The 239,423-nt window shown below is 42.2% G+C and overlaps 3 protein-coding genes, 2 long non-coding RNA genes and 2 pseudogenes across 7 annotated transcripts; 5 read left to right on the top strand and 2 right to left on the bottom strand.

Moving 5' to 3' along the window:
• The first annotated feature begins 5,279 nt into the window (after window positions 1–5,279).
• Window positions 5,280–51,486, top strand: HGD (homogentisate 1,2-dioxygenase). Its single transcript, XM_082394952.1, has 14 exons — window positions 5,280–5,759; window positions 11,389–11,460; window positions 12,296–12,384; window positions 16,103–16,208; window positions 30,541–30,600; window positions 32,307–32,398; window positions 33,594–33,628; window positions 34,455–34,534; window positions 35,503–35,602; window positions 37,686–37,810; window positions 39,985–40,089; window positions 42,403–42,529; window positions 46,968–47,149; window positions 50,017–51,486. Exons 1-14 carry the CDS (start codon window positions 5,745–5,747, stop codon window positions 50,164–50,166), a joined length of 1,338 nt encoding a protein of 445 aa, XP_082251078.1. The 5' UTR covers window positions 5,280–5,744; the 3' UTR covers window positions 50,167–51,486.
• A 12,130-nt stretch (window positions 51,487–63,616) lies between these two features.
• NDUFB4 (NADH:ubiquinone oxidoreductase subunit B4) lies at window positions 63,617–69,749 on the bottom strand. The gene is made up of 3 exons (XM_082395008.1): window positions 69,526–69,749; window positions 64,989–65,135; window positions 63,617–63,757 (listed from the first exon to the last, which is right to left on the bottom strand). Exons 1-3 carry the CDS (start codon window positions 69,703–69,705, stop codon window positions 63,695–63,697), a joined length of 390 nt encoding a protein of 129 aa, XP_082251134.1. The 5' UTR covers window positions 69,706–69,749; the 3' UTR covers window positions 63,617–63,694.
• On the top strand, window positions 69,730–113,176 carry LOC309630145. Its single transcript, XR_014245447.1, has 3 exons — window positions 69,730–69,883; window positions 95,003–96,076; window positions 109,647–113,176. It is a non-coding gene; the product is annotated as an uncharacterized lncRNA (long non-coding RNA).
• Window positions 113,177–116,051: 2,875 nt separating this feature from the next.
• Window positions 116,052–127,953, top strand: LOC309630114 (archaemetzincin-2 pseudogene; annotated as a pseudogene). The gene has a single exon. The product of its transcript is annotated as an archaemetzincin-2 pseudogene (transcript).
• Window positions 127,954–129,459: 1,506 nt separating this feature from the next.
• LOC309630135 (cyclin-dependent kinase 2-associated protein 1 pseudogene) lies at window positions 129,460–150,104 on the top strand (annotated as a pseudogene). The gene has a single exon. The product of its transcript is annotated as a cyclin-dependent kinase 2-associated protein 1 pseudogene (transcript).
• Window positions 150,105–180,524: 30,420 nt separating this feature from the next.
• FSTL1 (follistatin like 1) lies at window positions 180,525–231,726 on the top strand. The gene is made up of 11 exons (XM_082394983.1): window positions 180,525–180,672; window positions 180,834–180,890; window positions 213,657–213,761; window positions 216,294–216,423; window positions 217,258–217,290; window positions 218,558–218,688; window positions 222,056–222,174; window positions 223,497–223,609; window positions 223,931–224,041; window positions 224,965–225,041; window positions 229,039–231,726. Exons 1-11 carry the CDS (start codon window positions 180,670–180,672, stop codon window positions 229,081–229,083), a joined length of 924 nt encoding a protein of 307 aa, XP_082251109.1. The 5' UTR covers window positions 180,525–180,669; the 3' UTR covers window positions 229,084–231,726.
• Window positions 194,885–213,647, bottom strand: LOC309630147. Its single transcript, XR_014245449.1, has 2 exons — window positions 207,344–213,647; window positions 194,885–207,053 (listed from the first exon to the last, which is right to left on the bottom strand). It is a non-coding gene; the product is annotated as an uncharacterized lncRNA (long non-coding RNA).
• Window positions 231,727–239,423: the final 7,697 nt, after the last annotated feature.

Raw genomic sequence — 239,423 nt, 5'->3', positions numbered from 1 at the left:
GGAAGGGTTCCAGGAAATCTAGCACTGGGAGACCCCTGAGCCTCACCTATTCCCCTGTATGTTTGCCTAACGCAAAATTGGAGTTGGAGCCTGCCAGCGCTGCTCCATAGAGTAGGAAAAGGATCCAACTTCGAGTAACAATTAATAAGCACCTACATTTAAGGACTCAAAGCAATGGCTTTCAAACTCAAAAGTGCATGAAAGTCCTCTGAAGTGCTTGTTTAAAATGAGGATTCCAGGATTTCTTCTGCCCCCCTCGCCCAGTTCTACGTATATGGGATAGAGCCAGGATTTTGTATTTTTAACAGGCAAACCAGGTGATTTTGATGCAGGTAGCTCAGGATCCACCCTTTGAAAAAAATAAACCCATATCAAAAACGTAGGGAACACATGGATTGTAGACTCTACCCCATGGCACCGTTGTAGCAGAGTTCATCAAAGTTCATCTTTGGCTTCCTCTTCATGATCGCCCCTTAATGAACTAAGTAAGCCACTCCTCCCTCTCAAGGCTACACACGCCACAGCAATCGTAACGTGATTGTCACATCCTCTATCGGCAAAACAGGAAATATTTGTCTTCGATGTACTGCTACCCATTTTTAATACTAGCACTTTCTACCCTCTGGGTATATCTATTTCTAATGAAATGCCTTGCCATCTTATACATAGCCCCTCTCTTATACCACATTTGTTTTCTCAGCTGGCCAACCACTAAGCTTTACCAAGGTCATCAATAAGTAAAGGTGAAGAATGAAACCCCTAAACTTCAACAAAGATGTAAAATCTTGCTCAGTACCATCAAATACATCAGGTAATCTATCAGTTTCATCTTTTTCTTGGAGACATCGGTCCTGAAGTCCTCCGTCCTCTAACTGCACTCTGGAGTGATTGCTCTCTAGGCCTGCCACTTGTCCTTCACACTACTCTGTAATAATCCCCAGTTTCCTGGATGTAATATTTTCCATTTTCTTGGTGTGGATCAGTGGTCTTCCAACTGGGATGTGTGGAAGAATCTCTTCCAAGAGGTACATGGGCACGGATAGTTTTAAGGGAATCATTTTCCAGATCACTGATTCTCATATGAATGTATCTTTGTTAAGACTGATCTGCTTGTGAAGCAGCTCGTGCTGGCTCTTATTTACCACCTCTACTTTCCCAATTGCCCTTTTCCCACTACAGAAAAGGAGCATCTCACTACTAGTGCAATAGAAATATGGCATATTGCCCCAGGGTGTAAATGTCTTCAGGATGCCAACAAAGGGACAATTCTAAATATTAGTTTTAGTTAAGGATTTTGTCTGTTCCACTCCTCACAATTAAAAAAAAAAAAAAAAATTTGCAGAGCTCTTAAGGAAGAGCTCCTGAGAACAAAGCAAAGAGCTTTGGTAGGAAACATCCAAGGCTGTGGCACATTCTTTCATGGCAAGTCTTCTTGCCTAGTCTATCAAAATATCAAAATAACATTTTTATCAAAAATAATTATATAGGCAAAGGTATATAAAATTAACATTTTTATTTTCCCAACCCTTTCTGGTAAATGAGTTAGACAAAGCACCTCCAAGTGAAAGAGTAACAGTTAAAGTCACTGATTCCAGTAGCTGGGTAACAAAGCCTTTTCCAATCAGGTTTCCAATTATTTGCTTGCAACAAAATTAAAGAAGAACCAATCTGAGTTATTGACTGATAGGTCATTAAAATAATGTTTAATGATAGGTCAGTATGTGATTTTTGGTATTTAATTCAGAAGGGATTTGAGTGCTACCATAAGAAAATCCCTTCCGTTCATAACTGCTTATTGATGTGAACAAATTTTCTCAACATTCATGTCTATAAAAGCAAAAAATAGGATTAAATGATGCTGAATCCTGTGTCATTCTAGAAGTAAGAATTATTCATGGATATTTGAATTAATGTGGGAGGGAGCCATCTACCTCATTAAAAGAAGCATTTCCAGAAAGACTTTGACTTTTATATTTAATAATTATTTATCAAAATGTATAGTATTTATAGGACACTGTCCTAGAGAAGAATCCTCCAGTGTCCTGTCTGGAGGGTAAAACACTCGCTGATAGCATTCTGGAAATGCAGTTGGAGAAGGAAGCTGGAGATTTCATCATCACTACACTTGGTTTTGGTCCTACTCCCCACTCCCTGATGCTTGTGAGTCCAGAGCTTCTGCAGAGAGTAAACCTATCTTGTGCTAGAATCCAGAGGTGGCAGGTATCTGGTGTCTCCAATTTCTGGTCCTTTTCAAGTTCTTCTCTTCACCTGTTCCCTATATCATTCACTGAACCCCTCTCCCTCTGCCTGGTTTTTAGCATCTTTGTTCTTATTGCTCACCATTTTGATACTGTGACTCTGCTCTGGTCCAGTATATGTTTGCCTTGTCCCTGCACACAACCTGCTTCTTCCACTGGGTGTCTTTTTGAATGCTAATCACCCTGCCTAGAAGTCCCCCTCTTTCCCCTGCTTTAAATGTCTGCCAAAACTGCCCTTTCTGGAAGCCTTCCCTCACTAGACTCCTCCACTCTATTTCCATCAGTGCCCTAAAAACAGGTCTTTGAATGCACTGCACTTCTCTGTCTTTGTATACAATCCTCCCTCTCCTCAATGCCCTATCCAACTCTTACTCTGTGTGACTTGGCTCAGCTATCATCTCCTCAGGGAGCTAGTCAGAGCTCTGTGGTCCCTACTCCCTCCCATAGCACACTGACTCTTTCTCGTCACAGCACACATGGCACTCCATTGTAATGGCCCGTTTATTGGTCAATCTTCTCCAGCATGCGCCCTCCTACAGGACCAGACTCTTAGTCATCTCTGTATCCCCCTACACCTCACAGGGCCTGGCACATAGCAGGTCCCCAATAATTGTAAGATAAATAAATAAGTGTGTGATTAGATTAAAATGGAAAGCCATCAGACATAGAGCTATGTGTTCTGTGTTTTATTTAATCTCATTTCTCCTGTGTGTGTATGGCACAGTACCTGGCACATAGTGGTTACAAAGCAAATACTCGTTTTCTTGAATTATTGTTACAAAAACAGAAAAAGACAGGAAATAAAGTGAACCCACTTGGGAGAAATCCCTAAATAGGGAATTGATAGGTTTATTCAATTTTAAATATTTTCAGGCCCCTCAAAATAATTTTCATCCAGTCAAGGATCTGTTACCACTTTCTTACTCTTTCAGAAATCTCTCACACCTTAGGAAGGAACTGAAACACCTCTTAAATCTGCCTTCAAAGCTGATTTGGAAAGAACATATAAAGTTTATGGAAAAACAAAGCAGTAAAGCTTTTCCTTTGTCGTTTATTGGTTCCCATCCATTTTTTCCCCCTAATCACCAAAGCCTAACTTCTAGGATCAATAGAGATTCAAGACCCAATGTACTCATAAACTCAGATATGCAAGAAATATTTTTCTTGAATTCACTTTTGATTTTGAGTCTGCATACTGCAGGAATAATAAAAACTTAGCCTCAGTAAAGCTAAGGTTTACACCCCCCTTTCTCCCAGGTTTGCATATAAATTCCAGGGAAGCTTATATAATACCACAATGTCAGTTGTCTATGCTGACATATGCTGAGATGTGCTATAAGCTCCCTGGTCTGCAGGCATCAATCCACACAGTTTGCTACCAACCTGTCACTTGTTTATATCAACATGGCTCCTTTGGCCTGGTCCTTTCTGTGCTAACATCTCAGACACAGGCAAATCATTCTGCTGCTACTGCAGTACACTGGAGCCTGGGGACCTCTGGAGGTTGCTTAGACCCCTTTACCTAAAGCAGAATGTGTCAAACTGGCAGCCCATAGTCATTCACACCTACATGCATTTTTTTGACATAATTGTATCAGTTATCTATCACTGCTTAACAAAACACCCCAAAACTTAATGGCATAAAATATGTCATTCTATTTGCTCACAATTTTGTGGGTCAGCAGTTTGAGCTAGGTTTAGCTGGTGGTTCTCCTGCTGGTCTCACCTGGGATCACGTACATGTCTGCAGTCATCTGGCAGCCGCATTGCCTCATTCACACATCTGGCAGCTAGTGCTGGGCTGTTGAGTGCCTGGACCTCTTGGTCTCATTCTCAAGGAAGCTAGCCTGACTTCTCTGCATGGTGGTCTCAAGTAGCAAGAAATGGGCAAATCCTAAGGCACAAACATTTTTCAAACCTCTGCTTGTGTTGTGTTTGCTATTAGCCAAAGTAAGATTCAAGGAGGTAAGTAAAAGACTCCGTCTCATGTTGGGAGGAGCAGCAAAGTCACATTACAAAGGGGCATGCATACAAGGATGAAAGGAATTTGTGGGCATTTTTTGCAATCTATTACAATGGCTTTATTCATTCATTCATCCATTCACTTGTTTAAGTTGCCAATGTTTAAAAATTGGAGCTTCGTGTATAAAAGTCGTATCTTAAAAAATCACCTAGCCTACTTTACCCATTTACATTTCCTTCCTGTTCTGCTGCACTTGAGTTTATGATAATAAAGCCTAGTTTAAAAGATCGTGGGCTTCCCTGGTGGCGCAGTGGTTGAGAATCTGCCTGCCAATGCAGGGGACACGGGTTCGAGCCCTGGTCTGGGAAGATCCCACATGCCGCAGAGCAACTGGGCCCGTGAGCCACAATTACTGAGCCTGCGCGTCTGGAGCCTGTGCTCCGCAACAAGAGAGGCCGTGACAGTGAGAGGCCCGCGCACCGCGATGAAGAGTGGCCCCCGCTCGCCGCAACTAGAGAAAGCCCTCGCACAGAAACGAAGACCCAACACAGCCAAAAATAAAAATTAATTAATTAATTAAAAAAAAAAAAAAAGATTTAAAAGATTGTTTTTGTGAAATTAAATGAGGTAATGTCTTTGGGAAAATCTGGCATGAACAAGCTCTCGATATATGGTTTCTTCCTTCCTGAATGCCATTAGCCATGAAGTTGATACCTGACCATGGCTAAGGAGAGTAGCCAAGATGAAGGACAAGGGAGTCATGGAAAAGGTGGCTGGAAAGTAATCCCTTGGTCTCTTTCTAGAGAGGTACAGGCATTAGGAAATGAGATTCTTGAAGAATTTATAACACTAAATACATTTAAGGAATTAAGAGGAGCGATAGTAAATATCTCAGTTTGCTTTAAGCGAAGTGCTTCAGGCTCTGAACTGTTCACCCAGCTCATCCCTGGGAGCAAGTGTGGAGAGCTGTCTAGACCCTGTCCCTGCTTCAGATAGCTGCGTGAAAACGCCTGTGTCACAGCACGGATCATTTTCTCACTGCTCTCCAGAGACTGAACACTCTGCCCTGTTCCTTCCCAGCCTCAGTCGGGACTGAGTGGAGAAGCCTCTACCTCACACAGCAGGCCCTAACTGCCACAGTTCCTTCCGCAGAGAGCTTTAAATTCTCTGCCTTTAGTCATAAGCCTCTTTCTTTTAACTGGAACAAATCATTGGTCAACATTTACCTCGGGTGAAGAGGAGACAGGCCTCTGCAAACTCTTCAGAAACAGCCCGGGTTTCAAAACCAAAGACAGTTGTGTAAGCAGTTTGGAAACAAACATGCTGGACTTTCTCCCTAGTGTAGCAGTTAGGAAACGCTAACTAGTTTGGCTAGTTTGAGCGACCAGCTGACCAGCGAGCACAGTGAAGCAGTAGAATAACAACATCCAGAGGTGGTTTGAAGGAGAAACAGAAGCATTTTGACTTCATACCCTCTCTGAGCCTGGGTTTCCTGAAATCGTCACACCTGCAGCAGAAGGAAAATGGCAGAGTTGAAGGTAAGAAACTGTCTGGCCACTTCGCTGTGGCTTCTTCAGCCACAACTCATGGAAGCGTCTGAGAATTCCAGAGCTTCAGAGTCAGAAAGAACTTAGAGAGACCCTCGTCCAAGCTGTTGCGTTCAGAGGCTTCGCTGTGGTGTCCGTAAGCATGGCTGGGGCTGGGGGATGATAAAGAAAAGAGATGATGGTCTCTAATTGTCCATCTCTTGCCTTGCTCATTTCATATATTGTCTTGGGAATCTGTAGACGTCATAAGGGCTCTCCTCCACCATGGACAGACATGTTTCTCACTGTGTCTGTTTGCCAGCCCCTACTCTCCCACACCTTCCTGATGCTGCAGCTTCCTGGACAGCCTCCAGCCGACCAATTAGGCCTGTTTAATCTATTCAGTTATTTTGAGGCTCACAATTAGTGCTTGGCCAGTAGAAACCCTAGCACTTCCTCTAGGAAATAATTCCTTTTTATTATTTAATCTTCAATTGAAAAAGATGTGTGGGTTATGTGCTACTAATGAATTAACTCATAATCTTCAAAGTAAATCTGGAGGTAGCCACTTTACCATTAAGGAAAATAAAGTTCAGAGAGATTAAGTCACTTGCCCAAGGTCACTGCTGATAGGTGATGGAGACTGGATTAGAAGTTGGGTTTGTCTGAATCCATGGCCAGGCTCCAAAAGGAGCCTTAGTGGCATCTGCTAGACTGAGTGCCTTAAAGCCAGTGTCTAAAACCATGCCTAGTGTCCACCCCAGGCTGGCATCAGTGCCCAACACATGCATGTGGGCCTGAGTAGAACTGCCCAGAATGTTGACTCAAGCCAAGCGTGCCAGATTCCAGGCTTCTCTCCAGAGTTTGAGCACTTCCTGAATGCCCTTCAACTGATGCTGAGTTTGAAAATCAAACATCTTCCTAATTAACAGGGGTCCTAAAACCACTCAACACCAAAGTAAAAGAGTTTGCTTCTTTATGCCTGATCAAGAGTTAGAAACACTGAGAAAGAATTCTCATTCTTTCATTCGGCAAATATTATATGCGAATACATGATGCCACGAATTAACATAGGAAAGGCACTGAATCTAGACTAGGCAGGGCCAAGAGAAACTTCTCCAAGGAGACTGTTCCTAAGCTGAGTCTTAGGAGAGATGTAGAAATTGACTTAACTGTAAAGGGGCTAGAGGAAACAACAGGTGCAAAGGCGCAGCACACACAGAAAGCCCTGCACGTTCTGGGATCCAAGAGTTAAATTTGGGTTGCTGCAGGGACAGCCAAGATGAGATACCCAGGATGTGGTCAGATGTATGGATCTGGATCTCAGGGGAGGGGGTAGAGCTAGGAGAATAGATATGGGAGGTCATCATATCAATGGTGGTAGTTGAAGGCTTAGAAGAGGGGGAGTGCATAAAAACTTCATTTCCTGATGAAAGGCTATGGGGAAGTTCAGCAGGGGTGGAAACATCCTTACCATTTATAAATAAATTATATCTAAAATCCTATCCTGCTGAAATTTTTAAGCAACTTATTATGCACAGCACCAGCACACCAACGTAAATTGCATGCTGATCTTTGTTCTCAATTTCAAAGGCATTTTTCCCAGGCTGCTGTCTAATCTCTGCAAGGAAAGGTTAGCTCTACAGATCACAAATCCAAACACAGAAAGCCAGATTGCATCACTCTAATCAATACACATTATAAGTTAAAAAAAATATTTCTCTGCTTTTATTTCTTCCTTTTAATGGATATGTCAACACAAAGTCTCAAATGAAATCACATTTACATAAAAGCAGCACAACTGGGGGAAGAAAATTCAAAAGATAAAATAGTAAAATTAAATTTTAAATGAACCACCCAATGTTCTTAAGTCTTCTGCAAGTCCACTTCTACAAGCCTTGATTTCTTCATTTCTAAAAAACAGAGCTGTTTAACATGCAGACTTTGGGCCCCAGCACCAAATACTTTGATTCATTAGGTATGGGTCTGTATTTAACAAGCTTTGGGGGTGATTCTAATGATTAGCCAGAGATGGGACCCCATGGTCTACATAATTATTGTATTCGTTTCCTGTTTCTGTTGTAACAAATTACCACAAATTTAGTGGCTTAAAATGACCAAATTAATTTTCTTACAGTTCTGGAGGTCAGAAGTCTGAAATCAGTTTCACTGGGCTTAAAGTCAAGGTGTTGCCTGGTTCCTTTTGAAGACTCAAGGGGAGAATCCATTCCCCTGCATTTCCAGCTTCTATAAGTTGCCTGCATTTCTTGACTTATGGTCCCTTTCACCATCTTCAAAGTGCATCACTCATCTCTGCTTCCATCATCACATCACCTTTTCCTCTTCTATAATCAAATCTTCCTCTACCTCCCCCTCTTACGAATACTTATGATTATATTTAGGGTGCACCCAAATAATCCAGGACATCTCCCCATCTCAAGATCCTTAACTTAATCACATCTGCAAAGTCTCTTTTGCTATATAAGGGAACACTCACAAGTTCCAGGGATTAAGACATAGATATCTTTGGGGCATCATTATTCAGCCTACCGCAGTTTAGCCTACTTGCAATAATCCTCAAGTTCCCCTAACAATCTATATCCTATGTTCCCAACAAGGTTAACTAGAAATACTGGACTCTTTGCACAGGAGAAAAAGGTAGCTATAGTTCCATCTCTACCCTGACTTCTCTCTCTTTCCCTCATGCCCAGGAAAAGGAAGTGAGGTATAGTATCTGCTCGTCCCATCAGGGTGTTACCCAGAATCAGAGTCATGAGAAAGCACCTCATAAAACTACTCTGACAAATAAATCATATCCTGGGGACCAGGTGAAAATTAGAAAGCTGTACACTAGGGAGCTGCCAAAGAACTGATGGTACTGAAGTTACATGGAGCTCAATAATTTGTTCTTTCATTTAGAAAGGATGTGTATAATTCTCTTGGAAGGAAACAAAATTGTTTCTATGTGGGATCAAATTATTCAGAAATCTGGATTGAAGAAAGCATACAAACACACTTGCTTAATGTCAGACGTTTTTATTTTCAATTTTTCGGTATAAGGTATATTTGTATAGTCACTGAACCAGCTGGAGTTGAAAGCTTGGATTTTCACAGCTGATATAAGCAGAGTTCAGATTCTGTCCTTGATCTCAAAGCCTTGGGAAAGCAGCTGCAGAATACTGCTTCCTTGATTCTGATACCTTCAGCAGTAAGGCACATGATATTTTAAAACTCTAACAAACTCATCTGTAATTTTTCTCTCAGGGGATTAGGAAAACCAACTGGTTTGAGAATGACTCAGCAGTTTTCACCCCCCTCTTCAGCCAATGCACCTCAGCTAAGATTGAGAAACCAATTCAGAACTCACACCTCTCTCTGAGCTGGGTGGCTCCCTTCCAAAGCACCAACTGTTCTTTCTACTTTCTTTTCTACTTTTTAAAGCAGTCTGAAGCATATGCTTTAAAATTACATATAGTAAGTCTCTTTTCCTTTGTTCCCAACGTACAAATAACCCTGGACTCTGTTCTGAGGCCAGCAGTTGCAAAGAATGGAGAAGGTTAATGAGTAAACCCACCCACTCCTGCCAGAAAGCTCAGCGCTCAGACCTTCTTGCCTCCCTTTGCAGAGAGAAACAATGCTGCAGTTGAACAAAGTGAAGCCACTGTGATACTCAGTGGCTTCAGGCAAGATTGGTCTGCAATTCCATTCCACAGAACCGAAGATAATTTCGGGTCATTACCATTTCTCAGCAGCTCAGATTCAATCTTCTTGATGGTGAGCAGGAGGTTCATTAGAGAGAAGAAAATTGTATTCAGTGGAGAGTCAGAATGCTGGATGGTCTCTGCCCTTTCCCCAAAGAAATCATTCCAAACTGCATGCCGCTGTTAACCAATCTCTGTGTAATATAACTCACTGTTTTTAGTGCTGATAGATTTTCAAATATAAAAAAATATTGTGTCTGGAGGCAAAAAAGAATAATTTCACTTCCATTGCTTTCTAGGTCATAACATTTCACATTTGATATTCCTTCCAAATATGGGCAGCTGTTGCCCTGATCATTGCTCACACATCCAGGTGTGTTACATCAATCTCATCCTGCTCCGAGCTGCTGAGAATTCTGGAGGGTTTATCCTCCACCCACTTACTTCCTTCTTATATCTCTTAAAGACATGTACTCAGATGGTGGCATTTCACTCACTGAGTGACACTGCACTTTCATTATCGTGGGCTAAAATTAAGTATTGATACATTTATGAGGAACAACTATAGGAAGAAAGTGGCCTTTTTTTTGATGTTTAAGTTAGAGAAAAGGGGGTTCTAACCCTACTTAGAGCAGGATACATACACTCGTGTTAGAATAGGCTGTAAGGCGGACTTCCCTGGTGGCGCAGTGGTTAAGAATCCACCTGCCAAAAAAAAAAAAAAAAAAAAAAATCCACCTGCCAATGCATGGGACAGGGGTTCGATCCCTGGTCCGGGAAGATCCCACATGCCACGGAGCAACTAAGCCTGTGCGCCACAGCTACTGAGCCTGAGCTCTAGAGCCCATACTCCACAACAAGAGAGGCCACTGCAATGAGAAGCCCGCGCACTGCAACTAACGGTAGCCCCAACTCTCCACAACTAGAGAAAGCCTGCGTGCAGCAATGAAGACCCAACCCAGCCAAAAATAAATAAATAAATAGAGTAGAATAGAATAGGCTCTAAGGGAAAAACTAAATCAAACAATAGATATCTACTGAGTACCTTCTATAAACCAGGCACAAGGCATATAGAGGTAAACCCGATGCCATGGTTCCAGCCTTCATGGAGCTTATAAACTAGCAGAGAAGCCAGACAGTGAACAAGAACTCACAGGTGTGTTTAAGTGTTGTCAAAATAAGTTTTAGTGGCTCCGCACACTTTACTTTATTGAGAAACTCCCTTTTCTTCCTCTGGATGAAAAGTAAATTGATGACAATCAGAATGAACTCCATTGTGCCACTGAGGACAGATTCTGATCTGGCTATTCTCCTGAAAGCCACCCATATCTTCAAAACTTGTTTTCCTATATCCACATAGATGCAAATATATTTACAAGTGCTCCATAGATGAGCCAGATGATGTAGGTTTTTGCCTGTAGCAAGGCTGGTTGGAGGGCTTTTTCTCAAGGGTTTTGCTGTCAGATTGGATCCACACACTCTTTACAGCTACTTGTTTCAGCGTATGGAGGGGAAGTGGGGCTCCAACCTCAGGGAGGTTGCAAGCTAGGCCAGCCAGATCTTACTAACCTGGAGTTGAGGTGATGCCTGAGCCATCTCCCCTCTCAGGAACTCCCTGAGGGGCCCAGAATTAAAGAAGCTGTTCTTGGAGTGGGATAATTAAGAACAAGCCCATAAATCAACTAAGTACAGCTAAGGATGGAAAGTCCATGTAATATCCAGCACTCTTCTCCCAATTAATTGGTGGTCTTCAAAATTCACACAGAGAAATTATCTTTCCTAAATGGTTCACATGCCAAGACATAGCAAAGATGTTATGTATAGAATGTGATACACAAACATATGTGCATAAAGAAATTTTTACCTTCATAGACAGTCAAAATAGCAAAATACTCTTTAAATCCCATTAATGGTGACCTTTGTGTCTTTGTCACATGCAGTACATTTCTGGATTCGGTAATGAGTGTGCTTCAGAGGATCCTCGCTGCCCAGGTGCCCTGCCAGAAGGACAGGTATGAGTGAATAGAATATTAGCTTGGAGAACTCTGAATTATAAGAATGAATGACCAGCTTTCAGGCCAAGTGCTTCTACCCACCATCTTGAAAATTAGCCTGTGAACTGTCTAGGAGTTTCACAAATCATTAAGACAATTGGGATGCAGAACAATGACAATACAAAGGTTAAAGTTGGATAATAGTTACCTATGGCAAAGCACTTAGTCCCAAAAAAGTAACACTAAATTTAGGGCTTTCAAGAAGGTCCCCTAGGTCCAGGGTTAAGGGACTTCCTTAAAGTTCCCTTGAACAGCATAAGATATGGCAATGATGAGAAAATAATCAGTCCTTGTTAAAAAAAAAAAAAAAATGTGTTCACAAAGATGTTCACACTAGTGTTGGTTACAACAGCAAAAATACGGCAAACAAAAATTTTGTCAAAAATTATTAAGAATATTTCATGGCATGAAAAAATGCTCATGATATAGTGTTTCCTCTTTTTTTAAAGTGCTAATTATTAACAGGACTACACATATCATAGGGTTCCCATTTTGGAGGATAAGAATGGAAGGAAATATACTCATATGTCAACATTGGGTTATTTCTGGATGGTGAGATAATGGCTTATAGTTTATAAATTTTCTACAATAAGCATGTACTACTTTTCTAATCAAGGAGGAAAGTCACCTAAAACATTATTACAAGAAGGATGTATGGGTTGGAGATGGTCATGTGCAGTGAGTGGCCCAGAGCATCCCCATCCAAGACAGAATTCCCCCACTGAGTTGTTTGATGAGAAGGTGGAATGCTTTTCTGATGGAGTGATGTCATTTATTGCCTCCTTTGTTTTAGAATAATCCTCAAGTTTGCCCTTACAATCTGTATGCTGAGCAGCTCTCAGGATCAGCTTTCACTTGTCCACGGAGCAGCAATAAAAGAAGGTAAAAGGATTAGGTTAATTCTGACCTGCGGTCTATGGGAGCTCTGACTAGTATTTAGTGCTGCCTCCTATACCCGGGCCACAGCCTCCCAGGGTTGCCCAAGAGCCTGCTTCTAACAGGCTGTGCTCTGGGTCATAGTCAGGGGAGGATGAACCTCACCTCCAGCTAGAATCAAGTGACTGATGGAAGAAGGGGAGAGAGCAGCTGCACAGAGCCTAGAAAACAGACATGTCTAGTTCCATTTATAATTTGTTACTTGTACTCAGAAGAAAGTGTTCCTCATAGTCTGGCCTTCCCCTGGGATTGTGCAGTTGAGTTCCAAATTTTGATTTACTTGGGAGTTTTTTTTATAATGATTAACTCAAAATTATAGAAGATTCAGTGCAATATCTTCCTCAGCTGACTAGAAGTATTATGTTCTTTGGATGAAAATGTTGGATAATCCAAGCTTGGGTTAGATGAAAGGTCATGTATTATGGCCCCTGGTGGTTTGAATTAATAAGATTTTTTCTCCTCGGAATTTGTCTTTGCTGGAAACCAGCACATTCATTAGCACAACGTGTCATGATCCATGTTTGCTCTAATCCTACAAGCCAGGTCAATGAACTCAGTCTCTTGGTTAACTCCTTTGGGGCAGGTTGGTTTCAGTAGCTGTTGTGGTTTAGGGAAGCAGTTGAGTGTTGTGAGTTAAACAAGCAGTGTCTAATTATGGGAATTTCAGAATAGGACACCTGTGTAGAGGGCTGCTGCTTGTATTGGAGTTTGGGGGAGGAGAGCAGGCAGTCTTGTACTGCTTAGTGGAAGGTGATTGGGTTTGTCTCCAGCGAGTCCTCCTGAGAAGTAAATGAGATAGAACAAAAGCACCATGGACCACACAAATGATAGGTTGTCCCCCTTAGGGGTTAATCGTGCCCACTCTGGAGGCAGGCCTCCTGAGTTTAAATCCTGGCTCCTTCTCTTTCCAGCTGTGTGACCTTGGGCAGGTCATGTACCCTCCAAGAGCCTTCTGGTTTCTCATTTGTAAAAGAGATAATAATAGTACTTATCTCATAGCTGTGATGAGGATTAAGGGAAAGAACGTATGTAAGGTGCTTAGCACATTGCCGGGTACATGGTGAGTGCTCAATTAACATTAATTATTATCATCATCATTATTGCCACAGTAGCAGAGTGTCTCCCTCCAATACAGTGTATCCCTAGGAGGCTGTCGGAAAACTGAGTGGCAGGTGCTATGCTACCATGTCAATATCAATATTGCTTCCCTCTCGATAGATCTGTACATGGAGGGGAAAGAGATAGTTTCCCATACTTGTCAAATCAAGATTAATTCTATCACTATTTAATCATCTCTCTCTCTCTGCAAGCCCAGATAGCCAAGGTAAGGTAAGCACACAGACAATTCCTGTCTATTCTAATTTATGACAGCCTGGCCTCCATGACTATGTTCTTGACTTTATGACCCATTCACTAACTGGACACCTGGACTCCGGATTCTGCTGCCTGCCCCCATTATTCAGCAATATCTTCAGCCAGCAGGAGCAGAGCCCTGTTCCAGGAGGCTGAAAAGGAGCTGTTGGCATTTCATTAAGACGCTGGCACCATTCCCTGAATCAGAATTAAATCTCTGTCCAGCAGTGTAGTGCTGCCTGGGGAGTTTTATAAACTCAGCTAAAAAACAAGGGACACTAGGCATGGTTCACCCATCTGTTTAGAACTCTTCAAAGGTATCCACAAGAATTTTGTGAAAATGCTCAAAATCCCCAGTGGGAAGATGGAACCAGCCCCATCCATAGATGAGAAAGCCTGAAATTCCTACATTTAGTCACTACTCATTCAAGCCACAGAATTCAGGAACTCCCCCACCCCCACCCACAAACTATCAGAGAGTATATCTATCAGGGGTTGATTTTTATCTGATTAGTTAGCTGATCCCTTAGGTCCTGAGACGGTGAGAGCCAGGACAGAGATTGTAGGAAATCTGGATCATCAAAAAAACCCAGATGATTAGGGGTAGGCAGATAGACAATTCAACACACATCTAGTAAGTGAGCACCTATTGTGTGCCAGGCATTCTAGGTACATAAACTCTGAATCCTCACAACAATCCTAGGAGATAAGGATGAGGAACATAGGATCAAGAAAGTTTTGGGAATTCCCTGGAGGTCCAGTGGTTAGAACTCTGAGCTTTCACTGCTGAGGGCCTGGGTTTGGTCCCTGGTCAGGGAACTAAGATCTCACAAGCCACACAGGGTGGGCAAAAAAAAAAAAAAAACAAGAAAGTTTTGTAACTTGCCCAGGATCACACAGTCGGTTCTAAAATACACACACACATGTTCTCAATTCCGTATAGAACCTAGAGAGGCCTAGTTAATTCATGGCCCAAAGTCCAATGTCTGAGATTACTTCACCTAGAGCTAGAGGAATCAAAAGAAAACTGAACAAATCTAGCTAGCCCTTTAATCTCCCAAATGGCTCAGTGTAGGGCCAGGTCAATTCCACCCCCTGAAGTAGAGTGTCCTGGGGCTTAAAGGGCCAGAGCTTGTTCAAGCAGGTCTGGTCTTCCATTGCCCCAAGTGGTGTTCCTCTTCCTGCTGTACCCTGTCAGGGTAACAGCCTCTGAAAGGACTTGGGTCCCTCTTAGTGAGGTTCAGTGTCCCTCTCAACTTCTGGATGGTTCTCCTCCTGGTGTCCTTCAGGGTTCCTTCATCAGAGTCTTCTCTTCCTGAAACAAAGCCAGAAATGTACTATAAGAAAGTAAAGATGGATGCTCTTATAATTTTAGATATGTTAATTTCCTAAACATCTTACAAATTAACATCAAAAAGACAACCCAATAGAAAAATGGTAAAGGACTTGGGCAAGTAATTTATAGAAAAATTCCAAGGGACCAATAAACATACAGATTCTCAACCTTACTCATAATAATGGTAATACAAAATAAAAATGAGATAGTATTTTTCACCTACAAGGCCAAAATTATTAATAATACCCCCTACTTGTAAAGATGTGGGTGATCAGGCACTCTCACACATTAGTGTTGTGAGAATAAAGTGGTACAACAATTTGGCAATTTTTCTTATTATGCATTGGAAATATCTTAGAGATTGTACAAGAAAATTGCTAAGTTCTGATGCCTCTGAGGATTGGCTCTGAAGAAATTGGAGGAGAAAGCCATCTAAGTCTACCTTTTCAGACTTTTTAAATTACTTGAATTATTTTTATCACTGGCATGAATTACTTCTATAATTTTAAAGAAGAAAATTGATTTATATTTCAAAAATGACAAAGAAACCACCCATATTGTCTCAATCTGTGAAGGATTCGTTGTCCTCACTTTCCAGAGCCAGAGCAAGGATTAGTATCCAATATGTACATAAGCTAATGTTTTTCTATGGATTTGCCTGCACAGATATCCCTCAAGGTACTTTCCCTTCCTTTATAGTTGTCATTGGGAAAGGCAATTCTTTTTTTGTCAGTATGGAAATAACCAAGGGCTACAGGCTCAATTTGAAGAGTGATGGATCGTGTGGAAAGGTGGGAAGAGGCCAGGGCTATGGGCAGCAGTGGCTATTAAGAAATGATGCTGTGTCATTGCTTCTCACATTAAAGCCCACAGATCATTGTTGACTTGAGCGTCTTCCTAATGGTATTTCCTGAGCCAGTCTGTGCATCACTCATAACATCACCCTAAGGCTTATGTGTCCTTGTTTCCCCCCAGCTGGCTATATAGGATTCTACCTTCGGTTTCTCACAAGCCTTTTGAATCCATTGACCAAGGCCATGTCACTCACAACTGGGATGAAGTTGATCCTGATCCTAACCAGGTAACCTGGTCCTGTGAATTGGAGAATAGCATGTATCCAAAGCCTTAAGTACAAACATTTAAGTCTAACCTGGGTCTTTGAGAAATTAGACAGATTTTTTAAATAAATGCTAAAGTGTATCTGTTCTTTTGCTCAAACTTGGGTAGGAATTTTGGAATTGATTGACTGTGCCTGTGCACGTGTGTGTGTGTGTGTGCGTGTGTGTGTGTATAAGCTTTCGTTTTTCTAGCCTAATGGCTTTAGGAGTGCCCCAGTGAGTTGAATGAATGGAAATCATATAGGCTGGTGAAAATACATCTATACACCCGTAGGTTGGTTGGTTTGTTTTTTTTTTGTTTTTTTTTTATTTTGGTTGGTTTGTTTTAATCTAAACTCACCATAGCATACTGAAAACACATTCAACACTTATGCCTCTGAAAAGAGGCCTCTGATATAGAGAAGAGAGGCTTGTTGTCTGACCTGGATTCTATAAGTCTAGTGTCACCTAGGAACTTCCATTCCTTGCCTAAGAGTTTCCTTCTTTTGGTCTAGTGACAAATGGGCTTTCCCTCTGCAAATCAGTATTATTTATGTACTCTACTTTCAGTAACAAGACAGACCCATTGCTATAATGGACTGAGCTCCTTTTTTTTTCTTTACCTTTTGAGCACCCCAGTGTATTCCCTTTGCCCCTGAGTTTAGGTACATGTCACTGATCACAAGAGCATAATGCAGGAAGGAAAACAGACCTGGGTTTGCACCCCTGGCCCTCTACTTGTCACTGTATCTTTGAGCTACAGTGTTTCACTTGTAAACTGGGATAATCATGACATCTGCCATGCAGTGCAGTTTTGTGAAGTTTACTTGACAGAACAGGTGGTGAACATGCTTCGCCCAGTGCCTGGAACACAGTAGGCAAGAACCATGACTCTGATACAGCCATTTTGATATATTCACTTAAAGGCAGTGATAGTACATGTAAATCTCAGAATTTATATTCAGGTAATTCTTTTTTCATTTTATATTTTTTTAAATTCTGAGGTCTCCATCTGCCAAACTGGCAGAAAACAACTTCGTCTCAGTCTTCCCTGAGAATCTCTGGTTTTAAACAATGCCAAAGTAGGACTGGGGGTTGGGCCATGCTGGTTGGTTCTCTTTCACTTGATGGTGTTGAGATGCCCATTGTTCTGCTGCTATCGTGTCAGGCCTGGGCATGGAATCATCTGCAAGATACTTCTAGTCTTGTTGTCCCAGACATGCCACACAACCATTTCTTCCTTCTGGGAGTTGCTAGGACATGGGCTCAAGGGTCCCCTCTGTATTCAAAGTTCACACAAATTGATCAGTCTCTCTCCCTCCCCTTCCGTCCACTCTCCTCCCCTTCCACAACTCCTTCCCACAGCCCAAGGAAATCTTATTTCCTCTTGGTTTACCAAGATGTGTGGTCTGTATACCTGCTAATCCCTTTCCCTTAAACGCTTAGACTTTTTGTAGAACAAGACAGAATAATTTAGAGTCGCTTTTGGTTTCCTGCCCTGCTCCGTCTTTTCCCTAATTATGGAAATCTCAGAGAACCAAGTAACTGCTTGAGTGCTACTCACCCCTCTCCAACAGGGACAGGAAGAGAAGCCTTAAGAGTGGAAAAATATGTGAGTTAGCAACATACAGTATCATCCACCTCACAGTCATTTTGAAGCCAAGACATTCTGTTTAAATAACTGACCCTTAAACTTGTGTGAAGTTTAGTGCATGAAGCAGACATCCTCCCCGGTCTACCACTGGCCTATATATGGCCTTTGAGCCTATGGGAAAAGGCAGCCCAATCCCCAACCCTGCAGGCACAGTCCCCTGCTGAGACACTGCCCCTTTCCGCTTCAGCAGATCAGGGCCCTGTGCTGGACACAGTTTGCACAGCCAACCTGTGGACCCCATCTTTACCTGTCTGAGTCTCACCTGGGATCCTAATCCAATCCCATACATCCTTCTCTCCCACACTCTGGGGTTAGGAACCCATCTGGCAGACACACTCATTTAATCATTTACCTCACTCATTTAACCATTTACTTCCCCACTCATCTCACCAAAGGCCATACATCATTCTATCCAAAGTCACTGTTCATTCTTTGAGAATCTGCTTGACTCCTCAATGGGTTACATCTCAGATTCTCCAGTTTCTCTCTTAGAGTTACAATGGTCATACTTGTTTGTTTTAGATTAATAAATAGACCTGACTGCTTAATAATAGGACTCCATCTTTCATTAGAAATAATAAAGGATGGTTGCCTATACCTCTATAGGATTCTTGGTCAGGCTAAAAATTAAGCATTTATTATATACTAGCTTTGGAAGGTTGAGAAGCTATTTGAACCACAGTAAGTTTTCTAATTCTTTTCTTCAGGAGGCAAAGAGAATCCCCAATTAAGTTTCTGACAGTTCTCTCAAGTAGAGCCAAATCTCATATTATACAAAGGAACAGCGTGGCTGTAAAGTCAGCAAGTAAGACAAAAATTAAGTACAAACAAAATTATCTCTGAAAAATCCCTTAAATCACCCATAAAGTATAGGATACATGGCTTTGTGTGTGCTACTTTGTATGGTAATTCGTATGCACACTAAATTTGAGAACCATTGAACTAAATTTGAGAACAATTGAGCATTGACTAAAAGAGAGATTATAGGCAAAATCTGTAGGCAGATGTTTGGGAATTCAAATTGTGGAGCCCTTAAGGTAACTATCGACCAGTGGTGTATAGGGTGGAGAGGGGAGTTCCAATGCCTCTGCCTGCTCATATCACCCACACAGTTATCTAAGTCTCTTTATACATCATCATAGATTTGTGCGTGGTTGTGTGGGCAACAGTGGAGCCACACCTATATCATTTTGTTTGGGATGGGGAGGTGAGGTTTTAAACCTAACCTTTAAGGAAAATGTGAGTGTGATGTGTAATATGTAATATGCTCAGTAATATCCTTTTATTATATAATATTATTATTACTATGACTACTATCAATACATTTTTTTAAACATGAATACAACACTTCACAATGATTATTTGGGGGTACAAGTGGCTTATCCATGGAAGCTAACCTCATTCTGATAGAATTTTTCTGGTTTTGTCTTATTATAAAAGTAATGTATACTGATAAAAACTTAAATGATATAGAAATTAACAAAGTAGAAAATGGAAATCTCACCCCATATGTGAGAGTCAAGTACATCAGTTGTGCATGTTAATTCATTATTTCATAAGTAGTTAACATATATTTAGAGAGAGAAGTTTGAGGAATCTGCGTTTAAAAGCCTGAGTCAATGTAAAGGCATCAAAATAGCTGCATCAGAAGTTTCTGCTTGCTTTCTAGCAGAACCTCAATACACATTTGTTTCCTTCTCCCCTTCCCCATTTCCTTGCTTTGCATTTTTCCTTGAACTTGTTACCTTCCTCCGGTTTTGAATCTTTCAGGTGCTTTCTACATAGTGGCCACCAAATTTATTTCTTCTGCAGTATTTCCCCTACTCATTTTCAATGTTGTGCTCACACATGTTGGGACAGATGTGCCCCAGAACTCTATCATGCCTCTTTGGACACCAGCTCCATCAAGGTAGAGGTTTATCCTCCTCCCGCTCTGTAACCTACACCTGCCATCCTGCTTCCCTTGTCCTGATACACACCCTCGCTATTCTTGCAAAATCTATCCTTTTGTCTTTTCATTTACACCTTCTTGACAATTTAATATCTCTTTCTAATTTTATGCTTCATTAATTAACCACAGCAATCTGCATTCATCACTTCCCCCCCCCATCTCCTTGTAACGTCTTCCAAATATGTACTCCATACTCAAAGAAAAAGTCTGAGAAAATTATATTTAGGTACACATCTGACAGTTCTTCTCAGCTGAAACCTGTAGAGTAGGTATGTTTTCACCTGTCACAGACCAAATCCAATGCTTCATCAGCTTCACCAACTCCCACATTAGTCATCTCTGGTAATGTCAGAACATGAGAATTACTTAATATTTCCTCCAAGGGAGCATTATGGGATATGCTACCATCACTGTCATCTTTGATACCCTCTCAGGAATATTGGAAACTATGCCCCCAAACCTTCATTTTCTTTTAGGGTATATTTAATTAATCATCTAAGAATTAATGCAAACTGTTTTTGAGTGTATTTAGATTCAGCTGTGGACATAACAAGTTCTATCCATTAATATCTCACATAAGAAATATACCTAATTTTGTTCATCATGCACCTTCCTCTAACTTCTGGAATCCCAGAATTTAACAAACAAATCTACATCTAATTTAACTGTGAGTTTACAGATTTCAGTTAGCATTCCTGAATCAGCATTCCTCTTTTAAATGTCGGAGTCCTTTAAAGTTTATCTTTGTTATCACTACAGCCCTAATGTCTTAATTGTTGGAAAGTCAGACTCTTGACCCAGTTAAGCCTCAGCTGAGGAAATTACCTTTTAGTTCTCAATCAATATCATTTGGACCAAGTGAGAAACACCTCAAAGCTAATTAAAGATTATATCATAAAATTCCTTCTGCCTCCAGGACATACAAATTATCAAAAATGTTTCAAAACAATACATCCTTAGTGGGTGTTTGATGCCTTATTTGTCAAACTCTTTAGATCTCACTATCCTAAAAGCCCCCTCCCTCCAAAAATGTCTTGGATTTCCCACCTCTTTAAGCTTTTGCCCAAGTCTCTCCTATTCACAGCAACTTCTTGAGAAAGTAATCTAAGCCCAGTTTATGACCCCTATTCACTCCTAACCCTTTGCAATTCAACCTGCCCAGATCACTCTGCTGAAAGTATGTATACCTTCTTTAAACAACAATAATGCACCCCTTACCATTAATACATGTTTTTATTCAAAACTTACATAAAAGTGTCAATGCCTAATAATCCCACCAATGCAGAGTTAACCACTTCTAGTGTTTTGGTTTCTTTCTTTCCAGTCTTTTTCTCTGCATATATATGTAAATAAATAAGGTCTGGGGTCTCATGTAGCCAGAGACCAAAAGTAATTGAAAATAATCCCAATCTTCATTTGCTTCTGAAAACCTTAAGGAGCATCCAGGCTATGACCCACAGCAACACTTTTCAAAATCCCCTTCCCCCAATTTTTCCTAGACTCCAACCCTCTCACACCTCTTGTCTTCCCCAAGCTCCTCAGGCCTGGACCACTTGTTCATGGCTTGCCTCTGCCTGCCCCTACCTTCTGCCTCTAGAAAATGACAGAGTGTAGGTCCTCATCCCATTTTCCCAGGACACACACACACACACACACACACACACACACACACACACACACAACATTGATCTACATGGTGAGACTGGAGTTCAAAGGACTGAGGGAGTGGGAATGAGCAAATCAGAATTTTCCATAGGGAGCAGGGAAGGGAAGGGGAAGAGGCTGTGCTTACTCTTATATTAATGTTGTTTATGTCTGTCTTTCTCTATCTGACTTACTTCACTAAGTAGAGATTATCATACTACTTATATGTGGAATCTAAAATATGATAAAAATGAATTTATTTATAAAACAGAAACAAACTCACAGACAGAAAACAAATTTATGGTTACCAAAGGGGAAAGGGGGAGGAGGGATAAGTTGGGACTTTGGGATTAGCAGATACAAACTACTATATATAAAATACATAATCAATAAGGTCTTACTGTATAGCACAGGGGACTATACTTAATATCCTGTAATAAACCATAATGGAAAAGAATATGAAAAAGAATATATATACATATACGTATATAACTGAATCACTTTGCTGTACACCAGAAACTAACACAACATTGTAAATCAACTATACTTTAATTTTTAAAAAAGTAGTTACATATATATTTGCTGTAAGTACAGTCATTCTCTAATACAGTTTTACATTCTGTTTTTTTTTATTTATTTAAACATCATATTTTGTGCCTTTTTCCATGTCTTTTTAAACTTTTTGAGTGTAGATGATTTTTCATAATTCCTCTATTGTCAGATATTTAGATTGTTTCCAGTTTTACTATTATAAATCATCCATGGCTAAATACAATCCTTTTCTCCTCAACGTCCCAAAGCCTGGAACAGTTGACTTCCCTCTTTTCTTTTATTTTTTTATTTTATTTTATTTTTTAAACATCTTTATTGGAGTATAATTGCTTTACAATGGTGTGTTAGTTTCTGCTGTGTAACAAAGTGAATCAGCTATTCATATACATACATCCCCATATCTCCTCCCTCTTGCATCTCCCTCCCATCCTCCCTATCCCACCCCTCTAGGTGGACACAAAGCACCGAGCTGATCTCCCTGTGCTATGCGGCTGCTTCCCACTAGCTATCTATTTTACATTTGGTAGTGTATATATGTCCATGCTATCTATTTTACATTTGGTAGTATATATATGTCCATGCCACTGTCTCACTTCATCCCAGCTTACCCTTCCCCCTCCCCCTGTCCTCAAGTCCATTCTCTGTCTCTGTGTCTTTATTCCTGTCCTGCCCCTAGGTTCATCAGAACCATTTTTTTTTTTTTTTTTTTTTTTTTTTAGATTATCCTCTTTTCTTCCTGGATCTCTGTCGTTTCCTGTGTTCTGTGACATTGTGTAAACCTGCAAAACAGGCCATCTCCAAGGTCCTGAACTAGACTCTCTTGCCCCTGCCCTGTCTCCATCATCCTCCTGGGAGAGAGGGAAGTACTTACTCTCTCCTGCTCCTCACTTCCTCTTCCTTCTTGTCTTTCTTACCTTCTTTTTTTCTTCTCTTTCTTTTCACCCCCATCAGCCCTTCCCTTCTGTATTAGTTTGCTAGGGCTGCCTTTACAAAGTACCACAGACTGGGTGGCTTAAACAATAAAGATTTATTTTCTCACAGTTGTGGAGGCAAGATGTCTGAGATCAAGGTGTCAGCAGCTGGGTTTCTTCTGAGGCCTCTCGACTGGCTTGTAGTTGGCTATCTTCCCCTGTGTCTTCACATCGTCTTCCCTCTCTACGTCTCTGTGTTCAAATTTCCTCATCTTACAAGGACACATCATGTTGATCAGAGCCCACCCAATGACCTCATTTTAATTTAATCGCTTCTGTAAAGACCCTATCTCCAAATACAGTTATATTCTAAGGTACTAGGGGTTTGGACTCCAACATACGAATTTTGGGGAGAAGACAGTTCAGCCCAATTCTCCCTTTGCCTCCTCCCCTTTCCTTCCAATTATCAGTTAGTGAGTCCCACTTTCATTGGACTCTGTTTTAGAGATGAAGTGTTAATTGCTGCTTATAAGAAATACCCAGCTTTGGTGAACTAAGAGGAGGAATTCCTTGAGCAGCAGGGGGGTTTTCTAGCCCACTTCACTTCCCACCTATCCCCACATGTATACATCTCTGCAGGTAGAATTATAGATATCTAACTTCACCCAACATAATTTCAGCCCAAAGCTTGGTATAACCTGGTAGGCCATGTTGCAGGAAGTCAGTCCCACCACTTGGGTTTGGAAGCTATTCTGGGGCTGCCTTCACTGTAGAACCTCATTTATACTCTAGCATCCACTTCTCCCTCTCGCCATCTTCCACATCTCCCATGTTTTACTTTTTAAAATCTAACAAACATCATTCGTTCCCATGACATTAACTATTACCTCTCTGCAATATGTTTTACAAATCTCCCCACCAACTTCAAACCCCACAGGGGACATTGCCATGTGTGTGTCCCAACTCAACAGGATCCATACTGAAGACATCATAGTCCCATCCAAACTTTCCTCTCTCTATGGCTTCTCTAGGTCTGTTAATGACACACCATTCTTTCACACTCAACCTGCTATTACCCCTCCCCTCCACCACTCAGCCAATCCTTAGAGTCATCTTTGAAAACTTCTTTCTCTCTTTACATTGAATTAGGTGCCATGTCTATAGAATGGTGAGTCCCATCTACATAAAAGTTACCGGGGTGACTTGTTGAAAATGTAGATTCCCCGGACTCCCCACCCAGAGATTCTAATTCAGTAGGTCTGGGATGATGCACAGGAGTCTCTGTAGATGATTTCCATTCAGATTGGCTCTGGACCACACTTTAAGAAACACTGCTGTAGCATTTGCTCCCAAGATGTCTCTGGTATCTGTATTCTCCTTCCTTTTCTTCACACCCCTGGTTTGGATCTCTTTTCCTCTTACCAGGACTGTTAAAATGGCCTCCTAACTGATCTATGTGTCTTCCCACCCTATCCCTCACATTGTTGCCAGACTCAACTTACTAAATTATCATTCAAAAATATTTAAATCCTGTCATTACCTCTCCCTCCCACTGCCCAGCCAATCAAGTGCAGGCTCCCATGACAGGTGACTTTTATTGTACCTTTCAAGCCCTTCCCTCTCTTCCATGTCCTCTACCCATCAGCCACACTGGAACCTTCACCATTCCAGGACAATACTCTAAATTTTCTTGCCTGGGTGCTTTATTCTCTTTCATCTACCTAGAATTTTCTCTTCTTCCCTCACAAGTATCCACCCATCCAAATGCCACCCATAATTTAAGACTCATCTTAAATACCACCTTCTTCATTGAACTCTTTCAATATTTCTCAGAGTATTTGAGAGTAGGATCTATGTCTCCATCATTTTCATATAACCTGCAGTGTCCAGCACATGCCTTCTTCCAAACGGTAGAATCACAAGTATTTGTTGAAGTAACTCCCTGATAGCTCAGATTCCATCATCCTATAAATAGACTAGATTACATTTCTCTAAATGCATTCACTGGCGCTTGCCAACACCGCAGTGTACATTGCCCTTTTCAGCCCTTTTGGACAGTTTGCTGGCTCTTTTTAAGTACATCTCCATCAACCTGCATTTCACTGCTTGGAAAGATGTTGAAGCTGTATGCAAACCAGCTTATTTTATTGTGTGTGTCTCTTATTGCTCTTGTGTAAGAATGTTAAATATGCCCTGTACCAGGAATTATTCCTGAGGGAACATTCCTGCTTATATTTCTCTTCCAAAGTCATTTCCAGTTATCCATTTCCTTGTTTTTCAATCATGAATTGCCCATACTTGCAGGGTCTTCTTGTTCCCTGAGGGCAGAGACTGTCATGTTCACCTCTGGTACCTAGCACAAAACCTGGCACATGGAGTGGTACAATAAATCATTTGAATGAGTTAATATATAGGGATTGGACAAGAATGCTGACTTTGAAGGACCTTAGCAGGATTTGGGTCCCAGGAGTCAGACTGGGCCAAGGCAACTCAGCACCAGAGGAGCAGTAGATAAGGGCCCAGATTAGAAGACCAAGTACAAGACCATTAAAAGGAGGCAAAGCCTGGGTTCAGGAGCCATGGAGATCATGAATGGTTTAGAAAGCAGATCAAGACAGGCTGAGATTAAAGAGCTCAGGGTTTAGGTTGCTAAGGGAGGCTGAGAAATTGTTGGTATCAGTTCTTAGTAAAGAAAACTTAACTGCTCTAAACCATTTGTCTTGTCACTCTAAAATAGAGATAATAATTATGGGAGCCTTAGAGGGTTGTTGTGAGAATTAAATGTCATCCAACAAATATTTATGGAGTGACTACTATGTTTCATGCTCTGGGTGCTGAATAATGGATATAAAACCCTTAGCTTTACCCTCAAGGGCAAGGTCAAATAGGAATCGAGGTTTCTATCCATGAAAAAATGTCATCTAAATACTATGCTGGCTCATCTTTTTTTGTCTTCTCATGAAAGACTTTTAAAAGTCTAAACAAACTACAGTGATTTGAATCTTCCTTACCTGTGCTCTTACCTATTACCTCTAAGACTGCCAAAGAGTCGCTCAAAGCCTGATTTCTCTCCACATAAATTATGTTGCCTTTTTCCTCAAATTCTAGATTTGCTGAAGAATTTAATGAGCGAATGTTTTATTTTAACCCCCTGTCCCATCTTCCCTAGTCTGGGCTGAAACTCACTGTAGTGCATTACCCTGGACCTCTCCTAGCCATAGCTGCTGCTAACGACTGTTTGCATATTATGATCACAAAAGCATCTACAAGTTACTTCCAAAATCTTGGATAGATGTTATCAACTTCTAATGATATGTCTACCTCTAGCCCACCAATGTTGTTGAGAGTATCCAACTCATCCAATATAGTTGAGTCCAAGGCAGCTTTGGAGGGAATCTCACATAGTGTTGAAGGTGATACTCAGATCATCCAGTACACCTCGCAATCTTCTGACTTTGGAAATACTGAGTCCAATTCTTTGGTTTCATTTACATCCTTGAGTATGAATTTCAAATCCTGATCATTAAATATTGCCACTGATTCTCCTACTCCTCTGGTAACCTTAAATAATTTTTAATTCTAACTTTAGTCTCTGTTGAAGATGCTTTCCAAATTATTTTTGACCATCTCACTTCTAGTAAGAGTTTATTTTCCAATAGAATTTGCAGACCACAGCTCCAAAATATGTGAAGCAATGATAGAACTGAAAGGAGAAACAGAGTTAATCCACAATTATAGTTGGAAACATCAACACCTCTCTCTCAACAGTTGATAGAACAAGTGGACAGAAAATCAGAAAGGATATGGAAGAACTGAGGGGTTTTCACATGTATAAAGAACTGACTTATATTTTAGAAACAATCTCAGGACTTTTAGAAACATTTGTCAATTTACTAGCTATTGCCTGAATGTCATTTTGACTTCCAAAAGTCTCACAAATTTGCTTTAGTCTTGTTCTTTGAGATATTAGCAATGTTCTCAGTATCTTACATTTGTTCATTCATTCAATCATTCAATACAAATATATTAATATCCACTATAGTCAAGATGTTGTATTGGGTACTTCAATTGATTTCATTGTTTTTGAAATGTTAATAATTGAATTCTGTGTGGGGGTTTCTTTAGCAATAATATATAATATAAACAAAATTAACTGTTAAAAAGTTATAGAATTAAATCAGTTAATAAGCATCCAGTGACTTGCCAGAAGTCACAGAGTAAATAGGAACAGAGGCAGCAGCAGAACCCAGGTCTCCTGGCTCAGCCCAGTGCACAGTCCCCTTGGGCTGGCCTTGGATCAGAGGGTTACTGCTCCATAGCATGCAGTTAGTCTGAACATCTGGCTTTAGCAGGAGATGTTTCCACTCTCCACTCCATAGCCTCTTCCTGTTCATCCTCTCCTCAAATTTCCCTCCCTGCATTCAACATGATATTGCACCAAAACTCTTGACCCAAATCTCTTACCTGAAGACTCAAAGCTGGCTTCTTCTTGTGGGTACTGGGTTTATCAGAACTACCTTGGGGTCTTTATTATTGTTCATGATATGCTGAGTATAGGTCCTGCACAATCCTCTGCCCTCAGACTCAGCAGATAAATTACTCCTTTCCCTACACCATCTCCATCATCTGAAGGGCATCACCTTTTGCATTAGAGAAGGTTCTTCAAGACCACCGCCTCATCCAGGATGTGGGCTCTATTGAAGGCATGTTACCTACATCATCATGTAGGTGCCCTTCCACCTTCCACTCCAGGCTCTCTCTCTTCATGACTGATGTGCTACAGAAGACTTTGAAAAACTGACCAGCAAAAACCTAACCAAACCAACCCATTGTCCTCTCTGGTTCAGTCTTTCCTACACAAAATGTACCAACCTCTTCTCTAGGGACCAGGACTTTATTTCTACCCACAACAGGTATTTTTAGTTTCAGGAAGATCTACAAAGGTGCTGTCTTGCTGTCAAACCCAAGTTCATGTACCTGATGCACAGTGAGGCTAAACAAAATGAGATGTCAGAGTTTGGAGCAGAGAAAGATTTATTGCAAGGGCCAAACAAGGAGAAAAGGTGGCTCATGCTCAAAAGGGCCAAACTCCATGATGATTTCTGGGGAAGAGTTTTTAAAGGCAAAATTTGGGGTGAGGACTGCAGGGGGTGTGACTTTCTTCTGATTGGTTGGTGGTGAGGTAACACAGTGGTGTCTCTGGAATCTCAACCTTCTGGTTCCAACCAGTCTGGGGTCTAAGTGCTTGTTGTCAGCATATAGTCACCATCTTCCACTGGGTAGGGGTCTTAATTTCTGCAGAACAACTCAAAGATATGCATCAGATACAGACATGTATATCCCTTGAGGAGGAACCAGGAGTCCTGTGACTCTCTCTTCTTGAGCCTACTCTTTGGAGCTCAGAGAAGGCCTAGCAAACTAAAGCCTTTTTTTTTTTTTTTTTCTACAAACAAGAAACAGGGGACACCTGGGAGGACCCTGCAGGGTCCTGCTCAGTTTCAGTCTCGGTGCAACAAACCAGGTAGTGCTTTCCTATTACTGGGATTCTCTCTTGCTTACTTGCTCCCTTTTGTTTATTTCTCTTTTTTTCTTTCTTCTCTCTCTTTTCTTGCTCTTCTTTTTCCCTTAGGTTTGCAAACCTTAGACTTGTATTATTTAAACATCCTTGCTATTTGGTAACTGGCCCTAGATACAACAATTTCGTTGATTGACTGATTGGTTGGTTGACTAAGTGGACTTTTCTGAACATGAACATGAACAGCAATACAAAAATCACAGGCTCTCTGGGTTGGGTGTGCTGATTCTTAGACCATAGCTGCACATTAAAGTTTTTTTATAAGACAGAGCTTTTATAAAATACTGATGCCTGGGCCCTACCTTCTCAATCAGAATTAAGATTCTGATTTAATTAGTTTTCGGGTCTCAGAGACTCTCTGGGTGATTCTCATGGCTTGTCAGGGTTTAGAATCTCTGGATAGATCTAAAAGGTTGCCCAGGTAACCACTGATCGGATACTTAAATCCCTTCCATTGGGAAATCTAGAATGATGACTCCTCTTAGAACCAAGATTCTATGTAGCATTATCTTCCAGACAATCTTCCTGGGTGTACAAACTCTGTGCTGCTAGTAAACAGGGAAGCAGCAGGTAATGGTTCATGGTAAACCAAAACCCCCTTCAAAAAGCCAGCAGCGCTTAGCTGTGGCCCTGGCTGATGTCGGGGGAATATCCTCCTAGGTCAATGGTGCTCGACCAGGGAATATTTGTCCCCCAGGTGACATCTGACAATGTCTGGAGATGTTTTTGGCTGTTATAACTTGGGGGAGTGCTACCAGCATCCAGTGAGTAGAGGTCAGGGATGCTGCTAAACATCCTGCAATGCACAGGACAGCCCCTGCAACAAAGAATTGTCTGACACAAAACGTCAGTAGTGCCAGAGTTGAGAAACCCTTTCCTAGATCCTTGATCTCAGGTTCCCCCCACTGCCCCAGGAAATATCATCCTCAGTGGAATTAGTCCTAAACCTTTTCCTTCTTTCTGAAGCATGATTTCAACAATGTTTTTCAAATCAACATCTTACATTCTTTTCAAGTAGTCCCAGAATGTGATAATCCTGCTTTGCTTTTAAGAAATAAAGGCTGCTGCCTGACTGTGTACATCAGAGAGGCAGGATCACGCCAGCGCTGCCTTTTCCACGTGCTGCTTCCTTTCCCACCCAGCTGCCTCTCTGGACTACAGAATGAGCTGAGCCCCATGACCCACTGGAGGGCCTGCCTGGCCTGCCTTGACCAGGCACTGCAGCCAGTGGAGCCAGCCCTTGGGGTGCAGGTCACTCCATGAGATGTCCTGAGGCTGCTGGGTTTATCAGCTGCCAGACTGCCTGGGTCAGGCCCGCGGCCAAGTTGATGAATAAGTGCTGGGCTGACACTTCTAGTAGGGCTCAGACCTGCTGATTTTATTTCCTACTTGCTTAGATCATTTCATTATTAAATTAAAGATTGTTGTGATTTAAACTGAACCGGCAGGAAGCCTGGGGACAAACACGGGGTTTGGTGAAGAAACTGAACCTGGTACTGCATTTACCAAATCCGATCTCAGCTGGGTGCTTTTTCTTTCTCTTAAAGAAATAATTCAAAACTCCAAGGGCTGGAAGTAAGAAGTAGAGCCTTCCCCTGCAGTGTCAGGAGCCCACACAGAGAGGCTGACACACCAGGAGAGGGAGCTGATTATAAATAGCATAAAAAGCAGCATCAGTCAAAACTCACTGATGTGCCAGAGCAAAATGTTAAAAGAAATAGCTTCTGAAATAGGAAGCAATGATTTTTTTATTTTTGTAATTTAAAATGCTAAGGAATGAAGACAATATATATATACATATAGGTTAAACATTCACACACAACACAAACATACACCCTGCATACACACACAGAACCCAACTGAGCCCCTTTAAGGAAATGATGGATAATTATTAAATTGAAAATAACAAAATCACAAGTAGTCAGAGCCTCACAGAGTGAGCAGCTGTCCTTCTTCATGCTATTTATTGAGAAAGTCTATGGTTTCCCCTTGTGAAATAATTTTTCTGTGTGTGTATTTTTTTTTCCAGCTGAGATGGAAACCATTTGAGATTCCAAAAGCCTCTCAGAAGAAAGTGGACTTCGTGAGTGTAAGTCAATACTATCCACACCTGCCCACCACTCTCTTCTCTTCTGCGGTGAGTGATCCAGCCATTTGCAGGCTGGGTGCCCAGCAGAAACAGCCCTGGAGGCAGGCAGCAGACCTAGCACCACCTGCCTCTGCTTTTGGGGCTGGCAGAGGGATGTCTTACGTACAGGCACTATATGGCCACTGACACCAAAGGGCGCTTGTGAGCTATTTACAACATCTCCAAACAGCCAATGGAAATTGGGCATTTACCTACTTCACGTTTCTTTGTTCCTGGCTAGAACACGGGTTCTGAGCCTTTTTGTTCCATGGACTCCTTTGAAAGTCTGGAAGCCAGTGTTTTTATTTTATTTATTTATTATTTTTTTTAAGCCTGTGTTTTTAAATGCATAAAATAAATTACATAAAATTACGAAGAAGCCAATTATATTGAAATACAGTGATAAAAATATTAAAATAGCAAATTTGGTTTGGTTTATAGTAATATATATGCTACCTTCTTAATGCACTAAATCACAAGATCTATGAAAAGATCTAATAACTATGGTTATTAAAAGTATGAGCATAAATGATATTTTGGGATATCTGTAACAACTATAATGTGATATGAAAGCATCTATGGTTTCTATCAGTACAAGGTTACAGGCACTTCTACAACTGCTGTGGTTTGTTGCTTACATTCACGTCAATTGAAGGAAATGATAAATTTAAGTCAGAGATTAGTGAAATACATATATAATTTTTTTCCCCATCCAATTTCATGAACTCCCCAAAATGGATCCCTGGGCTAGAATAGCATCGACTCAGGGTGGCAACTCTAGTTAGCACAATGCTGATTAGAAGTTCTGCTTGGTAGTTATAGGTGCTGGGAGTATTGGAACACCTGTGCTCAGAACAAAGCATATATAGGGGAGAGGCTGGGAACTACAAGGAGGTGGGGCTCAAAGAAGCCAGTGGAGGGTTCTGTACACCAACCTCAGCTCATAGCTTACTTAAGGAGAGTCCAGGTGCCCAGCCTTAGGCCAAATTGTTTGTTCCATGTTGAATTCTTTATCGTATTAAGTGCTCCAAGCCCTGTGTGGGCTCATCTAAATAGGCCCCAAACTTGCAAATTGAGTTAAAATATAAAAAGAAATCCCTCACCCTGGATGAATTATAGCTATCTGGAGGAACAGAGCTCCCTCCTTTTGGGAAGGCCCATGTGTTAAAGTCTTTGGGACTGTGGGTTATTAGCAGAGAGGATTACAGTTGGTCAGAATACTTTCCTCTACCCTGTTCTAGAAAGGTTAGGGCTGACCCTATTCATAAGCAGAGGGCTACCCACATGGTAACGTATATTTGAGGGGCATTAATTGGTCCTTAATGCTGCAACTTTCCTCCCCAAGCCTCCTAGATGCCTGATTTTACCTCCAAAGGAAACTCTCCTTCAGGTTGATCTTAAGCACCAAACTGATAAAATGCCAAGTAATGAATTGATGCTCTGTAAGGTCAACTCTGATGGAGCCATTAAGACCATCCAGATCTAGGGCCATGCCTGGCAATGAGGGTGAGCCACCATCTAAAAAACATAAGTCAGTAAATTCCGGGTTCCCCAGAGGCAGCCTGGTCCCAAAGGGAAGATCCTAGTAGAATTTGCCTCATGACTCTCAGGGACCAGCGGGAGGGCTGGCCTCATTCACCTTTCCCTCTCGTGCGGGTCTCTCCCAGGGCCTGCATACCTTGTGTGGAGCTGGAGACATCAGGTCTAACAATGGGCTTGCTGTCCACATTTTCCTCTGCAACACCTCCATGGGCAACAGGTAAGTGGCTCAGAGCTATGGCACGAGAGCCCCCTTCCCCAAGAGCTACTGGCAAGAGGGTGAAGGCTGGTTTGTTGTTTTTGTTACTTTTTTTTTTTTTTACCCCAGAGCAATCTTGGTATACATTTTAAAATAATGACAATAAATGAGCATTTCTATCTTGACTGACTCCTGTGGCATAAATAAGAATGTCACATAACAATGCAAATAGAAGAGGGACAATGGGGCACTGAAAGCAGGAGTAGTCTAAGTATTCTGACTCAAACCTTGACTTTAATCAGGTTTGAGTCAGAATATCCTTAACTTCTAAGGTTCCCCAGGGCTGTTCTTGAGTCCAAAATCATACTATATGAGCAGCCATTAGGGCTACCTGTTGGTGGCAGACTTTTGCTTCAGCTAATAACTTTGCGTAAGTTTAAAGATCCTAAATAAAAGAACTTACATATTAGATTTTTTTTCAATCAGAAACACTTACATAAAAGTCATTTTTGCCTTTTCTTTGGGAAGCAGAATATCATAGCAGTTTTGCACACTACCTTTGGAACCAGACTGTTGTGTCCAAAGCTCAATCCATTCTTCCTGGCTAAGCAACCTAGGACAAGTCATTTAACTTCTCTGAGCCATGAATCAGGGCCAAGATCACGGCCCTGTGACAAGGCACTGGAGATGTCCCTTGGAGTCCAGCATCATATCAGGTTCCTCCTCTCTGTCTACCTGAGCTACATTAGCCTTCATTCAGTTCTTTCTACCTGCCATGTGCCTTCCTGCCTCAGAGCAGGCGCCTGTGCTGTTCCTTCTGCCTGGAATGTTCTCCCCACCCCACCCCCATCCCATCCCCAAGCCCTCGCCTAGATGATTTCTTCAGATCTCAGGTCAAACATTCCCCCTTCAGGGAAGCCTTGGCTGCCTCCTCAGACTAGATCAGGTTCATTATTCTTTCAGTCCCCTGAACGTCACATTCACAGTGCCATTACAGTTTATGATGATATGGTTCTGTAATTGTTGGATTGCTGTCTGACTTCCTACTAGACTCTAAGGCTCCATGAGGGCAGAGATGGGGTCATTTTGCTCATCATTTTACACCCAGCACTAAGCCTGGCACATACCAGGTACTGAGCAATAATTTGTGCAGTGAATTAATTTGCCTGGACAGTGTTAAAACTGAAAATCATAGGAATTATTCTATATGTTTCAGATGCTTTTACAGTTCAGACGGAGACTTCTTGATTGGTAAGTTTTGAAGATTTCAGACCCTTTCATTGGTAATTGATCCCTAGTCATAAGCTACTTTTTAATTGTATGCATATGACTTTCCTTTCAATCTGTCTTACTTAGTGCAGTCTACAGACTGAGGTGTAAAGGCAATTGGAGGTCTGGAAAAGATTCTTTGTGTACCCCCAAGCCCCTACTCTATTTCCTGGTCTCCCTGCCTTTGCTCGTTTCTTCTGGGCCTTTCTGATCTGGGAGATCTGGGCAGCTGAAAAGAAATGAAGAGTGATACCAACATTTGATTAACTTGTTAAGATAACTCTATTTGCCTTCAAACTCACCCAAGAAAAGACCATCTGTCATTGATATCTGCAATATAAATACAAATTTTCATGAGACCATCAAGATGGAAAGTCTAGTAGGGATTTCTCTGGTCTTCCCATTCTTTTTCGATGGTTTTAGTACTGATATTCTGGAGTGAACATTTTGATGTAGACAGTAGACATGCAAATGCCAGCATCCTGCTGGAACTATCAGAAATGGGTCTTTTTCCATCCTATTTCTGCTGCTCTTTCTGGTCAAGCCACAGAATTGTGCAAATACAAGCTCCTTACCTGGCAACCAAAGAAAAGAAGAAAAAAGCAGAGTCAATTTTTCCATTCATGTTTTTCTAGACAGTAAAATAGCTAACCTAAGTTGTCAATTCTGTCATATTCCCCCATAAAACTCAATAAAGTACTTTTCATTTGGAATGAAAAAGCAAATGCAGCCCTTAAGCCTTTTACTCTTCATGAAGTCATTCTCGCATGAAAAGAGCTACTCACTGCCACCCTGTCTTTTTTGTTAGTTCCCCAGAAAGGGAAACTTCTCATTTACACCGAGTTTGGCAAGATGCTTGTTCAGCCCAACGAGATATGCGTCATTCAGGTTGGTGATGTGTCCCCCCTCTCCTCCCCGCTTCTCCCTAATTTGGGAGCAATCTGATGTTGCAACTGCTGCTATTTCCAACTCTAAAATTCTCTGTCATGTCTGGGCAATGGGGAGGGAGTTTAAGTTATACAGAAGGCTCCCTGTGCAGAAGGGTAACTAGACCTGTGTGCCTACTTTGTTTTATTTTTTTTTCAAACTTATTTTATTTATTTAGTTAGTTACTTAGTTAGTTAGTTATTTTGGCTGTGTTGGGTCTTCGTTGCTGCACGCAGGCTTTCTCTAGTTGTGGCGAGCAGGAGCTACTCTTCGTTGTGATGCAAGGGCTTCTCACTGCGGTGGCTTCTCTTGTTGCAGAGGACAGGCTCTAGGCACACGGGCTTCAGTAGCTGTGGCACGCGGGCTCAGTAGTTGTGGCATGCAGGCTCAGTAGTTGTGGCTCATGGGCTCTAGAGCGCAGGCTCAGTAGTTGTGGCGCACGGGCTTAGTTGCTCTGCAGCATGTGGGATCTTCCCAGACCGGGGCTCAAACCCATGTCCCCTGCATTGGCAGGCGATTCTTAACCACTGCACCACCAGGGAAGCCCCCTACTTTGTTTTAAAATAGCACACAATCACAAAGCAAAGAACATTGTCAATTCACTTTCCTAAATATTTATACACACTCTGGATAAGGCCCTGGTGGGGGTGGAAAGCAGTGAAGATGGATTTCTTTAAAACTTGGCTAAATCAGGGCACTGTTATCTATGAACCCAGTGAGAGAGTAGACTAGAATTGGTTTGGGTCACAGATGTGATTAGAGGTTAAGTTTTTCTTTCTACCTCCTCTTTGAGCTGGTCACCTCTCCAACATAGTTCAACAGGCTACAGAATTACTTGTGCAAGTGAGGCTGGCTATGGCTCTTGGGCAGCTTCTTTATAACTACAGGTATAATTTGGGAGAGCACACCAGTGTTTACTTCTGTTCCAGAGAGGAATGCGGTTCAGCATAGATGTCTTCGAGGAGACCAGGGGCTACATCCTGGAGGTCTACGGCGTCCACTTTGAGTTGCCTGACCTGGGACCAATTGGTAAATCTTCAATGCAAGCTTCTAAGCCTGACTTGAAATATAGGACACAGATAATTGCATGAAAGTTAACCATCCATCTCCCCTCTTTATCTCACTCAAACTTCAACTTTCCTCTCTAGACAACTTCTTCCCTAGACCAAGTATAGTTGGGAATTTCAGAACATATTAGAGCTCCCTGAGCAATCGCAGACTTCTTATTTCAGACCTCTAAGTTCAGGGGCTCCAGATGGCATAGCTGACCCATCTGATGAGATGACAGCTTCATTAATTAACTGGTCAGTGCACCAGTCCATCAGCTTGTCTCGGCTCCCATGTTGTGCTGAGTGTAATGACAGGAACCACATTAAGGGTAGAACAAGCTTCTTCCCATCACATACATGCATAACAGAAAACGATCCAAGCCAGCCCATGGTAAATCTCTCTCTAGAATAGTATACAGACCATTGGAGAGCAAAACAATATGTAATAGATTTCAGGTTATACACAGTATACCCTAGAAGATGTAGAAGTCTGGGTTACTGTAGGCCAAGTCTCCAGGAACAGCTTCATAGAAAAGATAAGATTTGACTAATCCTTGACGGAAAGTTGAGGGAAAATAAAGAGGAAAGAGATCAGCTTAAGAAAAAGTGTACAAGTGGGAATGGGTTTTGTGGATAGAAGGAAGATCATGTTCTTAAATGAGAGGCTTGTGTGTAGACAATAAAATGGGAAAAGCCATAACAATGGTAGGGGCTATGTGGCTATGGAAAGGGGAAACGGACTGAAAGACATACAGTCTATGACCCTCACATTCCTACTGAGCATCCTCCAAAAAATCTACACACTTGAGGGTCAAAAAGCGTACCTCACTCAGTCCTGTGAAGGAGCTAGAAACCACAGCCTCCATGAGGCAGATTAAAACTTCCAAAAGTGAACCAAGGTCCCCCACCCCCAGTTCTTCTGGCAAGCTGGAGACAGGAGAGCAGGAGAGAAGTGAAGGCAGTAGGAGGGGTTGTTCTCAAAACGTCTCTGGGAGTGAAAGGAGTGATTGGGAAAATTGGCCCTTGGATCCATCTTTGGCATGTTTGCTGAAGGTGGTGGCCACAGCCCCCAGCTCTTCCCTTTCCTTGTCAACAGATTTTTTTAGAGCAAACCAGGGACAGGCCAGCATGTGCCTTCTGGTCACTCCCCTGGGGGATCCAAATAGTCAGAGGAAGGTGAGAGGCAGCAGAGAGGCAGTGGAGCCATGGTGGGCCATCTGTTATCCTGCTCTCCACCCTCTCTTCCCACTTTGCTCTGGCTTCCTGCTGCTCCAGAGCCAGCAGAGCCTCCGGGTTCCATGGAACACGTACCCTCTGGAAAATATATATAATTTACTAACCAGCTGGGGACATATTTTTTTTTAAACCCCAGGAGCTGGAAATGATAAAACACTCCCCAGGTCTCTCCTTTTGGAGTTAAATTATGTTTTTGTACTTACGTTTTTCATTTTTGGTCTTTTGATTTATTTTTTTCTCTCTGGAGGGAACATTCACAAAACAAAGGTAAGCAGGCAAGTCCCAAATACTGTCTCCCTCAGTGGCAGACAGATTGTCAAGCTGCAGAGCAGTTTTTCAGGTTTGGGTTGATTCTGAGTTCTGTCTGAGGAACAGAGGCACGCCTGGGGCTACAGTATGTAACCTTTTCTTTCTTAAGGACTGTAGATGAGTTCTAGAGTCATCAGAGTTTTCTTGGAAAAAAAGATCTAGTATTCTATCATATCTTCCCTTTCTTCTTTTCTAGTTTCTTCCTCTCCTCCCCTTCCCTCCCCTGTAGTGATGAGATAATGCATGTAAACTGTTTATAAACCATATTCACTCTACAACTTTAGGACGTAATGCTGGTGATGATGATGATGATATTTTCATGATTTTTTACTGACCAAATTCCTTGGGTCCTCCTTAAAAGTCACCAGACTGGGATTCCAATGAGCCTTTGAACAATGAAAGCAAATTGTGGAGTAGCTTTTGACGTGGAAGAAAGCCCTTTCTCTTTGTGCAACAGTGGGCATCTTTCCTATGTGATTTCAGAAGTGTCTAAAAGACTTTTGGGTCATTTGTTCTAGGAGCCAATGGCTTGGCCAATCCTCGTGATTTCTTGATACCTGTTGCCTGGTATGAAGATCACCAAGTGCCAGGTGGTTACACTGTGATTAATAAATACCAGGGCAAGCTGTTTGCTGCCAAACAGGTAAAGTAAGCGGGTTTGTAGGCAGGGGAACGAATGAATAGTTATTAAGCACCTTCTGATTGCCAAGGCTAGTATTAAGTATTTACATATATTATTTCATCTTTACCACATCACTAAGATACTACAAATAAGGTGCTACTTGCCTTATTTGTAGTCATGAAAACAGGCCAGGTGGTGATAACTTACCAAATGTCACAGTAAATGACAGAATCAGCATTCAAACCCATATCTTTCTGACTCCAAAGGGCATGCATCCTCTTTCTATTTATCAAGCAATAAAAACCCCGCAATATCTAGGTCTCTATAAATGGTGGGGGAAACATAATATACAGGCAGGGCAATGTGTTCTGAAAAGGGAATTGAGTTAATAGCAGTTCGTCTAAGACTTATATTCAACAATGGTCACCATATTTTCAAATACAAGCAATGATTGATAGAAAACAAGCAGAACTCATTTAGTTTGACTTCGTTTATAGCACCAGCCTGGTAAACTCAGGAGATAAGCAAAGGCATAGATAATAATAAAAATAACAATATATAATCTATAATATAATACATTATTACTTCATATACTGGATATATAATATAGTAGAATAAAGTAAACATACAGTAAAAATAATCCAAATATCTCTTCTGTTTACCATTATTCATTTGCTTTATTTTTGCCCATTTAACTTATTGCTTATATTTTGCTAGGGCATTGTTATTTTCTTTGGACAGCATCTAGAAGGTATGCTAACCAGCAGAGGCCAACTAGTTTGGCATTTAAAATTAACTCTTGAGGGTTCATTGTCACCCTCATTGACACATAGTCACCCTTATATTCTCTGGATCAGGATTTCTTAAAATGTGGTTCAGAGACCATTTGTATCAGAAATTCTCAGGATAGCTTGTTTAAAATGCAGGTGCTGAGCCACTACTCCAGCCTGGCAAAAAATGATGACCTCTGGGGATGCAGTGTGGAAATCACATTCATTTTTTTTTCCTGTGCTATACAGTAGGCACTCACCAGCCATCTACTTCGTACACAGTAGTGTACATACGTCAATCCCAATCTCCCAGTCCATCCCACCCCCCACCCCTTGGTGTCCATATGTTTGTTCTCTACCTCTGTGTCTCTATTTCTGCTTTGCAAATAGGTTCATCTGTACCATTGTTCTAAATTCCACATATATGTGTTAATATACGATATTTGTTTTCCTCTTTCTGACTTACTTCACTCTGTATGATAGTCTCTAGGTCCATCCACGTCTCTGCAAATGGCGATAAAGAAGATGTGGTACATATATACAATGGAATACTACTCAGCCATAAAAAGGAACGAAATTGTGCCATCCACGTTCATTTTTAAATGACTATTCCCTGTATTATATTTGACATACATTTGATAGAGGATCACCATTCTAGAGGTAGCCAGCAGCTCCATGGGTTTCCACTTTCCAAATGGACTCTGTGCAGGTTATTCTCTGTGTGAGCCCCCACTGATCCATTCTCCCATCTCTGCCATGATCTGTGCCCTGGGAGGCTGACCTACATGGACTATATCACCTGGACTCCCTAGCCTAACTACCTTCCTATAACAGAGCACTGATCCTCTCTTACCCCAGGACAGACCCAAGAAACATCACCTTAGGATTGCTCTGAAATCTCAAGTCCCTGGGGCTGGAACTCTTAGAGACCTTCTAGCCTTCCTGCACTCACCAACCCAGGCACTGAACATACCAGAATCTCCTCTGGGCAGCAGTTAGCTGGAGAGCAGTCACAGCCAAGTGCCTGCCCTCAGCACTGGGAAACCCAGACGGTGGCCCAGATTGTCAAAGAATTGCTGGCATCCACAGATTCTCACAACTGTGTTAAAATTGTTGAAAAGGCACTGCTGCTTGGAGCATGTGCTGTGCTTGTGCTGCACATGTGATCAGAAGCAGCTGCAGCTTATGAACGGGAAGACTAGGGTTAGCGGCGTAGTGAGGACGGTTTGAGAGAATGTGAAGCAACCACAAGATGATTCAGGGTGATATTTTTCCCAAAGATGGTATTATTAAATGATGAGAACAGAATCAAATCAAAAAAGAGACAGTAATGCCAAGTACGAACCGAGGAATCATAGCTACAAAAGCATTACATGCTAAAATCACCCTTTCCTGCCTTTTTTTTTTGTTGTTGTTGTTAATCAGGATGTCTCCCCGTTCAATGTTGTGGCCTGGCATGGGAATTACACGCCCTACAAGTACAACTTGGAGAACTTCATGGTCATCAACTCAGTGGCCTTTGACCACGCAGTAAGTCTGGCCCACGGAGGGGCCCCGGGGAGAGGACACCCGTAGGTGGGAGGGGTCCACAGTAGACCCCTGACATTCACAGATTTAACACTACCAGTGTCACCCTTGGAAGCCTGAGATTTAGTCATTTGTCATTGTGCTGACAGGCATTTGAATCATCTGCTGCAAGGCTTCAGTGAAGGAGTAAATAACATAGCTAGAGGGCGATCCAGGCTAGACGCTCAGCACTCACCCTGCAATACAGCTCAGTTCTCTGCAGAGTATTCACAGGAACTCTCCTACATGGCTAAAAACTTGGTTTCTTCCTGGAAAATATATCCCCAAAAGAAAACCAGTGCTAATGTTAGTGATGGAGTGGTGAGGAAGGAACATTTCTGGATTTGGAAAGTTCTCTGTCCTGCTCATAAATACCAAGAGTCTGCTTGCTCTGACTGCCCACTCCAGTGCCTCCACGCCCGGCTCTTTTTAGCCATGATGGAACAGACAGCCCTTTTCTAAAGTTACTCATAATGTTCCGTACTTGAATTTAAACCAAAGAAATTCTAGATTATGAATTCGGTCATATTTTTCAGTCAATCACGGGACTACAAATAGGTCCCCAGCCCACAGTGCAGGCCCCCAAGGCCCCACATTCTTGATAAAGTGCTACTTCTGAGATCCTGGGGGAAAGTTCACTTTGCATAATAGATTAACTTAACCCACAAGCTGGAGGGGTAATTAGGGCAGAAGCCAGAGAACCAGAGACAGAAAGCTTACTCTGAGCCAGTTCAGCTTACCTCTAGGGGCCCAAAACTACCCTTCTGAAGAGCAGCCACACTTAATAAAATCAAAAGGGAAAAGAAAATGAGGCATCATGCCCAAAGCAGCAAGAAAAAGGATCCTGAGACACTGATAGAGCTTTATTTGAGCTTCGCTACCTTTTCTTTAACAGTTTCAGATCATTTCTCATGACAGATGAAGAAGTGTTCTTTTTCACAGCATAAAGCGTTTTTTGACTTGCATTTACACATGCCCAATCTCCTCTGTACTGCTGCTATAGTTGTTTTCCCAAAATTCAGACCTGATCATTCTATCACAGCATTAGAAAACCTTTGCAGGCTCCCTGTGGTTTAGGATTAAGTCTGAGCTCTGAAGCATGGTATCTGATGGTCTTCGCCATCTGGCCCTGGGCTCATTTCCCAGTACCGCCTCTTGCCCCTCTCCCTTTTGCCAGTGCACTCTGGGCTTTAGCTTTCTTGCCTCTTAACAAAATCTCTGTGCATTTTGATCTTTCCTGTTTTCTGTGCTGAAAATGCCTTTTTGCCTTTTCCTTCCTTTCCTTCCCTTCCTACCTTCCTTCCTTCCTTCCTTCCTTCCTCCTTCCCTCTCTTTTTCTTTCTTTCTCCTTTTATTCTTCAGGTCCTACTTCAAATGTCACCTCCTCTTTGAAGCCTTCCCTGATCCTCTCAGTAGAGATAGGCACTCTGTACCCCCTTGGCTCTCTATTTGTAAAGCTAGATTGCCCTTGGCACCTTGCTGTGATTCATTATTCATGCACTTGTTTTATTATTCCTTCAGTCCCCCTCACACACACACACCACCACCACTAATGACGCTAAAGGGCAAGGAGTAGTGCTCAATCATCTTTGAACCCCAGACCCTCATGTGGCATCTGAAAGCAAACGTGATCATTGATTGCCATTAAGTTGAATCTCAGTCTTTCCACCGAAAGATTCTAAAGTTCTTGATAAATCATAATATTGTCCCCCCACCTATTCCGCTCTACACTACCACCACCCAGACGAGTGATGCATTTTAGACCTGAGAGTCAAACAAGGGTAAGAAAGCAATGAGGATACCATCTGGAATCTCTGTGATTCCTCCAAAGGGATGCACATCCTACATCTATACCAACCCTTGGATATTATTTTATTTCTATTTCCACCTTACTCTGAGCACCCCTTCTGCCAAGAGCTCCCTGCAGCACATCCCAGCTCTGGTCACTCTGACCTGAGGTTGGGGGGCATGCACTGCTTGTTGTCAGACCCACAGGGTAGTACTTACAAGAAATCAGGGCTCAGCAGGGTGAAAAAGCTGCTCAGAATCTCCTTAGCTGGTGTTAATTCATTTTGCTTCAAGCACAGCAAGAGGGGAAAGTCAGATGAGTGATTACGACACCTCGATGACAAGCCCAGACTTCTTAGCCTGGCCTGTGGTTTGATCAGAAATCACAGTTTCACTCAAAAACCCCTTCATGCGTGGGTGACGTGTGTCATTGTCCAGTCACCTCCCTTTCCTCGTGTCTTCAGGCTTTCCTTGTCCTTTCTTTCACAGGACCCATCCATTTTCACGGTATTGACTGCCAAGTCTGTCCGCCCCGGAGTGGCCATCGCTGATTTTGTCATCTTCCCACCGCGATGGGGAGTTGCTGATAAGACCTTCAGGCCTCCTTATTACCACAGTAAGTCTTTTGCCAAGTTACATTTGAAAACCAAAGAGACGGCGGAGTGGTGAGCATTACCCGCGGGGAACGCTGCCAGAGGTGTTTTTGGACGCCCTGCCCTGGCTGGAGTTCAGAGCCTGCCTCCCCAGGCCCAGGGCTGCTCCCCCAGAATTTTAGCTACTTAAACGCCACAACTTGTGTGGGGATGGCAGTGGCGTTTGACTCTGAGAAGGAAACAACTGTGTAATGCCTAGAGCCCAGTTCCTCTGGCCCTGAAGAATGGCACAAAGGCTGGTAAAGGATGAAGCAAGATGTTTCTTTACATTTTAGGTGTAAAGGGAGGAGGAACCGTGGGATGTTGTTGGTTAGTTTGCTGTTTTTGGAAAGTTCATTATCTAAGTCTGGTTCAAAAGCCAATAAAATGTGCCTTCTCCAATAATAATTGGAGGGGTAAAGCAGATTGCAGTCCACACTAGGGGATGGATCCTATTCTGGAAGCAGTTTCTGCAAAGCAGTTGTTGTCTAGAACAGAACTTACCAGATCTATGCTTTTTTTCTTCGTATTAATACTGTTTTTACTTACTGCGAACACTTAATGACAATTTCCTGTGGCTCTAAGGTTCTTTAAAAGTATTAACCCATTCAATCCTCATAACAGTTGTGAAAGGTAGGTAGTATCATTATCTGCCTCCACCCCCGCCGCTTTTTTTTTTTTTTTTCCAGAGATGAAACTGAGCTGTGAAGGATTAAGTAACTTGCTCAAGGCCTCACAGCTAGTTAAGTGGTGGAGTCAGGATTTAATGAAGGCAGTCCGATGCCGGACCAGACAGGCATGGGCACTAACGGATATGCCTAGCACAGTGCCCGGTGCATGATATGCATCTAATAAATATTTATTTAATGAGTGAATGCATCGCCAAGAATGAATAAGGTACCTCATGGCTGTACTTAATGAAGCTGGCATTTTTAATTGTGCAGTAGCTAGCTATAAACCCAACCTAAATGTCAACGCACAATTCTACTTCCTGGAGATTGCATTTTTGTACATAGAGTTCTGGAAAGACTCTGAGGTGCATGTCAGCTGCAACGTTCTAAAAAACAAACCCCTTTCTTTAGTTAATCTCAGGGCTTTCTGTCTCTGAGGCTCATCTCTATATGTTCCCAGGTGCCAGCACTTTAACAGGATACAACAGTGACTAAATGAGCAATTTAGGCATTTGTAGAGGATGGAGAACAAGGGCCCTCAGAATGGAAGAAGGTCACTTCATGGTCAAATGTCAGCATCACCTTTTTCAGGTGATATCACCTGAAAAGGACGCAATTGGTTAACGCTTCAAGGACACCAGATACTCTCTGAATAAAGATGTAACAAACTATGTCCTTTCTGAAGAATATCAAGCCCATCACAGGTCCCAACTGTTCTCCTCCTGGAAATTAGTCCCCTAGAGGGCCTGTTGTCAAGGCAAGAGAATTGCTCTGGATTATAGCCTGTACGTCACATACTAATCCCTGATACTTCACTATTTCACATAATTCTTATATGGAGGCTGCTCTTTGTGCCTGAGGTAGTGGTTTTCAAATTTTAGCATGTGTCAGTGTCACCTGGAGGGCGTATTAAAACGCAGATTCCTGGGTCCCACCCTCAGAATTTCTGCTTCAGAACACCCAGGGTAGGACCTGAGAATTTGTATTTGTAACAAGTTCCCTCGTGATGCTCATGCAGCTGTTCCAGGAACCACACTTTAAGAGCATTAGGGGATATAAAAACCACTTAGAATGACTTTTTAAAAAAAAATTTTCCCCTGGGTCCACTCTCAGAGAGTTTAATTAGTTGGTGTTGAGGTGGAACCTCAGAATCTGCATTTTGAACTAGCAAGTCAGGGGATTCTGATGCAGGAGGTCTACAGACCACATGTTGAGAAATGCTGGCCTGGGGCTAGTCTCCCCACCCAGGTTCGCTCCTGTGCTACAGTTCTCAATCCATTGCTTGATTTTAGTTTGTAATTCAGACTGCCTGAAACAAATGGCCTCGTGAAATGCCTCTTCTAATTTTTTTTAAAGACTCTCAAATAAATTTGGCCCAGGATAGATAAATCTCGGAGAGGTATGGTTGCCCTGAGTTAGTTGGAAAAACCCCAGAACCCTGAGTTAGAAATTATTTTTACCAGAGATATTAAAAATAATGCTTTAGCAATAATCAAAATCTTTGCCACTTTGATGTGACTTTACAGAAGTGGAGAATGATTTCTGTAGAAATATTGCCTCCAGTCATCTTTTTTTTTTTAATAAATTTATTTATTCATTTATTTATTTATTTTTGGCTGCATTGGGTCTTCGTTGCTGCACGGCTTTCTCTAGTTGCGGTGAGCGGGGGCTACTTTTCCTTGTGGTGCACGGGCTTCTCATTGTGGTGGCTTCTCTTGTTGCGGACCATGGGCTCTAGGTGCACGGGCTTCAGTAGTTGTGGCGTGCAGGCTCAGTAGTTGTGGCTCGCGGGCTCTAGAGAGCAGGCTCAATAGTTGTGGTGCACGGGCTTAGTTGCTCCATGGCATGTGGGATCTTCCTGGACCAGGGCTCGAACCCGTGTGCTCTGTGTTGGCAGGTGAATTCTTAACCACTGTGCCACCAGGGAAGCCCGCCTCCAGTCATCTTAATGCACCTTAGTCGACTGGATTCAGCATTAATCAAAAAGGCAAGGTCTACCTTCCCAGTGTCCTTTGAAATACAGAAAATGATGTAGAAATGTCATCACCAAATCATTGCTACCTAAATTCATATTCAGACCAAAGCTGAATTCTGTCTTGCTCTCGTCTCAAAATTAAGCCATGAAGGTGACCCTGAGGATACATACTAGATCAAGGAGTGTGACAGCATATTTAAGTCATGAACAGAACTGCTTTTAAAATATAGACACTTTATGCTTACAGTTGCTTCTTTTCCTCTATTTCTGCTTCATGGAGAAACAAGTAGAGCTATGATCTGGGTCTTACCTTTTCTGCAGGGGCCTGCAGCAGCATTTTGTTTTCTGGGCAAAATGGGTATGGCTGCTTAGGCAGTTCCACAAGTATTTTGGCACTTGGCTATATTCACATGTAAGGAAGGGGGTGGAGCATTCATCATGTCAAATGTTTGGCTTTGCAAGGGTTGCCAATGCCATATCTCTCTTCTCTGCCCAAGATGTGCACTCTCAGTACTCTCATGGGACAGACTATGACTATGAAGAACTTTAAAGAGGCTGTTTCTTACTCATTTCTATCACAGTACTTAGCACAGTGTCCGTATATGCTGGATTGACGGATAGGCAGATGGATAGGGTAGGGAATGGACAGATGAATGGATGGATGGATGGATGGGTAGATATTCACCCAGGTGTTATATTTCTTTAATTCTTGCTTTAGATAAAGAGCTTTGTTTCAACAGAAACATAAGATTGAAAAAGTGGGACCATGGTGATTTTTGTCAAATTTTGTTGATTCTGGAGGCACAACTGGGACCGGTATACTTAACTTATATGAAAGAAAATTTCCATTTAACTTGGGAGAACTTTCTAACACCCAGAGTCTTCAGTAATATGATAGGTTCCTTTGTTGAGTAGAGCGCTTCCATTCACAGGAGGAGTGCAGGCAGAGTCCAGAAGGTAATCTGTCAGGAATGATATACAGAATATTTCTGTTTTGAGCAGAAGTAGAGGTCCCTTCTAATATTAAGATTTTCAGATTCTATGAAGAGAATGTCAATGGAAAAAGAATGAATCTAAGAAGCATTTTGGAGAATGAAAGAATAAGATGATATTAGATTCAGATATAGAAGATATTTGTTAGACTATATAGTATTTATGGATTAGTTTTTATAGATAATAAGATTTTTTCACACAGATTATTATTTGATAACAGCCTCCAAGTCCAGGGTTCTTTCCATTACATCACATTTCCATCAACACACACACACACACACACACACACACACACACACACACACACACACACCACTTCAGTTTTCTAATTTGGTAACCAGAAATATGGTGATACCCTGTATGACTGTGAGACTATTTGGGAAAGGATTCAGATCTGAGAAAGAGGATAATTTTTATATGGGGCTTGTAAGCCTAGATGATGGAGTACATCCCTTCTTTATTATGATTTGCATGTTACTTATTATTAAAATTCTTGTCTGGGCCCTGATTTTCTTTAGATCTAGCATAATTTCATCCAGGCAGTGGAACTTAAGACCTCTGATAATCCACACTGCCATGGAGTAGAGCTTTGCCTACCAAGAATTCCACACTAATGAATGTTTTGCAGTTGTTTTCCTGTCTATCTATATTCTTTATTATTTCAATGAGATTTATCAGATTCTCCTATCTTCTTGACATTCTGTGGAAATAATGTTTGAGAGGTCTTGGTGTTTTCAGGCCTTGCCTGGGATAATAAAAATAATACTGTTTCAACCTTCCCAGGGAACTGCATGAGTGAATTCATGGGACTCATCAAAGGTCACTATGAGGCAAAGCAAGGTGGGTTCCTGCCAGGGGGAGGCAGCCTGCACAGCCCAATGACGCCCCATGGGCCTGATGCCGACTGCTTTGAGAAGGCCAGTAAAGCCAAGCTGGCACCTGAGAGGATTGCTGATGGCACCATGGTAAGCAAGTTAGATGTGAGGCTCTGGTGGCCTCTGGGGTCCCCAACCTTATTGAGAGGCTATTTTTTATTTTCCCGAAGTCACAAAGGAGTCAGGAGAGGAGAGTGTGTGTCTATGTGTATGTTCCCATGTGTGTATGCACACACCCCAGTGTATATACTAGACTCCTGATGTGGTAGGGTAAAAAGAGTTTGTATTGTACTTGGAGTCAGACCTGGGTTCAAATTCTAGCTCTTGGTTCCTGTGTGACCTTGAGTAAGTCACTTAACTTCTCTGTGCTTCATTTTCTCCATCTGTAGAATAGGTAGGGCATCCAACCCAGCCAGTGGCTGTGATTTAACCCTGCTGACTGTACAGCACTGTTCGAATATAAGGGGGGATATTTTTAATACTATGTGAGGAGTCTTCCCTTATCTGTATGCAGCCCTCTGTATATATGCTCTGTCTCAGAGTCATCTCCTGCTTTTTGAAGTAATCTTCTAGGGCCACAGGAACAGGGGATACAAGATGTCACCTTTAGCTAGTTTCTCAAGCCCAGGAGGGTCAAGGAAACCTTTGCCTGACTATAGTCAGAGATTGTGAGCAGCAGTTCTCAGCTGTTTTCTCATTTTCTTTTGCTCTCCTTTGGCATGGGATGAAGCTGATGGGATTTAAAACCTGTTTTGTATTCCTCCTGTGTCACGCTGTAAACACTGAGGCTGAACACAATTGCAGTTGGCTGCAGTACTTGATTTCATTTTATTTTGCATTCTAGTTTATGGACCACAAGGAGTAATTTTATGCTAAATCATATGTAAATTTGCTTTAAAGTTTTAAACAAATGCCTTCAGTGCCACCTGACTTTAAAATCGATAGCACAGACCTGCCTGACTCCATGCCCAGCTCGCAAACTACTTAATCAGAGAGCTTATCTGTCCCTCTGCCCAACGCAGTTTACTTTCAGTTCCAACTTGAGGACCATAGTTGATGGAGCTGATCTGCAGGGGCAGGGTGCGTGTCCCATCTGCTGGACCTCGGCTCCATTTCCCCTCGCAAGGGCCTCTGCAGAGTTTCTGTAGAACCCCTTCATCTCTGTGCGAGAGCTCTATGAAATATTGATAATCTTAAGCCATTACCTCTGAAAGTTCCTGGAAGTTCACAGGCTACCCCAGAGTTACCACTTAGTAACCTTCAGTGCCCAACTTGGCTTTGGATAGTGTTACCAGGCAGCAGTGTTTTGCCAACAGTGAGGCACAGGACAGGGCTGTTTCTATGAGGAGCAAGGCTTTGCGGAATGTCTAGGGCTTGGAGCTCTAGTGAGAAGGAGCTCTCCTATGGAGGGGAGCCCAGACTACCTGGCAAAGGAGGGTCCAACACTTTACTAGACCTAACTGGGTCTCCCTCACCATTTCCCATTACATAATTTGGATCCAGGCTCATCCATATGCCTTATCCTTATACCACTTTGGAATAAATTAACTTTATAATACTGTCTTCATAGCTCAGCTGGGATGGAGTTTTGTTACTCCAGTCAGACAGCAAGGCCCTAAGAAGTAGTCAGCAAAGAGACAACAATAATTGTGGCCTTAATAATGACCTTTATATCTGAATAGTGCTTTATAACGTGCACAACACCTCCATATGATCTCATTTGGTCCTCATATCAAGCCTGTCACGGGAAGTCAGGCAGAGACAATCAACTCCACTGTTTTATTTTTTTAATATGTATTTATTTATTATTTTATTTGTTTGTTTGTTTGTTTATTTTGGCTGCTCCTGGTCTTAATTGCGGCACATGGGATCTTCGTAGCAGCATGTGGGATCTTTAGTTGCGGCATGCGCACTTCTTAGTAGCAGCATGCAGACTCTTAGCTGTGGCATGCATGCGGGATCTAGTTCCCCAACCAGGGATCAAACCCAGGCCCCCTGCATTGGGAGTGCAGAGTCTTACCCACTGGACCACCAGGGAAGTCCCTCTCCATTGTTTTAGGCAAAAAGAAGTTAATGTATATTAGACACCAGACATTAACATGGGTTCTCTGAGTTGTGGCACAAAGAAAATTTTTATCTTCCTTTTGTCCATGTATATTTTTAAAATTTCCAGCAACATGAGCACATAAGAATTGTAGGGTTTTCTTTTTTTTAAGCCATAGTGAGTCGGAAAATCAGCAGTAGGTGAAGCTGGAATGTCTAGGATGCACAGGGCACTTGCATATTCTTCCTGTTGCAGATGAAACCTGCCTGAACATAGCAGGACATCCACCATTCAGAACCTTCTGGGACGGGGCTTTTAAAAGTGCTACAGCCGTTCCTGCTCCCTTCTTCCCATCTCCTCCTCCTCACTCTCTCTTTTCCTTCTTTTCCTTTTCCCAGCCTATTTCTTGGTCAGAGTCCTGCAAAAGAAAGGTTCAAATCCCAGCTCTATGATTTCTTACTACTATCACCTTAGACAGTCATTTCCCAGCTCTGAACCTTAGTTTCCTCATCTGCAAAATGGGAAGTATGTTCTCCCTCACGTGGACATAGCCACAGTAATGGCCCCTGAGAAGAATATTCCTAGGACTCTCCCACCTCTGCCCTTGGATCAAGCAAATTTAGCTCCATGATGCTACAAGGACAATGTGATGCTTACATGTCCAGTTCCATTTTACAGAATGAAACTTGAGTGTCAGAGAAGTTAAGGATCTTGCACAAGCTACTACCCACTTATAAGTAGTAGGGCCAGAGCCAGAACCCAAGGCTTGAGTTTTTCTCCTCACCATGCTAGCACACATGATTTATTATTCAAAGATTCTACCTACTCATATCGTCTCTCTTGACATCTAATCAAATGTGTTTTATTATCCACCTCACTTCTTCTTTCTTGTCCCCATCCTCATTCCCTACAGGCATTTATGTTTGAGTCTTCTCTAAGTATGGCTGTCACCAAGTGGGGGCTGAAGACCTCTAATTGTTTGGATGAGAACTACTACAAGTGCTGGGAACCTCTCAAGAGCCACTTCACCCCCAATTCCAGGCACCCTGCAGGAACTAATTGAGACTGGAGCATTGCTACCATAATCGAGAATGGATTTGTGTGATTTCCTTTAGAATCTCATGCTCTTTGGCAGTATTGGGGGAGGAGGTTGGTTAAAATGAGAACTTAATTTTTCACAGTCAAGGAACTCAAACATTTATAGATATGTATTTGGAAAGTTCTGTCAGCTTAATTACTCAATAAATACTTGCTGGTGTTCTGTGAAAGTGGCAATTGGTCATAATCAGGCCTTGATGAGGCAGACCTGTGGTGCCTGGGAATGGAAGTCCATGAGATTGGACCAGGAGATTAGGTTCTCCTGGAGTGAGAAGACAGGCAACAGAACAGAAAGGAATGGGAAGCAGTATTTCTCACTACTTTAGTTCTGTAGTTTTAACACATTTCCCCCACTTTGTTGCCAAATTTTGCTGCTACCAAATTTTTATTTAACAGTGTGTAATGAGAGTCAGCTATGTGTCAGGGCCTAGGAACTAGGGTTGCCAGATAAAATACAACACGCCCAGTTACATTTGAATTTCAGATAAATCACGAATAATTTTTAGTATAAGTATGTCCTGTGCATTATTTGGATATACTTATACTAAAAAATTATTCATAGTTTATCTGAAATTCAAATTTAACTGATATGCCTGTATTTTTATTTGCTAAATCTGTCAGTCCTACAAGGGTATGGTCGTCAAGGAGATAGACATGGTCCTGGCCCTTACAGAGTTTACATTGTAGACAGGGAGACAAAATACACAAACAATATAATTACAAATTGTGAAACAGGCAAGGAAGAAAACAAATAGGAACTGAGATGGGAATGACAGGTGGGATGGGGAGATCTTTCTTTAGAGAGGAAGGTCTTCAATGAAAAAGTGACATTTAGCCAGACCTAAAGGATAGGAAGGAGCAAGTCATTGGAAGAGTAGGGCTGGGCTGGGGTGGGCTGGGGAAAAGGAGCATTCCAAGAAAAAGCCTTGTGGGTTCAAGGAACTGAAAGAAGAGTGGATGTGGGGAGCCCAGGAGCAGGCCATTGCAATAGTCCAGGCAAAAGACACCATTGTCCTGGACTAGTGAGGTGGCAGCAGGGAGAGAGTGGATAAATCCCTGAAAGCTTTGGAGTAGACCTGAAAGAACTTGTTAGTGGGCTGGATGTAAGGGCTGTAGAAAGAGGAGCTGCAGACAGGGCTGGGACAACTGCTGGGTTTCTGGCAGTGGCATTTCATGATCTCAAACAATAAGGTATCTTTGAGGGTGACAGTAGTTGGTGTGCCTTCCCAATGTTCCTTAATATATTAAGAAATCTATTAAAAATAAACCATTGTAAACTAGTAAAGCAGTTAATCCTTTAAAATTTTTAAATTGACCCCTATAGCAGGTTGCCAGTGGCTCACCTATATCCCATTAGCAATCACCATCCTGTGTTGACCAGCTGCTTCCAGTTGCCAGCAGGACACTCACAACATTGACTGAGGCCCAAACCAGAACAAAAGTGCTGAGGATTTTTTTTTTTAACATCTTTATTGGAGTATAATTGCTTTACAATGTTGTGTTAGTTTCTGCTGTATAAAAAAGTGAATCAGGTAGTGCTGAGGATTGGATGGCCCTGGATGCAGCCCTCAACCAACGGAACAGAAATTAGTGGATAAATACGCCAGCTCTCTTGCTCCATACTTCTGAGGCTTGTGTTCAGCTGTGATTCCCCTCAATTTCCAGAAGGATTAAGCTCCACTGCCCATGGTGGCAACTTCTAGAAAGGCATCCATTAGTAGCTTCCTTCCCTCTCACCCCCCCACTCTCCTATGGTGCTTCCTGGGCTCTTTTCTCAAATAACCCCAAACTAAGACAACCACTAAATATTCCCAAACTCCAGCACTTCCGTAATGAGCTCATTCTAACTCTCCTCTTATACACAAACCTAGACTCTCACCCATTTTGGTTCACTCTATCATCAGTGTGGTGACAAAGACTTCCTAGAGCTAAGGAAACGTTCTGGGTTTACATCCGTTTAGCATCCAAGCCTGTGTACTTTATCTCCCCAGTGCTGGCAGCAACTCATCAGCAGGAGACAATATTTCACCCAGGCCAGGCTCTTCACACTAATTTAAAAAAGATTTAGTTTCCTTCTGTTGTGCTTCAGATCAGCTAGAAAGATCTGTATCATTTCCTTAATTCCCTATTCTCGAAGATATCTTCCTCTACTATGCTTCCCAAGAAATACACCATCTCTTGGCTTAGAAATTAAAAAATCTTTTTTAAAAAAAAAGCCACCCCGATTAAGGTTCCTCCAATGACAGGAGGGTTTTCTGCCAGGTACCCTTGGCATCTTTATATATTTTTGAGAGAATGCCATGGAAGCCACCCTTCTCTTTTTTCTTTTTGGGAGACTTCTCTCACAGCCTGGGCTACTGGCAATCGCTCTAGACAAATGGTTCTCAATAAGGGTGATTTTGTACCCCTCGCCCAAGACATCTGGCAAAGTCTAGAGACATTTTTTGGTTGTCACAACTGGGGAGGGTGCTACTGGCATCTATCAGGTAAAGGTTAGGGAAGTTGGCAAACATTCTATAATGCACAGGACAAAGAATTATCCAGTACTGAATGTCAATAATGCCGAGGTTGAAAAACCCTGCAGTGGTTTTCAACTTCAGCTATACATTGGAGCTCCTGGCAGCTTCTGAAACTCCAAGTGCCCAGGGTGTATCTCAGATCAACTAATAGAAATACTAGGAATGGAATCCAAGCGAGAATTCTTTTGAAACTCCTCTGGTAATTCCAATGCACAGGCAAGGCTGAGGACCACTGTTTTGGAAACTACCTTAAAATAGTATCCAAAACATTCTCTGTTTCCAACCTTAGATCCTGGTCCAAATCTGGGCTTCCTGGGGTCTACAGAAAGGAGGTGGGAAAAGTTCCCAATGTTTCATGGAATGAGATGGGATGGGATGGGATGGGGTGTGTAGTGAGCAATTACCCAGGAGGAGAAGCAGGCTACAAGGCAGTGGTGGGGAGGGTCACTGCCTTCCTCCAGAAAGCACAAGCTTTATTGCCCAGATGGGGCACAGAGAGAGTGCAGGGAGGACAAGAGGGAAGGTAAGAAACCTAATGCCCGGATGTAAACTATAAGTTAATAGTTAATGTGCAGTTTCTGTGTTGTAGTTTTCCAGAGTGATGAAAGAGTTATCACTTCTGGGTTTGAAGGAAGTTCTGTCCTTCTGGAAAGATATTTTACTACTAAAATGAAAAAAAGGTGGGGGGGAGCTTGAGAGCTGACATTTAAACTTCTTTGTTACATTTAGTAATCAGCTAGCCTTCAATTTAATATAATCAACTTTATATAATTGCATGACAAATCTGAAGTATGTCCAAAATGTATCCTTTTGTGAGTCAGTGTCGTACATAATTAAGAGGACAGATGCTAAAGCCAGACTGCCTGGGTTCAAATCCAGGCTCTACCACTTATTAGCTGTGTGACCCTGAGTGAGTTATCAATTTTTCTGAGCCTCTATTTCCTCAGCTGTAAAATGTGGATAATGATAGTACCTACTTGATGAGGAATTCAGACTTTGGAATCCAGACTGTGCTTATAGCTGAATGAGTTTGAGCAAGTGACTTAACCTCTCTAAACCTCACCTTCCTCATTTGTAAGAAGGAAATGATTTATTTCACAAGGATTTGGTGGGGGTTAAATGAGAGCCTGCATTGAAAGCACCCACACTGCTTTTGGCACATAGTGAGCATAGGCAAATTTAGCTATTATTATTGTTATAGTTTATTGTTGCTATGGTGACTCAGTGAATACTTATTAGTTCCTGCCTCAGAGAAGCTATTGTGTGACCTACTGTAGGATACACTGGAATGAGTAAGCCAAGGTCCTTGTCCCTAAATAACTAGCCTTTAGCTGAGGAGGAAGGCATGTACTCTTCTAATGCAATAAGTAACAGAAGCCCAAAGTGTGGAAAATTTAAAGTACATACTGCCTTCTTTTTGTCATCTTTTAGGTCTTAAAACAAGAAAACCATATTGAAGTTCAATTTAAGATCTCAACAGTGCATATTAATAGCTCAATTAAAGTGAAAATTAAGACAGAATCTAAAATGGCTTTGATATAAGTAGCTCACCTATGACTAACTACAGAGCTTTTCCTGAGGAATCTTGCCTAATCATGTGGGCCTTTGGACTCTAATTAGCCTACTCTAGGTTTTTTAAATCTAAACTTATATCAGAAGCTTTGACACAACTCACTACAGCACTATTAACAGTGATACCTCATAAAAAAACAAGTGTATGCAATTCTATACAGTTCCTGGAATAGAAATTTAACAAATGGGGCAATTTCACTCATTAATGAGCATTTACTGCCCTTATTTTATAAATAAAATTAAAATCTAAAGGACAGGTATATTTTACAACACCACTTCTCTTAATAAAAGGACATGGTATCAATTGAGTGCATTCAACTGTAACTGAAAATCTAACATTAGCTTAACAACTAGGACTTTATTTCAAAAAAGAAGTCTGCGGTTGGCAGGTCAGGACAAGGACAATGATAACACAAAGTTATCCTGGAACCAAGTTCATTCTGGTTTTCTGCTCTGCTATTCTGGGATATTGTCTTATCTTCATCTCACTTCTATGTTCTAGGTCAGGGGAAGGGAGGAAAGCAAAAGGGTGAAGGGACAGAAAGATTTCTCCTTGGGAAATGTCTTTTATTGAGGGAAGGAAGCCCTCCCCAGTAGATTTCTCTTACCTCTCATGTGCAGAACTGGGTCACATGTCCACCCTTAGACCAATCCCAGGTTCATTCCCTGGGCGTGGGGTCATGCCCACCCTCCCTGAGATAAAGGGACTTCCACCACCCTCCTGAACAAATCAGGGTTCTATTAGAAGAAAAAGGAGAGTGAGTATTGGTGGGCAACAACTACTGCCTGCCATGGATAACTTCTTGTGGAAATTTGGCAAGAATAACATGGGAAGTGTTGGTTTTGAATCAAATATTTTCACTCTCACAGCCCAAGAAGAGATAAATCTACTGATACTTGCTTTACACAGAAAATGCTCCAAACATCTGCCTAGTTTCTCTCCAAATACATCTTTATTAAAATTGTTACCAACCTTCCGGGGTTGGTCCCCAACAAAGGTCCTTTTGCCAGTGTCGTTGGAGCTAATAGAACAAAACCAAGTTCAGTTCAGAAGCAAAGGAAAACTTTATTCTTTGATCAAAGAATGGAGATGCGAGCTCGAGCCCTAGAGCACATGCTCTCTCTGGTACAGGCAACCGGAGGGGCTGCTTTATAGGTTCTCATCTGCGGAGGGAGGGGCAGCGGAGTTCTTGAGGGTCATGCGCAGTTGTGCTGTTCACGGCACTTCAGGCTGCAGCCTCTCTTCACACAGCACGTGGCCATCTTGAATTGAGGTGTCAGGCACAGCTGTTCTGCCCCAGGAACTCTAATCCGATGTGTTAGGTGCAAGGCCTCTGCACTCGGGCCCCTATGGGCAAGTGAAACTAGACTAAGCACAAGAGAAGAGGTTTAGACCTTAAATTATCACCTAGATTCCATCTTATTTTTCCCAGGACCCCAGTGGGCTTTGCTGGTGACAAAATGGCTTTTCAAGTCTTCTTTTTATACAGGGTAAGGAGGTTGGCTGGCAGTTGTCTCAATTGTCCCGACGGTCTCATTTCTAATCACAAACAGGTGACACGGACAATCAGAGCAGTAGGACTTAATCAAAACCTAGACGACTGATCCTCAAATTAGCAGAGTTTCTTTTATTTTTTTAATTTTAACTTTTTAAATTTTTATTTATTTATTTTGGTTGTGCCAGGTCTTAGTTGTGGCAGGTGGGCTCCTTAGTTGCAGCCAGCAGGCTCCTCAGATGTGGCTCACGGGATCCTTAGTTGTGGCATGTGAACTCTTAGTTGCGACATGCATGTGGGATCTAGTTCCCTGACCAGGGATCGAACACACGTTCCCTGCATTGGGAGGTGGATTCTTAACCACTGCGCCACCAGAGAAGTCCCTTTTTTTTTTTTTTAATAGACTATTTTTTTAGAGCAGTTTCACGTTCATGGCAAAATTGAGGGGAAGGTACAGAGATTTCCCAAATACCCTCTGCCTTCAGTCATGCATGGCCTCCCGCATTATCAATATCCCCCACCAGAGTGGTATATTTTTTACAACAGAGGAACCTACATTGACACACGATTGTCACCAAAAACCCATAGTTTACATTAGGGTACACTCTTGGCATCGTACATTCTGTGGGTTTGGACAAATATAATAACATGTATCTACCCTCACAGTGTCCTACAGAGTAGTTTCACTGTCCTAAAACTCCTCTGTCCTCTGTCTATTCATCCCTCCCTTGGTTGCTTCCAGGTTATGGCCATTATGAATTAAGCTGCTATAAACATCCAGATGCAGGTTTCTGTGTAGGCATAAGTTTTCAACTCCTTTTGGTAACTACCAAGGAGCATGATTGCTGGATCATGTGGTAAAAATATGTTTAGTTTTGTAGGAAACTGATACTGACAAACTGCCGAAGTGACTGTACCATTTTACATTCCCACCAGAAATGAATGAGAGTTCTTTATCAGGGTTCTTGAAGAACTGGACAAGTTGTTTCTCCTATCCAAACCTTTCCTATAGAGTTAGGCTGTGAGACTAGCAGATCTTTAAAGATCCTTCCAGCTCTAACTATATACCTGTGAATGTGCTAGAAAAGTGCACATGGGGGTCCCTGTTCTTGAAGGCACCATCTCTTAATCCCTCCAGGCTAGATTAGGTGTCCTTTCTCAGTATTGGGCTCCACACAACATCAGTCTTTATCACTTTCAAAGATATGCCCTCTGGAGTCAGCCTGCCCAGATTTAAGTTCTGTCTCAGACCTTATTAGCTAGAGGACTCAAGCAAATTATTTAACCTCTCAAAATTTTATGATGATGAGATTTAAGGTCTGATTTTAATGAGTTTTAAGATATGTTGGGAGGTGTGTAAAGCCCTTACTTTAGCTTAGTAAAAAGCTTAACAAGCGTTGACTGCTGTAATTATTTTTCTCCATTGTGAGTTCCTCCAAGAAGAAGCTGTATCTTCAGATTAGTATCCTTAGTGCTTAGTAAATGACCGGGGCTCAGTAAGTATTTGATCAACACAGAAAATGAGCAGTATGACACTAGCCGATGATGTAACCCTGGACGACTTGATCATGGCTAAAGATGACCTCTCTGGTGCCGACATCAAGGCAATCTGTACAGAAGCTGGCCTGATGGCCTTGAGAGAACGTAGAATGAAAGTAACGAATGAAGACTTCAGAAAGTCTAAAGAAAATATTCTTTATGAAAAACAAGAAGGCACTCCTTAGGGGCTCTATCTCTAGTGGACCACAGTTGCCTTCCAGGAAAAGGTTGGAAGTGTCCTGACCCCTCGGAGGTGTGAGGTTGGGGAAGTTGCCTAGGAGTCCATGTTCCAGTTGACCTTCATTAGCACAGCATCCTGAGTACCTTTTGAGCATGCTGTGTAGGATTCCCATCTGGCTCTCTTTGTATGTTGGTCATGTGCAGTGCTCTCTTCCCAATAAAGCGCCTCTTTCTCAAAAAAAAAAAAAAAAAAAACACCACACACACACACACACAGAAGAGACCTGATGGCCAGTGTCCTACTAGAATTCAGCAGGACACAGGCTCCTCTATCCCAGTGACTCCAGGAGACTAACCATCCCCAGTACCTGCAGACCAACAGCAGCTCATTTTCCTTGTGGCCTGCACTTGTCTCTCCTCCCAAACTCCCTGATGGGACCAAACTGCTTCTGTGCCACTCCTGCAGAGCATAATTTTGGAGGAGAAGCTGCCCATCCAGCTTGTAGTACATGGCACCGGGGTTACTGAAACCCTCCATCTCCATCTACCCTCACCCAAGCCACTCCATATAAAATAATACTACTACTCTTTGATGCCGTCTCCATCTCACATAAAGAATAAAACCCTCTTTAGAAAACTTTGTTTTTAATTGATGTGAAACATATAATGTAAGCAGAAAAAAGTGCTTAAATGTGCAAATGTAGTTTCAAGAGAAGTCCCCTCTCACCTTTTCCTCCTATCCACAACAAGTTTATATCAGACTGCAGTCCTTGAATCCCTCCTGTAATGATTTCTGGAGCAGCCTCAGCCAAGTTGCCTCTCTCCCCCACCCCCAAGATTTTTCCAGAGCCTAATTATTAAATAAGGGATGAATGATTTAAATGCAATTGGTGGTAAGAACTGACTTTAATCTGATAAGATGATACTCCTTGTGATTATGGGGGAAATGAATTTGAACTTTAGTGCGTTTGCTCCAGAAATCTCAGATGTTTCACCAGCCATCCATCTCCAGGGACATTCAGAGATCAGATGCCAGACTTTCAGCTTGACTTTAATCCTATAAATCCTGAAACTTGGCCATACGATTAATGCTCACTGCACCTTCTTGGGATGATAAAGGGTCTCCAGGTAGATGACACTGTCCAGGCCACAGTGGTTATCAGCAGAAGGAGTCATCTCTAGCTCAGCTAGAGAAACGGCAGTAAACAAGGCAGCCAGAGAGGGAACTATCGGGTGTATTACAGTCAGAGTTATAGGTACAAATGGGTCCTGTAATAGAAACATGATAAAATTCTGTTTGTTCACACAAAGGTAGAAAGTGGCACTGGAAGCTTTGAAAATTCAGAATCTTTGAATGTTTTCATAGGATTATGTTTTTACTAATTTTAAAGTGCTGTTCATATTTTTAAATCACACATATTTGATCAAGACAGTTTCTTGTTCAGATCTCTAATCTCTTCAAATACCCCATTAACGATCCTGAAGACTATAGAGATAATCAATACCCTGTATCTTCCCCAAAGTTATGAGAAGTTATGTGCCAGGAGTGAGAAAGAAGAAAAAGAAAAATAAATCAGGGACTGGACTCAAGGGGATTTTGATCAGAGCATGAATAATCTTTTTCTCCAGGCAGGATCCATAATAAAGGGTAAAAAGACATAGTACTTAAACAAACCACCCTGTTAGAGAAGCAATATTGTTCCAGAGAGAGGAAGGGATGTCATACAAGGATAAGGAATTATTAAGAACACTGACTCCTCATGCATGTGCCTAAAGGGGAACTAACAGAGATAATATATTTAGACTTTCATAAAGCTTTCGACAAGTTCACATCTAAATAAGTCATCCTGGGATCGGCAGGGGCTGCTTTGTTCTGCACTGAGAGCTGTCTCAAAAATTGAAAATAATTTCTGGCCTGAAGTCTTACAACAGCCTGGTTACTAGTCATCCTCCAGCCTCTCCTACCCCAAGATGTTCCTCCAGGATCCAGAAGGATCTTGCAGGAGTGCAAATTCAATAAGGTTACTCCTGCTTAACACCTTCAAAGGCTCCCACTGTCATCAGGTTGAAGTCTAAATTCCTTACCTGTGATAAAGGCTTTATGATCTTGTTCCTGGTTACCTTCCTCAGTATATAACTATCATTTTTTGGATGCTCAGCATTTGAACCACTTGATGTTTGGGAATTCCTTACCTGCTTTAGAGCTGAACATACTACATGTTTGCTTTTTCAGTCTCCCTTGCAGCTAGAACTCACGCACATAACCTAGGCTCAGCCAATCAGATGCCCTGGACTTAGCAGCAAGTGATGGGAAGATACGGCGGCCTTGAGGAACTCTTTCCAGCGGCTGTACTTGTAACAAACTTGAGTTCTTGGGCCAACAGAAGCAGATTACTGGTGTGGGCTTCTGTGCCCAGTACCCCTAGCAGCATCAGTCAGACAAATGGCAGCACTGAGTGCTCAGATGAGGTGTAATCGGTGTTCTCACCAGGTCACTTCTGAGTGTGATCTGGGGCACTGTTCATGGTGATGAAAAATCTTTTGAAACTGATTAAACTCTTAAGAACACAATGCTCAATAATTCTCTGTTAAAAAAGTGTTTAAAAAATCCTGCCTATGCCTCTCTGGGTATTGCCTTCTTTCAAAGTTTAGACACAAAAGATATACTGTAAATGTTTTTCCTGTTACTGAGGTGTACTAAAAACAACTCTTGAGGAAAGAAGATTGGTATAATCAAGAATTAATATATTTATTTATTTATTTATTATTTTTAAAAATTTATTTTTGGCTGTGTTGGGTCTTCGTTTCTGTGCGAGGGATTTCTCTAGTTGTGGCGAGTGGGGGCTACCCTTCGTTGCGGTGCACGGGCTTCTCACTGCAGTGGCTTCTCTTGTTGTGGAGTGTGGGCTCTAGGCGCATGGGCTTCAGTAGTTGCAGCATGCAGGCTCAGTAGTTGTGGCACATGGGCTTAGTTGCTCTGCAGCATGTGGGAGTTTCCCGGACCAGGGCTCAAACCCGTGTCCCCTGCATTGCAGGCGGATTAACCACTGCACCACCAGGGAAGCCCAAGGATTAACATCTTTAATTTACCTTGGTTAAGTCTTAAAATCATCAAGAAAAAAAAGACATTTTACATCAGAAAAATTGGGCAGTGGATTTGAGCAAGTAAATAACAAAATAAACATAAATGGACAAAAATATATGAAAAAAGTTATCCTTCAATAATAAATGAAATGCAAATTAAAACATTTTCATTAATTAGGTTTAAAAATAATAATAGGGGCTTCCCTGGTGGCACAGTGGCTAAGAATCCGCCTGACAATGCAGGGGACGCGGGTTCAAGCCCTGGTCCAGGAAGATCCCACATGCCACAGAGCAACTGAGCCTGTGTGCCACAACTACTGAGCCTGCGCTCTAGAGCCTGTAAGCCACAACTACTGAAGCCCGCGCGCGCCTAGAGCCCGTGCTCCGCAACAACAGAAGCCACGGAATGAGAAGCCCACGCACCGCAACAAAGAGCAGCCCCCGCTCACCGCACCTAAAGAAAGCCTGTGCACAGCAAGGAAGACCTGATGCAGCCAAAAAAAAAATAATAATAGTAAACACTCACTGAGACCTGAATGTATGCCACTGTTCTAAATATTTTGTAAGTAATAACTCATTAAACAATGAGTTTAATAACAATGTAAGTTTTACTAGTTTATCCATTTTAAAGATAAGGAAACACAGAATTTAAATACATCCCAGGTCACTTCACCAGTAAGTAGCAGAGCAGGGAGATAAAGGTTAAGCAGGGGTGGGACTGAAAGTTCCAACTCTCTAATCACATGGTTGGTTCTCCAGGCAGCCAGCCCCCATCCTTAGGTGTGGCCCAAAACTCACCTCATTAATGTAACAAAAGATACCTTTATCTGTTTCATCACTTAGGAAATCCCAAGGGTTTTAGAAGCTTTGTGCCAGAAACAAAGACCGAATATATATTTATTATAAATCACAGTATAACAGGATTTCACTTTAATTTGAAGCTATGACTATCTCCTGGCCATTTGGGTCTTCTTGTACCTGGGAAACAGCAGACAAAAAGAAACAAAAGGAAAGGTTTTCACACTGGCAGCACTAAGTGACCTTGATTACAAGGAGCTAGGGCTGCTGCTACACAACGGGGGCAGAAAGGGATATGCCTGGCACCCAAGGGATTCACTGGCTTATCTTGGAGCTTTCATGTCCAGTGATAACTGTAAACAGGCAGTTGCTGCAACAAAGCATCTGATGATGCTAGAGTAACTAAGGTTCTGGCCTTTGGAAATGAAGGTCCTGGTGACTCAGGCAAGCAACCTAGATCTGCAAAAGTTATGGCCAAGAGAAGGGAAATCTACAGTGGGGGCAAATGAAGATTATCAGCTAGGGCCTCAGACCAGTCACAGCTGTGTAGACTGTAGCTTGTTCCACTAACCCTCTTGTTAGACTGTACCTGACTACCACCCTGAATGATACATTGCAGATTAGACTCAATGTGTGCACAGACCCAAGCAGTACATGGAGTGGATGAGGAAATAGTATACCTCTTGTGCGTGCCTCACTTCCTCTCAGTCCATCTTTTTACTCCAGTTGCTGCTGCAGCTCTCATTTGCCTGCAGGTGTGACCTGACAATACTTCACCTCAGCTGCACAGCACACCACCTGCTTTCTGCCCTATGCTTCCTCCTCCACGAGATGCCAGTAAGAACCCAGTCAGCCAGTCTGAGGCATGCCCATACCTGGGAGTACAAGGGAATTAACTGCATGAGATAACTCTGGACCAAGAGGGAGAAGAGCTAGTAGGTAAATATTCACTTTTTCCGTGTCTGGGGGTAAAATTCTGTGTCCATTCCACAGAGCTCCTCAGAAGGCCCCTATAGGAATTAAGCCCATTACTCCCAGAGGCAACGGGCCAAGAGCACAGTTTGGGCTCTGAAGATCACAGGGGCTGACAGAGCAGAATAGGAGCACAACAGGGCAAGGTGTGTTGGCTACGGCTAGAATGGGGGCCACTGTTGGGTGAGAAGACAGGGAGGGTGGAGGCCATGCTGAAGAACACAGGTAAAATGCTATACAGCATTGGGTTTTCCCTCAGCCTGTTTCACTCTGAGCAGTCTCCCACCTGTTCTTTCAGATCACTTCCTAACATAAACTATCTACATACAAGCTTTTCTCTCAGGCTCTGCATTTTGGGGTACTCCAGGCTCATACAAGGATCAAATGAGACAATAGTTGTGAATATGCTTTGAAAGTTAAAAGCAATATACTCATGTAAGCCAGCCCCACAGAGCATGCTGTTCTTCCTATAGCACTTGATTTTACTTTGTCTTCATAGATGAAATTGTCACCCTACTGTTTCAAGACTAAACTACAAAGCATGGGGTAGCTTTTATTGAGCAATACTCTGTTACTTCATTTTCATCTTTATGACCTTATGAGGTAGTAGGCATTACTATCTCCATGCCATAGATGATGAAAGGGGGGCCTGGTAAACTCAAGCTAAGATTCTAGACCAGATCTGACCTTCAAAGCCCATGCTCTATACCATTTTACCTGTTCTTCAGCATGGCCTCCACCCTCCCTGTCTTCTCCCCCAGCAGTGGCCCCCAATCTAGCCATAGCCAACATACCTTGCCCTTTTGTGCTCCTATTCTGCTCTGTCAGCCCCTGTGATCTCCAGAGCCTAAATCAAATGCCATCTCCCTAGACAGAACTGCTTCTTCATCAGCTTGCCAACATCACTTTCCTGAATCACTATCTTTTTTTTTTTAAACCACAAGGTTGTAACTGTTCTGCTGCATTTACCACTGGGGCTGGAGCCAGACGACAGCTTAGGTTTTAAGTAGTAATAAGCACTCAAATAATAACTGTTGAATAAACAGTTGTCAGAGTGTGTACTCCTTGAGCACAGGGCCTAAGTTGTCCTGTTGACTGCTATAATCTGAGCACAATAGCACAATGCCTGGCTCATAGCAGACACTCATTTGTTGAATGACTGAATGAATGAACATGAATCTGTTTCTTCATTAAATTGTGAATTCTTACAAAGTAGGGATTCTACAATGTCCAGCAAATGTTTGTTGAATCAAAGTAATATTAAGAAAGAAAAACTTTTTAATGATTAATAGATTCATTTAAACAACAGTACATATAGTCATCATTGCCGGACTTAATATGAGATGTTAAACGTTCGATCCAATTTTCCTTCCCGGATAAGTTTTTCTTTCCTATCCTGTATAGATAGAAAAAAAAAAAAAAGTACATTAAAAACAATGCATTCTGGCACAATTCACGGTATAGCTCTGAAAAACAGGAATGAAACACTCCCAGCCTAATTACAATCCCCTATTGTCTAAAGCCTACAGAGTATGAGTGAGGAAGTAATAATCTGAAGAAATAAAGGGACCATAAGAAAACACTCCTATTGAAAAACACCTATATTTTAGTAAGTAGAATTATATTATCCCACTAAATAGCATACACTGAAAGCAAAATGTAAATACCTTCTAGGTAAGTGTGGCCTACCTTTCTGTTAAGCAATAATTTATCAGATAATCAAAATATATACACTCCAGGAGAGTGGACTGGCCGGTTTAAGGCAGAGCTACATCGGTGGGCCCCAGCGTAGATGGGAACATGAGGCCTGGGGGCTGGGTTGGGGACCTAGCATCAGAGCGGTCTAGTGTCAAAGATTCGCGTGGCTTTCTGTGCAGTCACATACCCAGGCCTCTGGTGGCAGTGAGCCCCACCACAGGCTGCTTTGGCTTTTCTGTTGTTGGAGTATTAATATATTTTAACATTAATTCACAAAATGTGACCAGCATCACTGGAATTCATCCAGACAGGGAGCATACTAAGTGATATATGTATTCTGCTAATACTTAACCCAATAAACATCTCTTTTAAAAGCAAACAAAATAAACTAGATATAAAAATTTGCAAAGATAACATCTAAAGATTAATCAGAATAGAAAAGGTTAACTTCTGCACATCAAATGAGAAAAAAGAAATTAACTTTTTAAGTTATTTCTATATTCTCTTGCTTAATATACACATTATAATTTCCTTACCTAATCTAAAACACATCAGGAAAACAAAAATAAATAAAAATAATAAAACACAACAGGAAAACTCTTTCATGAGCTAAGTTCAAGTCTTAGATATTTAAAGTGACCAATTCATTACTTTAAATTCTAGAGTAGCCATTAAATTAAATTTGAAAGACCCAGAGGCAATCGTAGTTTATAAGAAAGTATATTTCTATATGAGATGAAACAATAAAGCAATAAAACTAAACATATAATTGAAACTTCCTGTTTTAACTCAGTTGGAAAGGAATAAAGATAAAAGAGGAACTGAAGGAAGAGTAGAAAGACAAGATGGGAATTGTCAAGAGAGAGAGCTGCAGCCAGCACAGAGGGAACCTATCACACAGATACCAAACACAAGGTCCTAATACTTACTCTGTCGGTTTTGAAAACATAATACCAGAAGAGGAGGGGCCCAATTCCAAACAGAGCTCCTAAAAGTGAGGTCTTGGGAGTGGGTCTGAAATTGGGATAGACATTTGCTGATCTTGCATAGGTCCAACGAATCAAGGCAGGATCTTCCTAAAATGAATGAAAACAAAAGATACAGGAAATTAAGTTCTACACTAAGAAACAATCTCATCAGGACTTTTGTGGAGAAGCACAAGAGATGCCCTTTGTTCTCTTCTACAGTTAAGGGTATACCCTGAATATTCCTAAATAGCTTCAACGAAGATCTTTCATTTCCAGTATTTGTTGAATAATTCTCTGATGATCCTGTTCAGAATTTAAAAGACTCATATCATCCTTCAGCTTCCTACTTATTTAAGATTTAAGAATCCTCATCATTTTAAGCTGTCAGAGAAGGCACTTTTTTTTTAAATCATTTTTTTCTATTCTTTTCTGGATTGTTTTTGGCTTCACTGTCTTTCTCGAAGTATGACAAACAGAACCACACAGTATATCCAATGAGGACAAACAGATTTCATATGCTCTATCATACTGTGAACTTTGTTTCCAGGACCTTTTCTAATGCTATGCCCACACTGGTCTTTCCAGGCTACAAATAAACTGCAGGAAGAGGAAGTCAGAGGTAGGCTAACTCTGAACTTTACATTTTTTAAGCTGACTTCGCTGGTATTTTAAGAGCAAAATTATTACATTTCACATTATTAAAATACTTTTTTGAAAGGACAAGGTTGTTAAAGAAAAATAATCAGATTGTCTTGGTTAAGAAAAAAAGTAACTGTCAATTTTAATATATTTATACTAGAATAACTATGTAAGAATAGCAAATCTACCCCAAATATGTAATTAAATTTAATTAGCTAAATACCCTAATGATTTTACAAAATTATTTGCTCCAGTTAACTGATAGATAAAAATAAGCAAATGAAATCAGCTTTAAAACTTTAATACTAAGCTGTGAGGAGAACATTCAAGGTCTTAACCAATGCCAAGAAGTCATGATTGGTAGGACATAAATAATTAAACTGGATCTTTCACAGTAACATTTTAAACCAAACTGTTTGTCAAACTCTTTGCAGAGACAGTAAAGAAGGTGAAGACACAAGATACAGGTTCAAGGGGACATTTGAGCTCTATACCTGAAAGGATAAATACATCTATCTATTCTTGTATCTATCCCTTCCTGCTATACATGCATTTGAATGACTCTCTCATGCCAGAATTCTGTACCAGTCACCTCTCTACACCTAATATCTGCCAGATCTGTCTTCCAGAAACAGACATTTCATTTCATAAAAATACCAATAGCTCCATGACCATAGTTCATTGAACAAGGTACTGTTGTTGAAAGAGGTTCCAAAACACCTGCCGTGGGAGACAGTTCTCCTTCTCTGACACCACTCCACGTCCAAAGGACTATCAGCAGCATGTGACATGGTGAACACCACTTCTTTTTTTTAATTTATTTTATTTATTTATTTTTGGCTGCATTGGGTCTTTGTTGCTGCGCGTGGGCACGGGCTTTCTCTAGTTGCGGCGAGCGGGGGCCACTCTTGGTTGCAGTGCGTGGGCTTCTCATTGCGGTGGTTTCTCTTGTTGCGGAACATGGGCTCTAGGCGCTTGGGCCTCAGTAGTTACGGTGCATGGGCTCAGTAGTTGTGGTGCACGGGCTTAGTTGCTCCACGGCATGTGGGATCTTCCCAGACCAGGGCTCGAACCCGTGTCCCCTGCGTTGGCAGGCAGGTTCTCAACCACTGCACCACCAGGGAAGCCCATGAACACCACTTCTTGAAATCATTTCTTCACTTGGCTTCAAGGGCACACACCAGCTTGGCTTTCCTCCTAACTCTCTGGCCATTCCCTCTTAGTCTCTTTTGCTCTCTTCCTCCTTATCTCCCCAGTCTCTTAATATAGGACCTCAGACCCTGTGGGTCTTTCCTATCTACATTCACTCCCTTGATAATCTCTAGTCACATGGTTTTAAATATCCACCTATAGGCTGATGACTCCCCAAAATTATGCCTCCAGCCCTAGACCTCTACCCTGAACTGCAGACATAATATCCCACTCCCTGCTTAATGCTGACATATTGTCTAATTGGCAAATGTGATGCCAAATATGATGTATCCCAAACTGATTTGCCAATATGCCATTCCACCTTCATCCCTGATCCTTTCACACTCTTCCCTATCTTGGTAAAAGGCAACTTCATTCTTCACTTCAGTCAAAAACCTTGGAGTTATCCTTGAGTCTTCTCTTTCTCTTACACCACATATCCAATCTGCCAGCTAACCTAATTGGCTCTACTTTCAATACATAACCAGAACGGACCACTTCTTACCAACTCCACTGCCATCACCCTTGTAGCCACCATCAACTAAGAAATTAGATTACTGTAAAAGGCTCCTAACTAGTCTCCCTGCTCCTGCTTTTGCTCCCCCAGAGTCTCTTTTCTACTAAGCAGCCAGAGATGTTGTTAAAATGTAAGTCCTGATTATGGGACACCCGACTCAGAAAAGTCCTTTCAATGGCCTATGAGGCTTGGTGTGATCTAGTCCCAGGTAACTTTCCCATCTCATCTCTTCCTACTCTGCCCTCACCTTTCTCCATGTTAGTCACAATGGTCTCTTCAGTATTTTGGGGATTAACAAGGCACACTCCTGTCGAAGGACCCTCGTATTTGCTGTCCCCTCTGACTAAAATGTTACTTTCCCAGAGAGCTGAATGGCTAGCTCCCTCCCCTCACTTCTCAGAGAACTTCAATGTCACCTTCCAAGTGAGGCCTTTCCTGTGCCTTTCTAAAACTGCAGCTGCTCTCCCTCTCTACTACATACACACACTCCTAATCCCCTTCCTTGCTTTATTTTTCTTCTTATCACTTCCCATTACCTAACAGACTAAATGATTTAATTTTTTAACTTATTACTTGTCTTCCCTCTGGAAAGAAAGCTTTATGAGGACAGGAGTCTTTGCCTGTTTTGTTCTCCACTGTTACCACAGTATCTAAAAGAGGACATGGTACATAACAGATCCTGAGCAATTATTTATTCCCTAAATCAATCATTCTTAGACATTAGGCAAAGAATTTCCATGTATTGCTCAATATATAACTGTCAGGCCCTCATTTACTTAACAGAACAACCAGTGAGGCTGGTGTAAAACCTGTTTTACACAGCAAAACTATAACTGCCCTGGGTCACAGAACTGGAAAAAAGAAAATCTGGAGTTTAAACCTCAGCTCTGTCTGACTCAAAGTCTCATTTTTTTTTTTTTTTTTTACTACATCTTACTATCTGGCACATCAAACCCAACCGTGTGAGTATGTATATAATCAATGTCTCTGTCCTCACCTTCTCCCAAGTAAATGAGGTTCTGGCTGAAGACAATATAGCCAAATGGTTAAGAGATGCTTTGGGTTACACAGACTACGGTGCAAATTCTGCTCTAGCACTTGCTAACGTATATCACTCTATGACATACTTGTCCTTCCCATGTAGTCTTTCTCATCTGTAAAATGGGGATAGTAATAGAGCTTAACTCTTTGAATAGCTGTGATATTTGAATATCATTCAGAAAGAGTTTCAATAGTGCCTGGCACATTGTAAATTTCTTTCAATTCTCACAACTTCCTAAAATTCCTGAGGAACACCAATGCAACTGCTGGGAAGTCTTTTTTCTTTTTTAATCTAAAAGCACACTTCTTAAATAATAATAGCTATCAGTTTACTGGGCATGTATTATGTGCCGGGAATGTTATACAGACTATCTCATTTAACCTCACAACGATTCTATAAAGAATGTACTACCATTTCCATATATGAAAATTAGAAAACTAAGGTTCAGAAGGGTTAGGGATATTGCACAAAGTCATATAGTTTGCTAGTACATACTGCCTCGGCGTTTGACTCCAAAGCCCAAAGCTTCAGCAAGCTGTAGGGTGTTTGGGTCTTTAAAAGATATAAACCGAAAAATCACTACATACCCTTCAAAAGAGAGCAGTATTGCTATAATTGTGAACTGAAAAGTGGAAAACATCTTTAAAAAAAATACACACACACACCCCACATTTCCTGAACACTCATCACAAGCCAGGCACTGTGCTGGCCGGTCACGTGCCTTATCTCATTTAATCCTCCTAACAGCCTCATAAGATAGGAATTACTATATTATCCCCATTTTTCAGACAGGAAAACCGAGGCTAAGCAGCAGAGTTGAACAACTTTTTCAAAATCACTCAGGCGGGAAGTGATCAAGCCGAGGCTCAAAACCAGCCTGGTGTGAATCCAGAACCCGTCCTCTTGACCACCGAGCTCTCTGCCCAAGGTCAAAGGGCTAATGAACTGGCCTGCTCTCTGGGCCTGGAAGAGGATCCATGTCTAAAATACTCTTCGGGAACGGTGACCGCCCCGCGGCGTGATCCCCCTTGTCAGGTCTGAGCTGCCCAGCCCGACGGGACCGTCCCGACTCTGGCCCCTCGATTCCCACCCGCTGGCCCCTCACTCACGATGACCCCACGACGGCTGGGGTCGTTGTACTGAAGCAGATACTCCCGTTTAAGCCGGGATCTTATGGCCAAACGCTCGGCTTGTGCCTTCCGGGTTTCCGGAGATATGTCGTATTCAGCTGGGTCGAGGGTAGTGGGCAGGGTGGCCAGGCGCGACGGCTTGTACTTGGGGAACGACATCTTGGCGACCCGGCGCACAACTGCGCCTGCGCGATCCGAAGCCCGCCCTCTTCAGTCTGACCTTCGTCCCGAGGCAGTGCGCCTGCGCGTCAGCCAGAGGTTGAAGATGGAGTTCAGCCTCTTTCCTCAACCTTCCTCACGGTCTTGGCCCCCTAGTGGCGATCTGCGCAGGCGCAAGGTACTTTCCTCGCCTTCCCCACCCCCCTTCCCCTACCACCCTCGAAATCTATCGCTTGTTGCTCCTTCCTAGCAGCCGTATCTCTACTGACATACAGAACTTATTATGTGAAGTTGAGCTGAAAATGGGATTGACTGTGGATTTCTGATTCAGTGTGGGTTCATCTCTGTGACTTGCGACAAGTCACTTAACTTCTCGGAGTTTCCTCTTACTTATCCTGGAGATAATGACCCCTATTCTATCCACGTAGCAAAACTGTTGGGAGGATTAAAATAAATAATTAATAGATGCCAACATACTTTGCAAAGCACAATTTCTCTTCCAAAAAAAGAAAATTAGCTTTTCTGTGCGTTACCATATTAGATCCATACAACATAAGCAGAAGAGTATTTTTCATTGGCATGAAATAATGTTTAATAGGAGAATGATGTTAGAAGTGTTCCCTGCCTGACTATAGGTCAGAAAAAAATGGTATTGAATAAACCTCGCAAAGAAACAATATCTTAGTTAAAATACTAAAACCTCTTATGTAAAATCCCTAGCACTCTTCAGGTGCTAAGAAGAAAAAAACATCCTTAGAGATACGAAAATAAGCATAAGGGCATTGTGTCTTGCTGCGAAAGATGATTTGGGGAAACAAGGAGGGTAACCTAAAAGGAAACGTTCTCCACCCCTACTGTCCTTCTCCTCTCCCCACTATCACCACAGAAAAAGGGCAACTTCAAATTGTATGGCAGGGTCTTTGGGTACCAGTCAGATACTCCTTAGGGGAAAACATGTAAACAGTATTTCCATAACTCAGGCAGGGAATGCTGGATCAGCTTGGGTGAAGCGTCTGGGGACATGTAGGTACGCTGGGAAATGGTTACTAGGCAGAGAAGGGGCCTAGGAAGTGTTGGCACTTGAAGTGATGAGGAGCAGGACTGCTGTTAAATTTACTCAACATTTTAATACTGTTTTCAAATATTTATTAAGCACTCGCCGCATGAAGCACACTGCACACTAGTCAGTCTTAGTCAATCTTCTAGGCTCAGTGGGGGAAACACAGAAGAAATGAAGGACAAGATGTTTGTCTCTGAGAAGCTGACAATCAGGCAATACAGAAAGAACAGACAGAATATGATAATATTTGCAAAGCAGTTTAATGATCAAATGAATATAGAGCAAAGTGAGCTCAGGAGAATGCAGGCTGAGGGAATGTAGAAAAAAAGAAACTTGAGACAAATCACTCACACTCCATTTTAAAGGAGCAGGGGGAAAAAAGTTCTGTTTTTTTCTGAGGTGTTTAAACATATTAGGAAAATAAAATGAAAAGCAGGAGCAGGTTGAAAATTCTAAAGACTACCTTGATAGTTTCAACAACCTTTTGTTAACAGATTAGATGCTGATCTAGGAAGAAGGGCATGTTAAAAAAAAAAAGAAAAAAAAGAAGAGTACATTGAGTACAAGCCACTGACAAAGTTAAAAAAAAAAAAAGACTTTTTAAGGTTAAGAGAGGGAGAGAGAGAGAGAGAAGAAACATCATTTTGTTTTGGATGAGTTAAGGGGATTATCTCCACATTTGCTTTTTTTTTTTAATGAAGTCATTTATTTATTTATTTATTTATTTATTTTTGGCTGTGTTGAGTCTTCGTTGCTGTGCACACAGGTTTTTGTCTGGTTTTGCGGCGAGCAGGGGCTAATCTTTGTTGTGGTGCGTGGGCTTCTCATTGTGGTTGCTTCTCTTGTTGCAGAGCATGGGCTCGAGGCGTGAGGGCTTCAGTAGTTGTGGCATGTGGGCTCAGTAGTTGTGGCTCGCGGGCTTAGTTGCTCCATGGCATGTGGGATCTTCCCTGACCAGGGCTTGAACCCGTGTCCCCTACGTTGGCAGGCGGATTCTTAACCACTGCACCACCAGGGAAGTCCCTCCACATTTGCTTAATTATCATACAGATCCCTTCAGATAACTGTTAAAAATATGAAGTCCTAGGTTTTGTTCTGCTCTTGTAGATTCAGAATTGGTCTTCAGGGGAACCCAGGAGTCTGTATTTTTTACAGTTTCTTGAAGGGATTCTTACAATAGTGCATGTTTGGGGAACATAGAGATGAATATAAGAGGTCTTCCTTTTCCCAGAAAAGGCCATCTTAGAGTGAATCTATTTAAGATGGAGACCTAGATTCTATAGTGAAAGAAAAAGACTTGATTGGGACTTTAGCTTGAAACAATACAACCAATTAATTATGAAAATGAATTTATCTTGTATTTAATACATTTTAGGTCACAATTACAACTGTGTGCTAATTCTGATAAATCAGGTGTTAATTTGTGGGGACATTATTTTTATGTAGCTCATTATGCTTCACTCATTTGATTTTTTGCAGCAGGGTCATATTTGCAAAAGTGCTGGAGGGCTTTGTCCAGTTTTCCCAAGGCTCTCTTAATCCTTTGAAACCAGATTATTTCCTTTTGAAACACTGATGTTATCATCATTCTTATTCATTTTTCTCTTTTTCATTTGCTACCTGGTCCAGCTGTAAGATCCCCCTGTATTAGGAACTTTGCATGTGGATCTAGCAGTTCACCAACATCACTTTCATCAATTTCATGAAATTCCACATCTTTTGCAAGATTTGCAATAGATTTCTATTGCATTCAAGAACTGGATATTTCCAAATGGATGACCAAGACTTCGATGGGGTGAATGTAGGCACTAGGGTTAGCAGATGGAATAATTTCAGTGAGCAGCAGTTTCACAGGTGGTCATATCATCAATGTGTATTTCATGTTTTGAAGATTTTTACTTCTCTAAGAAATCTCCTAATAGAATTTATCAGAATTTATTGGATTACAGGGACTAAATACATGTATCTGTACTTGGTCGGAAGAGGGGGGATGAAGTGGTGAAGTGTAGAAGGAGAGAAGTGCAGGGGTGGTTAAGCTATATAAATGCGGCAGGGTTTCAGGGAACAGAAGATGGACAGGTGAATACAGAAACTGTAAGAAGCAGATAAGTTCCAGCTTGCAACAATATGAAGAACATTCCTTCTCTTAATTGAGTAGGATCATATGTATATTTGGGAATAAACTCTTCACTTTGGGTTGAAAATAAACCCAATGCCCAGAGATTTAATTAATCAGTGATTAACAGCAGTTGACATTTAGTGAGTATTCTCTATTACTATTATTTTTTAAAATCTTGTCCTAACATTGAATGTTAGCAAAGGATATACTCTCAAGCTAATGAAAGGTCCCCTCTTTACAGGAGCCCTCTCCACTACCCTGGTAAGGACCGTAAAAATGTGTTCGCATGGTCATTCTGTTTTTGTAAAATTAGTAAAGCTAAGCTGTTTGAATCACAATTGCCTAAGACTGCTGTGTCTCTCCTCTCTGACTTCCCCCTTCTATCACATTTTTCTGCTGTTGGGTGGTATTGCGGTGGCCTTAGATATTTGGGGGATCTTACCAACAGAAGTTGGGGTTTAGTAAGATATATTTATTTGATTCACATCTTTGCCAGGTGGAGTTAAGTTATTGCTAGCCATCCAGGTACAGGATGGCTTCCAGGGATACTGCCATCACCTAGTGTGCCATGAAGGTTCAGGATGAGAGTTTGTATTGTGAGGTAAACTTGTCCTGTGAATCCTGGCCCTGGAAATAATGAGGGTAGAGGAAGAGAACAAGGTTTGAAATAAACAGAACTAGAAGCTAATTTGTAGAATGTTCTTCTAGTCATCACTGAATCTTTTTTTCTCAAAGATTTTTTCTCCCCTCCTTCTCCCCCAAATTATATAAACTTCAAATCCCATCAAACCTGGATCTTCCTGTTTGTCAGTCTTGAAGGAAGAGACTCAGAGGAGTGCTTTGTGAATTAATTTAATTGCAAGGAGATCCAGGAACATGGGGGTAGCAAGGCAAGTCATCTCTTTTTTCGCATAGCCACCCTGGGAACTTGTCTTCCAAAATTGAAACGAACAGCAGTTGCAAGGGACAATAAGAAAAATACTCCAGAGTTTTCAGAGTCTCACCTAAGCTCACGGATCCCACTTTCCCTTTGTTTATTACCTAGTGTTAACTCTTCCTTTAAACAAGGATATTATTGAGTCAGTTTGACACTATTCAATATAGATTGCCCCAAAGCACTACATGGGAGGTTGACTTTCATTGTATCCAACTCATCTGTGGCTCTTTGACTTGGACACTGTCCAAATTAGTCATGAATAAGATTATACAACTGTTTTTCTGTATCCCTAACAGATACACCTAGGTCAAAGAAGCTTATCATATTTGGAAAAGACTCACATAGAACTACTATCTTAAGAAGCAGATTGTATCCAGAAGACACTTTGAGACTACACAGCCTCTTACAAACATACATCACTTTCTACTTGTTTCTATCATAGCTTTTTAATAAGTCTTGATATTTCACGGGGCAAATCTCTCTGTTTTATTATAGTTCACAATTGTCTTAGCAACTTTTTTTTCCTTTTCTCTTTCAGAAGAATTTTAGTATTAAACTATCAAGTTCCATGAAAAAAAAATAATCCATTGGGATTTTTATTGGAATTGCACTAAAGTTATAGCTTGACCTGAGAACAAACATCCTTATAATATTGTATCTTCCCATTCATTAGTTAGGTCTTTTATTTCCTTCAATCATGTTTTGTAACTTTCTCTATAAAGAATTCTGCCCTCTTCTTTTAGATTAATTCCTGCTACATTATAGATTTCATTGCTATTGTTAATTGTTTATTTTTCCTATTATATTTCCTAAATGGTTATTGCTGGTATACGGTAATATTATTGATGTTGGTATGCTGATCTTGGAACCAGTACCCTTACTGAACTTTCTACCAGTCCTATTAGCTTTTCTATATATTCTTTTCAATTGTTCTGTGTAGTCAGTCATATCTTGTGAAAATAGCAGTCTTGCCTTTTCTGTTCCAAGTTTTATACTTCTTTTTTTCTCTCATTGCATTAGCCAGGACCTCCAGGACAATATAATAGTAAAAGTAGTGAATCTCCTATCTTGTTCCCAGCTCTAATAGGAAATCTTCTGTTAGTTCACCATTAAATATGTTTGCTGTGGGGTTGGTAGAAGCGCTCTATCAGGTTAATAAAATTCCCTTTTATTTCTTGCCAAAAGTTTTTTAAAATAATGAATGATTGTTTAATTGATCAAATGCTATTTCCACATTTCTTGATCTATATGTTTTTTCTCTGTTAATTTGTTAAAAAAGACAGAGAACCTTGGTAGGTTTTTCTGATGTGGTGTCATTTTGCATTCTGGAAGTAACTCTACTTCATGGTCATGTGTTTTTCAATATATTGATGAATTAAATTTATGAGCATTTTTTATAGAATTTTACCATTTATGTTCACAAATGAATTGGCTCTTCTTATTTTGTTCTTATGTACTTTTGGTAATATATTTAAACGAAATGAGTTGGATAGATTTCCTTCTTTTTTCTTCTTTTAACTCTCCAAAACGGTTTGTACAAGACAGGAACTATAATTCATGAAAGCTTAGTAAATTATCTAATAAAACTGTCTGAGTCTTCTATATTTTTTCAAGAGAGACTTTTGGCTATCAATTCAATTTCTGTAATGATTGTTGGTTTGTTCAGGTTTTCTTCTGGAATCATTTATTGTAATTTACATTTTCTCAAATATCTTTCTTTAAACTTATTGCCATAGAGTTTCTCATCTTATGATCTTTTCAGTCTCCATTGTCTTTTATAATTATGATCCTCTTTTTGCTTCTATTACTGTTTATTTATTGCTCCTTGTTTTTCTTCCTCAATACTGCTAGAGTTCTGTCTACCTTGTCTTTTCAAGAAACTATTTTTAATTTTCAAAATTATCTCTAATCAGTAATTTTTCCTCTTACACTTTTTTCTTCTATTTTTCTTGAGAGTACTCCAATGTTCTTCTTCCAGCTTCTTAAGCAGAATGCTTATCTCATTTATTTTTGTTTATATGTGTTTTATAATTTTTATGCATGTAATTCTGTACATTTTCATTTTAGCTACATCTCCACAAGTTTTTATTAGTATTTTCATTGTCATGTAACTCTGAGTATTTCAAAATTTCCATTATGCTTTTTTCCTCAACTCATTAGTTATTTAGAAATGCAAAAGATGTTTTGTTTTGTCTATCTTTTTAATGTTAATTTCTAGTTTAACAGAATTATTGTCAGAGAACTTTGTATAATATTAGCCCTTTGGGACTTCATATGTGATGAGTTTTTTGTTCAGTTTGTTTTGTTTTTAACACACCATTTTTTTTGAAATGTAACCTACATATAGAAAAATGCATTAATCGTACATATGCTGTTCAATGAGTTATTACAAAGTGAACACACCCTCATGATCACACAGTCATTTTTTTAAGTGATTTTTTAAAATTTATTTATTTTTTATTTATTTATTTTTGGCTGGGTTGGGTCTTCATTGCTGCGCACAGGCTTTCTCTAGTTGCGGCGAGTGGGGGCTACTCTTTGAAGTGGTGTGCGGGCTTCTCATTGCAGTGGCGTCTCTCGTTGTGGAGCACGGGCTCTAGGCGTGTGGGCTTCAGTAGTTGTGGCTCGTGGGCTCTAGAGCACAGGCTCAGTAGTTGTGGCGCACAGGCTTAGTTGCTCCGTGGCATGTGGGATCTTCCCGGACTAGGGATCAAACCTGTTTCCCCTGCATTGGCAGGTGGATTCCTAACCACTGCGCCACCAGGGCAGTCCCACACATAGTCATTTTTTAATTGAAGTATAGTTGCTGTACAATATTATATAAGCTACAGGTGTACAGTATAGTGATTCACAATTTTTAAAGGTTATATTCCATTTATTTTAAAGGTTATATTCCATTTATAAAGGTTATTATAAAATATTGGCTATATTCCCTGTGTATACATAGTCATTTTTATAATAGTTCCATGTGAGCTTTAAAAGAATGTATATCCTGTATTCATTGAGTGAAAGGTTAGATCAAGCTTGTTAATTGTGTGCTTTGGATCTCTCATATCTTTATTCATCTTTGTCTACTTGATCTATTTCTAACATAGAGTTGTGTTATAATCTTCCAGTGCCATTGTGGTTTGTTCATTTCTCCTTGAGCGAAATTAGAATACACAGGGTGGATTGAAGGTGATATGAAAACATTTTAATGTGCATGCATCTGTGAATTGTTTTTACCATAAAGACAAAGCAGTTCATACATAATGGTTCGCTCACTCCATCCACTTATTGTGCTGTATACAAACGAACCAGGAAAAAAGAAAGATTTCTGCTTAAAATATACAGTACACTTAGAAACACATCTGTCATGTAGACCTGAACAAAAGCTTATGAATATTACAATTTGCATTCTTCTTCTTCAGAGACAGTCTTTTCATCCTAGTCATATATCTGTTCTTACTAATAAAGTCACTTACATAAGGACATATTTGTACTTGAAAGGAACAATAAGTTTCCTACAAAGTGTAAGGTGACATTTTCTTGCAAGTTGTCAATTTAGCATAAAAGAGGGTTAATACTCTTAACTGAGGCTATGTCATGCCTTCTTCTTGGGATAAAGTTCTGCCCTACCATCATCTTTTGCTTGGGAAAAGCAGTAGCCTCCTAGTTGGTTTTCTTATACATGTGCACACTTGCCACACTTCCATTTTTTTTTCCCACACAGCAGCCAGAGTGACCTTTTAAAATATCTGTTATCCTATCTCTCCTAATTAAAGTCTTGCATAACTTCAAGATCCAGTGAGGTCTGCTCCCTACCTCTTCAGCTACACTTGGCTCCATGCTCCCCCATCACTGTCTGCGCTCCAGCCACACTGGCCTCTCTTCAGTTCTTTCCTTCCACAGGGCCTTTGCACCTACTTTTCGCTCTGCCTTAAACATTATACTCTACACTTCTATTCATCCTTCAGAACTCACTCAATTCTATATTCCCATAACTAACCAACAAGGTCAAATTCTCCTATGAGCTTTCATAGCACTATAGACCTCTTATTTACAGCACTAACTCCAATCCTAACTTTACATTTTGTATTATTTAGCTAATCCCTGTCTCTCCTCACCCCCCACATTAGAATGTAGGCTCTTTGAAGACCAGGACTACATCAGGCTTGGCTCAGCCTCCATCCCAACACTAGCGCAGTGCCTGGCACATCATAGCAGTGATGAATGAATAAATGACCAGTTGTCTATCTTCACTTCAAAGAGAATATATTAACCAAACATGCCTACACCCTTCTTGCTGCCTCTGCTTTCATCCCATCTTCACTTCCACGCCATACTCCATTCTCATCACCTCTCCCCCCTGTGCCTCCAACCCCAAATTAAAAATTCAAGGAAAAATCCATTGTCCAGTAATGTAGACTTTTACTGAAGATTTTGTGTAGTTACAGAGGAGGGGGTACATCACAAAGCAAAATGCCCTAACAATGCCCTTTTAACATCTCTGCTTTTCCCCCTAGTTCTTATTTCTACATCAGCTTTGAGGTGTCTCATCCCTCTTCTTTTGCCCCCTGCCAAGTCTGCTCTGGGATCCCCTCTAGCCAAGCTACCTCATCCTCTACCTGCCTCTGAGTCTATGCTCAGCAAAACAAAGCACAGCCATAGACTGAGCCACAACTCCTAGGGGCCTTGGTTTATAGGGCCTCTTGCATTTTTAAAAAATTTGGAACAGAAAACGTTGCCCCTTTTTCCACTTTTTCCTTTGCTTTATGATATTTTTCCCCCCATCAATGCGACTCTGTGCCCTCCCTGCTGTCTGTGGCCGACTGAAATATTATATCCATCAAAGTCCACTTCAAATGTCCAATAAGCAAAGGTGATTTTTCTCTTCCTTAAGTATGTTCACTACTTCTTTTATTCTACTTGTTATTTCAGGCAATGTTATGGTTGTTTTTCTCTCCCTCTCCTTTAAGAGCAAGTTCGGTTTCCTGTTTTACACGTGCCCTGAAGAGCGTGGCTCAGAACCCTGTGCACAGCCCGGCTCTAGTCCTGATTAGATTACAATGAAATTGTTCGTGTATCTTTTCTTAGGCTTTAGTAAAAGCCTCTTCAAGAAAGCGGCTAAATTTCATGTTTCCAAATGACAGCCAATGTTTCAATTTTGGAGTCAGCTAGCAGAACCTACTCCCTCCCGCCCCACCGCTGTGAAAGAGCTCTGTAGATATTGTGGGTGGGTGCAGTACAGCTTTGGTTTAATAGTCTTGGAGAGAAGTTCTCTCTCCAGCTAAAAGATATAGTTCACATTTTTGCCCGGGTAGACTCTAGCTTTCTAAAATGCAGCATCAGTCTCGCCCTTGAAAAACTGTCAGGGCCCCTGAAACAGAGTCTAACTCTTATGACTTCTTAAAAATGCCAGCGAGATGGCTAACGAAAAATGTTGGCGTACAAATTTAAGCTCCTGAGGTCTAGAGAGAGACCTATTGCTAGCACTCTATTCTGTTACCATTAGTGTGATCTTCAGGTGAACAGATCTTCTCAATGTTTCATAGTCACCTTGATCAAGCAAAATGGATGGAGGCCCAGTGATGAGGTTACTTCACTTATATATGGCTGAGGGCAGCTAAGATATAACTTACCATCACTTGCTCAGATTTCCTGCCAAATTATATTTATGTTCTCAACATAAAACTAAATATCTTTAGCTTCTTTTATTCCTATTAGCCTCTTCATTACCCTGGATTAAACATGGATAAAAAGTAAAATGAAGTTCTTTGGTTTATTTTTTAACATTTTTTCCATTCCAAATACATTTCATTATAGGAAAATTTTAAGATAGAATGAAAAATCAAAATATTTTTAAGAATCCATATTTCTACAACCTCAGAACAATCACAAGATTTTTTGTCATTTTTTCCAAACTTTGTTCTATGTAGAGGATGTTTTTAAAACATTGTAATCGTGCTATAGATATACTGTATGCTGCTTTTTCACTTAAGATTGTATGTAAGCATTTTTCTTTAGTCTTTATTATGGATAATAATATCCATATTATTATCCATAATATTATGGATACATAAAATTCCAACAAGAGCAAATAATTATAATTTACTTATCTCCTGTATTTGAACTTAAAGTTGGTTTTTTAAAAAAAAGAAAGTATAAATAAGTACTTAAATAAACTCCAATTTTCTAAACATTTTACATTTATTCATGGAGTTATTTGCTTTTCATTTTTAATTTAATTTTATTTTTTTAAACAGCAGATTCTTATTAGTCATCAATTTAATACACATCAGTGTATACACGTCAATCCCAATCTCCCAATTCATCACACCACCACCACCCCCTCCCCCCTGCCGCTTTCCCCCCTTGGTGTCCATACATTTGTTCTCTACATCTGTGTCTCTATTTCTGCCTTGCAAACCGGCTCATCTGTACCGTCTTTCTAGGTTCCACATATATGCATTAATATACGATATTTGTTTTTCACTTCCTGACTTACTTCACTCTGTATGACAGTCTATAGATCTATCCATGTCTCAACAAATGACCCAATTTCATTCCTTTTTATGGCTGAGTAATATTCCATTGTATATATGTACCACATCTTCTTTATCCATCCTTCTGTTGATGGGCATTTAGGTTGCTTCCATGACCTGGCTATTGTAAACAGTGCTGCAGTGAACATTGGAGTGCATGTGTCTTTTTGAATTATGGTTTTCTCTGGGTATATGCCCAGTAGTGGGATTGCTGGGTCATATGGTAATTCTATTTTTAGTTCTTTAAGGAACCTCCATACTGTTCTCCATAGTGGCTGTATCAATTTACATTCCCACCAACAATGCAAGAGGATTCCCTTTTCTCCACACCCTCTCCAGCATTTGTTGTTTGTAGGTTTTCTGATGATGCCCATTCTAACCAGTGTGAGGTGATATCTCATTGTAGTTTTGATTTGCGTTTCTCTAATAATTAGTGATGTTGAGCAGCTTTTCATGTGCTTCTTGGCCATTTGTATGTCTTCTTTGGAGAAATGTCTATTTAGGTCTTCTGCCCATTTTTAGATTGGATTGTTTGTTTTTTTGATATTGAGCTGCTCGCATATTTTGGAGATTAATCCTTTGTCAGTTGCATCATTTGCAAATATTTTCTCCCATTCTGAGGGTTGTCTTTTCGTCTTGTTTATGGTTTCCTTTGCTGTGCAAAAGCTTTGAAGTTTCATTAGGTCCCATTTGTTTATTTTTGTTTTTATTTCCATTACTCTAGGAGGTGGATCAAAAAAGATCTTGCTGTGATTAATGTCAAAGAGTGTTCTTCCTATGTTTTCCTCTAAGAGTTTTATAGTGTCCAGTCTTACATTTAGGTCTTTAATCCATTTTGAGTTTATTTTTCTGTATGCTGTTAGGGAGTGTTCTAATTTCATTCTTTTACATGTAGCTGTCCAGTTTTCCCAGCACCACTTATTGAAGAGGCTGTCTTTCCTCCACTGTATATTCTTGCCTCCTTTGTCATAGGTTACTTGACCATACGTGCGTGGGTTTATCTCTGGGCTTTCTATCTTTTTCCATTGATCTATGTTTCTGCTTTTCTGCCAGTACCATATTGTCTTGATTACTGTAGCTTTGTAGTATAGTCTGAAGTCAAGGGATCTGATTCCTCCAGCTCCGTTTTTTTCCCTCAAGACTGCTTTGGCTCTTCAGGGTCTTTTGTGTCTCCATACAAATTTTAAGATTTTTTGTTCTAGTTCTGTAAAAAATGCCATTGGTAATTTGATAGGGATTGCATTGAATCTGTAGATTGCTTTGGGTATTATAGTCATTTTCACAATATTGATTCTTCCAATCCAAGAACATGGTATATCTCTCCATCTGTTGGTATCATCTTTAATTTCTTTCATCAGTGTCTTATAGTTTTCTGCACACAGGTCTTTTGTCTCCCTAGGTAGGTTTATTCCTAGGTATTTTATTCTTTTTGTTACAATGGTAAATGGGAGTGTTTCCTTAATTTCTCTTTCAGATTTTTCATCATTAGTGTATAAGAATGCAAGAGATTTCTGTGCATTAATTTTGTATCCTGCAACTTTACCAAATTCATTGATTAGCTCTAGTACTTTTCTGGTAGCATCTTTAGGATCCTCTATGTATAGTATCATGTCATCTGCAAAGAGTGACAGTTTTACTTCTTCTTTTCCAATTTGTATTCCTTTTATTTCTTTTTCTTCTCTGATTGCCGTGGCTAGGACTTCCAGAACTATGTTGAATAATAGTGGCGAGAGTGGACATCCTTGTCTTGTTCCTGATCTTAGAGGAAATGCTTTCAGTTTTTCACCATTGAGAATGATGTTTGCTGTGGGTTTGTCATATATGGCCTTTATTATGTTGAGGTAGGTTCCCTCTATGCCCACTTTCTGGAGAGTTTTTATCAGAAATGGGTGTTGAACTTTGTCAAAAGCTTTTTCTTCATCTATTGAGCTGATCATATGGTTTTTATTCTTCAATTTGTTAATATGGTGTATCACATTGATTGATTTGCGTATATTGAAGAATCCGTGCATTCCTGGGATAAATCCCACTTGATTGTGGTGTATGATCCTTTTAATGTGTTTTTGGATTCTGTTTGCCAGTATTTTGTTGAGGATTTTTGCATCTATATTCATCAGTGATATTGGTCTGTAATTTTCTTTTTTTGTAGTATCTTTGTCTGGTTTTGGTATCAGGGTGATGGTGGCCTCATAGAATGAGTTTGGGAGTGTTCCTTCCTCCACAATTTTTTGGAAGAGTTTGAGAAGGATGGGTGTTAGCTCTTCTCTAAATGTTTGATAGAATTGACCTGTGAAGCCATCTGGTCCTGGACTTTTGTTTGTTGGAAGATTTTTAATCACAGTTTCAATTTCATTACTTGTGATTGGTCTGTTCATAGTTTCTATTTCTTCCTGGTTCAGTCTTAGAAGGTTATACCTTTCTAAGAATTTGTCCATTTCTTCCAGGTTGTCCATTTTATTGGCATAGAGTTGCTTGTAGTAGTCTCAGGATGCTTTGTGTTTCTGCGGTGTCTGTTGTAACTTCTCCTTTTTCATTTCTAATTTTATTGATTTGAGTCCTCTCCCTCTTTTTCTTGATGAGTCTGGCTAATGGTTTATCAATTTTGTTTATCTTCTCAAAGAACCAGCTTTTAGTTTTATTGATCTTTGCTATTGTTTTCTTTGTTTCTATTTCATTTATTTCTGCTCTGATCTTTATGATTTCTTTCCTTCTGCTAACTTTGGGTTTTGTTTGTTCTTGTTTCTCCAGTTCCTTTAGGTGTAAGGTTAGATTGTTTACTTGAGATTTTTCTTGTTTCTTGAGGTAGGCTTGTATAGCTATAAACTTCCCTCCTAGAACTGCTTTTGCTGCTTCCCATAGGTTTTGGATCGTCGTGTTTTCATTGTCATTTGTCTCTAGGTATTTTTTTATTTCCTCTTTGATTTCTTCAGTGATCTCTTGGTTATTTACTAATGTATTGTTTAGCCTCCATGTGTTTGTGTTTTTTACGTTTTTTCCCCTGTAATTCATTTCTAATCCCATAGTGTTGTGGTCAGAAAAGATGCTTGATATGATTTCAGTTTTCTTAAATTTACTGAGGCTTGATTTGTGACCCAAGATGTGATCTATCCTGGAGAATGTTCCATGGGCACTTGAGAAGAAAGTGTAATCTGCTGTTTTGGGATGGAATGTCCTATAAATATCAATTAAATCTATCTGGTCTATTGTGTCATTTAAAGCTTCTGTTTCCTCATTTATTTTCATTTTGGATGACTTGTCCATTGGTGTAAGTGACGTGTTAAAGTCCCCCACTATTACTGTGTTACTGTCGATTTCCTCTTTTATAGCTGTTAGCAGTTGCCTTATGTATTGAGGTGCTCCTATGTTGGGTGCATATATATTTATAATTGTTATATCTTCTTCTTGAATTGATCCCTTGATCATTATTAGTGTCCTTCCTTATCTCTTGTAGCATTCTTTATTTTAAGGTCTATTTTATCTGATATGAGTATTGCTACTACACCTTTCTTTTGATTTCCATTTGCATGGAATATCTTTTTCCATTCCCTCACTTTCAGTCTGTATGTGTCCCTAGGTCTGAAGTGGGTCTCTTGTAGACAGCATATATATGGGTCTTGTTTTTGTATCCATTCAGCAAGCCTGTGTCTTTTGGTTGGGGTATTTAATCCATTCACGTTTAAGGTAATTATCGATATGTAGGTTCCTATTACTATTTTCTTAATCGTTTTGGGTTTGTTTTTGTAGGTCCTTTTTTTCTCTTGTGTTTCCCACTTAGAGAAGTTCCTTTAGCATTTGTTGTAGAGCTGGTTTGGTGGTGCTGAATTCTCTTAGCTTTTTCTTGTCTGTAAAGCTTTTGATTTCTCCGTCGAATCTGAATGAGATCCTTGCGGGGTAGAGTAATCTTGGTTGTAGGTTCTTCCCTTTCATCACTTTAAGTATATCATGCCCCTCCCTTCTGGCTTGTAGAGTTTCTGCTGAAAAATCAGCTGTTAACCTTATGGGAGTTCCTTTGTATATTATTGGTCGTTTTTCCCTTGCTGCCTTCAATAATTTTTCTTTATCTTTAATTTTTGCCAATTTGATTACTATGTGTCTCAGCATGTTTCTCCTTGGGTTTATCCTGTATGGGACTCTCTGTGCTTCCTGGACTTGGGTGGCTATTTCCTTTCCCATGTTAGGGAAGTTTTTGACTATAATCTCTTCAAATATTTTCTCTGGTCCTTTCTCTGTCTCTTCTCCTTCTGGGACCCCTATAATGCGAATGTTGTTGCGTTTAATGTTGTCCCAGAGGTCTCTTAGGCTGTCTTCATTTCTTTTTATTCTTTTTTCTTTATTCTGTTCCACAGCAGTGAATTCCACCATTCTGTCTTCCAGGTCACTTATCCATTCTTCTGCCTCAGTTATTCTGCTATTGATTCCTTCTAGTGTAGTTTTCATTTCAGTTATTGTGTTGTTCATCTCTGTTTGTTTGTTCTTTAATTCTTCTAGGTCTTTCTTAAACATTTCTTGCATCTTCTCGATCTTTGCCTCCATTCTTTTTCCGAGGTCCTGGATCATCTTCACTATCATTATTCTGAATTCTTTTTCTGGAAGGTTGCCTATCTCCACTTCATTTAGTTGTTTTTCTGGGGTTTTATCTTGTTCCTTCATCTGGTGCATAGCCCTCTGCCTTTTCATCTTGTCTATCTTTCTGTGAAGGTAGTTTTTGTTCCACAGGCTGCAGGATTGTAGTTTTTCTCTCTTCTGCTGTCTGCCCTCTGGTGGATGAGGCTATCTAAGAGGCTTGAGCAAGTTTTCTGGTGGGAGGGACTGGTGGTGGGTAGAGCTGGGTGTTGCTGTGATGGGCAGAGCTCAGTAAAACGTTAATCTGCTTGTCTGCTGATGGGTGGGGCTGGGTTCCCTCCCTGTTGGTTGTTTGGCCTGAGGCAACCCAACACTGGAGCCTACCCGGCTCTTTGGTGGGGCTAATGGCGGACTCTGGGAGGGCTCACGCCAAGGAGTACTTCCCAGAACTTCTGCTGCCAGTGTTCTTGTCCTCACGGTGAGCCACAGCCACCCCCCGCCTCTGCAGGAGACCCTCCAACACTAGCAGGCTGGTCTGGTTCAGTCTCCCCTGGGGTCACTGCTCCTTCCCCTGGGTCCCGATGTGCACACTACTTTGTGTGTGCCCTCCAAGAGTGGAGTCTCTGTTTCCCCCAGTCCTGTCAGAGTCCTGCAATCAAATCCCGCTAGCCTTCAAACTCTGATTCTTTAGGAATTCCTCCTCCCATTGCTGGACTCCCAGGTTGGGAAGCCTGACTTGGGGCTCAGAACCTTGACTCCAGTTGGTATAAGTGTTCTCGAGTTTGTGAGTCACCCACCCAGCAGTTATGGGATTTGATTTTATTGTGATTGCCCCCCTCCTACCATCTCATTGTGGCTTCTCCTTTGTCTTTGGATGTGGGGTATCTTTTTTGGTGAGTTCCAGTGTTTTCCTGTCAATGATTGTTCAGCAGTTAGTTGTGATTCTGGTGTTCTTGCAAGAGGGAGTGAGAGCACGTCCTTATACTCTGCCATCTTGGTTCTCCGTCCATCAGAAGTCTATTTCTTAAAAAGACCAGCCTCCCTTTTCTTCTAAATATTCTAAAAACATAAAGTCCAACCAAAGGGTTTTTAAAAAATATTTATTTATTCATTATTTATTTATTTTCATTTTGGCTACACTGGGTCTTAGTTGTGGCCTGTGGGATCTTTAGTTGCGGCATGCAGACTCTTAGTTGCAGCATGCAGACTCTTAGTTGCAGCATGCATGCAGGATCTACTTCCCCGACCAGAGATCGAACCTGGGCCCCCTGCATTGGGAGTGCAGAGTCTTACCTACTGGACCACCACAGAAGTCCCCAACCAAAGTTTTAAAATACACTTTTGTGGTAGTTTTTTCACAAGTGGTAAAGACAGTTGGATGTGATATCCTCCCAGGACCATCATTAAAATATCAGGGTGACTTCTTTTTTTTTTTTATTATTATTGAAATCTTCAAATATACACAAACGGAGAGGAAATGGTATAATGAACCAACCCCATGTACTCATCCCTCAGCTTTTACAATTTTAAATATTTTGTCAATGTCATTTTATCTATCCCCCAACATATACATTTCACTTTTGTTTTTGCTGGATTATTTTAAAGCAATCTCTGACAGTATTTTGTTTTACCCATAAATACTTCAGCATATATTTCTAACCGTTAAGAAGGTTTTTTCCCTACATAACCACAATGCTATTATCACATGGAACAAAATTATCAATAATCTCAGGAGCATTTTAAAAATAGGACTCTGGAAAAAGCAAGCCAAAAGAATGAGTAATATGGAATTTCAAGCACTAGGGTAAGCAGGTTGGAAAGATGCTTTTGGCAAAGTTGGTACTTTCACTCTTGTAAATGACATCACAGAGCCAGATGCCACTTTCTCCTACATATTCGAAATTGGATTTACTTTCTTACCCCAAAATATATTCCCTTGTTCAGTTCAAGGCATTAGCCACCATCCAGGAGCTCAAGGTCAAGACCCAGAGTCCTTGTAGAGTCTTTTTTCCCTCCCCTCTCTCTGGTGCTCCATTTTACCAGTTCTAAAGTCCTAAATCTCAGGGTGAATATCGCTCATATCCATCCCCTCCTCTCCATTCCCACTTCAGCTCCTTTTGGACCCCCATTATCTATCTCTACACTGAGGTATGGGAACGTCTTCATTTGGGTTCCCCCAGAAACAGAGGCCTGAGACAAGGATTTGAGTATGGATCATTTATTCTACAGGTGATCCCAGGAGACCTGGGAACTGAGTAGGGGAAGTGAAAGAAGCCAATACAGGGTGTGTTATCAAGCACTGCAGGACATTGGAACTCCATCCTACTGGAAAACTCTGGGGTACATTATAGAACACACCTCAGAGTCATCCCAACTGATGGGCAAGGTAGCTGGGGTATTTATCCACCACCTCTCCACCCATCATCGCTTGATGGCTGCTCTCAGGGGCAAGAAGTCTTGCACTGTGTACAGGCTGAGCATGCTGCCAGTCAGAAGGCAGAGGGTCACAGGCCTTCAGTGTATAGTGGTGAATAAGGAGGGGACATGGCAGGGCACTAACAGCACTCACTACATCACCTCCCTTCTTGCTCTCTCTCCACACAAAGCCCACAGATAACTTTCCAAAGTGCAAATCTAGTTCTGGCACTTCTCTATTTAATAAAAAGGGTATATGGATGATGCTAAAGAACAACCTTGCTTATTTACCCTGATGGAGGTGACTGTCTTGAGTGGTACTTGACCTTATGATCCTGGGCACCTTTGGCATACCTTTTGCATATGAACAAAGTTTTGATTGGACTTTGAGTCCAATTGTGAATTCAGTGGAGAGAGAGCTTTATTCATATGTGTATCATTAAAACCTTGTCTACTTACAGAGCAGGTTGGGAGGGGGAGGGACAAATGATTGCTTCTGGTTTGGATTCTGCTTGTGCAGCCCTTTACACCTCAGCAGTTTTGCATAATCCTTCCCAAGCAGTGGAGTGCCTCCCTCCACTGCCACTGCACCCAAGCTACCATGGCAATACTTTGTTCTTCTTTATGCAGTCACATTATCTGGAATCTCAATGTGATTTACAAGCTTACATAACTTCCCAAATGAGTCAGCATGCTCATCAAGAAGGCAGCATGATGAAATGGAAAAAACACAGCATTTGGTACCAGATAGAACAAGTTCAGTTCCTGCATCTGCCACTTCCTAACTGTATGTCAGACAAGCTATTCTACCTCTCTAAGCCTCAGTTTCTTCCTCTCACAAATAGGGATCAGAGTACCTGTCTAGGAGGGTTATTATAAGGATTAAATGAGGTAAAGAACACTCAGTGTGATACATAACAGGCCCTGAAGCAGTGTTCACCTTCCCCATCCTACATCCTGATTTTACACATCTGGCAGCAAGCTCTTGACCGTTCCCAACCTGCAGTGAGTGAAAAATGCTGATTTATCTTGGTCTGCTTTTAGCACCAGTGGATTTTAGATGAAAGCCCAAATCAGTTCTTTGTAAAGGAAATTGCTCTTGCTCCACTCTGGGCAAAGCAGCCACATTGTGTGTGAAATAAATCCATACCAGAAAGGGCTGGGGTGCTCTAGGAAGGACTGGGCTGGCACCACCTGGCTCAGTCCCAACTGCAGTGGCAGCGAAAGATCGCTGGCGTTCAGAGGCGACTTTGTGAGCACACGGTGAGACAGACAGCCAGAAAAACAAAATGTGCAGGAGAGGACGTGACATCCCATCTACATAGCTGCTCACCGCGGCGGGGAGCAGTTAGGAATAGCATAGCAGGATGCCTTTTGCTAGAAGTGGCAGCGTACAAATGAGGGTGCTGCTGTGCTGGCCAGGGCTGGGGACGATTCTGGAACTGTTTTTCCAAAGTGGCTGGAACAAATGCCTACAAGTTAAAATAAATAAATAAATAAAATCCCTGGTCAGCAAATGAGCACTGCTGCAAACGCTCTTCCCTGCTGGTCACAACGCTCTTAGGGCAGGATTACCAGACAAGCTCATTTCCAGGATCTTTATAGCCAGCATAATCCATAGTTAGCAGTCAGCTAGGGTAAGCAGAGAAAGTATTCATAATTAAGGGGTGATTGGTGAGTGTACTGTATCCATAAAAGCAGAGAAACCTCTAAAAAGAAAAATCAGGAGCCATTCTTTGAACGTAGAAATGCTAGAACGTTAGAACAAGAAAGATTCTTTCAGATCATCGAGCTGTTCTGGTGATATTTAAATACTAAAAAAATAACAGAACCTTTCCTTCAAATAGAATCTTATGCAGACTCTCCCCATATAAGGCAAATAAAAGGGATGCTGCTCTGAGCAGGGCAGGGGAGGAGGACAGAGGGCAGTGTGGTTCTGGCGCCCCAGCCCGTGAGTCAGCCTCACTATAGGTCCCCCAGTGTGGCCCAGAAAGATGTCCTGGAAATCCTGAGGCCCCACTGACCCCTGTGTGAAAATCTCTAGTCTAGTCTACTCCTCACATTGTACAAATGAGGAATTTAGGCTCAAATTAATCTAAGATCGCCCAGCAGAATTGGGACTAGAGCCCAAACCTCTTGATTTTAAGTTCCTTGCTCTCCTAAAAACCATCTCCCCTTTAAAAAAAAAAAAGTCTTTAAAGATAAAGTTACCTCATGAAATAGCTTGTTAAAGTAAATGAGAAGGCCAGAGGCATCCAAGTATAAATACTGCCTTTGGAAGTGATCCCATTCTATCTTCTTATCGCTGTACCCAAGTGCAATTTCTTATTACATTTACGACTTTTAGTATGGCAGTCACAAAATCCAAGGAGAATTGCTAAATTAATGGTCTCTTAACCCAGGATAAGTCTAACCAGTTTGTGCCTTCTAGAAAACAACATCTTAACTACAAAAGCTTAGTATTTTTAAATTTAAAAATATATATGTATATTGGCACAATAAGAAAGGAATCTGAAATGCATGGTGGATGGTGATGGCCAAAAAAAGGCTCTCACACAGGGGAGCACAAGTCATGTCAGACTTCTGATCTACTTCCTGTTGTGACACGTTGGATAAGTCACAACCTCTCTGGACCTCAATTGTTTTTTAATCTATAAAATGATTAAATCATTAAAGTCACTAAAAGTTAATATTCGACAGAACCCTGACACAGAACTTCCCAGTGCTCTGGGTCAGCCAGCACTGTGCCTATTTCATGTACGATAGAGGTCTCTGTCTTCAAGGCTGAGGACCTGGCAGTATAATTACTATAGAAAAGAGAAACGAAGCAATGTGGAGATCACCGTGGGATAAAAGGAAAGAGGGAGGAGGGAAGTGGATGGAGAGAAAAGCAAAGGCTCTCCTTACATGCTTCAGAGGACTGGATGTTGGTCAGTATCCATCCTGTACATTTATGTGACACCTATTACCCTGAAGTTCTCTAAATGGCAAGATAAATAGCATATGTAGATGAAGAAAAGTCTGTGAGACCATAAACTGAAATGCTAACTGTTTTTTTCTGGGTTGTATGATTATGAATGTCCTGCATTTTCTTTTTTCCTTTCTTCCTTTCTCCTCGTATGTATTTCCTAAATTTTGTACCTCATCTATATATTACTAGTGTTCCCCCACCAGAAGGTAAGTCAGATAAGTGCGGGAATTTTTGTCTATTTTGTTCACTGCTATATTTCCAGTGCCTAGAACAGTGCCTAGCATTTTGTAGGTGCTCAATAACTATTTATTGAGTGAATTAATGAGTGTGTAATTCAAAATATGTAATTAAAAATGATATAAAAACAGACACAGATCAATGGAACAAAATAGAGATCTGAGAAATAAACACATGCATATATGAACAATTAATTTACAACAAAGGAGCCAAGAATATACAATGGGGAAAGGACAATATCTCCAATAAATGGTGTTAGAAAAACTGGACAGCCACAAGCAAAAGAATGAAACTAGACAACTATCTTACACCATGCACAAAAATCAACTCAAAATGGATTAAAGACTTAAATGTAAGACCTGAAACCATAAAATTCCTAGGAGAAAAAATAGGTTGTAATTTCCTTGACATTGATCTTAGCAATGTTTTCTTTTAAGATCTGACTTTAAAGGCAAGGGAAACAAAAGCAAAAATAAACAAACGGTACTACATCAAACTAAAAAGCTTCTGCATGGCCAAGGAAAGCATCAACAAAACAAAAAGTCAACCTACTGAATGGGAGACGTTTGCAAATTAAATCATATATCTGATAAGGAATTAATATCCAAAATGTGTAAAGAACTCACATAACTCAACAACAAGAAACAAAAAACCCAATTTAAAAAGGGGCAGAAGATCTGAATAGATATTTTGCCAAAGAAGACACACAGATAGCCGCCAGACACATGAAAAGATGCTCAACATCACTAATCATCAGGGAAATGTAAATCGAAACCACAATGAGATATTAAAACTGTTAGAATGGCTAGTATTAAAAAGACAAGAAATAATAAGTGTTGGAGAGGATGTGGAGAAAAGGGAACCCTTGAACACTGTTGGTGGGAATGTAAATTGGTGCAGCCACTGTGGAAAACAGTATGGAGAGTCCTCAACAAATTAAAAAGAGAACTACCATGTGATCCAGCTATGCTTCTACTTCTGGGTATTTATCTTAAGACTATGAAAACACAAATTTGAAAAGATATATGCACCCCTATGTTTATTGCAGCATTATTTATAGTAGCCAAGATATGGAAACAACCTGTGTCTATCAATGCATGAAAGGATAAGGAAGATGTGGTATGTGTGTGTATACATACAGCTTCTCTTCAGAAAGACATTGTGTCTTAGAACCTTGAGTATAATCATAGCCAACTTCATCATTGTGTGTATGTATATACACACATACACACACACACCATGGAATACTATGCAGCCATAAAAAGAGGGAAATTTTGCCATTTGCAGCAACATGGATGGACCTAGAGGGTATTATGCTAAGTGAAGTAAGTCAGACAGAGAAAGACAAATACCATGTGATTTCACTTATATGTGGAATCTAAAAAACAAAACAAGCAAAACAAAACAAAAACAAACTCACAGATACAGAAAACAGACTGGTGGTTAACAGAGGGGAGGGGGTTTGTAGGGGGAGGGTGAAATGGGTGGAGGCAATCAGTTGTATGGCAATGGATGGTAACTAGACCTATGATAGTGATCACCTTATAGTGTATACAAATATTGATTTATAATGTTGTACACCTAAGATTTATATAATGTTATGTACCAATTTTATCTCAATTAAAAAAGAAAATTAGTGTGATTTTTTAAATCGCAGGCAACACAGATCATGTCTTAAAGCAGTAGCAGTGGCTTTTAATTCTTTTGGACCACGGCCCACAGTTAAAAGTGTGTTTTAAATTGTAACATCACAATACATAAATCAACACACATATATGACATGTAACAAAGATTTCACCAAATAACACTTTATTATTACTACTTGTGATGTACTCTGGTCTTTCTCATTTAACCTCCCAACAACTCCATGAGGATAGGGTTCTTAGCCCCACTTTACAGAGGAGGAAAGTGAAGCTTAGAGAGGTTAAATAACTTGCCCCAAATCAGCAAGTGGCAGAGTTGGCTTCTAATGAAGACCTCTCTGATGCCAACCCCCATATTCCCAACTACAACGCTTACTGTTTCCTAATGGACTTGCTTTGGGGTTTCTATTCAAAGCCCTGACCCATTTGATGAATGTTCAATTAAAGACAGTAGTAGAGTGTGGTAGCAAATGATGAAGTGTTACCAGTGGGTGTATATAAGAGAAAAAGAAGCAACGTTTTTTAAAATGCAATATCCTAGGCATTTTGTTTGTTATTCAACTCAATCCTTCCTACAACTTTCAAATTTAGGAATCATCTTTTTTTTCCATCTTACGGATTTGGATGCAGAGAGGTTTAGCAACTTTTTAAAGATAAGTATTTTATGTAGCTATTGGACTGTAAGCTCTCCGAGGATAGAGACTGACTCTCTCATTCGTGCTTCTATTTTCAATGCCTAACAGTACCTGGTACGTAGTAGGAGATCAATACACATTTCCTAAAGGAATAACAGAAGGAAATAGCCAAGTGTTAAATCCAGATCTGCCCAACTCCCAAATCTAATTCTTTCTACTTCTGAACTCATAATTTATTAAAAACAATTGGTATTTGGCCCATGGCTTTTAACCCCTTACTGCATAATTGGAAGTGTTTTGAGCTCTGGTTCCAATGCCTGTTTGAAGCTCTAGGTACATAATTAGTTACTGAGTTCCCATCTCTTGGCGGAATCTGTAATTAAGCAAGTTTCATAATACATACTTAGACATAGTCCCTGGTTCCCTAAAATGCGTTAACATTCACCCAGAGGACCAGACTTGGAGAAAAACACAGGGCTGGGAAATATTTATTATACTCCAGTATCATTCCTCTCCCTGGTCACCATAAGCAATTACAGAACTGGAAGATGCTTTTTTTGTTTTAAATCAGTAAACACAAATTTTAAAAGGCATACACTTTCATAGAGTTTCTTCACAGTGCATCTTAGAAGTGAAACAAATTTTGACTCGCTAGCACACAATGATATTAACATATTACAGTTTCTCTCCAGGAATTGGATAAAGGTGAGAAATGAAAGACATGTCAAGCATGCTGTTCTAGAAGGACATGTTCAGATGTGCCTGGGACCTTGCCCTGCGTAATGCTTCAGGACTCAACAAGGCAGGCCCGGTGATCTGTGAATCATCTTTATCTTCTGATAAAGAGTGGGTGAATAAAGTCATTTCTTCTTGTCTTTCTGACTCATGTGTTGACCAAGGCCATACCTGGCCATGGCCCCAGGCATCCTAGGACACATCACTGGGCCTTTTCACTTGTGTGCTCATCTATTTCTTCATTCCTCCACTTTTTTCAAGTACTTACTAAGAGTTCTTATAGGCTCAGGCTCTGCAAGATGCTGTGCAGGGGCTACAGGAGGAACGAAGTACGAGCTTCTAGACTCTGTGGGCATTATTGATAATACACCTGGAATTCAGGTGTGACTGTGAGGCCCCCAGCAACTGAGCTGGTGACTTAAGTATTATCACCTTCCCTCCTCGCCAGCTCCTGAGATCTTGGGAAGTCTTTCTTGTTACTGTGCCCCGAGGTGTGTGATTCTCCCTTATTTCCCTCAACACAGGGGGTCACCCTGACATCAACACAAAGGTGGCCCTCTTGCCTTGAGTGAAATAGCACCCATGTTACCATGACTGCATGATCAAAGAGGTTCAACCCTTTACAATTTAGGCAGTTGGAGAAGATGCAGGATCAGTTCCGCTTTGTGGATAATTCTCCTTGCTTCCTATAGTGAGGTGGGCTACCTCTATTTCCAGTCTGCACTAAATCTACTGTTTTCATTCAAAATATTTTTTAGCTTGGGGATAGGACTGGCTCTCCTAGAGTCAAATATTCTCTTTATATTCTCCTTATTTCCTGCTCTGAGTTTCCCTCTATAACATCTACCCTGCTCAAAATCTTTTTTTAAATAACAGTTTTATTGAGATATAATTCACCCTTTTAAAGTATACAGTTCAGTGGTTTTTAGTTTATTTGCAGAGTTGTACATCACCACTGTCTATTTTCAGAACATTTTTATCACCCCCCCAAAAGAAATCACAGACACATTAACAGTTGTTCTCCAGTCCTCCCTTTCCCCAGCTCCTGGCAACCACTAATCTATTTTCTGTTTCCATGAATTTGCCTATTTTGGACATTTCATACAAATGGACTCACACGATATGTGGTGCTTTGTGACTGGCTTCTGTCAATTAGCATGAAGTTTTCCAGGTTTATCCATGTTGTAACATGTATCAGTCCTTCCCCCCTTTTTGAGTGAATAATCAATTGTATGGATAAACTACATTTTGCTTATTCATTCGTCAGTCAGTGGACACTTGGGTTGTTTCTACTTTTTGGCTATGATGAATAATGCTGCTATGAACATTCCTGCCCAAGTTTTTGTGTGGACATATGTTCTCAATTCTCTTGGATATGTATCTAGAAGTGGAGTTGCTAGGCTGGCTCAAATCTTAAAGAAACATTTCTAATGGTCGTCATTCTTATCTGTTTCCCAGGGAACAGGTTTCTCTATGTTCATTAAACAAACGGGAATGACCAATAGCAGGAACTTCTTCACCAAGTCCTGGACACAGCACCTGCTTTTCCAAGTCAGATACAAAGCCCAAACATCTCCACTCTAAACAATATGCAGCTTTGAAGGACTGTGGCAGACAAGAATGGGGACAAGTCACTGCAGTGGCTCACAATGAATAGCAGCTTGCAGCACCCAGAGGAGGTATGCAGAACCAGCCTTTTCTTATAAACAAAGGAACATTTACAGTTATGTCATTCTGTGCTTATAACCGATTCCTTGAAATCTAGTCCCTCATATCCTGTCAAGAATCTTGGACTATGATCTCTGATGGTATGCGTATCATGGAATAAGCAGTTTACAACCTTGGAATCCTAAATTGCCCTTTCCCCACCATCCACTCTGAAGGCTCCTGTTTATAACTGAAGTCTTCCCTCTGCTGGTCGCGGGCAGCCCAGACTCACACCACAGAGCCGCTGAGGAGGTTTCTTCTAAAATCATCTCTTCTCCAGGAGCATTTTGAAAATTGCTACAATTTATTTAGCTGTAGAAATACGAAGAAATGACCTCTTCTGCAGAGCATTCCTCTTTTATTTTTTATTTTTTGATGTTTGTGGGTTTTTTCCTTTTATTCAACAGTAGCAGAACTGGGCCAGTTTCGGTTATATTTATGAGCCACTTTCATTTGTGATAAATAACCATTATTTGTATTTATGCAGTGCCTGCCCAGGCCCTTCTGCTTATATTGACTCATGAGTCACTAAAATGCTTTCCTATGGTAGAAGCGGAAAAGGGCTGTTCGAGATAGGAGATAGTGCAATTTATGGGCCATTAACTGGCCAGTAGTTTTCCAGAGGTGGTTTGTAGACTGAGTGGTGAGTAAAGAAAGACCCAGAGACTGATTCTCCTCACATTCTGTAGGGTATCCATCTGCCCTGTTAGAAGGCTGCAGGGCATCAGGCATTTGGGGACCCCAAGCAGACCTGGCAATCCTTTCTTCCTATTCCTTCCACATGGGCACTCTGGCCAGGAAAGCAGGTGCAGGACGACGTGAAAGGTGAGTAGGGAAGGAAGCCAGAGCCCGGGGAGACCATGAGACAGTGTGAGCAAAAGTCTGAACCAGTGATAAGAGGAAAGGAAGAAGCTAGGGGAGGGAAGGTGGATAAGAGAAAGAAACAGTGGGTAAGGACAGAACAGGGGACTAAAGAAGTGACTCCATTTTTCTGAGGGCTATTATCTGCTTTTTGCAATGCAGCTAACTGTAAAAATCTGTTTCGTTTTTAGTTAACAAAGGAAGGGAATCCTTTCTGATATTCCAGAGTCCTTGAAAACAACCCTATGCCTCTGACCTAATGTTTTAGGAAATTTATGCTTTCTGCCTTGAGAGAAACGCAGCACCTTTATGAAAGAAAACTTAATTTTTTTTTTTTTTTTTTAATACGGTCTTTTTTTTTTCTTTTTTTTTTTTTAATTTATTTATTTATTTTTGGCTGTGTTGGGTCTTCGTTTCTGTGCGAGGGCTTTCTCCAGTTGTGGCAAGTGGGGGCCACTCTTCATCGCGGTGCGTGGGCCTCTCACTGTCGCGGCCTCTCTTGTTGCGGAGCACAGGCTCCAGACGCGCAGGCTCAGCAATCGTGGCTCACGGGCCCAGTTGCTCCGTGGCATGTGGGATCTTCCCAGACCAGGGCTTGAACCCGTGTGCCCTGCATTGGCAGGCAGATTCTCAACCACTACGCCACCAGGGAAGCCCGAAAACTTAATTTTTAGAGAGATGGTTTGGGTTTCTAACCTCTGAGTAGGTGGTGGAGGGGGGGAGGAACGAGGGCTCCTTATTGTGAGCATACATCCTAGCCAGAGGCCTGCAAATCTGTTCCATCCCCCAAGTACTTGATCCTCAAGTTCAGCCAGAGTGGGGGCTCCACTGCCCACCCCACAGTCACCCTCCCCACAAGGGTCTGATTACCCCTTGTCAGTCTGCTTGGGGCTGCAGAGCCCCGGGCTCAGGGTGTAACAGAGATCCCCGTGTCTTGTTTTTTCTCTTCCCCTCAGTTTCCCTCTTGCCTCCTCCCTCACCTCCTTCCCTGGTCCTCTGGACTCAAGTTCTCTCCTCCCACATTGCCCCTCTCCAGACTTTGTGACTCAGAACTTAAGCGCTTGAGGAAAGACAGGACTCGGTGTATTCCTATGAGTGGGTGCTGATGCCCCTTTAAAATCCACCTGGGAGAGAGAGGAGAGAGAACCAGGTCTTCTGCCTTTCCTCCCAGAGATAAAGGTTATTCTTAGCAGTGAAATCGGTTTGGTATTTGGGGAGTCTTGTGTTTCTCTCCTTCCTGTCCCAGGGGCTTTGCACATAGCAATTCCTCTTCTTCATGCAGGGAAGACAAACGGGGAGAAAGAGAAGAAAAAAAGAGAGGGAGGCCGTCACTGTTGCCCTAGTAGGCTCTTCTCTGGACTTTGGAAGACCGATCCCGTTGGTTCTGTTGGAAAGCAGGGGAGTGCCCTCACCCCAAGCCCAGAAGGCCAGTTTAATTCTAGCAGTCACTTTTGAGGCAAGAAGGCTAACGGCCAAATGAACTTCCTTCAGGCCTTTCCCACAGCACTTTGTATGTAGCACGGGTTCGATAAATGTTTGCTCAGCCAGCCTCCCGGTTGCACACTTGTTAGTAAGGGTCTCCCAGGACTGCCCTCACTGGGTGTTAGGACGGTAGCAATCAGTTAGGGAATTCAAACCCCAGCATTAGACAGCAGACTTTGGAGAACCAAGAACTTGAGAAATTTAAAAAATTTTTTTTAAAAATGTTTTAAAAAGGTAAAAAAAAGACAAAATGGCGGGCAAACCTCGAAAAGACTTACGTAATGCTATTCCACTTTGGAGCCGGATGGTGAGATTTTGCAGAGCCGCCAGCAGGGGGAGCTCGGGCAGTGTGTCAGAATGCCAGCGTCCAGGTTGCCAGGAGCCAAAACCTCCCGTTAAACAAAACAGTGAACCTTTGTGGTTTCTCTTGGGTTCTTAATCCTGGGACGCTCAATCCAAGACGGCCTGATTTTCATCCTAGGGGACCCAGCTAGCTTCTCACAGAACACTAGCTGGGTCCTGGATATCTTAATAGGTCTCTCCTTCTTTTTTCTCCCTCCCAAATTGCTTTCTCTCTGTCCTCCTCTATTTCTAATCCCTTGTCTCAAACTCGCTCAGTATCTCTTTGTGTGTATCTCCTTCTGTAATTCCCATTTCCTCTGAATATGTGTTTCTGCCTATGCTTCTTTCTTGTTTTTTCTCTATCATTCTAGGCCCACTAGTAAATGTTAATGAAAAATAAATGGAGATGAAACTACTGCAGACTGAGCTCTGAAAGGTTTTAAGATCTGGCAAAAACTAACACTTTGAACAGAATTTAAAATATGCTATACAGCAAAAGTGGCTAATCCTGCCAGCACTTACAGTTCAGTCATGTCTTCTGTGTATGTTCTCCTGTCTCTGTCTCTAGGCCTGCTGCCCTTGCCATCCTATAATTCTCTGTTGTCCATTTGCTGTTGCCAAGCTGCTGCCCACCTCCCCCAAACCATTGACCTCCAGGGGTCATCTCCCTCCCTGACCAGCCCAACAAGGTGTTTCAGGTCCAGAATAGTTGTACCTCTAGTGACACAGTTTTTCGTTTCTTAAGTAAGACCCAGCCCAGAACACACTGGAACTCTTGGGATTTGGGGTCGAGGGGCTCCAGGTGAGAAACTGGTGAGGAGCTCAGCCTTGCGCTCTACCTGAAACCTCTTGTCCTCCAATATCAGGTGCTCCAGCTGGACCTGGTCTACTCTGCCAGAGTATCTTCGCTCATGGTGACTTTCTCTCGGGGATCTTCCTCATTGTCTTTCTTTTTCTCCAGACTGACACCAGGGGACCTCTGGCTTATCACACAGTCTGTATATATCTGACCCCTTTGGGGGACAAAGTTTAAATTCTTTTTCTGGCGTTTTGGGCACTGAGGACTCAAGAAATGCAACTGAGTATGTGTTTTAAGTTTCCAGAATATCCCATGACAGTCAAGAAGCACCCCTAGCATCTTACAAAAGGATGCTTTGCCTGGACCCCACAGAGGCCAGGTGAGTGCCCTGAGCATGGACTTTATACAGATGGCTCTGGGCAATGCCGCTCAGCAGGCACTGTCTCAGTTCCAGCCCCAGGTACTGTGGCTACTGTGGTGGTGGTGGTGAAGTGTCCTCGTCGTTTCTACATTTCGTGCTTGCACCCTCATTAGGATGAGTCTCCCAGGACCCATCCTATGTCCAGATTTATCCTGTTCTATCCAGGTTCTCATTATTTTTCAGACCCTAATTATGTGTATCCCTGAGAGGCAGATTCTAACATGAGATCAGGTAGGACATGAGACTCTTTAATCTTAGCACTTTAACTTTCTTTCAGCCTCCTGTAGCCAAGGAAGGTAGTGGTGGTATGATCTGATCACCCCTCTTCCTGTCCTGCTCAATACTTGGTAACCATTATCATTTCCTAGTTCTAGAACCTGTTTGGACCAAGTTGAAGACCAAAGTAGGGAGTAGGGGGGCAGACAGGCAATACAATCCAACATTTAAAGGCACTGACGACTTGCTTGCCCTTGCTGGGCCCTGACCACACAGAGAGGCTGAACAAGACATAGGCCCTGTCCTCAGGGAGCGAACGCTTCAATTGGACTGACCCACTATGTCTCTGAACAGGAATAAAAATGAAACTGCTGCAGAAAAACCCAGTGCTACAAAGTGCTAACATCATCAGGCAGGTTGCCTCTGCAGTGCAATCCATAATCTCTGTGACTTGCAGAACCAAAAGAGTTGTTATATGACTTTCTAAATTAAGCTTTTGCATTACTTTGGAAACTTACAAAGCATTCCTTCCCACAGACACTGTTCCCAAATTAAACACTTTGTGCTTGTGCAGCTGTTCAAATGTTAGTGAATTGAAGATGGAAAGGTTCTTAGGAAGGGAAGAGAGGTGGGTGCCTAGAAAGGAGAGGGGAGCCCTGCGGGGGAGGTTTTTTTTGTTTGTTTGTGTTTGCAGGGGGTGGGATTGAAGAGCTGGGGGTCAGATATCAGGGATTATAGAACGGTGGAAGAAGATTATAATCAAGTTAGTCAGCGCATAAAATGTTTTTTAAATGATTAGGTCTAGATAAGGGTAGGTTAAGGGGGTGCATTATGATCAAGTATTTAAAAGCATGCTTTTAAGTGGAAAACTTGGTGAGTGCCTGTTCTCCACCTCTAATCAGTATGAACCAGAGGAAACAAACTGCCAAGGTGGTATCTTAAGGTCATTGTAAGGCCCACTTTTGAAGATTTGACAACAGTTAAACACTAGAATGGATCACAGAGTTTGGCTGGGCACCCTCCTCCAGAGGCCTTTTTTGAAAGAAGCAGCCTTTGTGTTCTGCAGGGCTGCAGGTGACACCCGGCGTAGACACGGGCATGACCTGGAGAACTTGGCTCCCCGATTCTCTTCTAGATTGGGAGAGAAAAGAACTCATGTAACATTAGAGGCCTTTAGCAGCAGCTGGAAAGAAATAGACAGATAAAAGGCCCACGGTTCCCACTGGCCCACCTTTCACCAACACGCCAGGGCCCCTTCTATCAAGCCACCCCTGTGTTATTAGTTTCAAAACTTGTGCCTAAATCTTTGCCTGCAAAGACATGAGCCATCTTGGCAAATGGTTGTTCAGAGAGTCCTTGCTCACAAAACTTCTGTCTGCAGTATTTGGACTGGCTACAAGGCCTCTCACTTTTGCACATAAGCCGACCTCACCTTATCTCCGGGACTCTTCCAGAGAGGCAGAAGTTATTTGGTGGTGATGTAAGAGGAGACACAGATTCCTCTTGGAAACCATTTTTATAGGGGTTGGCTGCATGGTAAGGGATGGAAAACAGGGGTTGGAGCAGAGTAGAGTGAGGAGGTGAATAAATCCACCATTAGCCGGATAGTGTTGTCCACGTGGCTGAGGGAGCAGGAAGCCCAGCCTGCAGCAGACGGGGCCCCAGGAGCACAGACGCAGAGAGCGCTGGCTACCTGGCTCCCGCTGCGGTTCCAGGGCAGAGCCCTCAGGAGGCTGTCCTCTGGTCTTGGCTGTGTCCCAGATTAGCTGTCTGTCTGTCCCTGGGCCACCTATCCACTCTGGGTCTCATTTCATTATCTGCAAGAGGAAAATATTTGTGCAAACGTCTCTTAGGTTCCCATAAACTCTATGTTCTCTCATTCTGTATGGCCTTGTGTTTTGGTTTTAAATATTAACGATGCCTTTTACCTGTACGGTGCTTTATGATTTATAAAGCACTTCCACACGCTTGCCTCATTTGATCCTCACAACCATGCTATGAGATAGGTAGGACAGAAATTATTCTCCCTATTTTAGAGATTAAGAAACTGAGGCTCAAGGAGGTTAGACAATGTGTTATTACACAGTCAGAAAGTGGAAAGCCAGGACTCCAGCCCAGGTCTGCTAACTTGAGCTCAGTTCTTCATCTTTTGTGGGGGAGGGTCTAGTGTGCTTTTGAAATAGGATAATTATGGATCATCTATCTAGAAAAATGAACTTGGGATTCTTAGATGCTTAAGCTCAACATGGACCCCAGGTAAAATCCCCTTACTCTCGACCACCCTATGAACTCTTGCAAATGTGTGAACGCCTTGTTTCTCTGACCAGATTGCAAACTCCTTGGAGGTTCAGGCCATGTGTTTTCTCTTCCCTCCTATACCCCTCCAGCAAGTGTCACAGAGCCAAGCACCTAGCAGGGGCTGTTGCATTGCCAGGAGAGGGAAAACAAAGAAAGAATGTGAAATACATAAATGGGACAGATGTATGTTTCCACATTTGACCACTTGTCCCAAAAGAACTATTATCCTTGTACTAGTTCTGCCCTAGACAGTAATCTGATTGCCAGACTATTCCCCAAGTCCTAGAATACAGCACAATTTCCCCTGATGGCAACAGCAATATCCTTCTCCTCGGCATGATTTTCCAGGCACAAGATGGGCTCATAGGTACAAAGAGACATGGCCTCAGTGATCTCATGCCTCAGGAGCCTGATGTACGTAAAGAAGACCCACTGGCTGCCTTAGCTGAGGAGTAGAGGTGAATTACTTTGGGAGGGTCTGCTCTGAGCTAAAGCTGAGAGGGAAAGGAGTGCTCAGGCAGGAGCAGCCAGAGCATCTGAGGAAAGCTGCCAAGGACATCAGGGTGACTGGAAGGAGAGAGTGCCTTCTGCCAGCAGGAGGGATGGGCGGGTCTGGGGAATGAACCAATAGGGCTGAGCCCAAGGCCTGTGTGGGTTCTGTGACCACTTGTGCACACTTGGCACCTAACATCAGTGCAGTCTTGCTTCATGTCCCTAGACCCCTACCCTCATCAATGACTGTGACTTCAGTCCTTTTGTCAGGACCACAAGGGGGGAACACTCAGGGATAATCCAGAGGTGAAGACAATCGACTTGATAAACAGGGATGGCCCCAACTTAAGACCTTTGCCCCATTATTACCCTGACATCTCTTCATTATTCTATATCCCAAGTCCTTACTTTCCCAGATTTGGTGGAGAAGGAGAAGGATTCCAAGACTGTTGCAAGCAGGGCCACTCCCAATAAATAAGACCATCCCATACCCTAAGGGCTCACAGAGTTGAGCTCCACTGGCCAGAAGAATCTTAATTCCAGCTGAAGGAGGTCTCTGTCTCTCCCCTGGTAGCTACCAATGACTCCACTATGAGAAGACTCCTAAGGTGAAAGAATATTAGAGATAACATGCACGCTAGAGATTACATGTTCATCCAACACCCTCATTGACGGATGAGTGAACTTAAGAGTATGGTAATGATATAAGTGTCCAAGGCCACCCAGGAAGTTAGTGAAACAACCTGGACTGGAACCCAGAAGTCTTGACCCAATACCATGCCTTGCTAGCTCTTCTCCTATCTTACCTGACCCTGGCCCTTTTAGACGCCAGAAGTCTCCAGCCAGGGGCAACTCTGAACAACCAAGCAAGGAAGATCTGAATTTGCAAAACCTCTTTGCAGAAGCAGCTGCTCTTTAGGAGACCCTTGATGTTACAGCCAGGACTGGGAACTCTGTCTCTGCCTCCCTGCATCCCCCCAAATTGCTATTCTAAAAGCCTTTCTGGTTACCAAGCCTGCACCCTCTGGCCAAACACAGCACCTGATCTCATCCACTAATCAGACAGTCCAGGTGCCTCCTAGAGGTGGGTGTGACACCTTGTCAGGTGCAAGGTGGAAGTGGAGAGCCTTGCACAGACACTTCATAAATGTTCTGCAAGTGAATAACTAAGGTTCCAACGCTTCTGCACTCCCTTTAGCCCACCACTTCTGAAAGCATCCAGCAAACTTGTATTCAATCTGCGGATCAATCAAGTCAAACAAACAGATCTTTATTCAACTATAATTGGGAAGGCAATCTACCAGGTGCTGAGCTCTATACAAAAACTGGTCTGAGTCCTTGCCTTCAAAGGACTCACAGGCCAACTCGGGGAGACCAGGTGAAATTATATTTGGATTATATTATAAAGCAGCAATACAAGTGCCATGAAGCAACAAATGACCATTTGCAACACTATTGGAATAGATAATTTGCGTATTGGTGCACAAAAGAACACCATGAACTGCACAGGCCAGGGAAGTCTGAGGAAAAGGAAAAATCTGATCAGGACTTTAAAGGATGGGAAGTGGAGAGAAGGGACGAGCATTTCAGAAATTGGCAACTGTAAGAAAAGGTACAAAAATAGAAAAATACAAGTGTATTGAGGGTAGTGAGTAATAATAATCGCAATAGTAGATGATGCTTATCATGTATCAGACATTGTTCTCAGCAACTAACATTTATTAATTCTCTTGATTCTCATGCAATTTAAACTATTTCTATTATTAAGCCACTTTTACAGTTGAGGAAACTGAAGTGTAGAGAGGTTTAAGTAACTCACCTGAGGATACAAACTATAAGTGACTGAGCTGGGATTTGAGCCCAAAGGCTATACATCCAGCCACCGCTTTGTACAGCTTCTCTCATTGTGGCTAAAGGAATTGATTTGTTGAAAAGGTGTGTTGGGGGAAAATCACAGAGGATCTTGATTTTTGTGGGCAGCAGGGAACCATTAAAGCTTTCTGAATAGGGACGTGGATCTGGATTTAGGTTTTTATTTTTTATTTTTTTAAAATTTTTATTGGAATATAGTTACTTTACAATATTGTGTTAGTTTCTACTGTACAGCAAAGTGAATCCGTAATACATATACATGCTGGATTTAGGTTTTTAAATTGAGATACACACAGGAAGAAAATCCTAAGGACACATTCATATAGGAAAAAGCACAGAGAAATATATTAGCACATACATGCAGATGTTCTTCCTTTTCATAGAGTGCCTTGTCCAGAGTTACTTCTGGTGGCATCTCAGATCTTAAACTACCAGATAATCAAATCCTTGGTCACTGGCACCGAGGGAACAACCAAAAGGTAAGCGGCCTTCAAATCTACCCAGGCACGTGCTCAAAAGCTAGGGACAGAGATAGGCTTGGAGGGTGGTGTATATACGGAAATAGGAGGCATCAGGAGAGAGTGGGAAAGAGTGGAGGGATGGAAGGTATCAGAGAACAAGTGAGAGGTCAGCACAATGAGTTGGGACCTCAGGTACGTAATTCAGCAATACCTTAACCATGATTGGATTGAAGCTTCTGGAAGAAAAAAATATATTGCCAGCTGTCTCCTTGAATATTTTATAATAGCAGATAATTTTTTAGTCTCTTCCCTCAATTTACAGGCTGAATTGGAAAATTCTTTTCATGCACAGAATGCTTTTATTTTTCTCTCTCTCTCTTTCTTTTTAAGACTCAATTTTGCTAATACATTCCATCAAGGACTATACAGCTGAACTTGTTCTCATGACCATCCACTATAATGAACGTGGGACAGATGAAGTAATAAGACCTCTGAAAGGGAGGTAACTGAAATGAGAACATCTTTTTTTTTTTTTTTTTTTTTCAGGAACTGTATGCACAAAGGAGCCTGCTTAATCCAATGAAGTAAAAACATTAGGTAATTTGAGTCCTGAGCAGAGATTAGATAATGGTCTTGGATGGGACCTTGGGAACAGTCATGGGAGATGAGGCATCATCCTGTTGAGATGGTCTTTGGGGAATATCTGGTTTGTGTGAGTGTTGTTTTGCTCCTGAGTCACAAAGCATGGGTTGTAGGGCTGGCCTTGGTCTGGGCTCCAGGCAAAGTTATGTACTTACCCTTGTAAACTGTGGTATTCAGTATAAGCATTGCTGCGATTTATGTCCACGCCTTTATGACCCCACTTTTGGAAATGGACTCCAAATCTGAGTTCCAGGCAGCTGTTTTATGTCCACCCACAGCAAAGCAACAGATAGATGATGTAGGGGCGGCGTGAGGAATGGTTTGTGAATGCCCAAATCTTGTCCTCTTGAACATATATTTTTGTTTGAAGAATGGGTTGATTCATATGTGTTTAAGTGAGGACAAAAAAATACTCTAATGTAAGAAAATCAAAAGTTGTGTAGACATACCCTCTTCAATCACATGGCATTGAGAAACTGTGGCTGTTGGTCTCTCCTGCCTTCGCTTTCTTCTCAGCTGCTACTATCTGAGAAGACTTAAGCCCATGCCTGACATTGAGTCATTTTTTGCTGAGGCTATGCATAAGGAGTTTGGAAATTTCACATTCCCAGACCCACATTCTAGGAACCAAGTCACTACTTTTGGGCTCCTACGTTGACCTAAATTCTTCCCTTTCAGCCAGATCTGCAATATCTGGCACCAAGAACAAACCTGGGTACCCCTGTGGCCCCAGGACCACAGTTCTCTCTATGCTGGCCTTTCTCTGTATGTTGGCCCAAGTCCCAGAGGTGAACTGTTATCCTGGTTTCCCCTCATAAGTTCTGACTTATTGTTCTGCCTGGATTTCTGCTTCTTCCTCTAGCACTAGGTACTCTACCCAACTTTCATCCACCCTTGTCCCTTCTTTCCACCATGGGGTGATCTGTGATGCCAGCTCATGGAATGACTGTGCCATAAGAAAGCACATTTGCCTTATTGGACCCTCATATTGATTCCTGTTCACTTAAGTCAGTGTCTCTCAATAGGAGTGTTACCACCCCCTAGGAGATATATTGGAAACTCCAGGGGACATTTTTGATTGTCACAATTATTAGGAGGGGCACTAGTGACATTTATGGAGAGGAACCAAGGATGCTGGCTATTTGATCATGTGCAGCACAGGCACTACACCAACAAGTGTCGTGTGTCCTGTGCAGCCTTCAAAAGTCACACTGGACATTTGTGTGGAAAAACCTGTTTATAATTATCTGGCTGTGAAACTCAATCCCATCTTACTTGGAAATACAAGTTACTTCTGCATATTTTAATATACACTGACTTTTCTGCAAACACCTCCTAGGCATTTTTAAAGGAAGAGAGGATTACACTGTATTTGTTCAGAACTTTACCAACAGTAGTCACAATTTCAGAAAAGCACTTCGCTGCCAGCAATTTGCTCTTGTTATTTGAGTTGTCCGCACACGTGTCTCTGTCTCCATTTGTCTCTGTCACGTTCACTCGGATCTCAAAGCAACTGCTTCATTCTACCTGCTAGTTAGTCATCCCTAAATATTAATACACTCCAGTACATATTATTTAATTATAAATTATTCCTCTTCTACCAGTAATTTTTCTTTATCTTTATAGTTAGGACATTGTATTGACTTTTAGAAATGTGTATAGGAGGTTTACAACTTGTGAATTTCTTTTCGGAATAATAAATGGGACCTAACAAAACATTCACTTAAAAATAGGTCATTGGATCTGATGGGGTTGAGAATCCTTGACCTAAGTGGATACTGTGATACTGTCCATGGAAGGCAGAAAAGGACTGAAGAGGAGGTCGGTGCATTCCTGGAAGAAGGCTGTAGCTGCCTACCAGGAGGTCTCATGGGTAGCAACCCCTTGAGGAACTAACCACCTTCCAAATTCCAGTGTTTACTCTCATCAGGTTTTCAGAAGTTTTCAGAATCCAGGGTCACCTGAATCACTCAAATCCATGAGCTTACTCATAGCCATAGTACATGTTTACAGTGGGAGGCATTTCTTCCCAGGGACTGAAAAGCTTATGTCCACTGCCCAGGGCAGCCAGTCCCAGGATCAGAATGAACACAGGATACTGAAGAGAGATCAGAAGAGGCACTCCTGTCCCATAGCAACCACAAAAGGCAGGGTCTCTCCTTGGCATAGGGCTTGGGTGTGCACTGCCGAGTTAAGATGCCTTGGGTTTTTATTTCCTGTAGTCCAAGGTGACCATTTCCCCTCTGCCCACACCCTCACCCACCTTCATATAGTCTTCCCCCAGGCATTGTACAATTCAGTTGATTAAATACCTTCTACGAAATGACATTCACATTCTGGACCTGCCTTCCTCTGATTACATCTGGATTGCCTCCCTTGATTGGAGTTTCCTGAGAGCCACACATTTCAGACAGTCTCTTGCTTTACTCCCACAGGTGACTAACCACATCCATTGTGAACTTTACTAGTTCAACTCAGAAGGTGACCTTATGTCCCTGATCTCCAAATTCATGGAGAGGGAGACCTCCCACTGTTGCTTCCATATTCTGCCAAAACTGATGTCAGAAATGAGGACTGAGACTGTCTCAGCCTCCTTTCCTGCTCTGCACCAGTCCTATAGCTGGGACAGTTCTCCTGATTCTTAGCTCCATTTGATAGAGAATATTCCTGCCTCACTCCAGCTCCCCACTGACTCCCCTCCACCCCCCCCGGGTGACAAAGTTTCAGCACAGATCAAGCTGGAGACCACCTGAATTATGGCAATAACTGATTATGGTTCAGAAGAGATAACATGGGCATCAGGATATTTGGTTTTGGGGGGTTTTGTTTGTTATTTATTGTTTTTGAAGGTACAGTGACTCCACTCATATAGACTGGTCAGAGATGGAATGATGAGCCGATTAACTGAACAGTCTAGGTAATTAAGAGATAGTATATATAACAGAGATGAATAATGATTTTTGAAGAATTATTAATGAAATACAGTTAATTCAAAATGTATATTAACTCTAATTGAGTTGTTTTTTCATGGTTCAGAAGGGAAAAGTTCAGGAAAGTATGCTTGCGCCCCACCCACCTCTCATGATTATATTACAGACTGAAATAATTGTTTCCTCACACTTTTCATCTCAATCACCCCAAATCCTCTCAGTCTTATCACTGTTCTCCGTGCTCTTTGACTTCCCAGAATTGAAACATTCAGTATTATTTCTGCATCAGTAAGAATCAGTCACTGTAACCTCCTTGTAGCTTCAGCTCATTTTTGCATTATTTTCATTAACTTTTTTGATTGAGTGTGAAGAAGCTTCCCTCACCAAATCAAGAATTTATGTTAGTTTATATCTGTAAGGCTTTAATTTAATGCCGGCCATTCTTCTTCATTAAAAGAAGATACAGTAAATATAGCACAAGTCCATCGCTTTCTCCAAGAACTTTTAAATATTGAATGAACACTAAACTGAAATTTAAGTGTAAGAAATATTTTAAATTGTACATCATTTATTCATTCATTTAATTATGCATTACATGAAACATTTGTTAAACATCCATCTTGTGGCAGACACTGTATTAGGCGCTGGAGATACTGAGATAGTAAGTCATGGTCCCAGTTCTCAAGGAGCTCATAGTTTAAAAGAAGAGAGACAGGTAAATAAAAATACAAGTTCAACTCAGTGAAATGGGTACTACATGGAGGTTTGCTGATGCTCAGTTGTGGCACAAAGGAACTAAATGATCAACTCTACTTAAAACAGAGGGCTACAGGGACTTCCCTGGTGGTCCAGTGGTTAAGACTCTGCACTTCCACTGCAGGGGCGCAGGCCTGATCCCTGGTCGGGGATGGGGGTGGGGGGAGCTAAGACCTCACATGCCCCGCGGCGAGGCCAAACTAAGATTAAAAAAAAAAAAAAGGCTACAAAAGGTTCACAGAGGAAGATGCTTATAACAAGTTTTGAAGAAGAGGTAGAAATTTTTCCACTAGATACAGCAAAGAAGGACATTTCAGAAAGATGGAAGAGTGTGTGCTAATGTAAAGAGGCAAGTAACAGTAATTGTAACTTGTTCCCAATAACTGGGAATTAGAAGCAGTTTGATGGGACTAATGCCTAAGACAAGACCTTATAGGAGATAGGGCTGGAAGGGCTAGATCCTAAATGGTATTGAATACCTTGATAAAAGGTTTGGATTTCATTCAGTTGGCAGTCAGCTGTAATTGGGTGCTAAACGGAGAAGTGACATGATCAGATCTGTGGTAAGAAGACCATGATAGATTCCGTGTGGATGGATATATGGTAAGATCAGAGATAAGGAGTGTGGCTGAAATAGTTGGCTGACTACTGAATATTCATGATGCAGGGAAGCATTTGCTCCACGAGTGTCAACATTTCCTAGATCTTTCCAGGTGGAACCATGTGGCTAGCTCTGGCTAAAGGAATGTGAGTAAAAGTGTATAGGGCATTCTGAGCCAAGGTGGTTAAGTGAATCTACCTCATACTGTCTTCCCTTCCACAGCAGCCCTGGAGGTCTCATGGTGAAGACGGTCGTGTCACAAGATGGGAGGAACCTGGATCCCTGAGTCAGAGAAGAGGTGCCCAGGAGAGCCACCCAACCAAGAACACCTACACTGAACTTTGCATGAGTAAAAAAATAATTTGTGTGTGTGTTAAGCGTCAGAGATCCAAATATTGTTAACACTGTTAGATTACCTTAATCTAACTAATCTGACTAGTGCAGAAGGAGTATTAGGAGATGTTTGCAATATTTGAGATAAGATAAAGACTTTCCATATTATATGCTGAAGTATAGGAGCCGTTGGAGAAGACAAGTGGAAGATGGAAGAAAGAGGGATAATAATTTATGGATAATATTGAGAAGGCAGGAGGAGATAGGATCCAGAGCATAAGAAGCATTAGCTCCTTCAACAGGAGGCGGGAAAGAGGGATGCCTATTTAAAACAGAAGGGAAGACACATCTATAGGTGAGCAGTAAGAAGCCACCTAGTTTTCTCTAAGACATAGGAGGTAAAGACATCTGCTGCGAGAGTGAAAGGATAGCAATAAAGGTCCAAGACAACTATTAATAGTAATTTCTGTGAAGAACAGGAGAGAGCTGGGCAGAGATATTTAACAAGTGAAAGGCCACCAGCCCACATGGTTGGATGAATTTTCTCCAGCCCAGCTCATCATTCTGGGTGTAGGGGGCAGATAGGTGGATTTTAGGATTGATTCAAGGTTAAAGGATTGCAGAGTAGATGCATTGCAAGAACAAAGGAATGGTGGAATTGGCTCAGTAAGTTAGGATAGGCCCAGCTGCTGTAACCAGGGACCCAACAGTAATTCAGTGGCTCAAACAAGATAGAATTTTCCAATTCCAGGTACAATGGAGTATTGCACATATTCCACAATGGATGCAGCTAAAACAAAACAAAACAAAACAAAACAAAAAACCTGGACATAATATATAGAGCAGATTTTTGAGGACTCTGAAAATTAAATAGTAGTTGGTGATTGGGGAAGAGGACTAGAATTTGAAGTACTATCAAACTGGTAGTGAGTTTGTCATTGTTTTGCTCCAATAAGCAGCATAAAACCTAAATGTGGGTATCTGCACAGAGGGAGCTCCAGGAGAAACCCTCTAGCTCTGGCTCAAAGAACAGAGAAGAGTCTCCTAATGCTCTGAGAGAGTGGGGGAAGCCCGCCTTTTTTCTTTTCTCCATTCTCTTACACGCCAGCCCCTAAGAAATCCCGTGGTGGCAGTGGCAGTGGCAGCATCTGTAGTGACGGTTGGACCTGCAGGATTCTAAAATGCTGAGGGAGGGGAACCTTCGTCTCTGATCAGAGGAGCTGTGATCACCTGTGTGGGACAGACCCCTGTTGCTTTTTGTTTTCTCTCTGTCCTCCTGCTGGTTGATCCTGGACATCAGTGTAATTGCAAAAATTGTGCAACAGAGTCAATAAAAAGCTCCAACTTTCTGGTTGGAGAATTCCAGGTAACCAGAAAGTACTGAAGAGATTGCCACAGAGAGGAGATTGGGAAAGGAACCCCATAAAGTTGCTTATGAATTCTTGGGCTCACTTCCAAGTGCATATGCCCATGCCCATGCTGACTCCAAACAGCATACAAGTTTAAGAACTGAACTTAAACTTGTTCAGTTAAACTTGTTCTAATAAGAACTTGGAATTCTTATTAGATACTATGGAGGACAGAAGGAAGTGGAACAACATTCCTAAAGTGAAGAAAGAAAAAACACTGTCAAGCCAGAATTCTATATCCAGCAAAAATACTTTCAGGAAGGAAGGTGAAATAAAGACATTCTCAATGAAGGAAAACTAAGAGCCAGCAGACCTGCCCAAAAATAATTGCTAGAGGAAGTCCTTCAGACTGAAGCAAAATGATACCAGAGGAAGGAAACTTGGGATATCAGAAATGAAGAGAGAGCAACAAAAATAACAAATACATAGGTAAATATGAGAGTATTCTTCTCCTCTTGAATTATTTAAAATACTTTTCTAAAGCAAAAATTAGAAAATATCTAGAACTGAACAAAAATGGAAAATACAACACATCAAAATTTGTGGATGCAATTAAAGCATTGCTTAGAGAGAGATTTATAGCATTAAATGCTTATATTGGCAAAGAAGAAAGTTCTCAAATCAACAATCTAAACTTCCACCTTGAGAAACTTTTAAAAAGATGAGCTAAATCAACCCCAAACAGCAGAAGAATGGAAAAAATAAAGATATGGGCAAAAAATCAATGAAATTGAAAACAGAAAACCAATAGATAAATATCAATGAAACAAAAAACTCAATAAAACTTGATAAATCCAGCAGTAGGCAGGGATTGCCAATATCAGGAATGAAAGAGGAATATGACTACAGACCCTATAGACATTAAAAGAATATTGAGGGGATACTATGAAGAACAACTCTACACACAAAAATTCAACAACTTCAATTAAATTGACTAATTTCTTGAAAATTACAAACTATGAGATGTACTAAAGATTAAATAGATATTAAAGAGATTGAATTCATGATTTAAAATCTTTCAAAAAAGGAAGCTCTAAACCCAGATGGTTCCACTGGTGAATTTGCCAAATGTTTAAAGAATAAATAACATTATTTCTACAGTTTCTTCCAGAAAATATAAGATGAGGGAACAGTTCCCAACTTACTTTATGAGGGCAGCTTTACCCCAATACCAAAACCAGACAAAGATAGTACTAGGAAAGAAAACTGGAGACTAATATACCTTATAAACAGAAACACAAAGATTCCAGCAAGATATTAGCAATTGAATCCAGTAATATATAAAAAGAATAATACACCACAATCAAGGAAGTTTATCCTGGCAATGCAATGTTAGTTCAATATTTCAAAATTATTCAGTATAATCCACCATACTAATATCAAGACACAGCATTAAGAAAATGAATAGGTGAACCACAGATAGAAAGAAAATATTTGCAAAACGAAATATGTATCTGATAAAGGACTTGTATTCAGAATATATAAATAACTCTCAAGATTCGACAAAAACAAATTGGACAAAAGATTTGAGCAAACATTTTACCAAAGAAGCTATATAGTTGGCCCACAAGCCCATGAAAAGATGCCCCAAATTGTAGTCATTAGAAAAATGCAGATTAAAACTACAGTTTACCCAGTAAGACAGCTGAAATTAAAAAGACTGACAATATGAAGCCTTGGTGAATATGGAGAAACTGGAATCCTCATACATTATAAGCAGGCATGCAAAGTGGTACAGCCACTTGGAAAATCAGTTCGGCAGTTTTTTTTAAAGTTAAACATATACGTACCATGTAGTCCAGCGATTTCATTCCTAGATATTTACCTAAGAAAAATAAAAATATGTCCTCACAAGACTTGTATTTGAATATAGCATAAGCATTCATAATAACCACAAATGGTAATAATACAAATATTCATCATCTAGTGAACGGGTAATCAAAATATAGCATATCTATGCAATAGAATATTACTCAGCAATTAAGAGGAATGAACTACTGATACACATAACAGCATGGATGAATCTCAAAAGCATCATGCTAAATGAAAGAACCTAGTCACAAAAGTCATAACGTACTATATGATTCCATTTGTATGAAATTCTAGAAAAGGCAAAACTATAATGACCTGAAGCACATCAGTGGTTCCCTGGGGGAAAGGATGTACTGCAAAAGGGCAGAAGGGAGCTTTTGCTGAGTGAAAGAAGTGTGCTGAAACTGGATTGTGGGGGGCTGGCTGCATGACTCTGTACATGTATGCATGCAATTTACCAAAATTCATCAAACTATACATCTAAAATGTAGGTAAATTTTATTACATGTAAATTATGCCACAATACAGATGTAAAAATAAAAATGAAGGTTAAGTAAAGATGTTTCCAGACAAACAAAACATGAGAGAATTCAATGCCAGCAGCTGTAAACCAAAAGAAACACCACGAAGTTCTTCAGGCTAAAGGAAAATGATATCAGATGTTAGCATTGAAGAGCACTGGAAAGGGTAAATGTGTGGTTAAATGTACAAGAATGTTGACTGTTTACATCAAAACAATAATAACCCCATATGTAGAACTAAAATACAATACAATGGTAATAATAGCTCAAACTGTGGGAGGGTGATAAATGCAGTTTAACTGTTGCAAAGTTTCTTGCCTTATTTAGGAAGTGGTAAAATCAAAAGTACTTACTTAAGGTAGACGGTAATACATCAAGAAGGCATATTGTAATCTCTAGGGTAACTGCTAAAAGAACTATTGTAGGAATGTGTAACTAAAACGTGAAGAAGAAAAATGGAATAATAAAAAATGTTTTCATAATCCAAAAGAAGGCAGGACAGTTGGACCCCCAGGAACCTGTTGAGAATCCCGGGCCTGATTCTCTGCCCACCTAGGCCCCTGCCAGCTGCGCGGGTCCTGGGGGAGTGGGAGGGAGGGAAAGGGGAGCAAAAGTAAAGGCCGGACCTCCGGGACAGCACCCCTGAGTGGTGGCTGGGGAAGGGAAGAAGTTCCTACACCCAGTGGGACGCACCCACGGTTAGGGGTCCAGCGGGGATGGGGTAGACCCTGGAGGAGACGGTGGTGGGGGAACAGAAGGGAACGAGGTGAGTGCTTTCCCTGTCCACTTAGGCGCCGGGAAGCCTGTTGGGCTCCCAGGCCTAATCCTCTGCCCTCGGAGCCTCCCTCCTGCCGTGCAGAGCCCAAGCCCCGCCCCTACACCCCCACGCAGGGCCACACCTCTACACTCGGAGACCCCCTCCCACGAGCTGGGCCTAAACCCCATCCACACAGCCTCACTCAGGGCCCTACATCCAAACGCTGGAATCCCACACTCCAGAGGGCCTTCTTTCCATATGCTGCCTCTCCCCTTCCATGCATGTCCTAAGCAGAGGCCCCGTGCCACACTCAAACTTCACCCGCCACCTGCCTAGGTCCTACCCCACCCTAAACCCTGCCTCTGCCTAAGTTCCACCCTCCACCTAAACTCTGCCTCCACACCCAAGGCTTTTTTTTTTTTTTTTCCTTTTTTAGATTGGGGTTCTGTTTTACCTTGTTGATTCTTTTATATTTTTATTTTTCCTAATAAATCTTTTACTTTTCTGATTTTATTTTATTCTTTATACTTTGTTAGTGATCTCTCCTTTTGGCTTGTTGGCACCCCCCCCACTTTTTTTTTTTTCTTTTTTCTGCTGTGGTTTTATTTTACCTAGTTGCAGTTGTTTCAATTATAGTTTTATTTTTCCTAATATATTCTTTATCTTTCTAATTTTATTTTATTTTTTATTCTTTGATATTGTACTGCTCCTTTTTTTCTTTCTTTCTTCCTTTTTTTTTAACCATGCCATGAAGCTTGCAGGATCTTGGTTCCCAGGCCGGAGGTCAGGCCCATGCTCCTGTGGGGGGAGCTCCAAGTCCAAACCGCTGGACTAACAGAGAACTTCAGCCCCCGCAGAATATCAATCGGAGTGAGGCCTCCCGGAGGTCCTCATCTCAGCACCAAATAGCCAAAACAATCTTGAGAAAGAAAAACGGAGCTGGAGGAATCAGGCTCCTGGACTTCAGACTATACTACAAAGCTACAGTAATCAAGACAGTATGGTACTGGCACAAAAACAGAAATATAGATCAATGGAACAGGATAGAAAGCCCAGAGATAAACCCACGCACATATGGTCACCTTATCTTTGATAAAGGAGGCAAGAATATACAATGGAGAAAAGACAGCCTCTTCAATAAGTGGTGCTGGGAAAACTGGACCGCTACATGTAAAAGAATGAAATTAGAACACTTCCTAACACCATACACAAAAATAAACTCAAAATGGATTAAAGACCTAAATATAAGGCCAGACACTATAAAACTCTTAGAGAAAAACATAGGCAGAACACTCTTTGACATAAATCACAGCAAGATCCTTTTTGACCCACCTCCTAGAAAAATGGAAATAAAAACAAAAATAAACAAATGGGACCTAATGAAACTTAAAAGTTTTTGCACAGCAAAGGAAACCATAAACAAGACAAAAAGACAACCTTCAGAATGGGAGAAAATATTTGCAAATGAAGCAACTGACAAAGGATTAATCTCCAAAATATACGAGCAGCTCATGCAGCTCAATATCAAAAAAACAAACAATCCAATCTAAAAGTGGGTGGAAGACCTAAATAGACATTTCTTCAAAGAAGATATACAGATTGCCAACAAATACACGAAAGGATGCTCAACATCACTAATCATTAAAAAGTGCAAATCAAAACCACAATGAGGTATCACCACACACCGGTCAGAAAGGCCAGCATCAAAAAATCTACAAACATTAAATGCTGGAGAGGGTTCTTGCACTGTTGGTGGGAATGTAAATTGATACAGCCACTATGGAGAACAGTATGGAGGTTCCTTAAAAAACTAAAAATAGAATTACCATATGATCCAGCAATCCCACTACTGAGCATATACCCTGAGAAAACCATAATTCAAAAAGAGACATGTGGCGCGAAGGGGCGGGACATGGCGTCGGGCACAGGGCACGGCGCAGGGTGGGCGGTGTTGACGCCCGGCGGGATGACGGTGATGGCATGAGGGTGACGGGGGTGAAGGCACCCACACCACGCACTCCCACCTGGGCCCAGACATGCCGGTCCTTGTGAGGCAGAAACTTGAGAGGGAGCTGTCCTCTCCCTGAAGCCTCGCGGTGGAACAGCTGTCTGACCCGTTCAAAGGGAAGGATGAAATCTCTGCGCAGGCATGCGATGTGAATGGAAGAAGCCTGTCACTATGCAAACAGTACGGCACTCTGAACACACACTAAAGACAGCTCTCATCTCAAAGAACCCAGCACTTGTGTCACAGTATGAGAAGTTAGATGCAGGGGAAAAGCGTCTGATGGATGAAGCCTTCCGGCCAGACAGCAATCTCTTTGGACCCATTACTTTGCATTCACAGTCAGACTGGATAACCTCCCATCCTGAGGCTCCCCAAGACTTTGCAGAGTTTTTCAATGATCCTTACAGAAAGACACCTTCTCCACAGAAGCACAGTATTTATATACAGTGCATTGGATCGCTAGGAAACACTGGAAGTATCAGTGAAGAATATGTGAAATGGTTCAAGGGCTACTGTGAAGCATTTTTCAATGGCTTGACGGTAAAACTCCTAGAACCAGTTCCTGTCTCTGCAACGAGGTGTTCCTTTAGAATCAATGATAACACACAGAACCTACAGATTCATGCAAGGCAGATCCTGAAGTTCTTAAAAAAGAAGAAACCTGAAGATGCTTTTTGTGTTGTGGGAATAATAATGATCGATCTTTACCCAAGAGACTCCTGGAATTTTGTCTCTGGACAGGCCTCTTTGACAGATGGTGTGGGGATATTCAGCTTTGCCAGGTACGGCAGTGATTTTTACATCTCACACTATGAAGACAAACTGAAGAAGCTGCAGAAGAAATCTTCACGTGACTACTCAGTTTTTGATAATTATTACGTTCCTGAAGTGACTAGTGTTTTGCTGCTTCAGTCCTGTAAGACTTTAACCCATGAGATTGGACATATCTTTGGACTTCAGCACTGCCAGTGGCTCGCATGCCTGATGCAAGGCTCCAACCACTTGGAAGAAGCTGACCAGCGTCCCCTCGACCTTTGCCCCATCTGTTTATGCAAGTTGCAGAGTGCTATTGGCTTCCACCTTAAAGACAGATACAAAGGGACACGGGTTCCAGCCCTGGCCTGGGAAGATCCCACATGCCGCGGAGCAACTAAGCCCGTGCACCACAACTACTGAGCCTGTGCTCTAGAGCCCGCAAGCCACAACTACTGAGCCCACGAGCCACAACTACTGAAGCCCGCATGCCTAGAGCCCGTGCTCTGCAACAAGAGAAGCCACTGCAATGAGAAGTCCGCACACCGCAACGAAGAATAGCCCCCGCTTGCCGCAACTAGAGAAATCCCGCGCACAGCAATGAAGACCCAATGCAGCCAAAACTAACTAACTAAATAATAATAATAACAAGAAATTTACATTAAAAAAAAGAAGAGACATGCACCATAATATTCATTGCAGCACTATTTACAATAGCCAGACATGGAAGCAACCTAAGCATCCATCAACAGATGAATGGATAAAGAAGATGTGGCACATATATACAATGGAATATTACTCGGCCATAAAAGGAAATGAAATTGAGTTATTTGTAGTGAGGTGGATGGACCTAGAGTCTCTCATACAGAGTGAAGTAAGCCAGAAAGAGAAAAACAAATACCATATGCTAATACATATATATGGAATCTAAAAAAAAACTGGTTCTGATGTACCTATGGGCAGGACAGGAATAAAGACACAGACGTAGAGAATGGGCTTGAGGACACAGGGAGGGGAAGGGTCAGCTGGGACGAAGTGAGAGAGTAGCACTGACGTATATACACTACCAAATATAAAATAGATAGCTAGTGAGAAGCAGCCGCATGGCACAGGGAGATCAGCTCCATGCTTTGCAACCACCTAGAGGTGTGGGATAAGGAGGGTGGGAGGGAGATGCAAGAGGGAGGGAATATGGGGTATACGTATGCATATAGCTGATTCACTTTGTTATACAGCAGAAACTAACACAACACTGTAAAACAATTATACTCCAATAAAGATGTTAAAAAAAAAGAAAAGAAGGCAAGAAATGAGAAATAAGAAAGCACAAGAGGACAGATAGGAGAGAAATAGCAAGTGTTAGACTTAAACTGTATCATTAACTATTAATTATTTTAAATGTCAGTGGTCTATGATCCATTTAAAATACAAAGTTTGTCAGAGCAAATAAAAACACAAAAACCAGCTAAATGCTATTAATAAGAGCCACACATTAGAGAGAAAGATGAGAAAGATTGAAAAATAAAAGGATGAGTAAAGACATCCTACCCAAATACTAATCAAAGTAAATCTGATGTCGTTAAATTAATATCAGACAAAGTAGATGTTGAGGTAAGCAGTATTGCTAGAGGTTAAAGGGGACATTTCATAATTAAACGTATTTTAAAATATTACCCGTTTCTATCTTCCTTTCTTTTGCTAAGTGCTATAATTTTCTAATAATAGAATAACTATATTCAGGTAAGATGATGATTCCAAAATGCCGTGTCATTTCAAGCACCAAAATATGATGAAACCAATTTTTTAAAAATTATTGCCCATCCATGCCTGCCATTAGACTTTTAAGAGTGACACCTTTGAAAATGTTAGGACTATTACATTTGCTGATCACCAAAGATTTTATTTGTCCCTATATAGCATTAATGTGCAAAACTACTTATTGCATCTGTCCCGTTTAATAGTCTGCTTCTCTTTCCTCTTTATTCTTCTGAAGTCATGGGTAATGAATTCACTCAGAAAACAGGAGTGAGTTAGCACTGCCAAGTCAGACCAGTTTCATTAGCTTAATGAAAATAGTTCAGGGGAAAGACCTTCATCAGCTATTATGTGTCTTGATGAGAGTTCGGACATTACTTGTCTTTAAAAAAATAACTACTGTAGCTTCGTGTTCAGCTATTTTTTTCTGGACATGCATCTACCTTCTAATATACCCTTAAACAGAAAGTAATAAATGTAAAGCTATAGAACTTTGTATAAATGTCAGGTTCTGTTATTATTTCTCACCAAATTCAGAACGCCATCATTCAGAAACCACATATGATTCAGTGAGGTGCTTTTGCTCATAAAAACCATTTAGTTTCTCTCAGGGAGCTGTAGCCAGAGGAAGAGACACTCTCTAAACATTGAACCAGGAGCTGTTCAGGTAGAACACTGTGGAGGACACACGGAATGTGTCCATCGTTCAACAACTTCATTTGAATCAGAACCAGTAACAAAACAACAACAAAATGGAGGGGCCATCCTTTCCAAGCTTTGATGTCTTATAAGCTGGTGGAGCTAAAATTTACTGTAACTGTAGGCACACTGAAACTGCGAGATCTGAGACGGTGTGGCCAGGGTGTAGGGCCCTCAGAGGAGGGAGTGGTTATCAAAACACAGAGGAAGCGTCCTGTGCAGAGAGGAGCTAAGACTTTTGGTTGGTGGAGCAGGAGAGAGCTGGGGAGGGGAGCAGAAAAACCTTTGCCTTACTCTCCTTCCTCTTTCGCACCTCCTGCCAATAATCTCTACTGGCCAAACACAATGGGAAACCAGCAAGCAAGTTGGTGCAGCCTTTGTGGGAACAGAGTAAGATGGAGAAGTGTACAGAGAGGATCTGGAGGAGCACAGGGAAACTATCTGGCACAGGGGCTGTCGCAACTGTCTAGATAAGAGACCACTTACTGAATTTGAATCTCAGCTCTGCCATAAACTGTGTGCTGTTTGACTTTGTGGAAGATGCTTAACTGCTCTGAGCCGCAGTGTCCTATTCTGTTAAAATGAGGGGGAATATCCTTACCTCACAGATTATTGTGAGGAGAAGGTTAACATGTGTGTCATTTAGTGCAGTGCCTAGCACACAGAAAGTGCTAGATAAATAAGTTACTTTCCCTTCTTCGTTGAACTTATTCTCTGCTTGCCTCTTTTAAGCCAAGCCTAGAGATCTACTTTCTTTTTAACATTAGCATGCTTTAGAAAGATCCTCTTATTCGTAAAGGCCCTGGGGAAGTGCTAGGATCACTCCTATGTCAGATACATTACAGTTATAATTGCTTTGGATCATGGTATTATTTAAGCAGAAAAACATTTATTTTTAATTCTTCAGAAATGCTGTGCACACTACAAGGGACTAATTTGGCCCTTAGCTAATAATTCAACATAAATTACCACCTATTTACCAGAAGCAGCAGTTTATTTCCTAGGACCACTAGACACTGACATCAGCTGTACCCTATTTGTTTGTGTCAGGTAATGAGATACTCTGCATGCAGAACACTTCATTGGATCGCCTTTGGGGGAAGCTCAGAAGATTTGCTATAAGCCAATTGCTCATTCCAAGGATAAGAAGAAAATTTCTTATTGTAAACTACACACAGATTTGCCAGGTCATTTCCAAGTTCTGATGGCAAGTCTATAATGTATTCTTATAGTCATCTAATGTTTTTATCCATGATCCCTCAGGCTGGAATGTTTTCTGCTATTCCATTCACCCAGAGTAATTCGAAAACAATGATGGTTGCCCTGCTGGCTGGGCCTCCAGAGGAGTCTGGACCATGCCCAGACTACAGGTTTTCCCTGTGGGATGGTCTGATGACGGGGGTGGGAAGGGGTGAAACTGAGGGTACTAAGTGCAGTGTTGAGAAAGGCCCACAAAATGATAATAATGCTTGCATGTGTATCCACTCCCCACTTAGCAATTTCACAGCCATTATGCCAGTTGAGGTGGGTAGGATAATTACCTGCTTGCTCTTTTCAGATGAGAAAACTGACTTTCAGGGATGTTAAGTAGCTTGCCCAAGGCCTTCCAACAATTTGGGTTGACACAAGGATTAGAATATAGGTCTAAAGAACTTGTCTAGGGATGAAAAAGCAAACTTACATCCCAGAGTCACTTGCTAACTGCCTGGTCTCTGTAAAAGAATGAAACAAAGACCACCAGAGCTTTAACAGTAAAAAAAAGAAAGCAGAGTAAAGTTTATTTCTTTGCCTGACAAGAAAACACTCATCAGTTTAAAAAAAAAAAAAAAATTCAGTGACTAGTTTGCTGAGGGGGAAAAGTCAGAATTTGTAAGTGCTTTAGAAAGGTAGAGGGGATTCAAGGTGGTTATGCTAAGTAAGCGTTGAAAACTAATCCTTTGGATAGAATGGAGCCAGACCCTAAGTCTTAACATGATCCATTAAAACAAGCCCCACTGTCCATTGATCTGGAGAGTCTTTAGTTAGGCCCAGTGAGGGTCTGGGTGAGGGCTCACTAGAAGTTGATGTTCCTTTTTCAGCTTCAGCTGGTTACAATAGTTAAGGACGGCATTCAGTTTTGACACCTTCTCAAACTCTCAAAATTCTCAAATATTTATTGGAATTACACAGAGGGCTTGCTGAAACAGATTGCTGGGCCTAACCCCAGAGTTTCTGATTCAGTAGGTTTGGCATAAAGCCTGTATTTCTAACAGGTTCCCAAATGAAGTTCTGTGGCTGTCCAGGGTCCATGATTTGAGAACCACTATCCCAGACGCATGATGCTATAAAGGGGGAGTTTTCATTTTATACCTCTTTGATATCAACGTCCTCTTTGGGATCTAACTACCAGATGACTCCCTTGCACCCAGGAGGGACAGAGGTCTCTCCTGATAATAACCTTCATATTCAACTTACAGAAGACCTGCCTTTTCTTCCATCAGTAGTTTTCAGAGGAACTATTTTTATGGGGGAGGAGGGGATAAAGAAATTGCTCATAGAATCTAAAGTCAACACACCTTCATACCACAAACTTTACCTATTCATTTCCCTTCCTGGTGGGGAATCAGTAGTGAATTATTTGACTTGCCTTTTTAAAAAATAGCATTACATGCATTGATTCAATCTCATTACATTTAGTTTGCTTTTATTACCTTACCCTCCCTGATCAGTAATCACATTTTCCATCCTCATAACCTTTTCCCATCTGATTTTTGATGAGTGTACAATCTGATTTATTTCTGCTGTGATTCAACCTTACACTTCTCCAAGCTTACAATTCGCCTTGTAAGAATCCAGTGTTCTCCATTTACACCTTCACTGTTCCTTTGTTAGGCACATATCCTAAGTAAATAGTAGTTATTTGTGTACCTGTTTGTGTCTTCCAGTGGACTGGTGTCTACAGAGAGAAGGAGCTTATTAGAAGGCTTTGTTTTCCTCATACCACTAGTCTAGGCCCTACTCATAATAGGTGCTTAATAAATACTGGTTTCAATTTGTTGGCAGGTCTTAATGAGATATGCCTTAGCTGATTCTTCTTTTTTAATTCATATAAGTAAAATTCACACTTTTTGGCATACAGTTCTGCGTCATGACAAACATAAAAAGCCCTGTAACCACCACCACAATTAAAATACAGAACAGTTCCATAATCCTAAGAAACTCCATCATACATGCTGCCTCTTTGTAGTCAAAAACTCCCCTTTCCCTTAGTCCCTGGAGACCACTCGTCCATCCTTCATCCCTGTAGTTTTGCCCCTTCCTGATTGTTATATAAAGGGAATGGTGCAGTGTGTAGCCTTTGGATATGGCTTAGTTCACTTAGAAAAGTGCTTTTGAGAGTCGTCCATTTCAGTGACTGTATCAGTAGTTAATTGTTTGTTGCTGCGTAGTGTTCCACAGATGCTCCACAGCTTGTTTATCCATTCACTAGCTGAAGGACCTTTGGGTTGTTTCCAGTTGTAAATATTTGCATACAGGTTTTGGGTGAACATAAGTTTTCATTTCTCTTGGATAAATAACTAAGAGTGGGATTGTGGGGTAATATGATAAATCTATGTTTAACTTTTTAAGAAACTGCCAGAGTTTCCCATAAGGTAGCTGTACCACTTATCAGCAATGTATGAGTTCCTGTAACTTTGTCAGTTTGTTTTGCTTTAGACATTCTAATAGATGTATGGTATTTTGTCATTGTGGTATTAATCTGCATTTCCCTAACAAATAATGATACTGAGCACCTTTCCATGTGCTTATTTGCCATCCATGAATTATCTTCTTTAATGAAATATCTGTTCAAATCTTCTGCCTATTTTTAAATTGAGTTGTTTGCTTTCTTACTGTTGAGTTTTGAGAGTTCCTTATATATTTTGGATAAAAATCCTTTGTCAGGTATGTGATATGCAAATATTTCCCCCAGTCTATAACATCTTTACAAAGCTTTAAATTTTGATCAAGTTCCATTTATTAATTTTTTTCTTTTGGGAATCATGCTTTTGCTACTCTAAGAACTGTGTGCCTAACTCAAACAAAGATTTTCTCCTATGTTTTCTTCTCAAAGTTTTATAATTTTACATTCTTATTTAGGCCCATGACCCATTTTGAGTTAATTTTTGTATAAGTTTGGAGCATGGTTTGAGGTTCACCTTTATGCATTTGGGCATCCAATTGTTCCTGCACCTTTTGTTGAAACAACTGTCCTTCCATTGAATTGCATTTGCCCTTTTGTCGAAACCCAATAGACCATACTTGTGTGGGTCTATTTCTGGATCCTCTATTCTGTTTTACTGATCTGTATACTTACCTTTTTACCAATACCACACAGTTTTTATTTAAAAAGACTTTTTAGGAAGTCTTGTAACCAGGTACTAAGAATCTTTCAACCTTGTTCTTTTCCAAAATTATTTTTATTACCAACCCTCCCTAGTCAGTCCCCAACAAGGGTCCTCCTGCCTGGTGTCACTCGTGCCAAAAGAATGAGACCCAGTTCGGTTCAGAAGCAAAGGAAATCTTTATTCTTTGATCAAAGAATGGAGATGTGAGCTCACTCTCTAGAGCACACGCTTTCCCCAAAAAGGCCAGCAGTGGGCGGGGCTGCTTTATATGGATCGCCTCTGTGGCGGAAGGGGGCGGAGCTCTTGCCTGGCAGGTGCAGCTGCGCTGCTCACGCTCCAGATCACCCCAGACCACAGTGCGGGCACAGCGTCTCTGCACACGGCCCACCGCCGCCGCTGCCGCGGCCGCCATCTTGAATTGAGTCAGGTGCAGCGTCCCTGCGTTCGGCCGGCTGAGCTGAGGTACCGGCGCAGCCATTTCACACTAGGAACTCTGGTCTGAAGTGCTGGGTGCAAGGCCTCTGCACGCCGCCCCCCCGCCCCGCCATGAGCAAGTGAAACTAGACAAAGCACAAAGGAAAAGAAAAAGGTTAGACTTTATCTTACTACCGAGATTCTATTTTTATTGCCTGGGAATTGTTAATGGGCTTTGTCAGTGGCAAATCCCTCCTCTGTCTTTTGTCCTGCTCCTCATTCTTGAGGGGCGCTGAGGGGTGCAGGTCCATCTTCTGTAACTGCTTTCTGCTGAGGGCAAGGAGCGGAACTTCTCCTCAGCTGCCTTTAGATACATTTGATGGTCACCAGATCTCAGCCCTGACTGTTGGTATCCCTGAGTGACCACCTTTTGTCTAACCTTTTGGAGACAAAGGGCACCAGACAATTTGAAGTAGTGGTTACCAGTGGGGAGGGGGGAGGGGCAATATAGGGGTACCGGAGTAAGAGGTACAAGCTATTAGGTATAAAATAAGGTACAAGGATATATTGTACAATACGGGGAATATAGCCAATATTTTATAATAACTATAAATGGAGTATAACCTTTAAAAATTGTGAATCACTATATTGTACACCTGTGACATATAATACTGAACATCAACTATACTTCAATAAAAATAAATAATACATGGCCCAAATATTAGCAGGAGAATAATGGTCACATGTCAATTTTCTTTCCTAAAAATGCAGTTATCTGGGTCTTTTGCCTGTAGGCAAAAGTGTGCCCTGATGTTGAGGCTCACTGCCATGGCCTGAATATCCCTGGTCACACTTTTGTTGTTTTTTGGAAGAGAAGCTTCGGGTCAGAGAGAGGTTCACATGAGTAGTCAAGGGGATTCATTGCCCCAGGTTGTTTCTCCAGAGGTTGGGGCTCAGGGGCCTCTTCGCTAGAGTGTGGTGTAGCCATGGAGTGATCCCTGCAACTTCAGCTTGGAAAGGGTGGTTAAGATCACCAAGTGCAGTCTGTTCTCCTTAGGAGTGAGTTGGTCTTGCAGACTGCCAGCTTTCCAGGTTTTTAGGTTCACCCAGGCTCCTGGCCAGAAGGCATGCAGGGCAAGGTCAGTGGGTGCAGGCAGCACCTGGTTACCATATTTCATGAGGGCTTCCATGGTTTCTCCTATCTGGAGGGTATACTTGAGTTGTCCCATTTCAAGGGGGTTAAGGTGTCCCTTGTCGCAGGCTTGGGAATGGGTCTACCATACATGAGTTCAAATACACTAAACTTTAACCTATCTCTTGGAGTTAACCGAATATGGAGCAGGGCAATTAGAAGCAACTTAATCCAATTTTCTTGAGTTTCCTGACATAGCTTGGCTAAGGCCTTGTTTCAAGGTCTGACTGGACCTCTCTACTACCCCTGGTGATTGGGGTCTCCAGGCTGAGTGCAAGGTCCATTTTATGCCCAGGGCACTCGTTATCCCCTTTGTCACTTGAGAGACAAATGCTGGACCATTATCACTTTGTAGGGGTCCTGGGAGCCCAAACCTGGGGATTATCTCTTTTAGTAATAATTTAGCCACTTTGGCTGCCAGCAGAGAACACTTCTACCCACCCTGAAAACGTATGCCTTAGCACCAAGAGATACCTGAAGTTGCCTGATGCTCTCAGCATGACAGTGAAATCAACCTGCATCTTCTCCAGGATATGCTTCTCTGGTCTGATGGACCTTATGTGGGGACCTCTGGGGGGTCTGGTGCTGGGGTTGTTCACTGTGCAGATGGGGCAGGTCTCAACTATCCAACTGATTATACTTTTCACGCCAGGAGTTACCATGACCTCAAATGACCAATTATATAGGACTTCTCTCCCATAGTGAGTTCCTTGATGAGCCTCCCTGATGGCTTGACAAGCTGCAGTTTAGGGAAAGAAGTATTGCCCATGTTCATCAAGTAGGCACCCATGGCCTCCTGGATCTCTATTGAAGCTCCATTTTCAGGCTCTAATTCTTCCTTTGTATAGATTGGGGAATAATTGGATGGATCTGGCCTTCAAGGTATGAGAGGTAGTTGCCAAGTTACTGTTTCTAGGGCCACCCTTTTGGCAGTTGCGTCTTCCTTGTTGTTTCCCTTTATAACCTCTGCATCCCCCTTTTGGTGACCCCCTGCAAAATGAATCACTGCCACTTTTTGGAAGCTGTACTGCTTCTAAGAGTGTCAGTATGCTTATGCCATGTTTCACCTGTTTATTCTCCACAGTAGGCATACCTCTTTCCTTCCAAATAGCCCCGTGTGTGTGTGTTTGTTTGTAGGGTGGCATATGCATACTGAGAATCTGTGTAAACATTTAAGATATTCCCTGACCTGAGCTCTAAGGCTCAAGTGAGGGCTATCAGCTCAGCCTTTTGGGCTGAAGTCCCTGGGGGTAGTGCCTCTATGACTTTGGTCTGGGAGGTTAATGCGTATCCTGCTAGCCTTTTACCCTCTCCCATAAAACTGCTCTGTGAACCATTCCTCTTCGACATTTGGGAAAGGATCACTTCCTAGGTCAGGGCAACTAGAATAGATCATGTGTATGGTTTCTACACAATCATGCTCCAGGGGCCCCATTTCTATACAATCACCCTCCAGGGTAACAGGTGGCAGGATTTAGCATGTGTCAGGTTTTCGTTATAACAAGTGGGTTGTCTAAAAGCATAGCCTGGACTTGAATCGACCTTCTGGGGAATAACCGTTCTGTTCCCTTAGAAGTTACTAAAGTGTGAACCTGGTGTGGAGTCTATATAATGATTGGCTGACCAAACGTTAACTTTCAGCCTCCTTTAGCAAGGTTGTAGTAGCTGCTACTGCCCAGGGGCAAGGAGGCCATCCCGTAGCAATCTGATCCAATGGTTTCGAGAAATAAGCAACCACCCCAGTAAGGGGTCCCAGTTTCTGAGCTAATACCCCAAGGGTGATTCCCCTTCTCTCGTGAATGAAAAGGTCAAAGGGTTTAGCTAAATCTGGGAGGGCCAGGGCAGGGGCCTGAAATAATTGCTTTTTTAATTCTTGAAAGGCCCCTTGGCATTCTGAATTACATTCAAAAGGATCATCATCTTTTCCTTTTAACATTTCATATAGAGGCCTAGCTATTAGACCATAGTTAGGGGTCCAGATAGGGCAAAAACTGACCATCCCCAGGAAACCTCTAAGCTGTCTTCTAGTTTTAGGAGAGGCAAAACTGAAAATGGCTTATTTTCTTTCCTGGGGTAGGCTTCTCTGACATTCTGTGAGAATGAAGCCTAGGTAGGTCACCCTAGTTTGTGACCTATTGATGGGCCAACTTTCTCCATCTCCCAGCTGGTATTGGGGCCAGGCTGTATTACATAGAAGACTGAATGTTTCTGCAGGATGCACCCTAACAGGCTGCCCTTCGGTATAGTGGACGTTTGGTTCCCCATACCTTAGATGCTCTGTTTTGGATTTGTTTCCCACTACTGAGGGGGGCGGTTGGAGTGATTTACTGGCACACATTTGGCACATGATTTGACCCGAATAAGATTTCCAGTTCAGGAAATTTGGAACCAGCACCAAACTGTTAATGGATTCCTCAAAAGACCAAAATATGAGATGTCCAAATGTCACGGCCTCGATATAACTGGGGGTCCCCCTTGAATCTGTAACAGCCTGTGCTTGAGATAGTTAGTCCCCGCTCAGTCAGAACATCCCAGAGGAAGTTAGACAGGACCACCTCTGGGCCAGAGCAGCTTAGCCACATTAGTTCCTGACCCACCTGGTCCGTTAGGGAGTAGCACAGCTATCTGAGGCAGCAGTCTTCTCTTTCCTCCTTTTGGCCAAAAAGGAGTTTTCCAACTTCTCATCAGGTGAGAGCTAAAAACATGAGGGATTCCCACAGGGTACTCACCAGATCGTTGGGGAGGGGAGCCCCTGGAACCTCGGTCAATAAAGAATCACCCAAGGTTCGCCTCATAGGCAGAAGAGGGCAGAGGGCAGGTGGTGGGTGTTTCCTGTTCTTGTCAGCAGCTCACAGGGCTTCCCGATAAAGGAGTTCCTGGTCTTATGAGCGGCTCACAGGGCTCCCCAGCCCATTTCAGAGAAACTAGTGCTGGAATTGGTCAAGTCACCAGTCGCACACCTACACTGGGACCCTTTCTCACTCAGGCATCCCTCGTGCCTTTGCCTGAACTCCTCATTCCGTTTTGTCAGGCGGTCCTTATTACCTGGGCCTCTTCCCAGTCTCACCTTTGTGAACCTCCCAAAGCCTCCGCCATCCTCCCGCTGGAGCCAGGGTGAGCCTGGAGCCTAGTGGATAGGTGCAGGCAAAAAGGCCACAGTCCATCCCACCTGTGGTGTCAAAATTTGTTCCCGATCCTTTTGAGTCAGATCCGAACAAGGGTCCTCCTGGATGGTGTCATTTGAGCCAACAGAAGGAGACTGAGTTCGGGCCAGAAGCAAAGGGAAGCTTTATTCTTTCATCAGAGAATGGAGACGTAACAAGCTTATGCTCTAGAGCACTTGCTCTCCCTGAAAGGCCGTGGGAGGGGCTACTTTATAGGGATCTCATCAGCAGGGATGGGGGTGGAGTTCTCGAGGGTCAGGCACAGCTGTGCTGCTCGTGCTCCAGATTGCAGGGCGGGTGCAGCATCTTTGCACACACACACCCAACTGAGGTGCTGGCGCAACCATTTCGCACTAGGAACTCTGGTCTGAAGTGCCAGGTGCGAGGCCTCTGCACACGGCACCCTCTGAGTAAGTGAAACTAGACTAACCACAAAGGAAAAGGAAAAGGTTAGACTTTATTTTGTTACCCAGATTTTATTTTTATTTCCCGGGAATTGTTAACGGGCTTTGCTGGTGACTTTTTTACTATTTTAATTTCTTTGCCTTTCCATATAAATTTTAGAATCAGGTTGTGAATATCTGCAAAAAATTCTACCCTCAGTTGATTCTTAACTTATACCATTTACAGTGGCTAGCCTATGGTTCTCAAACTCCAGTGTGCTTAATAATTGTAAAACGCACATGCCTGGGCCCAACTCTGAATATTCTCATTCAGTAGTTCTGCCTATTTTAACACTATCCCTAAGGTGAGCTAAGGTAGGTGGTCATGGACTATGATTACGTCCTAGCTTCCCTGGAACCTAGGAAATGCTCCACATTTGAGGAGCATTTGAGGAATCTTATAAGCTTTGAGGAATCTTATAAATATCACATCCACAAACTCGGTGAAAGGACACGGCATTGGGTTCACAGTTAAACCTAACAGCTGATACTATATGTTATACAATACTGTGGCCAGTCAGTATTGTCCAGCCAGCGCTGGAACACAAACCAGAACCTCGCAGATGTCTAACTACCCTGCTTTAGATGATGAGAAAAATGATGTGGATTTCCTTGTCCCGTGAGTAGCTCCTCTGTGGTAGGTATTCCATGGACCACTTCCATGAACATTTTCTTATACTCAGGGCAGAATTCTTAAACCATTCTCAGACAAGGAAAAACTGGATTGGAGGGATTCACAAGGTAAGTGAGAGAGTTGCAAGGAGAAGCATTAATCAAGTGAATAGATTCTCTAGAGAAAAATTAGATTAACGACCGTAAATATTAACTTTGTTGTACATTGAAATACGAATAGACCAACTGGCTCAGGGAATTGGACATTCTTGTTAATTTAATTTTCTGGATAATGGGAGATGGAAGGTTAACTGAAAAAACCTTCCAGTAGAAAAATCTTTCTAAAATGAATTAGTGTACTTTCCTTGTTAATTTATTACTAAGCATTCACTGCTTTGCTTATTTCCTAAGGGTAGGAAATAACAATTTACAAAAACCAAAGTGAATTTAAGAGGCTTCTCACAGGTCCCTAGACCGAGAGACTCACTGAATAGTCCTGGCAAACAGGTGGGAAGAAATACATTATTGTAGAATGCCACTGGGGAAGTGAATTCCTTTCCAGGTATTAATTGCTTTGCTAATAGGCAAAAGCTGCTTAGAAAGGGGGAGGGGAAAGTAACAATTTAGAGGAAGACCAACCTTCAGTCTTAAAAGAGCCTTCTCAGAAGCCCCAGAATCAGCAGCCCTTGTGAAAATGTCTGGCATATGGCAATATTGGTTCCCATTGAGAGAAGCAAATAGGAGATCCCACCACCCAGCACAGGACACTTCTTGGTCTTAAATTTTACCAAGTAACCACCTATTCTTGACTCTTCCTTTAAGTCTTCTTGAGGCACCATAGGGAGGCTTGATGAATCTTTCACTGGGCAGTGTAGTCTAGCGTTTACTAGGTGGGCTTGGACCAGGATGCCTTCATCTACACCCTGGCTTCACCTTTTGTTGGTTATATGACCTTAGAAAAGTCATTGCACTTCTCTTTCCCTCAGTTTTACTATCTGCAAAATGGATGAAACAATAGTACCTACCTCATAGAGTTTATTATTGTAATTAGCAAATGGGTTCATGTATAATTATAAGATATGCAGAATAGTCCGTGGATAGTAATCAGTACTTACATGTTAGCCACTACTAATAATAAAATTCTTTATTTATGAGGAAGGATTTAAGACCGAGAAAGCATACTTTCTGAGGCAGATGTTGTAGGACTTGGAGTGTGGGTGCTGTTCCTCTTTTTGCCTGAATTGCTACCATATATTTGTTGTATATATACAAGGTGGTTAGGTCTGCAGCATAGCTGCAGCTTTCCCTGCCCAGTTATGCTTCTTCCCTACTCTCCTTTCACAGGTGTCAGACCTACCTCCCAGTCTGAAACCTTTCCCTGCCCTAGCCTGCTTCCACCCCCTTTATCTTGACTCTTGAACTCTTGACTCTGTCCCATTATGCTTCCCGGAGGACCCAAACTGACACACTGGGCTCATTGGCCCCCAAGAACGCCTCCGAGGACAGAGCCCACTGGACCCTCTCGTGAGAGGCAGTATCTCACACTGAATCCTCAGCAATAAACCCTCAGACGGTGGACACTGAGCTGCTGGATGGGGAGGGTTACAGGCAGAGGACTGAATGCACCAGCACTATCTTAGCTCTTCCACTTGAAAGTTGTGCCTTTGGAGGATTAAGAAGATTACTGGGGACTTCCCTGGTGGCGCAGTGGATAAGACTCCCCACTCCCAATGCAGGGGGCCCGGGTTCGATCCCTGTTCAGGGAAGTAGATCCCACATGCATGCTGCAACTAAGGAGCCCGCATGCTGCAACTAAGGAGCTGGTGAGCTGCAACTACGGAGCCCGCCTGCTGCAACTAAGACCCGGCGCAACCAAATAAATAGTAAAAATAAAAAATAAAAATAAAAAATAAATAAAAAAATAAAGATTACTGGAAGTGAATAGGTATCTCAGAAGATGGTGTCAGTATTTTTCTTCTCAACTCTGATTTATAATACCAAAATGACAGATTCCTGGCAAAACAAGGGACACAGGTTAGGAAGATTTAAAAAAAAATGTTTTAGGGACAAAGCTTACTAGCCAAAGGGCTCCACATGAAGTTTGAAGGGAAGGGAGAAAAAGGCTCAGAAGAAACTTCTAAATCTCATGAATGGAAGTTATTATGAATGACATAGAAAAAAGATTCACAGTGGGAGAAAGAGAAGCCCAGTAATTCTAAGAAAATAACAGAGAACCAGACTGGGAATAATATTTAAGGCTCAATTATTCATGTTTCAATGTATAAGGTAATATAATATAACTGACACTTTAAGATAAGCAAATTGTCCCAGGTTGGATTTCTCAGGAAACAAGCACTGAGACAGAGATTAGCTTGCAGGAAGTTTATTAGGGAGTGCTCTTGGGATTAATACCTGTGAACTAGAAGGAAAGAAGCAGAACTGATCAGAGGGAGAAGTGGAGTTTCTGTGCCGTCTCAATGGAATGTCTCAGCCAACCTTGTTGAGGATGACCCTCAGAGCTACCCTGAACTGAGGCAAGAGGGCCTGGCCTTTATCCCCACATCAGTCAGTCATTGGATGCAGGCCACCCTGGAAGGGGCATGGCCTTGGGAGATGAGGCAGCTCTCCTTAGCTGAGACAGTCCCCGAGGAGACTAACAGGTGAAGACCAGCTTCAGTGTCATTCCCGGTAGCTTGAGTAATAATTCCTTTATTCCTGAAGGGGAATGGGTGGTACATCATAACATCCACCTCACAGATAAGTATAATTTCATAGATCTTACTGAGACTTGGGGAAATGAAACTGGTTTAAGCAATGAAATGGTATGTTTTTCAATGTAAACATATCTGATAAAAATGGATATATAGTACCACCATATATATATAGTGTCAAAACTGCAAATGTATGGAATCCACAAGTACAGTATACAGCATATGGAGAGGATTAAATGAGAGTGAGAGAGTACTGTCATTTGTGGGAGCATGCTAAGAATACCAGGCTAAAAAGGAGGATGCTTCCCTAAATCAAATGATAAAAATGTCACAGAGGCAGGAAGTAATATTGTTATTTACTTCAACTACTTGGACAGCTATTCAAAATCTCTGCAACAATCTTAGAATTTAATACATCCTTGACTTGCCTTCCTAATAATTTCATCTTTCAAAAAGTACAAGAAGGAATGAAGGGAACTGCTGTGCTAGACTCAATCTGACCAGCAAGGAAGGATTTGTTGATGATGTTTGTATGATAGAAATCTTTTAACAAACATGAAATAAAATGCAGTCCTTGCCTTCCTGAAGAAGAAAGAAAGGGATCATGTCATTCTAGAATCTGTAATAGAAAAAAAAAAAAAAAAAAGAACCTTTCATCATAATAGACATGTAATTGAGGCTTTAGGAAAACAAACTTCAACAAGTTCATAGAAATATAAATATAACCCCAAGGCCAGAGGCAGTAAAAAGGACGTTGGTTTTTCTTAATTGTGAAACTGAGAAAAATTAAACTTTGTACTATACTAATTACCTGCAGAAGCCAATGTGATCCAACATGGAGTTCTCCAATGAGTCTATGTTTTGAAATGACACATACAAAAGATGAAAGAAAGGTCACAAACCAAGATGAATAAAAAAGTTATAAAAACGTTGTAAGAAAGTGACAGAAGGCAAAAATCCAGAATGAGGTGAGGAGTGCCAAATGGTAAGGACCGCAGAAAGGGCTTTAAAAACACACACACAGTTTGAAGCAAGATGAAGGAACGGATAAGCCGACTGCTTAGAGAAGATTCTGTTAAATGATAACGGAGAAAAGGCAGAGCTACTCAATTGCTTCTTTCTTCTCCAATAAGGAACATGATCTTCAAACTGAGAAGGGTATAATAGATATCACAGAGAATAAATTGAAGCCCAATCTCAGTGAGGAGAGAGTCAGAGAGAACTGGTATGCAGGCTTTGCAGTCTGAACAAAAGATTATAGGTCTCAGGGAAATAGAAAATAGGACAGGTGCCAGAAATCTAAGCCAGGCAAAAATACAGATTTTCTAAAAGGAGAAAAAATGGATTATGGAATCTATAGAGTGAGCTTAGCATTACTTTCTGCAATATTCTAGAATGCATATTACATAAACATTTGTGAACTAAGCGTTAAGACACTGAATTAACTTCATATTATTTTCCGATAGAGCTAAAAGATAGATAGAATGTAAGAATACCAGGCATAGTTAATCTTTTTTCAGCACGATATTTTGCAAAGATGCTCATAATATTCATTTGAACAAGGTGGAGGGATGTTGCCCAGTTTGTACACTGGTTAGAGGGATCCACTGCTGACCAGACAATTGCATTCAAATGTCTGTTAATTGATCCATGTCCATCATAGAGGAAGGCCTCTAAGGCTGTAATGTGTAGCTCTGTACATGTTCTTTTCCTATTCAACACTCTTTCGGGTAGGTGCATATGAAGACACTATAAAACAGAGTAAAGAGAATATTGTGAAAAGAATAAGAATAAGCAATTCATAGAAAAGGAAATAGATCCTCAGATGCATTAGGAATTGGAGCAATTCAGGTTAGTAAAAATTAAAGGAATTTGTACTAATCAATATTACTGAAAGTGTGGGAAAACACTCCCCTTGTACACATTGGCAGGAATACACATTGGAAGGCCTTTTTGCAGGACAATTTTTGCATTTGTTAATCAACATTTGAAAAGCATATACCTTTTCAATTCCATTTATGGGTACATAGCCTAGAGAAATTCCCACAAGTGTACCCAAAGAATCAGGTACAAGGTATTTGTTACAGTATTTTTTTAATAACAAAACTGAAAGACAAGTTTAATGTCTATCAACAAGAGGAAAGTTAAATAAGTAATACACATCCCTACAATGGAACACTGCATCAGATAAAAAAATGACTAGTATATGTAAATGCTGAAATGGAAAGGACTCTAAAATATATTATGAAGTGAAATGGCAAATTTCAGAAAAACAAGTACAGCATGATATCCCACAAAATGAACTATTTCTAGGAGTAAAGAAATGCATGGGAAAAAGTCTTGAAGAATATATTCCAAGCCACATTGGGTGAATACCTCTGGAGAGGAACATGGGGTTAGAGGAAGAAGGGCCAAAGGGATGTTCACTTAATCTATGGTGTTTGGTTTTGTGCAATGTTAATGTTATTTAGCATGTTACCTGTAAAATTAAAAATAAATTTAAAATTTTTAATTAAAAAATAAATTAACTAATTTTAAAAATATGTAATATTTTAAAGAAAGAAAAGGCACCAAGGCACTACTCTGAAGACACGTATCCTCTGCACTTGCTAGTAAGTCACCTTGCTGCTCTGAGCTTCAGGACCCCTGTAAGAAAGAGAATGAGCACTGCCCTGAGACATCGATGATAAAACGAGATATAAGTAACAAGGTTTCACAAACTTCACAGTGCAATGAAATTTCTTATAATTAAGGTATATCTAAGTTGAAGTTTCAGTGGACCAGGGTTAGGAGGGTAAGCTAATAAATTGATCGAAATTATCTTAATGAATGGAACAATGGGTCTCACACAACCAGAATAATGGACTAGAGAAGAGTATAGACTTTTATTTAAAGGTTCAGAACATGAATTGCATAAGTGCAGGATATAAGAAACCTAGTGTTAGAATCATCATTGTAGAAGCCGTTCTACAATGTAGATGCTAAAAATATAATTTCAAGCCATATTAAGAGAAGCCTTGGGAAGAGAGATGTGGCCACAGTTGCCACCTGGGTCATCCACCAAGATTGACTGGTCTAAGCTTGTTGACCAATTTGAAACACTGAAGTGTGTATCATACAGGAACATAACAGGTTTCTCTGAACTTCTCTTCATTGAATGCCATACCATTTAGCATTTAATATGATTTCAATAATTTTCACTGTTGTTCCCATTATATTCTAAGCTCCTTAAGGGCACACACCATAGATCATACTTTTTCATTCCCTGTAAAACTTGGAGGAGAACTGAGCATATAAAAGGCATTTAGTAAATATTGAACATAATAAAACAGATTTTAAAGACTGAAGATAATGCAGGCCCCGCGTCCGTCGTTCTGAGATCAGTGATCCCATACATGATTCTAAGAGTAGATGTAGGGCAGTGGTTGTACCTATACTGCCAGTTGACTCTTTTGTTACTTTTATATGACCTTGTTTTCTTAGGATGTTCTTTTTTTTTAAGCAGAGTACAGTGGAAATTTCAGTGGATTCATTACTGTATCATATTACTAAAGGTTTTATGTGCAGAGGATTTTATGTTACAGGTGACAGAAATAGCTAAGACACCTGTAAGAATGTGAGAATAAGTTATCCATCAATCAGAAACAACTGGGGAAACAGCTATTTAAGCAAGGAAGCCCTTTATAGAGTTTTATGAGAATTCAGAGAGGTACAATTTTTCTCTCTGTTAAAAAAATCCACTCAGGGTACTAATTTTAGCTTTCTCAGAGTTGTGACACTCTCGAAGGAGGAAATATGTCCGTTGGAATATGTGGAAAGGTGGGAGCAGTTTTTATCACTTTGTGTTGTTTCAGTGAATCCTTCTTCCCTAGCATCTATCTGTGGTTTGTCTCAGAATCAGCTGATATACTTTTTAAAAAGATATATATGACTTGGTCTCCCTCCTTCTGGTCTGAAATGGAGCCCCAAGTTCATGATTTTTTAAGTGTTTTTATGATGCATGGCCAGGAATGAAAAGAACTTGGCTATCACTGTAGAAAAAATATTTTGAAACCTTAATGATATGTTTCTCCTACTGTCGTGTTTTAAATATTGTCTTCATCTAATTCAATTAATCAGTGATTTGGGTTTGAGAAGAAAACAAAAGGAAATATATTCTGGAATTTTACGGGTGAGATGAGAAAATAAGGTCAGGCATGTGTCACAGTGGGGATGGATATATTTGTTATTTGGGATCATGGCAGGGAACTGATAAAACATGCAAATAGGATAATTGGGGAGAGTTTAAAGAAGCTATTTACAAGGTGTGGAGAAGATAGGGAAGTCACAAGGGGTGGGTAAGTGCCCCAGCTAGCAATAGTGGGAACCACTGAACCTGGAGGGGCAGGAGAAAGGAGTGATGGCCAGAACTCCAGCTGTAGGAGAGGGTCACCCAACAGGGGCCTTCAGGAGAGAAACAACCTGCAACCCAGCCAGGAGGGGACTGGGGTACTAAACGCCCAAACCTTGCCCTTCTGCTACCTTCCCATCTTCTGCCAGCCCCTCCCACTGGCCAAACCTAACTGGAGGCAGAAGGCAAGGAAGCTGGTTGATGAAGTACACATAAGTCAGCCTCTTGTGGCACACTGCAGTGTGGAGAAGGATGGAAAATGGATTTAGAGGAGTAAATGGAGAGTATCTAGCACAATGGATTGTCCCCATGCACCTCCATGAACACTTCCGCTTCTTTGTTTGTTTACCAATTTTAATTTATTAAATGTAGAAAACATTGGCAAACTTTCTAGTTGCTTGGTACCTGATCATTGTTGAGATATTTGGGGAAGTTTCCGTGTTCGGAGCCCTGGCTCTACAAGATAGAAAACAGAAAACTAGCTTCCCCAGCCCCTCATTTGCAGCTAGCTTGAGGTGTGAGCTGTAGTACATCAATTAGACATAACAAAGCACAGCAGATTCCTGCTTGAAGAAAGAAGCTTTGAATATTTTGCTACTCGGGATGGCAAGAGAGGTGACTGGCTTTCAGAATTGGTAGGGTTGCAACTGATGTCCCATGACTGGAGGAGTACCAACACACTGCACAATTCCAGCAGGTGTCATTCAAAGCATGGTGTATTCTACACAGAAATAGCACTGATGCTAGTGGCAGTTGTAGTTTCAGTAAAGCCAAGTTCCTCTAAGCAACTAGTTCACTATAGCATCCATTGCTCAGTGCTTGAAACAGTAGTGGTTTTCTCAGCAGGCTACTTCTAAAGTTTGGGGCCCTGTTTCTGGAAGCTTATTCTCAGGCCTGATTCTAGCCTTCCCAACGATTTTGTGAGCTACACAAAACCCTAGTAATAAGTTATTTTTCTGTTTAATCAGCTAGAGTCAGGTTCTGATGCTTGTAACTGTGGACCTTGAAATACACAATACTTCTTTTTTTTAACGTAAATTTATTTTATTATTTATTTATTTATTTTTGTGTTGGGTCTTTGTCGCTGTGCGCGGGCTTTCTCTAGTTGCGGTGAGCGGGGGCTACTCTTCCTTGCAGTACGCGGGCTTCTCATTGCGGTGGCTTCACTTGTTGTGGAGCACGGGCTCTAGGCGCACGGGCTTCAGTAGTTGTGGCACATGGTCTCAGTAGTTGTGACACACGGTCTCAGTAGTTGTGGCTCGCAGGCTCTAGAGTGCAGGCTCAGTAGTTGTGGCGCACAGGCTTAGTTGCTCCGTGGCACGTGGGATCTTCCTGGACCAGGGCTCGAACTCATTTCCCCTGCATTGGCAGGCAGATTCTTAACCACTGTGCCACCAGGGAAGTCCCCATAATACTTCTATTTTCATTTCTTTTTTTTTTTTTAATTAATTTATTTATTTATTTTTTGGCTGTGTTGGGTCTTCATTTCTGTGCAAGGGCTTTCTCTAGTTGTGGCAAGCGGGGGCCACTCTTCATCGCGGTGCGCGGGCCTCTCACCATCGCGGCCTCTCTTGTTGCGGAGCACAGGCTCCAGTCGCGCAGGCTCAGTAGTTGTGGCTCACGGGCCTAGCTGCTCCGCGGCATGTGGGATCTTCCCAGACCAGGGCTCGAACCTGTGTCCCCTGCATTGGCAGGCAGATTCTCAACCACTGCGCCACCAGGGAAGCCCCTATTTTCATTTCTATTCTTATTTTTTATTCTCTTATATTTATCTAAATTGGACACAATATGACCATGTGAGAGATAGAATAAGGAGCATCCTGGCTAACTGCTTTATATCTGAAGCAAGAAATGCTGGTATGCACATAGTTGTATTTGAAAAAAGCACAGTAGATTGAAATTGAGACCTTATGAAACCTGGATGTGATTTGTTCTGTGAAATGCCTCTACTTTGTAAATAATTAAGCATTGCAGTAGAACTCATTTATCAAGTATCCTAGTTCTATCACTTCTGGTATATGCTACAGACAACTTTGTTGGAGAAATACAAACCTAGGAGAACCCAATTATTCAAGCTCTGGCTTTGCTACCAGAATACCATGTAACCTCGAGCAAAAGCTTTCTCTATGCTTCGCCTTTTCCAGGTCCAGAAGTGAGAGGTCTACAATATGTGATCTTTGATGTTCCTTTGAACTCTAAAATCCCATGATGATATATCTTCCTCAAGATCTTAAGGGAATATATTTAGCTTTTTCTGGATTTTAGGTCCTGAGGGACCACAGAATTTGCAAATCAATTCAGGTACTGAGCTCTAGATTCTGTAAGAATAGTTTAACCCTTGACAAAGAAAATCTTACCCTATTATTTTTAGAATCAGCAAGTCATTCTAACTTTGCTAATTACAAAAATTCCCATTCATACCTTAAACATTACAACCCATGGCCTATGTTCTAATTAATGGTCACTTTGTCACAGAAAATTGAAAGCTTGGCAAGGGAGATTTTTAAAAACAACTGCTGGACTTCTAATAAGATGGGACAGGGAGTTCACACTTTGGCATTGCTGTTCTTCCCTCAAATACATGGTAAAGATAAACTATGAAAAAGAAAATAAAAATAACATTGCAGAGTTCAAGGGGGGAAAAAAAAGATTGCTGTCTCCAAGGATGAGCAAAAAAACAACAGAATACCAAAGAGTGAGTAAGGCTAAAGCCATGGACCTGCCAGTCTCCAGGTCCAGAATTAGGTGGTGAAGGCTGTGTGACTGGAAGTCTACTCCACTTGGGACAAGGGACTTCAATTAGGATCATCGCCTTAGCCAGAAACTGCCTAAGCTTTGAGTTAGGAGAGTCTAGGTAGCTAGGGAGGTGAGAGGACACAGATCCAACCTTGAAAGCAGGAAAAGAACCAAGCCACATGTTGGCCTGGTGACTGGACCTGAGGTATCTCTGACATCACCATGGCCAAGAGCCCTGAACTGCCTTTATAGAATCTGGTTCTGAAACAGAATTCCAGGGGGCCAAGTGAAGAGACAATCACAAAACCAATGAATTTGGAGAAGTAGACACAGGAAAGGAAGAGAGAAAAAAAAGGAGACTGAAACCAAACAACAATAAAAACATTTCAACTCAAAATTAGCTTGCAAATCAAAATTCCAATAGCCATGAAATCTAATCCTAAAAAATAAAGTCAATAAAATATGAAATCAGAACATAAATTCACTCCAGAAGGAAATTAATTGTAATGAATATATAATGAGTATAACAAAATGGTTAAAACAAGGAAGCTCAAAGAGATAAATAAGAGAATAACAGTTCTAAAAAAAAAGCAGCTATTACGGAACAAAAACAGGCATAAATGAATCAAAAACAGTTGGATATGCAAAATGACCAAATAGAACTACTCTTCAAGTAGCCCCTCGAAATTTTAAAATTACTTAATAGACAGAATGAGCTCTAGACTCAGTGAAGAAAGTACTGGTCACTGGAAAGCTCACATTGAGGAATTCACCCCAAATTTAACACGGAGAGACAAAGAGTTTAAATATACAAAAGAGTGGATACAGGCATATAATATGAGTCTCAGAAAAAGAGAATAAAAAGAACGACAGCATAAGTTGCTTCACATAAAAGTAATGGCTGAGAATTCTCCAGAGCAAAAGAAAGACATAAATCCTCAGATTGAAAGTTCAGTCTTAGTAACGAAAGGATAAATAAAAATAAATCCCCACCTAGGAATGCTGTCATGAGACTTAGAACATAAAGAATAAAAGGAAATCTTAAATGTTCCAGAAAAGAAACACAGATTATTATAAAAAAAAAAAAACCCACAGATTATCAGACTTCTCAGCAGCAACATTAAATACTACAAAACAATAGAGAAAGCAGTCTTCAAAATGCTGAATGAACAAAACTTTCAACTTAGACTATTATATTCAGCCAAACCACAATTTGAGTGATGAAGAAAAATAAAGATATTTTCAGACACACAAAACTAAAACTATTTATAATCCACAGACCTCCATTGAAAGAACTTTTGCTTTGCCAACCAGGCTTCCTGCCCATCTCTTCTTCAGCAGTTCTCCACCCCAGGCCACTCCTACCTCACTTTCCTCCCTGCCTCTGCCATGCTTGGTGCCCTGATAGTGTGCACACCATTAACCCTTTCCCTCTGGTCTCTCTCTACTCTTCCTCACTTTACTCTCCCCCTCCTTTGACCTGGTTCTTGTTATCCCCATGGTGCCAAGCAACTGCCGTCTCCTGCATCTTACCCTCTAAGCCAACCAGCCACATATCTGTTGCTGGATTTTCTGCTATCTTCTTCCCTTGAGAGTGCAACCTAGGCAACCTAAGCCTGGAAGCATAAGAAAGGCTTCCCCATTATCCTTTATGCAATTGGGTTAGTGCAGGAAGTAGATGAAATATGTAGAAATAAGAGTGCCAGGGAGAAAAGGAAGAGGTCCAGGTCATAAGAAGAAAGATATAACAGGAAGAAACACTGAGAATTCCAACTATTGCTATAAGTCACTCTCCTAAAATCTGTCTCTCTTTTCACTGGGGGTGTATATGTGTGTGTGAGAGAGAGAGACAGAGAGACAGAAAGAGAAATGAGATTGAGATTTTGCAGTTTTTAAATACATGTGTCTCAATTTGGGAGTAGCTAATACAATAACACTTTAGTTTCCTGACCATCTTGGATAATAGGGTTTAATGGAATTTCCCATCTAAACATGAGTCATTCTCATTTGTGCTGTGAAATTGCCACGGACAGGGATCCTTCCACAAAAGACTGCATTGACCTAAGGCCTGATCTTTCCCCAGTGCACAGTCTTACTGGTCAAGGCCTCAATTCTCCATCTACAGTCAGGCAGCTTGATCTGTGCTCTGCATGCAGGAGCACCCTGGCTTAGCATGTATGCCTTCTTTTCAGTTTCTAGGGTTTGCATATTGTTTTGAGGGTGGTGTTTGTCTATGGAGGTTTTTGCAGTAATAAAGGACTGTTTTATTTCAGGCCTTTTGACCAATTTAATGGCCTATTAAAGCCACCTAACAACTTTTAAAGAGGCTTCACAGAAATAAAATTAAGACCATTTCTGTTGACTTTGGCACACTGAAATTTAATTTCCCCAAAGCACCGCATAAGTAAAGAGCAGAAAACTTCCAAATATGACAGGAACTGACAGGTATTATTTTTTATTGATGAGAAATATAAGAAGTAGATTCACTCTAAAAAGCCAAGTAATTTGAGAGTTCTAATTTAAAAATAAGAGATTAGCATATGCACCATTTCTCAGCAGATTTTGCAAATGAAATGTCTTTTTGAGGCATTTATTTCTCTTTTCTTTGATTATAGAAAGAGGCAGAGGGAAAAAAATTCAGGTTTTTCTGGCATTGCCTTAGAGATGGCCATGATTAACTTTTGGAGTCATTTTTTAACCTGCTTTTTTTCTCTTAATACATATAATAATTAGTTTAATATATCATAAAATTTTCTTATGAAATTCAATACTACTACAACATAACATTATTTTATAATTGTATAGTATTCCACTGTGTGACCATATCATAATTTGTTTAAAGGAGGATTCTCTTTTTGGCTATTTGTTTCCAATTTCTCACAGTGATAAATATTGTTGCAACAAATAACCTTCTACAAATTTTTTTTTTATTTTGCACATCTTGGATTATCTTTTTCCCTTCCTGAAGGCTGGAGTAAATGACTTGAGAGATAACTTTCAAATGCCAATTTTCTTCAAGCTCAGGCTCTCCCAGGAATGTTGACCTTCTGGTTCACAGTGGTATCAATTGCCAGAAGGCTTGATGTTAGTAGTAAGATGGTGCATCATTCTTAATGGACAGGCTCATGGTTAGTAAACTCTTCATTTCCATCTTGAAACCCTAGATTTGTTTTTGCCATTCTATTCAAACCAATTTAAAAAATCAAAAACAAGTCCTGAACTAACTCACAGGCCAAATTTTTGAAGCAGCTGAAATTAATTTTGATGTGTTTAATATGAGGTTGGGAACTGTTCTCTGAGAATTGTTATTTTTAGAGTTTTTGTAGCTGTTCCTATGCCTTCCCAATGCCAATTCATTGTTAAGTGTATCAGATCTGTAATGTACATTTTAATTAACTCTGTGGTTGAGCCAAATAGAATTCTGCAAAACGTGATTGAAATTTTGGAGACGCTTGATGGGCATCTTAACACATAGTTCAGTCCTATTTAACATGAGTCAGAAAAAAGGCATCTTTGGCTCACGAATCTGCCGCCCTTACACTAGCAGTCACTCAAATCCCAGCAGGCAGAAAATGAAGTCACTTTGGACCAAAGCCTAAGAACACAATGACTCAGAACACAAAATCTTCACTTAGGGAGGAGTTTGAACATAAACAGTTCCACTAATGTCCAGGGAGTTTAAATTCTACTTCTAGTTAGGAGGACTATTACAAATACCCAAAAAAGTAGGGGAGGGAGGAAGGGGGATAGAATTTTCTCCTATTTATCTGTTTCATTTGATTATTTCTCCTTTATTGGTGCTTTTTGATAGTATAATATCTAAATACATAATCATGAAATACTATAGTTCTCATAATTTCATCATCAATAAAAAAGAGGAAGAAAATGTAGGTTTATTCAAGCTGACCTAATTACTATAAAGTAACCTTGATAGATTAAAATAAAATCTTTTTTTTCTGAATATAAATAATATTCTGAGTATCTTGGGTTTCCAAGGTGCAGCAGCTGAAAATTAAGTTTATGGCCTATGGCAAAAGCAACATATCTTAAGATATGTCAGATTTTCTGGCTGAAAACAAATAACTAGGGAAAGTGGGGATAATGAAAGCATAGAATTTCCAAGTTAATTCCTAATATTTTTAGCAGTCCTGACCCCAGAAGAATTATAATTGGTTTTTAATAAAGGCCAATTCAATAGCATCAGTGTAGAACGTGATGTTCATGGCACCTTCCATAATCAAGGCTTGTTTTCTTATAAACCTCTATCCTTCAAGTTGTAAAAATCGGGTAACGCTGCCTGGCTCATTAATAGTTTACATGAGTTCAGACTAAAAGGATGCCAGAGAAAGAAAGACAAGCCTTCAGAAGGGTTGGGAGAGGAACCCAGAGGAGAAACAGAGCCTATGCTGAGAGCCTGGGGGCATGTGGGGCATGATTTCAACCATACCCTCCACCCACACAACTGAGCCAGAGGAACATGTGGGGAGCACAGAGTGAGTGCAAGAATAAAAGCTCCTTCATGTTCTCTCTTTATAATCGAAATGAAGGAAACCATGTGATCTTCCATCATCCATTTGTAACTCAAGGTGAATTAGAGTTGGGAAATTAACAAAAATGCCTAGGGTCAATGTGCTATGACTATGGAGAGAAAGAGCAGAATCAGGATGTAATAAGATGAGTCTGGGCTTATTGCCAAGCTGGCCAGGCTACAAGGATGGGATTGGACTTCTCCCTGAGGAATATGAGCATAGAAGTCACCAGATGACAGGGCCCCATTCCCTGACTCAGTACGTAGAAAATAGGAACCACTGGGGAAGGTTTCAAGGGGTGTTATATACGAATAAGAATAAACAACACCGGCACTCTAGAGTTTACAAAGCACTTTCAACTTCTTTTTCTCATATCTATTCCATGGACTCCTCACATTTCCAACAATGGGTAAACTCTTAAGAGAAATGATACCTGAAATAGTGTGTAATTCCCATGTTACCAGGGAAAGATTCAGTAAAGCTTTCCAAATAAAATCATGAGAGAGCCAGGTTCTGAGGGAGTAGTTAGCACACAACAGAGTGTAGCACTCTGGACTTGCTGCACTCTTGGGCTCACTTAACAGGCTCGGTTTTGTTCTGCTCTCCCAGGGTGTTCAGAGAGATAGAATGTTCCACTACTTGTGGAGAAGAACCTGTACGGGCCAGTCCTACCCAGACTGTGGTAAAGAGATACCAGACGGGGCTGGGAAGACCTTGCTGCCTACAAGCCTTCACTCTCCTCCTAGGTGGCCACATGATATTTCCAGAGGAAATATATCAGATATTTCCATCTGACACTATTTCCACTATTCATCCACTTTCCAATCAAGTGAGGCTGGCATCCTCAAGTGGGTAAGTCAGTGACCAAGGCTGAACTCTCTCCCATACTTCAGATTCCCAGTGCATGGTTTAGCCCTGGGAAAGAGGGTCCTGCATTGATACAATAACCCTCATGAAGTAGGGTTACAAGCAATGTCTAGTTTTGCCTTCAATATCATAGCTCTGTGTTTTACTAACACAAATCCACACCATCTATAGGGGGCATTAAATCCTGGAGAACCAACTGAGCCGAAGCCAATAGCTCTTAAGTGTTATATTCATGGCAAGGCTCTAGAATTTTACAGCCAGGTTTGGCCTTGCCCCATTGTGAAAGCCTATGACCCTAAAGGGCCCTGGACCAGGCATGCAGCAGCACCAACTGTGGGTCCAGCAGTCTGAGCTCTTTCAAGCATTAACTCATTCATGGAGAGGAGTTCTTAGTTTCAGAGAATGAGGGAAGCATTCAGTGGAGGTATCTCGCATCTCTCCCTGCTCAAGCTTAAGTCCTCATTCAGCCCTAAAGCCCTGGAGGTAAGTGGTGAAGTCCCTGGGGCTGCTGGAGATGGCTCTGGAGTTCTCCAGGCCTTGGGGTTGGGCCTGCAAGTGAGTCAGTAGAATGTTAACCTGAGGTTTGGTGGTAAGAGAGCAACAACCCTTGGGGACCCTATGAAGCCAAATGGGTGGCAAGCAGGGCTCAGAAGGCTCCCTCTGAGGTCCTCCTAAGCAGCTGTGTTACAGGATGGAATTTCTCTGGGCCTTTCACTGTTCTAGCTGCCACCTCAGTCTTCCGTGAGCATTCGCAAAAAGAAGACCCAGTGAGGGTGTTTCAGCAAGAGAGAAGCAATGACAGAGAAGAAAAAAAGGCAAAGAGAAAGTTGGAGAATGAGCAGTTTAAGGGAATACAGGAAAGAATGGAGGGAGGACTGAGAAAGAGCAGTTACTGTAGCTGTACCCCCTCTGTGGCCCTCAGCATCTGATACTATTTACATCCCATTTTGACCAAACCTCTTAACAAAGATTTTTGCATTAACAGGTAGGTGTCCTTATTTGTGTTTCATAGATGGAGACATGAAGGGTGAGGACTGGAGTGTCCTTCCTCAAGAACACACAGTGTCAGAGATTTTCCCAGCTCCTCATTTGTCCTCTGGCCTCTGGAGACTAAAATACCTATTGATTACCCTTAACCACTTTATGTCCTGTGAAACCTCTCCCTTCAGTGGGTTCCAAGACATAATCTGCCATAGCTGTTCTGTGCACTTCTTAATTAGAGAGCATTGTAGCATTGTTTTTCCAGAATTGTACCAAAGCATCAGAATAATGAAAATAAATGACAGAATCTGAGAGATAGAAGCAGCTCTTGAGATCATTGAGTTCAGTCTCCTCACTTTCTAGATTAGGAGCCTGAGTGCAGTCCAGAGAGGTGAAGAGGTTCACCAGAATCACCTGGCTGCACACAGAAAGCTGGAACTGCAATTTAGATATCTTGATTTCTAGGAAGCTATCTACCCAAGAGTCTTACCAGACACAGATTTGTTTCTTTTTTTATACCCAATCCCAAGTATTTAGCATTCCCAGAACATTCCAAATAGGTGAACCATAGCAAAGAACTCAGTGTGATCCAAAGCACTGATTTCTGGTGTTTCTTCAAGGGTGTTTTTGGCTTTCAATCTGTTAACCATAAGGAATATTGAATTTAGCAAAATACATCGAAGTTTTCTACGCAACATGTTAAGAACAGCTGAAACCAATTAAATGCTAATCAATTTTACCCTGTCTGATGCAGAATGGAAAAAATGTTCCAGAGGTCTCTCCACCCTGAGATGTTCTTGGCAATGGGTCTCTGTGCTGTGGGCCCCCTCCCATCTCTCTTAGTCATGTACACTCAGAAGAGGAGACCTGGCCAACTCCCTTCATTACTGGGAGGAGAGTAGAACCCAGCACAGACTTTCCCTTGAAATGAAAGTTCATCTTGGGAAAAGAAGTCTGCAGACTCTGGGACAATGCACATCACAACTGTGAGAATAGAAGGGACTGAGGAAGGCAGTGAAGTTCAACCACATCTATCAATCCTCTGTGACCACATCGTGGAGTTTACTGAGGTCTCTATTACCTTATCTCCTGATGCTGCTTTCCCCAGACCCCACCTTCCTCTATGAGAAATAGGCAGCAAAGCAGACGATGTCCAAATATGGCAAACTGGGGTTTGAATTTTGGCTCTGCAATTAATAGATGTGATGTTAGGCAAGTTATTTAACCTCTCCTGGCCTCAGTTATTTACTTATTGGTTAAAATTGAGTAGTAATTCCAACTTTTAAAAATTAAATGAGTAATGTTTATAGAGTATCTGATACATAGAGGATGAGCAACAGGTCTTCTAATTAATTATTCATAAACTCTCCTGTATTCAATCCTTTCAGTCACTTTTCTATCAGCCTAGTTCATCAATGTCTCACAGTGTGTGTGTGTATCTGTCTGCCTGTCTATTGACTATCCTGCTCTATCTGTCCTGGGGACAGCTAGATGAGAATATGTGTATTAGGAAGCCACAAGCCAAAGGGTCCTGATCCACTGCTTGTGTGCAGAATTGGGAACATATCACCCTCGACTTTGCTGAGGGTTCTGTGTCCAGGGTAACTATCGTCTTCTATCCCCAAGGTCTGAAATTCAGGGCCTCTAGAAGATACCCAACATTCTCCAATTCACAGCATCAGTCTAAACATATATATTTTTGAATCTGTTAACTTTCATGTTCCTATGTCTATAAAAATATCTACATGGGTAGATAAACATATGTATCAAATTATATCTTTATTTTATTTACTTAACTTTTTATTTAAATAAACTCACCTCTTGATTAATTAAATATATTTATATTATTAATTAATCTAAAATATTTTACTAACTTGGTGCTTTTACTCTTTTGTATTTGTGTAAAGGGTAGGAGTGAGAAGGGGGGAAATGATGTGCCTGAGTCAAATCACCAAGTGTTTATTAAGACTTCAAATAGACCCAGTGACTTCTGCTTCCAAGAAGATGGAGGAAATGTAATTTTCCCCATTGCTCCCACTAAGCACAACTGAAAACCCTGGACATAAAATGTAAAACAAATATAAGAAACCTCGGAAAGGTGGAGAGAGGACAAGACTTCTGGACCCGAGGAATGGCATGGTGGTAAATTCCCTGGGTTTTCTCTTTGCCTCACACAGACTGTTATGATCCCACAGTCTGAGGTTCTGTTCTTTTTTTTTTTAAGTCTATTTTTTTCTCTATTGTTCAGATTGGGTAATTTTTATGGTTCTTTTATTTCACTTTTTCTTTCCTTTGAAAAAAAAATGAACAGAATCTCAGACTGTGGGATCATAACAAAAGATCTAACATTTGTGTCATCAACATCACAGAAGAGGAGAAAGAGGATGGGGCTGAACAATTATTGAGAGAAATAATAACTGAAAACTTCCCAAATTTGACAAGAGACATATATTTCCAGGTTCAAGAAGCTGAGCAAACTCCAAACAGGATAAAGCTAAGAAACCCATGCCAAAAACACATTATAATTAACCTTCTGAAAACTAAAGACAAGGAAAACTTGAAAGAAGCCAGAGAAAAATGACACCTTATCTATTATAGAAGAATGACTTGTATGACAGCAGATTTCTCGTTAGAAATCATGAAGGCCAAGGGGAAGTGGCATAATATTTTTCAGGTGCTGAAAGAAAAGAACCTTCAACCCAGAATCCTATACCCAGTGAAAATATCCTTCAGGAATGAAGGGGAAATCAAGACATCTCAAGTGAAGGAAAACTAAGAGAATTTGTCACCAGACCCATGTCAAAAGAATGGCTAACTGAAGTTCCCTAAACAGAAAGGAAACAATAAAAGAAGGAAATTTGAAATATCAGCAAAGAAGAACATAATAAGCGAAATTATGGTAAATACAATAGAATTTTCGTCTCCTCTTGAGTTTTCAAAATTATCTTTGACAAAGCAAAAAAATTATAACTGTCTGATTTGGTTCTAAATGTAAGATATTTAAGACAATTATATTATAAATGGGGGAGGGTAAAGTACACAAAGGGAGGTAACACTTCTCTAACATTACTCAAACTGGTAAAATGATGACACCAAAAGACTAGTAAGTTAGGTAGATATAATATTTAGAGCAACTATTTAAAAGCTATGCAAAGAGATACACTCAAAATCACCACAGATAAATCAAAATGGAATTCTAAGAAATGTTTAAGTAACCTACAGGGAGGCAAGAAACAAACAAACAAACCAGAGAAACAAAAACAGAGAAAACAAAAATAAAATGGAAATAATAAAAAGTGTTCAGGAGCTCAGTGGGTGCACAACTGTACAAACCAGCACACAAATGCTGGGCTTGCTAAGCCACCACTACTACCTGCCAGTAGGCCCAGCTTCACCACTGCCACACTCACAGGCCTGCCCCTGGCTGCAACCAAGTGCCATCCATCACTGATGGGGGGAGGGGAGGCATGTTTTCCAAACTAAACTTGACCGCACAGGCCCGTGGTCTCACTCAACAAGGTTGGAAAAGTCCACTCACCTTTTACCTTCATGGTAATGTCCTTACAGTACTATCAGCGGCTGAGTGACTACAGGCCACCATCCCTAGGCTACACCCAGGGAACTGGGAGAAGCCAAGTACCTCAGAGCAAATATGCAGAGCGGCTGACCATCATAAAGGGTTGGGGAAAGTGATCAGACCCACCTACACTGAGGCATCATCCACCCTAGAGGACTGGTTAGGGAGTGCTTGGTTGAAACAGAACACAATGCCAGACCCTAGTCACCTTGTTAGTTTTGAAAGGTTTTCCTTTTTTTTTTTTTTTTTTTTTTTACAAGATGGGAGGTTACAGTTGTCTCTTCTGTCCAGAAGAAACATGTTTTCAAAATAGTAACAGTTCGAATTTTTCTCCCCTTTTCCCTCTCATGGTTCATTAGGCTCTGAACCTATGGAAAAGATTTTGCAGTTAATTAGAATCTGCATTTTAAGTAGTTAGGAACTATTCGGGTTTTTTAAAAGCATCGATTAAAAAGACGCACATAAAAGTTGTTATCTACTCTTCTGGCAAACTATAGCTTGCCTCCAAGATACCAGTATCTCACTTTAATCTTCTCTGTTGAATTCATTTATGTAGCCCAAATTCTTCCTTGTTCCTTTTCATAAGCCAACACAACTCTAAGGATTTGGTTTTTAATGAATACTGACAGCTCACTTTATTTTTTAATTTTTATTTTACTGACAGCTGTACAGTATAGATTCTACATAATAGAACTTCTTTTTTGCTTAAGCACTTGCATGGATATTAGTGCTTTGAAGTTAGTTTAAAAAGTCACAATTTATAAATACAGAAAAAAGAGCAACCCAACAGCAATTTTTGTACCAAGACTGTCTGTAGATTTCAGTACTGTCTTTACTGTAAGCTGATCAAAACATCTGGAAAAAAAGACTAAAACTGCTTTCATCTTCGTGTGTATTTATTATTTGACATAAAAAACTTATTTTCATTAACAAAAAATTGAAATAAATAAAATTAAATGGAAGATTAAGGCCCCTAACATATTAATAATTACTAAACACAAATGGTCTAAATACACCAATTAGAAGACAGAGATTGGCAGACCAGATTTAAAAACATGACCCAGCTTATATGCTGTCTATAAAAGACTCACTTCAATTATGATGATATTGACAGGTTGAAAGTAGAAGTATGGAAAAAGATATACTATGCAAACATTAATTAAAGGAAAGAAGGAATATTAGTAACAAAGTAGACATCAAGCAAAGAAACTTACTAGAGACAGAGAGGGACATTGTATAATAATGAGTCAACCCGTCAGGAAGATAGAGTAATCTTAAATATGTTTGCATCAAGCAACAGTGCTGTAAAAACCAATAGAACTGAAAGGAGAAATAGAGGAATTCTGAAGGAAGAGCAGATTTGAATCACTAGAGATTTAGAAACCAGAAAACATGACAGGACTGGAAATCAGTAAAGATGGACTTTGTACAGATGGAGCAGGCTGGGACCCGTGAGAGACAGAGTCAGCTACATATGATGGCACCTGAGAATTCTGGCAGAGTGTGGTATGCAAGATGATTTCAGGAGGCATACCACTGAAGGTTTTTTTTTTAACTTTATACCTAAGTATTTATTTTAATGTTATTAGGGAAAAAAATACTTGGGCACAGAAGGTAGAAACATGTTTACACAGACCACCTAGATTAACATTTTGCCATGAATTTTTCAGACCCTCATGTACTAAACATTTCACCATGACTTTTTGGAAGTAGGGATAGTAAGAATAACTGCTCCTATCGTCTTTCCCATAGTGGTCTTGGTAGGTTATCATTCCCACATTGAGATTGCATCCAAATTGGCATGGGCTGTCAAGGTGTCCTAACTGTGTCATACCACCAAGCAGGGGCACCACCCACTCTGAACCAAGGAAGCATCTAGGCTTAGTGGCAACATCAGTCACCAACTGGCCAGTCTTGAATCTAGACCAAGGAGTTTTTCACATGTTTAAAATAATCTCTTTTCTTGTATGCATTTGAAAACAAAATTATATTTACTACTTGATTGTCATTTTTTATTTTAATTTTTTAAAATATAACTTTTGTTTTTGCAGTGTGTGTGTCAGCAGTATATTGAACAAGTATGACTGAGACACAATCAAAATTCAACTTAATGTTTTGTTTCCCAGGTCTCCTTTAAACTTGATCCAGTGGGAAAGCTTTTTTTTTTTTTAACTACCACTGGATAACATCCCAGCAGGCCCAGTGTCTTTTTTTCCACTAGCTCTTAGGTAAAAGACAGTCTTACAGTCTTTTATGTTCTAACTCAGTTTTAATTTGGTAATTTGAATGTCAAGTCCTAGATATTAGCCAGCTCTTCCACCTCCTCCCCATCCCCTGGGCAAGGCCTCTACTTGACAGCTGCCTGCCTTCCAGGAAGGCAGTGTGGTTGACTTCTGCTCTTTCCACTCGCTTCCTCCTTCATTTGTTAGCTGCTATTTTACTTCTTCCCAGGTTAGAAAAGGGGAGGTCAGAGAGAAGAGAGGTAAAGGCGCTAGGACAGTATTTTCTGGCTGGTGGCTGAGGGCGCTCTTGGCCAAGTAGGTCACACCTCAGTTCTTCTTGCCTGGGCACTTTCACATAGATTTCTCTCTCTCCCTGTGGCAGGGCACTTAAGTATTTCTAGTCCTTTCACAGCCCCTAAAAAGACAGCATTCCCCTCTAGCTTCTTTTTGCTGGAGTTCCTCCAGGACCCTAGATGATCTGACGCAACTTCTCTTTATTCCAAGTGGCCCACATCTGGTCCATGGGAAACAGTAATACCTTCCTTGTCCCCAAAACACTGGGAATGCAGCCCACTCCTAACATAGCCACTTCTACCCTTTCTTAGGCAGGAGTTGGTTGCAATTACTCCATCTCCCCTAACTGTGGGGAACATATTCCATAGCTCTCTGTGTCGTCCCAAGGAAACTTGTCACTTGAAGTCTGAAGAAAAGGCAGTACCCCCTTTCTGCTATAGCACCAGACCCCACCTGAAAGATCCTCCACAAATCCTCCTCTCCCTCCACACTTTGACTCATTTTAAATATCATTGATCTGGCTAAGGGGTACAAAAATCATGGAACCAGTTCTCCACAATTTCCTATGTAAACTTGCATATGAGGAGTCCATCTTACACTAACTTTGGCAATATATGCTGTATATTACATTGGAGCCTCAGTCAAAAACCATGGTTGGAAACCACATTCTAACATCCTGCTATATTTATTTGCATGATACTTTCTATTTAAGGAAAGTGATATCAGTTTTCATTCATGATAGAGTTTATTTTTTAAATTAATGTATTTAATTATAGTGTGAGTTGATATTTTTAAATATTAAGTGATAAAATACAGGAGGTAACATAGATAAAGCTAAAACACAGAAACAGTATATCAGTAATAGTCATCATAGATTATAAATCTAAGGTATTTTATAGAGATTAATTTAGTAGAAGTGAGAAGAATACATTGGAGGAAGGAGAAAATGTAGTTTTCCCATAAATCCCAAAAATACAAATACACAATCATGAAGAAGACAATAGATAGCACAGGGAGCATTTGGGAATAGAATGCCTTCTAAGAGTTAAGGTATAACACGGGCTGCAGTGTACGATTATGTCCTTTGTTTGCCATATTCTCTGACTTTTGAGGAAACTGCCCTATCCCTCCCAAATGCATATAAAATAAAAGTACATTCAAAGGGACCTCAGTCCTTAGCCACAGTTGATTGTTCCAGGGCAGGAAATTGACTAGAGTTTGGCTAATTATACTCCTTCCTTAGGAATTTGGAATTAGGACCAACAGATTACAACTCAGTTTAACTATCCTGCAGGAATGGATTAACCATTAGTGTACTGGCAAATTGTATTTCTGAACTTGTGAAATAGACAGCCCTCATCTCAGAGCCTGATGATATGTGTTACCCAAACTCGTGAAAACTAATGAGTGAAAAAACCAGAACTCTGATTTTTACATTTATAATGAGAAATATAATGATCCAGCAAACTAGGTACTTTGGCATACAGATAAGCATATCCTGTCACTGCTTAATCTACATAAGCAGCCAAATTATTGGAAAGTTCTTTGAAATCAGAACAAGGGATGCTAGCTCAGTGAGCATAGTGGCTAGTGTCTGGACCACAATAACATGATGCATCCATCCCATTTCCTCCAGGGGGATATGCAACCTTGGGGGTGGGTTACATCCTGTGTTCTTTGTATCTGGGGGCCTTTTATTCCACCCCTTGCTGAAAATACTTTGTCATTCCATTGCCAGCTAACACCATTTTAAATTGGCATTTTGTTTTTTAAATATGCCAAATGTGGTAGGCTATATAATGGCTCCCGAAAAGATATCCACATCCTAATCCCTCGAATCTGTGAATATTACCTTATATGGCAAAAGAGGTCTTTGCAGATGTGATTACATTAAATATCTGGATTATCTAGGTGGGCCTAAATGCAATCACAGTGTCCTTTTAACAGTAGGGAGATTTGATGCATAGACAGAAGATGGGGAGGCAACATGACCCAAGAGGCAGAGTTTGAAGTGACTGATGTGGGCACAAATCAAGGAACTGTGACAGCCAGTAAAAGCTGGAAGAGGTAAGAAGCAGATTCTCTCCTAGAGTTTCTGGAAGGACCACAGCCCTGGAGTGAGCATGGCCCTGCTGACACCTTGATTTTATCCCAGTGATACTGATTTTGGACTTCTGGCCTCTAGAACTGTAAGAAAATAAATTTCTGATTTTATTTTATTTTATTTTATTTATTTATTTATTTATTTTTATGTCTGTGTTGGGTCTTCGTTGCTGTGCGAGGGCTTTCTCCAGTTGTGGCAAGCGGGGGCCACTCACTATCGCGGCCTCTCTTGTTGCGGAACACAGGCTCCAGACGCGTAGACTCAGTAGTTGTGGCTTATGGGCCCAGTTGCTCCGCGGCATGTGGGATCTTCCCAGACCAGGGCTCGAACCCTTGTCCCCTGCATTAGCAGGCAGATTCTCAACCACTGCGCCACCAGGGAATCAAGCCCCTCTGAATTTTTTAAGCCACCAAGTTTGTGGTAATTTTTTACAGTAGCCACAAGAATCTAATACACCAATACTTAACGGTTTCAGCTTGAGAGTCACCCTTTCTCGTACAGATGACTTTACATGACTGAATTCTGATTCATTATGTGTGTGAAGTAAAAGAAACTGACCTTAGTGACCATAAGCAGGAAAGGCAATTTGTAATAAGGGTTTGCGGGAGTCTCATGAAGCCTGAAGGCAGGAGTGCAGCTGGACCTCAAGAACAGATAGAACTAGGCAGCCTGGGAATTCTCTTTCACAGCGTCTCATCTCTGCTCCTTTCTGAGCATCTCTCTGCTTCGCCGTCTCTCTTGCACCAGTCAGGCTTTCTCTGTTGCTCAGCCTGCATAGCAGGTAATGGCTTCTTCCTCCAAAAGCTCTCAGCCATAAATTTTGTTTTCTCAGCTGTTAAATGAAAAAGTCGGATAATATGCTCTGCAAGCTCCCTCTGGCTCTAAAATTTGATGGAATTCTATTGAGTCCTGTGTGGTAAGTGATGGAAGGAATGGAAAGTCAACTATGGTGGGTGTGAGGGAGCAGAAGTGCCACAGAGAAGGTAGCTACAGGGTGAGGCTCAGATACGGAGTTGGAATCTCTTAGGGCCCAGTGAGCTCACGGGCTTGGCCAACTGGAGAAGAGATTCTGACAGGCGGCTTGAGGGGCTTCACTCTGATACCGTAGTTTTAAGCAGGCACTATCCACTTATACCTAATGGCTGACAGAAACTCTAGCTAGGTCGTTGCTTACCTCTAATTAGCATTGATTATTTATGAATTCCTTCCCCTCATTTTATAGGAGGACACTTTCATTTTTTAATAGAAATGAGTCATACTGCCCCAGTCTATATGTGTGTTCCCTCAGAGCACTTCCTATGGCTTTGGAGGAAAGTTCAGTCTGGCCTTGGAACCACAGTGTGACAACTAGACACATCTTTGCCCATGCCCTTCACCTAGATACTCACACCTGCTCATGTGACACCTCCTCTGGGACCCTTTCACTGACTCTGTCTTATTAGGACCACCCCTTATGTATATCCAGAGCCCCCCTTACTTGTTATTAAGCTTATCACCCTGGCTGGCAGTCAGCTATTTACTTCACAACACTATGGTTCCAAACTGTGCCTTTTCCACGTACATCTCCCATGCCTAGCACAGAGCATGGAACATGGTAGAGACCCCACAAACATTGAATGATGAGAAGGTCAAGTGTCCATTTACCCACCTTAATTATGTTGCTCTTCTGACAGAAATCACTGGCCCCTTCCACGTTTCCTGCTTTCAAATTGTGACCCCTTTTATATTATAATGAACATTTCATCATGAGGTATAGTGAAAAATGAGATGCTTACTACCCTAAACAGGGAAGAGTCGATGTTTTCTTAGATTAGCCTGATTTTTTGTCCACAAATATCTAAATGAGGTTTTTTTTCAACATGGCAAATGTTCTGGGAAACATAGGAAGGGATATAGGGAGGAAAACCAGCCCTTCCTGCTCTCAGCTTCGACCCTGAAGGGAAGCCTTCTAAGCATCCTCCCAGTATTGTTATAGGATGACATGCACTGACCCACTCCGAGTTCCCCTTGTGGCTTTATTTCTCACGTTCCTATAGTTTGGAAAGCAGAGTGAATTCATTTTGAGAATTCAGCTTATGTGCAACATTCTAATGATTAAATCCATCTAGAGAAACATCACTCATTGCCTGACTGAGGTTATTGTGTGGTTAGCACATATTTTCTGAGCATGAAAGGAAAGGGTTGATGTGTGGAGCCTCAGAAGAAATATTTTACTTGGCACCTGCTCCAACTACTTCCTCAGGACCACTCCACCCCCAGGCAACCTACCTTCTCTCAGAGGTCTCAGTTCCTATCCAGAGCCTCAGGAGTTTAAAGGAGCCATGAAGCACCCCAGGGAGGGGCTCCCACTCAGGAAGGAGGCATTCTTCGCCCATGAAATTAGGCGAAGGAAAGAGACTCCGTTTTACACAACTGGGAGTATGACTTCCTTTTTTTTTAAAACTACTAAGCAGCATAGACATAACTACTGCATCTGTCAAGGCTGCACTGCTACTTCCAATACCAAAGTGAGTGTCTGGGTTGGAGGAAGAGGATGGAAGTGTAGGCGAGGTCGTGAGGCAATGAGGAAGAACCCCTCGCTTGCCTCTACAGAGCCAGGCCTTTGCCGATGTCCACACGTTGACATGCTGACCTTCCAATGCTTCTTGTCACTCTAGACCAGTGGTTCTCAACTGGGAGCAACTTTGCTCTCCAGGCAACATCTGACAAAGTCTGTGGACATTTTTGTTTGTCACATCTTGGGAGGTGTTACTGGAGTCTAGTGAGTAGAGTTTAGGGATGCTGCTAAACATCCTGTAGTGCACAGGACAGCCCCCTACAACAAAGAATTATCCAGCCCCAAATGTCGATAATGCCCTGCTCTAGACGCTTCGACTTAGTCACCTTATTCCTGTCCACGGCAGCAACCATTTTTCCGAACTGCAGCCCAGAACAGCCTCCCGAGCTTCTGCCTTACACAACTGACTGCTTAGTGGGTGTCTTTACCTGGAGGTCTCAAAGGCTCCTCAAACGCAACAGGCCAAAAACTCATCTATATTCTCATTCAACAAACATAAAGAAGCATTTGCTACATGATAGGCACTAAACTCAGGATGGAAATATAGCAGTAAAGAAGATAGGCTCCCTGCCACCTTAAAAATTCTGGTTTGGTGGAATGTCTAAGCAGTCAAATAGGCAATTATAATACTGAGTGAAAAGTGATCATTAATTCAACAGAAGACTAGGCTTTAGAATTGGTGAGAACTAACACTCGAATGTATAGATTGTATGCAAATTCCACTCTACTGTTGTAGGTTTAAAGGATACAACTGTCAGCAAAAGGATAAGCGATATCAACTAGAGATGCTTGATAAGTACAAATTCTTGGATCTCCTCTGGACCCTCCTGACACACACTTTGTGTTGGTGACCAACAGTGGCCAATCTGGGATGGGTATTGGGAGATGGAGTCCTGTCAGGGAATAGAAAGCTATGAACTCAGGGCACGTTACCCTGAATGTGCTTAATAACCTGCATTGGTTATAATTTCTGTTTTATTTTTTCCTCTGCACATCAAGGTTCAAGATATAATTTCTTACTCTGCCACAAGTGCCATGTTTCTGCCTTATCCAGAGGCTATATAATAATAAATAGACTCTACACATGGGCCATGGCACTGTTTTTACATAAATCACATTTAGCTTGAGGACATGGAGGATCATTTAACTACTATAACATAGGCTTAGAAGGATTAAATGTGGCAGACTATTAAAATGGTGCTTTAAAAGGGAGAATCTAACTCACGCTTGGAGGTTAGGGAAGGACTCCTGGAAGAAGTATCTCTAAGATATGACCTGAAATACCAGGGAAAGTTATCCAGATGAAGGTTATGGTGGTTTGTGCATTCCTGGAGACTTTCACTTTTCTCAGTGTAGGTAACTGTGTGGATTCTCCCAATTTCTCTGGATGCCATGATTTAGATACCTACCCTCACTCTCGGCCCTGGCCCTCAATAGTCCCAGCCTTCTTCTCTTCCCCAACGCCCTGCCCTGCTGCTGAGGTCCCCACTGCCTTGCAGTTGGACCTGCCTACATACAACCTGGTTGAGACCACATTGTTTTTTTGTTTTTAAGTGTATGGGTTTGTTTCTGGGCTCTATATTCTTTTTTTTTTTTTTTTTTTTGCTGCATTGAGTCTTTGTTGCTGCGCGCAGGCTTTCTCTAGTTGCAGTGAGCAGGGGCTATCCTTCGTTGCAGTGCACAGGCTTCTCATTGCAGTGGCTTCTCTTGTTGCAGAGCACAGGCTCTAGGCGCTCAGGCTTCAGTAGTTGTGGCATGCAGGCTCAGTAGTTGTGGCTCATGGGCTCTAGAGCGCAGGCTCAGTAGTTGTGACACACGGGCTTAGTTGCTCCGTGGCATGTGGGATCTTCCCAGACCGGGGCTCAAACCCAGGTCCTCTGCATTGGCAGGTGGATTCTTAACCACTGAGCTACCAGGGAAGTCCCGAGACCACATCTTTACTCCCCAAATTACCAGCTGTGGGACATCAGGTGGTACCAGGTTTCTCACCTGCATCATTCCCCTCAAGAACGTAGCACCTCAAATTACCAAAGGACTGTTGTTCCAGAAACAAGTTGATTAGAGTTCATTGCATTTATTGGTCTGTCCCTCACCTGTTTCCCCTTCTAAAGTAGTTCTCAAGTGCGCCTTCATATTTGAATAACATGAAGTTTTAAAAACTACTAATGTCCCCAGAGATTCTTACTTAATGAGTATAGGATACAGCCTGAGCAGCAGGATTTTTTAAATCTTCCCAGGTGATTCTAATATGCAGCAAATTCTGAGGACCTCAAAGCCACATCCACGCCTGCTGGGCCCACAGCACAGAAGCAGTGATCTGATTTCTATGACGCCACACCTGCACTCTGCCCAAATCTGCCAGGTGTGCGCCTTGTCCATCTGTTTCCAGTAGTCCTGCCTGGGCTCACGCAGAATTGTCCATTCATAATGCTCGACTTGGAACAGTGTTATTGATTCCCCCCCAAAACAGGGTCTCTTCAGTTTCCTCAGCAGCCTTCCCATCCACTCCATTCTACCCAAGTGCAACCTTACTTCTGCTTCTCCCACAGCAAAGGACTGTTTATCTGCTTATCGTGTTTCCCTGTGTATTAGTTTATGACTGCTGTAGCAATTTACCACAAACTTATTGGCTTAAAACAACACAAATTTATTCTCTTACAGTTCTGAAGTTCAGAATCTGAAATGGGTTTCACTGGGCTATCATCAAGGTGTAGGCAAGGGTGCATGCCTTCTGGAGGCTCCAGGGGAGAATTCATTCCCTGGCCTTTTCCAGCTTCAAGAAGCTACCCACATTCCTTGGCTTGTGGCCTCTTCCTTCATCTTCAAAGCCAACAGCATAGTGTCTTCTAATCTTTCTCTCTATCTGACATTGCTTTCATCATCACATCTCCTATTCCCTAGTGATTACATTGAGCCAACCTGGATAACCCAGAATAATCCATTATTTCAAGGTCCTTAATTATAACTGCAAAGCCTCTTCTACCATGTAAAGTAACATATTCACAGGTTTCAAGAATGAGGACTTGAACATCTTTGCAAGGCCATTATTCTACCTACCATTCTATGTTTGAGGCAGTCATCATTTTGTAATCTGTCAGCTTTCAATTATCTAGAGGTTCTGAGAGCCTAGAAGATGTGGACATTGTAACAGGACTTCAGTTTGCAATAAAATGAGAAGGTTGGATTACACCAACACGGTGGGCAGTGGTGGTAGCAGTGGTGGTTTTGCCCCTCAGGGGATACTTGACAGCGTCTGAAGACATTTTTAGTTGTCACAGGTGTGTGTGGGTGTGCTACTGGCATCTAGTAGGTAGAGGCCAAGAATGCTGCTAAACATCTTACAATGCCCAGGATAGTCTCCTAAAACAGAGAATTATCTTGGCCCAAAATGTCAGTAGTGCCAAAGTTGAGGAACACTGAATTAGACCATTCCTACTCAAAGTGTGTTCAGTGGACCAGCAGCCTTGATGTGACCTAGAAGCTCTTTAGAAATGCAGAATCTCAGGCACCAGGCTGAGAATCTGCATTTTAACAAGATTCCCAGGTGATTCCTGTACCTATTTTGAGCAGCCCCGACCAGAGCAGTGATTCTCAACCCTAGCTGCACATTAGCATCACCTGGGATGTTTTGAAAAAAGACACTGATGCCTGAGTCCAAACACATACCAGTTAAATCAGAAACTTTGGGGCTTCCCTGGTGGCGCAGTGGTTAAGAATCCGCCTGCCAATGCAGGGGACACGGGTTCGAGCCCTGGTCCGGGAAGATCCCACGTGCCTCAGCGCAAGTAAGCCCACGTGTCACAACTACTGAGCCTGCGCTCTAGAGCCCATGAGCCACAACTACTGAGCCTGCGTGCCACAACTACTGAAGCCTGTGCGCCTAGAGCCTGTGCTCCGCAACAAGAGAAGCCACCGCAATGAGAAGCCCACGCACAGCAATGAAGAGCTGCAACTAGAGAAAGCCTGCGTGCAGCAACAAAGACCCAACTCAGCCAAAAATAAATAAATAAATTAATTAATTAAAAAAACGGAACTCTGGGCGTGGGCGTGGGCGAGGGGCGGGGGGCGAGGGGCGAGGGGTGGTGGTGAACCAGGAACTAGTGTTTGTTAGAAGCACTCCAAATAATTGTAATGTGCAACCAAGATTGAGAACCTCTGTTTTATGATCACTAAAGCTTTGCTATTCAAAGTGTGGTTGGTAGACAAACAGTATTAGCATCACCGATGAACTTCTCAGAACTGCAGAATCTTAGACCCCACCCCAGACCTGTCGAATCAGAGTCTGCATTTAAACAAGATCCCAGGTGATTCGTATTCATATTAAAGTTTAAGATGCACTGCTAATATTCCTTCCAGCCTGAATTTGTCAGTGTTCTCCAGAAAAACAGAACCAATCGGAAGTACAATATATAGAGAGAAAGAGATTTATTATAAGGAATTGGTTCACATGATTACAGAGACTGACAAGTCCCAAGATCTATGGGGTGAGTCCACAAGCTGGAGACCTGCAGAGCCAATGGTGTAGTTCCAGTCTGAAGGCCAGCAGGCCCAAGACCCAGGAAGAACCAATGTTTTAGTTCTAGTCCAAAAGCAGGAAAAAGCTGATGTCCCAGTTCAAAGGCTGTCAGGCAGGAGGAATTCTCTCACTCAGGAGTAAGTCAGCATTTTTGGTCTATTCAAGCCTTCAACTGATTTGGATGAGGCCAGCCCACGTTAGGGAAAGCGCTGTCTTCTTTACTCTATCTACAGGTTCAAATGCTAATCGCATCCAAAAACAACCTCACAGAAACACCCAGAATAATGCTTGACCAAGTGTTTGGGCACCCATGGCCCAGTCAAGTTGATAGACAAAATTAACTTTCATACCACTTTAAAAATTCCATTTGCTTTCAAAGTATATAATTCAGGCTTCACTAAGCCCTCTCACTGTATCCCTACATGGAAGAAACTATTCAAAAATCCTGTTTAAACAATGCTCTTCTTTTTCAAAATACTGCATTTTTTGTGACTATATTTAGCTGTGCTGCTCGTAGGTAACCATTACATTTTAAGCAACTCACAGCTTGTTAGCTTCCAGGGACAAGGATTTCTAAACAAAGTAGTGTGTGGAAAAGCACTTTCCCCTGAGAGGCAGGGGTGTGGTTAGCTGCCAGAAACTTGGCGAAAACTTGTTTGGGAAAGTGGGGTCTCTAACAGAGACACGCCCAGATGGTGCCAAAGGGAGCAGAGAAATGAGTTACAGAGCAAAGGAAGGGTGGGAGGCAGCCCTGGTGACACCACTTGAGTTAGAATGAAGGACTTCAGAGAGCTGTTGGTGGAGGTCTGAATTTCCAGTGGTCAGTACAGCCTGTCAGTCAAGTCTCAAAGTCGGTTGTGAGCAGCAAAACTTCATCTTTTCGGGCTTCCTTGGTGGCGCAGTGGTTAAGAATTTACCTGTCAATGCAGGGGACACAGGTTCGAGCCCTGGTCTAGGAAGATCCCACATGCCACAGAGCAACTAAGCCTGTGCACCACAACTACTGAGCCTGCTCTCTAGAGCCCACGAGCCACAACTACTGAGCCTGCATGCCACAACTACTGAAGCCCGCACAACAAAAGCCCGTGCTCCACAACAAGAGAAGCCACTGTAATGAGAAGCCCACGCACCACAACGAAGAGTAGCCCCCGCTCGTCACCAACTAGAGAAAGCCCGCGCGCAGTATTGAAGACCCAATGCAGCCAAAAATTAATTAATTAATTAATTAATTATTTAAAAACTTCATCTTTCCATCTAAACAGGATGAGAATAATGGAGTGAGTGGGGGAAAAACACATTTTTCTTCTACAAAATGTAAAAAAGAAAGGAGAATTGGGATATCTTTATATTATCTAATTTAATCTTTGAAGTAGGAATTACTATATCCATTTTATAGAAGACAAAAATTGAGGCTTTGAGAGATTAAGCTACTTGTGTAAGGATATAGAGCTAAAAGTGGGCTAAGCAAAACTTAAACACGCAGTTTTCTCTAATTGCTGTTCATTATGCTGAAGGCAACAGTTATGGGTTGAATTCTGTGGCCCTCCATATGTTGAAGTCCTAACCCCTGGTACCTCAGAATGTAACTTTATTTGGAGGTAGGGTCTTTATAGAGGTAATCAAGTTAAAGTGAGGTCATTAGGATGAGTTCTAATCCAGTGTGACTGGTGTTCTTCTAAAAAGGGGAAATTTGGAAACAGATGCACATAGAGGGAAGATGGTGTGAAGAGACATAGGGAGAAGATGGCCATTTGAAGCAAGGATAGAGGCATGGAACAGATCCTTCCCTCATGACCCTCAGAAGGAACCAACCCTGCCAACACCTTGCTTGCAGACTTCCAGCCTCCAGATCTGCAAGATAATAAATGTCTGTTGCTGAAGCCACCCAGTTTTTGGTAGTTTATAACAGCAACCCTAGCAAACTAATATAGTGACTCTATGGTAAGGATTTAATCAAGAAAACAAAATCCACATCAGTTATTTTTACAGAAAGAATTTAACTAAAGAAACTGATTAAGCAGGTATTGGAGACTGAAAAGTAGAAGAGAATTCAGGAAGCAGCTACCATCCTAGGGCAAGGGGAAAAGAGAAGAACAGGTCAGGGTTATCAGAATCTAGAAGCTTAGAAGAGTGGCCCTGCTGAGCTGGGGTTCAGACATGGGGGCTGCCTGTTAGTGCTGGTGCCTCTGGAGCTCAGAGGAAGGACCCGCCAAGCTGGAACTCATCTCTGAGGAGATGGGGCCAGTGGCTGGGGCTGGTATCTCCAGGGGGATGGTTCAAAAGTGTGAAAAAAATGGAAACCAGAACCCATTGTCATCGACATAGTGAACAACATTTCCTGGGGTGACACTGACAGGAACAGAAAGCAAAACAGTTCCAAGAATCTCCTCCAGCCTTCCAGTCTCCCTTTAGTATCCCCTATTGTCAGAGTGTCTCAGGGAGCCAGCCAGTCAAGGAGAAATGTGGCTTGAAGACATCTGTCTTATTATAAAGGTCTAGATGGTTTTCCTTCAAGAAGACCCTGCTCACCGTTCCTCCTTCAGTCCCATTACTAGTCAGCCTAGAACTTGGCAAAGCTTACCTGCACCATCTGGTATACCAGCACTTTATAAAATCCCTGAAACACATTTGTCATCACATTGCTCCTCTCCTCAAAAACTTTTAGTAACTCACTGTTGTCTCTATAACCCTATTTTCTCTCAACCTTGACCAGGCCCTCAGCCCTGACCAGCAATGATTTCACTTGTCTCTACTAAATGCCCTTTCTCATTCTCCGTGTTGGCAACTCCACACACCTTCCACAGCTCTTTCTCCAGCCTATCCTCGTCAATCTCAGCAGTTGAGATCATTTGTCACAGAGAAAATGGGCCATCAGATCGGAACCCCTTAATTTCTCTTTCCTCTTCTTCTAAACTCACCTATCATGGCCACAACTTTCCTCCTTCCTGCCTAGCCCAGAGGAAGAGATTTCAGTCCTCCTGTCTCAGGCTAACCTCCTCACCTCCCTGAGTCTCAACCCAATCCCTCCTGCCTCTCCCCAGGCCTTGCTCTTTTGTCTATATTTTTATAATCTCACCCTCTCCAAGAGCTACTTCCTATCCAAGTCTTCTCCCATCTGAAAAAAGGGTTCCCCAAATCCAGCTAGCTTTTCATGCTCTCATCCACACATATCTTCACTTCATCACTTTTCAGTCACTCCTCCACCTATGCATACTGACATCTGTCACTATCACTCACCTAAACACCTTCCACTAAGGTCAGCAATGACCAAATAATCAAATTTATTTTGTACTCTCTTACCTGATCTCTTGGTAGGTTTTATGATGGTTTTTGTCTTGGTTTAAAATTAATATGCAGTCATTATAGACATTTGGGGGAATACAGAAAAGAATAAAATATAGTTTAAAAAAGTTCTGAGGGGGTTCTGAGAAGCCATGGGGCATTTATGAGACAACTGGGATTCTTGGAGTAAAAAATTAAAAAGGAGAATAGGAATTAACTGTTCAGAGGTCACAAAATATTTACACTGAAGTCTCAACTATTGACGTCTTTGGAGAATAGTTCTGGATAATCCAGCATTCTGAATACCTAATGCTCATCCCTTTAACCATCAAGACATTTGAATCTTATCACATAAGCCTAAAAATCTGTTTTAAAAATATCATACCCCCCGCTTCTTCAACAGAAAATAACATACAGAGTTTAATCTTTTATTGACAACTAAAGGTTATCATATGGTGAGTAGAAATAATAATAGAACTATACTTGTTTTCTGCCTATTATGTGCCAGGCCTGTGCTAGGTGTTTTGCACATATAACCTGAATGTAATCTCATATAATTTGCACACCTCATCTGTGTTTTGTAAATGGGCAAACTGAGGCTCAGAGAAGTGAAGGAGATTGTAAACTGCAGCCCACCTTCTAAGTGGCAGGGCCCTGTATTTGAACCTAAAGCCTTAGGTTCTTTCTGCTACACCAAGCTGCTGCCTGGTGGGCAGGAGGTTGGGTTGGGGAGCACTGGGTTCAATTCTGTACCTTCCTGGAGACCTTGGAAAAACCCGTGGTCTGCTCTGTGACTAAACCACAAAACCTTAGGTAGACTTTTTTCAGTAGAATGCAGATAACAGAGAAGTCAGTTCTTGGCTTTTGTGTTTCAAAATAGTCTTCATATTATTTTGCTAGGGCTGCCATAGCAGAATACTACAGACTGGGTGACTTAAACAACAGAAAGTTATTTTCTCACAGTTTTGGAGCCTGGAAATCCAAGATCAAAGTGTTGGCAGGTTTGGTTTCATCTGAGGTCTCTCTCCTTTGTTTGCAGATGGCTGCCTTCTCTCCATGGCCTCGTGTGGCCTTTTCTCCGTGTGTGCGCATCACTGGGTGTCTCTGTGTGTCCTCATCTCCTCTTCTTATAAGGACACCAGTCAGATTGGACTAGGGCGCACCCTAATAGCCTAATTTTAGCTTAATCACCTCTTTAAAGGCCCTTTCTCAGAAGACAGTTACATTCTAAGGTACTGGATGTTGAGGCTTCAACATATGAGTTTGGGGGAGACACAATTCAGCCCATAATAGCCTTTGCAAAAGAGAAACAAAAAAAGGTTTTGAGATCTAAAATCTTGGCTTTTACTTATCAAATGCTAATGCGCCAAAAGATTTAGGGCATAAAATCATTTCACACTATTATTATTATGTCATATTATTAAATTATGAATCCCATATTTCATACTTGGATTAGATTCCTCTGAATTTCCACTGAGCTCTAAGACACTGATCAATTATAGTTCTGGTTACAGAAACAAAAGAGAAATTTAAGACATGCTGTCTTTACACTGATGTCCCTAGACAGCACTGATGTTTTAAATGTTTATATCTGATTTTTGTTCTATTTCTGACTCTTCTGTTGCTATCATGCTAACAGCACTTTTTCTTACTGTTTGCAATATACAGCTAGATCCTCCTGTCACTTACCAACCCCAATCTAGCCTAGAAACTTGATAACTTGGGTGTGTTTGATTATGTAACAAGAACAAATATGCTTTATTGGAGGCTTTAACGGGTTTGCCTGTGAACGAACTCTTTGGTGTATGTCTTCTATGAAATCTGTTTTTGTGACTCTTGAGACTTTGTTTGCTACTTCCTGTCCCTAGCTGTGTTTCGATTAAGTCCAATCCAAGTTTCAGGTAAAAGAGATGTCACCATATAGTAGAACCTTTGCAAGGGAAAATCTTCTCCTCTTTCCACAGAGGAAAACCTTGAGCTTGGCAAGGGGAACACAGGGGTCTATTTAAATCCCCCAATTCATGAATACTCCATTGGCGTATAGAGTGGATACTATGACCCAATGTCTTCTCCTCCTACCCACCTGCACACTTTCTGCTATTCTTTGTCCAATCTGCATTTGACCTAGACCTGAAGTTGTCATTGTCTCAGGGTAGATTTGTTACAACAAAATGCAAATAACAAGTCAGTTCTTAGCTTTGGCGTTTCAAATAGGCTTTGCAAGAAACAAGGGTTTTGAGATCCAAAAGCTTGGCCTTTAGATATCAAAAGCTAATAACAAAAAAAATTCAGGGCATAAAATCATGTCAAATTATATATTATTAAATTGTGAATCCCATGTTTCTAGAAGAGCAATATAGAAAGACTCTCTTTGTTAGTTCCGGTTATTTTGTAATCAAAGAAAACAACCAAATAAGCTATTTCTGTATAGGTACTCTAGTAAGAATAAAACACTATGTTTTAAAAGAAAATGTGCCATAAACAAGAGGCTGAGAAGACTTCCAGGGGAGGGTCTATGATCCAGTCCACCATCCCAGGGTTGCACAAGAGGAAAGAGAAAGAATGTCAGCTAGTAACTTGAGAGAGGCCCTTGTGCCCTTCCACAAGCTAAGCCAGGGAGGAAAATGAACAGACCACTCAGAATCCTGCTGGGGAAATCTGAGCCCAGGGAGGGGCAAGACTCTACCCCCGTGGGCAGTGGAGCAGTTGCAGGGTCTGGCCCTAGAGAAGGCGTGGGCTGAGAGGCCAGAAGCTACCTCAGAGAGTCCCTGTGCACTGAGGCAGCAGGTATGGACCCGAAGAGCAGGAGGGCCAGGAGGACCAGAGGGTGAGGGAGGTCATTGGAGATGCCAGGCGTGCATCGGTGGTGATGACCCAGGGTTATAGCCCGTCCTCACCAACGCACTCCCCCAGGGGAAAAGAGGAAAAACACTGAACCCAGGGAGCAAACTCAGACTCTGCTACCAGGTAGGAGGAAGGCTGAAGATAGGACTTAAATTCAGCATCGAAAATGCACAAATGTTACTCCCCTACGCCCTAGCCCACACCTGAGTTGGTGGCCTGAAGAATATGTTCCCACTGCACGTGTGGTTTACCCTTCCAAAAGCTGTAAAGTACAATTGAAAATTATGCTTCCAGTTAAGACTTTTATTCCACCTCGACTCCATTGAGATGCAGAAGCTAGCAGTCTGCAAGGCACGTTCTCCAGTTAAGCCACTCTTCCCGATCTCAGCTCAGAGGAGGAGGATCATACACGCCCCACTGCACCAGTTACCACAGACTGGCCAGGGGGCTTGATTGGAGCCCATTTTTTCAAAAGGGCCAGAACAACTCAAGATAGCTTAAGCAAAAAAAAAAAAAAAAATTAAGAATTTATTGGAAAGCTACCAGGGTATTCCATGAACCTCAGAGACAGAAAGAAGAGGTAGACCTTACACTAGAACCAGGCCTCTGGACCCAGAACCAAGAGATCAGGAATGCACCCCATGCTCCCCATTTCCCAGGGATCTCAGGCTCTCTCCCCTCTGCATGTTTTTGTACCTTTGCTTCTCTTGTCTCTCTCTGAAGTACAGCTTTCTCTTCTGTGTATGCTTGGCCCCTCCACCCAAGATTAACATGCAGTTTCTCAGCTCAGAGCCTGGGAGAGACGCCTAGAGGCTCAGGAGCTCATTGTAACTCAAGGAGTTTTGTTTCGTTTTAATCTTTTTAAAGGGGCTTTTCATTTTCCATTAAAATCTTTTCCAGTGTTTAAAATTTTAAACCAAAGAAAAACTGAATTAATAGTAAAATGAACATTTGTATACCCTTCATTTAGATTTATTAATTGCTATAACTCTGTGATGTTTGCTTTCTCTCTCTGTATAATACATACACATATATACACGTTTTTCCTGAACCATTTGAAAATAAATTATGTCTATCATGAGATGTGATCCCCAATTTCTTCTTCATGTATCTCCAGAAAATAAGAACAATCCGGGAGAGAAAATTAGGTTGACTCAAACACCAGATCAGCTCTCCCTGGGTCAGGTGTCCCATCAGCTGTGGTGAGGGGTCACAAGCCAGCTCTGGGGGTCCATCTGTTTTGTTGGAGGGAAGTTCTCAGAGAAGAGCATGACTGGGTGGGTACTCAAAATGATTCTACTTTATCCTCACTACTTCTTATCCCTTTTAGAGTAAGGTGATATATATCATATATATATATAAAATATATACCACGTCATGAACCCTTGAGATTGTCTATGAATAGCTGAAACCACAAAACTGAAATCCACGAATGACAAAGGTCTACTTCATTTTAAAAATGGCTCAAATCTGTCCCTGCTAACTGTCTATAAAACATTCTGCTCTAGACCACTTCCAGCAATGGAATTCTGATATTGGAAGGTTCTGGAATAAAGTATGCAGGTTCAGTACCTATGAAAAAATAAAATAGTTAAATAAATAGCTAAGTAGTAATTAAGAACTCACTCTGTGCTAGGCACTAAGTGTTTTACATACATTATCCAGTTCCATCCTCACAAAAACCCTGTGTGATATTATTATTCTTCACGTTTTACAGATGAAACTGAAGAGCAAAGAGCTTAGGTAACTGGCCCAATCAGCTAGTAAGCTGCAGGTCTCTCATACACTGGAATCTGTAGTCTTAACCACTTCTATGTATTCAAAAGCATAACTGTGCCCTGAATGCCTAAGGAAACTATTAATTTTCCCCTCCCCCTATAGAGAAAGAGAACTTGAGCCCATTTTTAATAACAAAGGATGGAAATGGCCCCAATACTAAAACTGGATAGTCTCAGACAACCCTTATCATTTTTACTGCAGGAAGCTCACCAGGGAACAATCATCACAGAGTAAGTATTCTTGTGCCGTTTAGCACTATCTCTGAACAGCCCCAAATACTCCAAGTTCAACTAAAAGGTCACATGCCAGTTAAAAAGAGGTTATCCTTTTCTTAAGAACGCGATGGTGTTGGAATGAAACCATCCTTTCTAATCACAGTCCTGCCTCAGCCCACAACATGTCAATGGGAGTCTCTGAAGCACTTACTTAGCCAAGTGGCAGGCACTGTGTCTCCCACACTAACTGTATGTTCTGAGGGCCTTTCACAAGAACATGCTGGGCTAGGCAGTGTGTCCACGGAGTATACTTCTAATTACCCTCATCCTTGCAGAGACCCAAAATGTTGACTCTTGATATATTTAGTCCACAGACAAATTGATAAATAAATACACTATATTCCTGCCTCTGAGCCTGATTTGGATGCAGGGGATGAATGTTGCCTCCCACTGAGCCCATCACAATGCTTCAGCTCACTGTTCAGGTCTGGTTTAGGGCTTCTGGGGCTCATGTCCTCAGAGGCCATTCTCAACTTCACAGCCCCTGCTGGCAGCCTCATCAAGAGGAACCCTTGCTTCAGGCCGTCCTGGGTTGGTACTGCCCGGGACACCACAGTTATGCCATAGGAGATCATCACTCTCTTTCCCGACATCCATCTCATAGAAGAGGAAATAGTCCCAACATATTGAGCTTTTCCCGATAATTCCTTATGACTCAACCACACAGATAAGTTTTAAAGATTTTCTTAAGCCTACTTATGTTTTCTAATTTTAAGGGAGTGGAATGTGTTCTGAAACTTCCTTTTGGCAGTGTAAGGTACTACTTCCTGTTATTGACCTAAACTGTACTCTTTCAAGTTTCCTTGGATGCTCTCTAGTACAACTCTTTTAATTTTAGTTGCCAAATCTCTTTGTAAAGGGAAAATTTACCCCCGTGTCTGCTAGGCTCTTTCAGGCTGCTTGGAAAAGACACACCCTCATTAGTAAAGGAATTCATTGCAAGGATACATGAGAATGTGAGCCAGGAGGCATCCTCTCCATCTTGACCGTAGACTTCCAAATCTGGGGAGCACACCAGGCTTCACGAAGACCTGGAACAACAACTCAACATTGTTCTCACTCAGTCTGAGCTCTAGTCACCCACTTTCCCTTTCTCCATCTAGCATTTATTCTTCCAAAGACAACGGATGGGATCCGTTTGTCATGCCCCACCCTAGTGCTCCCCTTATTGGTCACATTCTGTGACTCTTGGTCTAGATCCTGTCCAACTGCACTTCTCAGCTTTTGGCTCAAGGAGAAATCTCTTGTTTCATCGTTTATGGCCAGGATAGCAGGATAAACACATGGTATATAAATCCAATTTGAAAGAAAGGTGGGAGCATGACAGACATTTGAGGCTTCATGGTGTATCTCCCAATATATGTTTAATAAGTTCTGTTTTATAACTTCAAGTTTTCCTTAAAGCAGGAAAAGCTACAGACACTGGCAAATTGTGGAGATTATAGACTTAACATAGCAGGCCTGAGACTGCTATCCTTAGAAAATCCTGATTGCAAGTTTGGTCCATGGCTGGCATCAGGAAACTTGGATTTCAGGAGGGTTCCCACCATTCCCAGAAATGATGAGAGTGGTTCATTGTGCCTAATCTGTGCAAACAGTATGGCTTGTGCTGAACACTTGCTTTCCTTTTAAAACTCTGGAATTCTAGTAGGACCAAGCAGAGTGTGCCTATATGACCAGCTCCCAATAAAAGCCCCGGTCACGAGTCTTAATGAGCTTCCCTGATAGACAATATTTCACACTTGTCCCAATTTGGGGCTGGAAGAATTCCATGCATTCTGAGTGACTCCGATGGCAATAGACTCTTGGAAGCCTGCACCTGGTTTCTTCTGGTTTTTGTCCCACATGCTTTTTCCCTTTGCTGATTTTGCTTTGTATCCTTTCACTATAATAAATCGTAGCTGTGAACACAACTATGTGCCCAGTCCTGTTGGTCCTAGCAAATCATGGAACTGGGAGTGATCTTGGTGATCCCCCAACACACAGTCAATCTGGTCCACAGATTTCCATTCATACTGAAGTAGCACCATTTCCTCACATTAAAAAATAAACTGTACGTCTATCTGCAAGGAAGAGATATTACATTCCCCCCCTTCCCCTCCCCCATACACCCATTACAGCTATTTAAGTCAGTAACTTGAAAGAGTCAGCTTTCTTTGGAAGAAGCCATAAGTGCCTAAAAATTTAATGAGGGCAAAGAAGAAACATCAAGGGGGCAGACCCAGCTGGAGGGGGCTTCCCGGCAGCATCTCTGGTAGGTTCACTCTGAGTCGTATTCAGCAGGTTAATGGCAGCATTTCTATTTACCATGAAAAGCCAGTAAAAATGAACATTTTCTGCCATGTTCACACATCCTAAATGAACCAAGTTCTTCTACTGCATGACCTTCATGTGCAGGTCAGTTTCTTTAACTAGCTGCATTTATTCACTTCCATTTTTAGGTTTTGCTGTTGCATTAAAAATAATACCTAAAGGTCTGAAAGAAGCCCTGCCATTGCTCGAAATACCTGATTTACTCCCGGGGAGTAGCCCAGACCCTGGAAGAATCTCAGTCTGTGAGGTTTTATGATAAATGTCAGTGATTGTGCTGATAATAGACTGTTCCACCAAAACTAGGCAGGGGAAGGCATTGCTTTTCAGTGGGGAAAAAAAATCATAAACTGCTTTCTACAAAGCCCATGGCTGGTGCGTTAGCATCCTGCTTCTTATCCCAAGGGGGGAAGTTAGGAGAGAAGAAGAGAGAAAAAAGAGAGAGGGAGGGTAGTAGAGGGAGGGAGATTAAAAGGGGGAAAAGAGAGAGAAATGAAATTGCCAGAGAATGAGGAAGGGCTCTCTTCAGCCTTGAGCTCTGGCCATGAAGAAGTCCTATCCCCAGGGGTTCTCTCAGGAGAGTCCCAACCTATCCATAACCTGCGACTGCCAATTAACTTCATGCACCACTGAGGCCACCCTCTCATCCAGCCCAGACCAGTCCCACTCTGACTGGAACATATAGGAGGGTGGGCCCATCATTTTGATCAAACACGCAGCTTTTCCAGTCTCCACATAAATTTCAAAGGCAGTTGTTTACTCCTTCATCTGGATTAGGGGAGGGAATATCCAGTGTCCCATGTCCCAGAGACAAGTCTGTTGTTCCTCTGCCCATAACCCTACACGTCCTCATGGTGTCCCAAGCTGGGAAAGAGCCCAGGAATCTGGCCGACTGCCTTGTTCTGGATATTTGTTGATTTAGTCTGCCCAGTGTCCTTTCTTGGGAAAAACCTCCTGCCCCATACTATGTGTTTTTGGGAAGCTGTTAATCAGAATGTGCTGCCTGCTATAGGGATGGTATCATGACCCAAATACAGCCAAGCACAGGACCACTCCCTTGACAATATGCTTTGTCCAAGCACATGGTAGCAGTGGGGGGAACATGACACAAACAGGACCAATCAGAATCCTTCCCTGGGTTGGATGTACACGACCTTGGGAAAATACACACTCTCTTCTTGCTGTGGTACCAAAGCTGGGAGGATGCAATTTGGGGACTTGCACTAGCCATCTTGTCAGCCATATGGAGAAACTAAAACTGCAGAATAAGCTGAGAGTCTGATGAAAGAAAGAGAGAGAGCGAGCAAGTACTTATAGCATTGAGTACTGTATTCATTTCCTGGGGCTACCATAAAAAATTTCCACAACCTTGGTGTCTCACAACAACAGAAATTTCTTCTCTCCCAGTTCTGGAGACCGGAAGACTGAAATCAAGGTGTGGGCAGGGCAGTGCTCCCTCTGCAGGCTCTGGGGGGAGAATCTGTTCCTTGCCTCTTCCAGCTTCCGGTAGCTGCCAGCATTCCCTGGTGTTCCTTGGCCTGTGACTGTACCATCTCCCATCTTCACTTCCCATGGCCTTCTACGTGTGTCTCTTCTCCTTTGTCTGTGTTGAATATCCCTCTGCCTATCTCTTATAAGAATGCATGCGATTGCATTTAGGGCCCACCTGGAAAATCAAGGATAAGATCCTCCTCTCAAGATCTTCAACTTAATCACATCTTTGCCATATAAGTAATATTCACTTTTTTGCCTAAAAGGTAACATTTGCAGGTTCCAGAGATTAGGAAGTAAATAAATCTTTTTGGGAGTCGGGGGGGGGGAGCATTTTTTTTAGCCTACCACAAGTCCCATTCAAGTCTCTGAGACCTTATTTCTTGCCAGTAAGTTCCTTCTTGTCTTAGGCTAGTATAAGTTGAGTTTAATCACTTGTGTTAAAGGTATCTTAAATAATACACATCCCCATGTCTGCAGCAAGCTGGGAAACGGAGGAAGCAGCCTAGTGCAGTGGACAGAACATCTGCTCTTCTGCAAGTGTTTGAGAAAACCATTTCCTTTTCCCAGCTTTGATACTTCACACCTCTTGCAAAGATTAGGCTTAAAGGACTGTTGCATTTGCATATGCTAACTATTTTGTTGTTTTAAACACTCTGTAATTATATTTATGGCCTGATGATCAGTTGGGACTTTTTTCAATTATGATCAAAAAACTCAACCTAAGAGGCTTGAGCAAAACCAAGCAGTCAACAAAGCTAAAAAATCTGGGGCTAATCAGGTACAGCTCAGTTTGAGGCTCTGATGATATTATTGGGCTCCATCTCTTGGCTCTGTCTCTTTACGATTGGCAGTATCTCAGGTCCCAGGAAGCGGCCCCTTGCAGCTTCAAACTCACATCATCTTGTCCCCTGGCCAGTGGAAGAGAAAGTAGCCTTCCCTGATGGGTAGAACAGAAATCTTGAAATTGGATCTCATTGGCCCTATTGGTCTGACTTCTGTCAGATGTCTACTGCTGAACTGTGTCCAAGGGAATGAAAGGCATTAGCTTACCCTAGAGATCATTGCTTTCGCTCTAGAGTGGACTAGAACACAAGGATGAAGAGTGGAAGAGGAATGGTATTCTAGAGGGATGTGCAATATGGTTACCTGAAGTGGGGTGAAAGCATGCTGGCTGCAAAAGGAATAGATGTGTACTTAATATCAGAGATTTCATGATATAAATTCCTTTAGTTTTTCAAATGAATAGGCCTGTCAAGCTCATGATAAATAGATTGATTATCATAAATCATAGTTTTGTGAACACAATTGGATAATTTATACTACCAATTCACAGAATTTTCAGAAATTAACTTGGAGAAGATTGTGTGAATCTAGCACCTTTAGACAGGGTAGAATAGGCATACATATAAATTATACATTGTTCTGTGTATGTAAATAAACACATAAATATGTAATAAATATTTCCCTAAGTTGCTGATGAAAGCATCTTGTCACAGGTGCTCTCAATGATTAAACAAAATGTCACAATGAATTTGATTAATGTCACAATGAACGTGATTAACAATAATAAATATTGCATTCAATTCTAGAAATGTTCTTTGGGCCTGAGTGTGAGATATAGTTTTCTGTAGCAGTGGTCTTCAAACTTTATGGTGACATACCTCCAGCAATAACAATGGACTAAATATATACATTATAAAACATACACAAAATATAAAACAAGAAGATGAGTTAAAGACAAAATAATCAACATTTAAAAAACACATCATTTTACTTATTAATGGTTGAAAAACCTTTATGCTCTCACTGGAAAAATAATAATAATAAATTTAGTGAGAGTGGTGTTTTTATTTTATTTAGAAAATATTTGCTTAACGTTTTGTGACAGAGACAGTTGAAGGTCTGATCCTAAGTCCAGTTTATTTTGATATTTGGTTTGATGACTGTGAGAGGTGAAAAAGATAACTCTTTTTTTTTTTAATTTATTTATTTATTTTTGGCTGTGTTGGGTCTTCGTTTCTGTGCGAGGGCTTTCTCCAGTTGCGGTGAGCGGGGGCCACTCTTCATCGCGTTGCGTGGGCCTCTCACTATCGCGGCCTCTCTTGTTGCGGAGCACAGGCTCCAGACGCGCAGGCTCAGTAGTTGTGGCTCACGGGCTTAGTTGCTCCGCGGCATGTGGGATCTTCCCAGACCAGGGCTCAAACCCGTGTCGCCTGCATTGGCAGGCAGATTCTTAACCAGTGCGCCACCAGGGAAGCCCTAGCCAATCTTTAATAAGCAATGAAACATTTGAGGCATCCATATTTTCATCACTATATAGCAACTATGGATGGTGTAATTTGCTCTAATACTTGTTTTTCCTGCTAATCCTCAAGGGTGTGTGTGTGTGTGTGTGGCTTTTTGAATTTTTTTTGCCAATTCCAATGGTGTGTGCTGACCAAAAAATGCATTTTAGCTTGTCATTATATTGTTTTCCATGTACTATTTCTACTATTCCTTATTAGGTCAGGAAGATAATTGTTCCCCCTCAAGGTATGTCTTTTGCTGTTATGTAAGAAATCTAAAAGAGTGTCTCTAAATATTTAATATCAAATTGAGTGAAATTTTCTAAAGTACTGAATTGAGTACTGCATATCTTCGAACATCGCCCCACCCCCCCAGAAAAATGATAGGTACCTGTCTCAATGTCTTTATGTTCCAGATACCTGGTTTCTAAAGTTCTTGGTAATCCTAAGTACAATATTCCTAACAAATAACTCAAAGCATACTAGGGATGAGGATATCACTAATAATAATGAATGTGAATCCATATTTCACATAGTTTTATTGTTACTTTTGTGTTTGACTCATTGTCAGAACTAATTAAGTCATTTGTTTTTATCTTGTTAATGTGTCAGTCAGCGAGCTCTTTTCAGAAGTAGGAAACGTGTCAGCTCTGCCCTTTTCTTATTAATAGGAAGAAGGTTTATCCTCAATTTATGGTTCTGTTCCTAAAATGTTTTTAATCTAGTCTAGTTAAAACTAGATCATATAATATGTAAATCCATTTAAGTGGGCACACTGCAGTATAACACAATATGTTAAAGGAAACGATGCCGTCAGTCCCTTTGTGGAGAGAAGGCCCACTCTCTCCTCATGATGTTTGGCAACAGGACATAACTCATGACTGTCTGACATAGGGACTAAATATGGGCAACAGAGTCTATCTACATATTTGCAAAGTTAATTTCTATTTTTAGATTGGAAATAAGTAAAAATGGACATTGTAATATTTTTTCCCCATGCACTCTGAGGACCCTGCATCCCAACTTTGGAGAGTGCTGGTTTCACAGTGTAGGTTGGTGATTCGTTGCTGCAGCGGACATTCTTGGCTTGGTCCCAGCATTCATTCCTGCTTTTCCTGTCAACATTACCCTTATTTTCTTTGGGGTGGGTCCTCATTGGCTTAACTTAGCCCAGCCCAGCCTCCAATCAAAGTGACTGGTATGGAGATGTCAAGAAATTCAATTTAGGCTTTCTTTTTTAAAAAGTGAACCCTAAGATTTTGTAGCAGCTCCCAAAAGAGGCTCTCTCCCTCACCCAGATGGGGTAGTCCAAGGGCATGATGAGGTTGGCACTGCAGCCAGTTTACCACCCTGAGAGCATAAACTGGAACTCCCAGAAGCCACCATATGGAACCCAGGGATGAAATAAGATTGCTGAAGGTAAAGACGAGAGATGGCAAGAAGCAGGATCCTTGCTGACCTTATTTGCGGTCCGGATGAAGGCTTTCCTGAAGCCAGACTTACCCTTGGATCTCTCAGCTACTAGGTGAATAAATTCTGTTTAACTGCATAAGCAATTTAAGTTGGCCTCTCTGTCATCTGCAACCAAAAAATTCCTCACTGATACAGCTATCAACTCCTTTGTTTTGTTGTTATCGTTGTCGGTTCATTTTGTTTTGTTTTGTGTTTATTATAGAGTCAAGTTAACCATACTCTGTAGCACAGAATTATCATCAGTATCTGCAAGGTCCGTCCATTGAATTATTCCCCTAGCAGCACACATTAATTATAAGCTTATGTACCAGGCACTGTTCTAAGTAATTTACATATATTAACACATATAATCTGCAGAACAACCCTACGGAATTTGTATTATTATTATCCCCATTTTACAAATGAGGAAACTGAGACCAGAGGTAAGTAACTTGCCCAAGGTTACTCAGTAAGTAATAAAGCCAAGATTTACTACCAAGGCAAATTTGAACCAAGGTAACCTGGCTCCTAAACCCATGCTCTTAATCACACAGTATACCAGAAAGGCTACACTATGCACATACTAACATTTGGCATTGTCCAACTCTCTAATTTTTGCCACTGTAATGAGTGTAAAGTAACATTTACCATTTCTTATGTAACTTTGGACAAGTTACTTAAACTCTCTGTGTCTAAGTTTCCTTACCTGTAAATGGAGGTAATAAAATAATACTGATTTTATAGGGTTGTTGTGTAGTTTAAATAATGCCAGTGACTGTGAGCATCTTTTCTCTACTTGTTGGCCATTCAGGATTCCTTTTTTTGAGAAACTGCTTGTTCATACCCTTTGACCATTTTTCTACTGAGTTTCCTGTCTTTTTCTTATTGATTTGCAGGGGTCACATATATATTGCAGTTATGTCCATTTTAGATATTACACATCTCCTTCTAATCTATCACTTTTCTGTGGTGCCCTTGTTTAACAGGAATCTTTAATTTTGATATAATCAAATTGATCAATTGTGCTCCAAATGTGGAGAGAATGAAGACATGAAAAACAATGTTTATGCCCTCAGCAACTTAAAATCTGGCTGAAGTATCAAGACTAACAACTATATGAACAAGTGTCAGACACCGTATAACAATATGCAATAAGATGCCAAGTTGCAAGTCTATGTAATCAACTATTAACCTCTGAAAAGTACCCCAATTCTTCTGAGCTTCAGTTTCCTTACTTGGAAAGTGGACACAATAAAAAAATACTTTTCAGTTTGTTGTGATAATTAAATAAAATAAGACCTGGTTCTTGCGGTTAGTACCTGGCATATAATACCAACTGCAATTCAGATGCAAAGCAGATTAATGAAATAATAATGGCTACCATTTACGGAGGGCTGCTACCTGCCTGGCACTTTCTATAAGATACCATATTTAAATTTCACAACCCCCTGCAAGGCATTATTGTCAGATGCAGAAACCTAGGTTCAGAGAGCTTAAGTAATCTGACAAAGTCGCACAGCCAGTAAAAGGTGGCAACAAGACTGAAAGCCAGGTTCATTTGACCTCAAACCTCATGTGCTTTCCACTATGCCAAGTTATTGCCAGAAAAGGTACTAGAAAAGCAATGAAACTTTACTTGGATCCTGAAATTTATTTTAAAAAGACAGAATTTGAATAGACAAAAGGAAGAAGGAGGAGAGGAGACCATGCCAGATTCTGAGAGGGTGCAGTGCATGTGCCAGGGATGAAAAGTATTGTGAGTTCTTACAGGGCAGAAGCAAAACTTGTGCAACATAGTGCCCTTCAGTCCCAGCACAGAGATTGGGACAGGGTAGCTGGTGGGGGAATGCCTATTCCCTACTTCTCTTACTTCCATAACGAGGAAGCAGGAGTGCATTTTCTGACTGGGAAGCTTGAAGGAGGAGCTAGGGATGTGTCCCTCTGACCCCTCAAGTTTGGGAAGCAGGCCTGCCCCAGGAAGCATGTATTTTCTGCTTTTCCAGAAACTGTAAAACTGCAGTCAGTTTTATACAAGCAGACTTTCCAACCCTGTTTGTGACTGGTGGGGTATGTTCCATTCTGGGGTGAAGTACAAGCAGGCCCTTGTTCCTGCAGATCTAAAGCCACTGCCACCATTCCAGTTTTTACCAGGGACAAGGCTGACATTTTGCTTTCCACCAGTCTGACTCCTGCAGCTATCTCAATGGATTCTGAACTTGCATGGGCAATATGGGTGTTATTTGAAGCCCCCTAAGGCCACAACCGTCGGCACTCAACAAACCATGGTAAAAGAGTGAATGTGATAAGTTCAGAGGACAATGAGAAGATGGCCTGATTTGAGCAGAGGACATATAAGTAGCTTAAGTAAGGTTAGATGGATGACTTACAAGAAAGGCTTTTGGATTTGACGTGGGAAGAGTGCTTAAGTTTCTGAGCAGGGGAAGAGCATGAGGAAGACAGTGTTTATGTAGAGAGAATACGGCAGTGCGCTGCAGTGGCGACTGGGGGGGAGAACTTGGAGCTGGAGGGAACCAGAGGTGGTTTCTATAATTCCTAAGTGAGGGAGGATGAAGGTCTGGCCTAGGGAAGTGGAAATGTGAACGGGGGTGAAAGGATGAAAAGGAGATCTCAAAGGAAAAACTGCCAGGATATGGTCACAACTGGGGTCTGAGAAGTAGAGATAACGTTTTTGAGGAAGCACTCTGAAAGAGGTAGATGAGCAGGCCCAGAGCTGGTGGGCACGTTAAATCTGAGGTGTCAAGTTGGTTTGCTCTCCGCACCAGGGACACCGGGCGCACGGTAGGAAAAAAGCTACGGTGTGAGCAGTTTGCGGAGTCAACACTGTCAAAGACGCAGCACACATTTGAGGACCTCTGGGAAGAAGTTGGTGGAGATGTGAAGTATGAACATAGAGGGTGCCCGGGATGACCGGGGTGGGAGTAGGGACACAGGTGAAGCTGGGAGGAGGAGAGCAGAGGGACGCCGGTCGCTCCTGGGCTTGAGGGAAGGACGGGATGAGGCTACAGGCAAACGCTGGAATCAGGATCTTCTCAGCAGAGGAGGATGGCCTCCACCTCCCCCCCTCCCCCCAGGAAATCCACAGTTGAACCCAAAGCAGCTTTCCTCAGGCTGGCTGGTCTTCTGGGCCCTGCGCCCCCTTCCGCGCGCTCTGGCGACAGTGATGCCCTGGACCCGGAGCTGCGGGGGTCCCTCTGCACCTCTGGCCCTCTCTCTATCAGCCGTAGGGAGCGACTTCGGCTCCCCACGCCGCAGGGCCTTTCCTCCCAGGTTCCCGCCCCAGGGCGAGCCAGGGCCCCCAGCATTACCGCCCCACCTGGCCACCGCCGCAGCCCGCGCTCGCAGCCTGGCCGAGCTGCAGCAAGCCAGCGGCCCCTCCCGGGGGTGGGGTTTCGGCTCCCCACACCGACACCCCCTCCGCCTTTGTTGCAGTGTCCCCCAGGACCACCCCCCTGTGCCTTGGCCTCCACGTCCTGGGGGCTAAACTAGGGGCCTGGGTTTCGGGAAAGGGGTTCGGCGGCGCCAGGACGCCCGCGGGCTCCAGGACGTAGCGAGGGGCTGGGAGGAGGGAGCGGAACCCTGAGCCGCGGGGGCCGCTGCTGCAGAAGGGGGAGGAGAATGGGGAGGAGCTGGGGGGCAGGCTGTCGGGGAAGGAGGGGTCTTAAGGGGCGGCGAGGCCAGGTCGGATTTCCTCTGAGGCTGGCGATCCGCGAAGCTCCCACCTTCCCTTAGAGCTCGCTGCAGCCGCCTGTCCCCGCGCCCTCCGGACACCGGAACGGGACCATGGTGAGAGCGGGGTGCGCTGCGCGGAGCCGAGCGCACTGGCCCGACCCCTCTGGGCTGCCGAGGGTGGCCGGGCGGAGGGAGCGAGCCTCCGAGGCACGAGGAAGTTTCCGGGGTCGACACGGGGCTCGGTGCCTTCACTCTCGCTCTTGTCTTTTCCGCAGATGTGGACACGCTGGCTCGCGCTCGCGCTGGTGGCGGTCGCCTGGGTCCACGCCGAGGTAGGTGAGCCTGTGAGGAGGTCCGAACTCAGGCGCCGGGGCCACTGGGGTCTGCGCGTCGCGCCGGCGGTGCGTGAGTCCCGGGGATGCTCTCCCCGGGTAGGACTGGGAGTTTCCATCTGCCGGGTGAGGGGGGCGCTCGGAGCAGAAATGCTGCTTACGAAACTTAAACCTTAAAATCAGGAAAAGTAGTTTGGGCCGTCAGCGGGAGCCCCCGCCGCGGCTAGTATGGAGGGAGAGTGGGGAGGGGGAGAGAGGACGAGCAGGGCCGATTGGGATGCAGGCGGCAACAAGAGCAGGAGCCGAGTTCAAAAAGGCGCCTGAGTTCTTTCCTTCACTTAAGAGGAAATTGAGAATAGTTGGAGACTTTTCCCTTCCGAGTCTGTCTCCTGGGGGAGGGGGGTCGGGGGATCTCGGGAGATTCTTCTTTTAGGGCGGGATAATTTTTTTTCTCTTTTATAAAGTAAAATGATGATTCTCTGGGTTTGTTTTTTTTTTTCTTTTCTTTTTTTGTAAAGTGCCCTCGGATTTTGCGTTATTATTAGAGCCAAATAACGGCCTTTTAAAATCTCAATTTTTTTCTTAAACTGGCGTTGCGCAAGTATGAGTGATCCATTGCTCTGCTCCTTGAGGGTTCTGCGTTTCCAGTCAAAGTATTTCAGCGCCTTTTGGGTAATGTTTTCTTTTCAACTCCAGTGACCTTCCTGAGACACTACAAACAAACCAACAAACCCTTCGCTCACAAGCCCCTCCATTAACTCAAAGGTTTATGGACAGAAAATAAACAATTCTAAATTCCCTGGGCTCTAGTCTCCAGAAAAGTGAGGTCAGAAACCAAACATTTGATAATTATGGCAGGAAATGTGGAAGGAATTAAAAAGCATGAGGGAGAAGAAATGGAATGTACATTACAAAAGAAATAGCTCCCTGGTGGGTGGTTATTCTCCCTCTTTGAATTTTTTTTCTTCATATTACAGTTTAGCCCCACCCTTAGCATCACAGCTTGACTGCCCAGAAAAGTCATAAAAGCCTGCAAGGTCTTCACGATTACAAAAAAAAATACACATTATACTGAACTCTCATTTAATTCACTACCACACTTTTGGTTGATCTGGAAACACGTGCTGTTTTTACTCACAATGAAATAAAAATAGCTAATATTTTTTGGATATCTACTTTGTGTTGTAATAAAACTCCATTTGAGTGATGGGGAAACTAAGTCAGAAAGGTCACATAATTTATCTAGTGTCCTAAGTTGTTAAATGGTAGAAGTGGGATTTGAACACAGTCAGGCATCGCACCCCAGGCTCTTAACCACTGTCTCACACAAGGACTTCATATTTGCCATGTACTTCTTATATAGCAGACATTGGTTGGGCTGCATGCCTCATTTCTTTTAAAGCTTCCCAGAACCTTGTAGGGTCAGTTTTGTTATCCACAATTTACAGAGGAAGAAACAGGTTCCGGAGACTAGGTAACCTGCCCAAGATCTCACAGCTAGTTCTCAGGAAGGATCTGAACCCAGCTCCTTCCACTGGTGGAGCTCATCTTGAACTCCAGATCTGCTTCTAATGCATTTTGTTCTCCAGGGTTTGAGTTTGAGGGAGGATCCTTCACTGGCTGATTTAGTCCTGGCTGAGAAACAGCCTTCATCCTTGCTGTTGCCCTCAAAAGGCAGCTGTAGTCCATTGATGGATGAGGTGAATCCCTGGTTTGTTTTATTGCAGGTTTAGGAATTGCCAGCTAGTGTGTGAAATTGCTCTGTGAACTGGAATGCACATTTGAGGAGTGAGGATGCCATAGGTTCACTCGCCACAAGGCTCTGTAGCCCAAGGTCTGGGATCTATTCTCCCAAGCTGTTTGTACTACACGCCCTCCCCCCCCAACCCCCCAGTGCATTGCAGGGAAAAGCTTAGCCCTCATAGGAAGTTCCCCCAGCAGCAATTTCCTGCTTGAGGTGGAAGAGCAGAAAGTACTCTCACAGAATTCCCAAGGCAAAATCGTGGGGAAGGAGGCAAAATCAAGAAGTGCTGAGGCATGAAAACGGAGGAAGTGGTGCAGAAAGAAGGCTGTGAACTCAGGGTATGTGAGGAGTAGGTATGATGTAGCTTTCATTTCATGACTCCAGATTATTAAGGATTATTTTTTTTATCAGTACAATCTCTTGGTATCTGGCCCTGGTAACATTTGGCAAGTTTTTAATCAATGTTTTAATAATAATAAATGAAAAGGTAAATTAGCCCTAGCAATTTGGATATTACTTTAAGCATTTTATCGTGTAGTTAATGGTGCTTTTGCAGTGGAATATTTTTCCTTGTTAGCTGCAACAACATATAGCAAACAAAGCGAAGTAATGTTATTTACTGTTTTTATTGACATGAATCCACTTTAGTAGACTTTAGGGCTGAAATCGTACAAATATTGTTGAACTTTTAAAATGAAATTTGAAAAACAGTTTTCTTGGTGCTTTTTGACTTAATACAAGCGCAAGGATTCAATTTGGCATATTTTTAAAGTATGTGATTGCACAACAAATTATGTTGATAGTTGAAGAAGCCAAGCCTTTGCAATAGTAGTAGACCTCTAGAATCAGGTGTCCCTAGCTTGAGAAAAGGTGGTTGTCATCATTATTAGTGCCAGTCTGTAAATCCTGTTTGGTTAGATTCAAGAAACTATTAACAAATCTCATTAAGGAAAGTGTTATATTTTTAATGTTTTCCATGGTCTCTTGGCACCTCAGGGTTGATTTTTTTGACTGCTTCCTCTCTTTCTTTCTTTTTGTCTTAATACTTCAGGCAGCCTCCATCAAAATTCCATCCCATCCACTTGAGCTCACAGCCATGTACTCTTTAGAGTCTGCTTGAAAGGGGGTGTTGGCATGTCTCTTGATGAGCATATATTAGTATCTGCTATGGACGAGGAATGGGGGCTTGCAGCGGCAGAGCAAGCTACCTTGTTTCAGAATCTTTTGGGAGAGGGCTGTGTGGGCCTGCTCACTCTTCCCTCACCCATCCCCCTCCCATTGAGAATTCACTGAGAGGTGTGGATAGTGGAGGCTGGGAAAGGTTGACATGTGCCCTTGAGTCTCAGGAGGTGGGTATGAGTCTACTCTAACACCACAGGCTGGAGGGGACCCTGTGGCCCAACTGCCTGCTTCCAAAAGGCAGCGTTGGCAAGTGCCCAAGCACACTCCACTCTCCGTTGGTGGTTATCTCTGCTGGCACTCTGATTTCCAACATTCCAGGTCTATAAATTCATCATGATAAGTCACAAGTACAGGAGACTGATTCACAAATCAGAACACTCATTCCAGTAAGGGAATACTTAACCTATGAACTGTGAGTGCATCACTTAAGATAATAGCAGCAAGAACAATAACAATTATACAGATAGGCAAGAAGATTATTAGGGCATTGTCCCTCTGAAGCCAGGTTTCATAACCTCATTTATACCCTATTATCAACATACAGTTAAGCAACCACTAGGGGTATTACTGGCAGATGTGGGGTCTCCTCTTTATTCTTTACAATTATTCTAATAGCAGATTCAGGAAGGTCTAGAGTGTGATTTTCCCATTTTCCCTTGATTTTCTCCACATCCTCTGACTGCTTTTTGAAGCTACAGCAAAAACTAGGATTTTAATATCCATCTTGTACATTAACCACTAAAATAATCTCTTGTTTGTTTATCCTTTGGCAAATAAACCCCTTGCTGTGATTCTGGAGACCATTGTTAGAAACTGGGATGTTAAAACATGGCAGTGACTCTGCTGAATAGCCAGAACAGATGGACAGGCACCCTGCACATTGAGGCCCTGGATATTGAAAATGTCTTTAGCAAGGACATGTCACAATTCCCGTAGACGTCTCTGGATTGGGTAATGGAAAGCAGGAGTCCATTCTCAGGCTCAGAAGAATGAGTTTGGGAAGAGCTGTGAGGTGGGGGCATGGGCTGCATGAATGTAATGTCCCAAAGAAGAAGATAAAGTCTTCAAAGTCAGTGAGTCAGGAAGACACATGTTTCCAGGAGAACAGGGAAAGGGTGAGCTGTAAATACCAGTGGTCACACATAGAGAATTGAAAATGTCATGGTGTCTTTTTCCTGCTCCTTTTCAAATAAATGGACATCCAGACAGAAATTTCTAGTAGCCACAAATAGTATTAGCTTAAGGACACCAGATATTATAGGACTGAAAAACAACTTATACTTAGATGGGTTCATTTTGTAAGCTACGTGACTGATGTCCTGCAGGTCAAATGCATACTTTTCTCTAAGGTTCCATCTTCTGTCACTTGTGACTTTGGCATGAGGTGCTTTCTCCAAGAGTGAGTCATTAACAGCACAGGCCTTCCCTTCACGGTGCCCATCAGTCAGTATTCCCTGATGTAGGCTGAGCGTGCCCTACACAGGGCAGAGTCATGGATGAAGTGCAAGACATGGTCTCTGCCCTCAGGTTGCTTACAATCTAATGGTGGGCCGTTAGATTTAAACTGTGGCAGCTGTAATGTATAATATTATAACTGCATGATGAACAACTATCTTTATTATTATTATTGCTTTTTTTTACATTAACAGAGGACTTCCCCTGATTTTTAAAGTTATTTTACATTAGTACAATGCACAAATCTTTAATGTATAGTTTCATGAACTTTTGCATATGAATATACCCATGTAGCCACCACCCAATCAAGACTGAGGGAGTTGGTACAGTAAGGAGGCTATGAACTCAGGGTGTGTGGAAACAGTTAAAATGAAAAAAAGTGAGGTATAGATATGATCAAGGTTACATTTCATCACTTGATGATCATTATCATTTAATTAGTCCAGTCTCTTAATGTCTGTCCATACTAACATTTGGCAAGCTTTTAATTCATGTTTTAACAATAATGAACCTTTAATAATTCATGAAAAGGTAAATGAACCCTCTCTATATGAGACTTGCACTTTGGATATTATTTTAAGCATTTTTAACTTGTAGTTAACAGTGCTTGCAGTAGAAAATTGTTTTCCTTGTTAGCTACAAAAACATAGCAAAGACAGTTAAATACAGTCTTTATTGACATGAATTCATTTTAGCAAACTTTGTATAGCTGACTTGACTGTTTTGCTGATGGATATTTCAGGGCTCCATATAATCTACACTGAGAAACCAAATCAAGGAAAGAAACTCAAATAATTCTATTTGACCACTTTACCCTGGTCATTATTACTTTTAAAGGGACTCTACATAAGATGCCTATCACATTATTTATGAAAGCTAAAAACTTAAAACCTACTACATACCTAACAAGAGGAGAAGAGTTAAGAGTTAACAGCAATGTATGCCACTAAAAGTTATGTTTACAAAAAATTTAAGGCTCTGGCAAATGATTATCATTTAAATAAAAAAGCAGAACACCCCCCCACTCCAATGCCTATCCTCACAACTATGTAAAAATTTATAGAGAAATATGACAAAATGTCTTAAAATCCATCATGAGGATTCTTGTGACATCTCACCTTTTTCGAGAGGAATTTATCCTTCTAATATATGCTATTTTATTTAAATAAAAAAGTTATTTTCTGATAAAATATGGAAATTAAATATGTTCATAAAAAGCTCAGAGAATATAGAAAAAACTAGAACAATGAATAAAGTTGCCCATAATTCTACCACCTAAAGATAAACTAGCCCTTCATCCCTCCTTTGAGAGAAATTATCAAAGTCAATTAAAAGATGTATGTGATATGCCTACTAGACACTGTAAGCAATGAAAATTAGTGCCTCCCAACACTATGATAAATCACCTGCAGAGATGGAACAAACATGGTGTGCATGTCACCACTACCCTCTCCCTTACCCATGGCAGACCTTACTAATCAATCATAGAATTCTTCCTTCTGAGCCTGGAGGAGGTTAGAAAATCCTTCTCAGCAATGCTCTAGACAGCCACTAGCAGTTACTCTGTGTGTGTAACTGTGTGAGATAAAAGACATTTGCCTTTTCTGCTGGAAAAGTCAATCCAATTTGACAGACATTGGTATATCTTTAGCCAGAATTAAGATGATTAGAAGACAGAGATTGGGACTATGAAACAACAACAACATGGGGTAATAGGTGCTGGAGCTAGGGTAGCAAATGGATGAAAATGTCGAGAAAACAGCAGTTTGTTCCTGGCTCAAGCTTCTAAGTTCTTTAGATGAGTTCGAACACCTTAAACACGTAAGCCAAACTCTCTAATATTGGCCATCAACAAAAATATGAGAATTTTCTTGGCTCTTCTGCTGGAGTAAATAGTTGTTCTTGCTAAGGCTCTAAGAGCTGCTGCTGTCCTAGATAACAGCTTCTGCATTAGCAGCCGCCTGGCAAGAAACTGCTAATGGAAAGCTCTTTGGGTAGTTGGAGTACAGAATATATCCTGTAAATCTGCATCTTCTGCTGTGGTTGGAGGATTTCCATGTAATCTCTTTGCAGACTTTTTATATGCTCATTTGGAAGCCATCACTAGTAAGCTCTTCCCAGGATTGTCTGAATTTATGACCTTTAAAATGTTTCCTGTATAACCCCAGACACTTTGTGACCAACTAAGCTGTTGCCAAAACAAGTCATGTGACACATGGCAAAAGCATGATATGTTGCAGGCCCGGTTTATACATATGTGTGGCATGGGAGATTGGCTTGAATTGGCTTGAGGTAGGGAAAATGTCTTTTACTACTTTTTATCGTAGTCAAGATTTAAAATCCTGTGTCTGAGGCAAAATTTGTCTTATTCCACAGTCTGTCATTTTGTCCCTCAGTGATAGTAAATGAATGTAATTTATTGATCTACAGCAGTGCTAGTTACACCAGTCACTCTGCACATATACTGCTATTAAGAATAGTGTGGGCTTCCCTGGTAGTGCAGTGGTTGAGAATCTGCCTGCCAATGCAGGGGACACGGGTTCGAGCCCTGGTCTGGGAAGATCTCACATGCCGCGGAGCAACTAGGCCCGTGAGCCACAACTACTGAGCCTGCGCGTCTGGAGCCTGTGCTCTGCAACAAGAGAGGCCACGATAGTGAGAGGCCCGCGCACCGCGATGAAGAGTGGCCCCCGCTTGCCACAACTAGAGGAAGCCCTCGCACAGAAACGAAGACCCAACACAGCCCAAAAAATTAAATAAATAAATAAATAATAATTAAAGGTGCTAATAATTTTTTAAAAAAAGAATAGTGTGGAACTAAAAGCAGTACCATATTGGTCCCTATCCTGAAGTAGCTGCTACCACCATAGCTACTGTACAGCTCAAATGGACCTGGCCATTAGGGGGCCAAATCTATGGCATTCACAGAAATTACCACCCCCTTCCTCACCTCTTGCTGCTGGTGCAGAAATCCCTGACATGCAGCTGTGGGATGGATGCCTTCTCAGAATTTGAGAGGCTCCGTGGGAGCTGCTGGGGCCATTTTCAGGCTGTTCACCGTGACCACTTCACCAGTCTGTCCAGTAGGTGGCAGCTTTTTGTGTGGAACTTCATCTGAAATTGTGTCTGTTCCTGGAGTGTTAGCGCTTTTCTCTTATTTCGTGTTTTCATGTCACTCAGGCCTTCTACTGAGTTCCTTTCTTCATTCTCTTCTCTTGTTCTCATATCTGGGTGTTTCCAAGTCTTATCTTTTACGTGGACCGCGTTACAGAACTTTCTTATTATTAAGAAGAACATAATGAAAGAGTCCTTGATTTAGAAGTCCTGCTCTTCCCCTTTCTTGCTAATGTTACCTTTTTAAAGCCACCTAATTAATATGTCTGACTTGCAGCTTCAGTTAAGAGCAGGGGCTTTGGGGTAATGAATAGGTTTGAATTCTGGCCATGTCGAGCTGTGAAACCATGAGCAAGTTACTTTACCTCCCTGAGCTTACTTTCTTCATTTGTAAAATGAATAATGGCTAGACGTCTCTCTTGCCTATCAATCCAATTAGATAATAGAAAAGCCTCTTCTCCTCATAGCACACAGTCAACACCAAACACTTGCAAAAAAGAAGTGCATCTTAAGAGTCCCTACTGGGCACTGATAAAGAATGTTTTTAACTAATGATTTCAACAAGAGAATTCTCAATTTACACATTAACATTCACTAGGCATTGTCTGTATTTGTACAACCTGTGCACTGGCTCAGGTTGTTGTTCTGTTCACTGATTTATTGTTGAGAGGAAGTATAGCATAATGGTTTAGCACTCAGGCCTTGAAGCTACATTACCTGAGTTTAAATCCTAGCGTAGCCCTTATTAGCCCTGTGAACTTGGGGAACTTACTTAACCTCTCTGGGTCTGTTTCCTCATCTATAAAATGGGCTTAATATGGAGTATTTACCCCGTAAGTTAGTTGTGAGAATCAAGTAAGCTATTCCATGTAAAGCAATTAGAAGAGTGGTTTGGCACACAGAGTACAGTAAATGTTAGCTATTATTATCAAGCTTGTGGCATCTCTACTTATTGGAAGAGCTCCAAAAGCTATGGTTTGTGTGTGTGTGTGTGTGTGTGTGTGTGTTTGCACACTCGCATGTGCTCATGGCTGGCAGAACTCCCCTTGCTTCCTTTATTCTCTCCAGAGATTAAGGATCACCTTTTAAAAGACAACTAGAATATTTATTTCAGTGGATGCTTTGACGCCCAGAATTCATATCAGAACCCTTGCCTCTACTGAGCCAATCTTGCCTTCAAACTTCCAGCATTTCCTCTGTGAAGCCACAGCTCTGTTATTCCTCCGGGAAAAGAGTTAAGGACTCACTGAGCACCTTCCATGCACAGGCAGTGCATGTTGAAAGCCAGCATAGGTTTTCCCTGAAGACTGAGTGAACAAGACAGAGAACTGGAAAGGGAAGAAGAGTGAGAAAAGGCAAAAAAGAGAGGTGATAAAACTCCTCTGGAATTTTTCCAGATTCAGTTTTTCTCCTGTGCCCACCCTTCTTACACATGGAGGTGGCCACCAGATATCTTGGATTTTTTGTGGGCTTTTTCATTTGCATATATTCTTGCTGTAGTCCCCGTAGCACGGCCTGTTCCCGTGCCACAAATTCTCAATTTGGGGTTTAGAAAATATGATCAGGCAAAGGAATAGAACGCTTTGCTTTCACTGTTTGAAAAATAAATACCTTCTCTCAAAGACAGGGTAGGAAGTATTCCTGGAGCAGGCTGATTTGTCCGTTTGGGAACCAAGGCAGTGCTTTGGGTGTTTTGCACACAAACTTGAGTCCTCTGCTGGGCGCTGCTGTGTCTGGCAGCCAGCCCTGACTGCAGCCTCACGTGGCCACCAATTCCCAGGCCCCGGAGCCTGGTCTCTTTATTGCTCCCTGTGTTGCTCTCTTCATCTTTTCCCTCTACCTTCTTGTCTTTCCTTTTCTTTCTCATCTCCTTCCTCCACCATAACAGAGAGGTCATCGTGGAGTGTTTGGGCTGCATTTTCAGAGCTGCCAAAACATGCACAGAGCACCAGGTTCACATTTCATGCAGAGAGAAAGCTGCACAAAATCTTGATGCCATTATTTTGCTTCACCCATCTGGGACAAAGTAACAGTTCTCCAGGTAAACTCAAGGAAGGAAAGGTTTCCTGTTGTCTGTCAGGCACTGAGTTAATGCTGGTGACTAAGACACAGACCTGTCCCCAAAGGGCTTGCAGTCCACTGGGGGAGGCAGACAGGGCGGAGTGACCCAGCATTGTAAGTGCTAGGACAGGGCTGACAACCTAACCCAGCACTGGGGGTTGTGGGAAGGCCTCAGAGAGGGTGTGCCCCCAAGCTGAGCCCCAAATATGAGTGGTGTTAGCCAGACAACAGCAGGGAGAGGGAAAGAGCCTTATCTAACTCTCACAACATGATGCTGTTACTATAATCTTCATTTATCAGTGAAGAAACCATGGCTCAGAAGATTCAGTTAGTTACCCCAAATCAGTCACCTAGTAAATCGTAAAGCCAGGATACAAACCCAGGACTTCCAACTCTCAAGGAAGGCAAATACTCTGTGTTCAAGTGTGCTTAAGGTCCAATGAGCCTTATTTCTGAAAGTGACTTTGAAAACAAAGCAAAGACCTTTTCTCTAGGTTATATGGACTCAAAAACAGCTGCACAGGCTCTGTCATTTAACTCTTCATGCTCTATCAGCTGCAAGTGCCTGGATCAATACTTGAGGCCTGGTCATGGTCATTCTGGCCACATCGACATGGGGATGGCCTCAACTTGGTTCGGGTCCAGGTGCTTCTTTGACCCACATTGAAGTACAGTATAGTTGTTCCATCAGAGCACTTGCCTCATAATGGTCAGTGACTCAGGAGCTGCTTTAAAACAGTTTCTTTGTCCTTCAGATGTATTCACAACAATTCCACATTGAATAAGACCAAACTGCAAGACAGCTCTAAGACTCCAGCTGAGTGTCTGGGTATGGTTGTTCAGACTGTCGACTGCACAGAAGTGGCTGGCCAAGGGGGCCAGCTGGGCTGACTCCATCCTGCACTCTGCTTACCAGTCTCTGTGCCCTATCCTGGGCCTTGTCTGCCCACCCAGAGGGAGAACCACCTTTTTTCTAACTGATGTGCAGAGCTTCCCAGACCCAACATTTTCTCTCAGATATAAGATGCTTATTCGACTATGGTGGCCATTTCTCCTCTGTACATTTTGTAAATTGATATCATTCAGAGTCTTAGCAAGCTTTCATAACAGGCCTCCATCAAAAGCCAGTTCTGTATTTTTGTGGATTTTCCTCATGGATTACCTAAGATGATACAAATGGAAATTTTTAAAAATCTGTCCTTTTACAACCAAAAATGTGCTACTTTTGGCTCTTGCCCAACTCAATCTAGTTTGGGAACTATGATTCCCCAGGAATTGAGAAAAGCATTCCTAGCTTCCCCCGGATTGCTGGATTAGCACAGCTTCTCAGCCCACAGCTGAATTCCAGCCCCGAGGAAGAAACGTCTTAGACAGAGTGAACTCCCAGCCTGGAGCCAGTCAGAGGTTGTGTCATGTGTTTGCATTAGCTGAATAAAAAGCAAGCAGGCTTTCTGGCCTTACTCCCCCTCCTCCCCACACCCCCCTCTGGAGAGGCCGGTTAAAGTCTAGACAGTGTCTGCTTGGCAGTGAGCCTTTTCAGCACAGTCTGCACAGTTGTGCAGCTCTGACTTGGGTTGCCTCTCTTCACTCATTCCCTCCCCCCTCGCCCCCGTTTTCTTAGTTAGCCTTAAACTGTCTCAGGGGACTGGCATGAGCCACACATGTAAGAAGCAGGTGAATGAATTTATGAGACCGTCAGCATTCAGCTGTCCTGAGAGGTTCAGAGTTGAGAAAATATCAGCAGTGCTGGCTGCAGCTGTGACTGAGTTTACAGAGATTCCCTGATGTGAGTCAGCTTCCAACAAGCCTCCATTTATTGGCCAGAGATGGGCTGGAGGGAACCCAGGACAGACAGTGGCACCCAGGTAATGAGCCTCGTGCCGTCCTTGGTGGAGTGAACTTGGGCAAGTCACTGGGCCCCTCATCTGCAAAATATGGGGGTTAGAGTAGGGGAGCTCTCAAACCCAGCTCTGAAATCCTATCCATATAAAAGGAGGCAGACATTTTAGGTTGGATTGTCAAAGTATTCTACTAAATGGAGTTAGGATATTTGATTAGCTCTTGTCTTAATTGACGGCCCAAGGAGGAGCAGTTTGAAAGAGAAGCTGGCCCAGGAATGGGAAAAGAGAATGAGTAAAAGCAGGAGGCATTTTGTGTCCCTTGCTTTCTCCTGTGTGCATTGAATGAAATATAAACGGTACATCACGTGGCACCCGAACAGTCTTCATGCCCAGAAATCCCAGTTGCTGTCTATTCTACAGAAAGGTATCACTTGATTTTTCCACTTTAGAAAGCAGCTAATCCACAACACTGGGCAAGAAATGAAGGATGCTGGGTCTTCTTGGGGTTGAGCAAGGAATCTTTTTTTTAAAAAAGAAGACAACCCAAGATTCCAAAATGTGCAACTGGAGCTTTTACTGAACTTACAAAAAAACAAAAACAAAACTTTCTTCTGACCTTTGTAAATGTTCACATTTTCTTTTCAAAATAATGATGCAATATTGAAACAGCTTACAAAAATCATTGTCTGAAAGCATTGCATGGACCCTATTTTGTTTTCCAGAACTCTTCTTGCCTTCTCACCATTTTGCCTGGCCCATGAGCAGGATCCTGGGTTTCCTCAACAGGAATTGATGAAGTTCCTGCCCTGGTCCTCATGCCTTCTCTCTAAATCTGTTCAGGGCTCTTGTTACAGCTGAGGGCACTGCTCTTTGGCCTTGACCTCAGTGGTTAAATCAAGTGACTTGAGAGGGTGAATGCAGTAAGGAAGCAGAGGCCAATGCAGATGTTTTAGTCCTGTTTAATGCTTGGTACCTTAACTGCACTCTAGTTCCCGAATCCCACTAGGCAATCCCAGTATGCTAAATTGTGCTGACTTTTGGTTCTGAATGGGGGGCCAGCCCAGTGCTGTCTGTGGCTTTCCTAATAAGGCCACTTGTACAGTGTCAGAATTGAATTCAAATTGGCTGTGCTCCAGGGTAGACTATATACACAGACACACCCATAAATTTTACTACTTAATTGACTTAAGTTTCACTACTTGGAGAATGTGACCATCTACTTATAGCTCAAATACACTCCCCTCACAAAAACAAATTCCTGTGGAAACTAAAGAAGAGAAGCATATATGTTGTTAAATTTCCCTTAATTTGATTGTTGTGTTTAATCTAGTTTGGTACTTCTGTTATAATGTCCTGATTTCTTTCTGAGCCTAGTGATATAGATCAGTGCTTATTTTTGTGGTTGTGAAGTTTGCTTGTTAACTTAATCAGTGTATGTCATTCATTCATTCATTCATTCATTCCCTACCTCATTCCAAGAATAAGAAGTATGTTTTTCTTCTCAAATTCTATGGCTAGCATGTCCTACTAGTTTTTGTTAGGGTCACGCTAAATAGACATGTTTTCCATTTTGGAGAAGGGCTCAAGTTTATGGCATAACAGTTGCAACAGAGAAAAATAAAATGGATGGAGAACTTAAAATTCCTGATGACTCACCAGGATACCTGGCTCATCTAGATTTTAATGTGAAATTGACACACTAGTGTGGAATTTCTATTAGAGCAGCTAAAACTTTTGAAGCAGAATTCCAGATGCTCGCACTGAGCCCAGACACAGACATACCAGAGTTCCCGTCATTGTCAGGGTCCCTATCAGGAGGACCCAGGTGTGGCTTCTGGGGGGCCCAACCCAGCTCACAAAACCTGCTTGGGAATGGTGGCAGAATTCACAAATGCTCAGAACGTTCAGCTTCACTTTTCCAAGGGCATTCCCATCCTTGGGTCTTCACCGTATGATATGATTACAGTGCTACAATTAATTGGGGCAGGCTGAGGTCTACATCAGAAGCGGGAAATTCACCTGGCTTCTCCTTAGCGTCCTTAGGATCTTTCAGGAATCTGTTCATTTGTGCTTTGTCCCCCCTACCCCTCCTCTAGCCTTCTGTCCTTGGCATTTTCTATTTTCTTTCGTTTCTTAGCCTGTGTGGCCTTGGCCTTGCCAGCAGCCACATGCAGAGAAGCAGACTTCCTAGTTTAGCTCTTTATTTTAAGGGTAAAGCCTTTCACTTTATGCATTAATTGGTGTCTGTATCATGTTCAACAAAAGAGTAATTTTCTGCGTGGCATCAAGGGCTGGCTAATAATCAAAGAAAACCCCAGCACAAGGATATCCACTTCAGGTATGAGTTTGTTTGGGATTTCTCAATTTCATTTCCTGGGGGATGGGACTAGAAGGGAGAATGGCATTGGGAAGTGTTTTGAGCAGAGGCCAGACATTCAAGTCTTTGCTAAATGTTGAGTAAAATAAATTCAGTACTCACTGCAGACTTATTTCTTAATAAAATTTTCTAAGCTGTCTGTGGACCGTATTGTTTAAAGGGCAGTTAAAAAGTTAACGGTTTTCTCTCTGAGAAATACAACTGGAAAAGAGTCTTTGTGTTTTTATTTTCTATAAAAGAACGGGTATAATATAACCTGGATGATAATAAGAAACTATTTTTTTTGTTTGTTATATGCCCTATCTAGGCTTTCTCTTTTTTTACATAAAAATAAATAAACCATGAAGGTGATATGAAATCCTGTAAGAACAACCAACACTTGAGGATTATTAACCCTGCTGTGTTGGTCATTTGACAGCTTAGGTAATTGCATTTTCCCTCTAAATTCCCTTTACACATCTGATCAAACAGAAGGCTCTTCACTTCTTGCCTAAGTTGCTTCACCAAATTGCTGTGTGAATTAGAGAGCAAACTGGGTTCCTCCCCGGGGGCTATAGTTCAGTTGGTGATTGGGTTATTTTTCTAAGTAATGCTACCATTATTTGGCCTAGGGTAAATGGCATTGTCATTTAGTGACCATAATTACTCACGTTACAGTGGCCTGGAGTGCAAAGAACTCCTCATTCCCCAATGATCTGTTTAACTCCAGGAAAGTCTTCTCTCTAACCAGGTTGGGGAAGCGAGCGTGTGTGTGTGTGTGTGTGTGTGTGTGTGTGTGTGTGTGTGTGTGTGTGTGTGTGTGTGTGTGTGTGTGTGTGGCTTCCATGCAGCTGAGGACTATTATGGTCTCTACATTACCAGTCTGTGGATTTACATGTGACAACAGCCATATTCAGAAAGTCATGACATTCTCTTTGAGGGAGAGACAAAGGATTCTAAGGCCAGGGGTGTTCAAAGCATGGAACTGTCCTAAAACAGTTTCTTGTTTAGAAATGGGTGGAGTAAATAGGAAGAAGGAAAGTAGTGTTGGGGAAGACTACAGGCAGAGGGGGGAGGCTGTGGTGGGAGTGGGAGACTCTCACCGTTAGCTGTAGTTGGGTAAGTAAAGGAAGAAGGGGTGATAAAGTGAAGAATATCTGTTTTTTTGTCTTAAATGCTTTGTGAGGAAATGCTGTGAGTGAACTCTGCTGATACATACCATCAGAAAAGAAAGGTGACTGTTTTTACTAAATGAATGTGTGGACCATAAGCAAAACTCACAACAGCAAATGATAATGCACAAGCTGTAAATTAAAACAGCACCTGTATATAGTGCGTATAGCAAGGGAGATAATGATACAAAGTACCTTACGTAAGGTGAGTGCTCAATAAATAGTAGCTGCTATTCTCTTGTTGTTGCTTGAATTCCAGGGGAGAGTAGAACTACAGGGAGAGACATACAGAGCCTAAACCCGTGTTTCTCAAACTGAGTACTGAGTGATGTTAATATATGTGCTAGGTTAAATGGTTTTTTAGTTGCAAGACCTCAGAGCCTTATAATGTTCATGTGCATTATTTATCTTCCTCTCTAAAAGAAAGTACTATGAGCAATGTTTTCCAGACATTTCACCACAGAAAACCATTTCGAAAAATACCATAAATATTTAAAGACTAGTGGAACAGTTTGGAAATACATACATCTAGGGTCAATTCTAGACAGATTTCTATAAGCAGAGTCTGTTTACCCCAGGTCTTAGTGAGCTTGCTGAACTCACTTCCTAAACTATAATTCAATTTCATGAAGAAGGCATGGGACTCATCGGGATCCCAGGGCCAGTCTGACAGAAGATTCTTCTGAGCCTGACTCTAGACTGGACCATTGGCATGTCCATGTCTATACCTACCTAGAACTGGCTGGGGTTTTTTATTACCAGCTTGAAGTATCCAGGAATCTTCTTTTTGATTTTTCACTTGCCCCATCCATACCCAGTCAGTCCATCAGCAAATTCTGTCGGCTCTGCTGTCAGAGTATATCACCTCTCAATTGACTGTTCTGTCTCCATCGCCACCACCTTAGTCCATGCCACCATCATTTTGTACTTGGACTACTGCAGTAGCATCCTAGCTGCTCTACCCCTTTGCCCTCTAGCTTTCTCCATCTACTTCTCTGCACAGCAACCTGAGTAATCTTCATAAAGCACTTATATAATCACGTCACTCTTCTATGTAAAACCCTCCACTAGCCCTCATCTCATTAAGAATAAAATATAAACTTCTTACCCGTGCCTACAGGGCCCTACATGCTCCAGCCCTTGCTTGCTTTTTCCAACTCACCTCTCATTGCTCTCCCTGTTGGGCCCTGTGTCACAGCCACAGTGGCCTTTCTCCTGGTCCAGGAACATGACAAATTCCACCCTGCTTCAGAACCTTCACACTTTCCTTCTGTCTGAACTGCTCCATTCATCCCTCAGGTCTCAGCTCAAAAGAGTGTTTCCTAACTATTCGATCTAAGTGGTGACCTCTCTCCCAGATTTCTCTGTCAGACATGCTCTATATTCTTCTAAACATTCATCACAATCTGAAATGATCTTGTTATTTGTGTTTACTCACTGTCCTTCCTCTAGAATATGTACTCCTTCAGGACAGAGCCCTTCTTTCTCCTTTACCAGTGAATCCCCAGCACCTAGAACTGAGCTTAGCATATAGTAGGTGCTCAGTAAGTAATCTGTGGAATTAATCCACTGGCCAAATGTATTGATCAATGCACTCAAATATCTCATCTGCAGTATGAGAAGATGCATAGTATCCTGCCCACCTCAATCATTTCTGTGCCAGATTCTGCAAGTATATTGTGCACCTGGGAAGGTGGGTAATAGCACGTGTCCATCGACACTTTGCTTAACCTTGGACATGGTAGTAATGCTGGGCTTGCTTAGTCTGAAACCTGGATTCTGATTCTCTCAGCTCCAGGTAAAGTTGGAATTTATACAGACACCAGCTGAATAGTAAATATTTTTATTCTTTCTTTCCATGATCAGCAATTCTGATTTAACTGGGCCTCATTCCCAGAGTAAGCAAATGTCCCAAGGAATGTAAAATAAAGCATTAAATTTTGTTATCGGTGATTCTTTGCCCCAAGGCCTCTGGTCAGTTTGTCTTCTGACCTCACCATTTGCTGAGACCTTTACTTTTTGGGATGCTTTCTGCTTTTGTTCTTTCTTCTATTTCATTTGGATGGGACCTGTGATGTCCCCAGTATGGGTAAAACAATGTCTCTGGATTTCCACATTAGATCTCAGAGAGGTCTTCTCTCCTGGGGAAAGCTCCACCAGAGGCACAGTGACCAGTAGTGAGTGGAGTCCCAGGGAACAGACCACCCCCTTATCTGCAGTTTTACTCTCTAAGCTCTCCTGCCGTTGACCCACAGACCATGTTCCCGACTTCCGCCACATCTTGCTCCGCTTTTCAGTGAAGTCAGTTCAGTGTGTGGCATTTCTCTCGTGTTCAGTCAGTTAAAAATGAAGGAGAACAGAGCTTTAAGAACTATACCGCCACATAATACTTGGGAATGTTTTTACCACAAATGATCATCTGTGTGTAGTTACTAAGCTAGTGGGTTTGGGGTAGAGTTTTCTAATGCAGTCCTTAGGGAAAACAAAATGAACAGAAAAGGAGGTCTTTGTGCATTGTTGTTATAGTTTAAGGGTCTCACAGGATTTTAATCTCTGCAAAGATAGGGAGTTTGCTACAATGGAGCAGGATACCTGGCACATTCTCACTAGTGGGCCTCCTGTCAGCTAAGGCCTGATTGGCCAGCACAAGTAGGTTTTGCCGCTCCTTCCCCCCAAGCTGTGGCTTCCCAACTGCTCCAAGGAAAGAACGCAAGGCAGGAATATCTCAAGAAGAATAGAATGCGCATGTTTTCATTGACTTTAATCTCAAGGCACTAAAAGTGTGTGTGTGTGTGTGTGTGTGTGTGTGTGTGTGTGATATTATTGAAAGCTGACGGCAACAGAGCAAGTATATCAGTAGAGCGGAAAAATGAAAAAAAGAGTTTTGAGAAATATCCACCTCATTGTGAAAGTTGTCTGTGGACTTCTATGCAAAAAAAAAAAAAAGCGGATTTAAGTAGTTAAGGCTCAAAATATGTAGTTTAATTAGCCCTTTAACACTGTTTCATGAGATAAGCCATACAGTCCTAAAATAGGAAGTAGCAAACATTTTATCTTCCTTATAGAGGATACCAGAAGGGTGAAGTGCCTTGTCCACAGGCATTGAAAGCTGAGTCAGAATTAGGCTTAAGCGCCCACAATGCCTGTCCAGTTTCAAAGGACTAGGTATTCTTTCAGTTTCCTGGTCTCAGACGCAGCCCAGCATGCTGCCTTCCCCATGTGATCAGATAATATCTGTTGACTTCTATAATACACACCACTTCTGAAACAGTCCCAGTTAAAGTCTTAATCTTTCTATCTAAACTCTCCTCCTTGACTCAGCTCTCAGTAATGTGTCAGAACTCAGAACTTACTGTTTAGAACTGTGCTGTTCAGCAGGAAAAGCCACTAGCCACAGGTGGCTCTTGAGCACTTGAAATGTGGCCAGTCCCATTAAGATGTGCTGTAAGTATAAAATATATGCCGGATTTCAAAGACTTAGTATGAATAAAAGAGTGTAAAATGTCTCATTAATAATTATTACATGCTGAAATGGTAATCTTTTGGCTATGTTGGCTTCATAAAACAAATTATTAAAATAATTTTATCTGTTTCATTTGGCTTTTTAAAGTATGGCTACTAGAAAATTTTAACTCATTTATGAGCCTGGTGTTATATTTCTATTGGACAGCACTGCTCTCGACAGTTGTCACCTAATCATATGTTGTATTTAGCCACACATTGTCTTGAGTTAGCTCTTATTAGATTGTGTTGTTCTGTTATTTAAAATTCCATCTTCTCATCTAAACTGTCACCAGCTTAGGGACATGGACTAGGCTTTATTGTTCCTTGAGTCCCTAGCATCTAGCTTGCTGTTTGGTATTTTGTTGCTTGATTATTCCATATTTTGCTGACTTTCTCCAAAATAGGTTTTGTCCAATTCCACTCTGGACAATGATAAGGAAGTGCAGGTTAAATTGTGTTTGGAGGTGTAGCATTTTTCAAAAGGATTGATTGTATGTAATTCTTAATTTGTTCCAGAAAGATTAACAGTCCTCTAAACTGGACTTTTAAAACGCAGGAAACATGCAGTGGGTGCTGGAATTTCCTGACACTCCTGCCCAGCAGAGCAGCAGCAGTGTTAATTGATGATTAAGGGTCGTAATTGCCACCCAAAAATCTTGGGGAAGCTCTACATTAAGCTCAGAGATTTTGAGCCCCATTTTCCGGAACCTGTCGGGGTATAGGTCCAGGTAAATAAGGCACATTGGCCCCAGTGGCTGCCAACCTTGAACCAGGGTTGAGAGGAGAGGGCTACGACCAGCCATGTTTGCTAAGTAACTGCCGGGAACTCTGACCGGATGGCTGTGATTCCCAGAGTCCCTGAGAAAATACTAGGGGATGCACCCTGGGTGGCCTTACCCTTTAAACATCCTACAATTTTGTAACTGAGGTTGTGGCTGGACCACATGCTCATAATTTCTAGGCTGGCTGTATTATACCTAAAATACAGCCATTTCTGCTGGTTCCCTGGGAGAGTCTGACCTTTCCCTGGGTTTTGTGACCAGAGGATCCCTGAGCCACTGCTTTTGGGTCTGTTGTTAAGGAATATTTAAGAATGCAGCTTTGGAAACCTCCCCTCTTCAGGGGGAGATTTATTAGGTCTCACTGCTGTGGAATGATCCCACTCCATTGACCACGTTATTGCCGTAATTTCATTGAGAACCATCTCCCTTTGGCAAAGATGCATGAAATGAATGATTGTCTCTTTAGAGAAGTCATTAGAAGGATTTGTAATGACAAAGATTTTGAAGTAACAGTGGTCTCATCTGCCCGGGTTTCCCAGCTTTGCAGCAGCAGAACCCCATGAATATCCTCATGTGACAGTTGAATCAAGGGAGATTAAAGCTACAAGAGGCAGCTCAGGCCCAAAATAGTACTTTCTTTGGGTTTTTCATCTTTCCTAGGTTATGCCCTAGGAAAACTGAGTCCCAAAATCTGTAGCTGGGTTTCTAGGGTCTCATAGACACCAGGTAAGAATTCCCACATTATAAAATGAAAATAAGCATTTTCCACTTGGGCAGCCTAATAGTTAAGGTGACCATGTGTCACAGTTTATGCCTGCTGTCCAAGTAATCTATTTGAAAGTTCCCCCTTTTACTCTCAAAAATGTCCCAGTTTGGCTGGTAAAATGTATCATTGTCCTACTATGAGCACATGTTCCCCCACTCAAGCTCACATACCCCTACTTGCCCTCAGCATTCATCCAGCATCCCCCTCATAGAGGAGCTAGGCTCCACAGTGATATATAAATTAAGCCTGCAGCTTCCTTCACTGGTCCTCAGGCTCAGATCCAGAAAGCTCCTGGGGCCAGAGACTGCCCAGAGAACAGTATCACCTGCACAAACTCTTCTCCACGGATCAACTTCCTTTGGATGCCATCTGAATGTAGCCCTTCATTTGCATTTGGAATTGCTCTGGGTATGTACCCGGGCAGTGGGAAGTGAGGAGGAACTGGGTAGGGAGAGTCCTCAGGAGTCTGGGAGTGGGTAGGCTAGAGAAACAGACCCTGCTTGTGGAGCCTGAGGGTGATGACCACCACCTGCCTCTGGCATTTCGTTGGAAGATTGTATTCCTCAGACTCCAGGTTTTCCCCCTACTTCCCCCCAGTGCCCCCCCTCCCCCTGCCCCTGTCTGGCAGTTGCCATGACAGCACAATGTCTGAGCACTTCTAATTACATCTGTCCATTTCTCCTAGAACCATACCGAGCCACACGTATGGAGACTTCATTTAGTCCAGAGTTTCTTGCTGGGTTTTAACCCCTTCTGCATACCCTGGGCTGGAGAATAATTGCCAGGATGCTGCAAACTTGACAGATGCTTTTCAGCTACACTACCCCAAAAGAGTCCCAGGGCTTTGTCTATGTCTTTAAAGAGGAGACTTAGGCTGCTCTGCTATGCTGGGTCTCTGGGTCTCTCTGTTCTATTTTGTTCCAATCAACCCTGCCTTCTTGGCTTTCCCCCCACTCTCTTGCCCTCTCCATCCTGTCAAATGGTCTCAGCTCTTGGTTGGACATCACAATTCCTTTTCCCCAAGCACCAGGGGAAATAAATCACTTGGGCACAGCTAAGTCTTTGCCCTGCCCTGGCAACTCACATTTCAGTGTATTCCAGTGCACTGCAAGGTCAGCCTAGTGGATGAGCCAGAGGGGAGTGGCTAGAGATATTCTCAGACTGGAGGAGGGGTAGAACAAGGCAAGAAGCCTCTTTTTCTCATCTAGGAAGACTGACCATCTTGCCTTCCTTCTACCTCATAGCGCAATGTCGGGTGGGGTTCCTGAGAAGAGGTAACACAAAACAGCTGCCTTGATAACAAGCCCATTTTCACAGTTTCTCTTGGCCTCTTCTCACGTGCTTCTCTTCATCTCCACTTCTCCCTTTTATAGGCCACCTTGTTGGGCTGCTCTTGGGTGGCCTGTACGCTACACTCTCAAGTCCCACCCAATTTTGGCCTCCCTGAGGGACCTCATATTCCCGCATCACCTCATCTTCCACCCTCCCTCCCTCCACCAAATTCTCATTCCCTCAGCGTATCAGCTAGGTTATACATTAATTGTGAACAAGGACATGACTGAAAGTCATTGCAGTCCCCCATTGTTCTCCTGCCCACTTCATCAAAACACACACACACGCACGCACACCCCAATGTCTTTCTGTGGGTCTAAGACAATCTCTAATTAGTGAAATTCCAAGCTAAATATTTATGGCCTGGTGGAAAAGAGTGGAGTCTTGAGGCTGTTTCCCCAGAAAGACTGGTCCTGGAAGGGGGCAGCCCCAGGAGGGAAGCTGGCACAGGGGCTGGCTTTCTGCCCCTGCTCCAAGTCCTTAGGGCAGTGGGGTTCAGTCCCCCTTTCATACTTTCAACAAAGGTTGACTGAGTGTCACAGAGTGCTATGCCAGGACCTGTGACAGAACTCTAAAACATCATCCTTGTCCTTTAGGAACTTATAGTTCAGCTGGGAAGACAAAATCTGCACAATCAATTAAAAATTTTTAAAAGTGATCAAAAGGAGTTCATACAGAGAGGAATGAAAGTTCAGAGAAGGAAGGAGGAATTCATACCAATCAAAAGGAAAAAGTCACTGAGGATGGAGTGGTGTAACTTGAGCTAAGCTTTGAAGGACAGGAAGAATTGGGGCAATCCAGATGATAAATCAGACTTCCCAGATGGTGACATTATTTTTTTAGCTGGTCCTGTGGGACATTCTTTGCCCATCTGAAGGTTAAAGAAGCAGATAACAATACCTCATGGTGTTGACATTTTCAAAGGGTAATGAGTTCTCTTTTCAAACGTAGAACCTTAGGTGCCCCATACCCTTTATTTTAGTCTGCTGTGGCCACCTGCTCTACTCACAGACACCTCCTGAAGTGCCTATAGCCAGAGGACCTGAGAAATGAGGATTCCTGGAGGTGAGAAGGCCAAGGAAACAATGAAGTCATCCAGAAGAGAGGAAGAAGACTGAGCCACGTGCCAAAGACCTGGTTAAATGTGGCCAAGTAGATGACAGTGTTGGCATTGGTGCCAGGTCATGTGAACCACCCTGGAGAGTAGTGGAGTGCCTTTCAGTTTTAGGGAGAGCCATGTGCAAACTGGGATGATGGAAAGGAGCCACAAATGGTTATTCCCCAAATCAGGGAAGGTACCCAAGTTCTCTGCCACTTTGGATTCCTTCCTTAGGAGTTATGTGGTATCAGGAGCTACCTAAATTGAGAAGAACCCAGGCCAAAAGGGCTGGTGAGGAGAACTTGTAGGTCTTAGCCTGTATTCCTATCTCTTCTGCCTTCCACCAAAGCAGGGGAATAAATCCTATATTCCACTCAGAAGTCCAAAGAATGTGAATTCTCTTTTGTTCAGGGCTTGGGAAGCCTGGGGAGGTGGAGGGTTGGCTTGCTCGGGAAGGAGTGCCGGGAATGTGTGGGGATGTTGGTCCAGATGTGGCCAGCACTGCAGGGGACACTTCTAAAACTGGCTCTCAGAACTCTTCCACAGCTGCCCTAGAGCTGTCTCCCCTCTTTAGTTGAGGGAATTGGGACTTAGGTGTGTGGATTTTTTTTTTTTTTTAACCTTTAATCAACCATTTTCCTTGAACTACATGTGGAAATAATTAGAGCATGAATGCTGAGTAAATGTAAGTCCTGGCAGTCCCAGACATACTTCAGTGACAGGTTCTTGGCAGGAATGAAGAATTGTGAATCTCATGTGAATTTCCTTTAGCCATTCTCTCCCTTCTTTTCTTCCTTTTTTTTTTCTTGCAAGGCAAACACAAATAGAATAAAAATGTTATTAATGGCATTCTAGGGGAGTAGAGGGTTCCAACCAGTTAACTAAGAGTGAAATCAGGCCACTCAGTTGGGGTCCCATTACTGCTCCCCTGATTTCCTCTGCCATGATCCAGGAGGGAATGAAAAAGCATTGCTTAAGAAAATCCTTTGACAATGAAATCCAACTTTAATTCCCCCACCAAAGCCCAGCAAAAACCCTGAAACACCCTCAAGAGGGTCTATACATAACCAATATCTTTAGTTTAGTTTAGGTTAGTTTCCTTGGGAGATTAAAGTTTGATATTCAGGAACATCTGAAATGGTAAATTCCTGTGCTTACTAGGTAAGAGAATTCTAACAGTTTAAGGAACTTTGGCATCATCAACAACACTTGCGTTTTATAGATGGGGAATCTGAGGCCCAGAGAGGTCAAGCACCTTGCCCTAAGTCACGCAGTGTGTTAGAAGCAGAGATATGTCCAATGCCTCTCTCCAGGCTCTTGCACCAATTCTCTTTACATAGGACCTCACTGTCTCTGCCTGGTCTGACCCCTGGGTTACTGATTCAGGTTTTAGCAGAGGTTTAAAAGGTTTTTTTGTGGGGTTTTTTTTGCCCTACTTCCCAATGTTTGCCAAAGCATTTCTCATGCAGTGCCATTCATCATCCATTTCTAGGAGCTCTCTAGACTTCCTGGTTTTGCTCCCAGTTTTCTGAATGTGCCTACTCTGCTTTCTTGGCTGGTCTGCCTTCAGAGCCCTCATACAGTTGTGCAGGCTCTTCACCACACAAGGAGGTGAGGGGGGCTGAAATCCAACCTGCATTCTGCTTGCCAAGCCCTGTAACCTGGCCCAGTGTTGCATCTGCCCAAAGGGGACGACATCTTTTCTGATTTGCACAGGGACCCCATGGGCAACCTGCCTTCCTTCCTGCTCCTCTCTGTGCTCATCTTGTCCCTTTCTCTCAGTTGCCCTCAGCCCTCCATTCCCACCCTTTCCTCCTGAGCTCATTTGTTCTCATCATCTACACAGATGATGTCCAGATGTGCACCTCCAAACCTTTATTTTCAACTTAGTGGGATGTTTTACTGTCCCTTTAGACTAATGTCCATAACTGGCTCATCATTGCCTGCCCCTCTTTCATTCAGCCCCTTCCCAGGGCTCCACTCTGACAGACACACCAGCAGCCTTCCAGGCCCTCAAAGCCAAAGATCTTGGCAGCTCCCTGGATTTTCTCCTTCCTCTCTTCTGTCTGGTATGTTGCCAGATCCCCTTGTTCTTTAGAGATTGCTCTTGGCTTTCTTCCTTTCTCTGAATCCATGTCACTACCTTCCATGAGACTCATCACCCCAGACTCTTTCTAGCTGGTTTCCTTGTGCCCCCAATTCCTCCTGACCTATTTCTTCCCATATACCACCACCCAACTGTTCTTGAAACCCTCCTGCTCAGAAACTTACAGATTTTCTGTCCAGATCCTACCATTCTTCAGGACGAGTCCCACCTCATCCATGGAACCCATCTCCTAAGGTCAGCCCCATTTACTTCAGGACTGCATTGGTCTGTGTGTGTTAGTTCCATCTCCCGGACTAGGTTAGAAACTTCTGTGAAGGCAGAGGCCACATCCTGTACTCTTTTAGAGTATATGCCACAGGGCTTGTACCATGCTGGTCACAGGCTGTTATCCTTTTTTTTTTTTTTTTTAATAAATTTATTTATTTAATTTATTTATTTTTGGCTGCGTTGAGTCTTCGTTGCTGTGTGCAGGCTTTCTCTAGTTGCGGCGAGCAGGGGCTACTCTTCGTTGCGGTGTGCGGGCTTCTCATTGTGGTGGCTTCTCTTATTGCAGAGCGCGGGCTCTAGGCATGCAGGCTTCAGTAGTTGTAGCACGCGGGCTCAGTAGTCGTGGCTCACGGGCTCTAGAGCGCAGGCTCAGTAGTTATGGTGCACGGGCTTAGTTGCTCCACAGCATGTGGGATCTTCCCAGACCAGGGCTCGAACCCGTGTCCCCTGCATTGGCAGGCAGAATCTTAACCACTGCGCCACCAGGGAAGCCCCTGTTATCCTTCTTGTTTGTTGTTACAGGCATTATCAAATATGCTTTCTGAGAGGTTTAAACTCCTTGCTTTGGCTTTCACTGAAGAAGACTAGAGGACTATCCATACCCTCTACTTTGTCCTTTAAAATGGACAAGTCTCAGGCAGATGGTTGGAAAACAGAAAATGAATACCATGCTCAAACCTAACAGACTAGTTCAGGGTGGAGAGTGGTCTGGCTTAAAAGTCTCCATTCAGGATTCTGATGAAACTGAAGGGTGAAATTGTGAAACCAGGGAACTTACAAAAAGCACCCTTTAGGAAGACTGCTACACATCTTGGGAATTCCCAGGGGTCACTCTGAGGACTATTGACAGATAGTGGGGAGCCCAGTAGCCCCTGTCAGAGTGGCGTCACTGCATGTGCCTGAGTTGGGGAGAGAACATGGCACTCCACAGGAAGACACCCAGCTCACTGCTGTGGACCGTGACCTGAAGGCATGAGAGCAGAAATGCCTACCTACCTCAGTCACAGCACAGCTCAGTTACAGCCTCCTTACTGCCAACGGGGATGAATACTCCACCCTCATAGACCCTGGTGAGATTATTTTAAGTCCATGTGAAAGGGCCTAACATATTTCTAACTCTGTGCTTACTAAATGCCGCTATTTGCTTATGCTACGACTGGACGAGACCATTGCAGAAAACTGAACTTACCACTATATAGAAACCAAGCCTCCAGTCTGCCATGCTGTATCTGGGCCACCTCAAAAAAGTCCTAACATATGGAGGGGGAGGCATTCTAGAGATGGCAGATGAACAGCTGGGAAGGTGAAAAGGCTTCCATATGAAGAAGGCAGTGTAGATCCTTGTGTGACAGGGCCAGCACTTAAGACAATGTGACAGAATCTGTAAAATAACAAAGACAGTGGTTAAGGTAAACAGCTTTGTCCCATTTGAAATTTGAAAGTAGGCATTTCCAGGCACACAATACATTATCACATAATGAGTAGAAAATGTGCTATCCTATGAGCTATGAGAGAGGCTGAACATAGAAATTAATACAATGAAAAATTAGATAATTCTTGAATGACAGATCCATAATAGAGGTTTTTTGTTTTTTTTTTAATCTTAAGGCTAATCCTCTTGGGAGTGATACAGCCCTTATTTTGATATCATAAAGCTTAGCCATGCCTTACCCCAAACATCCTGAGTGCATTGTCACTGGCCACTGACACTGACAGCAACCTGAAGAACCCCAAATTACATTTAATGTAAAAAACGTTTACTGAGCATTTTTCTCTGGCAAGACAATGTGGTGAGTCTGTGGGAAGCCAAAATGTGCAGGCGTTTAGTCTACTTGAGATACGCTTTGTGTGCATAAAATATTAAATAGGGCTCTGACTAATAGACTAAAGACCTCAAAGCCTTCTTGTTTATGGTGAGTCAGATTGACTGAGAAGCTAATTAAGATTCAGTTTCGGTCCTTTTACTTGTAAGGCCCACTTCCAAAGCCCTGTGCCCAATTTTGCAGTCATAGTTGTGTATTCTTTTTCTTAAGGGGGGCCCCTCAACTTGTTTAAGCTTCAGGCCCCACAAAACCTGGGTCTGGCCCTGGTGCCTAAACCTTAAGATGAGGGATTGGTTGTGAGCACCCAAGAGGGAGGGACAAACACAGTGCCTATTGCCAAGCGCATCAGAGCAACCGCTAGAAGTCACTCCTTCCTCCTCTTTCCTGGAATATGTAGGACACAGCAACACACCCTTCAGAGAAAAAGAATCAGAGAATTGAGCAAGGTCACATGATGCTCCAGCCATATTTCAAGGTCCTGAAGTGGCCCTGCTTTCTTCCTGGCTTTCTCAGGCCTGTGCTACTGGGTTCCATTCCAGAACGGCCGTCCCAGCCTGTGCCCCACCCAGGTCTCCTGCTCTCCCCAGTTCTGTGAATTCCTTTGTCCCCAGCTCTGGTGCTCAGCGTATCTGAGGGGCCCTGGTGTTCCTGTGAAGTTTCCATGACTAATTCTGGCAAAGCAAGGAGAGCCTTTCTCATGTCAGCAAAACCGCTCTGTCACAGAATAGTGGCAAGGGGAGCCAAAATTCCACCTTGGCATACGTAGGGCTGTTTTTTTCAAAAAGAAAGTTGGGAAGGAGAAAAGGGATGGAGGGGACAGAGCCGACCCAGTTCACATTAGTGAAATGATGGTATATTAAGCTGACAGTTTTATGGCTTTGCTTATAAGCTTCCTCCCCTGCCAAAGCACACTGTTCTTCCAGAAATTGTTTTACTTCAGAAGACTTCTTTTAAACATTCAAAGCATATTTTATGTTCAGGCTTAGTGCTGGTCAGCCCAGAGACTCAGACACCCTATCACCTCTACTGGTGGTTTTGCAAATAATTGGTTTTCCCATGGCTTGCAGAGGATCTTTTTCAAGTGCAAAAATAATTTCTGGTTTTGTTTTTTGTTTTTTGTTTTTTTTAGACCTTGGATCCAAGACAATACCTTTTCTAGCTTTGATTTGTAGAGAGGCAAAGTGGTTTAGTGGAAAGAGGGCTGGAATTAAAGTCTGGAGACCTTGGGCCAGGACCCAGGTCTGTACCCATGAGGTCTTGGACCAGTCAATACAGCTGTGAGCCTCCATTTCTTCTTCATCACAGGATGTTACATCTGGAGGGGCCTTAGAAGTAACCCCTGCCTGCCTATCCTAAAAGGTTTTGAAAATAAAAGTAATAGTAAAAATTACAGACTCGTCAAAATTGCTATTCAAACAGCAATTATCACCATGCAGTGGCTCAGAGAGGACATTTTTCCCTGGTAAAAGTCAGCAATGTTCCCGGTCATCTTTTACCAAGGGGAATTTGAATTGTGCAGATTAACATGAGACCAAACCCCCAGAGCATGGCTTGCGACACATAATGAAAACAACATAAAAGCAAGTCAGGGAGAGGATGTAGAAGGATAAAGCTAGAAACTTGATGTTTCTCCATAGGGAGCAATTATTTTGTTGATTTTTCTCTGTATATCATGGTGGCCTCACTTCCAGAATACACTCCCTCTCTCCACTCAGTCACACTCTCACAGGTATATTCAGACTACCGGTTCATATACCTGCGACCTCACACTCCCAGAGAATATTCAGATGCCATACCTACGACCTCACACTCCCAGAGAATATTCAGATGCCAATGTCGTTATCTCTACGTAGATGAAATTCTCATACAGCTTTGGGACCTAATTCCTAAAATTGTTATGGTAGTAAAGCAAACAATTTTCTTTCTGTTGTGAGAACTGCACTGAGCCTGTGACCTCGCCCTGTGCCAGCCCTTGTAGCTGTACCCTCTCCCTGCAGCTCATTTGACTGTTCCCCATAAGGGATTATCAAGACTCTGGGGTCAGGCTGACCTGTGTTCCAGTTCTGACCCAGCTCTCGCTAGTTATGTGGACTCTGCACATCACAGAGCTTTTCTGAATCTTATAATTCCTCCCTGTCTGTTACATGGAACTAAAAATATGGAAACCTACACAGACATTGTGAGGACAAAGAGATCTGTGAAGAGCCTCACTCAGTTGTAGGTGCTCCGATTAATACTAGCCCTAGGTCCTGGTCACTCCCCCCCCCACAAGATTGCGGCCTTACACCTGGCAGGTTTTTTGTCTCCAGCCTCTCTCCAGGCTGCCTTGCACTTTGAGTCGGTATTTCCAAGCTGGAAGGGACCAGACGCAATATTCGAAAGCACCACCTTCATCATGTCACCTGCCCCGTCCCAAACTTCCCAGGGTCTTCACTGTGCATCATATCCATGGAGAGCCCCTTGGATCACCTGGCCTGACCCGCCCCCTGCCACCTGCGAGCCCCACCTCATCTCTCTCTTCCTCCACTCACACACCAGGCAGCCATTGTCCTGTGCCTTGAGCATGTTCCTGCCATGTTTATCCCCTCTCGAGATGTTCTCCCCCACTCAGAATCAGTCACTCAGCAGACGGGTAAGACCACCTACCACTCTGAGGAACTTTTCAGGAGCCTCAAGGATGCTTCTGACATCCCTGCTCCCGGAGAACATGGGGCTTGGAGAAGGGCTTTCAATGACACAAACAAAATTTTCTTCCTTACTGATTTCTACATGATAGCACGCCTGTGAATGGGCAGAATAGGGGGCTGGGGTGCCGTGAGGGCTTCAGGTTAGATGTTTTTCCCCAAGTCAGCAAATCCCTGGTTCTTGGTGTCCTGATGCCTGCAGGGCCCCCGCCCATTCTCCCACCCCACTTTGTCACATCTCGACTGGGAGGACAGAGCTGGGAGGAGCTGCTGAAGCCAAAGCTGCGCTTCTGCATTGCGGCTCCAAGCTCCGTAAGACAAAGAGAGAGATTGCCCCCTATTGACAGATGTGCCACCTGCAAAGAGGAATGCTGTTTAGCTAGCATTTCTCTGTGGTCTTCAAACACGATAACAGGGTTGTTAGGCCCTTGGTTTTTTCCATTCGGTCAGTGCTGCTCTCAGTGTTATCATTCAGTGTAAGGAAGGATGGTTGGGGACTTGACAGCCCAAGGTGATGACAGCATCTCGGTGGGAAAATTATATGAAAATCAGTTGCCCACTGTAATAACGGCCGCTTCCTGTTGTGTGGCAGGCACTCTGCCGCATGCAGTACATCTCATATAACCCTCCCACAGTCCTCATAGGGATTAGTGTTCCCATTTTACACACTAGAAACTGAGGTTTAAAGAGAGTACCTTGCCCACAACCATGGTAAGTAAGGAGCAGAGGTGGGAGGTGGACATCAAATCTAACTCTGTCATGCCCTTAAGCACTTTCTCCTGACATTTGCTAATTACGCAAATCAAATCCCCATCATAATTTCCTTAATCTTCAATCTTATACATATGAAAATAAATCAAATATAAAAGAATAGTTTTCCCTTTGGTTGGGTAGAATCCTAGCTCTGCCACTTTCTACTTATGTAACCTCTTGAGGCTCAGTTCCCTCATTTATAAAATGGGGATAGTTATGATGTCTGATTTATGGTGTTGTCGTAGAGCTTAAATAAGATCCTGTAAAATGAAAGTCACTTAGCAGGGCGCCAGGCATTTATAAATAGGAGCTTAGTCATCTATTGTCTGAAGATCTGGGTTGGAATCCTAGCTCCTCATTTTTAGCTGTGGGACCTTGGGCAAGTTACTCGACCTTCCCATTTTCAGTTGCCTCGTCTATAAAATGTGGTTAATAATAGGCATGTTTTTGCAGGGCTGTCCACAGTAAGATGAAATTGTATGTATGAAAACGCTTTGTAAATTTTAATAGTACTATTCAAATATTAGTCGTTATATTCTATGTAAAGGGTATCTGTTTCTTTAAATGGATTTTTGAGAATTATTTCTGAAAAATGACTTGGGTTGAGTTCGACCTATCAGTAAAAGCTTTTATTTTTAATACTCACTAAAAGCATAAGATTGAAAAGAGACTCTGTAAATGCCACAGATTATTCTGCAGGAAACTCTATAATCATTAAAATGAATAATACTTAACAAGCAGCTTGCTTTACAGTTTATGATGCAGTTCCAAATACATTATCTCATTTCATCTTCACAAGGTAGGGCAGGTATTTACCCCTATTTTACAAATGAAGAAAGCAAGGCTCAGAGAGTTGAAGTGACTAATTATGGACATACAGCTAGTAAGTGGTAAAGGCTTGTGGGACTGTCTGCTGGTGTGTCTTTGAGCGTAGGCATATGTCTGAGCATGCTTTTTTTATGCAGTAGTGTGTCTTTAACTCACATGACACACTCACTGGGGGTATATATTTGTCTGTAGCCCTCAGCATGTTGTTTCATGAAGGGGGAGAGGAGAAGGTAGTCTTATCTGAGATTTTTTTTTTTACACTGGTCAGCAATAGCCTTTTCCTCTTCATTTTTAGAGCTGCTTGCCATTCCTAGGGAGTTTCCAAGAGGGCCCTGCCTGGAGAATATACTCGATTTTATCTCCACTCCTGGTTTAGGAAACAACAGCTCTCCAGTACCCCCAGCCTGCTGGGAATTACTTCCTCTTTCTTTGCTCCCTGCCAGCTTTATTGAATTCGCCTTAGCAACATCCAAAAGAGAATGGGTTTAGCAACAGCCTGTGAACCAATGAAATGTGAGCATGGCAAGGGTTTCTAGACCAATGGGAGCCCTGCATGACCGGCAAGCTGGCTCAGAGAGAAAATAACCTAGAGTTTGCAAAGCAGCCTCCGGGTGGCAGCAGACCAACTTGTATTGGACATACCCACTCAGCTCTCAACATCCACTTTGTTTATTGCTCTCTTTGACCTTTTCTTGGACGTAAAACATTTACCGAGTATAAGAATTTTACAGTTACAAGCTTTGTGGGTGTGAGTTCTCTCCATGACACGGCAGACATGGCCTGAAGGATAGAATCTTAGGTTCCATCCCCCATCTTTACTATAGGCAGTCCCACGACCCCATCCCAGCCTCTGCCATCTTTGCTGGTTCTTCCACGGCCAATGCTACCCCAGTGGGCAGGAGCCTGGAGGCACTGGTGACTACCTGCCCATCCAGTCAAGAAAAGGGCTCAAGAAATCACATTCTCCTTCGTTCAACCTCCACTACTGCTGACCTGAGTGGCAGATGAGGTGGGGCTAGCTTTCTGCCACCAATTAATAGGAGGGAAGGACTGTGTCACTGACAGATTAGTGCCTGTGAACACCCACATTCTCAGTGGCACAGATTGGGACCATTCCCTGCCTTGTCAGTTTTGCTGCATATGTCTGAACACGAATGTCTGACCACAGGTGGTTTGAGAACAGTTCTGTCTGTCAAGTGATTCTTCGGCCCTCTTGGTCTTGAAGCCAGAGGCAGATATGGACAGGGGCTGCGTAAGACCACGTCAAATAATAGCAGATCCATGTTTCCAATGGTTTAGCCATCCTTCTTTTGCCTTTTGAGATGGCAGTGCCTTGGACACTGCTCGGTGAGATTTTGGTCCTTCAGATATCCGTATTTCTCTCAAGCATTTCCGCTTCTGCCTGGCTTGCTCTTCTCATCCTTTAGGAGTCAGTTAAGGCATCCTATCTTCAGAAAGTCTTGTTTGAGTCTCACCTTCCTGTTGTTAACACTTCCTCATTGCTTTCTAGAGGTCTCTTTATTCTGTTTCCTTGGATAGCCATGGAGCTTCTTGAGGACGGAGACTGTGCCTTTTTATCTCCAGTCCTTAGCCTAGTATTGGCATTTCATGGGTGCTCAATAAACGTTTTAGAAGAAAGGAAACATGCAAGAAAGAAGCTCTTGCTCTTTGAGAAGCAATCTTAGAGATTCCTAGGTAGCTGGGCCTGAGAAGGAGCAGTGCCAGCAAGACTGATGCTGGCTGTTGGGCAGAACTTCTGGCTGTTCAGGACCCTTCAGCACCATGAGCCTCGACTCTAGGCCACGGCCCGAGCCTGAGAGATAATCACCACCATTGGCTCATCCGGAGATGGGCTCAACTCACTGACAGGGTTTCCTTGATGATTTTGTATTTTAGGAGGAACCAAGGAGCAAATCCAAGATCTGTGCCAATGTGTTTTGTGGAGCCGGCCGGGAATGTGCAGTCACAGAGAAGGGAGAGCCCACCTGCCTCTGCATCGAGGTAAGTCCTGAGGGTGGGAGCCAGAGGACGGTGACCAAGGCCAGGGTGGTTACCTCGCTGGAGCTACCAGTCTGCAGAGCAGTGCCAACGATTGCATCATCTTTATAAAAGCACACCTTGTCTATCTGAGAGAAGTGAAATTTTTATCTCAGAAGTTAAAAATCAGATGTGAATGTAGGGATATTTTTCCTTTTAAAAAATGTTTAGCTTTATAAGAGTTTTAAATTACAAAATTAACAATTGCTTTTTATAAGTCAAGTAGTACAGACATTTATGCAAACATAAAATTAATAATCTTCCCCATAACCCTCAAATCCCATTAGTCTGAAATAACCAGTGTAAACAGTTTGGTGTATATTTGTTCCACAGGGGGTTTTTTTCTATGCAACTATAAACATATAGGGTTTCCCCCTATTTTATATAAAAATGGGATCATAATATAGACAGATCTAGATATATGCAACTTGTATCTTATACTCATTAATATACAACAACAACCCTCTAGGTCAGCATGTATAGTTCTAACTCATTTTTTAATAGCTCAATATTTAGTGATATACAGGAACCAGATTTATGTAATCATTTTCCTATAGATGGACATTTAGGTTGTTTCATGGGTTGTTTACCACTACAAACAATGACATCTTTCTACAAATATTCTTACATGCTGCTGGCTTTATCTCTGTAGGATTGAGTCCCACTGGGGCATGCTAGGTCAAAGGATATGCATATTTTAAAATACTAGATGGAATGCAGATTTCTCAAGTTTGGTTTTGTTTTTAATGAAGTTTAAAAAACAAAGTGACCTTTTAAGAAATACTTCTTTTGTAGGCAGGATTCTCACTCTTGGCAAACATAAATAGCCTGGACGTGTGCCCTTTTTTCCCCTTTCTGTCAAATGAACCCAAGACTGGAAATTCATCTGTAATTCTACAAGTAAATACACCCACCTTAGTCCCCTGTTGAAGGATCTTGACCCATTGTCCCAGAAAGAAAGTCCCTCAACTTAGAAACTTGCAAACCAAATCTTCTGGGGACTCTGGGAGGTCCTCACTAGTGGTGTTCCTGGCCGCTACGTGGCCATTTAGGGTCCAGAAACCTGTTGTGTAGCCTCAGCTCGACCACGTATCATTGTGTGATTTTAAACAAATTAGTTGCCACTGGATGCCATAAAGACAGACCATGTTTGGCTTTGCTCAGGGCCAGCACATGGTAAGAACCCAGTGATAAGTATTGGTTAAAAAAAGTTGTCTTTCTGCGCTTTGGTTTTCTGGTCTATAAGTTGGAAAGGTTGGGCTACTTTCCAGTTCCAGGGTTCTGTGTTCTTTTACCACAGCTACTCTTTTTTGCTTTAGTGCCTTTATTAGGTCTGAGCAGAACTTGCTTCCCCCTTACCCCTTTCAAAAACCATGGAAGTCTCGGGCTTCCCTGGTGGCGCAGTGGTTAAGAATCCTCCTGCCAATGCAGGGGACACGTGTTCGAGCCCTGGTCCGGGAAGATCCCACATGCCGCAGAGCAACTAAGCTCGTGTACGACAGATACTGAGCCTGCACTCTAGAGCCCACGAATCACAACTACTGAGCCCATGTGCCACAACTACTGAAGCCCGCCCGCCTAGAGCCCATGCTCCGCAACAAGAGAAGCCACCGCAATGAGAAGCCCGTGCACCGCAATGAAGAGTAGCCCCCGCTCACTGCAACTAGAGAAAGCCCGTGCACAGCCAAAAATAATAAATAAATAAATAAATAAATAAAATTTAAAAGAAACAAAAAAAAATCATGGAAGTCTAAAGAAATTGAGCTTGCCTGTCACAATGGCACTTTATATAGTATAGCCAAAGTAGAATCAGGTTGCCAAGTGAACCTTAGTTCATTTACTATCTAGTACTTCACAAAGACCCAGGCACCCCCTGCCCCTGCCTCACGGCAACTGTTGTGAGATTAGGAGAAAAACAAAATACTAAATAAAGCAAGAGAGCAAAGATTCTTGTAGCTAGACCCTGGAATAAGTGAAGAATTGGGGTGATGGGGGTAGGGAGCTGTATGTGCCTGCCTTTCAGTCTCTCTGCATTCCCAGCTCTGGCTGTTTTGTGTCGTAGAATGGGATCTTAGATCATCCAGAGACATTGATTGACTTTCTACAAAGTGATAAAGCGATAGATAATCCAAATTCCTGACTTCGAATAAAATGCCCTTCCTGCTAATTTGATAGGGTTGGAATAGGGGGGATTTATTTCTTTTCATTGAGTAGAAGAGATGACCCTGGGCCAGGATGAGCACAGACCACCACGAGGGGCTGCAAGGTGATGTGGTCCCTCCAACAATGAGTGGGGTAGGGTCACTGATGCCAGAGCTGAGGCTCCCTGTTGCCCTGGCAGGATAGAAGGCATCTCTGCTGGTGGGGACTCCCGTCACAAGATGGCTCTGTGTGCGTGTGTGTGCGTGTGCGTGTGTGTGTGTGTGTGTGTGTGTGTGCACGTGCACACACAAACTCAGCCCTAACTGCACCAACGTCCTCTGCGGTCTGTTTCAGCAATGCAAACCTCACAAGAGGCCTGTGTGTGGCAGCAACAGCAAGACCTACCTCAACCACTGCGAGCTGCATAGAGATGCCTGCCTCACTGGATCCAAAATCCAGGTCGATTACGATGGACACTGCAAAGGTAAAGAGTGCTGTCATCACATCACAGCTCCAGCTGGGGAGCCAGGGAACGGAGCAGTGTGGCCTGGCTTCCTGGAGTCCTTTCCACCCTGAGCATAGTGCCCAAAGCTGTGGAGACCACCCAGTGGCTTGGAGAGGCATCCCCTTGGTGCTCAAGAGCCTGCTGGGTTTGCCCTGGGTGGCCCAGGCCTCTACCCTGTGCTTCCTGCATCAGATTCCCAACGTGGCTTCCAGCGCTCTCTGGAGATGGATAGTGGATAGGGAACCACATCAACAGTCAATAATATGGTAGTATTTAACTGAATTCTGTACCTTTTTAGAAAGCAGATAAATTTCACATATCCTATGCTTTTTAAATTTGGGCACCTCTCAGCCCTGATATTATTATATTTCCTCTAATTCACACTCAAACCATTGCTATTATGGTAAGAGGGAAGGGGTCCCAAGCTTGTTGCTAATTAGACACCAGCCGCCTGGCCAGCCTTGAACTTCCTTGGAGAAATAAGAAGCTGTTTCCCACATGTTGGTCTCCATTTCTTTGTCCATAATGATTCTGTATGAATTCTCAAACTCCCAGCAGCACCGCCCCCCCGCAAACTAACAGTAGGAGGTGTGAGATCAGGAGGGTAACTCAGTGGCCTCAAAATGTCAAACAAAGCAGGGAAGCAAAGATCCCCAAACGTGGGACCTGGAAGGAGAGGATACAAGGACTCAAAACGAAGTGATGGAAAGATATAAGTGGCCCCCTTAATGTGGGCAGTTTTAATCCTAGCAATACATAGAAATTTATTTTTTCTTCACTTTGCATTATGCATTTTCTCCTTTTGTCTTGCAGAGAAGAAATCTGTAAGTCCATCTGCCAGCCCAGGTGAGTGCCTGATTTTTCTACAGTGTGCATCTTAGGGAGGAAATTCCATGTTCCACAATCCCTGCCAAAGCTTACAAGATCTTCAGTGTGTCAGAACTTGTGACCCAGAACTGGTCGCTCCTCAACATAGCTCACAAAAGCTGCAAAACTGCATTTTTTTGTGCTTGTCACGGGAAGCAGCTGGTTGGGTCAGAATGTTGGCTGTGTTTTCCATTTTTGCTGAGTAATGATTGAACTGCAAGGATGGGAAAGCCACCAAGTCCCTCCGTCAGTGCTCTGTGAGACCTGCGGGTGTCACAGGACAAGGAGAATCAGACAGGACAACTCTTTTTGAAAGAGGTGATTGGAAATGACAGTGAGACTCTTTCCATGGTTTTCTATGAATACAAATTTTAAATTTCCTCATGATTTATAGATACCAGACTCCTTTAGCATACACTTTTCCTTAGATCCTCACAATAACCTTGTGAAGTAGCTTTTACTATAATTACCTTATAGATGAGGAAATCTAGGCTCAGAGAAGTTAAGTGAATTTCCCTGAGTCACACAGCTAGGAAGTGGCAGAGTGGGGGAAAGTGCCCACAGTTTCATTTCCCTGACTCAGTGCCCTTTTCACATCCCAACATGTGTTGCCTCCAGGAATTCCCTTTTGCCAAGGCTTTCCCTTCTCTGCTTCCCCATCCACTGGACTCTCAGCCCCACCTGTTGTTGCCATGTGGCTTACAATGAACAGCTGTCCAGAGCAGGGCTTCAACATGCCCTTCCTTGGCCTCATTTTCTGTTGTTCATAATAAAGGATAAAATTTTAAGTGGGAGAGAGGAAAAGCTATAGAGAAAGAATCAGAAATCCAGTGCATAAAGAATTGTAATGTTCTCACTTATTCGTTTATTATTTCAGCTCATCTGTGAGCCAAGAGAGCTGTTCTATTGATTGGTTGATTTCTTTTCCCCTGAGCTTCCTAAAGTTAATGAAAATGTCCTTCATTTTTCTTTCTTTTCTCTCACCTTAGCAACATAATCTCTGTTTCAGCATTCTCGAACTTTATATTTTTAGACATGAGCTTGAATCCTGGGTTAGATACTTTCTAGTGTGTACCCTGGGCTGACTCCTCTGTAAATGTGTTTGATAATCCTGTTTCCCTGGATTGCTGTGAGAATTCAGTGAGATGACACATGCAGACTCCTGGGCACTGAGTCCCCACGTACGGGGTGCTGGGTGACATTGGGGTCCTCACTGCTCGGCTGGCCTCCCTCCCCTTTCCTGCAGTCGTTTGCTATCAGTCCAACCGCGATGAACTCCGGCGTCGCATCATCCAGTGGCTGGAAGCGGAGATCATCCCAGACGGCTGGTTCTCTAAAGGCAGCAACTACAGTGAAATCCTAGACAAGTACTTTAAGGTAATCCAGAGTTGGAGTCAAAGACCGTTCAGCCCGGAGAAAGGGAGACTTCCTCTCCCATTACCTGATCACATCTTCCCAGACCACAGGAAATATAAACCTGCATAGAGTCCCTGAGTTTCTTCATAGATCATTCCATGAAGCTGTGACAGACAGTGGGACTCCAGGAGTCCAGCCTTTGGGATCTAACACACATGGGCTGCTCCCTTTGGGCAATTAAAGCCACAAAGGTCTTGGAGAGCCTGTCCATGAAAAATATGGCCAGGCTGTATCCCCATCCTCCATACGACACCTTGTAGAGCTGCCTGCCAATACCCAGACCCAGGCCACTTCAGCCTCTTTCCCGCCCAGTTTGGCTTTTCTCTAAGTCTTCAACTTGACCATCCATGGCCTGCAGAGTTTCTCTTCATCTGAGGAGAGTCAATGGACTGGTATTTCATGGGTCCAGAATTCTTCATGAACCTAGATATTGCTGTTCCCATTGTGTTTAGTTGAAGAGACAGATCGTTCCAGTTGGAGGGAGGAGAGATGCTGCTTTCAAAGAGGAAAACGAGGGAGGAAATAGTATTTAGCAATGAGTAGGGCTGCCATGATGTGGAGATCTTTTGGAGAGCTTGAGACAGTTGTTGGAAGAAGCAGTTAAGGGCGCTTTTCCTGCTGACTGATAAGGACATAGTTGCACACATAGGTACATCACACTCAGATAAACATACCACACACAGAAACACAGACATACACACACCACATACAGAGATGTGCATGCCACACAGAGATACATCCTACACACACGTTCAGGTGCCCGCATTCCCGCACCTGCGCAAAAGCCCCCCGCGCTTACAGACACACACATCTCTGGGTAGATGCCCTTGGAGGCTCATCCCCAGACGGACGCCCTCACATGCCCCCAGGGTGTGTCGCAGGCCTAGCCAGCCCGGACTCAGGGGCAACGCGCACACACACAAGGGACTTCTTGGCACCTCTGTGGCCACTGAATGTGGTCAACACCTGCCTAGCCTGTGGCTTCCTCTTTCTAACTGGCATCATGGACCCCACAGATGGAAACATACCAGGTTGGGTTGAAATAGGATATTGGTCAATTAGGACTTCATTTGCGTTACCGTCTTTAGGTAGAAGTTTCTCTCTGTGACAGAAAGTAAATCTCTCTGGATTCCAAGTGTTTGAGAAGAGAAAGCACAGCCTTCTCACTCTGTCTTCTCTCTCAACCACTCCCACAGTAGGGAGCCCTGGGGGCAGGGATGTTTCCTTGTCTACAGAAAGGGGCCAGGAGAGTCGGACAGGAGCAGAAGGTAACTTAAAAGAAAATGATTTTTCAAAAGCCAAGTGAGCAGCGCCTGCTGGGTCGGTCGTGAGCAGTGACTTTGCCATGGTCATTACAGCCCAGGAGCCGTGGGGCCCAGGACGCTCTTTCCAGGAGACCTCCTGGGACCTTGTAACCATTCGTGGTGGCCCCTTGATGGCACCCTGCCTTGGGCATCGCTAGCAGCTGCTGTTAATTTGATTCTCAAGGACCAGGGCCACACACCCCCTCCACACATCGCCACCTCCTCTGGCAGTAACTCTCTCTAATAGGCTCCCATCTAAACACTGCAAGGCCCCTTGAGAAAGTAGCTTTTCTCTAGGGCATTCTCATGCTAACCAAGAAAGCTTACTCCTGACTGACAAACAAATGCTCGCTCTTCCCTGTCTTCCGAGAAAACAGGGTTCCACTATCTACTTGTTGATGATTATCAAAGAACCATATGGTGCAATCTTCAAAGGGAGGCTTCTTTCCACTAGGCAGACAGCTGCCTGTTGCTGAGAGATCAGTATCTCACAGAGACTGTTTCTGAACCAGTGAATTGCCCTCCAGCCCAGTTGGCATTCCTTACATCAAAATCAGTTGCAAAACAAATCTAATAGGAATTTGGGTAAGACCAGAATCAGACTCTCATCTCAACTGGTGATTCAGTCACAATTTTTAGACAAAAGCATAACAGAGTGAAGAGGGGAAGACCGGGTAGAAAGAGCCTTTTATGACCGTGTCACACACACACACCCTGAATTCTTGGTGGCCAGGGCTGAAATTGGAGCCAGGGTGTAAGTATAGTGGCCAGAGACCTGAGACCTTTTCCTAGGAATTAGGATGAGAATGATAACTAGGGATTAAGCAAGGGCCTAAAGAGTTGTTTTATACATACCCGTCATACATACCACGGAAAGATTTACAACCTTAGAGTGGAATGCCCATGACACACGACAGTCATGCAAGGAGAGTCAGTATCTGTATCTTTCCCTTCTACCTGGAAACCTAGTCAGACTTTTCTTCCAGAATCCCTTCCACCGTCTGGGAGCCACTTTGAAAGTAACATGGGGGTGCTGATTATTTCCCAGGGTAGCAATATGAGGCAGCCTAGGGAAAGAATTTTGAAAAAAAAATTTTTTCCACTAGAACTATTTAGGAGAACAGCAGTATCCAACTTGGACTTTGATCAGAGCCTTGAAATTGCCACCCTCCTCCTGCAGCTAGGGCCTGGGCATCCTGAATTGTCCCAGATGGCTAAGGTCTCAGTTTAGCATCTTGCCAAAGGGAGGACAGTACTGAGCTCACTACACCCTTGCCTTGTGCTCATGGGGTGTGAGCTGGGTCATGAGGACAGGCTGCACCGTCTATAGTGAAGCCTGCAGCACAGGGGGGAGGGGGAGGGGGCTTGCACCACCTCCACGGGCAGGTTATCGATGCAGATAACATGCAGGGGCCTTTGCCTTTGACTTCTCACTGATGAGGTCAGCTAGGTGTACCAGTGTGAGAAGTAAGCACTGAGAGCAGGCCAGGGAGGCTGGAAATCAAGCAGCAAGAAATGGTCCTGTGATTCCCGAAGTGAGCTCTGAGGGTCACCTGCATCATTGTTCCCAAGCAGCTTGTTAGAAATACACATCCTGGGCTCCGACACAGATTCTGATTCACAAGTTTGTTCCATGATCATTAGGGTTTGAGAACATGGAGTGGTGGAGTGAATTCAAGAATGTCTGGAACAGGGTCAGGGATGGGGCTACAGAGACCTCTTAAGCACCTCCAGGCTCCTTGGACAGTGCAGGCCTAGGTTCAGGCTGCCATCCTGAGCAGGGTCTAGGATTGAAAGGCCCTCAGTGACCTCTGCCCAGACACTTTGACTCTCTCATCTTGGGGCACAGGTGCCTTCCTTCTCTGGGTGCCCCAGGGCTTCGAACCTTTTTTGCTCGAAGGGCAGAGCAGGGTTGGACCGTGTCAAGAACAAGATGAACCAGAGATGGGTCAAGCTGAATGGGGGAATGATAGAACTGGGGTTTTACACAACGTTCCTGAAAGATCACTTTGTCCCCTTTCTAGAACTTTGATAATGGTGACTCTCGCTTGGACTCCAGCGAATTTTTGAAATTTGTGGAGCAAAATGAAACCGCCATCAACATCACCACCTATGCAGACCAGGGGAACAACAAGCTGCTTAGGTGAGTGGAGTGAGGGGGTAAGGGAGAGGTCCACGAGGGAAGGCTGGATAAGAGAAGGGATTTGAACCCCTTCCTACCTGCAAAGGAGCCACCAGTGTCAAAGTCAATGTGAAGTAAAAAGCAAAATAGGGATTCTGTCCTGGTCTCTTCTGTGAACGTTATGATATCTGATCAAGTAGTTACTGTTTCTGGCCAGAAATTGCAAGGAATGGAAGAATGTAATTTTAAAGTAAATGATCACATCAGACCAAAGTTGTTTCTGAGTGTCGTGGGTGATGTTTTAATGGTTAATTTTCTTAAGGAATTACTTTAATGTTCTATTTAACTATAGGTCTAAAATAGCTTTAGTTCTGATTTTAAGATAATCAGTGCTATTTCATGTAGAGAACTCTAATTGTTACAAATGTAAGCACGTTCCTCTTCTTTTCTGGTATTATTCCAGAGAAAATATTAATAAAAATTAACCCCTAAGAAACTTCTGGTGTGGTTCCAGTATACTGGTAAGAATTAAAAATAGGAAAAGCACCTATTTGTTCAAAAGACTTCAAAGCATGAAGCCCAGATTCTAGGATTCTTTCCTAATAATAGCCCATGACCTTAAAGTATAATATCTGTAAACCCTTCTTATTTTGATAACCTGAAATGAGGTAATATTTTACAAGTTCAACATCTGATCCTCATAATATCCCAGTGAAGGAGGGCTCCTCGTTCCCATTTTACAGATGAGAAAACAGGTGCGGGAAGATTGAATAACTAGCCCAAGGCCATTTGGGTTGTAAGTGGTTGAGCCAGGACTCAAATCCAGCCTAAGGGGAGAGGGAGGGAGCTGGAGTTCTAGAAAACTTTTCTGAAAGATCTCTTTGCAGAAGGGTGATAGTGGTGATGCTGGCTTCAACTCATGTTCTTTCAAATCACACATGCATTTCATAGCATCTGTTCCTACCGCTTCTGTTTGATTTTTCTAGTTGGGTTGACTTGACACGTATAGCATGGGGAAAGGCAACTGCTAGTGGAAGGCATGCAGGTGGTAAAACATTTGCCAATCCAAGTGAACAAAACCATCCAGGAAACTTTAGTCATCTTGGGCATATCATTTGAACAGTTTGAGTGATCTGACATCCCATATAATAAACTAAAGGTTGGATGCTTACAGGAGTCGGGACGCATAATGGTTGTAGGAGGTCAGTGTAGAAACGTTCTCTTTAAATAGTCCCCTTGGCCGCCTGCGGAGGCCTAGGTCTGTGTAATCCTGATGCTTAATTCCTTTCTTCGAGGCTGAAGCTGAGGTCTTGCTGACACGTTTCTGCTGTGTTTCGTTTCAGAGGACTCTGTGTCGATGCTCTCATTGAACTGTCTGATGAAAATGCTGACTGGAAACTCAGCTTCCAAGAGTTCCTCAAGTGTCTCAATCCAGCCTTCAACCCTCCAGAGAAGAGTACGCCTAACCTAAGAAATAGGGAGGGGGTTGTAGGGAGTGGGGGCATTTAGAGGTGGCCAAGATAGAGGGGATCGTGGAACTCTCCAGAGCTTACTAAGAAAATTCCCTTCCACGATTCTAGACTGGGCCCCAGCCCAGCATCTCTGAGCTGATTCAGGTCCAAAAATCTTCGGGTTGATGGTGGCGTTTGCTCAGATATGGTGCCTCTGGGGGACAAGCAGGTCTTGTCTGGGAAAGGGGTAACATGCACAGACTATAGCCAAGACGTCCTGTTCCACCCTCACCCTAAACTCTTGCCTCTTATTTCTGGTCCCACAGAGTGTGCTCTGGAGGACGAGACATATGCCGATGGAGCTGAGACCGAGGTGGACTGTAATCGCTGTGTGTGTGCCTGTGGAAACTGGGTCTGCACAGCCATGACCTGTGACGGTGAGCTGTGCGCCTCACACAGAAGGAAGGGACGGCACGGAGACAGCCTCCTTCGTGAAATCACCATGAGAGAAGTCAGGGTGGGGATGGTGGGAAAGAGTGCAGTGGCTGGGTCCCAGCAGGGAAACTGGGGAGCGAGAGACTGGCTCATACTTGTAATGTCAGAGCTCTCAGGGGGCAGCATTGAGGGCAAAGCACTTATGCCAGATGCATTATGCTGGAAAGTCACTCCAGAGGTTTGGAACAAAAGAGGTTCGAGACCCAGGACAAGATCAAATGTTGATAAGAGATTAGAATGGTAATAATAATAAAGAAAGCAAATGCGTAAGAGTGAGAACTACATGCCTTTCTTCTGAGCACTTTACATATTAACCCACTTAATCCTTATGACAGCTTAGGAAATCCTATATGTCAAAGACTTAGGTGGTTGGAAGACAAAATCACTCTTGCTTGCCATCCGTGCCAAGCAGGAAAAGGAGGCATGTTCATAGACATGTTTGAATGAACAGCACTGGGTCCCCCAAAAAAAGAGAAAGTTGAGGTAGTTGAGACATCGGCAGGGTGGGTTGGGTGATAGAGATGTCAGGGAGAGTTTGGGGAGGAGGGGGCCGTGCACAAGCCAGCATCACCACTATCACACTTCTACAAAGAGGTGTTTCAGAAAAGTCTTCTAGAACCCCAGCTCCATCCCTCTCCCCTTGGCCTGGATTTGAGCCCTGGCCCAGTCACTTACTACCCACGCACATTACTTTGGAGGTGTCCATTGCACTGGGACACTTTATAGTTAGAGAAATGTGGGTAATTCACCTCGCCTTCCATATGTTAAATGGGAAATGAAATTGAGAGCCTAAAAGGTAGATATTAGTGGGATCCCTAACTGGCCTCCCTCAGCCCACTGCTCTGAGCCTTGGTTCTTCTTACAGGAAAGAATCAGAAGGGGGCCCAGACCCATACAGAGGAGGAAATGACCAGATATGTTGAGGAGCTCCAAAAGCACCAGGTGAGTTGCGGCCTCCATGCTGGTTCAGGTATCCCTGTTGTCACCAGGCCCTTCCACCACTCAGACACTGCCTAACTCCCCAGGTGACCAAGGAGATGTGCTCTGTCCCGTACAATAGGTCCCGAACGATATACCTGTATACCTGTATACCTTGTGGGGCAGTATGCCCCAACAGATGTAGGTTACAACTTGGTAAATTGCTTTATAAGTTAGAATCAGCTGAGTGGTGGGTTGCAAATGAGTTGGAAGTGGTTTGCAAATGAGCATAGTCTAAAAACACCTCCTGTTTCTTTTCACAACCAGTGCCCAGACCCAAAGACTATGAGGCCATTGAGGGCAGGCTCTATGACTTGCTCACCATTGTAGCCCTGCATTTAGCACAGGGTCTGGTGTATAGTTGGCTCTCAGTGAGCATGAAATTCGTGGATTTGGACCGCAGCAGAAAGGATTTAAGTTAAATGCCAAGCTAGCTAGAACATAGACTGGAAACTTAGAGATTCTGCTTCCTAGAGACTTGAGAAGATAATAAATCAGAATTCTGTTCAGGTTCTACGTCATTAAGTTGAAGGCTTTCTTGGGGAAAAGGTTCTTAGCAGAATAGTGATCCACTGACATATTTTTCTGAGGGCCTAGGGAGAAAACATGGATATGCTGGACTTCTAGGCCTGTCTTTCCACTGGCTTACCTGTAGTTTTTTTTTTTGTTGTTGTTGTTTTTAATATTTATTTATGGCTGTGTTGGGTCTTCATTTCTGTGCGAGGGCTTTCTCTAGTTGTGGCGAGCGGGGGCCACTCTTCATCGCGGTGCGCGGGCCTCTCACTATCGCGGCCTCTCTTGTTGCAGAGCACAGGCTCCAGACGCGCAGGCTCAGTAATTGTGGCTCACGGGCCTAGTCGTTCCGCGGCATGTGGGATCTTCCCAGACCAGGGCTCAAACCCGTGTCCCCTGCATTGGCAGGCAGATTCTCAACCACTGCGCCACCAGGGAAGCCCTACCTGTAGTTGTTTTTTTTTTTTTTTTAAATCATGCTTTTTCTTTTTTTTTTTTTTTTTTTATTAATTTATTTATTTATTTATGGCTGTGTTCGGTCTTCGTTTCTGTGCAAGGGCCCTCTCCAGTTGCGGCAAGCGGGGGCCACTCTTCATCGTGGTGCGTGGGCCTCTCACCACCGCGGCCTCTCTTGTTGCGGAGCACAGGCTCCAGACGCGCAGGCTCAGTAATTGTGGCTCACGGGCCCAGCCGCTCCGCGGCACGCGGGATCCTCCCAGACCAGGGCTCGAACCCGTGTCCCTTGCATCGGCAGGCAGACTCTCAACCACTGCGCCACCAGGGAAACCCCCCTACCTGTAGTTTTAACAGAGGATGTTGCTCCTTGAATCATCTGTCTGTAAACTGGGTCTGGTAATACGGGCCTTCTCTCTGACATACAAGTTTTTAAGGAATATAATGGTCACAAGAACTATTGAGATGAAATATTTGACTTGAAAATCAAGAATTATTAGTATTGAATTGGGCGATTGGGATTGACATGTATACAGTGATGTGTATAAAATTGATGACTGATTAAAAAAAAAGTGAAGAAAAAAGAATTATTAGTATTAATAATAAATGCTCATATTTATTGATGGGTTTTCATATGCATTGTCATTATTGTCACTGATAGTGTAGAAACCTCATGTCATTTTTTTAAACAAATGCAGAAGCTCCTAGCCCTTTGTTTTTCCATATTTCAGCAGCCTTGAGCCTCCAGATGAGTATAAACCCTTAAAAGCAAAAAGAACTTAATAGGAATTCCTTTCATCTAGGGTGGAGAAATGATCAGAGCAGACAGTGGGGAGTGAATTATAATAGCTAACATTTTTTAGCGTCTCTGTTTTATGTGAGTTGCCTCGGAAGCAGACGCTAAGGCAAGGACTCAAGTACAAATAGTTTATTTGGGAGGCAGTCCCAGGAAACGGCAGAAGGGGAGTTGGGAAGAGAGCCCAGGAAGGGAAGGAAACAATAAAGAGTGTGTATCCAGGCATATTACCACTGGGAGCAAGTGGAGCTTAGTCCTGTTGCAGAACTCCAGAATAGTTACTGTGCACAAGGGAGCGGGGAGCTGGGCTATGCCTGTATGAACTCCCATCAGCCATTGGCTGAGAGCAGCCACCAGCAAACGTGAATTCCCTGGCACTTCTGCCCTGTCAGCATGTGTGGGCAGAGCAGGCTCCAGCAGCCAGAGAAAGCCTCAGGCAAAGAGATGCAGCTGCTGGCAGTAAGAAGCCAGGCCAGTGTACTGAAATGTTATAAGGCACGGGCTATGGATGGGGCACCGACAGTGTGTACTAGATGCCAGACACTGTTGTTTTTTATTCCCTATTTAATTTTTTTATTGAGATGTAATTCACATACCATAAAACTCACCCTTTTAAAGTATACAATCCAATGGTTTTTAATATATTCACAAGATTATCAACCATCACCACTGTCTAATTCCAGAGCATTTTCATCTTCCCAAAAAGAAACCCCATACCCATTTGAAGTCACTTATATTCTCTCCTCCCCCAGCCCCTGGCAGCCACTAATCTACTTTCTATGTCTATAGATTTGCCTATTATGGACACATATAAATGGAATCATATGATATATGGCATTTTCTGTCTGACTTTTTTCATTTAGTGTAACGTTTTCAAGGTTTATCCTTGTAGCATGAATCAGGACTTCGTTCCTTTTTATGGCGAAATAACATTTCATGGTGTGGATATACTACATTTTGTATATCCGTTCATCAGTTGATGTATATTTAGGCTGTTTCTACTTTTTGGCTATGATAAACAATACTGCTATGAACATTCGTCTACAAGTTTCTGTGTGAACTTATGTTTTCAGTTCTCTTGGGTATATACCTAGGAGTGAGATTTGCTGGATCATATGGAAACTTTGTGTTTTAACTTTTGAGGAACTTCCAGACCGTTTTCCAAAGTGACTGTACCATTTTATATCCTCACCAGCAGTATTCCAATTTCTCCACAAACTCACCAACATTTGTCATTGTCGTTATTTTTTATTAGCCATCCTAGAGGGTGTGAAGTGGCATCTCATTGTAGTTTTGATTTTCATTTCCCTAATGACTAAAGATATTGATCATCTTCTCATGTGCTTTTTGGCTATAAGTAAGAATGTCTTCTTTGGAGAAATGGGCCACTGTTATAAGAGGTAGTACTAATTTTGTAGTTGAAGACGTTGAGACACAGAAGATTTCATAATATGCCCAAAGTCCCCCAGAAAGTCACACGCCCATGATTCACGCTCAGGCAATCTGCCTCCAGAGCCTGTTGTTTTTTATTATTATTATTTATTTGTTTGTGTGTTTGTTTTTTGGGCTGCATTAGGTTTTCGTTGCTGCCCGCGGGCTTTCTCTAGTTGCAGTGAGCGAGGGCTACTCTTCGTTGCGGTGCACAGGCTTCTCAGGGCTTCTCATTGCAGTGGCTCCTCTTTTTGCAGAGCATGGGCTTCAGTAGTTGTGGCACGTGGGCTCAGTAGTGGCTCATGGGCTTAGTTGCTCCGCAGCATGTGGGATCTTCCCGGACCAGGGCTCAAACCCGTGTCCTCTGGGTTGGCAGATGGATTCTTAACCACTGCACCACCAGGGAAGCCCCGAGCCTATTGCTCTTAATGCTTCTCCCAACTTGGGTTCAGAACATTTTGTAGCACCTCCATTCAGCATCCTTTTCTTCATTTTTAAAATGAATATAATAATGTCTGACGTTATTGTTTCATAGAAGTTTAAATGGAGTCAGCTTTTAATTTAGCAACAGTCCCTATACAGCCGTGTCACGAGTAAGACATGATCCTTGTCCTCAAGTTGTTCATCATCCACAGAGGAGATAAACAAGTAAACAGAACTCAGCATAAGCATGTATCTGTCAATGCTATGTAAAGTTTTGAAGACTAGATAAATACCAATAATTTTTTTTTAAATTTCATAACGCTTATTTTCTCTTGCTTCTCAAAGGAAACAGCTGAAAAGACCAAGAGAGTGAGCACCAAAGAGATCTAATGAGGAGGCATCTGGGAAGGGTGTCCAGAGCCTGGCACCTTCTCTTCCACTTCAGCGCTGAGTCCAGTATACGCAAGTGTCTGCTACAATCGCCAAATCACCAGTATTTGCTTGTATAGCAATGAGTTTTATTTTGTCTATTTGTTTTGCAATAAAGGAAATGGGGGTGGCTGGCTAGGAGGGCAAGGGCCATAGCCTTCATTTCTAGGAGTACTTTGAGAGAAACTGTAAATGGTGCTCGGGGGCTGGAGGCAAGCTAGGAAACTGCATCGGTGTTGGGAGAGTGTACCCAGATCTGGAACACTTCTGAGCCTACCACAGCTGTGAACAAACATGCTACAGGGGGTGCAGGCAGTGAGAAAGAGCTTAGCAGGCTGTCCCCAGAGGAGGGATTTGGGAAGCTCAGTGGAGAAGACTGCATTCGGCTTCCAGCCCTTCCTGCTGCCATCAGCATAACAGACCTCTAGCATCTGTGCTTCTCCTCATGGCCCCAGCCACTGGCTCTAGATACACGGCCATCCTGCTAGTTACCCAGTGTCTGGGAGGGTGCACCCAAATGATGCAGATACTTGTAGACTTTGAGCCCCTTAGAGACCTAACCAAATTTTTAAAATACTTTTTACCAAAGGTGCTATTTTTCTGTAAACTTTTTTGGCAAGTTGATTTCATTCTTCAGTTATTATCATTATATTATTGTTGTTGTTGTTTAATATTTTATTTTCTTGACTAGAAATTAAGCTTTTGTAATTACTTTTCATTAGTCCTGCCATTTCAGAGGCGGGAGAGTTTGGGGTTCTTCCTTGTGCAGGGCCTGCTATCACCCGGACTCCCCCCAACCCTGCCACATACTAGATGCAGCCCAGAGTTTGCCCCCTGGCTTCCAGTGGGTCAGCAGTCTGCCAGAGGAGCAGGGAGTACCTCAGACAGAAGCCAGGAGAAGTGTCTCCATACAAAGCTTGTAAGATCCAAAAAGCTAATTTGTTTTCATTCATTCTGATAGATCCATGCAAATCAGTATTCCAAAGGATTGAGACCAGTGCAGCTAAGCAAGGCTTCGATGTCCCAGCCTATCAATATGCTCATTGATCCTCCACTAACTAGGAGAGTGACTCTGTCCCTGTCTCTTCCTATTTCTGGGCCTCAGTTTCCTCAGCAGGTAGGAATGCATTAAACTTTTGACTTGAGAAATTGTAAATTCTGTGGTTCTGATCATTGGTCCAGAAGGAGACAATGTGGTTTTCCTCCTTCTCCTTAAGATAAATGAAACCTTGTTGTTATATAAGAGTCAGACAGCCAAAAACAAGCTGACCAAATCTGACCTCGGTCTGAATGGCCCCACGGGTTGTGCTGTGATGTAGAGCCTTCTGGTAAAGCCTGCCCAGGAAGAGAGTGGGAAAGAGAACCACTTCACTTTGTCTTCACTTTTGCATTTCACCTTTAACCTTCTTGGGAACAGAAATGGCTTTCCCTTTAGAGATGAGGATGAAAGAAGGTTTCACATTTCGAGAGGGAAAAAAATGGACCTTGAATCTTAAAACTGTGATTGGGGAGAAGTCAGTCATTCCTGTGTCTTTTGGCCTCTGTGATAACTAACCCCACTCAATACCATGTTTAGGATGCGTTTGGAATAACAAAATTAAAAACTTGACATAAGATCTCATTTTCAGAAAGCAGATTACAGACCACCAAAGGGAAATGATGTAGGCTACACTGCACAGGCAACTCTGAGACAGTTGTGCTGAAAATGGAATTCCTTCTAAACAGGTTTCCTTTTTCTCCTTTGAAAACATTCCACTTTGTTTAGAATTCTGAGCTTTTGTAAATCATCCCACTTAAAAGCTGTCTTCCAACCCGACTTGTGTGGTCTGAAATGCACCTCCCTGTCAAAGTGCCTTGGAGAACCCCCAACAGCACGCCTTGATCAAGATTTGCCAGCCCTTGGACACTATGGAAGAGAGGGCAGGAGTACCAGTCTGTTTAAAGCAAGAAGGCAGAATGTCTCCTCACCAGTTACATTTAGGTCAGTGGTTGCTATCCAAGATGACCCTACCCTGCAACATTGAATTCCCAAGAGCAAAATCTGCATTCCTCCTGTAAGTAGGGAAGCTACTGTCTGCACCATAGGATCATGTGATCTGACAATCATTCACGGAAAGCTGCTAAATAGCCTAGTCTGGGGAGTCTTGCATGAAGCTTTGCATGGAGCAAATAAACAGGATTAAATCGGGTTCAGTTCCTCCAGCTCTCTAAAAGCACAGGGCTTAGACTGCAAGCTTCCTTGGGCTTTCTCTGTGTGTGTATGGTTTTTATAAACATATTACAGCATCTGTTAAGATTCAGTGTCCATGGAAACCTTCTTACATGCCATGACTCTGGACTCCATCACTGCTTTTGGAAAGCAGGGCTCCTCCACCTGCTAATAAGCCCATGTGGACCAGTCTGAATGTCTTCCCTTTATACTTGTGTTTTTAAACAGTCAAATTCCAAGAAGCAATTTGGACAGGTTTCTGTTGCCTGTGTATTTGTGAAATGTATTTGTATTTAGTAGGCTTCCTTATTGCATTTAACTTGTTTTTTGTTAACTCTTGATTCTTTTTTTTTTTTTTTGGATACTATTGATAAATAAAGAAATTAAAATAATAATTGTATTGTTTTCTTTCCCCCAGTCAAGGCCAAATAAAGTTGCAAGAACATTAACCATTTACCTCATAAAAGTAGATTTGAGTTTCAGGAGGCTTAAAAGAGGCCTGAAAAGTTTCTGCTAATCTTGGGACTACAGCTGCAGGGGGAAAGGTTTACTCAAGGACTGATAGAACAAGTTTATTTAAAAGAATCACCAGTGGTGGGTCTGGGTAGGAAGTAATGAGAAGTCAGGGAACAGTATTGGGTAGAGGTTAAACTAAATGACTCCTAAAACTGCCATGGATCTTATGAGACTGAATGGCATCGGGTGAGGCTGGCTGCGGGTAAACCTGTATGAGAAGCCAAACAAACCTGGGAAGGTGGCACAGGGAGCATACGAAGATCTGGTAGGATAATCTTAGTGGCTGTTTACCAGATACACGTGTATACCATAGGGGTAAACATTTCCAAGTGGACTGAATGTTGGCTAGTTAAGACCCTCTGTTTTGCTCTATCTTGGAGACACATGACCAATACTAGTTCTCCATCTCCCTTTCCAAGTGATTCTTACAGATATCATGTACTCCCCACCAGCAATAATTAATTCTGTCTTCCAAGAGAGCTCATTACAGTTGGTTTAAGCTTTCTTAATTTTAGTCATAATGTGTAGAAGTCTTGCTTCTCTAAAATTATAGCCGGGTCACCTTAATTGGATTTGGAGTATTATTCAAATGCTATTCAGATATTAAAATGTCATCTCTGGTTGTGTTATTGCTACAAATTACTGATCTCATTAATCACTGTTTGATTCTTTAAACTTTCATTCTCAGAATTCTTAAACCCAATTTGAAGGGTACCTTGTCCACAACCACTTTTAAATGCTGGCTGGCCTCTCCCAACCTTCTACCATGCTCTGGGAGCACTTCTCCTGCTATTACAGTATGCATGTGTTCAGGAAATGAAAATGAATTGAAATAGCCTGAAAGAAGCATAATTTAGAAGGTAAGTTTCCTATAATCAAAATGTAACATTATGAGCTCTGTAAGTTAGAACAAATTACTGTGATTAACTTTAGTTTTGGAGTGCCTGTGTCGAGTCCCCATCAGTCCTCTTAAATTACTTCTGAAATAAGGGGGAGGAGGGAGTAAAAAAAGTCTATTGAATGAGTAGATCTAAGCAGATGCCCTCAGAGCCCTGGGGTAAATGTAGCATAGGTGGAATACATGAAGAACGTAAACCCTGGGCTACTGCTGCTGAAGGCTGATTGATGAAGTAACTAGGAAGTTTCATGTTGCTGTCTGAATGAGAGGTCTTCCTGCCAATAGGAGTTCACTTTTAAAAATTACTTAACACATTTCTTATTGATAAACTAATACATGCACATGGTAAAATAAAAAATTCAAATTGTATCAAAGAGAATACAGTGAAAAAAATTCATCCTCTTAGAGGGTGTGTACACTTATAAATTCGCTTATAATTGCCATGTGTCCTTCAAAGAGGTTGCATGCATTTACTTAGGATTGCATCCAAAATACATACACTGAGCATGTCTATTTTCCCAAATGTTTGCAAGCACTGTGTCTTCAAACTTTGGGGTTTCTAACAGAGGAAAAATGATAACTCATTGCCTTATTTTTAATTAATCTATTTTACTATTCCTTATGTGAGACTGAGCATCTTTCCATGAATTATTGGTCCTTGTTCTTTTCTTTCATTCCCTTTGTTCATTTTCTGTTGGTTGTTGGCCTTTTCTTACTGGTTTATAATAGTTCTTCATATATTATTATTAGCCCTTTGTCATGAGGGTGGCAAGATCTGGCAGTAGTGGACCAGATAGAAGGCTACTTCAGGAATGAGGTGAGAAATAATGGTGACTTGAATTTTAAGATAATGGCAGTGGGGGTTAATAGAAGGTTAATGAGGTAACATTGACAAGAGCTGGCTAATGACTAGCTGTGGGAGTTAAGGAGGAGGTAATGGTCATGAATGACCCGAAGGTTCCAGCTTGGATGACTTGGTAGATAATGGTGCCATTTTCTAGGGCTGGTAAGAGAGCAGGAGAAACCAGTTGGCTGGGGAAAGGAGGAAGGAATGGGAGATGATGAATTCAGTTTTTCACAGGTTGAATCTGAGTTTGGAGATATCTTATGAGTAGTAGTTGGATAGGAAGGTTTTGGAAGAGATCTGGGCTGGAGATAAAGATCTTGGAATAGACAGTATGGAGATAGTGTTCCTTTGTGTAGACAAGATGGCCTATGGAGAATATATCAAGTGAGGGAAAAAAAGAAAAGAAAATGTTGAGTTGGGAAGGTCCATAATAAAGACAGAGAACCCTTCTGAGAAACTCTAGTATGTGTATTTCTCCTGCTTCCTCGTGGCATCGTTAACAAAAAGTGTACACAGTTAGAAAAATGGTACAATGGGTTGGATTCATAGATGAAAACATAGCATGTAGAGAGTTCAGATGGGAAATGGTACCATGGATTCTACAGAGAGGTCAAAACTGAGAAGGAAACACCGTGTATGTATGGAACGGAGTAACACAACTTGCTGGAAAATGGGTTAAATGAATTTAGGAGAAAGGAACAGGAAATGCACCCTGATCATGGTCACTGGAATGCACAGGTCTTAACTGACCTGATGTGGTCAGATAAGAAACTTAGGAAACTTGACAGTGTTATGGTCTGTAAAAAGACTGCATTGCCAGGAAAATAAGAGACAAGATTGTTAATAGATAAGAATAAAATAACCAGGAAACCTGTATAAAATTGTCAAGAGGATGAAACATAATTGAAAGGAAATTTCTGCCGCCAAAAGAGAAGGGACTTCATCCTTCTAGTGCCTTGCCTCATTTTAAATTATATAAGTTAGCAGAATTTGTCATTTTCCAAGGAGCAGTGACAACTCAAAACAAAATGCTTGCTCCAAAATCCTTCCACTAGACTCCATAGTTAAAGCTGGCAGCCAGTAATATTTATAACTATATATATTCTTTGTCTTTCATAAATGCCATTCTTAGTTTCATGTTTCAACTTCTTTCTAATTTATCTGTATCATAACATTGTTCTTACTGTGACTGATAACTTACTGAGAGACGATATAATGTAATGTTTAACAACCAGGCTTCCTCAGTCTATATCCTGGTTCTGCCCCTGCCCTTTATATTCCAGGAGTTATTTAATCTCTCTGTGTCTGTTTCCTATTTATTTATTTATTTATTTATTTATTTATTTATTAAAAAAATTTTTTTGCCTGCGTCGGGTCTTAGTTGCGGCACGTGGGATATTCGTTGAGGCATGCAGGATCTTTTGTTGCGGCACACACTCTTCTCTCAAGTTGTGGCGTGCGGGTTTTCTCTCTCTAGTTGTGGTGCGTGGGCTTCAGGGCGCGTGGGCTCTGTAGCTGTGGAGCGTGGGCTCTGTAGTTTGCAGCACGCAGGCTCTCTAGTTGAGGAGCGTGGGCTCAGTAGTTGTGGCGCACGGGCTTATTTGCCCCGTGGCATGTGGGATCTTAGTTCCCTGACCAGGGATCGAACCCACCTCCCCTGCATTGGAAGGCGGATTCTTTACCACTGGACCACCAGGGAAGTCCCTCAGTTTCCTCTTTAAAGTGGCATAACAATAGTACCTACCTCATTTTGTTCTTTTTTTGAGGATTCAATGAGCTAATGTATATAATTTTTTTCAAATAGTCTCTGGAACATAGAAAGTGCTGTGTAAAGGTCAAATTATCACCAATTATTTTCATCTATTATACATTCTTATAATTCTCACAATGACTTTGTGAAAAAGATATTTTACAGATAAGGAACAGACAGTTTGTAAAGTTTAAGGAATTTATGTAATACCACACAATTCGCAAAGAACAGAGTCAGGATTCAAACCCAGGTCCCTCTCATACTCATTCTACTTTGCCACCGTCTTTCCCTTTATTTTTAAAATTATTACATCCACATGAGTCATTAATTCCTCATTCGTGTTCTCTAATTATGTAACTGCTGAGCACATATAAGCAATTAGTAAGTTTTTTCATTTAGTTCTAATAACTGTCTGCATGTCTTCTCACTTTTAAGTGAGTGCGGATCAGGTCGGGCCTCTGAAGTTCCCCGAGGCGTGATCCGCAATCCAACTTGGTTTCCCCAGAAACGATGCATCCAGGAGTCATGCCAGCCAGTGTGGGACCCCAGCAACCTCCAGCACACACCTCAGAGGTTTGGCCCAGTAAACCTCTCTGAGGTGCCTTCTTTTTGTGACATTCTATGTGGACGTTTTAGAAGCAGATATATATCTTATCTCCATCAAAATTATTTTATCACCTGAATCCAGTAATTCAAAAAATTTGGGTTTTAAGCCAGTTAAAATCTCTGGTTCCTGGATGATTTTCTGAATTCCCTTTTCTCTTACATGCCTTTTTCTCCTCTCTCCCATAACCTAAGCTTGATTCCTACAAGGCCCAGGACAGATATCACCCCCACCCCCTTCCAAAAGGAACAAAGGAGGAGATTCTGTACAAAAAGCATAGAGATAGGAGAGATTTGGAAGGTGAGTTTTAGGAATAATAAAGACTCTGAAATCAGTTGGGCAAATCAGAAACGTTCAAGAGTTAGTCTCACCTTCTTTGACTTTCCAAGATTGCCATAGCCTTTGCTCAGTTATGCTATGTAAAAGAAGGCTTTTACAGATATAGTAATTCCCATTCATAATCAGTTTTAGGAAGATGTCTCTCTCTCAACTTTGTATCAGCAAAGTGCCCATGTAATAACATCGATACCAAAACCCAAAAAATCTGGCTTAGAGAAATCCTGCTCTGCCCTAAAGTCTCCAACAAATCGTCTGTCACTGCAGCACCACATCAATGAAACATACACAGAGTAGAAAGTGCATCAGGTTTTTGGTCATCTTTCATCTCACAGTAAAGATTTTAAAATTTTATTCAGAGAACTTGACATGTGAGAGGCATGAGGTCAAATAAAAGTAAATCTTATAAATAAGAGAATTAGAGATAAAGAAACAAGACTTTATCAATCTACAGACCTAAGAGAGACAAAATAGGGGAGCTCCTATAGTTTTAGTCAACATCCCGTACACTGGGCCTGTTACCTCCTTATTTTTTTATGTTTATGACAGGTAGGTGCCTAGGACAAAGAGAATATAGTCCACAAGAGAAAACCAGGAGCTCCAGTGGCTAAAGGCAAGACAGTTTGGTCCTCGGGCAGATGTTATTCAAATCTCTTAATAGTAGTCATATGTACGGGGATACTTTCTCCCTGTCAAAAAGAAAGAAAGCATGGAAGGCTGGAGTTTTATATTAGAGGCAAACCCTGCATTCAGCTACAGTGCATTCCTGAAAGTCACAAAGGAAGGAACAGTCGTGAAAAATGAGTTCTCTCTGTTCCTCCTAAGAGCAGTAGCCCTCAAATAATTCATTCACCATTAGCAACTCTCCTTCATTTTTAAGGCAAAATCCTGGTTTACTCATTCATTAATTCAACACTATTGTTAGGGGAACAATGAGAGAAGCAAAAAGAGAAAAGGGAAGTGAATGGGATATTTCCCACCAACTTTCAGAGAGAGGGGGGATACAGAAGCAAAATAGGCCCAGGGCTTTGGAATATACTATACTACTGTGTCTGTTAGGTTTGTGGAACTGGGACACATGTCAGAGGAACTGATACCATCAGTCACCAGATCCCTCCGCATTCCAGTATACACCGGAAGGAATACATCCCAGGCCAAGGAATGACTGCAGAGTCTGCTTATTAGATCTGAGCCTGCAGGGGGAGGAGGGAGGAAGATGCTCCTGATGTGTCCTGAGAAAAGGAACAACAGAGTTGTGCGTTTCCGTTTCAAGATTCAAGGTTATTTTGCATCTCTGGGGCCATGACGATGAGACTCAAAAACTAAGAGCTAACAACACCTATTCCAAGAGCCTACTATGTATCAGGAGCCAGAAAAGAGGGATAGAGGAACATGGTTCCTGCTTGTGAGGGATTCGCAGTCTTGGGACAAGATGAATAATAATGAATTTCAGCAGTGCAGTAAGTTTGCTCACGCAATGTGTTTGAGGTGCTATGAAGAGCATGTTTTTCCAGGGCGGTCACGCTGCCCTTCTCCAGGGGTGGCAGGCACATCAGAGGCTATGTCAGTGGAGCACTCTTGAGTTGTAACATGCACAACTTGAGCCACCTTGCTTCTCCTTCTCCAGCTTCCACGTCATCACCCGCAAGAATCAAAAGGGAGTCCCTGAGTGCCACGTGCTCCAGGTAAGGCTGCTCCGCCCTGGCCTCCACACCTCTGTCATGGAGAATGAAGAGGGGACCTCAGAACTCTCTGTGCTCCTGACAATACCCTCACCCTCTTTCCCCCCCACGACATTCACAGTTTTGTCGTCAGAGTCTGCCTTGAGACCACCATATCCAATCTCATCAGGTCTGTTTCCCAATTCACGTTTACCACCACAAGAAGCCCGAGACCCTCAGTGCATCCTTCACCACACGGACTCTGAGCCCCATATGGCTCTGTACTCTCCCTTTATTGATCCCCTTTCCAACCTATTCCCAACTTCTGAAACCCTTCTACTGTGCCCTCTGGACTTGCTACGAGTCAACAGCAAACCCCTTCTATTCTCAACTTCTTCTAGTAACATTTCCCTCACCTCCTGAAATTTGACTCTCCACTGAGGACATTTCTTCCCATATAGTCCTTTCAAGTGGTGCTGGTTTTCTTTCCGACATTCGCCGTACACTTGGGTAAGTGAATTCCTTTATTTTCATTATGGCTTCCTCATCATTCTCCTGTCCTCCTCTCAGCTTAAAGTCTCGTCCCCACCCTTCCTTGTTACAGTCTTCTATTGCTCCCCACCACCATTCCTTGATTTTAGCTTCTGGCTTTGTCAAGCTGCCAACATTACTTCTGTCATAATTCTTGGTGTCACTATCTCATGTATGATACCTCCATTGACCTCCTGTGGACCGGAACCTCCTTTCCTCCAAGGACCCTTTTTTTCCATCTTATCTTAGCCCACCTTCCCCATGGTTAGAACTTAGATTTTGTTACTAGCAATAACCAAAACCACTTCATTACCTCAGTTTCAAGCACTGAAACTCTCCAGCCACTGCCTCTATCCTTCCAGCTCACTCACTATCTGTAGCACCCAAGTCTAAAATTCTTTGGCAGCCATCAAGACCTAAAACCCAGTTTTCCTACCACATTTTCACTGTCCTTCCCATGCTTCACATTCTTCACGCTCTAATCCAGCTTAGATCCCATAATTGATTTTTATCCTCACTTTCTAGCACTCATCTGTCTTCCTTTGTCATATTCGCATGGCCAAATCCCAACATCTGGTTAACCTGACTCTCCTCCCATTCTGCGTCCACACACAAGCAACTGAATGTGGCTGGAGAAAAATACACAACCATGCTGGGTGTTCTCACTTTAAACTTACAACCAAAAACTTCAAAAGTGCTTTTAGTACTGCCCAGGAAGCCTGTTATGTTTCTTCAGTTATTCTCTCCTGCTCCCCATTCTTTCTCCTTAAACCTTCAACAACACCACTTCCAGCCTCACACTCAGCTGATGATTTGCCCCCTGTTTCACTGAGAAAATTAGAAGCAAGCAGAAGATAAGCTCCCACTACCTCTTCACTTACCTTTCGGCATCTTGCCCACATAATCTGTTTACCCTTTTACATAAATCCTACCTAAGGCAAACCCTTCT

The sequence above is a fragment of the Balaenoptera borealis genome (assembly GCF_965194805.1).
Source record: "Balaenoptera borealis genome assembly, chromosome: 5".
Classification (NCBI taxonomy): Eukaryota; Metazoa; Chordata; class Mammalia; order Artiodactyla; family Balaenopteridae; genus Balaenoptera; species Balaenoptera borealis.
Note: the sequence above shows the minus strand (reverse complement) of the source record. Positions and strands in the feature narration are given on the sequence as shown.

Excerpts from the sequence above, each read along its gene's own strand:
- HGD (XM_082394952.1), top strand. Across the intron at positions 30,601-32,306 it reads AGAAAGTGGACTTCGTGAGT|GGCCTGCATACCTTGTGTGG; the intron begins GTAAGTCAATAC and ends GGTCTCTCCCAG. Across the intron at positions 32,399-33,593 it reads AACACCTCCATGGGCAACAG|ATGCTTTTACAGTTCAGACG; the intron begins GTAAGTGGCTCA and ends TATATGTTTCAG.
- NDUFB4 (XM_082395008.1), bottom strand. The coding sequence starts at position 69,705 with ATGTCGTTCCCCAAGTACAAGCCGTCGCGCCTGGCCACCCTGCCCACT. Across the intron at positions 65,136-69,525 it reads CCAGCCGTCGTGGGGTCATC|GAAGATCCTGCCTTGATTCG; the intron begins GTGAGTGAGGGG and ends CATTCATTTTAG. Across the intron at positions 63,758-64,988 it reads ATGTTTTCAAAACCGACAGA|GATAGGAAAGAAAAACTTAT; the intron begins GTAAGTATTAGG and ends CTATCTATACAG.
- FSTL1 (XM_082394983.1), top strand. Across the intron at positions 218,689-222,055 it reads TCCTAGACAAGTACTTTAAG|AACTTTGATAATGGTGACTC; the intron begins GTAATCCAGAGT and ends TCCCCTTTCTAG. Across the intron at positions 224,042-224,964 it reads CACAGCCATGACCTGTGACG|GAAAGAATCAGAAGGGGGCC; the intron begins GTGAGCTGTGCG and ends TTCTTCTTACAG.